Source organism: Mustelus asterias, chromosome 2, assembly GCF_964213995.1.
Source record: "Mustelus asterias chromosome 2, sMusAst1.hap1.1, whole genome shotgun sequence".
In the NCBI taxonomy this organism is placed as follows: domain Eukaryota; kingdom Metazoa; phylum Chordata; class Chondrichthyes; order Carcharhiniformes; family Triakidae; genus Mustelus; species Mustelus asterias.
In genome coordinates this window covers 5,113,743-5,402,100 of record NC_135802.1, presented here as the reverse complement: position 1 = coordinate 5,402,100, position 288,358 = coordinate 5,113,743, and the positions used below count along the sequence as shown (strand labels likewise).

The 288,358-nt window shown below is 45.6% G+C and overlaps 3 protein-coding genes across 4 annotated transcripts; 2 read left to right on the top strand and 1 right to left on the bottom strand.

Annotated features, from left to right (window-relative positions):
* Nucleotides 1-11,178: 11,178 nt before the first annotated feature.
* Nucleotides 11,179-13,473, top strand: scrt1a (scratch family zinc finger 1a). Its single transcript, XM_078227524.1, has 2 exons — nt 11,179-11,332; nt 12,746-13,473. The coding sequence occupies exons 1-2, from the start codon at nt 11,179-11,181 to the stop codon at nt 13,471-13,473; spliced, it is 882 nt and encodes a 293-aa protein (XP_078083650.1).
* Nucleotides 13,474-61,985: 48,512 nt separating this feature from the next.
* LOC144504764 (TBC1 domain family member 20) lies at nt 61,986-143,811 on the bottom strand. 2 transcript variants are annotated; one of them, XR_013499697.1, is made up of 9 exons: nt 143,542-143,811; nt 128,410-128,595; nt 126,609-126,689; nt 116,166-116,352; nt 112,065-112,166; nt 106,895-107,036; nt 104,687-104,871; nt 70,743-71,075; nt 61,986-62,112 (listed from the first exon to the last, which is right to left on the bottom strand). XR_013499697.1 is itself a non-coding variant. In XM_078230511.1 (8 exons), exons 1-8 carry the CDS (start codon nt 143,603-143,605, stop codon nt 70,823-70,825), a joined length of 1,200 nt encoding a protein of 399 aa, XP_078086637.1. In that variant the 5' UTR covers nt 143,606-143,811; the 3' UTR covers nt 70,465-70,822. The 2 variants fall into 2 exon arrangements, 1 of the variants encoding a protein (XP_078086637.1); XM_078230511.1 differs by lacking the exon at nt 61,986-62,112 and having other exon boundaries at nt 70,465-71,075.
* A 19,678-nt stretch (nt 143,812-163,489) lies between these two features.
* Nucleotides 163,490-284,730, top strand: dgat1a (diacylglycerol O-acyltransferase 1a). Its single transcript, XM_078230483.1, has 17 exons — nt 163,490-163,746; nt 185,101-185,188; nt 226,165-226,205; nt 229,799-229,884; nt 230,653-230,705; nt 238,420-238,525; nt 244,190-244,318; nt 245,125-245,196; nt 251,204-251,307; nt 253,284-253,322; nt 255,108-255,149; nt 255,919-255,963; nt 268,112-268,224; nt 276,860-276,925; nt 277,523-277,610; nt 279,221-279,283; nt 280,722-284,730. Exons 1-17 carry the CDS (start codon nt 163,592-163,594, stop codon nt 280,866-280,868), a joined length of 1,437 nt encoding a protein of 478 aa, XP_078086609.1. The 5' UTR covers nt 163,490-163,591; the 3' UTR covers nt 280,869-284,730.
* Nucleotides 284,731-288,358: the final 3,628 nt, after the last annotated feature.

Genomic DNA, 288,358 nt, shown 5'->3' with positions numbered 1-288,358 from the left:
ACTTACCCAACCCATAACTCAATTCTTCATTTATGAAGCCCAATATGCTTTCCTAACTATTCTTTCAGTGTGTCCTTCCACCTTCAAAGATAATCTTAGAATCATAGAATCCCTACAATGCAGAAGGAGGCCGTTCAGCTCATCAATCTTCACTGACCACAATCCCACCCAAGCCCTACTCCAGCAACCCCACATATTTACCCTACTAATCCCCTGACACTAGGGTCAATTTAGCATGGCCAATCAACCTAACCTGCACATCTTTGGACTGTGGGAGGAAACCGGAGGACTCGGAGGGAACACACGCAGACACGGGAAGAATGTGCAAATGCCACACTGACAGTGACCCAAGCTGGGAATTGAACCCGGGTCCTTGGCACTGTGAAGCAGCAGTGCTAACCACTGTGCCACCGTGTCACCCCTCACACTGCCTAAAATAACAACAAAATATTGTGGATTCTGGAAATCTGAAATAAAAACAGAAAGTGCTGGAAAAACTCAGCAGGCCAGGCAGCATCTGTGGAGAGAGAAACGTTTCTCTGAAAAAGAGTCACATGAGCTCAAAACATTAGCTCTGTTCCCCTCTCCAGACATGCTGCCAGACCTGCTGAACTTTTCCAGCATTTTCAGTTTGTAATACATCTCCCTATCTCTTCTTCTACCTCACATTTCTCTGTTTGAAATCCAGCTACCACCTATCTGTCCATTCTACTAACCTACGCATTGCTTGTTGCAGTCAGTTGGTATCATCCTCACTGTTTGCCACACCTCCAAGTTTGGTATCATCAGAACATTTTGAAATGTTACTTTGTATTGCAGGATTTATAAATGTTAAAACACAATCATCCTAGTATTGACCTTTGTGGAACATTGCTTTCTATCATTCTCCAGTTTCATAACTACTTACCAGACTTTTTTTGTTCTTAAGTCTTTCTTTAACCAACCCATTTTGGAGTGAGATGTTATGTTCAGATGTCACCCCCGCCAGTCCACCCACCCCGCCCCTCAACTTCCCCCCCACTCCATTCCCAAGGGAAATGTGATAATTAAACAGATCGAGGGTGGATCTTAAGGTTACTAATTGAAAGATACAATGGGACATTTGTTCCCAGAATAGTTTGATATTAGTGCTTCCGGTGGATGAGATGTCCCTCTCTCTGGTCAGGTAAAGATGAATAGAGGCATTCTATTGAATTTTGGCCAACATTCTTTCATGAACCAACCCCACCAAAAGAAGCCATGAATTCAGATCTTTATAAACAATGGTACGATGGATCTATGCAGCCAATCGAAATGAAGTACCGTTCTGAATAAATCAACTTCAAGAGAGGAAAGAGATCATTGGTAAGTTTGTGATACAAAATTAAAACCGAACGCTGGATTCCCTCACCTCCTCCATGGCTAGGATTCTCCAGTCCCACTTCAGTGAATGAAGATTTGGCTGAGCACCAAATTCTCCATTCTCGCTGGCAGCAGCGGGGCGTGCGAGACTGGAGAACATTAAACTGCAATGTTCAACATCTCTGACAGTTCTTGCTGGTTATGGAAAGGGGAAATAGTAATTTTGAGAATCAACAATTCATGATTCCCTTTATTATCCGATTCCATTCTTGTGAATATTCATTGTGCATGGATCAATTCTAAATTTACTTTCAAACTGCTGTCTTGAAAATCCTCAGTCTTGTTGAGTAGAGCTGGCCATCTGCTATTGAAGATAAGTGCCCATTCTTCATGTGTGACCCAAAAGGGTGAGAGGCTATTCAACATTGGACACATCATAGCCAAGTCACATTTTATCTCATTTCAAGATCCAACAGACACCACGAAGCAACAGACAAGAGGAAGGAATCCTGGATGAATTGACCAAGAGATTTGACTCCATGACAGTTAATGCACTTCCAAGGCACTAAGCAAATTGTTTATTCAAAGAGTCAGTGCAGGCATGATGCGCCTATGGCAACTGCACCACTTCAGGCTGACCACTCCTGGGCAAGGATCTCCCATGATGCAGTGTCAATGTTAAAGTCTTTGAGGCAGGTTTTCAGGGAATCCTTGAAGTTTCTCATCTGGCTGCCATGGGATCTTGCTCCGTTCTGTAGTTCACATTAGAAGATTCACTTAGGCAGTTGGTTGTCAGGCATTCTGGTGACATGTCCAACCCATTGGAGCAGCTTTTCTTCTAACATTGTGAAGGTGCTGACCATGCCAGTTCTCCCAAGGGCCTCTGAGTCTGGCACTTTGTCTTCCCACTTCATATTGAGGAGCTGGCAGAGGCAGAAGGGTGGTAGTGATTGATTTTCTTTGCGTGTTGCTGATGGACAGTCCAGGTCTCACTCACATAGAGAAGGGTGTCGAGGACAACTGCTTGTCCTGGAGCTTGGTTTTTAGGCTCACCCCTCTATGTTCCCTAATTGAATAGTGGAGACTACCAACGACACATTGGCCTTGGCAATTCTAGCATCGATCTCGACATCAATGTGAACACAGCATGGGAAAGTGCTGCCGAGGTAGGTGAACTTATCAACAGCTGTCAGCTTCTGGTCATTCACTCTCACTGTCAGCTTTCCTGGAGCAGGATGAAACATGACTTCTGTCTTCTTTGTGCTGGTGGTACAACCAAATTTATCACAAGATGAGGAGAACAGGCCCTAATGTGCAGTATGTCAACCTCACATTCAGCATTTAGTGCACAGTCATCAACAAATAGAAAGTAATGAGGACCTTGATCTTGGAGTCGTCACAGATCGAAGAGCTTGCCATCTATTTGGTAGTTAATGTCGATGCCTGGGTCCTTGTCGTGGAAGGTGTCAGTGAAAATGACTGAGAACATGATGCTGAAGAGGGCTGGTGCCAGTACACAGCCCTGTTTCAATCCATTGGTGACAGAGAGGGGGCCAAAGACTCATTGTCATCAAGAGCATGGGCCTGCACGGCATCCTGGAACTTTCAAACTATCTGAATGAATACTTCTGGGTACCCAAACTTGCTCATGATCTGCCAGAACCCTTCACGGCTGGTCAATAATGTTGGTAAGAAGTTTAACAACACCAGGTTAAAGTCCAACAGGTTTATTTGGTAGCAAAAGCCACACAAGCTTTCGGAGCTCTTAGCCCCTTCTTCAGGTGAGTGGGAATAATGTTGGTGCATAGGTCAGCATTTTATTCTTGGCACTTCTCCTGCAGTTGGCAGGCAGTAAACGGCATGTCAATGGTTCCCCTACCCTTTCTGAAATCACACTGGCTCTCCAGAAGTAGACCCTGCTCATGATATATTATGAGCCAGTTTAGATGAGACAGAGTACAGGAATGAGATAGAGAATCTGGTGAACTGGTGCAGCAACAATAATCTCTCCCTCATTGTCAACAAAAGGAAGGAGATTGTCATCGACTTCAGGAAGCGTAAAGGAGAACATGCCCCTGTTAAAACTCTCCCTGTCTACATCAACAGGGATGAAGTAGAAAGAGTCGAGAGCTTCAGGTTTTTAGGTGTCTACAGTTAAGAAAGCCTACCAATGCCTCTACTTTCTCAGAAGACTAAGGAAATTTGGCACGTCAGATATGACTCTCACCAACTTTTACAGATGCACCATAGAAAGCATTCTTTCTGGTTGTATCACAACTTGGTATGGCTTCTGTTCTGCCCAAGACCGCAAGGAACTACAAAAGGTCGTGAATGTAGCCCAATCCATCACGCAAACCAGCCTCCCATCCATTGACTCGGTCTACACTTCCCACTGCCTCAGCAAAGCAGGCAGCATAATTAAGGACCCCAGGCACCCTGGACATTCTCCCTTCCATCTTCTTCCATCAGGTAAAAGATACAAACGTCTGAGGTCACGAACCAACCGACTCAAGAACAGCTTCTTCCCTGCTGCTGTCAGACTTTTGAATGGACTTACCTTGCATTAAGTTGATCTTTCTCTACACCCTAGCTTTGACTGTAACACTACATTCTGCACTCTCTCATTTCCTTCTCTATGAATGGTATGCTTTGTCTGTATAGCATGCAAGAAACAATACTTTTCACTATGTTAATACATGTGACAGTAATAAATCAAATCAAATCAAATCAGAAGGATTCTGGCAAGTAACTTTCCATCAATAGACAGAAGAGATATTCCTCCGTTATTGCCATAGGACTAGTGGTTGCCCTTGTATTTGTAGGTGTCAGCAATGAAGGGGTCTTTATAGTCTTCTGGAAGGACCCAATTCTCCCACATGGACTGGAACAGCTGGATGAGCTTTCTGAGCAGTTGTGATCCACCAGATGTATAGATCTCTGCTGGAATGCAATCGGCTCCAGGAATTTTGCCATTTGATAAATGCTCTCCAGCTTCCTCTGTTTCCAGCAGTGTGGGTGGAGTGTCTAGAGTAGGGTTGGTGTTGGCCTGGAAAAACCTATTTATAGATTCCTCATTGATGTGGGATGGTCTGTTGAGGACATTATTGAAATGCTCATCCCATCTCTTCAGGATCTGAGATTTCAGCGAGTAGTATGGTCCCATTAGCAACGAGTGGCTGAGAGAAACTGGCTGATTAAGGACCATGGACCATCCTGATGGATTTGTAGAAGAGCTTCATGTCATTTTTATCAGCATTGACTTGTATTTCATCTGGCTTTTGACTCAGCGACTTGTCCTGCATCTCACGTAGTCTGCATTGGACGGTACTGCGGATGTTGTTATAAGCACTTTTGTTTGGCTGTGGACTTGTCATTTAGGTACACGCTGTGTAACTTGGATTTTTTTTCGAGGAAATATTAAATGTACAGGCAGCAAGGAGCAGATCAGATGCTCGAAGAGTATAAAAAGTGCAAGAAGCTACTTAAGAGGGAAATCAGGAGGGCTAAAAGAAGACATGAGGTTGCTTTGGCAGACAGAGTGAAGGAAAATCCAAAGAGCTTCTATAGGTATGTTAGGAGTAAAAGGATAGTGAGGGATGAAATTGGTCTTCTTGAAGACCAGAGTGGTAGACTGTGTATAGAACCAAAAGAGATGGGGGAGATACTAAATGGTTTTTTTGCATCCGTATTTACTGTGGAAATGGGCATGGAGTCTACGGAAATAGGGCAAACAGGTAGGGAGGTCATGGAACCTTTACAGATTAAAGGGGAGGAGGTGCTCGCTGTCTTGAGGCAAATCAGAGTGGATAAATCCCCAGGACCGGACAGGGTATTCCCACAGACCTTGAGGGAAGCTATTGTTGAACTTGCAGGGGCCCTGGCAGATATATTTAAAATGTCAGTATTCACAGGGGAGGTGCCGGATGATTGGAGGGTGGCTCATGTTGTTCCGTTGTTTAAAAAAGGTTCCAAAAGAAATCCGGGAAATTATAGGCCAGTAAGTTTGATGTCGGTGGTGGGCAAGCTATTGGAAGGTGTGATAAGGGTTAGGATCTACAAATATTTGGATAGACAGGGACTTATTAGGAAGAGTCAACATGGCTTTGTGTGTGGTAGGTCATGTTTGACCAATCTATTAGAGTTTTTCGAGGAGGTTACCAGGAAAGTGGATGAAGGGAAGGCAGTGGATGTTGTCTACCTGGATTTCAGCAAGGCCTTTGACAAGGTCCCTCATGGGAGGTTAGTTAGGAAGGTTCAGTCGCTGGGTATACATGGGGAGGTAGTAAATTGGATTAGACACTGGCTCATTGGAAGAAGCCAGAGAGTGGTTGTGGAGGATTGCTTCTCTGAGTGGAGGCCTGTGACTAGTGGTGTGCATGATGTGGAGATGCCGGCGTTGGACTGGGGTAAACACAGTAAGAAGTTTAACAACACCAAGTTAAAGTCCAACAGGTTTATTTGGTAGCAAAAGCCACACAAGCTTCCGAAAGCTTGTGTGGCTTTTGCTACCAAATAAACCTGTTGGACTTTAACCTGGTGTTGTTAAACTTCTTACTAGTGGTGTGCCGCAGGGATCGGTGTTGGGTCCATTGTTGTTTGTCATCTATATCAATGATCTGGATGATAATGTGGTAAGTTGGATCAGCAAATTTGCTGATGATACAAAGATTGGAGGTGTAGTGGACAGTGAGGAAGGTTTTCAAAGCTTGCAGAGGGATTTGGACCAACTAGAAAAATGGGCTGAAAAATGGCAAATGGAATTTAACGCAGACAAGTGTGAGATATTGCACTTTGGAAGGACAAACCAAAGTAGAACGTACAGGGTAAATGGTAGGACTCTGAAGAGTGCAGTTGAACAGAGGGATCTGGGAATACAGGTATAGAATTCCCTAAAAGTGACATCACAGGTGGATAGGGTTGTAAAGAGTGCCTTTGGTACATTGGCCTTTATAAATCGGAGTATCGAGTATAAAAGTTGGAGTGTTATGGTAAGGTTATATAAGGCATTGGTGAGGCCGAATTTGGAGTATTGTGTACAGTTTTGGTCACCTAGTTACAGGAAGGATGTAAATAAGGTTGAAAGAGTGCAGAGAAGGTTCACAAGGATGTTGCCGGGACTTGAGAAGCTGAGTTACAGAGAGAGATTGAATAGGTTGGGACTTTATTCCCTGGAGCGTAGAAGATTGAGGGGAGATTTGATAGAGGTGTATAAGATTTTGATGGGTATAGATAGAGTGAATGCAAGCAGGCTTTCTCCGTTGAGGCTAGGGGAGAAAAAAACCAGAGGGCATGGGTTAAGGGTGAAAGGAGAAAAGTTTAAAGGGAATATTAGGGGGGCTTCTTCACGCAGAGAGTGGTGGGAGTGTGGAATGAGCTGCAGGATAAAATGGTAAATGCGGGGTCACTTTTAACATTTAAGAAAAACTTGGACGGGTTCATGGATGAGAGGGGTGTGGAGGGATATGGTCCAAGTGCAGGTCAGTGGGACTAGGCAAAAAATGGTTCGGCACAGACAAGAAGGGCCAAAAGGTCTGTTTCTGAGCTGTAATTTTCTATGGTTCTATGAGATGCTCAATTTCAGCATTGTTTTTATCAAACCAGTTCTGATGCTTGTGCTTGGTGGGACTGAGTATCTTATAAGCTGTGGTGTACACAGTATCCCATAGGGTAGCCTAGGTTTCCTCGATGTTGTCTGAGGGGATGTGAAAGTCATTTAGCCTCTTCTCTAAATCATCAGTGAGCTGCCATTGATGTAGTCGATCTTCAGTCTTGAGATGTTCAGATGCTTGGGAGTCTTCTTCTCTTCAGAGCATCGCTTTGGCTGAAAGTTCAGACACATTTTGCAGATGACAAGTCTGTGGTCAGTCCAGCAGTCAGCACTAGGCATGGTCGTAGTCCCCTGACATCCTATCTGTCATTCTCCCTGTCAATGGCATAGATGATGAGATGCTAATTCCCAGAGTGAGGGTGCTTCCAGGACATCTTATTTCAGTTTGGGAGCTGGAAAACTGTGTTGGTGAAAGAAGCTCATGCTCAGTGGAGAATTGCAGGAGTAGAAGACTATTGCTGTTGCCTTTCCCAACTCTGTTTTTACCGAGAAAACCTCCCCAGGTTTGGTGATCTGTGCCGACTCTGGCATTAAAGTCACCAAGTAGGATCCACTTGTCTGACTTTGATGTCACTTTTGTCAGGGAGTGGAGGACTCAATAAAATTCACCTTCATGTCTTCAGGATTGGTCATTGTGAGGGCATATGTGCTGATGATGGTAGCTTGCTTCTTGCCTGCCAGTGGGATATTGAGTGACATGAGGCGGTCATTTAAACCCTTCGGAAGGCTGGTCAGCTTGTTAATTTTTGAATTTGAAGTCCACACCCGCCTCGTGCCAGTCCTCTTTGGCTCGACCACTCCAGAAGAATGTGTATCCTGCCCCTCTTTCTCCGAGTTGACCTTCCTCTGCAAGGCTGAGTGGGGCAATGTCAACTATGTATCGGGCGAGCTCTCTGCCCACTAGGACAATTCTCTGTTCTGGTTTATCAGCTTGGATATTGTCCAGGAGAGTGCAGACATTCCATGCACCAAAGGTGAGATTTGTCACATTTACTTTCTTTTTCTTTTTGATATTGCTACGACTAAAGTGGAAAGCCTGCCAGCCATGGCAAGCTAGTCAGGTTTTGGTGATGGTTTAGGTGAAGCTGGCAAGGATTTAGTGAAGCAGGCAATGTTAGGGGCACCTTTTCTTGCCACTTCCTCAGACTAAGGAGGTGAGCAGTGTGGTCCTGAAAAGGGCTGCTCAGTCACTGAGGCGGCGACCAGTTTTCACCACTGCTTTGGTTCAGTGAAAGACCACCCTATAGCCTGAGCAACCTGTGTTCAGGTTTGTGACTACATCTCCCAGTGAATCACACCTGCTGCTTCGTTGCTCACCCATCACCACAGGACTGGCATTTTGGATGATAGATGTATGAAGGTGACTTGCACGTCATTTAGATTGAAATGAGGGAGAATTGTGCACCATTGGCCTCATTCTCCACTCCCACATTCAGCTGCATCCAGTGGCTGGACAGATTACAGATGGCTGGAGGTAGAACAGGGTGCAGTGGATGACCAGGACATCTTCAGTGCCTTGTCCTGCTCTTTGTGTTCCACAACACAATGCTGATTCTGTCTTTCAGCCCATTGAACATGTTAGTCGTTTCCTTCCCGCAGTTCACCAGAAACAGACTTCACATGCTCAGGTAGACAAGTCCTGTCTCAAAGAGGGCAGAAGCCTATCGGCTACCCTCACATAGTTAAGGCTGCCCATTGAGGTGGTATCCTAGGATGTGGCTGCAGTTGCATGCAAACAGCTACTTGGAGCCACAGGTTGGGCCCAATAGAACCATAGAAACCCTACAGTGCAGAAAAGGACCATTCAGCCCATCAAGTCTGCACCGAGACTCTGAAAGAGCATCTGACCCAGGACCACCACAACCTGCCCTAACCCCATAACCCCATGCATTTAGCATGGCCAATTCACCTAACCTGCACATCATTAGAGTGTGGGAGGAAACTGGAGTACCCGGAGGAAACCCACACAGACATGGGGAGAAGGTGCAGACTCCATACAGTCAACAAAGGCCAGAATCAAACCCAGGTCCCTGGAGCTGTGAGGCAGCAGTGCTAACCACTATGCCGCTATGCCACCCTAATGCAGATGAATAGTTCCATGAAGAACATGTTCCCCTGACAGATACTAACCACTGCCATGACATCCCATACACCCCTGTGGAAGTCCCTAAGAAGAAGCCTGTCAAACTCAGCAGCCAGAACAGCGAGTGCACAGATTTTCTCTTTCAGTTGAGATGGGACTCTTAACCAAGGCACCAAAAGAGATTCCTGTTCTTCTTCACCAGCTGCCAGAGGATCTTCAATATTCAACTAAGCAGGCAAAAGGAAGTTTCAGTTTACCATCTGGTCTGACAAGCAGATCTCTGGCAATGCAGCACTCCTTCACTTCTGCACTGAGTTGTTATGCTGGGCTATTTGTTCAATTCATGCAGAGAAGGCTTGAACTCATAAACTCCGGACTGAAGAGACAGAACTACTGACGGACACAAATGCTATGGGCTGTTGAGGCGCTATCCTGGATACGATCAGCACAGTGCAGGGAATCAAACCTCTTTGATCCATAAGACCATAAGACCATAAGACATAGGAGCGGAAGTAAGGCCATTCGGCCCATCGAGTCCACTCCACCATTCAATCATGGTTGATTTCAACTCCATTTACCCGCTCTCTCCCCATAGCCCTTTATTCCTCGAGAAATCAAGAATTTATCAATTTCTGTCTTGAAGACGCTCAACGTCTCGGCCTCCACAGCCCTCTGTGGCAATGAATTCCACAGACCCACCACTCTCTGGCTGAAGAAATTTCTCCTCATCTCTGTTCTAAAGTGACTCCCTTTTATTCTAAGGCTGTGCCCCCGCGTCCTAGTCTCCCCTGTTAATGGAAACAACTTCCCTACGTCCATCCTATCTAAGCCGTTCATTATCTTGTAAGTTTCTATCAGATCTCCCCTCAACCTCCTAAACTCCAATGAATATAATCCCACGATCCTCAGACGTTCATCGTATGTCAGGCCTACCATTCCTGGGATCATCCGTGTGAATCTCCGCTGGACCCGCTCCAGTGCCAGTATGTCCTTCCTGAGGTGTGGGGCCCAAAATTGCTCACAGTACTCCAAATGGGGCCTAACCAGTGCTTTATAAAGCCTCAGAAGTACATCCCTGCTTTTGTATTCCAAGCCTCTTGAGATAAATGACAACATTACATTTGCTTTCTTAATTACGGACTCAACCTGCAAGTTTACCTTTAGAGAATCCTGGACTAGGACTCCCAAGTCCCTTTGCACTTTAGCATTATGAATTTTGTCACCGTTTAGAAAATAGTCCATGCCTCTATTCTTTTTTCCAAAGTGTACGACCTCGCACTTGCCCACGTTGAATTTCATCAGCCACTTCTTGGACCACTCTCCTAAACTGTCTAAATCTTTCTGCAGCCTCCCCACCTCCTCAATACTACCTGCCCCTCCACCTATCTTTGTATCATCGGCAAACTTGGCCAGAATGCTCCCAGTCCCGTCATCTAGATCGTTAATATCCGTGTGATCCGTGTGATTCAACCATGAATATGAACTCGAGGCGGTCTTGGAAAAAAAGGAGGGAGGAAAAATGGAGAGTGCGGCGACAACAAACGAAAAATTGAATTAGTCTGGCGTAATGTGGATCCCCAGAGAATTTTTGATGGACTGAATTAAGCATTTCCATTTACCACCTGATCGCGACTGTATAAAACCTACAGCTGCTGACCTCACAGCCTGTAGAATTCATTCTCATCCTTCAGCCAGCCTCAGGAAGCGGTGGAGCAGAGAGCAGCGGAGAGCTGTCCACAGTGCTGAAACTGCAAAGCGGGACTAACCCAGTGCGAGGAGCCTCTGGGAGCTGTCCACAGTGCTGAAACTGCAAAGCGGGACTAACCCAGTGCGAGGAGCCTCTGGGAGCTGTCCACAGTGCTGAAACTGCAAAGCGGGACTGCCCCAGTGTGAGGAGCCGCTGGGAGCTGTCCACAGTGTTAAAATCAAAGCCGAGGCTCTCCCATCCCAGCACAGGCGCTGCTGCTGGGAGCTCTCCAGTTCTGAAACTACAGCCCGGGACTCTTTACCTCCTCCCCCCACCCCCGCCCCCTCCCCGCCCCCCCCCCCCCCCCCACCCCGCCAACTAAGCAAGCGTACAGAATCGCTGTCCAGTGCTGAAAGTACACCCTGCTCTCTGCCCCACTCGGATCTGCAGAAGGAAAACATGCCCCGCTCCTTCCTTGTCAAGAAAGTCAAGCTTGATGATTTCCCATCTCCTACAACCAGCATCCCATCGCCGACCTCAGACTACGATAACGCTTATGGCAGACGCGCCGCCAGTAACGTTGGAAGCCTCACTGCCCGATTGCACGAAAAAGGTAAATGCTTCCCGTCCTTTGATCTGTTGCTGTGCCCTGCACCAGCGTTTCTCAGTCTCTCCGTTCTCTACACTGCATTTACAAAGATTAACACCAAACATACGCGGAAAAAAAATCTCCCGGCTGGAATAACTGCATCAGGGATGTGTGCAAAAATAAGCCTCTGTAAGCATTTTACGCATTGCGTGTAATATTTTGAGGTATTTATCCAAGAATTATGTTTTCATTGATTGCATTGTTCCTTGATGCGGTCCCCTCTCGCTTTTATTTTTTTAAAATAGGTGTTCTCTAATTTCAATGTATACTTTTGTCAAACCTTTGGACACCGGCCGCTTTCCTGTTTTATAACGGGGGAGTTTAAAAGCGAGAGAGAAATGCGAAGAGGTAACAACCTCGCGTGTAGCAACTGGCTGCACCTAGAGGCAGAGGAGAGAAAGTTGGAAAAGACTGCAGTACATATCTGAGCGCAAGCGATGGTCTGCCGGCACCTCGGTACTCCGTTCCTTGCTCCGACTGCCAGGAACCAATCTTTGTGTAATATATTATTCATAACAATACAATCATGCTTGTTGCATCTTCAGTCAAATGAAATTCAAACAAAAATCGATTCTAAATCCTGACTTACACTTGTCCCTCAAGCTTTGACTCCGGCTCTAGCTGTTAACAAAGGGATCTCTGTGTGCGTGTGTGTTGATGTGTGTGTTTTGGTTTTATTTCACAATATATCTCTCATTCCTGCGATGGTCAAGATAGCTTTATTGAGTGCTGCATACGCGGCCGCGTAGAGCCATGGACCATGCTGTCCCTTGGCGTTGCAATGTTTGCTTAAGGACACAATGGGACTTCATTGGCAGGGCTTTGTAATCGCAGGCACCGTGCAGTCTATCTCGCTGACCCAATGTTGCGTCTAAATTGGATTTTACATCTGACGGTGTTACAAAGGCAGAGAGACTAACAGCTTGTTGATCGTTCTGAGATCGACTTTCCTTCACTGGAATGCGGCCCTGTCCCCATCAAATGGCCAATCTCCCGCCATGGGCGCTGTGGTGGCTGTTATTGTGTGTGTGTGTGAGCGTGTGCTTAAAAGGAATTAAACGCAGTTATTTTATATATTGATATACACAGAAACTGCAACTCGGAGCTAAATGCAATGTGCGTGTTATTGGCTGCTTTACTGTGAAGTCATTTGGCGAGGCGGGTTACATTTATAGCGCATGGGCCCTAGCTTTTGTCCCCAGTTGTAATGTTACTAAAAATAAATCGCAAACTGCAGTTTGCTTGTTGCGGTATATAAATAGCAAAGACTGCAACAAAAAAGGAGGCTGTATTTAAGGACATGGTGATTTCTGCCGTGACCTCTAAGTGAACAAAGATCCCCATCTCTCTCTCTCTCTCTCTATTTTTCATCGTCAGGATATATCAGTGACTATATCACGCCTTCCGTTTATGATGGAGATCCGCAGAACGCGATTAAACTCTCTTCGGCCGAGCCTATCTATGCAACGGTTCACGGTGAGTACGGAGTCCCGGACTCGGAGCCACCAGACAGCCCACAATCGGGGATTACAACCGGTTACATCAATGGGGACGCGGCGGTGAGCGAAGGCTACACGGTGGATGCTTTCTTCATCACTGACGGCCGCTCTAGGAGGAAAGCCATCGCCGGCCCCAGGAACACAATCCAGCGCCATACATGCAACGAGTGCGGGAAGACGTACGCCACATCCTCCAACCTGAGCCGGCACAAGCAGACCCACCGCAGCCTGGACAGTAAGATGGCCAAAAAGTGTCCGACCTGTGCCAAGGTCTATGTCTCCATGCCAGCCATGGCCATGCACCTCCTGACCCACGACCTCAAGCACAAGTGTGAAATCTGCGGCAAAGCCTTCAGCAGACCCTGGCTCCTCCAGGGTCACATGCGGTCCCACACGGGGGAGAAGCCGTTCGGGTGCGCTCACTGTGGCAAAGCTTTCGCTGACCGCTCCAACCTCAGAGCCCACATGCAAACTCACTCAGCTTTCAAACACTTCAAATGTAAACGGTGTAACAAGACCTTTGCTCTGAAGTCCTACCTGAACAAGCATTATGAATCCGCCTGTTTTAAAGGCGCTGTCCCGGTACTGAACGCAGTCGAAGCCTGATCTTCACCTCCCCTTGTTCCCTCCCGCCCACCCCCGGCCCTTCCATCCCTCTCCTATCTACTACCCCAAACTCCTCAAACATAAAGGAACCCTGAAAAAGCCCCAGAGGGGAGAAATTGCGTTAGAGCACATCTAAAAAAAATATTTTCTATAAGAAAGAACTGAAGACAAATAATACCTTGCTTGCGATCTTCGAACAAACTGTATACAGAGCAACTTCCTAGCTCAATCTATAGAGAACACTCCATCCTTGCCAAATTACCCGCTGAAATTCAGTGAGGGCAGTAAAGGTGTTTGCAACTATTGAGAGGTCAAACCTTTTTTTAAAAAAAAAGAGAAATCGGAGGACAATAATGTACTTTTGCCAACGACCAGAAATAGGCCCCTCCCCCTCGTCTTTGAGGTAACATTACCGGTAACAAAATGGTTTATTTATTTATGAGTTATTTCATTTCTTTACTCAGTGACAATTTGTTTGATCTTCCTGCATTGAGAATCCTCGCCCCCAGCACTCTTACTTGCTCGAAACACAATTTGAAGTTTTTTGTTCTGAATGATTGAGTTGCACTTTATTTATTTATTTATTTATTTATTTGTCGAACGAATTAATTATTGAATCAGAATCGGTTCAGTATTTAACAGGTTGCCAATCTGTTACTGACATGCCAAAGCGCTTGCCACTTTCAGAGGGAGAAACTAAAACAAACTTTGGTTCGATTATTTCTGTCGGACTCTTTGCATTTTATGCATGTGACTGTATTCAATCTATGCCAATTGTAAGATAACTATATTTTGAATTTTTTGCAAGAAGATGAAGAAAAAAACATAATAATTAAATAATGTAGTCAGTTTTGAGGGCAATATTTCACGTAGAAGCCTGAACTATGCTATAGAGCAATAATTATTTGATGCATGATATTTTTAAGAGAAAAAATAGTATTTGGATAAGCAGAGAAATCAGGTACATTTTAATCCAGTATTCTGAATAGTAAGACAGTTATTTAGGATAATAATAAATGATTAATATCAGGGAACTTTCCAATGTAGTCTTATAGGATTTAAGACAAATGAATCTTCCATGTTAACATTGCCTGCCTTTGTTTCAATGTAGTATTAGAGGGTGGCCCTTATGGTGCTGATGGAACAGCTCCCTGCCAGCCAATGACTTTTGATAAATGAACAAGTCGCAGTAAAACCACTTCCAACGCACTCCCATTGCCGTCTTGACTCTGTCTCATCCCATTATAGAGTTTACACCCGGTAGCACTAAACGTCAGAGCCCCTAGATTCAGGTAGCAGGAATTGTAACTATTATTGACAATGTCCATTTAAGGAACACACGCGAACACAGGGGAACACTGTTATGTCGTGAGAAGTCTTGTAAATAACATTTGCAACAAAAAAAAAGCAGGATTTTTACAAATTGTAAAAAGTGTTTAACCCTCCCAGTTTCTGGGGGAAATTTTCACGGGAATTTTTAAGCCAGTATCTGATATGACGGTTGTAAGCACAATGATACAGACATTATGGCGCACTTCATAATTTAAATGAATAATAAGAATTAATAAAGGCAATTCTTAATATATGATGTATGCCTTGTTATTTTTCCAATTTATATATATATATAAATATATAAAATATTCATTGCAATGATTGGAGGCTAAAGTTCTTGCCCCAAGCTTCTGTTAATCTGGATAGTAACAGGTTGATATTGTAACAGGTAGTGTATGTTTTTTTAAAAAATCCATTTGATGGCAATTGGTGAATAGGTAGTCTGGTCACGTATTCAGAATGTGTTAACAATTGCTAGAACGTGACACCTTTCGGGGCCTCACAATTATCCGCCGGTTCTCTGACCCCCCCTGGGCTCTGAACCTGCACAATAGCCACAGTCAGACATCTGTGTACATCACATCTCCCCTCCCAACCCTTCCGCCTCCAGCTCACCCCAGCACCTCCCCTTCCCCACACAATCTATTCAGCAATCAATATGCAACCTTTTTACCCCGTTTAAGATGCCCGCGGCCCCACCGAATGGCCAGTCAGCGCGCCACGGGATCGGCAAATCCAGAATTTGATCTTGAAAAATGTTATTGTGAACCCAGTAATGATAAAACCAGTTCAGTCCTTTCATCTATTGTCCTTGTGTCGCTTTCCCTTTTTGAAAAGGCGCCAATGCTACAATCGGCATCCTGTTTTCTAGCTTTCTTTTCGGAGCTGTTGTTAAAGGGTCAGCAAAATGATGGGGTAAGATTCAAGCATTGGCTGTTGTGATCCTTCAGCTGCCGGCACTATGGTTCCTGTGTGGAGCAGTGAAGTTGTGATCTACAGCAGTATTTGATTCTTTCCCAGTGTCAGAATCGATTTGACTTTCTCTTGTCTTATACAGAGAGGGTGATGGGGGTGGGGGGGGGGGGGGGGTGGAGGGGAGGAGAAGGGGAAAGAAAGATAGAGAGAGAGAGGGAAGGGAGAGAGATGGAGAGAAAGAGAGGCAGACGTGCAGAGGAGGAGAAAGACGCAGGAAAGAAGAAATGGATGTCGAGAGGTAAAATACACAGAGGGAAAGAGAAAGACAGAGAGGGAGAGATGTAGAGAGAGGGAGAGAGAACGGCAGGGAGAGAGAGAGACGTAGAGAGCAAGAGGGAGAAACATGAGGAGAAAGAGAGAGCGAGACAGAGACAGACAGAAACAGGGAAGGAGTGACACACAGACAGACAGACAGAAACTGGGAAGGAGAGACACACACAGAGACAGACAGAAACAGGGAGGGAGGGAGATACACACACAGAGACAGATAGAAAGAAGGAGGGAGGGAGATACATACACACAGACAGATAGACAGAAACTGGGAGGGAGAGAGAGACACACAGAAAGACAGACACATACTGAGACATAGAGAGGGGCAGAGAGAGACAGACAGAAACCAGGAGGGACAGAGAGGCAAAGAGAGAGACAGACAGAAACAGGGAGGGAGAGAGACACACGCAGACAGGCACACACTGCGAGAGACATAGAGAGAGGGGCAGAGAGACAGACAGACATACAGACAGACAGAAACCGAGAGAAAGATGTAGAGGGAGAAACAGACAGACAGAAACATGAATGGAGAGAGACATTCAAAGAGAGAGACAGAGAGAAAGACAGTCCAAAAAGAAGGCAGAGAAAGAGACTGAGAGAGATCAAAGGAGAAATGGAAAGATAAAGAAGTGAGAGAAGATAGAGGAGAGAGGAATAGAGGCAATAAGAAAATGTAATAATCGAGGAGAGTGACGGGGGAGGAAGAGAGAGTTTGAGAGAAAAAGAGGAGCGAGCGAGACAAACAGATAGAGAGAGAGAGAGAGTGTGTAAGAGAGAGACAGGCACAGAGAGAAAGTAAGAGACTGAGTAGCAGAGAGACAGAGAATGAGGGAGGGAACTATACGAGATCATGATCAGTAGTCTCAAAGCTGGTTCCTAAAGCTTTGCCCTGGTTGGATTGGTGTGAAATTGACGAGAAACTGATCAGCAGATGGCTGCAAAGAGGCACATCACACCAGCTCAAGTGTAAATTCATTCATGGGAGGGATAGAATCCCTACAGATCAATCATTGCCTCAAGTCACTGTTCAGTACTCTCCTGGTTTTGGTGTAGGAAGAGAGGAGGCAGACTTGACAAGGCCACAAACTGTAAACATCCAGGAGGAATGTACTTTAACAAGCAGCTCCGAGTGCTGCTCACTCACTCTGCCACAACAGCTCTTCCCCTGGATTCATTGTGTACACTGCTGTTTGCACTGCTGCTCAGTTGGTTCAGGGCCTGTACAGTGTCAGATACTGGGCATGAAGCGGCCCTTCCAGCGACTCCCTGCAGCCGTCAGAACCCGCTCACAGGGAGGATGGAGGGTGAGCAGATGGGCGCTGGGGAATTAAGTAGAGTTGTACTCGGACACATTTAGATGTTGGAGTCAGCCATTGAGTTTGAGCGTTTCCATCGAAAATACTTATTAATTTTTAAAAATCAAATATTTGAATCTCATTCCATGAAATCACTGTCAAAGGAGCTTCATGTAACTGGAATGGAGAATGAGAATAATGACAAGTTTGCAGTTTAATGAGAGTCTCGGATTCTGGATATGAGGAAGGAAAGCAGGAGCTTTGGGAGTGAGTTCCAGACTGGGTGGGTTCCCGGTGTAGGTGATCCCGGGATTGCGGAGAGACTGGAGGAGCTGGAGACAGGGGAGTTTAAGAAGAGGTGCTGGTCAGACTTGTGGAGAGATCTGATGGAGTAAATAAGGAAAAACTGTTTCCAGTGGCAGGAGGGCCGGGGGTCCAAAGGGACACAGATTGAAGAGAATGAGCAAAGGGGAGATGAGAGTTTAAAAGCAAATTACTGTGGATGCTGGAATCTGAAACCAAAAGAGAAAATGCTGGAAAATCTCAGCAGGTCTGGCAGCATCTGTAAGAAGAGAAAAGAGCTGACATTTCGAGTCCAGAAAACCCTTTGTCAAAAAGTTAGAGTCATCAGGACTCGAAACATCAGCTCTTTTCTCTCCTTACAGATGCTGCCAGACCTGTTGAGATTTTCCAGCATTTTCTCTTTTGGGATGAGGAGAGTTTGCTTTTGCATGGGGAGTTGTGGAGTTTTGGAATGCACAGGGCAGGGGGGAGATCCATCATAAAGGAAACATTGTTAGGGTGATGGGGAAGAGCAGCTGAGTGGGACAAATTGCATTAGTCTTTCAAAGGGACATCAACGATGGGCCGAATGACTCTCCGATAATAGTCTATGAAAGTTAGGAATGGCACATGTGTGTTGCTGGGAAGTATGCAGAGGAAGGTTTTACTGACACACAGGCCATAAATAATAGCTCCTAACTTGTTCCTAATTATGTTTTAAACTTTAATATTACCAATTGGTCAGTAATATTATTAAACTTCATGGTATGCTCCAGCTATGTAATCATGTGATCAGCATTGAGATGATTCATAGCTCTGAAAGGGATATTATCAAATGTAGTGCATGGTTGTCTAATGCAGATTGAAGCAAAGTGCTTCATATAGCTACAGGAGAGACTTACAACCAATGGAGTTGGTTGATAATGGGGAGAAGATGGAATGTCTATTGTTTCGGGGGGAATGGGGTCACTGGGCTAGTAATTCAGTTCTGAAGAAGAGCCATATTGCACCCAAAATATTAACTGTTTTCTCTCTCCACAGATGCTGCCAGACCTGCTGAGTTTTTGCAGCACTTGCTGTTTTTATTTTAGTATTCCAGGCTAGTGTTCTGAGGACATGGGTTCAAATCCTGGCACAGCAGCTGGTGAAATTTGAATTAAGTGAATCAATCTGGAATATAAAGTTGAGTCTCAATAATATCAACCTTGGAACTACCATCATGTTGTAAAAACCCATCTGGTTCACTAATGTCCTTCAAGGAAGAAAATCTGCCGTCCCTACCTGGTCTGGCCTATATGTGACTCCAGATCCACAGCAATATGGTTGACTTTCAACTGCCCTCTGAAATGGTCTAACAATCCACTCAATTCAAGAGACAATTAGGAATGGGTAACAAATGCTGGCCCAAGTCAGGATGCCCACATCCCATGAAAGGATAAAGAAAAAAGGGCAGCATGGTGACACAGTTGCTAGCACTGCTGCCTCACAGCACCAGGGAACCGGGTTCAATTCCCAGCTTGGGTCACTGTCTGTGTGGAGTCTGCACATTCTCTCTGTATCTGCGTGGATTTCCTCTGGGTGCTCCGGTTTCCTCTCAAACTCCAAAGATGTGCAGATTAGGTGCACTGGCCATGCTAAATTCTCCCTCAGTGTACCCGAACAGGTGCCGGAGTGTGGCAACTAGAGGATTTTCACAGTAACTTCATTGCCAAGCCGACTTGGAACTAATAAATAAACTTTAACTTTACAGTGGTTAGCACTGCTAGCTCACAGCTCCAGCGACCTGGGATCGATTCCCGGCTTGGGTCTGTGTGGAGTTTGAATTCTCCCTGTGTCTGTGTGGGTTTCCTCCGGGTGCTCCGGTTTCCTCCCACAGGCCAAAGATGTGCAGGTTAGGTTATTGGCCATGCTAAATTGCCCCTTAGTGTCCCGGGATGTGTAGGTTAGAGGGATTAGCAGGGTAAATATGTGGGGTTTGGTGCTAAGCCTGTGTGGGATTGCTGTTGGTGCAGACTCGATGGGCTCAATGGCCTCCTTCTGCACTGTAGGGATTCTATGATTCTATGAAAAAAATGGATTCAACCGAAGCAGGACTTGTCAATAAAGTTGGTTAAGTACTGGGACGCATCTCAAAGGGTGTTAACTAAAAGTCAAACCAGGTTATCCTGACCTGAATAAATACACAAGGTCAGATGTGGAATTTGGACTGTTTCATCTTACAAATGTATTGACTTCTTAGGACAAGTTCAGGTGTGAGTAACAAGGTCAAGGTCACACGTTAAAATCCAACTAAGGAAGTATTAAACTCAAAAACCTGAAGGAAAGAAGATTGAGAGCCAAAATGAAACCTGTGTTAAGTGCTCAGAGGCAGAGATAATGTCGAATAAGCAGCATATTTACTGTAAGCTGTGAGTATCATGTTGCTTAACCTCAAGAGGATCCAGAGATCAGAATATTTTCCAATGATGTTGCAGATTACTGAGCTGCAATCCATTCCAAATCAGTTTACAATGTTTCCGTTCACTGCCTTCAGCGTACTTTCCCCAGATTTCTCTTCGATTCTCCTCAAGGCGCTGACTCCAAAGTTCCTGTAGGAATGGCAACATTTCAAATCCTCACATGGATGGACAAACTTCATGCATGAACCTAGCTATTGATTGACCACCGTTGATGAGGTTCACAGGTAATGTCTTGAGATGGATAGAAAGCTGGTTAGCAGATAGGAAGCAAAGAGTTGGCATAAATGGGTCTTTTTCTGATTGGCAGTCAGTGACTAGTGGGGTTCTGCAGGGATCTGTGCTAGAACCCCAACTGTTCACATTATATATTAATGATTTGGAAGAGGGAACTGAATGTATTATCTCTGAATTTGCAGAGGATATAAAGTTGGGTGGGTGGGTGAGCTGTGAGGAGGATGCAGAGATGCTTCAGCGTGATTTGGACAGGCCTAGTGTGTGGGCATCTGCATGGCAGATGCAGTATAATGTGGATAAATGTGAGGTTATCCACTTTGGTAGCAATAATAGGAAGACAGATTATTTCTTGAATGGCTGTAAATAGACAGAGGTGGATACTCAACAAGACCTTTGAGTCCTTGTGCATCAGTCTCTGAAAGTAAGTGCCCAGGTACAGCAGGCAGTAAAGAAGGCAAATGGTATGTTGGCCATCATAGCAAGAGGATTTGAGTATAGGGATAGGGATGTTTTGCTGTATAGGGCGTGGTGAGGTCACACCCAGAGTATTGTGTGCAGTTCCGGTGTCCTTATCGGAATAAGGATGTCCCTGCTATCGAGGGAGTACAGCTTATCAACGAGGTGAAGTCCTCTCACAAGAAAATCAACCGAGGTTATTACTGGAACTTCTGGAGTTGCTGTTTGAACTCCAGAAGTTCAAACAGCAACTGAGTCTTTCCTCATATGACAGAGAATAAGTCGGTTAGGATGATATTCACTGGAATTCACTGGAAACATTCCCTCCACATCCACCCTGTCAACACCCCTCAGGATCTTAAAGCTTTCAATCAAACCACCTCTCACTCTTCTAAACTCCAGCAGATACAAGCCTAACCTGTCCAACCTTTCCTCATAAGATAACCTGCCCATTCCTGGTATTTACATAGTAAACCTTCTCTGACCTGCTACTAATGCTTTTTGATTTGATTTGATTTGATTTATTATTGTCACATGTGCTAACATACAGTGAAAAGTATTGTTTCTTGCGCGCTATACAGACAAAGCATACCGTTCATAGAGAAGGAAACAAGAAAGTGCAGAATGTAGTGTTACAGTCATTCCTAGGGTGTAGAGAAAAATCAACTTAATGCAAGGTAGGTCCATTCAAAAGTCTGATGGCAGCAGGGAAGAAGCTGTTCTTGAGTCGGTTGGTACGTGACCTCAGACTTTTGTATCTTTTTCCCGATGGAAGAAAATGAAAGAGAGAATGTCCGGGGTGCGTGGGGTCCTTAATTATACTGGCTACTTTGCTGAGGCAGCGGGAAGTGTAGACAGAGTCAATGGATGGGAGGCTGGTTTGCGTGATGGATTGGGCATGGATTACATGATGGTATGTTGGCCTTCATAGGAAGAGGGTTTGAGTATAGGGATAGGGATGTTTTGCTGCAATTGTATAGGGCCTTGGTGAGGCCACACCTGGAGTATTGTGTGTAGTTTTGGTGTCCTCATCTGAGGAATGATGTCCTTGCTATAGAGGGAGTACAGCAAAGGTTTACCAGGCTGATTCCTGTGATGGCAGGTTCGTCATATGAGGAGAGACTAAATTGGTTTGGATTTAATTCACTGGAGTTTAGAATAGTGAGAGGGGATCTCATAGAAACCTATAAAATTCTAACGGGGTTAGACAGGGTCAATTCAGAAAGAATGTTCCCAATGGTGGGGGAATCCAGAACAAGGGGTCATAGTTTGAGGATAAGGGGTAAACCTTTTAGAACTGAGGTGAGGAGAAATTTCTTCACCCAGAAAGTGGTGAATGTGTGGAATTCACTCCCACAGAAAGTAGTTGAGGCCAAAACGTTGTGTGATTTCAAGAAGAAATTAGATAAAGCTCTTGGGGCTAAAGGGATCAAGGGATATGGGGGGGAAGTGGGGAATCAGGATATTGAATGTGATGATCAAAATAAATGGTGGAGCAGGCTCGAAGGGCCGAATGGCCTACTCCTGCTTCTAGTTTCTATGTTTCTATCAGCTACCACCATCACCAACATCCACACATGTAGAGGCAGTGATGTACAATGATCAACACTTGTTCCCACATCCAATATCCCCACAACTTCAGAGCACCACTACAGCTGAGACTTGTTAACTTGACAGAGACCAGGAATGAACAGCCCACTATTCCCCCAATTAACATAGTTCAGCACCAACTGTGTTTTAGCTAGGTCAGAGTATTGGAAAAATTCAGGGTAATCAGGCAGAGGCAACATGGTTTGGTGAAAGAAAAACAATGTTTAGCCAATTTATTGAACTTATTTGTAGAAGTAAGATATGCTGTAGATAAAGGGAAACTGATGGATGTACTGTACTTAGATCTCCAGATGACATCTGATGAGGTGCCACACCAAAGGTTATTGTGAAAAATAAAAGCTCATGGTGTAGGGGGTTACATATTGGCATGGATAAAAGATTGGTTAGCTAACAGGAAACAGAGTTGGCGTAAATGGGTTTTTTTCTAGTTGGCAGGGTGTGACAAGTTGCGTGATACAGGGATCAGTGCTAGGGCCTCATTTATATAATTTGCAAATTATATAAATGACTTGGATGAAGGGATTGAAGGTTTGGTTGCTAAATTTGCTGATGACATATGGGACGCTTGCTTTTATCAGTTGTGGCATAGAGTATAAAAGCATAAGACCATAAGATATAGGAGCTGAATTAGGCCATCCGCCTCATTGAGTCTGCTCTGCTATTTGATCATGGTTGATATGTTTCTCAACCCCATTCTCCCACCTTTTCCCCATGACCGTTGATCCGCTTACCAATCAAGAACCTATCTATCTCAATGAGAGCAAGAAGGAGTGGTACAGAATGTTGATTAGGCCACAGCTGGAGTGCTGTGTGCAGTTCTGGTCACCTCACTATAGGAAGGATGTGATCGCACTAGAGGGGGTGCAGAGGAGATTCACCAGGATGTTGCCTGGAATGGAGCATTTGAGCTATAAGGAGAGACTGGATGGGCTTGGATTGTTTTCTTTACAGCAGAGAAGGCTGAGGGGGGACATGCATAAGATTATGAGGGTATGGACAGGGGAAGTAGGGAACAGCTGTCCACCTTGGTTGAGGGGTCAATCACGTTTTAGGGTGAGGAACAGGAGATTCAGAAGGGATTTGAGAAAAATGTTTTCACTCAGAGGGTGGTGAGAATCCAGAATGCATTGCCTGGGAAGGTAGTAAAGGCCGGAAACCTTACAACCTTTCAAAAGTATCTGGATGAGCACGTGAAATATCATAACATTCAAAGATATGGGACAAGAGCAGGAAAGTGGGACTAGCCCACCTTTAGTAGTAGTTATTGTCGGTGCAGACTCGATGGGCCAAAGGGCCTTTTCTGCACTGTGTGATTCTATGACTATGAGTCTATAAAAAAGATATGTAGAAAAGTAAAATGTGAAGAGAACATGAGGAGACTGCAAAGGGATTTAGATAAGTTAAGTGAGTGGACAAAGTTCTGGCAAATGGAGTATAAAGTGGGAAAATATGAAACTATCCATTTTGGCAGAAAAATTAAAAAGGTCATTATCTAAATGGCGAGAGATTGCAGAACTCTGAGGTGCAGAGGGATCTAGGTGTCCTATTGCATGAATCACAAAAGGCTAGTTTACAGGTACAGCAAGTAATTAGAAAAGCTAATGGAACGTTATTGTTTATTGTGAGGACCATTGATTACAAAATTAGGGAAGTTATGCTTCAGTTATACAGGGCATTGGTGAGACCACATTTTGAGTTTTGTGTACAGTATTGGTATCATAGAACCATAGAAAATTACAGCTCAGAAACAGGCCTTTTGGCCCTTCTTGTCTGTGCCGAACCATTTTATGCCTAGTCCCACTGACCTGCACTTGGACCATATCCCTCCACACCCCTCTCATCCATGAACCCGTCCAAGTTTTTCTTAAATGTTAAAAGTGACCCCGCATTTACCACTTTATCCTGCAGCTCATTCCACACTCCCACCACTCTCTGCGTGAAGAAGCCCCCCCTAATATTCCCTTTAAACTTTTCTCCTTTCACCCTTAACCCATGCCCTCTGGTTTTTTTCTCCCCTAGCCTCAGCGGAAAAAGCCTGCTCGCATTCACTCTATCAATACCCATCAAAATCTTATACACCTCTATCAAATCTCCCCTCAATCTTCTACGCTCCAGGGAATAAAGTCCCAACCTATTCAATCTCTCTCTGTAACTCAGCTTCTCAAGTCCCGGCAACATCCTTGTGAACCTTCTCTGCACTCTTTCAATCTTATTTACATCCTTCCTGTAACTAGGTGACCAAAACTGTACACAATACTCCAAATTCGGCCTCACCAATGCCTTATATAACCTTACCATAACACTCCAACTTTTATACTTGATACTCCGATTTATAAAGGCCAATGTACCAAAGGCACTCTTTACGACCCTATCCACCTGTGACGTCACTTTTAGGGAATTCTGTACCTGTATTCCCAGATTCCTCTGTTCAACTGCACTCTTCAGAGTCCTACCATTTACCCTGTACGTTCTACTTTGATTTGTCCTTCCAAAGTGCAATATCTCACACTTGTCTGCGTTAAATTCCATTTGCCATTTTTCAGCCCATTTTTCTAGTTGGTCCAAATCCCTCTGCAAGCTTTGAAAACCTTCCTCACTGTCCACTACACCTCCAATCTTTATTTAAGGAAGGGTGTAAAAGCATTAGTAGCAGTTCAGAGAAGGTTTACTAGGTAAGTACCAGGAATGGGCGGGTTGTCTTATGAGGAAAGGTTGAACAGGCTAGGCTTATATCTGCTGGAGTTTAGAAGAGTGAGAGGTGACTTGATTGAAAGCTTAAAGCTCTTGAGGGGCATTCACAGGGTGGATGTGGAGAGAATGTTTCCTCTTGTGAGAGAATCTATAATTAGGGGGTCGCTGTTTAAAAATAAGGGATCACATATTTAAGATGGAGATGAGGAGAATTTTCTTTTCTCTGAGGGTGGCGAGTCTTTGGAACTCTCTTCCTCAAAAGGCAGTGGAAGCAGAGTCTTTGAATATTTTTAAGACAGAGCGAGATACATTCCTGATTAACAAGGAGGGGGAGGGTGGAAGGTTATTAAGGGTCGGCAGAAATATGGGGTTGAGGTTACACTCAGATCAACCATGATCTTATTGAATGGTGAAGCAGACTCAAGGGGCCGAGTGGCCTACTCTTGCTCCTAATTCATATGTTCCTGTGTTCATATGTCACATCTCAGAGAGGGGAGAAAATGGATGAGGTAATATCAGCTTTGATCTAATTGCGACAGAGCAGTTTCCAGGACTGAATTGTTTACTTCTGTTCCTGAAATATTTATTGACAAAATTTACTGACTTATTTACTGACTCTTTTCAAGAGGAGAGGGATAATTATTTGGTCAAGAACAGGATTAGAGGTTATTGTAATAATAGATTAATGCAGGTATCTCTTTGGACATCATTGGACTTTGGAAATAACATCTGCAAATCAGATGTTATGGGGATAGAGGCTGGGTGGGATTGTTGTCGTTCCAGGCTCGATGGGTTGAATGGGCTCCTTCTGCACTGTTGGGATTCTATTAAAAAAATGTGAGCCCTTCCAAATTTACTCATGTTTGTCTTATTCTCCTTCAAATCATTCGCCAGATGTGGGCTTCATTGGCAAGCTCAGCATTCATCGTAAATTCCTAATTGGCTTTGCGATACAACTTGCAGGACAGTGAGGAGTCAATGACTTTGGATCTGGAGCCACATATGTAAGCAGAGCAAATAATGTTAGCATTTTTCCTTCCACAAAGGGCACTAATGAACTCAATGTGTTTTACAACAATCTGCTATGGTAGTTCAATGGTCACCAGATCTGAGTATTCTAATTTATGTCAGCTGGATCCACAATTGTTGTGGTGGGGGTTTGAATTCATCTCTGCAAATCTTGTAACATTGCTGTAACATTACTGTAACCCAGAGCATGACTAGGCCATTGGACCCAACACACTTACATGCAGTATCTCCATCAGTTCCCACGTACCCTTCTTCCAATCCAACCCTTCACTCCTTTCTCCCTCATCTGATTATCCAGATTCACTTTAACACCATCCATACTAATCACCAATACTCGTTCCAACTATTCAGTGAGTAAGGACACCTTCCCTGAATTCCCTATAGGGAATTGTCTGTAGAGCGCACAAAAAATAATACTTTTCACTGTATACTAATACATGTGACACTAATAAATCAAATCAAATCAAACCTATAGGATTTATCAATGGCTGTCTCATATTGATGGCTCCTAGTTCTGATTTCTCCTGCAAGTGCAAACACCTCTGTGTCTCTCCAATATAAACCTTTAATTCTCTTAAAGATCCCTATCAGGTCAACCCACAGTCTTCTTGTTTTAGAAGAAAGGGTTTCCGTTTTTTTCAATCTGATGTCATAAAATCATAGAATCTTACAGTGCAGAAGGAGGCCATTCGGCCCATCAAATCTGCACCAAACACAATCCCACACAGGCCCTATTCCTGATCCTAACTCCATTCCCATAACCTCACGCATTTACCCTAGCTTGTCCCTCTGACATTAAGGGGCAATTTAGCATGGCCAACCCACCTAACCCGCACGTCTTTGGACTGTGGGAGGAAACTGGAGCACCTGGAGGAAACCCATGCAGACACGGGGAGAATGTGCAAACTTTACTCAGACAGTGACCCAAGCTGAGGTTCGAACCCAGGTCCCTGGTGCTGTGAGGCAGCAGTGCTAACCACTGTGCCACCGTGCCACTCAATATACATGTACAACCTCGCAGTTTTGGTGTCATATGAGTAAATCAGGTTTTTTTTGCACTTTCTCTGGCACCTCTCTATCCTTTTAAAAAGGAGATCTGAATGGTTCACAGTAACCCAAGTGTAATTCAATCACTAAGTGTGGTTCTATACAAATTTAACATATCTGCCCCCCTTATTCTGCCTATCAAAACATATAACTTCATGTCTACCTATATTAACGCTCATTTGCCAATTACATGACAAGTTTTATTAATGTCATCCAGCGTTTGTACAAGTCCTCTGCACTAATGACACTTCCCAAGTCATCCACTAATTTTGAAATTGTGTTCCCACTTCCCAGTTGCAAATCATTTATGGAAATGGTGAACAGGAATGATTCCAATGCCTGTGCTTGTGAAACACTAATTCCCATAATTTGCCAATTGGGTTAAAGCATGTGCCTTTAACCCAAACCTGCAGAAAAGAGACACATGTTGTTGAATCTTTTCCTCTTGGACAAATGCAAGAATACCAAATTTCAAACAAACACAGCAAATTATACCACAGGGGAAAAAGGTGCTGATTGGTTGGTAAGTTGACTCTAATTGGACAAGGGGTTACCATGTGGAGGGATTCAAAGAACAAAGAACAAAGAACAATACAGCACAGGAACAGGACCTTCGGCCCTCCAAGCCCACGCCGCTCCCTGGTCCAAACTACACCATTCTTTTGTATCCCTCCATTCCCACTCCGTTCATGTGGCTATCTAGATAAGTCTTAAACGTTCCCAGTGTGTCCGCCTCCACCACCTTGCCCGGCAGCGCATTCCAGGCCCCCACCACCCTCTGTGTAAAATACGTCCTTCTGATATCCGTGTTAAACCTCCCCACCCTCACCTTGAACCTATGACCCCTCGTGAATGTCACCATCGACCTTCATATAAGGCTAAAAGCTTTGCCAGCATGTCTCTCTGTCAGCACTTTCTCTAACCCCTTCTCTCTGATTTCTGCTTCAGCCACTTGTCCTCGGACTCCACACATTTTGATTTTAATCTTGGGTCAACTGTGCATTCCTCTTTGGAAACATAGAAAATAGGGACAGGTGTAGGCCATTCGGCCCTTCAAGCATGCTCCGCCAATCAATGTGATCATGGCTGATTGTCCATCTCAACACCACACTCCAGCACTAGTAGAGGATTCATAGGTTCACCACCCTCTGAGTGAAGAAGTTTCTCCTCATCTCTGTCCTAAATGGCCAACCCGTATCCTGAGTCTGTGAGCCTTTGTTCTAGACCGTCCAGCCAGAGGAAACAACATCCCTGCACCCAGCCCTGTCAGAATTTCATATGTCTTAATTAGATCCCCTTTCATTCTTCTAAATTCCAGGCCAATCGACCCATCACTCCTCATGCAACAATCTTATCATCCCAGGATTCAAGCTGGTGAACCTTCACTGCACTCCCTCCATTGAAAGTATTACTTTCTTAGATAAGGAGACCAAAACACCAGGTGTGGTCTCACCAAGGCCCTGTACAGCTGTAGTAAGACATCCTTGCTCCTGTACTCGAATCCTCTTCAATGAAGGTCAACCTATCATTTGCCTTCCTAACTGCTTGCTGTATCTGCGTGCTTGCTTTCAGTGACTGGTGTACTAGGACACCCAGGCCCCTTTGTACGTCCACATTTCCCAATTTATCACCATTTAAATAATACTCTGCCATTCTGTTTCTCCAACCGAAGTGGATAACCTCACATTTATCCACATTATATTGCATCTGCCATGTATTTGCCCACTCACACAACTTGCCTCAATCACCTTGATGCCTCTTAACATCCTCACCACTCACATTCCCATCAAGTTTTGTGCCATTAGCAAACTTGGAAATATTACATTACATTTGAAACTCTTTGTGAGATTCCAAATATATTACATCTACTGTATTACTTATATCCACCCTTACATCACTACTTTAAAGAAGTCAATAGATTTATCAAGCATGACTTTCTCTCAGAAATCTAAGCTGCCTACCTTTCATTATATTTAAAGTTTCTGGATGATTTTATATCTTCCCTCTGACCAACAATGAGCAGGTTAGTCAGTTGTTCCTTGGAATTGTTCTAGCTCCCATTTTATGTCGAGGAACCAAATTCTGTCTGTCAGGTCGTTGTCCCCTTTTCTAATGCTATTTTTTAAATTTATGGAATAATATCTTTGCCATCTCTTCACCAACGTTTAATATGCAATAATAATGGGTTTGATAGATGGTCCATTTGTGGCTGATTGCAAACCTTTTCACAACTTTGTTTTCTCAATAGATCAGATAAGATGGAATACATGCACAAGCGGGTAAATTAGAAGCAGCGAATTGGAGGCATCTGACTTGTTGATTGTTTCTTATTCCAAATCATGTTCTTAACTGTAGAAATATGTGTCATCTATGAGCCAATGGGTAGCACCTTGGCCTCTGAGACAGAAGGTCCACTCCAGGGACGTGAGGTAAGACTCCAAACACTAGTGCAATGCTGATGGGATGCCGCCTTGTCGAAGCTGCTGTCTTTTGGTCTCAGATGCACTTGAAAGATGGTTCTTGAAGATGGCGTTCTCCCCGGTGCTTTTAATTTCCCCAGAAAACATCACTTCAGGCAGATGGGGCAGGATTTTATGGCTTCGCTCATCCCGAAACTGTAAAATCGTGTCCAAGGTCAGCGGAATAGTCAGAAGCTTCTTCTCAGGGTGGAAGAATCAATTACTAGGGGACATAGGTTTAAGGTGCGAGGAGCAAATTTTAAAGGAGATGTACGAGGCAGATGTTTTACACAGAGGGTGGTGGTGCCTGGAACTTGCTGCTGGGGGTGGTAGTGGAAGTGGATACGGTAGTGACTTTTAAGGGGCATCTTGACAAATACATGAATAGGATGGGAATGGAGAGATATAGTCCCCGGAAGAGTAGGGGGTTTTAGTTCAGTCGGGCAGCATGGTTGGTGCAGGCTTGGAGGGCTGAAGGGCCTGTTGCTATGCTGAATTTGTTTTGTTCTGTGTTCTTTGGACCTTCCCATTGTCCGACCCTCGTCCGCTCCAATTCCCAGGGTGGTAAAATTCCGGCCATAGTCTCTGCTGCAATGGGAACTTGCTGCATGTAAATCAGTTACTGGGTTGTGCACATTACAACAGTGACTACACATCAGGAGTAATTTACTGAGCGTGAAACACTTGAGGAAATCCTAAGGCTGTGATAGGTGAACAAAGCTTGCCTTCATCGGCCGGGGCATTGAGGTTAAAAATTGGCAAGTCATGTTGCAGCTTTATAGAAGCTTAGTTAGGCCGCACTTGGAATATAATCTTCAATTCTGGTTGCCACACTACCAGAAAGATGTGGAGGCTTTGGAGAGGGTACAGAAAAGATTTACCAAAATGTTGCCTGGTATGGAGGACATTAGTTATGAGGAGAGGTTGGAGAAACTTGGTTTGTTCTCACTGGAACGACGGAGGTTGAGGGGCGACCTGATAGAAGTCTACAAGATTATGAGAGGCATGGACACAGTGGATAGTCAGAAGCTTTTTCCCAGGGTGGAAGAGTCAATGACTAGGGGGCGTAAGTTTAGGGTGCGAGGGGCGAGGTTTAAAGGAGATGTACGAGGCAAGTTTTTTACACAGAGGGTGGTGGGTGCCTGGAACTCGTTGCCGGGGGAGGTAGTGGAAGCAGATACGATAGTGACTTTTAAGGGGCGTCTTTTTGACTACCTTATCCACCTGCAGTGCCACTCTCAGTGACCTGTATACCTGTACACCCAGATCCCTCTGCCTATCGATATTCTTAAGGGTTCTGCCATCTACTGTATATTTCCTATCTGTATTAGATGCTATAGAAATGCAAGTTTTTTTTTTGTTTCTGTGTACTTTGTAATTTTAATTTGAAGTGCTAGTTTTCTTCATTGTTAGAAGTACAACAAACAGGCAACAACACTCGGTGCCGTGGTTGGTTGGATCTTTTGCTCTGTACCATTGGAGCATTGGAGTCTACGGTGGGCGAGTAAAGGCAATCGGCATTCGATTTATCCACACATTTTTTCAGCTTCTCACTGGGGATCGTGGTGGGAAAGAAATACTTCAGCTAATTATCAGTGTTGAGCTGATGGGCAGAAATTCTGTAGTTAGTGGTTAATAATGGATAGCTAGCAGGGACTGGGGGAATACTCTGAGATCCTGGCAGTGGATGGTGTAGCAGCAAGCAGGTTAATTAAACCAGAGTGTAGAAGGAGAGGAAATTAATTTCTATTAATCAGGCAAAACAAGAGATGAATGAGGATTTTCATTGGCAGGAAGGGGTTGGCGATTAAATAAATTGGGAACAGCCCATTACATTGTAAACATAGGAAACCGAGTTCTTGAAAGTTAGAGAGAGATTTGAAAAGTGCTGGATAAATATCCAGTTTGATTGCAGTTTCTAAGGACACATCACAGACAGTGATGATCAAGTATTCTGCAAATCGGGATTATTCTGCAGCTGCTGGGAAAGCAAAACTATCCGTCCGACAGAGAACATGCAGCCAAAGATGTAGAATGTAAGGGAGGAACTTCTCGAGTTGTTGTGATCGACATTCCATTTGGGAAAGGGGTTTGGGAGCACGGATATAGTTATTGCAGTTACAGTTACTGTAGACTCAGAGGGGGCGGTAGTCTGTGGAATTCTCTTCCTCAGGGAGCAGTGGAGGCTGGAATCTGATCAAGTCCCAGTTAGACAGATTTCTGATAGACAAGGGCTCAAGGGTTATGGGAGACAGACGGCAAGGTGGAGTTAAGACCACAACCAGATCAGCCATGATCTACAGAATGGCAGAGCAGTTTCGAAGGGCTGAGTGGCCTACTCCCACTGCCTAATCCTTCTATTTATGATTGAGAATAGATTGGTGGGCTGATAATTGGCCAGGTTGGATTTGTCTTGTTATCTGTGTACAGGACATACCTGGGCAATTTTCCACAATGCCGCGTAGATGCCAGTGTTGTACTGGAACAGCTTGGCTAGGAGTGAGGCAAGTTCTGGAGCACAAGTCTTTAATACTACTGCTGGAATATTGTCATGGTCCATTGCCTTTCCAGTATCCAGTACCTTCAGCTGTTTCTTGATATCACAAGTTGGCTGACATCTCCGATGCTGGGGACCACTGGAGGAGGCCGATTGGATCATCCACTCGGCACTTCTGGCTGAAGATTGTTGCAAATGCTTCAGTTTTCCGTTTTGCACGGATGTGCTGGGCTCCTCCATCATTGAGGATGGGAATATTTGTGGAGCCTCCTCCTCTAGTGAGCTCGTGGAATCCTTACCCTGCAGAAGGAGGCCATTCAATCTATCGAGTCTGAACCCACTCTCCGAAAGTGCATCTTACCCAGGCCCTATCCCCATAACCCCACGTATTTACCCATCTAATCTGCCTAACCTACATATCTTGGAACACCAAGGGGCAATTTAACATAGATCAATCCACCTAACCCACACACCTTTGGAGTGTGGGAGGAAACCGGAGGCACCCGGAGGAAACCCACACAGACACGGGGCAAGTGGGGGGGGATTGTGCAGACCCCACACAGTCACCCAAGGCCGGAATTGATCCTAGGTCCCTGGCGCTGTGAGGCAGCAGTGCTAATCACTGTGCCACTGTGCATTGAGTCACTCTTGGTGATAGACATTGAATTTCCTTTAGGGAATGTCCTTTAATGTCAATGTCCTTTAGATTCCACTCCCGCTGACTGGAAACCATTGTGTCGTCATCTCTAGCCTGTCCTATTAGCAAGACAGGACACACCCTGGGATGGTGATGGTGATATCTGGTACATTGTTTGAGAAAACATTCTTTCATAGGGATGTGGGAATCACTGGGAACATCAGCGTGAGAGTGCCCTTGAACTGAGTGGTTTGCTAGATCATTTCAGAAGGCAGTTAAAAGTCAACCACATTGCTGTGGTTCTGGAGTGACATGTAGGCCAGGCCAGGTAAGGACGGCAGATTTCCTTCCCTAAAGGACATTAGCGAACCAGATGGGTTTTTACAACAATTGATGATAGTTTCATGGTCATCATTACTGAGACTAAATTCTATCAGCTGCCATGGTGGGATTTGAACCTATTATCTCCAGAACACTGAACTGGGTTACCTCTGGATTACTACTTCAGTGACATAACCACTATGGCACTATCCCCCCGCCAGTCGCCTGACTTTGTAAGGTATGATTCAGCAAGTATGGTTATGTCAAACTACGCGGAGTCTGCACATTCCCCCCGTGTCTGCATGGGTTTCCTCCAGGTGCTCTAGTTTCCTCCCACGGTCCGAAAGACGTGCTGGTTAGGATGCTTTGGCCATGCTAATTTCTCCCTCAGGGTAGCTGAATAGGCGCCAGAGTGTGGCGACTGGGGAATTTTCACAGTAACTTCATTGCAATGTTAATGTAAGCCTACTTGTGACACGAATGAAAAAACTTAAACTTAAACTGTTTCTTGACTAGTCTGTGGGATAGATTTCCAATTCTGGCACAATTATTCGGGGCATTAATCAGGGCTCACCCAGACTATCGACAATGCTGAATAAAAGACTCGTGCTGTCGTGGCTTTTCATTGCACTGATCATGGCAAAATGACCCCTTGTCAAGGGAGCAGTAATTCATACTGTGTGAAAAGAGATTGGTGGGCAAGAGAGCAAGATGAAAAGCTTTGACAGTATGAGTTCTGCACTACCAAACGACCAGAGTAACTGTGTTTGATTGTGCCTATCACACCTGCAGGTGGATGCACTGACATTGGTGAATGAGCAATGCTGGATTCACCAGAATGATACCAGGATTTAAAGGGTGTGAGGCAAAGACACAAAATGCTGGAAAATCTCAGCAGGTCTGACAGCATGTGTGGGGAGAGAATGGAGCCAATGTTTCGAGTCTATAGTGGTATTGAGGGAGTGCTACACTGTCATTGGTGCTGTCTTTCAGATGAGGCAGAGGCTCCAACTCATGGCCAGTCATTTGACGAAGGGCAGGGGAGTTTTCTCCAGTGTCCTGGCCTATATTTATCCCACAACCAATCTCACCAAAACAGGCCAAGTGGCCATTTATCCCAATTCTGGGAGTTTGCTGCATCCTTATTCTTTCTCTGCCTGAGAGTGTGCTGGAGGAAGAAACATGTAGATGAAGGGGGAGGTAGAGGAACTCCGCATAATTCGGGAGGCGGAGGTGGAAGTTGATAGGAGTTATAGAGAAATAGTAACTCCTAGAAATGAGGCTTGGGTCAATGCCAGGAGGAGGGGTAAGAAGCAATCGGGAAGACAATCCCCTGGGGCGGTTCCCCTCCATAATAGGTTTTCGGTGCTGGAGGCTACAGTTGAGGAGGAATCAACTGAGCATAGAGAGCAGATCTCTGGGGGTGAGCCGAGTGAGAAAGCTCAGGTGGTTAGGGGCTGTAAAAGACTGGGCCTTGTGATTGGGGACTCCACAATTAAGGGGACAGATAGGAGGGTCGGAACTAAAGGTAGGGACTCAGGGTTGGTGTGTTGCCTACCAGGGGCTGGGGTCCGGGATGTGTCTGACAGGGTATTCAGGACTCTTAGGGGGGAGGGAGATAAACCACAAGTTATTGTACATGTGGGGACACACGACATAGGGAGGATAGGGGAAGGGGATATTAGGCAGGGATTTATGGAGTTGGGGTGGAAACTAAAGGCCAAGACTGACAGAGTGGTTATCTCTGGACTCTTGCCTGTACCACGGGATAGTTTAGAGAGGAATAGGGAGAGGGAAGGTTTGAATTCATGGCTGAGGGGATGGTGCAGGAGGGAGGGGTTCAGGTACTTAAGCAATTGGGGCTCGTACTGGGGAAGGTGTGACCTCTATGAGAAGGATGGTCTACACCTTAATCAGAAGGGGACCAATATCCTGGGGGGTAAATTTGCTAAGGCCATGCAGGGAGGTTTAAACTGATTCGGGGGGGGGGAGGGATCCTGAGTAGTGGGGCTGAAAGTGAGGGATGCATGGATGGGGACTGCAATGCACGGCATTGCAGAGGTGGGGTGGAGCAGGGTTTGAAATGTGTATACTTCAATGCCAGGAGTATTCGCAATAAAGTGGGTGAACTTGCAGCGTGGATCAGTACCTGGGACTTCGATGTTGTGGCTATTTCAGAGACATGGATAGAGCAGGGGCAGGAATGGATGCTGCAGGTCCCGGGGTTCAAATGTTTTAGTCGAAGTAGGGAAGGAGGTAGAAGAGGGGGAGGGGTAGCATTATTGGTCAGAGATTGTATCACAGTGTCAGAGAGGAGGTTTGATGAGGACTTATCTGTTGAGGTAGTATGGGCGGAGATTAGAAATAGGAGAGGAGAGGTCACCCTGTTGGGAGTCTTTTATAGACCTCCTAAAAGTTCTAGAGAGGTTGAGGAAAGGATTGCGGAGTCAATCCTGCTTAGGAGTGAAAGTAATAGGGCAATTATTATGGGGGATTTTAACTTGACTAATATTGACTGGAATTGTTATAGCTCTAGCTCGTTAGAGGGGTCAGTTTTTGTTCAAAGCGTGCAGGAAGGTTTTTTGACTCAGTATGTAGACAGGCCAACTAGAGGTGAGGCTATATTGGATCTGGTGCTGGGAAATGAGCCAGACCAGGTGCTAGACTTGGAAGTTGGTGTGCATTTTGGTGATAGTGACCACAATTCGGTTACGTTCACCTTAGTGATGGAAAGGGATAGGCATGAACCTCGGGCCAGTGGTTTTAGCTGGGGGAAGGGTAATTATGAGGCTATTAGGAGAGAATTAGGAAACATAGGTTGGACTAGGAGATTACAGGGACTGGGAACGTCCGACATGTGGAGTTTTTTCAAGGAGCAGCTACTGCGAGTCTGTGATAGGTATGTCCCTGTCAGGCAAGGAGGAATTGGTAGGGCTAGGGAACCGTGGTGCACCAAAAAAGTTTCTTTGTTGGTTAAAAAGAAAAAGGAGGCTTATGTTCGGATGAGACGTGAGCACTCGGGTAGTGCACTAGAAAGCTTTAGATTGGCTAAGAGGGAGTTGAAGAGCGAGCTTAGAAGGGCTAAAAGGGGACATGAGAAGACTTTGGCGGATAGGGTTAAAGAGAATCCTAAGGCGTTCTATAGGTATGTCAAGAACAGAAGGTTGGTTAGGGCAAGTTTAGGGCCAGTTATAGATGGCAGAGGGAAGTTATGTGTGGAACCGGAGGAGATTGGTGAAGCATTGAACCAATATTTCTCTTCGGTGTTCACGCAAGGGGACATGAATATAGCTGAGGAGGACACTGGGTTGCAAGGGAGTAGAATAGACAGTATTACAGTTGATAAGGAGGATGTGCAGGATATTCTGGAGGGTCTGAAAATAGATAAATCCCCTGGTCCGGATGGGATTTATCCAAGGATTCTCTGGGAGGCAAGAGAAGTGATTGCAGAGCCTCTGGCTCTGATCTTCAGGTCGTCGTTGGCCTCTGGTATAGTACCAGAAGATTGGAGGTTAGCGAATGTTGTCCCATTGTTTAAGAAGGGGAACAGAGACTTCCCCGGGAATTATAGACCGGTGAGTCTCACTTCTGTTGTCGGCAAGATGTTGGAAAAAATTATAAGGGATAGGATTTATAGTTATTTGGAGAGTAATGAATTGATAGGTGATAGTCAGCATGGTTTTGTGGCAGGTAGGTCGTGCCTTACTAACCTTATTGAGTTTTTTGAGAAAGTGACCAAGGAGGTGGATGGGGGCAAGGCAGTGGACGTGGTATATATGGATTTTAGTAAGGCGTTTGATAAGGTTCACCATGGTAGGCTTCTGCAGAAAATGCAGATGTATGGGATTGGGGGTGATCTAGGAAATTGGATCAGGAATTGGCTAGCGGATAGGAAACAGAGGGTGGTGGTTGATAGTAAATATTCATCATGGAGTGCGGTTACAAGTGGTGTACCTCAGGGATCTGTTTTGGGGCCACTGCTGTTTGTAATATTTATTAATGATCTGGATGAGGGTATAGTTGGGTGGATTAGCAAATTTGCTGATGACACCAAAGTCGGTGGTGTGGTAGACAGTGAGGAAGGGTGTCGTAGTTTGCAGGAAGACTTAGACAGGTTGCAAAGTTGGGCCGAGAGGTGGCGGATGGAGTTTAATGCGGAGAAGTGTGAGGTAATTCACTTTGGTAGGAATAACAGATGTGTTGAGTATAGGGCTAACGGGAGGACTTTGAATAGTGTGGAGGAGCAGAGGGATCTAGGTGTATGTGTGCATAGATCCCTGAAAGTTGGGAATCAAGTAGATAAGGTTGTTAAGAAGGCATATGGTGTCTTGGCGTTTATTGGTAGGGGGATTGAATTTAGGAGTCGTAGCGTTATGTTGCAACTGTACACAACTCTGGTGCGGCCGCACTTGGAGTACTGTGTGCAGTTCTGGTCCCCACATTACAGGAAGGATGTGGAGGCTTTGGAGAGGGTGCAGAGGAGGTTTACCAGGATGTTGCCTGGTATGGAGGGGAGATCCTATGAGGAGAGGCTGAGGGATTTGGGATTGTTTTCGCTGGAAAGGCGGCGGCTAAGAGGGGATCTTATTGAAACATATAAGATGATTAGAGGTTTAGATAGGGTGGATAGTGATAGCCTTTTTCCTCTGATGGAGAAATCCAGCACGAGGGGGCATGGCTTTAAATTGAGGGGGGGTAGTTATAGAACCGATGTCAGGGGTAGGTTCTTTACCCAGAGGGTGGTGAGGGATTGGAATGCCCTGCCAGCATCAGTAGTAAATGCGCCTAGTTTGGGGGCGTTTAAGAGATCCGTAGATAGGTTCATGGACGAAAAGAAATTGGTTTAGGTTGGAGGGTCACAGTTTTTTTTTTTAACTGGTCGGTGCAACATCGTGGGCCGAAGGGCCTGTTCTGCGCTGTAATGTTCTATGTTCTATGTTCTAAGGGTCATCCAGACTCAAAACCTGGCTCTGTTCTCTCCCCACAGAGGCTGTTCGACCTGCTGAGATTTTCCAGCATTTTCTGTTTTTGTTTCAGATTCCAGCATTCGCAGTATTTGGTTATTAAAGGGTGTGAGGGCAAGTTCTGGATGGTTGACCTGTTTTTCCATCAATTTTAGAATGGGTGATCTTACCAAATCCTTTCAACCAATAGAAAGATTTGATTAGGTGGGTATAAAGAAATTGCCTCTTCGAGTAGGGGAATCTACCCTGACCAGGCAGACAGCAAGGTGGCACAGTGGTTAGCACTGCTGCCTCACAGCGCCAGGGAACCGGGTTCGATTCCTGGCTTGGGTCACTGTTTGTGCTGAGGCTGCACATTCTCCCCGTGTCTGCGTGGGTTTCCTCCGGTTGCTCCGGTTTCCTCCCACAGTCCAAAGATGTGCGGGTTAGGTGGATTGGCCATAGGAAAAGTGCGGGGTTACCGGGATACAGCAGAGGAGAGGGCCTGGGTGGGATCTTCTTTTGCAGAGTCAGTGCAGATTCTTTCTGCGCTGTCGGGATTCTATGGTTCTATGAGTTAAACCACAACCTGAGTATTGTGAATAGTTCTGGTCACCTCATAACAGAGAGGATAGAATTGCACCAGAGAGGAGATTTACAAGGAGTGGAAAATTGCAGCTATGAGGAAAGATTGGAAAGACTGGGATTGTTCTCCTTGGAACAGAGGAGGCTGAGGTGAGATTTGATTGCGACGTACAAAAGTGAGGGGCCTGGATAGGGAGGGCCTATTCACTTTAGCAGCAAGGTCAGTGACTAGGGGACAGATGGAATGATAGAAAGATTAGAGAGGAGATAAGGGAAAAGTTGTTCAGCCAGAGGTCATGGGGGTCTGGAACTCACTGAGTGAAAGAGTAAGAGAGGCAGAAACCCTCAACTCACCTTTGGCCACGATTACCACTCTTCAATCTTTAATGGCACGATTAACACTCCCTCCCTTTGTCCAGGTCAAATGTGTCCATTCCTCCTTTTCCACGTCCTATCCCTAATCTTCTATCTTGCTCTACCTCCTCTGCTCCCTTTCCTATATAATTCAGTACACTTCTACCTTGCTTCAGATCTGCAGAAGGATCATTTAGATCCAAAGCTAACTCTGTTTCTCTCTCCACAGACGCTGCCATACCTGCTGAGTTTATCCAGCATTTTCTGTTTTTATTTCATTCTAAAGGTGTCCTCAATCACCGTTACCTGCAGAGCTACAGACCAAATACTGGGGTGTGGGATTTTCTATGATTCTAGGAATAGGTAATTCTTCCCCTCGAGCTTTCTCCACCATTTTTGTTCTCATTCTCTGCACTGAGACTTCCTCTGGAAATGCTGACTCTAGGCAGAGATTAAATTCCAATTGGAACTAAACCGCACTGAGCAACACTGCTGCTAAAAAAATAGAAAACCTTGCACCATCAATTTTTCATGCAATTCAAGAAAGCAGAGAGAGGACAACCATCGCTATGAATGATTTAACATTCTGCGATATTAACCATGCTGAGAATAGACATGATCTTACGAGTCACTCTCATCTGTGCAAAGGTGGAGGTAGAGGTCTAACCTGGGGCAACGTAATATGGTAACTGATGATATGGGTTGTAGGAACCTATTAAAGGGACAGTTCAGAGTCAACCACATTGTTCATAGAATCCTACAGTGCAGGAGGAGCTATTCGGCCCATCGAGTCTGCACCGACCACAATCCCACCCAGGCCCCATTCCTGTAACCCCACATATTTACTCTGACACTAAAGGTCAATTTAGCATGGCCCGCACATCTTTGGACTGCGGGAGGAAATCGGAGCACCGGAGGAAACCCACGCAGACACAAGGAAAACGTGCAGACTCCACACAGACAGTGACCCAAGCTGGGAATTGAGCCCAGGTCCCTGGTACTGTGAGGCATCAGTGCTAACCACTGTGCCGCTCCTTGTTGTGAGTCTGGAGTCACCAGTAGGTCAGGCCGGGTAAGGATGGCAGATTTCCTTCCCTCAAGGACATTAGTGAATCAGGTGGGATTTTCCGACAATTGACCGTAGCTTCGTGGTCACTTTACTGAGACTTGGTTAATATTAGTTTAGTTTATTTTAGTTTAGTTTATTTATTATTGTCACAAGTAGGCTTACATTAACACTGCAATGAAGTTACTTTGAAAATCTCCTAGTCACCAGTCTCCGGCGCCTGTTCGGGTACACTGAGGGAGAATTTAGCATGGTCAATGCACCTAACCAGCACGTCTTTCGGACTGTGGGAAGAAACCGGAGCACCCAGAGGAATTCCACGCAGACACGGGGAGAACGGGTAGGATCCGCACAGACAGTGACCCAAGCCAGCAATCGAACCCGGATCCATGGCGCTGTGAGACAGCAGTGTTAACCACCGTGCCGTCCAGACCAGGCGGTTCCAAAGTTAATAATTGAATTGAGTTTTCACCAATGCCCATGTGGAGATTTGAACTCACGTTCGCAGAGTATTAACCTGAGTCTCTGGATTACTCGTCCAGTGACATTGCCACTCTGCCACCATCTCAAGATTCAGTCTCCTCACATCAGTGATTGAGGTGAGTCCGTACAGCGAGGGATTATCAACTTCATGTTGATCAGATACGCTATCCAAATGGAATTTCTCAGCAGCTTGATAGGAACATAAGAAATAGAAGCAGGAGTAGGCCATCTGGCCCCTCAAGCCTGCTCCGCCATTCAATAAGATCATGGCTGATCTGATAGTGGGTTCAGTTCCACTTACCCGCCCGCTCCCCATAACCCTTAATTCCCTTATTGACTAAAAACCTATCTATCTGTGACTTAAACACATTTAATGAGGTAGCCTCTACCGCTTCATTGGGCAGAGAATTCTAAAGATTCACTACCCTCTGGGGGAAGAAGTTCCTCCTCAACTCTGTTCTAAATTGACTCTCCTGTATTTTGAGGCTATGCCCCCTAGTTCTTGTTTCCATTGTAAGTGGAAACAATCTCGATGTTTCTACCCTGTCTAGCCCTTGTCTCTATATGTCTCTATAAGATCTCCCCTCAACCCTCTAAACTCCAAGGAGTACAGGCCCAGTCTGCTCAATCTCTCCTCATAAGCCAACCCCCTCATCTCCAGAATCAACCTGGTGAACCTTCTCTGCACCCCTTCCAAAGCCAATACATCCTTTCTTAAACAAAGGGACCAAAATTGTACACAGTACTCTAGGTGTGGCCTCACCAGCACCTTGTACAATTGCAGCATGACCTCCCTGCTTCTATACTCCATCCCTCTCGCGATAAAGGGCGGCACGGTAGCACAGTGGTTAGCACTGCTGCTTCACAGCTCCAGGGTCCCGGGTTCGATTCCCGGCTCGGGTCACTGTCTGTGTGGAGTTTGCACATTCTCCTCGTGTCTGCGTGGGTTTCCTCCGGGTGCTCCGGTTTCCTCCCACAGTCCAAAGATGTGCGGGTTAGGTTGATTGGCCATGTTAAATTGCCCCTTAGTGTCCTGGGATGCGTAGGTTAGAGGGATTAGCGGGTAAAATATGTAGGGGTAGGGCCTGGGTGGGATTGTGGTCGGTGCAGACTCGATGGGCCGAATGGCCTCCTTCTGCACTGTAGGGTTTCTATGATTCCATTTGCCACCTTGACCACCTGCAAACTGTGTTTTTGTGATTCATGCACAAGGACCCCCAGGTCCCTCTGCACAGTAGCGTGTTGTAATATTTCACCGTTTAAATAATAGTCCCTTTTCCTATTATTCCTTCCAAAGTGGATAACCTCACACTTACCAACGTTATACTCCATCTGCCAGATCCTCGCCCACTCACTTAACCTATCCAAATCTCTCTGCAGATTCTCCGTGTCTTCCACGCAATTTGCTTTCCCACTCATGTTTGTGTCATCCGCAAACTTTGTTACCCTACACTCGGTCCCCTCCTCCAGATCATCGATGTATATGGTAAATAGTTGAGGCCCCAACACCGATCCCTGCGGCACGCCACTAGTCACGGATTGCCAACCAGAAAAGTACCCATTTATACCTACTCTCTGTTTTCTGTTAGATAGCCAATCTTCAATCCAAGCTAACACTTTACCCCCAACTCCGTGCACCTTTATCTTTTGCAGTAACCTTTTGTGAGAACATAAGAACATAAGAAATAGGAGCAGGAGTAGGCCATCTAGCCCCTCGAGCCTGCCCCGCCATTCAATAAGATCATGGCTGATCTGACGTGGATCAGTACCACTTACCCGCCTGATCCCCATAACCCTTAATTCCCTTACCGATCAGGAATCCATCCATCCGCGCTTTAAACATATTCAGCGAGGTAGCCTCCACCACCTCAGTGGGCAGAGAATTCCAGAGATTCACCACCCTCTGGGAGAAGAAGTTCCTCCTCAACTCTGTCTTAAACCGACCCCCCTTTATTTTGAGGCTGTGTCCTCTAGTTTTAACTTCCTTACTAAGTGGAAAGAATCTCTCCGCCTCCACCCTATCCAGCCCCCGCATTATCTTATAAGTCTCCATAAGATCCCCCCTCATCCTTCTAAACTCCAACGAGTACAAACCCAATCTCCTCAGCCTCTCCTCATAATCCAAACCCTTATCGGTGAGGCACCTTATCGAAAGCCTTCTGGAAATCCAAATACAATATATCCACTGGTTCCCCCCTGTCAACCGCACTCATCACTTCCTCAAAAAACTCCAGTAAATTAGTCAAACATGACTTTCCCTTCCTGAATCCGTGCTGCGTCTGCTTGATTGAACCATTCTTATCCAGGTGTCTTGCTATTTATTCCTTTATGATAGATTCCAGCATTTTCCCAACTACGGATGTTAAGCTAACCGGCCTGTAGTTACCTGCCTTTTGTCTGCCTCCTTTTTTAAACAGCGGCGTTACATTAGCTGTTTTCCAATCAGCTGGCACCTCCCCAGAGTCAAGTGAATTTTGATAGATTACAACTAATGCATTTGCTATTGCCTCTGCTGTTTCTTTTAGTACCCTGGGATGTATTCCATCCGGACCAGGGGACTTGTCTACCTTTAGTCCCATTAGCCTACCCAGCACGACCTCTTTAGTAATAGTGATCGTTTTAAGGTCCTCACCCCCTATAGTCCCATGACCGTCTATTTTTGGTAAGCTATTTGTGTCCTCCACTGTGAAGACCGACACAAAAAACTTGTTTAAGGCGTCAGCCATTTCCTCGTTTCCCATTATTAAATCCCCCTGCTCATCTTCTAAGGGACCAACATTTACTTTAGCCAATCTTTTCCTTTTTATATATTTGTAAAAACTCTTACTATCAGTTTTCATATTTTGTGCTATTTTACTTTCATACTCTATCTTTCCTTTCTTTATTGCTTTCTTAGTAGTTCTTTGTTCCTTTTTAAAGCCTTCCCAATCCTCTAATTCCCCACTTATCTTGGCTACTCTGTATGCATTGGTTTTTAATTTGATACTCTCCTTTATCTCCTTAGTTATCCATGGCTGGTTATCCCTTTTCTTACATCCCTTCTTTTTCACTGGAATATATTTTTCCTGAGTACTGATAAAAATCTCCTTAAAAATCCTCCACTGTTCCTCAACAGTCCCACCAATTAGTCTGTGTTTCCAGTCTACATTCGCCAACTCTGCCCTCATCCTATTGTAATCTATTGCAATGTTGAGTTTCCTCTCACATGCCAGACTTACTAAAATACAACAGCAATTATATATTAAAGGGCAAAAGATGGAATTCTGGGGACATGCTGGATGTCCAAGAGGGAAAAGCATGAGAAATGCAGTTACTCTGCTGGGAACAGTTGAGTGTAAAATAAATAGAAAATGGTACCAGTTAACTGTGGATGGAGAGCAGCTGTTTTAAGTTTATTTATTAGTGTCACAAGTTGGCTTACATTAACACTGCATTGAAGTTACTGTGAAAATCCCCTAGTCGCCACATTCCAGCGCACCGAGGGAGAATTTGGCATGGCCAATGCACCTAACCAGCACGTCTTTCAGACTGTGGGAGTAAACCAGAGCACCCAGAGGAAACCCACACAGACACGGGGAGAACGTGCAAACTCTACACAGACAGAGACCCAAGCCGGGAATCGAACTCGGGTCCCTGGCGCTGTGAGGCAGCAGTGCTAACCACTGTGCCGCCAGCTGGTGATGGGATTAGAATGGTCCATGTTGCAGAGTGATCATAGAGGGTTATGATGACAATGGTTTCAATCACACAGGGATATTACCAGTGTTTTTGATCAAGGTGGCATTAGCGCAAGGATTAGCACCAGACAGGACTCCACTTGCTCTTCTCTGAACAGTGTCGTAGGATTTTTAAATGTTAGTACACAAGGTGCCTCTTCTTCCGTCACTTTTGCCTCCTCCTGGCCGTCCCCACTCTTTGGTGTTCGCTTGTTATCCATAGCCATGGAATATTTCTCAGCATGTAAAGAGTATCTTGAGGTACTCGTGGTAGGGAAACTATTGGAGAAACTTCTGAAGGACAGCATCTATCTCCACTTGAAGAGGCAACCTTGATCAGGGATAGTCAGCATGGCTTCTTCAGAAGGAGGTTATGCCTAAAAAATGTGATTGAATTTTTTGAAGAGATGACCAGGTGTGTAGGTAAGGGTAGTGCAGTTGACACAGTTGATAGGATTTCAGCAAAGCCTTTGATAAGGTCCCACATGGGAGACTTGTAAACAAGACAAATGCACATGGGATACAGGGTAATTTGATAAAGTGGATTCAAAATGGGCTCAGTTGTCGGAAACAAAGGGTGATGACAGAAGGCTGCTTTAGTGACTGGAAGCCAGTGTCCAGTGGCGTATCACAGGGATCAGTGTTGGGCCACCTATTATTCGGCACTTATATAAATGACAAAGATGGCTAGGTGCGGATAGGATTAGTAAGTTTGTGGATGACATAAAGATTGGCCAGGTGGTTAACAGTGAGGAGGAGTGTCTTGGATGACAAGATATAGACGGAATGGTCAAATGGGCAGATAAAATTTAACCCTGAGAAGTGTGAGGTGATGCACTTTGGAAGGAGCAATTTGACAAGGAAGTACTCAATGAATGGTAGGACACCAGGAAGTTCTGTGGAACAAAGGGATCTTGGCGTGTTTGTCCACAGATCTCAAAGCAGAAGGGCATGTTCGTAGGGTGGTGAAAAAGGCATATGGGACACTTGCCTTTATCATTTGAGGCATAGATTACAAAAGCAGAGAAGTCATGTTGGAGTTGTATAGAACTTTGGTGAGACCACAGCTGGAGTACTGTGTGCAGTTCTGGTCACCACATTATCGGAAGGTTGTGATTGCACTGGAGGGATGCAGAGGAGATTCACCAGGATGCTGCATGGGATGGAACATTTAAGTTATGAGGAGAGGTTGGGTAGGCTTGGGTTGTTTTCTTTGGAGTAGAGATGACTGAGGGACGACCTAATTGAGGTGTTGAAGATTTTGAGGGGCATGGACAGAGTGGATAAGGAGCATCTGTTTCCCTTAGTTGAAGGGTCAGTCACGAAGGGACATAGGTTCAAGGTGAGGGGCAGGAGTTTAAGGGGGAATGTGAGGAAAAATCATTTTACCCAGAAGGTGGTGACAGTCTGGAATGCATTGCCTGGGAGGGTGGTAGAGGCAGGTTGCCTCACATCCTTTAATAAGTACCTGGATGAGAACTTGGCACATCATAACATTCAGGGCTATGGGCCAAGTGCTGGCAAATGGGAGTTCAGGTGTTTCTAATGTGTCGGTGCGGACTGGATGGGCTGAAGACCTAGGAATCTGCATCCCAGGAATCAGCCTGATAAACTTTGCTGTACTCCCTCTATAGCAAGGACACTCTTACTCAGATAATGACACCAAAACTGCACACAACCTGTATGGGTATTGGGCACTAATTAACAAGCAGAAAAACATAGTTGCGAATGTATACACACAAACGCACGCTCACACACACACGCATGCTCTCACACAGTATCAAATTCCATGTGAGAGATTCTCACTAGGCTAAGGTTATTTTCTGCACTTTATGATTCTATGAAATACAAGTTGTCTTCGTTGTTTTCTGGACTCAACATTTTGACTTCAAGCTCATTGGACATGGGATTACCAAATTTGATGAATATAATCTCCAGTTACAGGCTGGTAGGGCCTGTCCTGTGGGATCACATTAGACAAATAAATTGTGGCCAATCTCAAAAATTGATAGGCAGATGGGCTTCAGAATGATAACAGCACCCTGTCCAGAATTGAAATCTTCATCTTTGCAACGTTACCAGAATGTGGCACATCTTTATTTCATTCTCCATTCCCCATCCCCATAAAAATATCCAAACTGCAAAGATCACTTTTCTGTAGAGATTCTGTTAGATTTTCATTCATTGTGGGTGCCACATCACAAAGAAATTCGGAGAGCCTAATTATGATGAGCAGAAGCATCCAATTATTCTGCCTGAGAAAATAATATACATATTATTGGTTATAAGAACTGACTGGATGGCCCTTCATCCAATTCAAGGCAGTAGCTGCTGACACCTGCCTCATCTGCCAACTGTATTATTTGGAGATTAAGTCTCTCATTAATGTCAAGACTAGTTTCACACCCATGGTACTACAGGCCTCAGGCTTCAACATATGTTCAACCTGTATGGGTATTGGGCACTAATTAACAAGCAGAAAAACATAGCTGCAGATGTATACACACAAACGCACACATACACTAACGCTCATACACGCACACACACACCACGCTCACACATTATTAAATTCCATATGAGAGATTCTCACTGGGCTAAAGCTACTGGTTTTCATTCCCTTGCGTTTAGGAAGTTGAGAGGTGTACTAATCGAGGTCAGAGTCATAGCGATATACAGCACGGAAACAGGCCCTTCAGCCCAACTCGTCTATGCCAACCAGGTTTCCTAAACTGAGCTAGTCCCATTTGCCAGTGTTTGGTCCATATCCCTCTAGACATTTCCCATCCATGCACCTGTCCAAATGTTTTTTGAATGTTGTAATCGAACCTGCCTCTATCACCTCCTCTAGCAGCTCATTCCATACACACACGACCCTCTAGTGTGAAAAAGATGTCCCTCAGTTCCCTTTTAAATCTTTCCCCTCTCATCTTAAACCTATGCTCTCAAGTTTTGGACTCGCCTACCCTGGGGAAGAGACCTTGAATCCTCACTTTGCCTGTGCTCCAAGTTTAAAATGATGAAGGGGTTTGATAGGACAGATTTAGATATAGTGTTTAATCTGGTGAGGGGTAATCCAGAGGAGGGGGGATCATTCTTAAAGTTGGAGCTAGACCTTTCAGCCTTGAAATCTAAAAGTATTCTTTCCCTTAAAGAGCATTGGCAATTTGGAACTCTCTTCCCCCAAGAAGCTGGAAGTCAATTGAAAATTTCAACACAGAGACCAATAGATCTCGGAGACCAGAAGGTCGTGAATGTAGCCCAATCCATCACACGAACCAGCCTCCCATCTATTGACTCTGTCTACACTTCCCGCTGCCTTGACAAAGCAGCCAGCATAATTAAGGACCCCACACATCCCGGACATTCTCTCTTCCACCTTCTTCCTTCGGGAAAAAGATACAAAAGTCTGAGGTCACGTACCAACCGACTGAAGAACAGCTTCTTCCCTGCTGCTGTCAGATTTTTGAATGGACTTACCTTGCATTAAATTGATCTTTCTCTACACCCTAGCTATGACTGTAACACTACATTCTGCACGCTCTCATTTCCTTCTCTATGAATGGTATGTTTTGTCAGTATAGCGCGCAAGAAACAATACTTTTCACTGTATGATAATACATGTGACAATAATAAATCAAATCAAATCAAAATCAAAGTACTGGTCAAAATATTCCTGTTCTTCAAAATAGTGCCCAACATTTTTAAATTAATCTGAGTGGGCAGCTGGGATCTCAGCTTAACTTTATACCCAAAAGATAGCATCGCCAACAGTGCAGCACTCCTGCTGTACCGCACTGGTGAATGGGCATAGATTTGGCTTTGAACTCCCTGGAGTGGGCCAAACCCCTTGACCATGAAGTGAGTATGTTACCAACTGAGCCAAGCGGTGGGATGATCGCCGACAGTTCTATGGTTTGGAGTGAAGTTAAACTGCTGATTTTATCATTGCTTGCAGCATTTTTAACATACACAGCATGCTGCCTCACACATTTCTTTTCTCCCAGGTCAGTAAACATTTGCCTGCAACCCGAGAATGTTAGGCTCCGCTCTCATCCGCATCTCCATGCGAGAGCTACACATGCATTTCCTTCTTTGACATCAAATTCTGAATCGCAGCGTGGCCATCTGTGAAGAGCAGGTGTGGGGTGGAAGGAGAGAAGATGCTGCTGAGGCAAGACTACACAGTTGTGAAACAGAATATTAGGATAAGATGGTACAGGAAATTTGCACCTATGCACCTTATTCCAACATTACAGCAACTATACACTTCCCTATTCCTCATCCTTCTGCATCACCTCAAATCCTGCTCCCTCAATCCCAAATCCTGACTACCCAACTCCCATTTTGAACCCTGCATTTGCCAACATTATCAAAGATTCCCTAGTAAAACCATCATTATAATGCCCAAAATTCTATCCTTCAACCCACTGCCAACCTTCCTGGTCTCTTCAGGATCTTCAATGGGTGCACTTCATCTTCGTCTGCCAATAATTCCCTCCTTAAATCTCCACAGTCGATTGCACCACAAAGGCTCTCTTCAAACACCATCAACAATATTCTCTTACAGGTTTTCATTTAGAGTCATAGAGGTTTACAGCATGGAAACAGACCCTTCGGCCCAACCTGTCCATGCTTCCCTTTTTTTGAACCCCTAAGCTAATCCCAATTGCCCGCATTTGGCCCATATCCCTCTATACCCATCTTACTCATGTAACTATCTAAATGTTTTTAAAAGACAAAATTGTACCCACCCTTACTACTACCTCTGGCAGCTTGTTCCAGACACTCTCCACCCTCTGTGCGAAAAAATTGACCCTCTGGACACGTTTGTATCTCTCCCCTCTCACCTTATACCTGTGCCCTTTAGTTTTAGACTCCCCTACGTTTGGGAAAAGATATTGACTAACTAGCCTGTGCCCCTCATTATTTCTGCATACTCTCTTCAAAAGTTTCTGCTCTACTGTCCAATCCTTAATGGACTGCCCGCCCTTTTACAGATGCCATAGGGCCATTCTTTCTGGTTGCATCACAGTTTGGTATGGCTCCTGTTCTACCCAAGACCGCAAGAAACTACAAAACGTCGTGAATGTGGCCCAATCCATCATGCAAACCAATCTCCCATTCTTTGACTCTGTCTACACTTCCCGCTGCTTCGGCAAAGCAGCCAGCATAATTAGGGACCCCATGCACCCCAGGCATGCTCTCTTCCACCTTCTTCCGTCGAGGAAAAAGATACAAAAGTCTGAGGTCACGCACCAACCGACTCAAGAATAGCTTCTTCCCTGTTGTTGTCAGACTTTTGAATGGACCTACCTTGCATTAAGCTGATCTTTCTCTGCACCCTAGCTATGACTAACACGACATTCTGCACTCTCTCATTTCCTTCTCGATGAACGGTATGCTTTGTCTGTATAGTGAACAAAGAACAGTACAGCACAGGAAACAGGCCCTTCAGCCCTCCAAGCTCATTGGTCCAAGTAAACCATTCGTTTGTATCCCTCCATTCCCAGAATGCTCATGTGACTATCCAGGTAAGTCTTAAACGATGCCAGCGTGTCTGCCTCCACCACCCTACTTGGCAGCGCATTCCAGGCCCCCACCACACTCTGTGTAAAAAACGTCCCTCTGATATCTGAGTTATACCAGATTGGGTTTGTATTTGTTGCAATTTAGAAGGCTGAGGGGGGATCTTATAGAGACCTATAAGATAATGAAGGGGCTGGATAGGGTAGAGATGGAGAGATTCTTTCCACTTAGAAAGGAAACTAGAACTAGAGGGCACAGCCTCAAAATAAAGGGGGGTCAGTTTAGGGTCAGAATATTCCGGGGTATAAGTGTTTTAGACGAGACAGAGGAGGGGCTAAAAAAGGTGGGGGAGTAGCAGTATTAGTTAGGGAGCATATTACAGCGGTGCAGAGGGTGGACAATTTAGAGGGGTCATGTAATGAGTCGCTGTGGGTGGAGCTCAGAATCAGGAAAGGTGCAATCACTATGCTGGGGGTATACTACAGGCCACCCAACAGCCCACGGGAAGTGGAGGAACGGATATGTCAGGAGATTCTGGATATGTGCAGAAAAAATAGGGTTGTTGTAGTGGGAGACTTCAATTTCCCTGGTATAGACTGGAAAGTGCTTAGGGCTGGGGGTCTGGACCGGGAGGAATTTGTAAAATGCATACTGGAAGGTTCTTTGGAACAGTATGTAGATAGCCCAACTAGAGAGGGGGCTATACCGGATCTAGTTCTGGGAAATGAGCCCGATCAGGTCGTCAAAGTTTTGGTAGGGGAACATGTGGCAAATAGTGACCACAACTCTGTTAACTTTAGAATAGTAATGGACAAGGACGAGTGTTGTCCTAAGGGTAGGAAATTGGGGGAAGGCTGACTATAACCAGATTAGGCAGGAATTGGTGGCCGTTGATTGGGAGAGGCTGTTCGGGGGTAAGTCCATGTCTGGCATGTGGGAGTCTTTTAAGGAACAGTTGATAAAGCTGCAGGATAGGCATGTGCCTGTAAAAAGGAAGGATAGGAAAGGTAGGATTCGAGAGCCGTGGATAACCAGGGAAATTGAGGATCTGATCAAAAAGAAAAGAGAGGCGTACGTTAGGTCCAGGCAACTGAAAACAGATGCAGCTCTGGAGAAAGAGTAGGAAAGAACTCAAACGGGGAGTTATAAGGGCAAAAAGAGGTCACGAAATGTTCTTGGCAGACAGGATTAAGGAGAATCCTAAGGCATTTTATTCATATGTCAGGAACAAAAGAGTTGTCAGGGAAAAAGTCGGACCTCTCAGGGACAAAGGAGGGGAATTATGCTTAGAACCCAAGGGAATAGGGGAGATCCTAAATGAATACTTTGCATCGGTATTCACAAAGGAGAGGGACTTGTTGACTGGGAGTGACTCAGAGGGAGGTGTTGACCCGTTAGAGAGAATCTCCATTACAAGGGAGGAAGTGTTAGGTTTTTTAGGTAACATTAAAACTGACAAATCCTCAGGTCCTGATGGCATCTATCCTAGACTGCTCAGGGAGACAAGAGATGTAATTGCTGGGCCTCTGACGGAAATCTTTGTCTCTTCATTGGACACAGGTGAGGTCCCTGAGGATTGGAGGATAGCGAATGTGGTACCATTATTTAAGAAGGGTAGCAGGGATAACCCGGACAATTATAGGCCAGTGAGCTTGACGCCCGTGGTAGGGAAGTTGTTGGAGAGGATTCTTAGAGACAGGATGTATGCGCATTTAGAACGGAACAATCTCATTAGTGACAGACAGCATGGTTTTGTAAGAGGGAGGTCGTGCCTTACAAAGTTGGTGGAGTTTTTTGAGGAAGTGACAAAAACAGTTGACGAAGGAAGGGCCGTGGATGTCGTCTATATGGATCTCAGTAAGGCATTTGACAAAGTCCCTCATGGCAGGTTGGTTAAGAAGGTTAAGGCTCATGGGATACAAGGAGAGGTGGCTAGATGGGTAGAAAACTGGCATGGCCACAGGAGACAGAGTGTAGCAGTCGAAGGGTCTTTTTCCAGCTGGAGGTCTGTGACCAGTGGTGTTCCGCAGGGCTCTGTACTGGGACCTCTGCTATTTGTGATATATATATATATAAATGATTTGGAAAAAAGTGTAACTGGTGTTATCAGCAAGTTTGCGGATGACACAAAGTTGGTTGGACTTGCGGATAGCGATGAATACAGCAGGATATAGATAGGCTGGAAAATTGGGCAGAGGAATAGCAGATGGAATTTAATCCAGATAAATGCGAAGTGATGCATTTTGGAAGAACTAATGTAGGGGGGAGTTATACAATAAATGGCAGAGCCATCAAGAGTATAGAAACACAGAGGGACCTAGGTGTGCAAGTGCACAAATCCTTGAAGGTGGCAGCACAGGTGGAGAAGGTGGTGAAGAAGGCATATGGTATGCTTGCCTTTATAGGACAGGGTATAGAGTATAAAAGCTGGAGTCTGATGTTGCGGCTGTATAGAACGCTGGTTAGGCCGCATTTGGAGTACTGCGTCCAGTTCTGGTCGCCGCACTACCAGAAGGACGTGGAGGCTTTAGAGAGAGTGCAGAGAAGGTTTACCAGGATGTTGCTTGGTATGGAGGGTCTTAGCTATGAGGAGAGATTGGGTAAACTGGGCTTGTTCATAGAAATCATCATAGAAACCCTACAGTACAGGAAAGACGGAGAATGAGGGGAGACCTAATAGACGTGTACAAAATTATGAAGGGTATAGATAGGGTGAACAGTGGGAAGCTTTTTCCCAGGTCGGAGGTGACGATCACGAGGGGTCACGGGCTCAAGGTGAGAGGGGCGAGGTATAACTCAGATATCAGAGGGACGTTTTTACACAGAGTGTGGTGGGGGCCTGGAATGCGCTGCCAAGTAGGGTGGTGGAGGCAGACACGCTGACATCGTTTAAGACTTACCTGGATAGTCACATGAGCAGCCTGGGAATGGAGGGATACAAACGAATGGTCTAGTTGGACCAATGAGTGGCACAGGCTTGGAGGGCCGAAGGGCCTGTTACCTGTGCTGTACTGTTCTTTGTTCTTTTGTTCTTTATGACCTCTAGTTCTGGACTCCCCCACCATTGGGAACATTCTTTCTGAATCTACCTTGTCTAACCCTGTTAGAATTTTATAAGTTTCTATGAGATCCCCTCTCACTCTTCTAAACTCCAGTGAATATAATCCTAACTGACTTAGTCTCTCCTCATATGACAGACCTGCCATCCCAGGAATCAGCCTGGTAAACCTTCGCTGTATTCCCTCTATAGCAAGGACATCCTTTCTCATAAGAACACCAAAACTGCACACAATACTCCACGTGTAGCCTCACCAACACCCTGTAGAATTGCAGCAAAACATCCCTATCCCTATACTTAAATCCTCTCACTATGAAGGCCAACATACCATTTGCCTTCTTTACTGCCTGCTGTACCTGCGCGCTTACTTTCAGTGACTGATGCACAAGGACACCAAGATCTCACCGAGTATCTGCCTCTCTCAATTTACACCCATTCAAGTAATAATCTATCTTCCTATTATTGCTACCAAAGTGGATAACCTCACATGTATCCACATTATACTGCATCTGCCATGCAGATACCCACTCACTCAGCCTGTCCAAATCATGCTGAAGCATCTCTGCATACTCCTCACAGCTCACCCTCCCACCCAACTCCGTATCATGTGCAAATTTGGAAATAATACATTCAGTTCCCTCTTCCAAATCATTAATATATGTGAACAATTGGGGTCCCAGCGCAGATCCCTGCGGAACCCCACTAGTCACTGATTGCCAATCAGAAAAAGCTCCATTTATGCCAACTGTTTGCTTCCTATTTGCGAACCAGCTTTCTATCCATCTCAAGACATTACCTGCAATCCTCTGCGCCATAACTTTACATTACAGTCTGTTGTGTGAGACCTTGTCGAAAGCCTTCTGAAAATCTAAATAAACCATATCCACTGGTTCTCCTCGGTCAACTCTCGTTACATCCTCAAAAAATTCCAATCGATTCATCAAGCATGATTTCCCTTTTGTAAATCCATGCTGATTTTGTCTGATTATACCACTGCCTTCCAAATGCTGAGTTATGAAATCCTTTATAATGGACTCTAGCAACTTCCCCAGTACCGATGTTAGGCTCCCTGGTCTATAGTTCCCTGTTTTCTCTCTACCTCACATCTGTGGTGGGTAAATTGTTGGAAGGTATTTTGAGAGACAGGATCTACAGGCATTTAGAGATGCAAGGACTGATTAGGGACAATCAGCATGGCTTTGTGAATGGAAAATCATGTCTCACAAATTTGATTGAGTTTTTTGAAGGGGTAACCAAGAAGGTAGATGAGGGCAGTGCAGTTGATGTTGTCTACATGGACTTTAGCAAGGCCTTTGACAAGGTACCGCATGGTAGGTTGGTGCATAAAGTTAAATCTCACGGGATCCAGGGTGAGGTATCTAAATGGATACAAAATTGGCTTCTTGTCAGAAGCCAGAGGGTGGTTGTAGGGAGTTGTTTTTCAAACTGGAGGCCTGTGACCAGCGGTGTGCCTCAGGAATCAGTGCTGGGCCCACTGTTATTTGTCATTTATATTAATGATTTGGATGAGAATATAGGAGGCATGGTTAGTAAGTTTGCAGATGACACCAAGATTGGTGGCATGGTGGACAGTGAAGAAAGTTATCTCCAATTGCAACGGGATCTTGATCAACTGGGACAGTGGGCTGACGAGTGGCAGATGGAGTTTAATTTAGACAAATGAGAGGTGATGCATTTTGGTAGATTGAACCAGGGCAGGACTTACTCAGTTAATGGTAGGGCGTTGGGGAGAGTTACAGAACAAAAACATCTTGGGGTACATGTTCATAGCTCCTTGAAAGTGGAATCACAGGTGGACAGAGTGGTGAAGAAGGCATTCGGCATGCTTGGGTTCATCAGTCAGAACATTGAATACAGGAGTTGGGACGTCTTGCTGAAGTTGTACAAGACATTGGTAAGGCCACACTTGGAATACTGTGTGCAATTCTGGTCACCCTATTATAGAAAGGATATTATTAAACTAGAAAGAGTGCAGAAACGATTTACTAGGATGCTACCGGGACTTGATGGTTTGAGTTATAAGGAGAGGCTGAATAGACTGGGGCTTTTTTCTCTGGAGCATAGGAAGCTGAGGGGTGACCTTATAGAGGTCTATAAAATAATGAGGGGCATAGACAAGGTAGATGGTCAATATCTTTTTCCAAAGGTAGGGGAGTCTAAAACTAGAGGGCATAGGTTTAAGGTGAGAGGGGAGAGATACAAAAGTGTCCAGAGGGGCAGTTTTTTCACACAGAGAGTGGTGAGTGTCTGGAACAAGTTGCCAGAGGTAGTAGTAGAGGCGGGTACAATTTTATCTTTTAAAAAGCATTTAGATAGTTACATGGGTACGATGGGTATAGAGGGATATGGGCCAAATGCGGGCAATTGGGATTAGCTTAGGGGTTTAAAAAAGGGCGGAATGGACAAGTTGGGCCGAAGGGCCTGTTTCCATGCTGTAAACCTCTGTGACTCTATGACCTTCCTTTTTGAATATCGGGCTTACATTAGCTACCCTCCAATCTGTGGGGACAAGTCCAGAGTCCAAAGAATTTTGGAAAATGACTACCAATGGATCTACTATTTCCAGGGCCATTTCCTTAAGTACTCTGGGATGAAGATTATCAGGACCTGGAGATTTATCCACCTTCAATCCCATCAATTTACTCAAGACCATTTCTCTACTAATGCTGATTTCCTTCAGCTCCTCACTAAAACATGTTTCTCTGAGCACTTCTGGTACATTTTTCATGTCTTCCTTTGTGAAGATTGAAGCAAAGTACAAATTTAATTCATCAACCATTTCTTTATTCCTCTTTATGAATTCTCCCATTTTTGACTGGAAGAGGCCTACATTCATTTTTGTCAATCTTTTTCTCTTTACATACCTATAGAAACTTTTAGTCAGTTATGTTCCCTGCTAGCTTACTTTCATACTCGATTTTTACCTTCTTAATCAATCCTGGGTCCTCCTTTGCTGAATTTTAAACGACTCCCAATCTTCAGGCCTATTGTTTTTTCTTGCCAATTTGTTTGTTTCTTCCTTGAATCTGATACTATCTCTAATTTCCCTTGAAAGCCATGGTTTGGCCACAATTCCCTTACCACTCTTGCGCCAAACAGGAATAAACAACTTCTGGAGTTCACCTATTCGTTCTTTAAATGCCTGCCATTGTCAGTCCACTGTCCTTCCTTTCAGTAATGTCTCCCAGTCCATCATGGCCAATTCATGCCTCATACCATCATAGTTACCTTTGAGATTCAGGACCCTGGTCTCAGAATCAACACCCACATTGACAAAATTCTACCATATTATGGTCACTCGTCTCCAAGGGTTCTTTCACAACTAGATTGTTAACTAATCCTTTCTCATTGCACAATGCCCAGTCCAAGATGCCTGTTCCCTTGTTGGTTCCTCAATGTATTGCTCCAGAAATGCACTCCAGAAATTCCTCCTCTATTGTACTGTGACTAATTTGACTCTCCCAATCTATATGCAGATTAAAGTCACCCATTATCACACAGATGTTCCTTTAATACATGCATCTCTGATTTCCTGTCTAATGCTTTTCCCAACATTACCACTAATTTGGTGGGTTGTATACCAGCCCCACCAATGTTTTTTGCCTCTTGTTGATTCTTAACTTGACTCGTACAGATTCGATATCATCTATGCTAATATCTTTCTTCAATATCATATCAATACTATATTTGATTAACAATGCTACTCCGCCATCGTTTCCTTTCTCTGTCCTTTCTAAACACTGAAAAGCCCTCAATGTTTAGTTCCCATCCTTACTCACCTTGGAGTCACGTCTCTTAAATATTAACTATATATTACCCCTTCACATCTATCTGTGCAACTGATTCATCCATTTTGTTTCGAATGCTCTGAGCATTCAGGTACAAAACCTTAAGAACAAAGAACAAAGAACAATACAGCACAGGAACAGGCCCTTCGGCCCTCCAAGCCCGCGCCGCTCCCCGGTCCAGGATTGAATCCTGAATCCAGGATCCCCGCCCAATTTTCCAGCCTATCTACATCCTAATATCCTATCCACCGAGCTGTCCCTCACAGCTACGATGCTTTGTTCATCACAACCTATTAACTCACCCCCACCCCCCCATTCCAGACCATGTGATCTCCAGGGAGAGGCGAAAACCCAGAGTGAAAACCCCAGGGCCAATATGGGGAAAAGAAAATCTGGGAAATTCCTCTCCGACCCCCTGTGGCGATCGAAACGAGTCCAGGAGATCACACTGGCCCTGATCAGAAAATGCTTCCCAACCCTATTCATTTCCACTTCTGCTTTACGAACACCATCTGAATTCCCTGCCCCCGAGACAGGTTCCCAACTATCCGCAGTCTCGCTCTGTACTGGCACCAGCAAGATGATCATAGAATGAAGCCTTGAAACGAGAAACAAAGAACAATTAGCCCGCGCCGCTCCCTGGTCCAAACTAGACCACTCTTTTGTATCCCTCCATTCCCACTCCGTTCATATAGCTGTCTAGATAAGTCTTAAACGTTCCCAGTGTGTCCGCCTCCACCACCTTGCCCGGCAACACATTCCAGGCCCCCACGACCCTGTGTGTAAAATACGTCCTTCTGATATCTGTGTTAAACCTCCCCCCCTTCACCTTGAACCTATGACCCCTCGTGAACGTCACCACCGACCCGGGGAAAAGCTTCCCACCGTTCACCCTATCTATGCCTTTCATAATTTTATACACCTCTATTAAGTCTCCCCTCATCCTCCGTCTTTCCAAGGAGAACAACCCCAGTTTCCCCAATCTCTCCTCATAACCAAGCCCCTCCATACCAGGCAACATCCTGGTAAACCTCCTCTGTACTCTCTCCAAAGCCTCCACGTCCTTCTGGTAGTGTGGCGGCCAGAACTGGACGCAGTATTCCAAATGCGGCCGAACCAACGTTCTATACATCTGCAACATCAGACCCCAACTTTTATACTCTATGCCCCGTCCTATAAAGGTAAGCATGCCATATGCCTTCTTCACCACCTTCTCCACCTGTGACGTCACCTTCAAGGATCTGTGGACTTGCACACCCAGGTCCCTCTGCGTCTCTACACCCTAGAGAGGTGTAAAAGGTGAGAACTTTTACAGTTTCTTTTCCCTTTCCTACTGTTTTTTTTTTTACTCGGTCCTTATCTGAGTCTGGCCCTTGATTTCTCTGCCCATCAGTTTCCTTATTCTTCTTACTGTCTTTTCCTCTTGTTCTTAATTCCCCCTGCTCTGAATCCTTGCAAAGGTTCCCAACCCCCTGCCATGTTAGTTTAGAACATGTTTTAACTGCTTCAGTGCACAGCACGGTGGGGCAGTGGTTAGCCCTGCTGCCTCACAGCTCCAGAGACCCGGGTTTGATTCCATCTTTGGTGACTGTCTGTATGCAGTTTGCACATGTCTGCGTGGGTTTCCTCCAGGTGCTCTGGTTTCCTCCCATAGTCCAAAGATGTGCAGGTTAGGTGGATTGGCTATGCTAAATTGCCCCTTAGTATCCCACGATGTGTAGGTAAGATGGATTAGGCATGGTAAATGTGTGGGGTTAAGAGGGGGGTGGGGGGTGCTGGGTAAGATACTTTGTCAGAGAGTCAGTGCAGACTTGATGGACTGAATGGTCTCTTCTGCATTGTAGGCATTCTATGGTTCAATCCACTTTGCCTCCCTCGACCGGAATTGTCTCTGTACAATATCCAGTTCTTGCTGAGTCTTGCCTTTTTCCAGGTCAACCTCAGTAAGCCAAAGCCACATGCCTGTAATGCTGCTGCTGCCCCACAAGATCCTCCCCTGTGGAAACCTCACCCTAACCCACCCCTTCCCTTCTGTAAAACCTTAAAACCCAAACCTTTCTCCAAACTTTTTTAGAAGGATGGTTAACTTGGAAAAAAATGTGATCATTATTATGACGTTGTGCTACGTGATGGTGGCTGAGGGATAAATAATTACCAGGACACAACAATTAGCTTCTATTTAGTGCCTTTTGGGTAATAAACATGCTAAGGTGCATCACAAGGTCATTAAAAAACACAGTATGACACCAAGACACTTAAGCGGATATTAGGTTAGATTAAAGTTAAGTTTAAAGTTTAGAGCAAGAGAGCGAGGTAGAGAGTTATAGGGAGGAAACAAAGTCTACCTGAGAGGACAGTTTGGGATCCTCAGTTTTACCTGTTATCTGAAAGGTTCAAATCTTTACACTCACCATTTAACACAGAATCCTGCAGGGAAACAAGGTAAAAGGTTTCTTATTAATAAATCAAACATTTTGAGATGTAGCTTCTGGTTCTGTTTATTGAAGAATTTGAATGCTAGATGGAACACAATAGAGTAGTTTTATTGCACATTTCAGACTCCCTATTGCCTCCAACTCTGCAAGCTTAAGAAGCAAAAATCATCAGGTTTTAACATATTTATGTACAAATAAATTAACAATGGCTATCAACGTGTTTACATCTCCACAATCACCAATGGTCTGATGAGAGATGGCAGGGAGAAGGACACTGTCCAGCCAGTGACCTTAAACCTACCATCATGTCACATCCTTGGTACAGAAATTTCACAAAAAGACTCCAGCAGTTGGATAGAACTGTTCACAGCAGCAACAAGGAATAAAAAGCCAGTTCTTGAAGGGTCCCTAATGCATCGGAGGGAGAGACAGGCCTGATTACTAAATGCAGATGTGGCCTGAGTGTATCCAGTGACCTTGGAACAGAATTGGTGGGTCTGCATCAACATTCTTAGAGCTACATCTGTTTGGCACCAGAGGCATTCCATGAGGGGTGAAGGGCAATAGTCAAATGTATCTTAAAAACATCAGCTCAATTTAAACAAATGGTGTTCTCAGTCCAGACAGACAGCAGCAATGTGATTCGACATAGATCATGTATGCAACACAGCAGAGATGTGGGGATGCTTTTCTCCTCCTTGCCAATTCACTCCACTTCTTGCAGCCACTATCTTCTGGCCCCGTGTGTGATTGTTACTCACTAATGTTTCACCCAGGTAGCTATGATGTGCGAGAGAGTCTGGACAGTCAGTATCAGCCATCTCGATCTCACCCAACATCTGTGCACACACTATCCAAATGGTGGAGGAAAGGAGTGACTGGATTCTGGCTGAATTTTCTCCCCATAACTCTCAGTCTGGTCATTAATAGAACCCCTATTGCCACCCTCGCCAAGATCAATGAACCATTGCTTAAACATACACCACCAGTGCAGTAACTGAAATGTGTAACATCCACAAAGTGCACTGCAGCAACTCCCAAACCCGCAGTCTAGGAAGACAAGGGCAGCAAATGCATGGGAACACGATCACCTTCAAATCACATCCGTCTTGTGACACATCTCTTTTGAAGGAACACAGAAATTAGTATGCAGATGCAGCAAGTAATTAGGAAGGCAAATGGCATGTTGACCTTTATTGCAAGGGGATTGGAGTACAGGAATAAAGAAGTCTTGCTAGGGTTCTACAGGGTTTTGGTGACTGTGCGCAGTTCTGGTCTCCACATTTAAGAAAGAATATATTTGCATTGGAGGTGGTTAGAGCGAATGTTCACTAGATTGTTCCCAGAGATGAGGGGGTTGTCCTTTGATGAGAGGCTGAGTAAATTGGGTCTATTTTCTCTGGAGTTTGGAAGAATGAGAGGCGATTTCATGAAAACCTACAAAATTCTGAGAGGGGTTTGATAGGGTGAGCACTGAGAGATTGGGCGTGATTTTGCTGCCCATTCACACCACACTCCCATGTTGGAGAATTAGGTTGCAAACCAAACCTCTATTCAGTGGAAAATCCTGCTGGCGGGAACGGTTGGAAAATTCCACTGTTTCCACTGGTCAAGGAACTAAAACATGGGACATGGTCTCAGGATAAGAGGACGATCATTAAGGACTGAGATGAGGAGAAATGTCATCACTCAGAGGTGTGAATATTTGGAATTCTCTCCCCCAGAGGGTGGTGGATGATGAATATATTTAAGGCTGGTACAGACAGATTCTGGTCCCAGGGAATGAAGAGATATGGGTGAGAAAATGGAGTGGAAGCCCAAGGTCAGCCATGATGGTATTAAATGACAGAGCAGGCTCAATGGGCCATGTGGTCTACTCCTGCTCCTATTTCTTGTGCCCTTGTTGCCTGACTTGGGCAGATATCATCATTCCTTCATCAGCACTGGGTCAATATCCTAGAACTCCTGACTGAACAGCACGGGAGGGCGCCTTCATCATAAAAACTGCAAACGTTTAAGGAGAAGGTCCACCATAAGCTCGAAATGCCAGCCTTGCGAGTGAAGATAGTACCCGGAGAACATTAAAATCTCAGCACAGATCCTGAGACCTTCCTGGACAATTACAGAGAGCAGGGCCAGTGTGTCCACTAGGTGAACTCGGCGGGTGCCAAAGGCAGTAGTGTGTGAAAGGACAGCAAAAAAAGTCTGGCTTTTAAACAAAAAAACAACCAAAAGCTGGCTGGATTTGTATTGAGAAACAGCAAATAGTTTCCACTTCCCACCAGATGAGGTTTTTCGCACTGAAAGGTATGGATTGTATCCATTACTCCAGCTGTGTTTTCCTTTTAGAAACAGTGGTAACATTTTATCTTGATCACTGTCTTAATAGCTTTTTAAAATGAGTTGTGGCACTGGCTGGGCCACCTAGTGTGGTCATTGCGACAATGTACTAGTGCACAGATCCCTTAACTAGGTGCGAATCATGGTATCTTTTAGTTATATTCAATGTGCTATTGAGAAACAGTTAACATAATGCAGATTGCATACAATACCCTGATAAATAAAGATTAAAACGATCCTGCATTGGCTTTTTAAGTGTCTCTGTTGATAAAACTTATTCAAGAGGTTGTGTTTTATTTCTGTCCCAAAATGTGGTGTGTGCTTGCGTGTGTGGAGTGGGGGTGGGGAGAGAGTTGGGACAAATTAGCACAATAGAAGCAGACACTACTACATTTAGTAACACATACAGAAATGAAGAGCAAATATTTTAAATTAAGTTTTTGACGAGGAATCAAAGTCTAGTAACTGAACAGCAATCATTTTTAAATTATAACATTAAAGGTAGCTTTTCAATTGCATGTGGTTATCGTCTTAGTGCAGAGCTGATGAAACTTGGCAAGTCTGATACAACATTTTGAAATCTCCTATTAAATAGCAATAAGCCCTCTGCGCCATAATCTAGCTTAACCACTCATCTAAAATTTGTAATAATAAAAGCAAAATATTGGATGCTGGAAATCTGAAATAAAAACCAAAAATGCTGGAAAATCTTAGCTGGTCTGGCAGGATCTGTGGAGAGAGAAACAGAGTTAACGCTTTCAGTCATAATGTAAGATGTGGTGTGCACAGCTGCCGGTACATCTTCATTTGCTGAACGATGAGGGGATGGGAGGCAATGGCCTAGTGGTATTATCGCTAGACCATTAATCCAGAAACTCAGCTAATATTCTGGGGACCCGAGTTCGAATTCCGCCACGGCAGCTGGTGGAATTTGAATTCAATAAAAAAAATCTGGAATTAATAATCTACCGACAACTATGAAACCATTGTTGATTGTCGGAAAAACCCATCTGGTTCCCCTTAGGGAATGAAATCTACCATCCTACATGTGAGTTCAGAGCCACAGTAATGTGAGAGTCAATGTGGTTGACTCTCAATTACCCTCTGAAACAGCCTAGCAAGCCACTCAGTTTCAAGGACAACTAGGGATGGGCAATAAATGCTGGCCCAGCCAGCAACACCTATGTCCCACAAATGAATAAAAAAAACTATAATGCAGTGTAACATTATTCTTAACGGACATTCTAGATCCTTTGTTATTCCAACGTCGACAACTATCCAGTCAGGCTAGATTTGTCGGTGACAAATATTTCAGGGTTTTAAAAAAAAAACATATAACTTGTACTGGTACAACTGTTGATTTCCCATTTGGATCTTTTGTTCCATATGGTCACAAAGGGGTTTGGGAATCTTGGCACAATGTTGTATTAGTGAGATTAAGACATAAATATGAAAATAAGCAAAAGAGGATTCTTTACTAGGAGTGAGGGAAAATAACTAACCACAGAATCAATAGCTTTGAATTACAATTCGGAATTCATCACAGTCAAAGAAATTGATTTTTAGGATTGCAAATATTGTGAAACAGCCAGATAATGTTCGCTATGTGAGACTGTGGAAATAAAAATAAAAAAAATCACAGATGAACATTTTGGGTAATTTCAGATAACACAGAAGTGATAGCCACTTGCTTGTTTAACAGCAAGGATTGGGACACCTTAGTGGATTGAGGCATTTAGCAACACAATTTATTTAGTATTGTGAAGGAAAAGAAGACGAAGTGTGAAAAATCGTTGCCGGAGCGATTCGAGTGTCTCGGACATTTTCTCGTCACATCAGCTCTAACTTGATCTGCTTGCTGCTTGTTAATCGTACACTTGAACATCCCTCATGCAATATAGAGACGGTAAATCTCACCATTGTTTAGTACATCAGTGTCTCTCCCAAAGTCCAAATTTCTGGTATTTGAGTCATTGTGTGATAAGAATGAACAAAAGTTAATTTGGACTTTTTCCTTATTGTTCAATTGTTTGTCTATTCAGCATGCATGGCGAATGGGTAATGCTAGTTCTGTGTTTTCAACCAAAGTTCTTGGTTTACCTTGAGTTTTTGATTTGATTTATTAATTTCACATGTATTGGGATACAGTGAAAGATATGGTGGCGATGTGGCCGTTGAGTTCTGAAGGTTTGCCTAGGGTGGCAAATACCTGACAAAGAACTAGCATTCGTACAACACCTTTCATGACCTTCAGACATCCCAAAGTACTTTACAGCCAGTGACGTACTTTTGAAGTATACTTAATATTGTAATGCGAGACACAAGGCAGAAAACTCCTACAAAGAGCAATCAGATAATGACCAGTGTCTGTTTTAGTGATGGTGGGTGGGGGTTAAATTTTGGCCAGGAAGCCAGGGATAAATTTCCTGCTTATTTTCAAAATGGTGTCACAAGATTTTTTATGTCCATGTGAGACCGCAGACAGAAGCCAGGTTTAACGTTCCATCTGAGAAACAGAACCTCCTACACTGGATTGCCAGCCCAAGTTTGTGCTCAAGTCTCTAGAGTGGAACATCAACACCCAATCTCGATACTGGAGGTGATACCCACAGATAGAGACACTAGAAAAGGTTCACTAGAGACGGTACAGAGGAGGTACACTAGAATGTTGCCTGGGATGGAGCATTTGAGCTATAAGGAGAGACTAGATAGGCTTGGGTTGCTTTCTTTAGAGCAGAGAAAGCGGAGGGGGACATGATTGAGGTGTATAAGATTATGAGGGGTATGGACAGGGTGAGCAGGGAACAGCTGTTCCCCTTGGTTGAGGGGTCAATCATGAGGGGCATAGTTTTAGAGTGAGGGGCAGGAGATTCAGAGGGGATTTGAGAAAAAAACTTTTTCATTCAGAGAGTGATGAGAATCTGGAATGCACTGCCTGGGAAGGTAGTGGAGGCTGGAAACTTTACGACCTTTTAAAAAAAATTGGATGAGCACTTGAAATATCGTAACATTCAAGGATATGGGACAAGTGCTGGAAAATGGGATTAGCGTGACTTTAGTGGTAGATATTGTCGATGCAGACTCGATGGGTCAAAGGGCCTTTTCTGCATTGTATTATTCTATGACTCGAGGAGGAGGGCATTCAGCCCCACATTCTTGCACCACAATTCAATCAGATTACTACTAATCTGTACCTCAACTGCAATTACATATCTTTAATCCCTATGTCTCGATATCCCTACTCAACAAAAATCTCTCGACCTTAGCTTTGAAAGTGTCGCTCCCCACTCACCAGATAACCTCAGAATTACCATGAGGACTGCTGCTTTCAGCTATGTGGCAGTGAAGAGCATTGGTACATGCGAGATAGGTAAGCTAGATCTCTGGATACTTGAGCTAGTAAAGGATTAACAGGACCCTGACAGAAAACTGGGCTTGAATATTAGAGGCACACACAAACAGACAGCAAAGTGTTGGATATACCACAAGATTAGACACTGATTCAAATTTAGGAAACACAAAGGCGGCTCATCATTTACTGGCAGGCACCTCTCGTGGCTAGCAATGTTATTTTCTTGGTAGAGAGAGAGAGGTAGAGATATAGCTGCCTGATAAAGGTGATCAAATGGACCAAAACAAATGCTGGAAAGTCTCAAAGGCCAAAACATTGCGAGATTTCAAGAAATTAGATATAGCTCTAGGGGCTAAAGAGATCAAGGGATATGGAGGAAAGGGGGAACCAGGATATTGAATTTGATGATCAGCCATGATCAAAATGAATGGTGGAGCAGGCTTGAAGGGCCGAATGGCCTACTGCTGCTTCGAGATTATATGTTACAGGGCTGTGATTGGATGATGGAATTTTAGTTGTAATTCAGTTATTGATGAATGAGTTTGATGGGCTGGGATTTAAAGGAGTCTCGGAAGTGGACTATATTGGGGGTGGGCCAGCATAATTGCACAGGAGGCTGCACAGCCCAATCCCACCAGTGGGAAAGCTTAGTCAGCAGTGGGAATGGCTGATTTGGGGGAAATCTGACCACTGGCCATTAGGCTCATTATTGAGCCACCTAAAGAGTATTATCCCGAGGCCCCCAGGATTTAGTGCTGGCTCAGGAACTCTCCCACATTCACACCGGTGTCTCATGCTGCCAGAATGCTGCCGAGTTTGCCAGGGGTCTCCCCGAAGGGATTCTTCTTTCACAGGCCTTTCATTCCTAATCAAGGCACCCAGCCTCAGGAAGCAGGATGCCCATTGAAAGCCAACACCTTCCCTTGCATCTGACCTTCACCTGCTAACTCCCAACCATCCACCCCCTCCACTCACCTGTCTCCAGGAACCCAAGGTGATCCCTGATGAGGGTGCACTGAATTATGATCAGCTGCCAGCCTCCGATTTATCAGCATCTTTTGGAGGTAGAATTTCTCTGCTGCTGAGGGCTTAATTTTGTGAAAATGCTGACCCTATCCACTTAGGTGGTTAATTGTACTGAAATAGAATTGGGTGTCCCTCAGGGAGGTGACATAGGCTTCCCATCTTTTCTCCACCAGTGGACTGAATCCATGTGGTGTATACTAAATTCCGCTCATAGTTTGTGATTCACAGTAAAGGCAGAAAAATAGGTGTATGTCTGTGCATATACAAAGGCCTCCATGTATGTGCGTGTCCCCACATCTACGTGTACATCTCCACATGTGCACATCACTGCATGTGTGTCTCCGCACGTATGTGTCTATATCTCCACAAATGAGCACGAGTGAAATTCTAAAGTGGCTTGCCCTTGGTGTATATCGATATACATCAGATTGATTCCATACTCTGAAGAACTAATGACTTTTGCTTGAAAGTAACGTGTGCCTGCAACGCATGGCACAATGTTTATATAATGCCTAAGGATGTGTCTCAGAGAAGCTCAAATCCTCACACTTTACAATGTAAAGTAACTGATGTCACAGCACAGGCTCCCTGTGATAGAAAGAGTGTTTAAAGTCTAAAACATGAATAAGGACCCAGTCAGCGTTGATCAGGCAGTTACACCCAGTGTGTGCCCAAGACATGGGAATGGGAAAGTGCAAGGCACCCAGTGATAGTTACTTTGCAGCGATTGTGATTGCCTATACAATGTATTAGGTCGTCCTCACTCCCGAAATATAAATAGGCATACGCTCTATGCTTTCACTGAACCTGCAGCACACAGCAGCTGCAGGAACAGATCAGCCTTGGTTAACCAGTGCAGCTTACAACATAGATAGTGGTTTAAATCTCAGGTTCTTTCCATTATAGCTACATTCACACTGATTTCCAGAATTCATGTAATGGAACTCTTTGCTGTGGACTCCAGTTTTCACATTGGATACTACATAGCCATGAGCAGTCATGGTCTGCAATTTAATCAAGGGGTTTGAGTGGTAGCAGATATCAAGGTGCGAGTTACAGGCTGGAATCTAAGCGAGCTGTTTTCTCTACTGCAATAAATTTCTAGTGGCATGAACCATACTGCCGGCCTGCAAATAATTCAGCACTCAGCAGTATCGAAGAAAGCATGGAATTACTGGTGTGAGGAACAGAAACTCACTGAGGCAGTGTGGTGAGGTGTACTCGTCTAAAATGGAAATAGGAGCCTTGTTTGGAATAGATGGAACTTAATTAAAGAGATGGCACAGTGGTTAGCACTGTTGCCTCACAGCACCTAGCACTGTTGCCTCACAGCACCAGGGATCCGGTTTGATTCCAGCCTCCATGCTAGCTATATGGAGTTTGCATGTTCTCTCCATGTCTGCGTGGGTTTCCTCCGGTTTCCTCCCACAGTCCAAAGATGTGCAGCTTAGGCCATGCTAAATTGCACCTTCGTGACCCAAGATGTATAGGTTAGAGGAATTAGCAGGGTAAATATATAGGGTTATGGGCATAGGGCCTGGGTGGGATGCTCTGTCAGAGAATTGGTGCAGACTCCTGCACGGTCGGGATTTCATGATTCTATTCTGTATTCAACCCATTCTCAAGAGGACAGAGGCTCATGGAAGTTATTACAGGAAAGATTAAAGTTGTTTCTCAGAAGAGACTACCAAGAGGATCTAACTGACACTTCAAAGAAAGCAAACAGTTAACACAAGTTAATCCACGTTAATTTGGCAACAGTGTCAGAAAGCAGTGGCCCCAGTTAATTATTAGAATGACTGGGGCTAGAGAGGGAGATCAAACAGGCACACCACTGGGTACCATCAGTGGGGGCAATGTTATGAGTTAAAAGGAACAATTTGGCATAGTTCTGGAGAAAGAAGTGATTGAAGGATAAGAAAGTATCCAGGGACATAGGAATTACTGGACCAAGATCCTGATATGGCCTCTTGCCAACCTGATAGTCACATGATGTAACAATCATGGAATTATTGATCAGTAGCAATCAGTCTCTATCCATGAGTCCACAACAGACGCAGATACAAGGTGAGGAAAACCCTCAGTGGTGGAAACCATAGGTCCAAAGTCACCTGTACCTCCCACACAACTTTCATCATGTGATGTCTCAAATTACTCACATCACGTCCCTAAGTGTGGTTTTCTGAAAGGCAGAAGAGACCAACAGTCTTTTCCTGTTCTAACACACAAAATGCAGCACAAAGCTGTAAAGCAGCTGGAGCCTATCAGGGAACATCACTATGTCCATCATTGGGGTCGGTAACATATTGAGCATCAGCTGTTAGCAACATTCTAGCAATAAGAACTCCTATTAGATATTAGTGACGGACAATTAAACTTCAACAGAATTCAGTGACTCACAAAGGATTATGTTGGTTAATGTTGTTTCTCTTGCCACATTCAATGTGATCCCATCTTCTCCAGACTCCTGATAGAGCAACTCTTACTGGCTCGGGAAGTATCTCCAATTAACAAAGCCACAGACACTGATTACACTGTTCACATGGTGTGCCCACCATAGCCAGCAGCCCAGTCCAGTGTGATTATCAAGATGTTCTTGATGTTAAACATCATGGACAGCACAGAAGGTCTTTCAGTCAATCAGTTTCACTATCTATAGCAGGTCAGTTTCTAAAACATTGACACCACTAACCAAGCTGAGCAAAATTCATTGCTTCAATGCCAATGACAAAAAGGTGGCAAATTTAGTTCTATCTGAGCCACCAACATTGAAGATTTGTTTTCTATCCAAAACACAAAATAAAAAGTTTCAAATGCGAAATTTTGGGACTGGATGAAACAAGGTAGATTTCTCCTCTGGTGGGAAAACCTAGTAAGAAGTTTAACAACACCAGGTTAAAGTCCAACAGGTGTATTTGGTAGCAAAAGCCACACAAGCTTTCGGAGCTCTAAGCCCCTTCTTCAGGTGAGTGGGAATTCTGTTCACAAACAGAGCATATAAAGACACAAACTCAATTTACATGAATAATGGTTGGAATGCGAATACTTACAACTAATCAAGTCTTTAAGAAACAAAACACATTTTGTTTCTTAAAGACTTGATTAGTTGTAAGTATTCGCATTCCAACCATTATTCATGTAAATTGAGTTTGTGTCTTTATATGCTCTGTTTGTGAACAGAATTCCCACTCACCTGAAGAAGGGGCTTAGAGCTCCAAAAGCTTGTGTGGCTTTTGCTACCAAATAAACCTGTTGGACTTTAACCTGGTGTTGTTAAACTTCTTACTGTGTTTACCCCAGTCCAACGCCGGCATCTCCACATTGGGAAAACCTAGACCAAGGGAACATAATCTTAAAATTAAAGGAGGGAAATCCGGAAGCATTTCTCCCCCACACAAAAGGGGGATGGAAATCTGGATCTTCCTCATCCAAAAGGCTCGCGATGCTGTGACAATTGAAATTTTTAACACTGATATCAATAGATTTTTTATTAGCTCAGGGTATCAAGGGATCGGGAGTGAAGACAAGCCCACCAGTCCTGATCTAATTCAATGGCAGAGCAGACTTGAGGAACAAATTGCCCTCTATCTATTCCTATGATCCTATGCTGTAATGTGATTATTTACAACACTATGTCCACTGTACAGCCCCCTCCCTCCTGAAAGCATTTACAACTAGACCAGTTATACAGCTGTGTGTGGGTTTAAAATCCGGAGAATTAACACTCAGGTACCAAGAGGCAAGCCATGATCCAATGCACATTCCATCAACTCTGGTCTTGACCGTCCATGAAAAGTGGCAAATGGCCCATGAGCCACCGAAGTTTATAGCTGTGCATATCCTTAGCTATTGCTTTGTATTTCTTCCAGTGAAAATCTGTGATAATTTTGCACATTAAAAAACTCAAGTTTTTCTAAATCCCTTTGCATTTCCTCAGATAATAAAGAAGTCCATGCAGCAAGAATTGGACAAAGTTCTGGCTTGGGCTGATGCGTGATGCAAATGTTTCTCGACTATGATCATCTCAAACAAGCAAGGGCTTTACCACCTCCCTTTCACACTGACCTGCGAAATCCTCCATCATCAACATCCTTGAGTTAATCTAGTTTAATGATATTGGTTGAGGGATAAATATTGGCCAGGGTGTAAGAGGGAACTCAGCTACTCCAGGGAATCCTTCATGCCTGTCTGAGAGGGCAAATGAGTCCTCAGTTTAACCTCTCAAACAAAGGGTGGGAAGACAGTCACAAACTTGAAAAATGTAGTCCTTCTGTCCTCTCCTTTAAGGACATACCCTTCTGTGTCTCCATTGCTCTTCTATGTTTCTATAGCTCTTGAGGTTAAAGGGATCAAGAGATATGGAAGGAAGGGTGGATCAGGATATTGAATTTGATGATCAGCCATGATCAAAATGAATGGTGGAGCAGGCTCGCAGGCCCAAATAGCCTGCTCCAGCTTCTAATTTCTATTGAAATAAAAGTCAAGTTTTACACGTATTTGGTCATGAGAGACTCTGTAGATGCGCTCATACAAAACTTCTCAACTTATTCTCTACAGTAACAGCCAAGTGCCCCCCAGGTTTGAAGGACACTAGGTTCCCATCTAATCTGGAATGAATTCACAATTCCACTGACGAGTCACACAGATTCAAAACATTGCCTCGCTTTCTCTCTCCACAGATGCTGCCAGACCTGCTGAGTTTTCCAGCATTTTTTGTTTTTATTTTGAATTCATAATGACATGCTCCCTGGTCTCACATCGATAAAAGCAATCAAATGGAAGAAAACAAATGCTTACTGGTTTTTAATTTCTTTAAGTGGTCCTTGGCTGCATAATTGGCAGGGTAGGAAGTGGAGGGAAAGGGCTTGGCAGGGTTTTTGACTGGTCCACAAGTGCACCTCCCATTTTGGCGGAGATTGTAAACGGTTAATGTAAGGCCCACATTTACTGCTCCTTAGCATAGACTTTTGGCACACTGCACCTTGTTTTGATGGTTGTGTTCCAGCAGGGATGTCTCTCCCAGTTCAGCAGGCCACAGGTAGGCTCTGCCTCAATCCCTGGCTATGGAAACAGCTGAAAAACAAACTCTGGGGCCCATTCCACTGCTGAGTTTACCACAGCGAAAGCTGCTGCACCCAGGGTTGCTGTCAGTCCCCACACTGCCATCTTTACCAGTTGGCTGGCCCCCACTGGTGCTGCCTCGGTGTTGGCAAGTGGTGGGCAAGACTTCCCCTTGAATTGTTTGCGAAGTACGGCATCAGGGCGTTGCTGGGAGGTTGCCATTTGGAAGTCCTGGAAGGTGCTGATGGTGATGCTGCAGAGGAAGAAGGGAAAGAGTCAACACAAGTTGATCAGCAGAGAGACTAGAGAAGCTGGGTTGTTCCTCTTGGAACAGAGAAGGCGAAGGGGAGATTTAACCGAGGGTAAAATGATTAGGAGTTTTGACAGGGTAAACCATTTCAAGCAGCAGAAGGGTTGTTAGCCAGAGGATGCAAATTTAAAATAATTTTCAAAAGAGATATGAGGAAATTTTTGTTTTTAAAAACAGTCAATAAATTCCAATGATTTGGAATACACTGCCTGAAAGGATGGTGGGAGCAGGCAGACACCACAGTGACCTAAATTGGATAAACACCTGTAAAAGGAAAATGTTGCAGGGGTTTGAAGATGTGGGGTGTAAAATTAATTGGATCACTCTTAAAAAAACACAGCACAGCCACAATGGGCTGACTGGCCTCCTTTCTGTGCTTTATGATTCTATGATTCAGGTTCTTGGGCCGTATTCTCAAGAGCTGAGTATTTGATTTGTGTAGTTCGAGGAAAATGTGATGCAGTGAAATGCACAACAACTAGATGTCTTTGGTTTGTAAATGTGATAGCGTGCTTACTACTGCATTCCCTCTGACAGAACATCAATACTGCACTTATCTTTACTACACTGGGATGAAAAAAGGTTACTTGGTCCACTGAATCTATTTTCTCTGCACATCACTGCAACCTGTTGCAATCTGAATAACCTTAACATTTTCCACTTTTAACTTGATATTAAAAAAATTTCAAATTTCAGATCCCTGTTTCAAATTACTTTTCACCAATTTTAAATATATGCCCTATGGCCCTACCTCCTCGGAGTATTTTGAAGTAACATTCTGCTTTCAGCTTCTCGCCATAATGTTTATTATATTTATGCAGTTTTATCGGGTCCCACTTGCCACATTATCAAAACTAAGCTTTTCTAGAATTTCCTCGCAGCTGTTTCTAAACTTGTGATCAGTCTTGATTAGTAGGTTAAAAACTCTTGGGAGAGGCAGAAGAAAATTAATCCACATTGCCCACATGAGGCAAAACAACAACATACACTGCATCTTTAACATTGTAAAAAATCCCAAGGGCTAATCTTCGGGGAGCGGAGAGCACCGGACCTGCGAGGAACACTCTCCAGGAGCGGAGTTCAGAGAATGATATGGGACCAACCAAAGTAGCTGATTAGTAAGTCCTGGTGAGTATTTTCAATCTATTAAAATAGTTCATTGCTTAATACTGAGGTAGGGACTAAAAAAGATATAGAATAGTACTGTACAATTATAATAGAAGTGTTTGATAAGAAATACGGTTCCTAGCTAACATAAATAAGGCCCCTAGTTAATGTAACTTTTTTTTAAAGGGATTAACAAACTTAATCGAGAGGGACATCATGGCAGGAGACCACAGACCCGTGATATACTCCTCCTGCACAATGTGGGAAATGAGGGACACTGCGATGTGTGCAGAAGGTGTGTCCAAATGCAGCCAAGTGTTGGGACCCTGACTGTTTGTGTTATATATTAATGATTTGGACGTGAATGCAGGAGGCACGATTGGAAAATCTGCAGATGACACAAAGATTGGCTGAGTAGTGGATAGTGTAGAGGATAGCTATGATTTCCAAAATGGGTTGTTGGAGAGGGCAGTAAAGTGACATATGGATTTTAACATAGGGAAGTGCAAGGTAATGCATTTAGGGAGGTCAAACAGTTATAGGGAATACAAAATAAATGGGAGTACACTAAGAATGATAGATGAAGTGAGAGATCTTGGTGTACAAGTACACAGGTCCATAAAGGCAGCAGTTCAAGTAGACAAGGTTGTAAACAAGGCATATGGAATGGTCTCCTTCATTGCGAAGTATAGAATGTAAAAGGATATCATGTTGGAATTGTATAAAACACTGGTGAGGCCACAACTGGAGTATTGTGTGTAGTTCTGGTCATCACATTACAGGAAGGATGCAGTGGGACCTGGGTGTCCTTGTGCACCGGTCGCTGAAGGCAAGCATGCAGGTGCGGCAGGCGGTAAAGGCGGCAAATGGTATATTGGCCTTCATTGCGAGAGGTTTTGAGTACAGGAGCAGGGATACCCAGTCCAACGCCGGCTCTCCACATCAGGAGCAGGGATGAGTTGTTGCAATTGAGGCCACACCTAGAGTATTGTGTGCAGTTTTGGTCTCCTTTTCTGAGGAAGGATATTCTTGCTCTCGAGGGAGTGCAGCGAAGTTTTACCAGGCTGATTCGGGGATGGCAGGACTGATGTATGAGGAGGGATTGGCTAGGTTAGGATTGTTTTTGCTGGAGCTCAGATGAATGAGGGGGGATCTCAGAGATTTACAAACTTCTAACAGGACTAGACAGGGTGGATGCAAGGAGGATATTCCCAGTGGTGGAGGAATCCAGAACCAGGGTCACAGTCTGAGGATTCAGGGTAGATCATTTAGGGTGAGGTGAGGAAACATTTCTTCACCCAAAGAGTGGTGAGCCTGTGGAATTCATTACCACAAGAAGTTGTTGATGCCAAAACATTGAATATATTCAAGAGACGGCTAGATACAGCACTTGGGGCGAATGGGATCAAAGGTTATGGGGAAAAAGCAGGATTAGGCTTTGAGTTAGACGATCAGCCATGATCGTGATGAATGGCGGAGCAGGCTCAAAGGGCCAAATGGCCTCCTCCTGCTCCTATCGTCTATGTTTCTAGGAAATTACTCTTAGGAGAGAGTGCAGAGGTGGTTTACAAGAATGTTGCCAGGTCTAGAAAATTGGAGCTATAAGGAGAGATTGTATAGGTTGGGGTTATTTTCCAAAAAAGGCGGAGGGCTGACTTATTGAGGCGTACAAAATTAAGAGGCGAAGAGATAGATTAGACAGGAAATTGTTTCCCTTGGTGAAGAATTCTAGAACAAGAGGACAAAGATTCAAGTAACAGTAGATGTAGAGGGCACATGAAGAACTTTTTTTTTTACACAAAGGGTAGTGGATGTCTGGAATTCACTGCCCGAGTTTCTACTCCGGTAGAAGCGGCTGAGGGACTTCACTGGTGCATTCTAGGAGAAGTCGGACCAGCAACATTTACCAAGAAGTGGGAAGTGGAAGATCTGGTGTCAAGGGGCAGTAAGCCCGAAACACTACATTAGTGTTTCCCTCCCTCCCTCCTCTCTAACCAAAAAAAGCCACTGTGAGACGGTAAAAGTGAAGGTAAGAGTTTTATAAATTTTCTCAAATAATTTAATTGGTGCTCGAAATGTCGGTCAGTGGGGTTAAGTGCTGCACATGTGAGATGTGGGAGATCCGTGACGCTTCCAGCGTCTTGGACGACTATGTCTGCAGGAAGTGCACCCAATTGCAGCTCCTTACAGACCGCATGGATTGGTTGGAGCAGCAGTTGGATGCGCTTAGGAGCATGAAGGAGGCGGAAAGCATCATAGATAGGAGCTTCAGAAACATGGTCACATTGAAGGTGCAGGCAGATAGATGGGTGACCACCAGAAGGGGCAGGCAGTCAGTGCAGGAATCCCCTGTGGTCAACCCCCTTTCTAACAAGTATACCGTTTTGGATACTGTTGGGGGAGATGGGCTATCAGGGGATACCAGTAGCCGCAGCCAAAGCAGTGGTACCACGGCTGGCTCTGTTGTTAAGCAGGGAGGGATAAAGAGGACTACAGCAATAGTTATAGGGGATTCTATAGTTAGGGGTGCAGATAGGCGTTTGTGTGGACGTGAAAGAGACTCCAGGGTGGTATGTTGCTTTCCTGGTGCCAGGGTCCAGGATGTCTCTGAACCGGCAGAGAGAATTCTGAAGGGAGAGGGTGAACAGCCAGAGGTCTTGGTACATATTGGGACTAATGACATAGGCAGGAAGAGCAATGAGATCCTGCAGCAGCAGTTTAGGGAGTTAAGTAGAAAGTTAAAAAGCAGGACCTCTAGGGTTGTAATCTCAGGATTACTCCCTGTGCCAAGTGCTAGTGAGGCTAGGAATAGGAAGATAGTGCAGCTCAACAGCTGGTGTAGGAGGGAGGGTTTCAGATATCTGGACCATTGGGGTCTCTTCCGGGGCAGATGGGACCTGTACAAGAAGGACGGGTTGCATCTAAACTGGAAGGGCACAAATATTCTGGCTGTGAGGTTTGCTATCGTCACACGGGAGGATTTAAACTAGTTTGGCAGGGGGATGGGAACCAAAGCAAAGGTGAATTAGCTGAAGGGGAACCAGAGAGTAGGGCCAGTAAGACTCAGAGAAACAGCAGGCAGGGTGGGATTGCTAATCAGAGAGGGTGTGGTGGACTGAAGTGCATTTGTTTCAATGCAAGAAGTGTAACAGGTAAGGCAGATGAACTTAGAGCTTGGATTAGTACTAGGAACTACAATGTTGTTGCCATTACGGAGACTTGGTTAAGGGAACGACCGGATTGGCAGCTTAACATTCCAGGATACAAATGTTTCAAGCAGGATAGAAGGGGATGCAAAAGGGGTGGGGGAGTTGCACTGTTGGTTAAGGAGAATATCACAGCTGTACTCCGGGAGGACACCTCGGAAAGCTCATACAGCGAGGCAATGTGGGTAGAGCTCAGGAATAGGAAAGATGTAGTCACAATGTTGGGGGTTTACTATAGGCCACCCAACTGCCAGCGGAGATTGAGGAACAGATATGGAGGCAGATTTTGGCAAAGTGTAAAAGTAACAGGGTTGTTGTGGTGGGAGATTTTAATTTTCCCTATATTGACTGGGACTCACTTAGTGCTAGGGGCGTGGATGGGGCAGAGTTTGTAAGGAACATCCAGGAGGGCTTCCTGAAACAGTATGTAGATAGTCCAACTGGGGAAGGGGCCATGCTGGGCCTGGTATTGGGGAATGAGCCCGGCCAGGTGGTCGATGTTTCAGTAGGGGAGCAGTTCGGGAACAGTGACCACAATTCAGTAAGCTTTAAGGTACTGATGGAGAAAGAGAAGTGTAGTCCTCAAGTTAAGGTGCTAAATTGGAGGAAGGCTAATTACAACAATATTAGGCAGAAACTGAAGAATGTAGATTGGGGGCAGATGTTTGAGGGCAAATCAACATCTGGCATGTGGGAGGCTTTCAAGTGCAAGTTGATAGGGATTCAGGACTGGCACATTCCTGTAAGAATGAAGGATAAGTATGGCAAGTTTTGGGAACCTTGGATAACGAGAGATATTGTGAACCTCGTCAAAGAGAAAAAGGAAGCATTTGTCAAAGCTGGGAGGCTGGGAACACACGAAGCAAGTGTGGAATACAAGGAAAGTAAAAAGAAACTTAAACAAGGAGTAAGAAGGGCTAAAAGGGATCATGAAAAAGCATTGGCCAGCAGAATTAAGGAAAATCCCAAGGCTTTTTATACATATATAAAGAGCAAGAGGGTAGCCAGGGAGTGGACATATTAGTGAGGGGCAACATGGTTTTGTGAAAGGGAGGTCGTATCTCACGAACTTGATCGAGTTTTTGGAGGAAGTGACGAAGATGATTGAAGAGGGTAGAGCAGTGGATGTTGTCTACATGGACTTCAGTAAGGCCTTTGACAAGGTCCCTCATGGCAGACTGGTGCAGAAGGTGAAGTCGCATGGGATCAGAGGTGAGTTGGCATGGTGGATACAAAACTGGCTCGGTCAAAGAAGACAGAGGGTAGCAGTGGAAGGGTGCATTTCTGAATGGAGGGCTGTGACAAGTGGTGTTCCTCAGGGATCAGTGCTGGGACCTTTGCTGTTTGTAATATATATATATAAATGATTTGGAGAAAAATGTAACTGGATTGATTAGTAAGTTGGCGGACGACACAAAGGTTGGTGGATTTGCGGATTGCGATGAGGACCAGAGAGGATACAGCAGGATATAGATCAGTTGGAGACTTGGGCGGAGAGATGGCAGATGGAGTTTAATGCGGACAAATGTGAGGTAATGCATTTTGGAAGGTCTAATACAGATAGGAAATATACAGTAAATGGCAGAACCCTGAGGAGTATTGATAGGCAAAGGGATCTGGATGTACAGGTACATAGGTCACTGAAAGTGGCAATGCAGGTGGAGAAGGTAGTCAAGAAGGCATATGGCATGCCTGCCTTCATCAGCCGAGGTACTGAGTTTAAAAATTGGCAAGTCATGTTGCAGCTTTATAGAACCTTAGTTAGGCCGCACTTGGGATATAGTGTTCAATTCTGATCACCACACTACCAGAAGGATGTGGAGGCTTTGGAGAGGGTACAGAAAAGATTTATCAGGATGTTGCCTGGTATGGAGGGCATTAGCTATGAGGAGAGGTTGGAGAAACTTGGTTTGTTCTCACTGGAGCGACGGAGATTGAGGGGAGACCTGATAGAAGTCTACAAGATTATGAGAGGCATGGATAGAGTGGATAATCAGAAGCTTTTTCCCAGGGTGGAAGAGTCAATTACCAGGGGGCATAGGTTTAAGGTGCGAGGGGCAAAGTTTAAAGGAGATGGACGAGGCAGATCGTTTACACAGAGAGTAGTGGATGCCTGGAACCCGTTGCTGGGGGAGGTAGTGGAAGCGGATAGGGTAGTGACTTTTAAGGGGCGTCTTGACAAGTACATGCATAGGATGGGAATAGAGGGATATGGTACCCAAAAGGGTAGGGGGATTTAGTTAAGTCAGGCAGCATGGTCAGTGCAGGTTTGTAGGGCCGAAGGACCTGTTCCTGTGCTGTAATTTTCTTTGTTCTTTGAGTTGATAGTGGAGGCAGAGACCCTAAACTCTTTTTAAAAGTACCTGGATCTGCACCTCAAGTACTATAAGCTACAGGTCTATAAGCCGGTTGCAGGAAGGTGGGGTTAGAAAAGACACCTGGATGTCCTTGGGCTGGCATGGACAAGATGGACCAAATGGCCTCTTGTGCTGTAACTTTCCTATGGTCCCATGGTGCTTCAGGGCAGCATTACCAAATAAAATTGATCACTCAGCCAAAAAAGGAGATATTAGGAGAGGTTAACAAACGAATTGTCAAAAATTTTAAGAAATTTCTTAAAGGGGGGCGGGGCAGAAAAATGGAGAGGGGTTCACAGAGCGAACCCCAGAGTTTAGGCCTTTGGCAGTTTCCAATGGTGAAGCTAAGAGAGTGAGCGGATGCATGAGGTGTCAGAATTGCAGAAGCAACTGAGATCTCAAGTGTTTAGGATTGGAGGAGGTTAGAGAGATGGATGATGATTTCAGCAGATGAGCTAAGGGGCAGGTTAGACGGTGTTAAGGAGATCTTGGTGATGGAGGGGATATGGGAATGAAAGCTCAGGGTCAATTAGGTGCCCAACTTGTGAACAGACGAGTTCAGTTCCACAACACTGTGCTGTATTAGTCTTTAAGTTGTAATTTTCTTTTAAAGGTACTGATCCTTAAATTCACAAAAACTGCTAAGAGGGTATATCAAGGCAGGACAAGGAACTTTGTATGGTTTAAATTAGGGGATCAATAGCTAGTAATGGGTACAGCAGTCTGTGACCAGGATAATCAGAGATGAGAGAGGGCTTAATGGAGCCAATCCAAAATAATCAAGTAATAATGTAATGGGACAGTGGGTTTGTGTGTGATCTGGTCACAGATTAGCAGAGAGGTCAATAACCGGGGAGCTTCAATTTAAACCAACTCGGAGAAGAATTAAAGGAAAGTTGAGGATTATTTTTTCACTTAAAGGCAGGTGAGGATCTGAAGCTCTCTGTAAGAATAGATGAGGCAGAAGTTCTCATCACGTTAAAAAACACTTGGGTATGGATTCGAGGCGTTGCAACCTACAGACTGCAGACCAAGTGGACTCCCCAATCTGTGCCCTAAATCTGTTTCCAGCTCATTGGAGCCCTGGAATTTACACAGCCTCAATGACTCTATATCGATCCAAAGGCAAATAGCAAGATTTCAATTCAGTTCATTCCTTTTGTGTGGAGGAAGGGAAGATTTTGCTGTCACTAAGCGCGCTAACAGAATTTAGAAAGTGAAGGGATAATATTGCTACATCAACAAATGTACATGATTTATAGCTGAGTGATGAGCATTTTTTAATTTTTCATGGGATGTGGGTATTGCTGGCTCACTGCCATTTACTGGTCAAACTCTCATTTATTGCCCATCCAGAGCTGAAAGGAGGTTCACATTGTGGAGAGCACACCATGTCCAAATAGGTCTTATCCAGGTATTAACCCCACCTCTCTCAATATCCTGAAAAGGAGCAGTATCCAGAATATCTGTATTTTACCGTAGCAATTCAGTCACTAGTCTGAAACAGTTACTGGGAATTCATCAGGATGGAGAGTTGGCTTTAATAGCAGATGGTAGGTTAGGTTTCAGCTTCCTGTGTAATGGGGAGTAGCGACTTCGGCTATTTAGCAACATCAATGACATGAAGGTTAGATCGATAAAAATGCAGGTCAAATTACACCTACTGGCAAAATGACTGCTTCCCGTTTCTGGTGTTAAGCAAAATACACCGAAGAGGAGGTAACTGCAGCATCAGCTTACAAACAATGACACTTCAATGACTTAGCAACAAAAGATGGTTAACAAGGGCAAAATTACCTCACGATCAGCTCAGATCTGAAGGAATCCTGATGGGACATATATTACAACACAAGAACATAATTTCACAGAACCAAATTCCAACAGGTCATTACAACAAGTCACTGCACTGATCATCATCAATAGATCAACACAGTGCTTCAATTTACTGATCATCAAAAAATTAATACAATGATTCATCGCACTGATCATCAATAGATCAATACAATGATTCACTGCACTGATCATCAATAGATCAATACAATGATTCACTGCACTGATCATCAATAGATCAATACAATGATTCACTGCACTGATCATCAATAGATCAATACAATGATTCACTGCACTGATCATCAATAGATCAATACAATGATTCACTGCACTGATCATCAATAGATCAATACAATGATTCACTGCACTGATCATCAATAGATCAATACAATGATTCACTGCACTGATCATCAATAGATCAATACAATGATTCACTACACTGATCACCATCAATAGATCAATACAATGATTCATATCACTGATCACCATCAATAGATCAATACAATGATTCACTACACTGATCACTATCAATAGATCAATACAATGATTCACTGCACTGATCACCATCAATTGATCGATACAATGATTCACTGCACTGATCATCAATAGATCAATACAATGATTCATATCACTGATCAAGGTGATCAATACAATGATTCACTGCACTGATCACCATCAATAAGAACATAAGAACATAAGAAATAGGAGCAGGAGTAGGCCATCTAGCCCCTCGAGCCTGCCCCGCCATTCAATAAGATCATGGCTGATCTGATAGTGGTTTAGTTCCACTTACCCGCCCGATCCCCATAACCCTTAAATCCCTTATTGATCAGAAATCTATCTACCTGTGACTTAAACATATTTAACGAGGGAGCCTCCACTGCTTCAATGGGCAGAGAATTCCAGAGATTCACTACCCTCTGAGAGAAGTTCCTCCTCAACGCTGTTCTAAACTGACTCCCCCTTAATTTGAGGCTGTGTCCTCTAGTTCTTGTTTCCTTTCTAAGTGGAAAGAATCTCTCTGCCTCTACCCTGTCTAGCCCCTTCATTATCTTATATGTCTCTATAAGATCTCCCCTCAGCCTTCTAAACTCCAAAGGGTACAGGCCCAATCGACTCAATCTCTCCTCATAAGCTAACCCCCTCATCTCCGGTATCAACCTGGTGAACCTTCTCTGTACTCCCTCCAAGGCCAATATATCCTTTCGCAAATAAGGAGACCAAAATTGCACACAGTACTCTAGTGGCGGCCTCACCAGTACCTTGTACAATTGCAGCAAGACCTCCCTGCTTTTATACTCCATCCCCTTTGCGATAAAGGCCAACATTCCATTTGCCTTCTTGATCACCTGCTGCACCTGCAAACTGAGTTTTTGCGATTCATGCACAAGGACAGGTCCCTCTGCGCAGTAGCATGTTGTAATTTTTCACCATTTAAATAATAGTCCATTTTACTATTATTCCTTCCAAAGTGGATAACCTCACACTTGTCAACGTTATACTCCATCTGCCAGATCCTTGCCCACTCACTTAGCCTATCCAAATCTCTCTGCAGACTTTCCGCATCCTCCACGCAATTTGCTTTCCCACTCATGTTTGTGTCATCCGCAAACTTTGTTACCCTACACTCAGTCCCCTCCTCCAGATCGTCTATGTATATGGTAAACAGTTGAGACCCCAGTACCGATCACTACAGCACGGCACTAGTCACCAACTGCCAGCCAGAAAAGCACCCATTTATTCTAACTCTCTGCTTCCTGTTAGATAGCCAATCCTCAATTTACGCTAACACTTTACCCCCAACTCCGTGTACCTTAATCTTCTGCAGCAACCTTTTGAGAGGCACCTTCTCGAACGCCTTTTGGAAATCTAAAAACACCACATCCACCGGTTCCCCTCTATCAACTGCACTCGTTACATCTTCATAAAAATCCAGTAAATTCGTCAAACACGACTTTCCCTTCATGAATCCATGCTGTGTCTGCTTGATCGAACCATTTCTTTCCAGGTGTCCTGCTATTTCTTCTTTAATGATGGATTCCAGCAATTTCCCAACTACGGACGTTAACCTAACCGGCCTGTAGTTACCTGCCTTTTGTCTACCTCCTTTTTTAAACAGTGGCGTCACATTAACTGTTTTCCAATCAGCCGGCACTTCCCCAGAGTCCAGTGAATTTTGATAAATTACAACAACGCATCTGCAATTACTTCTGCCATTTCTTTCAGTGCCCTGGGAGGCATTCCATCCGTGCCCGGGGACTTGTCTACCTTTAGTCCCATTAGCCTACCAAGCACTACCTCTTTAGTAATAGTAATCGTTTTAAGGACCTCGCCCCCTACAGTCCCACGTCCGTCAATTTTCGGTAAGCTATTTGTGTCCTCTACCGTGAAGACCGACACAAAAAACTTGTTTACGGCCTCGGCCATTTCCTTGTTTCCCATTATTAAATCCCCCTTCTCATCTTCTAAGGGTCCAACATTTACTTTAGCTACTCTTTTCCTTTTTATATATTTGTAAAAACTTCTACTATCAGTTTTTATATTTTGTGCTAGTTTAGTTTCATAATCTATCTTTCCTTTCTTTATCGCTTTCTTAGTAGTTCTTTGTTGTTTTTTAAAGCTTTCCCAATCTTCTAATTCCCCACTAGTTTTGGCCACTCTGTACGCATCGGTTTTTAATTTAATACTCTCCTTTATTTCCTTAGTTATCCACGGCTGGTTATCCCTTTTCTTACATTCCTTCTTTATCACAGGAATATATTTTTGCTGAGTACTGAGAAAAATCTCCTTAAAAATCTGCCACTGTTGCTCAGCTGTCCTACCAACTAGTCTGCGCTCCCAGTCTATATTAGCCAATTCTGCCCTCATCCTATTGTACACCCCTCGGTTCAAGCAGACGACACTGGTTTGGGACCCTACTTTCTCACCCTCCATTTGTATTAGAAATTCAACCATATTGTGATCACTCATTCCAAGAGGATCCCTCACAAGAAGATCATTAATTTTACCTGTCTCATCACACAGGACCAGATCCAAGATAACTCGCTCCCTCGTAGGTTCTGTAACATACTGTTCGAGGAAACTATCCCAACAGCATTCCAAGAACTCTTCCTCAAGTCCACCGCGTCCGACTTGAGTCAACCAATCAATATGCAGGTTAAAATCCCCCATGATTATTGCTGTTCCGCTTTTGCACGCATCCATTATTTGCTTGTTTATAGCCCGACCCACCTCAGAGTTATTATTTGGGGGCCTATAGACCACGCCCACCTGTGACTTTCTCCCCTTACTATTCCTTATCTCCACCCACAACGATTCCACATTCTGCTCCTTAGAGCCAATATCGTCTCTCACTACCAGGTCAGAGCGTTTTCTGGTTTGGGGGGGGGGGGGGGGGGGGGGAAGGTGGGTCAGATATTCCTCTGGAGGGAAGGGGGAGTGAGGCCAGACCATTCTCTGGGGGGGGGAGTGAGGCCAGATATCATTGTCTTGGGGGGAGGGGAGGGCAGGTGGATCTCCGGTTGGGGGGGGGGGGGCAGGTGGATCTCCGGTTGGGGGGGCAGGTGGATCTCCGGTTTGGGGGGGGGGGGCAGGTGGATCTCCGGTTTGGGGGGGGGGGGGGCAGACGGATCTCCGGTTGGGGGGGGGGGGGCAGACGGATCTCCGGTTGGGGGGGGGGGGGCAGACGGATCTCCGGTTGGGGGGGGGGGGGCAGACGGATCTCCGGTTGGGGGGGGGGCAGACGGATCTCCGGTTGGGGGGGGGGGGGGGGGGCAGACGGATCTCCGGTTGGGGGGGGGCAGACGGATCTCCGGGTTGGGGGGGGGGGGGGCAGACGGATCTCCGGTTGGGGGGGGGCAGACGGATCTCCGGTTGGGGGGGGCAGACGGATCTCCGGTTGGGGGGGGGGCAGACGGATCTCCGGTTGGGGGGGGCAGACGGATCTCCGGTTGGGGGGGGGCAGACGGATCTCCGGTTGGGGGGGGGCAGACGGATCTCCGGTTGGGGGGGGGCAGACGGATCTCCGGTTGGGGGGGGGCAGACGGATCTCCGGTTGGGGGGGGGCAGACGGATCTCCGGTTGGGGGGGGGCAGACGGATCTCCGGTTGGGGGGGGGCAGACGGATCTCCGGTTGGGGGGGGGCAGACGGATCTCCGGTTGGGGGGGGGCAGACGGATCTCCGGTTGGGGGGGGGCAGACGGATCTCCGGTTGGGGGGGGGCAGACGGATCTCCGGTTGGGGGGGGGCAGACGGATCTCCGGTTGGGGGGGGGCAGACGGATCTCCGGTTGGGGGGGGGCAGACGGATCTCCGGTTGGGGGGGGGCAGACGGATCTCCGGTTGGGGGGGGGCAGACGGATCTCCGGTTGGGGGGGGGCAGACGGATCTCCGGTTGGGGGGGGGCAGACGGATCTCCGGTTGGGGGGGGGCAGACGGATCTCCGGTTGGGGGGGGGCAGACGGATCTCCGGTTGGGGGGGGGCAGACGGATCTCCGGTTGGGGGGGGGCAGACGGATCTCCGGTTGGGGGGGGGCAGACGGATCTCCGGTTGGGGGGGGGCAGACGGATCTCCGGTTGGGGGGGGGCAGACGGATCTCCGGTTGGGGGGGGGCAGACGGATCTCCGGTTGGGGGGGGGCAGACGGATCTCCGGTTGGGGGGGGGCAGACGGATCTCCGGTTGGGGGGGGGCAGACGGATCTCCGGTTGGGGGGGGGCAGACGGATCTCCGGTTGGGGGGGGGCAGACGGATCTCCGGTTGGGGGGGGGCAGACGGATCTCCGGTTGGGGGGGGGCAGACGGATCTCCGGTTGGGGGGGGGCAGACGGATCTCCGGTTGGGGGGGGGCAGACGGATCTCCGGTTGGGGTGGGGCAGACGGATCTCCGGTTGGGGGGGGCAGACGGATCTCCGGTTGGGGGGGGGCAGACGGATCTCCGGTTGGGGGGGGGCAGACGGATCTCCGGTTGGGGGGGGGCAGACGGATCTCCGGTTGGGGGGGGGCAGACGGATCTCCGGTTGGGGGGGGGCAGACGGATCTCCGGTTGGGGGGGGGCAGACGGATCTCCGGTTGGGGGGGGGCAGACGGATCTCCGGTTGGGGGGGGGCAGACGGATCTCCGGTTGGGGGGGGGCAGACGGATCTCCGGTTGGGGGGGGGCAGACGGATCTCCGGTTGGGGGGGGGCAGACGGATCTCCGGTTGGGGGGGGCAGACGGATCTCCGGTTGGGGGGGGGCAGACGGATCTCCGGTTGGGGGGGGGCAGACGGATCTCCGGTTGGGGGGGGGCAGACGGATCTCCGGTTGGGGGGGGGCAGACGGATCTCCGGTTGGGGGGGGGCAGACGGATCTCCGGTTGGGGGGGGGCAGACGGATCTCCGGTTGGGGGGGGGCAGACGGATCTCCGGTTGGGGGGGGGCAGACGGATCTCCGGTTGGGGGGGGGCAGACGGATCTCCGGTTGGGGGGGGGCAGACGGATCTCCGGTTGGGGGGGGGCAGACGGATCTCCGGTTGGGGGGGGGGCAGACGGATCTCCGGTTGGGGGGGGGCAGACGGATCTCCGGTTGGGGGGGGGCAGACGGATCTCCGGTTTGGGGGGGGGCAGACGGATCTCCGGTTGGGGGGGGGCAGACGGATCTCCGGTTTGGGGGGGGGCAGACGGATCTCCGGTTGGGGGGGGGCAGACGGATCTCCGGTTGGGGGGGGGGCAGACGGATCTCCGGTTGGGGGGGGGGCAGACGGATCTCCGGTTGGGGGGGGGCAGACGGATCTCCGGTTGGGGGGGGCAGACGGATCTCCGGTTGGGGGGGGCAGACGGATCTCCGGTTGGGGGGGGGCAGACGGATCTCCGGTTGGGGGGGGGCAGACGGATCTCCGGTTGGGGGGGGGCAGACGGATCTCCGGTTGGGGGGGGGGCAGACGGATCTCCGGTTGGGGGGGGGCAGACGGATCTCCGGTTGGGGGGGGGCAGACGGATCTCCGGTTGGGGGGGGGCAGACGGATCTCCGGTTGGGGGGGGGCAGACGGATCTCCGGTTGGGGGGGGGCAGACGGATCTCCGGTTGGGGGGGGGCAGACGGATCTCCGGTTGGGGGGGGGCAGACGGATCTCCGGTTGGGGGGGGGCAGACGGATCTCCGGTTGGGGGGGGGCAGACGGATCTCCGGTTGGGGGGGGGCAGACGGATCTCCGGTTGGGGGGGGGCAGACGGATCTCCGGTTGGGGGGGGGCAGACGGATCTCCGGTTGGGGGGGGGCAGACGGATCTCCGGTTGGGGGGGGGCAGACGGATCTCCGGTTGGGGGGGGGCAGACGGATCTCCGGTTGGGGGGGGGCAGACGGATCTCCGGTTGGGGGGGGGCAGACGGATCTCCGGTTGGGGGGGGGCAGACGGATCTCCGGTTGGGGGGGGGCAGACGGATCTCCGGTTGGGGGGGGGCACACGGATCTCCGGTTGGGGGGGGGCAGACGGATCTCCGGTTGGGGGGGGGGCAGACGGATCTCCGGTTGGGGGGGGGGCAGACGGATCTCCGGTTGGGGGGGGGCAGACGGATCTCCGGTTGGGGGGGGGCAGACGGATCTCCGGTTGGGGGGGGGCAGACGGATCTCCGGTTGGGGGGGGGCAGACGGATCTCCGGTTGGGAGGGGGCAGACGGATCTCCGGTTGGGGGGGGGCAGACGGATCTCCGGTTGGGGGGGGCAGACGGATCTCCGGTTGGGGGGGGGCAGACGGATCTCCGGTTGGGGGGGGGCAGACGGATCTCCGGTTGGGGGGGGGCAGACGGATCTCCGGTTGGGGGGGGGCAGACGGATCTCCGGTGGGGGGGGGGCAGATGGATCTCTGGTGGGGGGGGCAGACGGATCTCTGGTGGGGGGGGGCGGATGGATCTCTGGTGGGGGGGGCGGATGGATCTCTGGTGGGGGGGGGCAGATGGATCTCTGGTGGGGGGGGGCAGATGGATCTCTGGTGGGGGGGGGGCAGATGGATCTCTGGCGGGGGGGGCAGATGGATCTCTGGCGGGGGGGGCAGATGGATCTCTGGCGGGGGGGGCAGATGGATCTCTGGCGGGGGGGCAGATGGATCTCTGGCGGGGGGGGCAGATGGATCTCTGGCGGGGGGGGCAGATGGATCTCTGGCGGGGGGGGCAGATGGATCTCTGGCGGGGGGGGGCAGATGGATCTCTGGCGGGGGGGGCAGATGGATCTCTGGCGGGGGGACGGCGGGGCCACTGCCACTCTCTGGGCGATTGGTGAGGAGGGGGGCAGGGGTGGGCATCAGTCTGGGTAGTGGGGGGGTGAATAAGGGACACACACACACATCACTGTCCCCCTTATCCACCACCCCCCGCTCCCCAGACCGATCGCCACCCCTGCCCCCCCCCCCCCGATCACCCGCAGAGTGGCAGCGGACACTCCTGCGCCTCCCACACCCCCACCAGAGATCCATCTGCGCCACCCCCACCAGAGATCCATCTGCGCCCTCCCCACCAGAGATCCATCTGCACCCTCGCCCCGAAATACACTCTCGCTCCTGCTTTTCGCTCCCGGGCCGCTTTATCCGCTTTCTCCAACCTGGGAGCGATCCAATACGGGCGCGCTTGTTCAAATCTTTTTCTAACTGCGCATGCGCAGTTCAGCACTACGCCCCGCCCACAGCGCGAATCGGACTGGAGGTGGCTGAGAGCATATTGGGGCACCAGAAAGCGGATTTCTAAGTCGGATCTGTACTCCGCCCAGATTCGGCACTTAGAATGAAAATGGTAAAATTGGGCCCATAGTGTTCAGTTCTGGTCACCACACTACCAGAAGGATGTGGAGGCTTTGGAGAGGGTACAGAAAAGATTTCCCAGGATGTTGCCTGGTATGGAGGGCATTCGCTATGAGGAAAGGTTGGAGAAACTTGGTTTGTTCTCACTGGAGTGACGGAGGTTGAAGGAAGGCCTGATAGAAGTCTACAAGATTATGTGAAGCATGGACAGAGTGGATAGTCAGAAGCTTTTTCCCAGGGTGGAAGAGTCAATTACTAGAGAGCATAGGTTTAAGGTGCGAGGGGCAAGTTTTAAGAGAGATGTACGAGGCAGATTTTTTTACACAGAGTGGTGGGTGCCTGGAACTCGCTGCCGGGGGAGGTAGTGGAAGCGGATACGGTAGTGACTTTTAAGGGGCGTCTTGACAAGTACATGAATGAGATGGGAATAGAGGGATATGGTCCTTGAAAACTTCGGGGCTTTAGTTAAGTCAGGCAGCATGGTCGGTGCAAGCTTGGACGGCCTGTGCTGTAATTTTCTTTGTTCTTTACACGTCTCCCATGTGGGAAGCTTGGCTGAAATCCATTTAAACTACATCAACTGCACTATCCTCGTCTATACACCTGGTCACCTCCTCAAAAAGCTGGGCGGCATGGTGGCACAGTGCTGCTTCACAGCTCCAGGGACCCGGGTTCAATTCCAGCCTCAGGTGTAGTCTGTGTGAAGTTTGCACATTCTCCCTGTGTTGCATGGGTTTCCACCGGGTACTATCATATGCCCCCTCCCGAGGTAATTCACACCACCGACACTTCCTCCCTCCCACCCCTAGTTACCTCTCTCTCCCTACTCCAATGATCCGGTGGGTTAAATGAAGAGAAGTATTATGGACTGGAAATGTTGGGTCGGATTTTCCAACCCTGCCCATAGCTGGGATTCTCCGGTCCTGCTGCAGCGAGCGGAGATTTGGGTGAGCACCAAATTCTCCATTCTCACTGAAAGCGGCAGTGGTTCGACCTCCACAGATATCCCAAACCGGCTGTTTTTTTCCAGCATTTTCTGTTTTTATTTCAGATTTTCAGCATCCGCAGGATTTTGCATTTATCATTAAATAAAGAGAAACTGTTTCCAGTGGCATGGATTTAAAGTGATTGGCCAAAGAGCCAGTGATGGCATGAGGGAAAGCTTTTCTGAGTAACCAGAGGTTAGAGATTGCACCGGTTAAAGTGATCGATACCGATTCAATAATAGACTTCAAAAGCAAGTTGGATAAATCCTTGAAGATGAACAACTGGCCGGGGAGAGTAAGGGGAATGGAACCAACCGGATTGCTCTCTGAAAACACTAACACAGACTCGATGGGCTGAATGGCCTCCACCTGTACTATATGATTCTACGATAACTAGTGTTGTTACAAAAACATACTCTTCTGGGAAGTCACACAAAACAACCCTTTATATCAACAGGAAGACTTTGGTCGGTCAATATTAACAAATGCTGAGCGCTGACAACATTTTTCCCGGTAGAAACTTGTTTGGTTTACTGCTCCTCAGCCTATTGCAGACGCCAATAACCCGTGGGTGAGTTTGACGCCCTGTGACGGGATGCAGTGATGGGAAGATACATTGCAGTGTTCTCGGAAAGGACATGCGCTGTTTACGCTGTCCCGGTACCTTTGTGATTTCTCGTCAGCGCGGGGTGGCAGCCATGTTCTGAAACTTAATGTTCCTCCATCCCGCAATAATGTATATCAACCCAAAATCAGATACCAAGTCAACAGATCAGATCAGTGACTCCCAAATTTTTTCCCAGTGTCAACCATTTAATGTCTCAGTGTTTGCGTGACCCCAGAGTGAACATTTAGCGTTGAACAGGGGCGGGGGGAGGAGGGGGTGTGGTTGGGGGGCAAAGAGGCTTCAGCTGTAGAGCATGGAGGGACTATTAACAGATTATTAATATATTTGCGCTCTGATTATGAATGTTAATAGCATCCTGATTATTAAGCTTATAGGATCATGCTTATTGACACAATTGGCAAATGATTTTAATATATTAGGACCTGGTTTATTGATATAATCAGATTCTTGATTATTAATTTAAATAATTCCGATTATGTTAATGCATTAGCATCCTGATTATCAATGCACTAATTTCCTGATAATTGAAGCAATAGACAGCTGATTATTAATGCAACAGGAACTGGGTAATTAATGTAATTAGGTCCTGAATATTAACGAGGGGCAGCACAGTGGCACAGCAGTTAGCACTGCTGCCTCACAGCGCCAGGGACCCAGGTTCAATTCCCGGCTTGCGGAATCTGCACATTCTCCTTGTGTCTCCGTGGGTTTCCCCTGGGTGCTCCGGTTTCCTCCCACACTCCGAAAATCGTGCTGGTGAGGTGCATTGGCCATGCTAAATTCTCCTTCAGTGTACCCGAACAGGCGCTGGAGTGTGGCGAGTCGGGGATTTTCACAGTAACTTCATTGCAGTGTTAACGTAATCCTACTTGTGATACTAATGAATAAATAAAAGTAATACAATCCTGATTCAAATGTATTAGGACACTGATTATTTATACAAAGAGGTCCTGGCTGTTGATGAAATAGGCACCAGACTATTAATGTAACAATATATTGATTTTTAGGTGGTTGCTCTGTATGTAGATGTTCTAAGATTCAAGGGGAATGGAATATAAAAGAAGGGAAGCATTGCTGCACTTGTACAGGACGTTTTTGACACCACATCGGAAGTACTGTGTCCAGTTTCAATCTCCTTCCTTAGGAAAGGATATAATTATAGAGCAGTTCAAGCAGAACCCTTGAGAGTTGATGGGCAGAGGGATCTGGGTGTACAGGTACACAGGTCACTGAAAGTGGCAATGCAGGTGCAGGAGGTAGTCAAGAAGGCAAACGGCATGTTTGCCTTCATCAGCCGGGGCATTGAGTTTAGAAATTGGCAAGTCATAGAACCTTAGTCCGGCTGCGCTTTAATATAGTGTTCAATTCTGGTCACCACACTACCAGAAGGATGCGGAGGCTTTGGAGAGGGTAAGAAAAGATTTACCAGGATGTTGCTGGCATGGAGGGCATTAACTATGAGCAGAGGTTGGAGAAACTTGGTTTGTTCTCACTGGAATGACAGAGGTTGAGGGGTGACCTGATAGAAGTCTACAAGATTATGAGGGGCATGGACAGAGTAGATAGTCAGAAGCTTTCTCCCAGGGTGGAAGAGTCAATTACTAGGGGGCATAGGTATAAGGTGCGAGGGGCAAGGTTTAAAGGAGATGTACGAGGCAAGGTTTTTACAGAGAGGGTGGTGAGTGCCTGGAACTCGCTGCCGGGGGAGGTAGTGGAAGCAGATACGAAAGTGACTTTTAAGGGGCGTCTTGACAAATACATGAATAAGATGGGATTAGAGGGATATGGTCCCCGGAAGGGGAGGGGGTTTTAGTTGAGTCGGGCAGCATGGTCGGTGCAGGCTTAGAGGGCCGAAGGGCCTGTTCCTGTGCTGTAATTTTCTTTGTTCTTTCTTTGTCCTTTTTTCACACAGCTGATTCCTGGCGGAGGGACTGGAAAACATGTAAAACCCCTTACGTTATACGTTCTATATGAAATTAATATTAAAACTATAACCTGTAATGCTAAGTGCTGTAAGACAATCCGGAGTTCCTAGACACTGCCATGCAAGAAATGGATTTGTTTTACACTTCAGAGTCCTGTTGCTGTAATCAATAGATCAATACAACGCACCAATCAATAGAATGATTCACTGCACTGATCATCATCAATAGATCAATACAATTATTCACTGCACTGATCATGAATAGATCAATACAATGATTCACTGCACTGATCACCATCAATAGATCAATACAATGATTCACTGCACTGATCATCAATAGATCAATACAATGATTCACTGCACTGATCACCATCAATAGATCAATACAATGATTCACTGCACTGATCATCAATAGATCAATACAATGATTCACTGCACTGATCACCATCAATAGATCAATACAATGATTCACTGCACTGATCATCAATAGATCAATACAATGATTCACTGCACTGATCACCATCAATAGATCAATACAATGATTCACTGCACTGATCACCAATAGATCAATACAATGATTCACTGCACTGATCACCATCAATAGATCAATACAATGATTCACTGCACTGATCACCATCAACAGATCAATACAATGATTCACTACACTGATCATCATCAATAGATCAATACAATGATTCACTGCACTGATCACCAATAGATCAATACAATGATTCACTTCACTGATCATCATCAATAGATCAATACAATGATTCACTTCACTGATCATCAATAGATCAATACAATGATTCACTGCACTGACCACCATCACTAGATCAATACAATGATTCATTGCACTGATCAATAGATCAATACAATGATTCACTGCACAGACCATCAATAGATCAATATAATGATTCATTGCACTGATCATCAATAGATCAATACAATGATTCACTACACTGATCACCATCAATAGATCAATACAATGATTCACTACACTGATCATCAATAGATCAATACAATGATTCACTGCACTGATCATCAATAGATCAATACAATGATTCACTGCACTGATCACCATCAATAGATCAATACAATGAATCACTGCACAGACCATCAATAGATCAATATAATGATTCATTGCACTGATCATCAATAGATCAATACAATGATTCACTGCACTGATCACCATCAATAGATCAATACAATGATTCACTGCACTGATCATCAATAGATCAATACAATGATTCACTGCACTGATCACCATCAATAGATCAATACAATGAATCACTGCACAGACCATCAATAGATCAATATAATGATTCATTGCACTGATCATCAATAGATCAATACAATGATTCACTGCACTGATCACCATCAATAGATCAATACAATGATTCACTGCACTGATCATCAATAGATCAATAATTCACTGCACTGATCACCATCAATAGATCAATACAATGATTCACTGCACTGATCATCAATAGATCAATACAATGATTCACTGCACTGATCACCATCAATAGATCAATAATTCACTGCACTGATCATCATCAATAGATCAATACAATGATTCACTGCACTGATCATCAAGAGATCAATAATGATTCACTGCACTGATCATCAATAGATCAATAATTCACTGCACTGATCATCATCAATAGATCAATACAATGATTCACTGCACTGACCACCATCAATAGATCAATACAATGATTCACTGCACTGATCACCATCAATAGATCAATACAATGATTCATTGCACTGATCATCAATAGATCAATACAATGATTCACTACACTGATCACCATCAATAGATCAATACAATGATTCACTACACTGATCATCAATAGATCAATACAATGATTCACTGCACTGATCAATAGATCAATACAATGATTCACTGCACTGATCATCAAGAGATCAATAATGATTCACTGCACTGATCATCAATAGATCAATAATTCACTGCACTGATCATCATCAATAGATCAATACAATGATTCACTGCACTGATCACCATCAATAGATCAATAATTCACTGCACTGATCACCATCAATAGATCAATACAATGATTCACTGCACTGATCATCAATAGATCAATACAATGATTCACTGCACTGATCACCATCAATAGATCAATAATTCACTGCACTGATCATCATCAATAGATCAATACAATGATTCACTGCACTGATCATCAATAGATCAATAATTCACTGCACTGATCATCATCAATAGATCAATACAATGATTCAATGCACTGATCACCATCAATAGATCAATAATTCACTGCACTGATCACCATCAATAGATCAATACAATGATTCACTGCACTGATCATCAATAGATCAATAATTCACTGCACTGATCATCATCAATAGATCAATACAATGATTCACTGCACTGATCACCATCAATAGATCAATAATTCACTGCACTGATCACCAATAGATCAATACAATGATTCACGACACTGATCATCAATAGATCAATACAATGATTCACTGCACTGATCATCATCAATAGATGAATACAATGATTCACTACACTGATCATCAATAGATCAATACAATGATTCATTGCACTGATCATCAATAGATCAATACAATGATTCCGTGCACTGATCATCAATAGATCAATACAATGATTCACTGCACTGATCAATAGATCAATAATTCACTGCACTGATCATCATCAATTGATCAATACAATGATTCACTGCACTGATCACCATCAATAGATCAATAATTCACTGCACTGATCACCATCAATAGATCAATACAATGATTCACTGCACTGATCAAGAGATCAATAATGATTCACTGCACTGATCATCAATAGATCAATACAATGATTCACTGCACTGATCATCAATAGATCAATAATTCACTGCACTGATCATCATCAATAGATCAATACAATGATTCACTGCACTGATCACCATCAATAGATCAATAATTCACTGCACTGATCACCAATAGATCAATACAATGATTCACTACACTGATCATCAAGAGATCAATAATGATTCACTACACTGATCATCAATAGATCAATACAATGATTCACTGCACTGATCATCAATAGATCAATACAATGATTCAATGCACTGATCATCAATAGATCAATACAATGATTCACTGCACTGATCATCAATAGATCAATAATTCACTGCACTGATCACCATCAATAGATCAATACAATGATTCACTTCACTGACCACCATCAACAGATCAATCCAATGATTCACTGCACTGATCATCAATAGATCAATACAATGATTCACTTCACTGACCACCATCAATAGATCAATACAATGATTCACTGCACTGATCATCAATAGATCAATAATGATTCACTGCACTGATCATCAATAGATCAATAATTCACTGCACTGATCATCATCAATAGATCAATACAATGATTCACTGCACTGATCATCAATAGATCAATACAATGATTCACTGCATTGATCATCAATAGATCAATAATTCACTGCACTGATCACCATCAATAGATCAATACAATGATTCACTGCACTGACCACCATCAATAGATCAATACAATGATTCACTGCACTGATCACCATCAATAGATCAATACAATGATTCATTGTACTGATCATCAATAGATCAATACAATGATTCACTACACTGATCATCAATAGATCAATACAATGATTCACTGCACTGATCAATAGATCAATACAATGATTCACTGCACTGATCATCATCAATAGATCAATACAATGATTCACTGCACTGATCATCATCAATAGATCAATACAATGATTCACTGCACTGATCATCATCAATAGATCAATACAATGATTCACTGCACTGATCATCAACAGATCCATACAATGATTCACTGCACTGATCATCAATAGATCAATACAATGATTCACTGCACTGATCATCAACAGATCCATACAATGATTCACTGCACTGATCATCAATAGATCAATACAATGATTCACTGCACAGACCATCAATAGATCAATACAATGATGCACTGCACTGATCATCAATAGATCAATACAATGATTCACTGCACTGATCATCAATAGATCAATAATTCACTGCACTGATCACCATCAATAGATCAATACAATGATTCACTGCACTGATCACCATCAATAGATCAATACAATGATTCACTGCACTGATCATCAATAGATCAATACAATGATTCACTGCACTGATCACCATCAATAGATCAATACAATGATTCACTGCACTGATCATCATCAATAGATCAATACAATGATTCACTGCACTGATCACCAATAGATCAATACAATGATTCACTACACTGATCATCAATAGATCAATACAATGATTCACTGCACTGATCATCATTAGATCAATACAATGATTCACTGCACTGATCACCATCAATCGATCAATACAATGATTCACTGCATGATCAATAGGTCAATACAATGATTCACTGCATTGATCATCAATAGATCAATACAATGATTCACTGCACTGATCACCATCAATAGATCAATACAATGATTCACTGCACTGATCACCATCAATAGATCAATACAATGATTCACTACACTGATCAATAGATCAATAATTCACTGCACTGATCATCATCAATAGATCAATACAATGATTCACTGCACTGACCACCATCAATAGATCAATACAATGATTCACTGCACTGATCATCAATAGATCAATACAATGATTCACTGCACAGACCATCAATAGATCAATACAATGATTCATTGCACTGATCATCAATAGATCAATACAATGATTCACTGCACAGACCATCAATAGATCAATACAATGATTCACTGCACTGATCATCAATAGATCAATACAATGATTCACTGCACTGATCATCAATATATCAATACAATGATTCACTGCACTGATCATCAATAGATCAATACAATGATTCACTACACTGAGCATCTATAGATCAATACAATGATTCACTGCACTGATCATCAATAGATCAATACAATGATTCACTGCACTGATCATCAATAGATCAATACAATGATTCACTGCACTGATCATCAATAGATCAATACAATGATTCACTGCATGATCACCATCAATAGATCAATACAATGATTCACTGCACTGATCACCATCAATAGATCAATACAATGATTCACTGCACTGATCACCATCAATAGATCAATACAATTATTCACTGCACTGATCACCATCAATAGCTCAATAATTCACTGCACTGATCATCATCAATAGATCAATACAATGATTCACTGCACTGATCACCATCAATAGATCAATACAATGATTCACTGCACTGATCATCAATAGATCAATACAATGATTCACTGCACTGATCACCATCAATAGATCAATACAATTATTCACTGCACTGATCACCATCAATAGCTCAATAATTCACTGCACTGATCACCATCAATAGATCAATACAATGATTCACTGCACTGATCATCAATAGATCAATACAATGATTCACTGCACTGATCACCATCAATAGCTCAATAATTCACTGCACTGATCACCATCAATAGATCAATACAATGATTCACTGCACTGATCATCAATAGATCAATAATTCACTGCACTGATCATCATCAATAGATCAATACAATGATTCACTGCACTGATCACCATCAATAGATCAACGATTCACTGCACTGATCATCATCAATAGATCAATACAATGATTCACTGCACTGATCACCATCAATAGATCAACGATTCACTGCACTGATCATCATCAATAGATCAATACAATGATTCACTGCACTGATCATCAATAGATCAATACAATGATTCACTGCACTGATCACCATCAATAGATCAATACAATGATTCACTGCACTGATCATCAATAGATCAATACAATGATTCACTGCACTGATCACCATCAATAGATCAACACAATGATTCACTGCACTGATCATCATCAATAGATAAATACAATGATTCACTGCACTGATCACCATCAATAGATCAATCCCCAACCTCATCACAACAGTATTCCTGTTCCCAATCATGGGAACATGGGAATCAGGTGCAGTGGAGGGCCCTTCGGCCCCTTGTTCCTCCAACACTCTAACTGCAATATGGCTGACCCTCCTTGTCACTCCAATTTCCGCACTATCCACATATCCCTTGATATCAACTTCTTAAAATCCATCAATCTGTGTCTCAAACATACTCAGTTACTGAACCTTCTCAACCTTAAGGAATTCCAAAAATTCACCACCCTGTCTGTGTGAATAAATCCCCGCTCATCTCATACAAACATACAATATCGGAACACCCTCTGAGCCTGCTCTGCCATTCATTATGATCATGGCTGATCATCCAACTCAATAGCCTGATCCTGCCTTCCCCCTATCTTGTTTGATCCCTTTCGCCCCATTGCTATATCTAACTGCTTCTTGAAAACATTCAATGTTTTGGCCTCAACTATTTTCTGTGGTAGCGAATTCCACAGGCTGTCCACTCTCTGGGTGAAGAAATTTCTCCTCATCTCTGTCCTAAACCATCTACCCTAACTCCTCAGACTCATTCTGGAAACCCCCACATCCTTCTTGCATCTACCCTGTCTAGTCCTGTTGGAATTTTTAAAGTTTGTATGAGATCCTCCCTCATTCTTCTGAACTCCAGCGAATACAATCCTAACCAACTCAAACTCTCATAATTTTGTCCTGTCATCTCAGGAATCAGTCTGATAAACCTTCTCTGCACTCCCTCTAGAGCAAGAACATCCTTCCTCAGATTAGATTATCAAAACTGCACACGCTATTCCAGGTGTGGCCTTTCCAAAGCCCTGTGTAATTGCATCAACACATCCCTGCTCACACAGTCCTAATGTGGAGATGCCGGCGTTGGACTGGGGTAAACACAGTAAGAAGTTTAACAACACCAGGTTAAAGTCCAACAGGTTTATTTGGTAGCAAAAGCCACACAAGCTTTCGGAGCTCTAAGCCCCTTCTTCAGGTGAGTGGGAATTCTGTTCACAAGCAGAGCTTATAAAGACACAGACTCAATTTACATGAATAATGGTTGGAATGCGAATACTTACAACTAATCAAGTCTTTAAGAAACAAAACAATGTGAGTGGAGAGAGCATCAAGACAGGCTAAAAAGATGTGTATTGTCTCCAGACAAGACAGCCAGTGAAACTCTGCAGGTCCACGCAACTGTGGGAGTTACAAATAGTGTGACATGAACCCAATATCCCGGTTGAGGCCGTCCTCGTGTGTGCGGAACTTGGCTATCAGTTTCTGCTCAGCGACTCTGCGCTGTCGTGTGTCGCGAAGGCCGCCTTGGAGAACGCTTTCCCGAATATCAGAGGCCAAATGCCCGTGACCGCTGAAGTGCTCCCCAACAGGAAGAGAACAGTCTTGCCTGGTGATTGTCGAGCGGTGTTCATTCATCCGTTGTCGCAGCGTCTGCATAGTTTCCCCAATGTACCATGCCCGAGCCAGATAGTTTGCAACCTTGGTGCCACATTTGACTGCAAAATTAACTTCTGAACACAAGTCCATGCCTATCTCTGCAACTTTCTGGGAGAGAACAAGGCTTAAATATGGAGGTGAATTTTCCAGTTCCGCCCGTCACGGGAATCATAGCGGGCGAGGGGCAGACCGTGCAAAGGTCCTTTGACTTTGGGTGGGATTTTCTGATTTCGGGGCGAGTGCGGCTGGAAAGTCCTGTCCATTGTGTCCTGTAGAGGACGAGGAGTCAAAAAATGGGCGGCACAGTGGCTTGCACTGCTGCCTCATAGCACCAGAGACTCGTGTTCAATTCCGACCTCGGGTCACTGTCTGTGTGGAGTTTGCATGTTCTACCCATATCTGCATGGGTTTCTGCTGGGTGCTCCAGTTTCCTCCCACACTGCAAAGATATGTGGGTTAGGATGAAGGATCAGTATGGCAAGTTTTAGGAACCTTGGATAACGAGAGAAAAAGGAAGCATTTGTCAAGGCGAGGAAGCTGGGAGCACACGAAGCAAATGTGAAATACAAGGAAAGTAGAGGTCTACAAGATTGAGGGGTATGGACAGAGTGGATAGTCAGAAGTTTTGTTCCAGGGTGGAAGAGTCAATTACTAGGGGGCATAGGTTTAAGATGCAAGGGGCAAGGTTTAAAAGAGATGTACGAGGCAAGTTTTTGACAGAGGGTGGTGGATGACTGGCACTCGATGCCAGGAGCAGTGGTGGAAGCAGATACGATAGTAACTCGGGCATGGTACATTGGGGAAACTATGCAGACGCTGCGACAACGGATGAATGAACACCGCTCGACAATCACCAGGCAAGACTGTTCTCTTCCTGTTGGGGAGCACTTCAGCGGTCACAGGCATTCGGCCTCTGATATTCGGGAAAGCGTTCTCCAAGGCGGCCTTCGCGACACACGACAGCGCAGAGTCGCTGAGCAGAAACTGATAGCCAAGTTCCGCACACACGAGGACGGCCTCAACCGGGATATTGGGTTCATGTCACACTATTTGTAACTCCCACAGTTGCGTGGACCTGCAGAGTTTCACTGGCTGTCTTGTCTGGAGACAATACACATCTTTTTAGCCTGTCTTGATGCTCTCTCCACTCACATTGTTTTGTTTCTTAAAGACTTGATTAGTTGTAAGTATTCGCATTCCAACCATTATTCATGTAAATTGAGTCTGTGTCTTTATAAGCTCTGCTTGTGAACAGAATTCCCACTCACCTGAAGAAGGGGCTTAGAGCTCCGAAAGCTTGTGTGGCTTTTGCTACCAAATAAACCTGTTGGACTTTAACCTGGTGTTGTTAAACTTCTTACTGTGTTTACACCCAGTCCTAAACAGGGCTAATTTAGAGACGACGTTTGCTGGTTCGAAAACCCCCAACTCAGGGAAACATCTTCCTGAATCTCCCCTGTCATGCCAGCAAGAATTTTTAAATCTTCAATGTGATCATCTCTCATTCTTCTAAACTCTGGAAAATAATCTCAGATATCACGCTGACATCTCACTAATTTTCCCAGGAGAAGGTGCCAGGTGATTGAGGCATTTCAGCACCTCAGACTGAAGGAAGATGAAAAATAAGGGGGGCAGCTGAGGGAACAAATGATAAAAATAGTTGGGGTTCCTGCTCCCAATCACTATCCTTGGTGATAGCGATAGGGGTGGGACTACTGCCTCACAGCGCTCGGGACCCAGGTTCAATTCCTGGCATGGGTCACTTGTCTATGTGGAGTTTGCACATTCTCCCCCTCTCTGCATGGGTTTCCTCTGGGTGTCATAGAGGTTTACAGCATGGAAACAGGCCCTTTGGCCCAACTTATCCATGCCACTCTTTTTTAAACCCCTAAACTAATCCCAATTGCCCGCATTTGACCCATATCCCTCTGTACACATCTTACCCATGTAACTATCTAAATGCTTTTTAAAAGACAAAGTTGTACCCGCCTCTACTACAACCTCTGGCAGCTTGTTCCAGACACTCACCACCCTCTGTGTAAAGAAATTGACCCTCTGGACATTTCTGTATCTCTCCTGTCTCACCTTATACCTGTGCCCTCTAGTTTTAGATTCCCCCACCTTTGGGAAAAGATATTGACTATCTAGCTGATCTGTGCCCCTCATTATTTTATAGAACTCTATTAGGTCACCCCTCAGCTCCTACGCTCCAGAGAAAAAAGTCCCAGTCTATCCAGCCTCTCCTTGTAACTCAAACCATCAAATCCGGGTAGCATCCTAGTAAATCTTTTCTGCAGTCTTTCTAGTTTAATAATATCCTTTCTATAATAGTGTGACCAGAACTGCACACAGTATTCCAAGTGTGGCCTTACCAATGTCTTGTACAACTTCAACAAGACGTCCCAACTCCTGTATTCAATGTTCTGACCAATGAAACCAAGCAAGCCGAATGTCTTCTTCACAACTCTGTCCACCTGTGACTCCAAGGAGCTATGAACCTGCACCCCTAGATCTCTTTGTTCTGTAACTCTCCCCAATGCCCTACCATTAACTGAGTAAGTCCTGCCCTGGTTCAATCTACCAAAATGCATCACCTCGCATTTGTCCAAATTAAACTCCATCTGCCATTCGTCAGCCCACTGGCCCAATTGATCAAGATCCCGTTGCAATCGGAGATAACTTTCTTCACTGTCCACTATGCCACCAATCTTGGTGTCATCTGCAAACTTACTAACCATGCCTCCTATATTCTCATCCAAATCATTAATATAAATGACAAATAACAGTGGACCCAGCACTGATCCCAGAGGTACACCACTGGTCACAGGCCTCCAGTTTGAAAAACAATCCTCTACAACCACCCTCTGGCTCCTGTCAAGAAGACAATTTTGTATCCATTTAGATACCTCACCCTGGATCTGTGCTCCGGTTTCCTCCCACAGTCTGAAAGACGTGCTGGTTAGGTACATTGGCCATGCTAAATTCTCACTCAGTGTACCTGAACAGGCGTCGGAGTGTGGTGACTATGGGATTTTCATAGTAACTTCATTGCACTGTTAATGTAAGCTTACTGGTGACACTAATAAATAAACTTTTAGATATCTACTGGAAGCAACCAATTAGAAATGGAATTATAGTATTGGACAGCACTCCATCCACCACGTTCAACATTCACTCCCTCTACCACTGATGCACAGGGCCATCTGTTGACACTCACTAAATTCTCCAATTTAGCATAGCCAATTGGAGAAACGTGATTTTTTTTTTGCCTGATTTATTTTTCTCCACTTTCTTGTTCTCCACCAAACAGTAAATATGGTCAATGCGCAGAATTCAAACACATGATTTGTGTGTTAGATTTCGCTGTGGTTGAGACAAATATTTTCCAGGTTTATTCTGCTGACTCAGTGATGATTGGCTGGATGCTCAGCGATGTCCTAGTTATTAGCACACTGCAAAGGTGAAGCTGCAGCAGGATAGTGTGCTGGGAGATTAGGTACAAGTGAAATAAAGAATGGGAGAAGAACACAATGAACAATTGCAGTGAATGAAGCTGAATAAATGGAGAGGCTGAATCAGCCAAGTCAACTGTCATTGTGGTCTGGCTCCTATCCAACTCATTTCTTATTACAATACTCTGCCCGCGATTACAGACCGATGCAGCCCAACCAAAAATATATACAATTAACTCCCCCAGTCATTCTACATAGGATGATCTGGGGCAGCAGGAGCTACAGTTAGTCTCTGCACGGGGAGGAGAAAAGCAAGCATTGTTATCCAGTGTTCCTTCTTTCTGCAACCCAAGATGTTGTCTTCGGAGAATTAACCAGATTGTCGACAATCACGTGCCAGCCTGGTTGCTTGGTCAACACCTTGAAACCCCATCCAGCAGGAGAAACTTGCTTTATTTTATTAGAAAAAACTACACAAACTTATTGATACAAAAGGTAAGAATCATAGAATCTCTACAATGCAGGAGAAGGCCATTCGGCCCATCAAAAATGCACCGACAACAATCCCACCCAGGCCCTATATCTATAACTCCACATTTAAACCCACTAGTCCCCCGACACTAAGGGGCAATTTTAATGAGGCCAATCAACAAAGAACAAAGAAAATTACAGCACAGGAACAGGCCTTTTGGCCCTCCAAGCCTGCATCGACCATACTGCCCAACTGAACTAAAACCCCTTACCTTTCTGGGGGCCATATCCCTCTATTCCCATTCTATTCATGTATTTGTCAAGATGCCCCTTAAAAGTTACTATCGTATCTGCTTCCACCACTGCTCCTGGCATCGAGTGCCAGTCATCCACCACCCTCTGTCAAAAACTTGCCTCGTACATCTCTTTTAAACCTTGCCCCTTGCATCTTAAACCTATGCCCCCTAGTAATTGACTCTTCCACCCTGGAACAAAACTTCTGACTATCCACTCTGTCCATACCCCTCAATCTTGTAGACCTCTACTTTCCTTGTATTTCACATTTGCTTCGTGTGCTCCCAGCTTCCTCGCCTTGACAAATGCTTCCTTTTTCTCTCGTTATCCAAGGTTCCTAAAACTTGCCATACTGATCCTTCATCCTAACCCACATATCTTTGCAGTGTGGGAGGAAACTGGAGCACCCAGCAGAAACCCATGCAGATATGGGTAGAACATGCAAACTCCACACAGACAGTGACCCGAGGTCGGAATTGAACACGAGTCTCTGGTGCTATGAGGCAGCAGTGCAAGCCACTGTGCCGCCCATTTTTTGACTCCTCGTCCTCTACAGGACACAATGGACAGGACTTTCCAGCCGCACTCGCCCCGAAATCAGAAAATCCCACCCAAAGTCAAAGGACCTTTGCACGGTCTGCCCCTCGCCTGCTATGATTCCCGTGACGGGCGGAACTGGAAAATTCACCTCAATATTTAAGCCTTGTTCTCTCCCAGAAAGTTGCAGAGATAGGCATGGACATGTGTTCAGAAGTTAATTTTGCAGTCAAATGTGGCACCAAGGTTGCAAACTATCTGGCTCAACTTCAGGATGGAGAGATGGCTAGGAAATGGAGTTTGGAGCAAGGACCGAAAACAATGAATTCCTTTTCCTAATATTTAATTGGTAGAAATTTGTGCTCATTCAATAGCGGATGTCAGCTAAATCGTCTACTAATTTAGCAGCAGTGGAGGAGATAAGATGGTAAGGCAAGGCTGGGTGTCATCAACATTCTTACAAAAGCTAAAGCTGTGCTTTCTATTGACATCACAACAGCATATGGAAATTCTAAAGGAATTTATATCGTGGCTTTCACAGTCACTGGACATCCCCAAGTGTTTTAAAGTGTAGTAATTGTTGTAATGCAGGAAGCCCAGTGCCAATTTGCTGAAGTTGAGACAGACAAGTTGCAATTTAAAGATCCAAGATGGCGCCGGAGCAAGGTGACTTCTTGCAAGCTGCGCCCAGCATACCTTCTAATTCTATCTTTTACTCTCGTTCTATGCTTCTAAAACTTCATTCTAACTCTTTTAAACTCTCTAACAATGCTTAAGTTGATCTTTCTCTACACCCTAGCTATGACTGTACCACTACATTCTGCACTCTCTCCTTTCCTTCTCTATGTACAGTATGCTTTGTCTATATAACGTGCAAGAAACAATACTTTTCACTGTATACCAATACATGTGACAATAATAAATCAAATCAAATCAAACCGTGGTGCCACAGTTGACTGCAAGATGGTGCCACACTGCAAAATGAACTTCTGAACACATGTCCATGCCTGATCTAGGTGAGAGCAAGGTTTGGACATTGCATCCAGTAGGTGAGGAGTCAAACAACATTTTGTGCCAATAGATTTGTTTTGTCGTTTTCCCTAAAATAAAGTAGTAAGCTCCCAGAAACAACCAGCTCATCTGCTTTTGTAATGTTGCTTGAGGGATAAATATTGGCCATGATACCAAAGAAATAGGAGAGAATCAAAGACAGATTTTTATGGGACGCCATAAGTAATAGTGCAAGAGCAGGAAGAGAATCTGTTGCTGGTGATACTGTGGTCATGACTGAATAGATAAGAACAGAACCGGGGAGAGCTGTCCCACCCAGCTGGACGACAGTGGAGAGGTATTGGAGGAGGATGGTGTGGTCAACCATGTCAAAGGCTGCAGACAGGTCGAGTAAAATAAAGGAGGAAAGTTTACATTTGTCACAGTCACAAGAGGATGTCATTCGCGACGTTGATAAGAGCCATTTTGGTATTTTGACAGGGACGGGAACTTGATAGGAGGTTTTCAAACATTCACACGTGCACTTATAAAAGAGAAGCCTTGCCTTTTGCGTAGTTGAAGTGCTGCTTGCTTTGCAAGCTCTTGCGGTGGGTAGTGGGAAAAGAGCTCCTCTGCTCGGATGATCAGCACCTCGTAAGGAAGGTCCTGTGGTATCTTGGACAGTAGCTGATGGACACTGGCCATGTCACAGTCACAACTTAGTACTTCTTTCTCCCTATGCAACACAATCTGAAACAAGGCAGGCAGTCATTTTCATAGCTGTCTTCATAATTGACACAATCTGCTGTCTACAATATGTCTGAATCTCCATTAGGTCAATTACGAAGGATAACCAGGAAGTCTGGGGTTCCATTCATCATGTTAACTACCCTCAGCTTGGGCTGCAGTTCGTAAATTATTATGGATGAGTACCACTACATCTTTGTTCATTTATTTAGAAAGACTCTCAGGTCAATCCATTGCAACATCCAGCTGGTTCCATGATCTCAGGATTTTTCTAGATTACCCCTCCTCTCTATCTCCCTCCCCTCTATTCATCTTATTTCCAGCTTCACTGGGAAGGATTCACAACACTTGAGTAACTTGCACACCATTCAAGACAAAGCAGCCTGCTTAACCAGCATCCCCTCCATCACCTTCAACATTCACTCCTTCCACCATTGACACACACAGATCTTTAGTAGGTAGGTGTAGAGCAGATGTTTCCACTTTTTAGGGAGCCCATTTCCACTTTTTGGGGAGCCCAGAACGAGGGAGCATAAATATAAGACACTCATTAATAAGTCCATCAGGAATTCAGGAGAAATTTCTTTACGATGAGATTGATTAGAATGTGAAACTTGTTACCAAATGGTGTGGTTGGGGTGAGCAATATACTTTGGTCTCACGTTGAAGAAAGGTTATACTTGCATTAGAGGTGATACAGCAAACTATGTTGATCCTTAAGGTGAGGGAGTTGTCTTAGATGAGAGACTAAGGATGTATTCTCTGGAGTTCAGAAAAATGAGAAACCTACAAAATTTAGGTTTTTTTGCACCCACAGCAGAAGATCCAGGATACTGATCCAGCAACAGTGAGGAAACAGTAATTTATTTCCAAGTCAGGCTTGGAGGGGAACTTGCAGGTGGTGGTGTTTCCATGCATCCACTACCTTTGTCTTTTATGTAATAGAAGTCAAATGTTTGGAAAAGTGTTGTCAAAGGAGCCTTGGTGAGTTGCTGCAGTGCATCTTGTAGATGGTACACACGGCTGCCACTGTGCATCAGTGGTGGAGAGACTGAATGTTGCAATGTGACTCACCTACTTTTACTGTAGCGTGGCATCCGAAGCGACCACTCTTAGCTTTTGCTTGTGATGATAAGGATGGCAAGTATGATAGCAGTCGGGAAGCTGGAACAGTTAAACTCTTTGGACTCCCTAATGACTCCTAATATTAGATTTCAGAAAATGTGTGCCACTGAAATGTATACACCAGCATATAAAAACTGCATTCATCGTGGACCCAAATGTATGGATTTCATTTTTGATGAGACTTTGTAGAAATGGATGGATGGGATGTCGATCAAGTGGATTGCTTTGTCCTGGATGGTGTTGAGTTTAAGTGTTGTTGGAGCTGCATTCATCCAAGCAAGTGGGGAGAAACATAGAAAATAGTAGATCATTCAGTTTGTCCATTCAATATGACCATGGCTAATCCTCTATCTCAACACCACACTCCCACTCTCTGCCCATGCCTAAAGGTGTCAAGATGGCTTTTGAATATCAAGGGCAAATGGTTAGATTCTCTTGTAGGAGATGGTTCTTGCCTGGCACTTGTGGGGCAAGAATGGTACTTACCACTTATCAGCCCAAGCCTGAATATTGTCCAGATCTTGCGGCATTTGGGCATGGATTGCTTCAGTATCTGAGGAGCTGAACATTGTGTTTGCAATCATCAGTGAATATTCCCCCTGTGTGATGGGAGGAAGATCATTGATGAAGCCGATTCAGATATTTGGGCATAGGAAACTACCCTGAGGAACTCCAGCAGCAATATCCTGGGTCTGAGATGATTGACCTCCAACAACCACAACCCTGGCAGAATCAAGTGGAAGGGGGAGGCTTTGTAGGGCATAAACTCTGGCATAGACTAACTGAGCAAGATGGTCTGTTTTTCTTTTGCTGTGATTCTATGTCATTCAGACTAATCACCGAGAACGAGGGGCAGTGAAGTACTAGACGTTTAGAGAGGCAGGTATGTGATGCTACGTACCGCCGCTGCAATGTAGACTGGCATCAGTGGGTGACTTGCCAGGAAGAAGTCATATAACCTGACGGTATGGCGAAACTTGGAGAGGACATGACCATACCAGGTGATCAGCCAGCTCAGGGCAAAGATGGTACCAACCTCAGCCCTAAATCAGACACACAAGACAGCTTCAGACAAGGTGATTACTTTCATTCAAAGCAAGAAATATCATGAATTTATATCGCATCTATTCACACCCTCAGGACTCCAAGGTGTTTCAAATGCAATGAATTACTTTTGAAATGCAGTCACCACAGTGTAGACAAATGTGGCAGCCAATTGCCACACTGCAAGGTCCCACAAACAGTAAATCAAATAAATACAACAAATGTTCCAAAGTAATTAATTGCCTGCAAAGCACTTTGGAATATCCTGAGGTTGTGAAAAAACCTAGCCGTATCTCCCCCGTACAACAAACATTTCTCACTCATTGTTCCAAGCTCACTGACTTCCTGATTCCCAACACATCAAATTTAAAACTCTCATCCTCAAGTCCCTCATGGCCTCTTACTCTCCCCAGCACTGGAACCACTGCTAACTCTACAAATTCACTACTCCTGTGACACTGCCCTCTGTGCAATATCTCCTTTTGCTCCACCTTTGGCAGCTGCACCTTCAGCCTCCCGGGCCAGATAATAACCAGATTATCTGTTTTTGTCAAGCTGATTGAGGGTTAAATATTGGCCAGAACATTGGGGTCAACTCTCCTGGTCTTTTGGAATGCATTTGTACCCATTTGAGAGGGTAGTGGGGACCTCAGTTTAATATTTCAGGCGAAAGATGGCACCATCACCGATGCAGTGCTCCCTCAGTGTCAGCCTTGATGTTTGTGCTCAAGAGTGGGACTTTGAATCCACAATGTTCCGATTAGCAGTGATGATGCTGCCAATTGAACCACAGCTGACAGGCTAAAGGTCATTTCTTTGGCCAAGCCTTTGGTGACCTCAGTCAATATCTCTCTGGCGTTTTCTGTATTTCCTCATTGTGTCTCTGTGGAGCTCTTTGGAGAGATTTTCTATGTGAAAGGTGCAACAAATGGGGTTATATTGCTGCAGTACTGGGTTTTCACACTGGAGGTCGACAGTGAGGCACCTAACTCTCAGATCTCCATCTACAAGCATTTAATGGGTAAGGCAGCGATTCAATTAGTTTGATTAATGTCAACTCCTACTGTTGATGGGGGTTCCGTTCCCGTGGAGCCTCACTAAGGTGAAATAGTGAACAGCAAACGCGGTTTCTAATGGGACTGAATTACAAAGGTTCCAGACACAAGTTTAAGGGCAAACATGCACACAGCTGAGGGTAAGAGCAACTCCCCTATATGTGGGGGAGTTGAGGGTGGGTGGGGGGGTTTGGAATGAAGCTCATGGAATTAAGGGATATGAATAGCAGGCAGTAAATGGAGTTGAAGCCCAAGGTCAGCAATGGTAATATTGAATGGCGGAGCAGGCTCCATGGGCCAAGTGGTCTACTCCTGCTCCTATTTCTTGTGAACCCTGATGTACATTTTCTCCCCCTAACCAAATGTAGCATTCCTATTGCTGCAGAGTTTAACAATGATGTGGAGATGCCGGCGTTGGACTGGGGTAAACACAGTAAGAAGTTTAACAACTAAAGTCCAACAGGTTTATTTGGTAGCAAAAGCCACACAAGCTTTCAGAGCTCCAAGCCCCTTCGGGGCTTGGAGCTCCAAAAGCTTGTGTGGCTTTTGCTACCAAATAAACCTGTTGGAGTTTGACAAGTCAGAGAACCACCACGTTAACTGGACAATTCAGTGTCAAGAGGAACTATTCCACTAGTTGAGACCTGAGACTAAAAATTAGAGCTAGGAGTGAAATTAGGAAACACTTCTACACACAATGTGGTAGAAGTCAAAACACTCTTATGCAAATGTCATATTAATACCAATTGTTAATTTTAATACTGAAATTGATAAGATTTTTATTAACCAAAGGCCAGTGGTTTTAGCTGGGGGAAGGGTAATTATGAGGCTATTAGGAGAGAATTAGGAAACATAGGTTGGACTAGGAGATTACAGGGACTGGGAACGTCCGACATGTGGAGTTTTTTCAAGGAGCAGCTACTGCGAGTCTGTGATAGGTATGTCCCTGTCAGGCAAGGAGGAATTGGTAGGGCTAGGGAACCGTGGTGCACCAAAAAAGTTTCTTTGTTGGTTAAAAAGAAAAAGGAGGCTTATGTTCGGATGAGACGTGAGCACTCGGGTAGTGCACTAGAAAGCTTTAGATTGGCTAAGAGGGAGTTGAAGAGCGAGCTTAGAAGGGCTAAAAGGGGACATGAGAAGACTTTGGCGGATAGGGTTAAAGAGAATCCTAAGGCGTTCTATAGGTATGTCAAGAACAGAAGGTTGGTTAGGGCAAGTTTAGGGCCAGTTATAGATGGCAGAGGGAAGTTATGTGTGGAACCGGAGGAGATTGGTGAAGCATTGAACCAATATTTCTCTTCGGTGTTCACGCAAGGGGACATGAATATAGCTGAGGAGGACACTGGGTTGCAAGGGAGTAGAATAGACAGTATTACAGTTGATAAGGAGGATGTGCAGGATATTCTGGAGGGTCTGAAAATAGATAAATCCCCTGGTCCGGATGGGATTTATCCAAGGATTCTCTGGGAGGCAAGAGAAGTGATTGCAGAGCCTCTGGCTCTGATCTTCAGGTCGTCGTTGGCCTCTGGTATAGTACCAGAAGATTGGAGGTTAGCGAATGTTGTCCCATTGTTTAAGAAGGGGAACAGAGACTTCCCCGGGAATTATAGACCGGTGAGTCTCACTTCTGTTGTCGGCAAGATGTTGGAAAAAATTATAAGGGATAGGATTTATAGTTATTTGGAGAGTAATGAATTGATAGGTGATAGTCAGCATGGTTTTGTGGCAGGTAGGTCGTGCCTTACTAACCTTATTGAGTTTTTTGAGAAAGTGACCAAGGAGGTGGATGGGGGCAAGGCAGTGGACGTGGTATATATGGATTTTAGTAAGGCGTTTGATAAGGTTCACCATGGTAGGCTTCTGCAGAAAATGCAGATGTATGGGATTGGGGGTGATCTAGGAAATTGGATCAGGAATTGGCTAGCGGATAGGAAACAGAGGGTGGTGGTTGATAGTAAATATTCATCATGGAGTGCGGTTACAAGTGGTGTACCTCAGGGATCTGTTTTGGGGCCACTGCTGTTTGTAATATTTATTAATGATCTGGATGAGGGTATAGTTGGGTGGATTAGCAAATTTGCTGATGACACCAAAGTCGGTGGTGTGGTAGACAGTGAGGAAGGGTGTCGTAGTTTGCAGGAAGACTTAGACAGGTTGCAAAGTTGGGCCGAGAGGTGGCGGATGGAGTTTAATGCGGAGAAGTGTGAGGTAATTCACTTTGGTAGGAATAACAGATGTGTTGAGTATAGGGCTAACGGGAGGACTTTGAATAGTGTGGAGGAGCAGAGGGATCTAGGTGTATGTGTGCATAGATCCCTGAAAGTTGGGAATCAAGTAGATAAGGTTGTTAAGAAGGCATATGGTGTCTTGGCGTTTATTGGTAGGGGGATTGAATTTAGGAGTCGTAGCGTTATGTTGCAACTGTACACAACTCTGGTGCGGCCGCACTTGGAGTACTGTGTGCAGTTCTGGTCCCCACATTACAGGAAGGATGTGGAGGCTTTGGAGAGGGTGCAGAGGAGGTTTACCAGGATGTTGCCTGGTATGGAGGGGAGATCCTATGAGGAGAGGCTGAGGGATTTGGGATTGTTTTCGCTGGAAAGGCGGCGGCTAAGAGGGGATCTTATTGAAACATACAAGATGATTAGAGGTTTAGATAGGGTGGATAGTGATAGCCTTTTTCCTCTGATGGAGAAATCCAGCACGAGGGGGCATGGCTTTAAATTGAGGGGGGGTAGTTATAGAACCGATGTCAGGGGTAGGTTCTTTACCCAGAGGGTGGTGAGGGATTGGAATGCCCTGCCAGCATCAGTAGTAAATGCGCCTAGTTTGGGGGCGTTTAAGAGATCCGTAGATAGGTTCATGGACGAAAAGAAATTGGTTTAGGTTGGAGGGTCACAGTTTTTTTTTTTAACTGGTCGGTGCAACATCGTGGGCCGAAGGGCCTGTTCTGCGCTGTAATGTTCTATGTTCTATGTTCTATTAGTGGGATATGGAATAAAGACAGGTATGTGAAGTTAGCTCACAGATCAGCCACAGTCTCACTGAATGGGCAGAACAGGCTTGAGGGGCGAGATGACCTTCTCCTGCTCCTATGTTCCAGTACTGAGGGAGCTCTGCACTGTCAGAGGTGCTATCTTTCCAATGCCATATTAAACCGAGGTTCTGTCCAGTCTCTCAAGTGAACATGAAATATCTCTCTGTATTATGGAAAGAACAAGCAGAGAAGTCCTCCCTTTGCTGGGATCTTGCTGTGCAAATTAGCTGATGCGTTTCCCTACGTTAACAGTTACTTCACTGTATAAGTATTTCATTGGCTGGTAAGCTCTTTGGGATGTTCCAATGTCATGAGGCACTAAAGAAATGAAAGTTCTTTCCATTTCTGGCTTCTAGTATTTTGCTCTTTAGAACCGCAGAGTAAGATAGCAGTCAAATTTCACTGCTATTTTGACTGCAATCTCCCAGGCTGTTCTTTCACAACCGCTGGTGACTGTTTATTGAAAGGCAGTGAGGAGGGAGTGCTTTGATGGCAGAATGTTAGCTCCTCTCTAAAGTCAGGAAGGTGGGTTACTCAGGATGGTCTTGTGCTTTTCTTTCCCTCCCCTTATCTGGATAGTGCGCTGAAGGGACCACTTGCCTTCGGTTACCTCACACAGGTAGCTAACATTTGGTGGGGGAGGAGAAATGAGTGGGCAGTTTCAACATCTGCAGTGAGCCATTGCAGGCTATTTAGCTGCAGGGGCATCACAAACAACCCTTACCCCTTATTTGCTCACAAATTTAAAGAGGGTTGCTCACCAGCAAGAACAGTGCTCCCTCTTACTAACTAAGTTTAGCACTCAATGTCTAGGAAACCAGTCGAAGGTCCTGATCTATAGGGCCTACCGTTCATTGGACACATAGATGGGGGAGGGAGGTCCAAACAGATAAGAGTTAATGTTGCCAAGGGTGGAAAATGTAACAGAAACTCACCTTTGCATGAAGTCGTGGAGTTCTGGGTTTACTCTTTCCAGAATTGGCATTAGGTAGTTTAAGATATGTTTAGTGCTGTCCATTGTGGGATCCATAAAATCCCTGTGGAGTACCAAAAAAGAGAAGGGTTACCCTTTATCTCACATGACACCAGAAAGCACATGCGGTATTCTGCAACATGTGCTGTACCAGAATGGCATGACCGGCATCTGCACCCATCATCTCCCACCCAGCACCCTCCAAACCACCATTATTTTCTTCTTTGCTCATTGCCAGCTTGCTCCACCTCCATTCTAAAGCTGTTGGCAGGAATATATAGCTTTTCAGTCTCCCTCTGGTAATTCATTTTAATCCACGTTTTGAAATTTGCCTGTTCCACTAGCCAAACTTAAACGTAAAGTTTATTTATTAGTCACAAGTAAGGCTTACATTAATACTGCCATGAAGTTACTGCGAAATTCCCCTAGTCGCCACACTCCGGCGTCTGTTCAGGTCAATGCACCTAACCAGCTCGTCTTTCAGACAGTGGGAGGAAACGCACGCAGACACAGGGAGGACGTGCAACTCCACACAGTGACCCAAGCCGAGAATCGAACAAAGAACAAAGAACAGTACAGCACAGGAAACAGGCCCTTTGGCCCTCCAAGCCTGTGCCGCTCCTTGGTCCAACTAGACCAATCATTTGTATCCCTCCATTCCCAGGCTGCTCATGTGACTATCCAGGTAAGTCTTAAACGATGTCAGCGTGCCTGCCTCCACCACCCTACTTGGCAGCGCATTCCAGGCCCCCACCACCCTCTGTGTAAAAAACGTCCCTCTGATATCTGAGTTATACTTCGCCCCTCTCAGCTTGAGCCCGTGACCCCTCGTGATCGTCACCTCCGACCTGGGAAAAAGCTTCCCACTGTTCACCCTATCTATACCCTTCATAATCTTGTACACCTCTATTAGATCTCCCCTCATTCTCCGTCTTTCCAAGGAGAACAACCCCAGTCTACCCAATCTCTCCTCATAGCTAAGACCCTCCATACCAGGCAACATCCTGGTAAACCTTCTCTGCACTCTCTCTAACGCCTCCACGTCCTTCTGGTAGTGCGGCGACCAGAACTGGACGCAGTACTCCAAATGTGGCCTAACCAGCGTTCTATATAGCTGCATCATCAGACTCCAGCTTTTATACTCTACCCGGGTCCCTGGCGCTGTGAGGCAGCAATGCCAACCACTGTGCCACCCCATCACACTGAAGCTGTAGTATCGCTTGATACCAATATGGTAAGAGTCAATAAAGAGAAGGACATGAGAAAAAGACGATAACGGGACACATTAATACAGTTAGAAAAGTAAGGTGGGAGCAGGCTCATGCGCGACACAAGCACAAGCATTGCTTGGCTGGACTGAATGGCCTCTGTCTGTGCTGTTAATTTCGCGTAGAGGCAGCACTGAATAAATAACCCAAATCACTGCAAGAGCTTCATCTCCACCAGAACACGAGGTACCAAACACCACACCCCTGCAAACAGAATTCTTCATCTATTTTTATTTACAATTACTGTGGATGTTCGAAATCAGAACAGGATCTGCAGTAATGTCAATAACATTGCTTCTCGCACCACAAATGCTGCCTGACCTATTTCCAGCTGTTTCTGTTCTTAATTATCTTTTTCAATTGTTTGACCGCATTACTCAAGTGTTTTTGTTTCTGCATTTCAGAACACTCCATGGTTCAGTGTCCATCGAAAATACAGCAGAGCACGGGGATTACAAATAGGGAATTAATTCAATATTTAAGACAATTTCAGCTGGAGGTCCCATTCCTAGCTTTTGTGGGATCTTCCTCTTTGAAAGCGGCAGAGCAACACTAAGATGGATTTTGTTTCAGGAATACCTGCCAGAAAGGTTGAGTAAACAGCAACAGGGAAAGCATATAGCAGTAGTGATGTGACATATATGTTTATCGTAGTGAAACTTTGCTCGCACTTGATCGAGTAAAAATAATGGTTTGCAAACAAGTGTTAAAAACTATGTAATTAATTTTGTACTTTCTCCCTTTTCTCAAATAGCCAAGAGTTTGTTGTCTCAAACAAATTCTTTAAAGATTCCCGACACTGTCATCTTTCTAAACAAACCAGACTCACACACGTCTGAACCATTCTGAACCTAGTGAATCTCCTTTGCACCCACTCAAGTGCCAGTATATCCTTTCTCCAGTAAGGAGACCAAAAATGTACACCGTACTCACCAGCACCGTATGCAACTGCAACATAACCTCCCTGTTTTTAAAATCTATCCCTCCAACAATGAAGGACAACATTTCTTTGCCTTCTTAATTACCTGCTGCACCTGCAAACCAACATTTTGCGATTCATGCACAAGGGCATCCAGGTTTCCTTAAATTTAAATTTACCATTTAAATAATAGTCCATTTTGCTCTTATTCCTACCAAAATGGATGACATCATATGTACCAACGTTATACTCCATCTGCCAGACCCTTGCCCACTCACTTAAACTATCCATATCCCTCTGCCGACTTTCAGTGCCCTCGGCACACTTTGCTGTACCAGATTGTAGTATCATCTGCAAACTTTGACACACTACACTTGGTTCCCAAGTGCTGGCTGCTTTGTCCGGTAAGGTGTCATCCATGTAAATTGTAAACAATTGCAGTCCCAAAACTGAGCCAAGGCACACCTCTAGTCACTGATCGCCAACCAGAAATACACCCATTTATCCCCACTCTTTGCTTTCTGTTAGTTAACCAATCCTCTATCCATGCTAATACATTATCCGTAACACCGTGTACCTTTACCTCATGCAACAGCCTTTGGTGCGGCACCTTGTCAAATGCCTTCTGGTGCATGATGCTGAGGTTATAGTTGAGAAATATTGTCAGGTTAGTGTAGAAGCCTTATTCCATTGCTGACTATTCTGTATTGACCTGGAATACTCGATACTGATCTGCACAAAAAGATTCATACCATAACTTTTCTTTTTAAAATAGTGATTATCCCTATTATTTGTATAATTAGCGGCTATGTGACTCATCTCCCGACTCCCCAAAGCTTATCTACAAGGCACAAATCAGCAGTGTGATGGAATACTCTCCACTTGCCTGGATGGGTGAAGCTCCAACAGCACTCAAACTTGACACCTTACCGGACAAAGCAGCCAGCATGATTGGCAACCCATCCACCAGCTTCAACATTCACTCCCTCCACCACAGCAGTGTGTACCATCTACAAGATGCACTGCAGCAACTCACCAAGACTCCTTTGACAATACCTTCCAAAACTGCCATCTTTACCACCAAGATGAACAAGGGCAGCAGATGCGTGGGAACACTACCACCTGCAAATTCCACTCCAAGCCACACGCCATCCTGATGTTGCACTATATCACCGTTTCTTCACTGTCACTGGGTCAACATCCTGGAACTGAACGCATTAATTTAAGTTTATTTATTAGTGCCACAAGTAGGCTTACATTAATACAGCAATGAAAGTTCTGTGAAAATCCCCTAGTCGCCACACTTCTGCACCTGTTTGGGTACACGGAGGAAGAATTTAGCATGGCCAATGCACCTAACCAGCACGTTTTTCGGACGGGGGAGGAAACCGGAGCAACTGGAGGAAACGCACGCAGACACGGGGGGAACGTGCAAACTCCATACAGATAGTGACCCAAGCCGGGAATCGAACCCAGGTCCCTGGCGCTGTGAGGTAGCAGTGCTAACCACTGAATTTAAAAACTAGGGCTGGCAATCAAGATCCGATTTTAAAGGTTGGAACAAAGGAATGGGTATCCTTTACATCATTGCATTACCATCAGTATTTCCCAGAGTCTTGGTCTGCCCACCTCAGATCAAGCAGGAAAGCCCAGATACTCTGAGATGAATACTTTCCCATATGTATACACAAAAGTCAGGAGTCAGGTACAGTGAGCCTCATGTGACCTGGCTTATTTCATATTCCTCTTAAAGTCTGCACCTCTCCCAGGAACATTCTCAGCATGTCACTAAGATCAATGTCATGTGGGGTTACTGGTACTTGACTGGTATCGATGGAACCGTGTGGAATGCTAGTCCTACTTAGTGGTTCTTCACCTGAGATGATGGCAAGACAATATCTCCATGAGTGCGATGGCTATCCTTTCACCAACAACCAGGAGGAAGGTCACGACGATGTCGTGATATCCCTGATAATAGTGAAGCTGCAGGTTTCTTTGTAAGACGTAGAGAATGACATTGATCAGTTGCTCTTGGAGGACTCCACGTTCCTCTGGTCGCATGCCTGTTAATAAAAAACATTGGAAAATATGCTAAAACTGAGAAACCAACATAGATATTTTCTTTCAATCCAGATCTCAACAGTAGAGTTTCCTGTCTATATCACAAACATTACAATCAAATTAGGACCAGAAATCAATATTGGCACTGACATACATTCAACACATTTCACAGCTATCAGAGAATTAACAAGGTGGGCAGTGGGGGGAAGAAGGCGGACAGTGGGGGGAAGAAGGCGGGCAGTGGGGGGAAGAAGGCGGGCAGTGGGGGGAAGAAGGCGGGCAGTGGGGGGAAGAAAGGAAGTAGTTTGCGGGAGGTAAAGTCCCAAGAACCTCAGCCCTTAAATCTGTGCAACAGACTTGAGATTCTTGCCACCAGTGTAGATGGGAAAAATGACTGCGAGAAGGACGAGCAAACTGTCGGCAGTACCAGGGTGCAGGGTGCTGCTGCAACGGAGAAATCAAAGAGAAATGTAGTAGTAATTGGGGATAGTGTAGTTAAGGACATAGACACTGTTCTCTGTGACCAGGATAAGGAATACCATAGGTCGTGTTGCCTGCCTGGTGCTCGGGTCCAGGATGTATCATCTGGGCTGCAGAGGAATCTGGAGTGGGAGGGTGAAAATCCAGTTGTCGTGGTCCATGTAGGTGCCAATGACATAGACAAAACAGGAACTAAGGATCTGCAGAGGGAGTACAAAGAGCTAGGGAACAAATTAAAAAGCAGAACCAACAAGGTGGTAATCTCTGGATTACTACCTGAGCCAGGGTTAATAGGATTAAGGAGACGAATGCATGGCTCAAGGATTGGTGTGGGAGGAAGGGGTTCGAATTCACGGGGCATTGGCACCAGTATTTGGGCAGATGGGACCTGTATAGATGGGATGATCTCCGTTTGAACTGTGCTGGGACCAGAGTCCTAGCAAATCGTATCACGTAGATAGGACTTTAAACTAATTTATGGGGGGGGGAGGGTGCAGAGGTAAGAGGAATTACGAAGTCAATGGTAGAGGAGAGGGAGCGAGTGCAAGTGAATGAGGGCATTCAAGTAGTTAAAGGAGTAGAGGGCGAGGGAGAGGTTGATAGCGTTTCATCAAATCGGGTCCAGATAAAAGCTGGAATAAAGACACTTTGCCTGAATGCACGAAGCGTTCGGAACAAAGTTAATGAGTTGATGGTGCAAATCAGCACAAATGGGTATGATCTAGTGGCCATTACAGAAACGTGGCTGCAGGGAGACCAGGACTGGGAGATGAATATCCAGAGGTATCAGGCATTTAGGAAGAATGGACAGGAAGGAAAAGGTGGTGGGGTAGCTCTGTTAATAAAAGATAATATCAGGGTAGTAGTGAGGGATGACATAGGCTCTAAGGAACAAAACGTGGAATCGTTATGGGGAGAGATAAGGAATAGTAGGGGGAGAAAGACACTAGTAGGCGTGGTCTATAGGCCCCCAAATAATAATGTTGAGGTGGGGAGGGCTATAAACAAGCAAATAATGGATGCGTGCAAAAACGGAACGGCAATAATCATGGGGGACTTCAACCTGCATATTGATTGGCTGACTCAAGTTGGAAGGGGTGGGATGGAGGAAGAGTTCTTAGAATGCTGTCGGGATAGTTACCTTGAACAGTATGTTACAGAACCGACGAGGGAACGAGTTATCTTAGATCTGGTAATGTGTAACGAGGTAGGTAGAGTTAAGGATGTTCTTGTGAAGGACCCTCTTGGGTCAAGTGATCACAATATGGTCGAATTTCTGATACAAATGAAAGAGGAGAAAGTAGGGTCCCATACCAGTGTCCTCTGCTTGAACAGAGGGAAGTACGATAGGATGAGGGCTGAATTGGCTAAGGTGGACTGGGAGAGCAGACTGGTAGGTAGGACAGCTGAGGAACAGTGGAGGATTTTTAAGGAGATCCTTTTCAGTACTCAGCAATAATATATTCTGGTGATAAAGAAGGACTGTAAGAAAAGGGATAACCAGCCGTGGATTACGAAGGAAATTAAGGAGAGTATTAAATTAAAGACCGATGTGTACAGAGTGGCCAAAAATAGTGAAGAATCGGAAGATTGGGAAAACTTTAAGAAACAACAAAGAACGACTAAGAAAGCGATAAAGAAAGGAAAGATAGGTTATGAAGCTAGGCTAGCTCTAAATATAAAAAATGATAGGAAAAGCTTTTACAAATATATAAAAAGGAATAGAGTGGCAAGAGTGAATGTTGGACCCTTGGAGGACGAGAGGGGGGATTTAAGAGTGGGAAATGAGAAAATGGCTGAAACTTTAAATAAGTTTTTTGTGTCGGTCTTCACGGTGGAAGACACAAATAGTTTACCAAATATTAACAATAGAGGGTTGGTAGGAGGAGAGGTACTCAATACAATTAATGTTACCAGGGAGGCAGTGCTTGGTAGACTAATGGGACTGAAGGTGGACAAGTCCCCGGGCCCGGATGGAATGCATCCCAGGGTACTGAAAGAAATGTCAGAGGCAATAGCGGATGCGTTCGTGGTTATTTATCAAAATTCGTTGGATTCTGGGGTAGTGCCGGCAGATTGGAAAACGGCTAATGTTACGCCGCTGTTTAAAAAAGGAAATAGACAAAAGGCAGGTAACTACAGGCCGGTTAGCTTAACGTCTGAACAAAGAACAAAGAACAATACAGCACAGGAAACAGGCCCTTCGGCCCTCCAAGCCTGTGCCGCTCCTTGGTCCAACTAGACCAATCATTTGTATCCCTCCATTCCCAGGCTGCTCATGTGACTATCCAGGTAAGTCTTAAACGATGTCAGCGTGCCTGCCTCCACCACCCTACTTGGCAGCGCATTCCAGGCCCCCACCACCCTCTGTGTAAAAAACGTCCCTCTGATGTCTGAGTTATACTTCGCCCCTCTCAGCTTGAGCCCGTGACCCCTCGTGATTGTCACCTCCGACCTGGGAAAAAGCTTCCCACTGTTCACCCTATCTATACCCTTCATAATCTTGTATACCTCTATTAGATCTCCCCTCATTCTCCGTCTTTCCAAGGAGAACAACCCCAGTCTACCCAATCTCTCCTCATAGCTAAGACCCTCCATACCAGGCAACATCCTGGTAAACCTTCTCTGCACTCTCTCCAATGCCTCCACGTCCTTCTGGTAGTGCGGCGACCAGAACTGGACGCAGTACTCCAAATGCGGCCTAACCAGCGTTCTATACAGCTGCATCATCAGACTCCAGCTTTTATACTCTATACCCCGTCCTATAAAGGCAAGCATACCATATGCCTTCTTCACCACCTTCTCCACCTGTGTTGCCACCTTCAAGGATTTGTGGACTTGCACGCTGACATCGTTTAAGACTTACCTGGATAGTCACATGAGCAGCCTGGGAATGGAGGGATACAAACGATTGTCTGTAGTTGGGAAAATGCTGGAATCCATCATTAAAAAAGAAATAGCAGGCCATCTGGATAAGAATGGTTCGATTAAGCAGACGCAGCATGGATTCATGAGGGGAAAGTCGTGCTTGACGAACTTGTTGGATTTTTATGAAGATGTGACTAGTGCGGAGGGGAACCGGTGGATGCGGTGTTTTTGGATTTCCAAAAGGCGTTTGATAAGATGCCTCACAAAAGGTTGCTGAAGAAGATTGGGTCACACGGAGTTGGGGGTAGGGTGTTAGCGTGGATTGGGGATTGACTATCTGACAGGAAGCAGAGAGTCGGAATAAATGGGTGCTTTTCTGATTGGCAGATGGTAACTAGTGGCGTGCCGCAGGGATCGGTACTGGGGCCTCAACTATTTACCATTTATATAGACGATCTGGAGGAGGGGACTGAGTGTAGGGTAACAAAGTTTGCAGACGACACAAAGATAAGTGGAAAAGTGAATCGTGTGGAGGGTGTAGAAGGTCTGCAGAGAGATTTGGATAGGCTGAGTGAGTGGGCGAGGATCTGGCAGATGGAGTATAACGTTGACAAATGTGAGGCTATTCACTTTGGAGGAAATAATAGCAAATTGGATTATTATCCAAATGGAAAAAAATTACAACATGCTACTGTGCAAAGGGACCTGGGGGTCCTTGTGCATGAGACGCAAAAACCCAGTCTGCAGGTGCAACAGGTGATCAAGAAGGCAAATGGGATGTTGGCCTATATCGCAAGGGGGATAGAATATAAAAGCAGAGATGTCTTGCTGCATCTGTACAGGGCATTGGTGAGGCCACAGCTGGAATACTGTGTGCAGTATTGGTCCCCTTATTTGCGGAAGGATATATTGGCCTTGGAGGGAGTGCAGAGAAGGTTCACCTGGTTGATACCAGAGATGAGGGGTGTTGATTATGAGGAGAGACTGAGCAGATTGGGTTTGTATTCATTGGAATTTAGAAGGCTGAGGGGGGATCTTATAGAGACCTATAAGATAATGAAGGGGCTGGATAGGGTAGAGATGGAGAGATTCTTTCCACTTAGAAAGGAAACTAGAACTAGAGGGCACAGCCTCAAAATAAAGGGGGGCCAGTTTAGGACAGAGTTGAGGAGGAACTTCTTCTCTCAGAGGGTGGTGAATCTCTGGAATTCTCTGCCCACTGAAGTGGTGGAGGCTACCTCGTTGAATATGTTTAAATCACGGATAGATGGATTCCCGATCGGTAAGGGAATTAGGGGTTATGGGGATCAGGTGGGTAAGTGGAACTGATCCACTTCAGATCAGCCATGATCTTATTGAATGGCGGGGCAGGCTCGAGGGGCTAGATGGCCTACTCCTGCTCCTATTTCTTATGTTCTTATGTTCTAACAATGTTCCTATTTTCCCACTGTAAAAATTCCCAAACTAAATACCCGCCCCATCTTTCCCACTGTACTGAATTCCAAACTAAACACCTTCCCTGTCTATCCCACTGCATCTTTCTCATTTTACTCTGAGCTGCAACAAACTGGATTTCCCCATTTCAGATTAAACCTCCTTACTAGTCACTCATGACTATCTGAATTCCAGGAGTCACTGGGAGTACAAGTATTTGTTTCTACACTCTTGGGTTCTTCTCCCAGGCTATGCCTCAGCCATTTTTGTTTTGATACAGTATGGTGATTGTTACCAGATGGCTGGACTGATGATCTAGAGAATAGGAGGTCAAATCCCACCATGACAATTCCTCTCATGCAACTTGAATTCAAATTCACCAAGGGTCAGTGTTGGATATGAATGTAGATTTAAAAAATTGAAACTAAGCGAGTCAGCAAAAGTGATCATGAAGAGGTCAGATTGTTAAAAAAACTGCTTCACCAATGTCTTTTTAGGGACATATATTTGATTTATTTTTGTATTTGGATACAGTGAAAAGTATTGTTTTTTTGCACGCTATATAGACAAAACATACCGTTCATAGAAGGAGGAAAGGAGAGAGTGCAGAATATGAGAGAGCGGAGAGTGCAGAGACCATCAGCATGGCTTTGTGGGTGGAAAATCATGTCTCACAAATTTGATTGAGTTTTTTGAAGGGGTAACCAAGAAGGTAGATGAGGGCAGTGCAGTTGATGTTGTTTACATGGACTTTAGCAAAGCCTTTGACAAGGTACCACATGGTAGGTTGTTGCAAAAGGTTAAATCTCACAGGATCCAGGGTGAGGTAGCTAAATGGATACAAAATTGGCCCCAGAGGGTGGTTATAGAGGGTTATTTTTCAAACTGGGGACCTGTGACTAGCAGCGTGCCTCAGGGATCGGTGCTGGGGCCACTGTTATTTATATTAATTTTATTTATATTTATATTACTGATTTGGATGAGAATTTAGGCATGGTTTGCAGATGACACCAAGATTGGTGGCATGGTGGACAGTGAAGATGGTTATCTCAGATTGCAACGGGATCTTGATCAATTGAGCCAGTGGGCTGATGAATGGCAGATAGAGTTTAATTTAGATAAATGTGAGGTGATGCATTTTGGTAGATTGAACCAGGGCAGGACTTACTCACTTAATGGTAGGGCATTGGGGCGAGTTGCAGAACAAAGATCTAGGGGTACATATTCATAGCTCCTTGAAAGTGGAGTCACAGGTGGACAGAGTGGCGAAGGAGGCATTCAGCATGCTTGGTTTCATTGGTCAGGACATTGAATACAGGAGTTGGGATGTCTTGTTGAAGTTGTACAAGACATTGTTAAGGCCACACTTGGAATACTATGTACAGTTCTGGTCAACCCATTATAGAAAGGATATTATTAAACTAGAAAGAGTGCAGAAGAGATTTACTAGGATGCTACCGGGACTTGATGGTTTGAGTTATAAGGAAAGGCTAGATAGACTGGGACTTTTTTCTCTGGCGTGTAGGAGGCTTAGGGGTGATCTTATAGAGGTCTATAAAATAATGAGGGGCATAGATCAGCTAGATAGTCAATATCTTTTCCCAAAGGAAAGGGAGTCTAAAACTAGAAGGCATAGGTTTAAGGTGAGAGGGGAGACATACAAAAGGGTCCAGTGGGCAATTTTTTTCACACACAGGGTGGTGACTGTCTGAAACAAGCTGCCAGAGGTAGTACTAGAGGCGGGTACAATTTTGTCTTTTAAAAAGCATTCAGACAGTTACATGGGTAAGATGGGTATAGAGGGATATGGGCCAAATGCGGGCAACTGGGACTAGCTTAGGGGTTTAAAAAAAGGGCGACATGGACAAGTTGGGCTGAAGGGCCTGTTTCCATGCTGTAAACCTCTATGACTCCAATATAAGTGTTACAGTCATAGCTAGTGTGTAGAGAAAAATCAGCTTAATATATGGTAGGTTCATTCAAAAGACAGATAGATGTAAAGGGGTATGATATAGTTGGCTTTGAGAGAAAGTGACCAAGGATGGGAATTAAACATTGAGGGCCAGAGGTGAAGAAAAAGATCAGCTTAATATATGGTAGGCCCATTCAAAAGTCTGATAGCAGCAGGGAAGAAATTGTTCTTGAGTCAGTTGGGACATGATCTCGGATTTTTGCATTTTTTTCCCCCGACAGAAGAGAGTATGTCCGGGGTGTGTGGGGTCCTTGATTATGCTGGCTGTTTTTCCGAAGCAGTGGGAAGTGTAAACAGTCTCCTCCCAACTTATTAGCATCTCCTCCTTTCTCCATCATGTACATATCTAACTTCTTAAATGCATCTACATTATTTCACTTCACCGAATTCCATGTGTCGGCAAGTTCCAGATTCTCTGGGTTTTTCCTGAAATGCTTATTGGATTTATTAGTGACTCTTATATATTTATTCATTCATAGGATGCAGGCATTGCTGGCTAGGCCAGCATTTATTGTTCATCCCCAATTGCCCTCAAGAAGGTGGTGGTGAGCTGCCTTCATGAACTACTGCAGCCCCTGTGGTGTGGTACATCCATAGTGCTGTGTGTATGTGTGGGCAGGTGGGTTGGGTTAGTTCCAGTATTTTGACCCAGTGACGGTGAAGGAACAGCAATATATTTCCTAGTCAGGATGGTGTGCAACTTGGAGGGAAATTTCCAAATGATGATGTTCCCATGTTTATGTTGCCCTTGTCCTTCAAGGTGCTCGTGGTCACGTGTTTGGAAGGTGCTGTCTAAGGAGCCATGTGGAGTTCCTGCAGTGCATCTTGTAGATGGTACACGCTGCTGCCAATGTTTGTCGGTGGTGGAGGGAGTGGATGTCTGTGAAAGGGATGCCAATGAAGTGGGCTGATTTGTCCTGGATGGTGTCAAGCTTCATGAGTGTTAAGAACTGCACTCATCCAGGCAAGTGGGGAGTATTCCATCACGCTCCTGACTTATGCCTTGTAGATGGTGGACAGGTTTTGGGCAGTCAAGAGGTGAGCTACACGTTGCAGGTTTCCTAGACTCTGACATGCTCACCTGAAGAAGGGGCTTGGAGCTCCGAAAGCTTGTGTGGCTTTTGCTACCAAATAAACCTGTTGGACTTTAACCTGGTGTTGTTAAACTTCTTACTAATCCAGTTCAGTTTCTGATCAATAGTAACCCCCAGAATGGTGATAATGGAAATTCAGTGATGGTAATGCCATTGAATATCAAGCGGCAATGGATAGATTCTCTTTTGTTGGTGTTGATCATTGCGTGGCACTTGTGTGGCGCGAATATTACTTGCCACTTGTCAGCCCAAGCCTGGATATTGTCCAGGTCTTGCTGCATTCGGACAGTCCAAGGAGTTATGATTGGTGTTGAACGTTGTGCAATCATCTGCAAACACCCCCACTTCTGACCTTATGGTGGAAGGAAGGTCACTGATGAAGCAGCTGAAGATGGTTGGGCCTAGAACACTACTCTGAGGAACTCTTGGAGTGATGTCTTAGAACTGAGGGGACTAACGTCCAACTACCACAACGTCTTCCTTTGTGCCAGGTGTGACTCCAACCAGTGGAGAGATTTACCCGATTCTCACTGACTCCAATTTTGCTCGAGCATCTTGATGCCACACTCTATCAAATGTTGCCTTGATGTCAAGGACAGTCACTCTTACTTCACCTCTGGAATTCAGCTCCTTTGTCCATGTTTAAACCAATGCTGTAATGAGGTCAGGAGCTGAGTGACCCTGGCGGAACTCAACAGTGCATCAATGAGGCTATTGCTAAGCAAGTGCCACTTGATGACACTGTTGATGACCTGTTCTGTCACTTTACTGATGATCAAGAGCAGAATGATGGGACAGTAATTGGCCAGGTTGGATTTGTCCTGTTGTTTTGCATGTACAGGACACGCCTGGGCAATTTTCCACATTGCCAGGCAAATGTCAGCTTTGTAGCTGTACTGGAGCAGCTTGGCTAGGTGGGGGACAGCAAGTTCTGGTGCACAAGTCTTCAAGACTATTACCGGGATATTGTCAGGGCCCAGAGCCTCCTCAGTATCCAGCGCCTTCAGCTGTTTCTTGATAGCATGTGGAGTGAATCAAATTGGCTGAAGACTGACATCTGTGATGCTGGGGACCTCCAGAGGAAGCAGAGATGGATCATCCACTCGGCATTTCTGGCTTAAGATTATAGCAAATGCCTGAGCCTTATCTTTTGCACTGATGTGCTGGGCTCCTCCATCATTGAGGATGGGGATATTTTTGGAAGCTCCTCCTCCAGTGAGTTGTTTAATTGTCCATCACCATTCACAGCTGGATGTAGCAGGATTGCAGAGCTTCGATCTGATCCATTGGTTGTGGAATTGCTTAGCTCTATTACTTGTGTGCCAAACAGCGTAAGTAACAAGTAATCCTGTGTTGTAATTTTACCAGGTTGACAGCTCATTTTTAGGTATGCCTGGTGCCTGCACTCCTCATTTAACCAGGGTATTTAATCCTTTGGCTGGGTGGTAATGGTATAGTAGGGGATGTGCCAGACCATAAATTTGAGTGCAATTCTCTGGCTGATGGCCCACACCGCCTCATCGATGTCCAGTCTTGAGTTGGTAGATCCGTTTGAAGTCTATCCCATTGAGCACGATGGTAGTGCCACACAACATGATGGAGAGTATCCTCAATGTGAAGATGGGACCTTGTCTCCACAAGGACTGTGCAGTGGTTATGGCTATCAATACTATCATGAACAGACGCAACTGCAGCAGACAGAGTTGCAAGGATGAGATTATGTTCTTCCCTTTTGTTGGTTCTCTTGCCACCTGCTGCAGTCTAGCAGCTATATCCTTTAAGTCTGGCCAGCTCAGTCTGTAGTGCTGCAGATGTTAATAAGGAGGACTTTGCAGGGTTGACAGGACTGGGTTTGCCATTGTCATTTCCGGTGCCTAAGTCGATGCTGGGCGGTCTGTCCAGCTTCATTCCTTTTTACTGAGTTTGTAGCTAGGCCATTTAAGAGTCAATCACACTGCTGTGGGTCTGGTGTCACCTGCAGGCCAGACCAGGTGAGGACGGCAGATTTTCTTCCTTAAAATGGCATTAGTGACCAGATGGGTTTTTGCCCTCTTATTTCCAGATTTTTATTGAATTTAAATTCCACAATCTGTTGTGATGGGATTTGAACCCAGATCCCCAGAGAATTAATCTGGTTCTCTAGTTTACGAATCCACTAGCCACTATGACACTGCCTCCCCCTAATTTAGGACTCCTGGTTTTGCATTCTATTATCAAAGTACTTTACACACCATTTTAAGATTACCAGGGATGAATCATTCACGAGTTACAGCCATCCATACAAATGCACCAAAGTATCCAGTCAAAGAACTCAGCAGACAACACAGGCCAGACTTATTTGCAGACGAGAGGAGATTATTTTTAAAGTGGAGTTCTTTATAGATTCAGAACTGAATCTTCATGTGCTTACCATGAGGAAACCTGCGCAGTGACCGCTGTACATCCATGAGCACCTGGTTGTAGTCTTTGTGGCCTTCCCTTATATCCTTGCCTTAAAAGACAAATATACATCAGTTTTTAACACACCATTTGGATTTTCTTCCTGAGGCATGCAAGCCTCCTCAACCTGATCCCAGCCCTGCAAACAGTGCCACCTTACAACCACAAGGGTATGTGCAAGAGCTGAGCCTGAGCTCTCCGTTGTCCCTGGGAAGGAAGACTAATTTGATTTATTGTCACATGTATTAGTATACAGTGAAAAGTATTGTTTCTTGCACACCATACAGACAAGACATACCGTTCATAGAGAAGGAAAGGAGTGTGCAGAATGTAGTGTTACAGTAATAGCTAGAGGGTAAAGAAACATCAACTTGAAAGTCAGTTTCAGAGAAAGACAGATGTCTCAGCCTGACGACATGGTCCACGACCAGAACTCGTGGTGTAAGGAACTGCCCCACCCACACATGGCAACAGAGAGACATTTCACAATTCATTCCATGGCTCATGCAGTCCGAATGTGCCTGTATGCAGTGCCCTCTAAGCTCATGTCCAGCAGGTAAGACAGACAATAATGCTGACCTATGTGTCCTCACTCAGTTGGTATTTAAGGGTGACTTGGTTGAGTGAGAAGATTAGCATGCCCAGACTGCATGCAGCTATAACAAGGACATTAAAGCCAGTGAAAACAGGGAGCATAGATTCTCTAGGATAAATGCAGGGATGGGAAGTTATGCTCATGGAGCAAGAATTTGAGATACTGGAATTATTTCCACTGGAGCAAAGGACGAACTCAGATTTTATAGATTCTGTAAACAATGACGGGGTTTGATAGTGATTAGGGAAGGACTGTATTCTATGGTTGACCAGTCAGTGATAGGAAGTCATCATTTTAAAATTGTTACTGTGAATGATGAGGACCTTGAACATGATATGTTCATGGGAGGCAGAGTGGCACAGTGGATATCACTGCTGCCTCACAAGGCCTGGGACCTGGGTTCAATTCCAGCCTTGGGTGACTGTCGGAGTTTGCACATTCTCTCCATGTCTGCGTACTCCTGTTTCCTCCCACACACCAAAGATGTATGGGTTAGGTTGATTGGCCATGCTAAATTGTCTCTTAGAGTCAGGCAGATTAGCAGGATAAATACATGAGGTTAGGGCCTGGCTGGGATTGTTGGGCTCGATGGGCCAAATGGCCTCCTTCTGCACTGTAGGGATTTGAGGATTCCATGAAAGCCTTGTATTCCCTCAAGTATAGAAGATTAAGAGATAATCTAATTGTTTATGATTAAAGGTGTTGGTGAGAGAGAGAGCACGAGACGAGCTATTACGACTGGGGGAGGGAGTCTAGAATAAGGCGGCAGAACTCTAAAATGAGAAAGAGGTCGTTCAGGCATGATGTCAGGAAGCACTTTTGCCACACAAAGGGCAGTGCAAACTCGGAACCCTCTCCCCTGAAGAGCTGCTAAAATTTCAAAACTGAGTGTGACAGATCTTACTTGGGTAAAGGTTATGGAACCAATACAGAGAAATGGAGTTAAATTAGAGATCGGACATGATTAAACTGAATGGTGGAATGGGGCTGAATAGCCTCCTCTTTCTATCATGGGCATCACTTATCTTGGACAAAAAATATTGATCAAAAAAGTCAAATGCTATACTTGAACACTCAGCAGAAGTAAATGGATAGAAGCAGGATTAAATCGCTACAGAGAAGCTTGCAAGTCTGCAAAAGAATAAAGCTGTAAATAATTTTCCTTACTGCCTCTTACCTGGTTTTGGAGGTAGGGTGTAAACATTTACATTCAGCAGCTTTGGCCAGACCTTCCTGCGGATCTCGTCAGTCAGGAGCCCACCCTCACTGATGGCAGACTGCCGTAGAGTCTCGACATCCACCGGGTCAACGTTCAAGGCCTGATGGATTGCCACCAATTTCTTCTTCTTCTTCGATTCTGGCTCTGTAAAGCAAAAAAAGTGGTCAATATTCAGTGCAGAATCTATCACCAGAATTTCAGTAAAGCACAGTCTTTGGTGTGTAAAATTACATCAAGAGATATAGGGATACCGTGGTAAATTAACACTGAAGTAGATGATCAGCCATGATCTGACTGAATGGCAGACAAGGCTTGATGGGCCAAATTTCTTATTCATTTGTGGGACATGGGCATCGCTGACTGGGAAGCATTTATTGCCCATTCCTAGTTGCCCTTGGAGGGCAATTGAGAGTCAACCACATTGCTGTGGCTCTGGAATTACATGCAAGCCAGACCAGATAAGGACGGCAGAATTCATATTAGTGAACCAAATGGCCTAGTCCTGTTCCTAAAGTATCACATTGCACCCATTTAAACTGAGGAGATGGAAGTGTTGATTCTTCCAAATTTCCACTGTATTTGGCGAGGGTATTTCAAGCTCCAACTCAGTAGGTAGTATGGTCACTTCAGGGTCACCAGGTTGAGAATTCAATTCCACCCTTTTGACTGGAGTCCTTCGAGACTGTTCTGCCACTCATTTTGATGATGGCTGATCATCAAATTCAATATCCTGAAACCCCCCTTCCCCCAATATCCCTTGATCCCTTTAGCCCCCAGAGCTATATCTAGTTTCTTCTTTGTGATATCGCACAATGTTTTGGCCCCAACTACTTTCTGTGGTAGTGAACTCCACACATTCACCACTCTCTGGGTGAAGAAATTTCTCCTCATTTCAGTTCTACGACCCTTAATTCTGGATTCCCCCAGTAGCGGGTACATTCTTTCGGAATCTACCCTGTCTCATCCTGTTAGAATTTTATCAGTTTTTATGAGATCCCCTCTCACTCTTCTAAACACCAATTAATACAATCCTAACCGACTTAGTCTTTCCTCATGTGATAGACCTGCCATTTCAGGAATCAGCCTGGTAAACTTTTGCTGTACTCCCTCTATAGCAAGGGCATACTTCCTCAGATAAGACACTAAAACTGCACACAATACTCCAGATGTGGCCTCACCAACACCATATACTATTGTAGTTTTAAAAATCCCTATTCCTATACTCAAATCCTCTCGTTATGATGGCCAACATACCATTTGCCTTTTTTACTGGCTGTTGTACTTGCGCGCTTACTTTCAGCGACTGATGCACGAGGACACCAAGGTCTTACTAAGTATCCACCTCTCTCAATTTACACCCATTCAAGTAATAATCTGTCTTCCTATTATTGCTACCAAAGTGGATAATCTCACATTTATCCACATTATATTGCACCTGCCATGCATGTATGTGCCCACACACACAGCCTGTCGAAATCACGCTGAAGCATCTTTGCATCCTCCTCACAGTTCATCCTCCCACCCAACTTTATATCATCTGCAAATTTGGAGATGATACATTCAGTTCCCTCTTCCAAATCATTAATATATAACGTGAACAGTTAAGGGTACTAGCATAGATCCCTGTGGTACCCCACTAGTCATTGACTGCCAATCAGAAAGAGACCAACTCTTTGCTTCCTGTCTGCTAACCAGCTTTCTATCCATCTCAAGACATGACTTGCAATCCCATACACTTTAACTTTACACAGTACTCTGCTACATGAAACCTTCTGAAGACTAAATAATCCACTGGTTCTCCTTGGTCAACTCTACTAATTACATGCACAAAGAATTCCAATAGATTCATCAAGCATGATTTCCCATTTGTAAATTCATGCTGACTTTGTCTGATTATACCACTGCTTTCTAAATGCTGAGTTATGAAACCCTTGATAATGGATTCTAGCCACTTCTCCAATGCTGACATTAAGCTCACTGGTCTAGAGTTCGCTGTTTTCTCTCTACCTCCCTTTCTGAGTAGCTGGCTTACATTAGCTACTGTTCAATAAGTAGAAAACAGTCCAGAGTCCAAAGAATTTTGGAAAATGACCACCAATAGATCTACTATTTACAGGTCCACGACCTGAAGTACTGTGGGATGAAGATTATCAGGAGCTGAACATTTATCCACCAATCCCATTAATTTTCCCATTTCTCCACGAGGGCTGGTTTCTTTCAGCTCCTCACTAAAATCTGTTTCTCTCAGAACTTCTGGTACATTATTTAAGTCTTCTTTTGTGAAGACAGAAGCAAAATATGAATTTAGTTGTACATCTCAGTTTTAAACAACCACCCTTTATCTTGCAGCTGTGTCCCCTTGTTTGAGACTCTCCCACTCGTGAAAACATTTCACCATCTACCTTGTCAAGCCTCCTCAGGATCTTATATGTTTTAATAAGGTCCCTCTCACTCAAACTCCAAGGAATACAGACCAGACTATTTGGTCTCTCGTGATGGGACAATCCTCTCATCCCAGGAATTAGACTGGTGAATTTCCTTTGAACTACCTCCAATGTTACTATATCCTTTTTTAGGGTAAGGGGATCAAAACTGTACGCAGTATTCCAACTGAAGCCTCACCAAAACCCTGCACAATTGCAACAAAACCTCCCTATTTTTAAACTCCAATCCCATTGCAATAAAGGCCAAAATGCCATGTGCCTTCTTAACTACTTGTTGGACCTGCCTGCTAGTTTGATGTGATTCATGCACTAGAACACCTAGATCCCTCTAAACTTGACTCACCACAGTCTCTTTCCACTTCAGTAATACCCTGCCTTTTGATTCCTCCTACTCAAGTGCATGACCTCACACTTCCCCATGTTAAACTCCATTTGCCAAGTTTTGCCCAGTTACCCAATCTAGCTATAACCCATTGCAGAATCATAATATCCTCATCACATCTGCCCTTCCACCTATCTTTGCATCATTGGCAAATATGGAAACATTACATTCTGTTCCTTCCTCTAGGTCATTCATGCAAATAGTGAGCAAGTGCGGGCCAAGAACTGATGCCTGCGGTACTCAACTAGTTACATCTTTCCACTCTAAAAAGAAGCCATGTATTCCAACTCTCTGTTTTCTATGTGACAGCCAGTTTTCTATCTATGCTATCCCAGTTGTGAGGGCCCGGTGGCCCCAGTTGCGAGTTTTTAAAAAAATCATTCGTGGGACATGGGCATCGTTGGCTGGCCAACATTCATTGCCCATCCCTAGTTGCCCTTGGAGGGTAGTTGAGAGTCAACAGACATTGCTGCGGCTCTGGAGTCACACGTAGGCAAGACCAGGTCAAGATGGCAGATTTCCTTCCCTAAAGGACATTAGTGAACCAGATCGGTTTTTCTGACAATCGACAATGGTTTCATTGTCATCAATAGACTCTTAATTCCAGATACATTTTACTGAATTCAAATTCCACCATTTGACAGGGTGGGTTTCAAACCCGGGTCCCCAGAACATTAGCTGAGTTTCTGGATTAATAGTCTAGCAATAATACCACAAGGCCATCACCTCCCCTCAATGCACATTGACATTGCTGTCTCAGTTGTGAGCATACACTGACATTGACTCCAATCAGCAAGGATAGGCAATGTCACCTCCTCTACAATTATCCTCAACACTGGTGCTCTGCAAGGCTGTATCCTCAGCCCCTTACTATACTCTTTATGGACTGTGTGGCCAAATTCTGCTCCAACTTGATTTTCAAGTTTGCTGATGGCACCACCATAGTGGGTCGGATCTCAAACGATGGTGAGACGGAGTACAGGAATGAGATAGAGAATCTGGTGAACTGGTGAGACGACAATAATCTCTTCCTTAATGTCAACAAAATGAAGGAGATAGTCATAGACTTCAAAAAGCATAGTGGAGGACATGCCGCTGTCTACATCAACGGCGGGGAAGTGGAAATGGTCGAGAGCATCAAGTTTCTAGGTGTCCAGATCACCAACAACCAGTCCCGGTCTCTCCACACTGATAGTTAAGAAAGCCGACCAACACCTCCACTTTCTCATGTGGCTTAGGAAATTCGGCATGTCCACGACAACTCTCACTGACTTTCATATATGCATCGCAGAAAGCATCCTTTCTGGATGTATTACAGTTTGTATGGCTCCTGCTCTGTCCAAGACTGCAAGAAACTACAAAGGATTGTGAATGTAGCCCAGTCCATGACGCAAACCAGACTCCCATCCATTGATTCTGTCTACACTTCCCGCTGCCTTGGACACCCAGTCCAAGGTGGCTTGTTCCCTTGTTGGTTCCTCAACATATTGCTCCCTCAACATATTGCTCCAGAAGACCATCCCTGTATGCACTCCAGAAATTCCTGCTCTATTGTACTGTGACTAATTTGACTCTCCCAATCTATATGCAGATTAAAATCGCCCATTATCACAGATGTTCCTTTAATATATGCATCTTTGATTTCCTGTCTAATGCTTTTCCCTACATTATCACGAGCTTGGTGGTCTGTATACCACCCCCACCAATGTTTTTTGCCCCTTGTTGTTTCTTAACTCGACCTATACAGATTCCACATCATCTATGCTAATATCTTTCCTCAATATCATCTTTGATCAACAATGCAACTCCACCACCTTTTCCTTTCTGACTGCCCTTCCTAAACACTGACTAGCCCTCATTGTTTAGTTCCCATCCTTGCTCACCTTGGAGCCATGTCTCTGTAATACCAACTATATCATACCCCTTTACATCTATCTGTGAAACGAATTGATCCGTTTTGTTTTGAATGCTCCGAGCATTCAGGTACAAAACCTTAAGGTGAGAACTTTTAACATTTCTTTATCCGTTTACATCCGTCTTTTGAATGGACCTACCTTATATCAAGCTGATCTTTCTCTTCACCCTAGCCGTGACTGAAACACTATATTTGCACACATTAGAACCAGAGAACATTACAGCACAGAAACAGGCCTTTTGGCCCTTCTTGGCTGTGCTGAACCATTTTTCTGCCTATCCCACTGACCTGCACCTGGACCATATCCCTCCACACCCCTCTCATCCATGTACCTGTCCAAGTTTTTCTTAAATGTTAAAAGTGAGCCCGCATTCACCACTTCATCTGGCAGCTCATTCCACACTCCCACCACTCTCTGCGTGAAGAAGCCCCCCTAATATTCCCTTTAAACTTTTCCCCCCTCACCCTTAACCCATGTCCTCTAGTTATTTTCTCCCCTAGCCTCAGTGGAAAAAGCCTGCTTGCATTCACTCTATCTATACCCATCATAATTTTATACACCTCTATCAAATCTCCCCTCATTCTTCTACGCTCCAGGGAATAAAGTCCTAACCTATTCAACCTTTCTCTGTAACTCAGTTTCTCAAGTCCCGGCAACACCCTTGTAAACCTTCTCTGCACTCTTTCAACCTTATTAATATCCTTCCTGTAATTAGGTAACCAAAACTGCACACAATACTCTAAATTCGGCCTCGCCAATGTCTTATACAACCTCACCATAACATTCCAACTCTTATACTCAATACTTTGATTTATAAAGGCCAATATACCAAAAGCACTCTTTACGACCCTATCTACCTGTGACGCCGCTTTTAGGGAATTATGTATCTGTATTCCCAGATCCCTCTGTTCTACTGCACTCTTCAGTGTCCTACCCTTTACCTTGTATGTTCTACCTTGGTTTGTCCTTCCAAAGTGCAATATCTCACATTTGTCTGCATTAAACTCCATCTGCCATTTTTCAGCCCATTTTTCCAGCTGGTCCAAATCACTCTGCAAGCTTTGAAAACCTTCCTCACTGTCCACTACACCTCCAATCTTTGTATCATCAGCAAATTTGCTGATCCAATTTACCACATTATCATCCAGATCATTGATATAGATGACAAACAACAATGGACCCAGCACTGATCCTTGTGGCACACCACTAGTCACAGGCCTCCACTCAGAGAAGCAATCCTCCACTACCACTCGCTGGCTTCTTCCATTGAGCCAATGTCTAATCCAATTTACTACCTCTCCATGTATACCTAGCGACTGAACCTTCCTAACTAACCTCCCATGCGGGACCTTGTCAAAGGCCTTACTGAAGTCCATGTAGACAACATCCACCGTGTTCCCTTCATCCACTTTCCTGATAACCTCCTCGAAAAACTCTAATGGATTGGTTAAACATGACCTACCACGCACAAAGCCATGTTGACTCTCCCTAATAAGTCCCTGTCTATCCAAATATCTGTAGATCTTATCTCTTAGTACTCCTTCCAATAATTTACCTACCACTGACGTCAAACTTACCAGCCTATAATTTCCCGGGTTACTTTTTGAGCCTTTTTTAAACAACGGAACATCATGAGCATCACCTCCAATCATCCGGCACCTCACCCGTGGATACCGACATTTTAAATATATCTGCCAGAGCCCCTGCAATTTCAACACTAGTTTCCTTCAAGGTCCAAGGGAATACCCTGTCCGGTCCTGGGGATTTATCTACTCCGATTTGCCTCAAGACAGCAAGCACCTCCTCCCCTTTAATCTGTATATGTTCCATGACCTCCCTACTTGTTTGCCTTATTTCCAAAGACTCCATGCCAGTTTCCTTACTAAATACGGATGCAAAAAAACCATTTAATATCTCCCCCATTTCTTTTGGTTCCATACATAGCCGACCACTCTGATCTTCAAGAGGACCAATTTTATCCCTTACTATCCTTTTGCTCTTAATATACCTGTAGAAGCTCTTAGGATTATCCTTCACCTTGTCTGCCAAAGCAACCTCATGTCTTTTTTTAGCCCTCCTGATTTCTTCCTTAAGTAGTTTCTTGCACTTTTTATACTCAAGCATCTTATTTGCTCCCTGTTGCCTATACATCTCTCTCTTCTTCTTTATCAGAGTTCCAATATCCTTCGAGAACCAAGATTCCTTATTCTTATTCACTCTCATACAAACTCTGCACTCTCAAAATTTCTCCTTTGAAGGCCTCCCAATTACCAATCACATCCTTGCCAGAGAACAGCCTGTCCCAATCCACGCTTTTTAAATCCTTTCTCATTTCTTCAAATTTGGCCTTTTTCCAGTTTAGAACCTCAACCCGAGGACCAGATCTATCTTTATCCATGATCAAGTTGAAACTAATGGCGTTATGATCACTGGAACCAAAGTGTTCCCCTACAGACACTTCCGTCACTTGTCCGAACTCGTTTCCTAATAGGAGATCTAATGTTGCATCCTCTCTAGTTGGTACCTCTATATATTGATTTAGAAAATTTTCCTGAACACAATTTACAAACTCTAACCCGTCTAGACCTTTAACAGTATGGGAGTCCCAATCTATGTGGAAAATTAAAATCCCCTACTATCACAACTTTGTTTCCTGCAGTTGTCTGCCATCTCTCTGCAGATTTGCTCCTCCAATTCTCGCTGACTATTGGGTGGTCTATAATACAACCCCATTAATGTGGTCATACCTTTCCTGTTTCTCAGCTCTACCCATTTGGCCTCGGTAGACAAGCCCTCTAATCTGCCCTGCCTGAGCACTGCTGTAACATTTTCCCTGACTAGCAATGCCACACCCCCCACCCTTCATCCCTCTGCCTCTATCACGGCTCAAACATCGGAACCCTGGAACATTGAGCTGCCAGTCCTGCCCCTCCTGTAGCCAAGTTTCACTAATGGCTATAATGTCATAATTCCATGTGTCAATCCACACCCTCAGCTCGTCTGTCTTCCCCACAATACTCCTGGCATTGAAATAGACACACCTCAGAAGATTATTACCACCACACACAACCCTTCTATTTGTGATTTTGCATGAACTATAAACATCATTTATTTTCACCCCTGCTCCACTATCTGCTCTGGCACTCTGGTTCCCATCCCCCTGCAAATCTAGTTTAAACCCTCCCCAATAACACTAGCAAACCTCCCTGCAAGTATATTGGTCCCCTTGTAGTTCAGGTGTAACCCGTCTCTCTTTTCATTCTTTTCCTTCTCCCCATGTACTCTATGAATGGTATGCTTTGACTGTATTGTGCGCAAGAAACAATACATTTCACTGTATACTAATACATGTGACAATAAAAAATCAAATATTGCTGTCCCAGTTGAGAGTATACAATCACTTTTTTAAAAATTTGTTCATGGTACATGGGCTTCACTGGCTGGCCAGCATTTATTGCCCATCCCTAGTTGCCTTTTAGAAGGTGGTGGCGATCTGCCTTCCTGAATCGCTGCAGTCCACATGCTGTGTGTTGACCCACAATGCCGTTAGGGAGGGAATTCCAGGATTTTGACCTAGCGACTGCGAAGGAACGGCGATATATTTCCAAGATAGGACGGTGAGTGGCTTGGAGGGGAGCTTGCAGGTGGGGGTGTTCCCAGGTACCTGCTGCCCTTGTCCTTCTAGATGGAAGTGGCCATGGGTTTGGAAGGTACTGTCTCAGGATCTTTGGTGAATTGCTGCAGTGCATCTTGTAGATAGTATACACTGTTGCTACTGAGTGTTGGTGTGGAGGGATTGAATGTTTGTAGATGTGGTGCCAATCAAGGGGCTGCTTTGTCCTGGATGGTATCAAGCTTCTTGAGTATTGGAGCTGCATCCATCCAGGCAAGTGGGGAGTATTCCATCACGCTCCTGACTTGTGCCTTGTAGATGGTGGATAGCCTTTGGGTAGTGAGGTGTGTTACATGCCACTGTATTCCTAGCCTCTGACTTGCTCTTATAGCCATTGTGTTTATGTGGGGAGTCCAGTTGAATTTCTGGTCAATGGTAACCCCAAGGATGTTGACAGTGGGGGATTCAGTGATGGTTACACCACCGAATGTCAAGGGGCGGTGGTTAGAGTGTCTCTTATTGGTGATGGTCATTGCCTGGCATTTGTGTGGTGCAAATGTTCCTTGCCACTTGTCAGCCCAAGCCTGGATATTGTCCAGATCTTGTTGCATTTGAACATGGACTGTTTCAGTATCTGAGGAGTCGTGAATGGTGCTGAACATTGCACAATCAATCAATGGCGAACATCCCCACTTCCGACCTTATGATGGCAGGAAGGTCATTGATGAAGTAGCTGAAGATTGTTGGGCCTAGGACACTACCCTGAGGGACTCCTGCAGAGATGCCCTGGAGCTGAGATACCTGACCTTCCACAGCCATATTCCTATGTGCCAGGGATGACTTCAACCAGCAGAGTGTTTGCCCCCTGATACCCACTGATTCTAGTAAGAAGTCTCACAACAACAGGTTAAAGTCCAATAGGTTTATTTGGTATCATGAGCTTTCGGAGCGCTGTTCCTTCATCAGGTGAGTGGAGAGATGGGTTCACAAACACAGCATATATAGACACAGACTCAACTGCAAGATAATGGTTGGAATGCAAGTCTTTACAGGTAATCAAGTCTTTACAGGTACAGACAATGCAAGTGGAAAGAGAGATAATCACAGGTTAAAGAGGTGTGAATTGTCTCAAACTAGAACAGTTAGTAGGATTTTGCAAGCCCAGGTCAAATGGTGGGGGGTTACAAATAGTGTGACATGAACCCAAGATCCCGGTTGAGGCTGTCCTCATGCGTGCAGAACTTGGCCATCAGTTTCTGCTCGGCGATTCTGCATTGTCATGTGTCTTGAAGGCCACCTCGGAGAACGCTTACCTGCAGATCGGAGGCCGAATGCCCTTGACTGCTGAAATGTTCCCCGACAGGAAGGGAACACTCCTGCCTGGTGACTGTCGCGCAGTGTCTGTTCATCCGTTGTCCTAGCGTCTGCATGGTCTTGCCGATGTATCACGCCTCGGGACATCCTTTCCTGCAGCGTACGAGATAGACAACGTTGCCCGAGTCACAAGAGTATGTACCGTGCACCTGGTGGGTAGTGTTCTCACGTGTGAAGATGGTATCAGTGTCGATGATCTGGCACGTCTTGCAGAGGTTGCTGTGGCAGGGTCGTGTGGTGTCGTGACCGCTGTCATCCTGAAGGCGGAGTAGTTTGCTGCGAACAATGGTCTGTTTGAGGTTGCGCAGTTGTTTGAAGGCAAGTAGTGGGGGTGTGAGGATGGTCTTGGCAAGATGTTCGTCTTCATCGATGACATGTTGAAGGCTCCAAAGAAAATATCGTAATTTCTCTGCTCCAGGGAAATACCAGACGATGAAGGGTACTGTTGGTCGTGACGGGACGGTCATGTTGTGAGACTTCTTGTGTCCACCTCAGTTTCTGCTCGGCGATTCTGCATTGTCATGTGTCTTGAAGGCTGCCTTGGAGAATGTTTACCCGAAGATTGGAGGCTGAATGCCCTTGACTGCTGAAGTGTTCCCCAAGAAGGGAACACTCCTGCCTGGTGATTGTCACACGGTGTCTCCACATCATGCCCATTGATTCCAGTTTAGCTAGGGCTCCTTGATTCCACACTCGGTCAAATGCGGCCTTGATGTCAAATGTCACTCTCACCTCACCGCTGGAATTCAGCTCTTTCATCCATATTTGAACCAAGGCTGTAATGAGGTCAGGAATTGAGTGACCCTGGCGAAACCCAAACTGGGTATCACTGAGCAGGTTACTGCTGAGCAGAGGCTGCTTGATAGCACTGTTGATGACCCCTTCCATCGCTTTACTGATGATCGAGTAGACTGATTGGGCGGTAACTGGCTGGATTTGTCCTGCTTTGTGTGTACAGGACATACCTGGGCAATTTTCCACATTGTTAGGCAGATGTCAGTGTTTTAACTGTACTGGAAGAGCTTGGCTATGGGAGCGGCAAGTCCTGGAGCACAAGTCTTCAGTACTACTGCTGGAATGTTATCAGAGCCCATTGCCCTTGCAGTATCCAGTACCTCCAACCATTTCTTGATATCACGTGGAGTGAATCAAATTGGCTGGACAGGAGACTGGCATCTCTGATGCTGGGGACCACTGGAGGAGGATGAGATGGATCATCCACTCGACACTTCTGGCTGAAGATTGTTGCGAATGCTTCAGTCTTATCTTTTGCACTGATGTGCTGGGCTCCTCCATCATGGATCTTCATTGGATGTGGAAGGACTGAAGAGCTTAGATCTGATTCGTTGGTTGTGGGATCGCTTAGCTCTGTCACTTGCTGTTTTTGCCATTTGGCAAGTAGTCCTATTTGGTAGCTTCACCTCATTTTTAGGTATGGCTAGTGCTGCTTCTGGCCTCCCCTCCTGCACTTCCAGTGAACCGGAGTTGATCCCCTGGCTTGATGATAATGGTTGAGTGGGGGATATGTCGGACCGTGAGGTTACAGATTGTGCTGGAGTACAGTTCCGCGGCCTTTGATGGCCCACAGCGCCTCATGGATGCCCAGTCTCGAGCTGCTAGATCGGTTCAAAGTCTGTCCCATTTAGCACAGTGATAGTGCCACACAACACAATGGAGGTTATTCTCAATGTGGAGGCAGGACTTTGTCTCCACAAGGACTGTGTGGTGGTCACTCTTACCGATACTGTCATGGACAGATGCATCTGCAGCCAGCAGATTGCTACGGATGAGGTCAAGTACGTTTTTTCCTCTTGTTGGTTCCTTCACCACCTGCTGCAGACCCAGTCTAGCAGTTATATCCTTTCAGACCCAACCAGCTCGAACAGTAATGCTGCTGCCGACACATTCTTAGTGATGAACATAGAAATCCCCCACCCAAGGTAAATTTTGCGCTTTTGCCACCCTCAGTGCCACCTCCAAGTGTTGCTCAACATGGAGGAGGACTGATTCATCAGCCAAAGGGGAACGGTACGTGGTAACAAAAAAGAGCTTTCCTTGTCCATCTTTAACCTGAAGCCATGAGACTTCATGGGGTCCGGAGTCGATGTTAAGGACTCCCAGGGCAACTCCCTCCCAACTGTATACCACTGTGCCACCACCTCTGCTGGGTCTGTCCTGTTGGTGGACAGGACATATCCAGGGATGGTAATGCTGGTGTACCGCTGTCTCAGTAAGGTATGATTCCTCGTGAGAATGACTACTTCAGGCTGTTGCTTGACTAGTCTGTGAGACAGTTGTCCCAATTTTGGCACTTGTCCCCAATATTAGTAAGTTGGGCTTTGCAGGGTCAATAAGGCTATTCCTTTTGCCGTTGTCTTTTCTGGTGCCTAGGTCAATGCCAGGCGGTCCTTCTGGTTTCATTTCTTTGTGAGATTTTGTAGCGATTGATACAATGGAGTGGCTTGCAAGGCCATTTCAGAGGGCAGTTGGGAGTCAACCATATTACTGTGACTCTGGAGTCACATGTAGGCCAGACCAGGTAAGGACAGCAGATTTCCTTCCCTAAAGGACATTAGTGAACGAGGTGGATTTTTCCGACAATCAACAAAAGTTTCATGGTCATCAGTAGATTGTTAATTGCAGATATTTTTTACTGAATTCAAATTCCACCATCTGCCGTGCCAGGATTTGAACCCAGGTCCCCAGAACATTATTTGGGTTTCTGGATTAATAGTTGAATAATAATCCCACTGCGCCGTCGCCGTCGACTACCCACACTGGCGCTGCCGTCGCCGCCGACTACCCACACTGGCGCTGCCGTCGCCGCCGACTACCCACACTGGCGCTGCCGTCGCCGCCGACTACCCACACTGGCGCTGCCGTCGCCGCCGACTACCCACACTGGCGCTGCCGTCGCCGCCGACTACCCACACTGGCGCTGCCGTCGCCGCCGACTACCCACACTGGCGCTGCCGTCGCCGCCGACTACCCACACTGGCGCTGCCGTCGCCGCCGACTACCCACACTGGCGCTGCCGTCGCCGCCGACTACCCACACTGGCGCTGCCGTCGCCGCCGACTACCCACACTGGCGCTGCCGTCGCCGCCGACTACCCACACTGGCGCTGCCGTCGCCGCCGACTACCCACACTGGCGCTGCCGTCGCCGCCGACTACCCACACTGGCGCTGCCGTCGCCGCCGACTACCCACACTGGCGCTGCCGTCGCCGCCGACTACCCACACTGGCGCTGCCGTCGCCGCCGACTACCCACACTGGCGCTGCCGTCGCCGCCGACTACCCACACTGGCGCTGCCGTCACAGTTGACTATATACACTGACGCTGCTGTACTCCAGTTGACTATATACAGACACTGCTGTCCCAGTTGACTATATACACTGACGCTACTGCCGCAGTTGACTATATACACTGACGCTGCTGTCCCAGTTGACTATATACACTGACGCTGCTGCCGCAGTTGACTATATACACTGACACCGCTGTCCCAGTTGACTATATACACTGACACCGCTGTCCCAGTTGACTATATACACTGACACCGCTGTCCCAGTTGACCATATACACTGACACTGCTGCCCCAGTTGACTATATACACTGTCGCTGCTGCCCCAGTTGACTATATACACTGTCGCTGCTGCCCCAGTTGACTATATACACTGACGCTGCTGTCCCAGTTGACTATATACACTGACGCCGCTGTCCCAGTTGACTATATACACTGACGCCGCTGTCCCAGTTGACTATATACACTGACGCCGCTGTCCCAGTTGACTATATACACTGACGCCGCTGTCCCAGTTGACTATATACACTGACGCCGCTGTCCCAGTTGACTATATACACTGACACCGCTGTCCCAGTTGACTATATACACTGACACCGCTGTCCCAGTTGACTATATGCACTGACACCGCTGTCCCAGTTGACTATATACACTGACACCGCTGTCCCAGTTGACTATATACACTGACACCGCTGTCCCAGTTGACTATATACACTGACACCGCTGTCCCAGTTGACTATATACACTGACTCCGCTGTCCCAGCTGACTATATACACTGACATTGCTGTCCCAGTTGACTAGATACACTGACACAGCTGTCCCAGTTGACTAAATACACTGACACTGCTGTCCCAGTTGACTAGATACACTGACACTGCTGTCCCAGTTGACTATATACACTGTCGCTGCTGTCCCAGTTGACTAGATACACTGACGCTGCTGCCCCAGTTGACTATATACACTGACACTGCTGCCCCAGTTGACTATATACACTGACGCTGCTGCCCCAGTTGTCTATATACACTGACGCTGCTGCCCCAGTTGACTATATACACTGACATGCTGCTGTCCCAGTTGACTATATACACTGACGCTGCTGCCCCAGTTGACTATATACACTGACATGCTGCCCCAGTTGACTATATACACTGACATGCTGCCCCAGTTGACTATATACACTGACATGCTGCCCCAGTTGACTATATACACTGACACCGCTGTTCCAGTTGACTATATACACTGACGCTGCCCCAGTTGACTATATACACTGACACCGCTGTCCCAGTTGACTATATACACTGACGCTGCCCCAGTTGACTATATACACTGACACTGCTGCCCCAGTTGACTATATACACTGACACCGCTGTCCCAGTTGACTATATACACTGACACCGCTGTCCCAGTTGACTATATACACTGACACCGCTGCCCCAGTTGACTATATACACTGACACCGCTGTCCCAGTTGACTATATACACTGACACCGCTGTCCCAGTTGACTATATACACTGACACCGCTGTCCCAGTTGACTATATACACTGACACCGCTGTCCCAGTTGACTATATACACTGACACCGCTGTCCCAGTTGACTATATACACTGACACCGCTGCCCCAGTTGACTATATACACTGACACCGCTGTCCCAGTTGACTATATACACTGACACCGCTGTCCCAGTTGACTATATACACTGACACCGCTGTCCCAGTTGACTATATACACTGACACCGCTGTCCCAGTTGACTATATACACTGACACCGCTGTCCCAGTTGACTATATACACTGACACCGCTGCCCCAGTTGACTATATACACTGACACCGCTGTCCCAGTTGACTATATACACTGACACCGCTGTCCCAGTTGACTATATACACTGACACCGCTGTCCCAGTTGACTATATACACTGACACCGCTGTCCCAGTTGACTATATACACTGACACCGCTGTCCCAGTTGACTATATACACTGACATTAACACTGACACTCAGGGACCAGGTGGCTCTTGCTGCTCAGGTGAACAGCTGGCTGCTGTCACGTGCTCCTACCTGCCGCTCTCGCGCCGCTAACGGTCGCCGGACCTTTCACACTCAGCCTCCGGCCCTTCCTCATTTGGTGAATTGTCTTTTCTTGTCGCGCTTTTGTTTTAAAAATAACAATGACAGAATCTGGAAAGCAGCGTTCGGCGAGGCCGCCATCGCCCCGCTTTCCTCATCAAACAGCTGCCTGCACCGCCATCGACCACCCTCAGCCGCCTCCGCCGCTCGCGCTCCGGCCTCCTCCTCCACCCCCGCCCGCCGCTGCTCCCGCCCCGCCCCGCCGCCGCCTGATTGGCGGAGTCTCGTCAGTCACTGCCTAGCTTCCATATTTCCGCCTCGTGGTTGGTCAATGCTCCTGTCAATCAGCCCGGGGGACACGTCTCCCTGCGTCGTCCCAACGCCTGCTGGGAGTGGTAGTTCCCTGTGTCAGTGTATCTAGTCAACTGGGACAGCAGTGTCAGTGTATATAGTCAACTGGGACAGCAGTGTCAGTGTATATAGTCAACTGGGACAGCAGTGTCAGTGTATATAGTCAACTGGGACAGCAGTGTCAGTGTATATAGTCCCATGATGGATGAAGTTTAAAGTTTGTCTATTAGTGTCACAAGTAGGCTTACCTTGACACTGCAATGAAAATTCCCTCGTCGCCGCACTCTGGCACCTGTTCAGGTACACTAATGGAGAATTTAGCATGGTCAACCCACCTAACCAGCATGGAGGGGAATGTCACTGAGTCCATTGGGAATGCAGAGGCTTTACACACATAGGTTCAAATCTCACCATGGCAACTAGTGGAATTTGAATTTAGTTAATAAAATGGAATGGAAAGGTAATGACAAGAATGACAACTGTCATCGATTTCCTTTAGGGAAGGACATCTGCCATCCTTGGAGAGAAAATAGAGCCAACGTTTCGAGTCTAGATGACCCTTCGTCAGAGCTAAGAGCAAAGAAAATCAGCAGGGGGTGGGGTGGTGTAATTGGGCAAAGGGAATGTCAATGAGGATGAGAAAGGCGCTAAAAGTGTCCATTAAGTGATCAGAATGTGTAAATGGCAGAACAGAGATACAGATGGTTAAGAGACTGCCTGAGGATTATGGCAGTTGCCCTGAAGGGCAGGGGTGGACGGGCAAGGAGAGGAGCTGGAATGGAGAAGTGGAAAAATGGAAGTGAGAAAGCAGGATGATAAATGAGATGAAGAGGAATAAACAAAATGAAATAAAATAAATGGAAATGGTGTGAAGGTGAAAGAGAGAGTTCATGCTGTGAAGTTGTTGAACTCAATGTTCAATCCGGAAGGCTGTCAAGTGTCCAATCGGAAGAGGAGTTGCTGTTCCTCCAGTTTGCGTTGGGTTCACCAGAACATTGCAAAAGGCCAAGGATGGACATGTGGACAGGAGAGCAGGGTGGTGTGTTGAAGTGAACACACTTCTCGTTGGCTCTATTCCCCCCCAATTTTCTTTGCTCTTAGCTCTGATGAAGGGTCATTGATGTAGGGGGGCTAGATTAGGCTAGTAAAACACATAATCATGAGTTTAAAGGCACAACACTGACGTAAGAGTGAATGATCTTAGGCTATGGAGAGTGCTGACAAGGGCTGTTGCTGTAGACGACAGCTCTATATGAACAAGTATTTCTCATTTAAAACATGTATTTTGAATTTATAAAATGGATGCAGTTTTCTTTTAGTGACATTTTGTGAAAACTTCAGCCAATGGCAAAATACAGCAGGGCTTGATGGGATGAGGTAGGAGACAGTACCCACATTCCAGAGGATAATAGTTCTACTGAATGCAGCTACATTATCAGCAGTTGTCAGGAACAAAATGGATACCAATGCTAGTTTGATGAATACAACTATACAGCTCCAAGTTGATAACACAGGTGCAAGGCAGACACAAGGAATTTCTCAGGGTCAGGCAAGTATCACTTGGGTTTGAGTTGGTGGGAATCATTCTCCCGTCTCACTGTCCAGTGTTCTGTGTTGCTGGACAACAGAAGGGAGGTAACGTCCGTAATTAATGACAAATGAGATCCCCCATGAGGTCAGGATGTATATCGTTATTGGCTGGAGTGATGATTATTGACTGATTAATATTAATGTTTACTGGATAATGCCCACCGGAAAGGTGGGAAATAGGATTTTGGGAATGCATAATTGCCCTCACGGAGGCATTGTTCTTCAGAGTGACATTGGGCCGCCCGCATTCTATATCTTGAGTGCTGGGCTACTTTATATCATTCTCCCATTCGATCATTTGGTTAATAAAGGTACATCTTAAAAGCAGTACACTGCATTTCATCAATCTCTGTATTAGCTTAAGTTTAGCAATACATAGCCTCGAGAGAAAACCCCCTCAACAGTCAGCTAGATTCAAAATGTTGGCTCTATTCTCTCTCCACAGATACTGTCAGACCTGCTGAGATTTTCGAACATTTTCTGTTTTTGTTTCAGATTCCAGTATCCGCAGTATTTTGCTTTTAATCTGCCACCCTTACCTGGCCTATATGGCAGGGCATGCCATTAATAAAACATCCAAAATGGCACCTGAGAGTGGTGACTTCTTGCAAGTGGTGCCTAGCATACCCTCTAGTTCTATCTTTTACTCTCATTCTATGCTTTTGAAACTCTATTCCAACTCTTTTAAACTCTGTAACAATGCTTTAATTCCATCTCTTATAGATTTGGCAATTCTTAGGCAACCGATTCAACAGCAATTTCTTCCCTGCTGCCATCAAATTTCTGAATGGACCTATCATATATTAAGTTGATCTTTCTCTACACCCTAGCTATGACTGTAACACTACATTCTGCACTCTCTCCTTTCCTTCTCCATAGACAATATGCTTTGTCTGTAAAGTGCGCAAGAAACAATACTTTTCACTGTATCCCAATACATGTGATAATAATAAATCAATTCAATTGGTGCAGAAAGAGGCCATTCCACCTATCCAACTCTCCAAATGAGCATTATGACTTAGTGCCATTCTCCTGCCTTTTCCCCATACCCCTGCACATTGCTTCTGTTCAAATAATCATCCCATGCCCTCTTGAATGCCTCAATTGAAACTGCTTCCACCAAACTTCTAAGTCAGTGCCAGACCCGAAACCACTTGTTGTGTCAAAAAAAATTTCCTCTCATCTTCAGTGTATTTAAGACAGAGATAGATAGGTTCTGGATTGGTAAAGAACAAAAGAACAAAGAACAGTACAGCACAGGAAACAGGCCCTTCGGCCCTCCAAGCCTGTGCCGCTCCTTGGTCCAACTAGACCAATCGTTTGTATCCCTCCATTCCCAGGCTGCTCATGTATCCAGGTAAGTCTTAAACGATGTCAGTGTGCCTGCCTCCACCACCCTACTTGGCAGCGCATTCCAGGCCCCCACCACCCTCTGTGTAAAAAACATCCCTCTAATATCTGAGTTATACTTCGCCCCTCTCACCTTGAGCCCGTGACCCCTCGTGAACGTCACTTCTGATCTGGGAAAAACCTTCCCACCGTTCACCCTATCTATCCCCTTCATAATCTTGTACACCTCTATTAGATCTCCCCTCATTCTCCGTCTTTCCAGGCAGAACAACCCCAGTTTACCCAATCTCTCCTCATAGGTAAGACCCTCCATACCAGGCAACATCCTGGTAAACCTTCTCTGCACTCTCTCTAACGTCTCCACGTCCTTCTGGTAGTGCGGCGACCAGAACTGGACGCAGTACTTCAAATGTGGCCTAACCAGCGTTCTATACAGCTGCATCATCAGACTCCAGCTTTTATACTCTATACCCCATCCTATAAAGGCAAGCATACCATATGCCTTCTTCACCACCTTCTCCACCTGTGTTGCTACCTTCAAGGATTTGTGGACTTGCACACCTAGGTCCCTCTGTGTTTCTATACTCCTGATGACTCTGCCATTTATTGTATAACTCCTCCCTACATTATTTCTTCCAAAATGCATCACTTCGCATTTATCCGGATTAAACTCCATCTGCCACCTCTCCGCCCAATTTTCCAGCCTATCTATATCCTGCTGTATTGCCCGACAATGCTCTTCGCTATCCGCAAGTCCAGCCATCTTCGTGTCATCCGCAAACTTGCTGATTACACCAGTTACACCTTCTTCCAAATCATTTATATATATCACAAATAGCAGAGGTCCCAGTACAGAGCCCTGCGGAACACCACTGGTCACAGACCTCCAGTCTGAAAAAGACCCTTCGACCACTACCCTCTGTCTCCTATGGCCAAGCCAGTTCTCCACCCATCTAGCCACTTCTCCTTGTATCCCATGAGCCTTAACCTTCTTAACCAACCTGCCATGTGGGACTTTGTCAAATGCCTTACTGAAATCCATATAGACGACATCCACGGCCCTTCCTTCATCAGCCGTTTTCGTCACTTCCTCAAAAAACTCCACCAAATTTGTAAGGCACGACCTCCCTCTTACAAAACCACGGGGAGCAAAAGTTACGGGGAAAAGGCGGGAGAATGGGGTTAAGAAACTTATCAGCCAAAGTTGAAGAGCTGAGCAGACTAATTGGGCTGAATGGCTGAATTCTGTTCCTATATCTTATCACATTTGCTTCTTTTGCAAATCACTTTAAATCGGTATAATAAATCTGTTCAGTATCTTAAACTTTATTAGTAGGGGTACTGAGTACAGGAGTAAGGAGATGATGCTGAACTTGTATAAGACACTAGTTAGGCCTTATCTGAAGTACTGCATCAAATTTTTGGTGTCATTCTTGAGAAAGGATGTGAAGACATTGGAGAGAATACAGAGGAGATTCACAAGAATGGTTCCGGGGGGATAAAGAGCTGTGGTTATGTGGAGAGATTGGGACTGCCTCAGAACACAATGGAAGCGGGGTCACTGAATATTTCTGAGGCAGAGGTGAATAGATTCTTATTAGGCAAGGGAATCAAAGCTTATCAGGGATAGATGAGAATGTTGAACTCGACAGATCTTATTGAATGGCATAGTGGGGCCGAATGGCCTATTTCTGGTTCGATTTCATATGTTTGTATGTCTTCCTTGTAATAAAGAAGGCTATGGAGTGGAGCGAGAGGCATGTAAAGAAGGTCAGGATCAGCGTGAAGCAGACCGGGGAGCAGCGTGAAGCAGACCAAGAGGAGTGTATAGGAGATCAGGATCACTGTGAAGCTTGTAAGCCATGGTTTGGCCACAATTCCCTTTCCACTCTTGTGCCAAGGAGGAATAAACAACTTCTGGAGTTCACTGTCCAATTTGTACATGTCCCATCTCCCCAAGAACCAGTCCCAATGTCCCAGGAATCTGAAACCCTCCCCCTCGCACCATCTTTTCAGCCATGTATTCATCCTGCATATCCTGCTGTTTCTACTCGGACTAGCACGTGGCTCTGGTAGCAATCCTGAGATCACCATCTTTGAGGTTTGGATCCTAATTTGGTGGAAATCCTGTTCATTAATCATCCCTGCCCCACACTGGCTTTCCAGCTGTGCATCAGTTTTAAATGTCTCATCTCTCTACAAGAATCTCTCCCCCTTTGTCTCTGTTATCCCCCTACCACTCCCTGAGAACAGAATTCTTCATGCTCTTATGTTACACCATTGATGGCTGTGCCTCCAGCAGCCTGCACTCTAAGTTCTGGAATTTCTATATCTCTTTCCTCTATCTCTCTCCTCCTGCATGACACTCTTTGACCAAGCTTCGAGTCGCCTGTCTTAATATCTCTCTACGTGGTTCATTATCAATATCTTACTCCTGTGGTTTAAGGAACATGACTGTTCTTTTTTCAGAAAGCATAAAGTAGTCTGGAACCAAGCAGCACCAGTACTTAGTGGACAGGAAGCATAATCTTACCTCTCATTCACATTTCTCTCCTTATCTCCCTAAATGGTTGACAACTTGTCACATTGGGGTTAGGGTTAAATCATTTGCTATGAGCCTACACTTGAGCATTACCTTGAGCTTTCAACTATGAGGAGCTGGGAGAGAGCAGGAAGTCGAGCACAACTATCACCTCATTCATCCCTGAATAACCTCTTGTGCGCTACCTTCCCCATTCGCTCTGTCATTGGCAGCTTTCTCTTCCGCTCTGCGTTATACGCTTGGAAATTCTTTCCAGCTTCAAATTAGCAAAAGCCTTGATTAAACTTTCATTCATTCCCCCCATATCTCCGATTTTCAAATTCTCATCCATGTTTTCAAATCCCGTGGCCTCAGTCCCTCGCCATCTCTGTAATCTCCACCAGCCCCACAACCCAGTGAGACCTTTGCTTCCATCCTGCCCTTTAAACATATCCCCGATTCCCCTGGAACCACCACCATGGTTAGCTTCAGCTGTCCAACTCCTCTGGAATTACCCCTCCTAAACCTCACAGAATCTTCACAGTGCAGAACGAGGCCGTTCTGCCCATTGAGTCTGCACTGGTTCTCTGAAAGAGTATTTTACTTTCTCCCACCCCTCTGCCTGATCCCCATAACCTTGCACATTCTGTCTTTTCAGATAGCAATCCCATTCCTTTCCCAATACCTCAATCAAACCTGCCTCCTCCACCCTCTCAGGAAGTTTGTTCCAGACTCCACCACCCTCTGGGTGAAAATATTTTCCTCACATCACTTCTACTCCTTTTACCCATTCCATTATTTTGAACCCATGCCCTCTAGTTAGAATTATAGAATCCCTATAATCAGGAGGCCATTCAGCCCATCGAGTCAGCACCGACCACAATTCCATCCAGGCTCTATCCCCCATACCCCATGAATTTACCTTAGCTAGTCCCCCTGACACGAAGGGACAATTTAGCATTGCCAATCCACCTAACCTGCACATCTCTGGACTGTAGGAGGAAACTGGAGCACCCAAAGGAAACCCATGCAGACACAGAAAGAATGTGCAAACTCTACACAGACAGTGACCCAGGCCGGGAATCAAACCCAGATCCTTAGCGCTCTGAGGCAGCAATGCTAACCACTGTGCCACCCAGTTCTTGATGATCACTTGAGAGGGAACAGTTTCTCATTATTTACCCTGTCAATACTCTGTGATCTTAAATGCCCCTATCAAGTCTCCTCTCAGTCTTTTTTTTCTCCAAGGAAAACAGATCCAACCACTCCAATCTATCTTCATAGCTGCAGTTGTTGATCCCTGGAATTGTCCTTGTGAATCTCCTCTGTACTCTCTCCAATGCCTTCACATCCTTTCTCAAGCACAGTTCCCAGAACTGGACACAGTGCAAGATCAGGGCTTACTAGTGTCGTGTACAAAAGCAGGGATGTACTGCTGAGGCTTTATATTGCTCTGGTCAGACCACATTTGGAATATTGTGAGCAATTTTGGGCCCCCTATCTAAGGAAGGATGTGCTGGCCTTCGAGGCGGTCCAGAGGAGGTCCATGATAATGATCCTGGGAATGAAAAGCTTGATGTACGAGGAGCATTTGAGGACTCGGAGTCTGTACTAATGGAGTTTAGAAGGATGAGGGAGGGGATCTCATTGAAACTTACAGAATACTGAAAGGCCTGGATAGAGCGGACCTGGGAAAGATGGTTCCATTTGTAGGAGAGACTAGGATCTGAGCGTACAGCCTCAGAGTAAACCTTTAGAACTGAGATGAGGAGGAATTTGTTAAGGCAGAGGGTGGTGAATCTGTGGAATTCATTGCCACAGAAGACTGTAGAGGCCAGGTCATTGAGCGTATTTAGAATATAGAACAGTAGAGGCCCTTCGGCCCACGATGTTGTGCCGAGCTTTGTCCGAAACCAAGATCAGGCGATCCCACTCCCTATCATTCTAGTGTGCTCCATGTGCCTATCCAATAACCACTTGAAAGTTCCTAAAGTGTCCAACTCCACTATCACAGCAGACAGTCCATTCTACACCCCAACCACTCTCTGAGTAAAGAACCTACCTCGGACATCCCTCCTATATCTCCCACCATGAACCTTATAGTTATGCCCCCTAGTAACAGCTACATCCACCCGAGGAAATAGTCTCTGAACGTCCACTCTATCTATCCCCTCATCATCTTATAAACCTCTATTAAGTCACCTCTCAACCTCCTTCACTCTAAAGAGAAAAGCCCTAGCTCCCTCAACCTTTCCTCATAAGACCTACCCTCCAAACCAGGCAGCATCCTGGTAAATCTCCTTTGCACTCTTTCCAGTGCTTCCACATCCTTCTTATAGTGAGGTGACCAGAACTGCACACAATATTCCAAATGTGGTCTCACCAAGGTCCTGTACAGTTGCAGCATAACCCCACGGCTCTTAAACTCAAACCCCCTGTTAATAAACGCTCACACACCATAGGCCTTCTTCACTGCTCTATCCACTTGAGTGGCAACCTTCAGAGATCTGTGGATATGAACCCCAAGATCTCTCTGTTCCTCCACATTCCTCAGAGCCCTATCTTTGACCCTGTAATCCGCATTCACATTTGTCCTACCAAAATGAATCACCTCGCACTTATCAGGGTTAAACTCCATCTGCCATTTTTTGGCCCAGCTCTGCATCCTATCAATGTCTCTTTGCAGCCTACAACAGCCCTCCACCTCATCCACTACTCCACCAATCTTGGTATCAGCCGCAAATTTACTAATCCACCCTTCAGCCCCCTCATCCAAGTCATTTATAAAAATCACAAATAGCAGAAGACCCAGCACTGATCCTTGTGGTACACCGCTGGTAACTGGTCTCCAGTCTGAAAATGTTCCATCCACCACCACCCTCTGTCTTCGATCAGATAGCCAGTTACTTATCCAATCGGCCAAATTTCCCTCTATCCCACATCTCCTTACTTTCTTCATGAGCCGACCATGGGGGACCTTATCAAACGCCTTACTAAAATCCATGTATATGACATCAACTGCTCTACCTTCATCTACACACTTAGTTACCTCCTCAAAGAATTTAATCAAATTTGTGAGGCAAGACTTACCCTTCACAAATCCGTGTTGACTATCCCGGATTAAGCTGCATCTTTCTAAATGGTCGTAAATCCTATCCCTCAGGATCTTTTCCATTAACTTACCGACCACCGAAGTAAGACTAACCGGTCTATAATTACCAGGGTCATTCCTATCTCCTTTCTTGAACAGAGGAACAACATTCGCCACTTTCCAGTCCTCTGGCACCATCCCCGTGGACAGTGAGGACCCAAAGATCAAAGCCAAAGGCTCTGCAATCTCATCCCTTGCCTCCCAAAGAATCCTAGGATATATCTCATCTGGCCAAGGGGACTTATAGACTTTCAGGTTTTTCAAAATTGCTAATACATCTTCTCTCAGAACATCTACCTCCTCCAGCCTATCAGCCTGTATCACACTCTCATCCTCAAAAACATGGCCCCTCTCCTTGGTGAACACTGAAGAAAGTATTCATTCATTCATTTAGGGCGGCACGGTAGCGCAGTGGTTAGCACTGCTGCTTCACAGCTCCAGGGTCCCGGGTTCGATTCCCGGCTTGGGTCACTGTCTGTGTGGAGTTTGCACATTCTCCTCGTGTTTGCGTGGGTTTCCTCCGGGTGCTCCGGTTTCCTCCTACAGTCCAAAGATGTGCGGGTTAGGTTGATTGGCCAGGTTAAAAATTGCCCCTTAGAATCCTAAAATGCGTAGGTTAGAGGGATTAGCGGGTAAATATGTGGGGGTAGGGCCTGGGTGGGATTGTGGTCGGTGCAGACTCGATGGGCCGAATGGCCTCCTTCTGCACTGGAGGGATTCTATGATTCATTCATCGCCTCTCCTATCTCTTCTGACTCCATGCACAAGTTCCCACTACTGTCCTTGACCGGCCCTAATCTCATCCTGGTCATTCTTTTATTTCTCACATAAGAGTAAAAAGCCTTGGGGTTTTCCTTGATACGACCCGCCAAGGACTTCTCATGCCCCCTCCTAAGCCCTTTTTTCAGCTCATTCCTTGCTAACTTGTAACCCTCAATCGACCCAACTGAACCTTGTTTTCTCATCCTTACATACGCTTACGTATTTAAGACAGAGACAGATAGGTTCTTGATTGGTGAGCGAATCAATGGTTATGGAGAAAAGGCAGGGGAATGGAGCTGAGAAACTTATCAGCCATGTTCGAGTGGCGAAGCAGACTGCTCCTTACACTAAAACTATGCCCCCTCGTAATTGACCCCTCAACTAAGGGGAACAGCTGCTCCCCACTCACCCAGTCATGTAACTAAACCATTGCAAGAGCTGTCATTGCATTCCCATAGCTCAAAATCATCACCGGCTGAATGATAATCAACAATTCTGCTCCTATATCTTATGGTCTTATTCAACAGGACCTCCTTACTCTTGTACTCAGTGTCCTGCATTCAAGTCATGAATGTAGCCCAATCTATCACGCAAACCAGCCTCCCATCCATTGACTCTGTCTACCCTTCGTGCTGCCTCAACAAAGCAGCCAGCATAATTAAGGACCCCATGCACCCTGGACATTTCCTCTTTCACCTTCTTCCGTCAGGAAAAATATACAAAAGTCTGAGGTCACGTACCATCCGACTCAAGAACAGCTTCTTCCCTGCTGCTGTCAGACTTTTGAATGGACTTAGCTTGCATTAAGTTGATCTTTCTCTACGCCCTAGCTATGACTGCAACACTACTTGAATCCCAGGGGGACCAATATCCTGGCGGGGAGGTTTGCTAAGGCTACTGGGGAGAGTTTAAACTAGAATGGTTGGGGGGTGGGAATCAAATTGAAGTGACTGGGAGAGAGGAGGTTAGCTCACAAATAGAGAAAGTTTGTCGACAGTGTGAGAGGGAGGATAGGCAGGTGATAGAGAAGGGGAGCGCTCAGACCGAAGGTTTGAGATGTATCTATTTTAACGCAAGGAGTGTTGTGAACAAAGTGGATGAGCTTAGAGCGTGGATCACTACTTGGAAATATGATGTGGTGGCCATTACAGAGACTTGGATGACTCAGGGACAGGACTGGTTACTTCAAGTGCCGGGTTTCAGATGTTTCATAAGGGACAGGGAGGGAGGCAAAAGAGGTGGGGGAGTGGCACTGTTGATCAGAGATAGTGTCACGGCTGCAGAAAAGATGGACACCATGGAGGGATTGTCTACGGAGTCTCTGTGGGTGGAGGTTAGGAACAGGAAGGGGTCAATAACTTTACTGGGTGTTTTCTATAGGCCGCCCAATAGTAACAGGGATGTTGAGGAGCAGATAGGGAAACAGATCCTGGAAAGGTGTAATTATGATGTGGAGATGCCGGCGTTGGACTGGGGTAAACACAGTAAGAGTTTTAACAAACACCAGGTTAAAGTCCAACAGGTTTATTTGGTAGCAAATGCCATTAGCTTTTGGAGCGATGCTCCTTCGTCAGATAGAGTGGAAATCTGCTCTCAAACAGGGCACAGAGAGACAAAATCAAGTTACAGAATACTGATTAGAATGCGAATCTCTACAGCCAACCAGGTCTTAAAAATACAGACTCATTTAAGGTATAATTCTTTAAGGTGTAATTATAACAGAGTTGTTGTGATGGGAGATTTTAATTTCCCAAATATTGATTGGAATCTCCCTAGAGTAAGGGGTGTAGATGGGGAGGAGTTTGTTAGGTGTGTTCAAGAGGGTTTCTTGACACAGTATGTAGATAAGCCTACAAGAGGAGAGGCTGTACTTGATTTGGTATTGGGAAATGAACCTGGGCAGGTGTCAGATCTCTCAGTGGGAGAGCATTTTGGAGATAGTGATCATAATTCTATTTCCTTTACAATAGCATTGGAGAGAGATAGGATCAGACAAGTTAGAAAAGTGTTTAATTGGAGTAAGGGGAATTATGAGGCTATCAGGCAGGAAATTGGAGGCTTAAATTGGAAAGAGGTTTTCTCAGGGAAAAGTACGGAAGAAATGTGGCGAATCTTCAGGGAATATGTGTCTGGAGTTCTGCATAGCAATGTTCCAATGAGACAGGGAAGTTATGGTAGGTTACAGGAACTGCGGTATACAAAGGCTGTAATGAATCTAGTCAAGAAGAAAAGAAAAGCTTACAAAAGGTTCAGGGAGCTGGGTAATGTTAGAGATCTTGAAGAGTATACGGCTAATAGGAAGGATCTTAAGAAGGAAATTAGGAGAGCCAGAAGGGGTCATGAGAAGGCCTTGGCAGGCAGGATTAAGGAAAACCCCAAGGCATTCTACAAGTATGTGAAGAGCAAGAGGATAAGACGTGAAAGAATAGGACCTATCAAGTGTGACGGTGGGAAAGTTTGTATGGAACCGGAAGAAATAGCAGAGGTACTTAATGAATACTTTACTTCAGTATTCACTATGGAAAAGGATCTTGGTGGTTGTAGTGCAGACTTGCAGTGGACTGAAAAGCTTGAGCATGTAGATATTAAGAAAGAGGATGTGTTGGAGCTTTTGAAAAGCATCAAGTTAGATAAGTCGCCGGGACCGGATGAGATGTACCCCAGGCTACTGTGGGAGGTGAGGGAGGAGATTGCTGAGCCTCTGGCGACGATCTTTGCATCATCAATGGAGACGGGAGAGGTTCCGGAGGATTGGAGGATTGCGGATGTTGTTCCTTTATTCAAGAAAGGGAGTAGAGATAGCCTTGGAGATTATAGACCAGTGAGTCTAACCTCAGTGGTTGGTAAGTTGATGGAGAAGATCCTGAGAGGCAGGATTTATGAACATTTGGAGAGGTATAATATGATTAAGAATAGTCAGCATGGCTTTGTCAAAGGCAGATCATGCCTTACGAGCCTGATTGAATTTTTTGAGGATGTGACTAAACACATTGATGAAGGAAGGGTAGTAGATGTAGTATATATGGACTTCAGCAAGGCATTTGATAAGGTGCCCCATGCAAGGCTTATTGAGAAAGTGAGGGGGCATGGGATCCAAGGGGACATTGCTTTGTGGCTTGCCCACAGAAGGCAAAGAGTGGTTATAGATGGGTCATATTCTGCATGGAGGTCGGTCACCAGTGGAGTGCCCCAGGGATCTGTTCTGGGACCCTTACTCTTTGTGATTTTTATAAATGACCTGGATGAGGAAGTGGAGGGATGGGTTGGTAAGTTTGCTGATGACACAAAGGTTGGAGGTGTTGTGGATAGTGTGGAGGGATGTCAGAAGTCACAGCGAGACATTGACAGGATGCAAGACTGGGCAGAGAAGTGGCAGATGGAGTCCAACCCAGATAAGTGCAAGGTGGTTCATTTTGACAGGTCAAATAGGATGGTGGAATATAATATTAATGGTAGGACTCTTGGCAGAGTGGAAAATCAGAAGGATCTTGGGGTCCGAGTTCATAGGACGCTCAAAGCAGCTGTGCAGGTTGAGGCTGTGGTTAAGAAGGCGTATGGTGTACCGGCCTTCATCAATCGAGGAATTGGGTTTAGGAGTCATATAGTTGCAGCTATACAAGACCCTGGTCAGACCCCACTTGGAGGACTGTGCTCAGTTCTGGTCGCCTCATTACAGGAAGGATGTGGAAGCCATAGAAAGGGTGCAGAGGAGATTTACAAGGATGTTGCCTGGGTTGGGGAGCATGCCTTATGAGGATAGGTTGAGTGAGCTCAGCCTTTTCTCCTTGGAGAGACGAAGGATGAGGGGTGTCCTGATAGAGGTGTATAAGATGTTGAGAGGTATTGATCGAGTGGACAGTCAGATGCTTTTTCTCAGGGCTGAAATGGTTGCCACAAGAGGACACAGGTTTAAGGTGCTGGGGAGTAGGTACAGTGGAAATGTCAGGAGTAAGTTTTTTACTCAGAGGGTGGTGGGTGCGTGGAATGGGCTGCCAGCAACGGTGGTGGAGGCAGATTCGATAGGGTCTTTTAAGAGACTTTTAGATAAGTACATGGAACTTAATAAGATAGAGGGTTATAGGTAAAACTAGTAATCGCTAAGGTAGGGACATATTCGATACAACTTTGTGGGCTGAAGGGCCTGTATTGTGCTGTAGTTTTTCTATGGTTCTATGTTTCTACTACATTCTGCACTCTCTCGTTTCCTTCTCTATGAACGGTATGTTTTGTCTGTATAGCGCGCAAGAAACAATACTTTTCACTGTCTGTTAATACATGTGACAATAATAAATCAAATCCTATTAATTAAGAATCGGGCACTATATGCTTTATTCACTGCACTCTCAACATGCCCTGCCACTTTCAATGACTTATGTACATAAACACCAAGATCCCTTTGTCTATGTACCTCCTTCAGAGTTTCTCTCTCTCACTCTCAGCCTACATTCACTCCAGTATTTCATGGTTGTGCGCTGTTTTACTGCACCGTGACGGCCTCTCTAGGTAGCTGCAAAGACACACAGCTTAGTGCAAACAAGACGGTCTCCAATTCTCCTTTAAACACTCCTTCTACCTCTTTTGACTCAACTTCTATCCTCATATCTCTTTATGTGGTTGAGTGTCAAACTGCTTGTTAATGTTCAGTGAAGCCCCTCAGGATGTTTAATATATCAAAGCAGCGTTATAAACGGAAGTGGCTGTTGTAGGGATCCATTTTCCCTTTGGTTATGTTTCCTTCCAGCAACAAGACAAAGCTGTCCCCAGCTCGGGATCCTACGATCAGGCAAATTTTCAAAACCACAGTCAAAACTTTACAATTGTAAAGTCAGCCTGGAATAGCAGTTGAACTTTGGGATCTTCAGTTCTATGTCATAAAGTCATAGAATTGCACAGCACAGAAAATGCCCTTCAGCCCATGAGTCTGCACCAACGATATCTACCACTAAAGTCACGCTGATCCCATTTCCCAGCACTTCTCCCATATCCTTGAATATTTTGATGTTTCAAGTGGTCATCAAATATTTTTTTAAAGGTTGTAAGGTTTCCGGTCTCCACTACATTCCCAGGCAGCGCATTCCTGATTCCCACCGCCCTCTGAATGAAAACATGTATTCTCAAATCCCTTCTGAATCTCCTGTCCCTCACTCTAAAACTATGACCCCTCAACCAAGGGGAACAGCTGCTCCCTGCTCTACATGTAACACCCCTGTAGTTACATGACAGGGGTATATGGACCTAGTTACATGACATGGGTCCATACACCCCTGTCATGTAATTAGACCATTGCAAGAGCTATTATTGCATTCCCATAGCTCAAAATCATCACCGGGTGAATGACAATCAACATTTCTGATCACTTCACTGGAGGCATCTCTCCCAAACGTTTAATTTTGATTTGATCACTTCTCCTGCAGACCATTAGGTGGCAGTGTAATCAAAGTCAGTGCCTGCTCTCCAGGGTAAAGTATCCAATACAGTATCCATTCAAGAACAACAACAACATTTCCATTTCGGTAACACCCTTAACATGCCTGCCGACAATGTCAGCTTTGGCTCACTGGGAGCACAACTGCTTATGGTTCACCCACTGGGTTTGGGTTCAAAAGACAGAAGCTCGCAATCCAGACTGACTGTGAGGGACTGAAGGAAAGCTACACTGTCAGGCGATCAGCGCCGGGGAGGGCGGTTGCGCCCAGGGGTCGGCGCCACCCACCTGGGAGCGGGTTGTCGCCAGGCGAGCGCTGCCCCATCCGGGAGGGGGACGGCACCGGGCGAGCGCCGCCCCGCCCGGGAGGGGGTCAGCGCTGGGCGGGGGTCGGCGCAGGACCCGCCCAGGAGGGGGCCGGCACCAGGCAGGGGGCTCGCCCCACCTGGGGGGCCACCCTGTCCAGGGGAGCGCCGCCCCGCCCGGGGGTCGGCACCGGGCGAGGCTGCACTGACTTGTGTCCTGTCGATGGTGGATAGGCATGATGGGAGTCAAGAGGTGACTCACCATAGGATTCCTTGCCTTTGACCTCCTCTGGTAGCCACGGGGTATTTATATGGCTAGTCCAGTTCAGTTTCTGGTCAATGCTAACCCTCAGGATGTTGATAGTGGAGGATTCAGTGAAGGTAATGCCATTGAATGTCAAGAGGCGATTGTTAGAATCTTGTTGGAGATGGGCGTTGCCTGGCACTTGTGTGGGGCAAATATGTTAAGTTTCACTTGCACCTCTGTCAATTTAGTCTGCTATATTAAATACTCCCAATGCAGTCTGCTCTACATTGAGGAGACTAAACGCAGACTGGGTGACTGCTCTGCGAAGCACCCTCTCCCAGCCCCCAAGCTGAGCCCCAGGCCTTGCTTGCTATTTAAAATAAATAAAGTTCATTTACTAGTGTCACAACTCGGCTTACATTAACACTGCAATGAAGTTACTGTGAAAATCCTCTCAACTCAGCACCTTGCTCTCATGCCCCATGTCCATCCTTGACCTGCTGCAATGCTCCAGTGAAGCCCAATGCAAACTGGAAATACAACACCTCATCTTCCAATTCGGCACATTGCAGCCCTCCGGACTCAACATGGAGTTCAACCACTTCAGACTGTGACCTTTTTTCTCTCCCAAACATTTTGTGTCCTAGTGCAAACCTCCTCTCGGGTATTTTGTTCTTTAGTTTTGCTTTCACTAAATATTGATCTTTATTAACACATTCTGATACCTTACCCAACACCTTCTGCCATTAGTGAATCCTCTGTTTGTGGCAATCTCTCCTAGCTCCAACCAATCACTGATCTCTGCCCAAACTGCTCCACCCTCTCTTATACAATGGCACAGTGGTTAGCACTGCTGCCTCACAGTACCAGGGACACTGCTTTGATTCCTGGTTTGGGTCACTGTCTGTATGGAGTTTGCACGTTCTCCCCGTGTCTGTGTGGGTTTCCTCCGGGTGTTCCAGTTTCCTCCCACGGTCCAAAAGATGTGCTGGTTCGGTGCATTGGCCATGCTAAATTCTCCCTCAGTGTACCTGAACAGGCGCCGGAGTGTGGTGACTAGGGGACTTTCACACTAAGTTTGTTGCAGTGTTAATGTAAGCCTACTTGTGACTAATAAATAAACTTGGAAGCGTTGGATGAACCTGTATCTGGGGTCAGCATTGCAGATGTCAGAGCAGCCGTCTCAAGGTCAACCCACGGAAAGCAACTGGTCTGGATGGGGTACCCGGACGAGCACTCCGATCCTGCATGCATCAACTGGTAGGGTATTCGCAGACATCTTCAACCCCTCTTTACAACAATCGGAGGTCCCTATTTGCTTCAAGAAGATGACCATCATCCTGGTGCCTAAGAAAAGCCAGGCAGTGTGCCTTAATGACTATCGGCCGGTGGCTCTGACATCTATCATTATGAAGTGCTTCGAAAGGTTAGTCATGGCACGAATCAATTCCAGCCTCCCAGACTGCCTGGATCCACTACAATTTGCCTACCGCCGCGACAGGTCCACAGCAGACGCCATCTCCCTGGCCCTGCACTCAACCCTGGAACACCTATATGACAAAGACACCTATGTCAGACTCCTACTTATTGACTATAGCTCAGCCTTCAACACCATTATTCCTACAAAACTCCGTGGCCTGGGCCTCGGCTCCTCCCTCTGCAACTGGATCCTGAACTTCCTAACCCACAGACCACAATCAGCAAGGATAGGCAACAACACCACCTCCATGATCATCCTCAACACTGTTGCCCCACAAGGCTGTGTTCTCAGCCCCCTACTATACTCCTTGTACACCTATGACTGTGTGGCCAAATTCCCTTCCAACTCAATTTTCAAGTTTGCTGACGACACCACCGTAGTGGGTCGGATCTCAAACAATGACGAGACGGAGTACAGGAGTGAGATAGAGAATCTGGTGAACTGGTGCTGCAACAATAATCTCTCCCTCAATGTCAACAAAACGAAGGAGATTGTCATCGGCTTCAGGAAGCGTAGAGGAGAACATGCTCCTTTCTACATCAAAGGGGATGAAGTGGAAAGGGTCAAGAGCTTCAAGTTTTTAGGTATCCAGATCACCAACAACCTGTCCTGGTCCCCATAAGAAAGCCCACCAACATCTCTACTTTCTCAGAGGACTAAGGAAATTTGGCATGTCAACTGTGACTGTTTTACAGATGCACCATAAAAAGCATTCTTTCTGGTTGTATCACAGCTTGGTATGGCTCCTGCTCTACCCAAGACCGCAAGAAACTACAAAAGGTCGTGAATGTAGCTCAGTCCATCACGCAAACCAGCCTCCCATCCATTGACTCTGTCCACACTTCCCGCTGCCTCGGCAAAGCAGCTAGCATAATTAAGGACCCCACGCACCCCGGACATTCTCTCTTCCACCTTCTTCCATCGGGAAAAAGATACAGAAGTCTGAGGTCACGTACCAACCGACTCAAGAACAGCTTCTTCCCTGCTGCCGTTAGACTTTTGAATGGACCTACCTTGCACTAAGTTGATCTTTCTCTGCACCCTAGCTATGACTGTAACACTACATTCTGCACTCACTCGTTGCCTTCTCTATGAACAATATGCTCTGTCTGTATAGCGCACAAGAAACAATACTTTTCACTGTATGCTAATACATGTGACAATAATAAATCAAATGAAAAAACTTAATCCATCACATTTCTCCCTCTCTATAGCTCTGTAGAAGAATGAAATAGACTCGACACAGTAACTCAGTTTCTCTCTCCACAGATACTTCCAGACATGCTGAGTTTTCCCAGCATTTTCTGTTTTTGTTCTCGGAATGCAAGTCTTTTCTGAGAGTAGGGGAGTTATACCTTGTTAAGCACTTGCAGCATCTTCTGCCTTTATTATGGGAAAACAAACACCTTTCATGAACCAAAGGCACAGAGTCATAGAGTTTTACAGCAAAGCAAGAGGCTCTTCAGCCCATCGTGCCTGCGCTGGCTATCAAGCACCTATCTATTTCTAATCCCATTCTCCACCACTTGGTCTGTAGTCTTCAGTGCCAAGCCATTTCAAGTGCTCATCTAAATTCTTCTTCAATGTTGTGAGGGTTCCTGCCTCTACCACCCTTTCAGGTGGCAAGTTCCAGAGTCCCACCACCCTCTGGGTGAAAAGGCTTTCCTCAAAGTCTCTCTAAATCTTCTGTCCCTGGTTATCGACCCCTCTACTAAGGAGGAAAATGTCTTCCTATCTACCTTAGGTATGTCCCTCATACTCTTATTCGATTCAATCAGTTCCCCTCAGTCTCCTCTGCTCTGACCCCAGCCTCTCTTCAGAGCTCAAACTCTCCAGCCCAGGTAACAATAGGAGTAGACATATGATTATAATAAAACACAAATAGAAAACCAATTCAAATGTCATGACACGATAATTGTAAAGGGGAAACGTCAACTGATTACATTCATAGTCAGAAATTGATTAGCCCCAACTCTCACCAAGGCTGGAGACAAAGCAGTCACTTCCCACCTGTCTCCTCAGGAACCGAACTACATTTCCCAGGCGACAGTTCGGCGGGGAGACGCATGCGCTTTTGACTTGGAGCGGAAGAGAGTTGAGGCTCACTCACTGATTGGCTCCTGGTCCAGGCGCACGCGCACAAGGTGGGAAAGCTGTGCTCAAGTGGGGAGGAACTGCTGCGCTGACCCCGCCTCCCGTCACCAGGACAACACAGCGACCTCGCCTCCCGTCACCGTGGAGACCCCGCTCCGAATCACTGAGCCTCGCCCACCCACGCTGCGCTGGGTACAGCCACTAACCCGAGTGAAGGCCCCGCCCGGAATATTGAAGGTTCCGCCCACAGCCCCGCCCCCACCGATAGGGCCCGCCCCACATGCACCGCCCCAATACTAACGGCCCCGCCTCCAGGCTAAGGCCCCGCCCCACATTCCCCCCGCCCCACATTCCCCCCGCCCCACATTCCCCGCCCCAATACTAACGGCCCCGCCCCCAGGCTAAGGCCCCCGCCCCACATGCCCTACCCAATACTAACGGCCCCGCCCCTCGGCTAAGGCCCCGCCCCAAATTCCCCGCCCCAATACTAACGGCCCCGCCCCAAATGCCCCGCCCCCTGGCTAAGGCCCCGCCCCCATGCTAAGGCCCCGCCCCAAATTCCCCGCCCGCAGGCTAAGGCCCCGCCCCCAGGCTAATGCCCCGCCCCAAATTCCCCGCCCCCAGGCTAAGGCCCCGCCCCAAATGCCCCGCCCCCAGGCTAAGGCCCCGCCTCACCCCGCCAACTTCCCGGGCGCGAGCCTATTCCCCTCCTGAGCGACCGGAGCCGTTTGCTCAGCACTGACACCGGGAGCTGAACCCGGGGCCATGAGCGGAGCGGCGGCCGCTCCGGTGCGGCGGCGCGGGCATAGCACCGGCACCGGGTCGGCGGGAGGTGGAAAAGCGTCCCGGGCCATGAGTTACCGAGACCTGAAAAAACTACAGGAGCCGCAAGAGGAACCGACTGAGAGCAACTGGCTGAGGTAAACCCGCCAGAGCCGCGGAAAGCACCGGCTCCGTGTGGGTAAATCATCCCAAACACGGAGCCTGTGTCCCTGTCGGTAAATCACCCCAAACACGGAGCCTGTGTCCCTGTCGGTAAATCACCCCAAACCCTGTCGGTAACTTTAAACTTGGTCCATGTGTAGTTTCAATGATTTGGAAAACTGCATAAATTGAGTTTATTTGTAACCTCACATAATGTGTATTTTATAGCAGCACATGTTCACACGAGCTTGTATGTGCTTATTTACCACAGCAGAGATCTGGTATGTTTATACACTGTAGAGCAGTGTAATAAATTCAAGAGAAAAGCCGAGTATATTACCATTGGCAAGCTCCGATGGAAACTGCTCCCACTCTGACAGGAAGGTGCTGAACCCAGTGAGAGAGGATTAATCTTAGCAAGTTTGATGGAGGATGTGGTAAGAGAGAAATCTGTGAAGGATCCAACTGATGCCACCTGGCAATATCAGTAACTTGGGAGGGACACACCTAGGTTGAGCCAGAACAGTGGTGACCCTGTCCCAGCTATATGATTGTCCAGTGTGGGAGAGTGGGAGCACCCAGTTATTCAAGGATTGGTTTTAGAGAAGAGTGTAAAAGAAGCCCAGGAGGATAGATTTGTGAGAAGTCTCCTAGTGAGGATGGATGATCTTCTGATAAGTGTGTTTCTACACTGGTCTTCATTGCAGCCGTGTAAGGGAGCGGGGGAGACAGGCTGAGCAGAGTAAATCAGTGGACTTGTTTGTGCTGGGAGATCCCATGGCCGTGGGAGTCAATTTCAAGCTTCAGAATGGGAGCATCCTTAAGCTGCAACTCAGCAATGTTTCGCTTGTGGTGATGGGCTCGGCTTGTGCAGAGTGCCAGTGGGCTCCAGTGTTCCCCATTATCATTGTGCAGAGCATACCTGAGTGGGAAAGTTTCCTTCCTTCCCATGTATTGTGCAGGAACTCCTTCTGCTATAAGATCTCTTCACACTCCCTCCAATGTGATCAGTCGGGTTTTTCTTCCACCCAACTTCAAAGTGCTCTTGAGATGCACATCAAGATTCCTGTGAGCTCAGTTTCGGAGCAGAGTTCAAGCTAGGAGTTTTTGTTGAAATGTGAAAAAGCCTGCCTCTCTGCAGCAAGACATAAATGCTGAAAATTCAATACAAAGTAGCTGGACCTTGTAGCTAAATCGCCAAAGAAAATCGAAACAGCAACATTATCTTTTAATCTGAGGAAGGAAGAATTTTCGCCAATGACAAAAATTTGAAGTTTTATAACTTTGTAACTTTGTCCAAAGTGACATAATCAGAACATTGTCCTTTTAGCCCAGAGTCTGCAGTCATCCTCTGGAGTTGAAACAGGTCTTGAATCCATTGTGCCTGAATGTGGGGAGGTGATGGTGGGGTAACAGTGGGACTTCTGCCCCTCACTGCCTCTGGTTGGCAGCTCCAGCTATTTCAAACTCTATTCCTCTTCACGTTAACCACCTACAGATCTCATTATTGGCCACTGCTGGCCCAAGATGATCCAATGGATTTCAGAGTGAGGTAGTGACTTTTAAGAGGCGTCTTGAACGGTAGTGACTTTTAAGGGGCGTCTTGACAAGTACATGAATGAGATGGGATTAGAGGGATATGGTCCCCAGAAGCGTAGGGGGTTTTAGTTAAGTCAGGCAGCATGGTCGGTGCAGGCGTGGAGGGCCGAAGGGCCTGTTCCTGTGCTGTAATTTTCTTTGTTCTTTATAAGTCTAGGGTATTGGGTGTGGAGGGTTTGGCCAACTTAGGGAGGGAGTGGGTGGGTTTTAGAGAGCAAGTGGGGAGCGAGACCTTGGGGGGGATTGCCCCCCCTCCTTGCATGTACCCGCTCCCCCAAGGATGCACAAAGGGCACCCCTGAGCATCGTAACCCCTCTTCCTCCCCGCATTTCAAATCACTTGTTAACAAGAATGGCCTGCCCACTCCCACCCGACTGCCCACTCCCACCCTATTATGGCGTACACAATGTATTATCAGGACCAGTTGGCTTGGTGACGATCTCAGTTGTGCCACAATTATTTATTTCGATATAACAGGCTGATTGCCAATCTTGACGCCTGCTCACGTCTGTTATGGGGCTGAGCTTGGAGTTCGGCAAGAGGGTGATGAGGTGGATCCCCGCCCTATTTTATGTGCACCCATCGCCCTGCTGAAAACACCTGGCAAGGGCACATAAAAATTCAGCCCCGACCCTCAGAGATGCTGACCATGAAACTATTATCGATTGTTTTACAAACCCATTTTGGGAAATCTGCCGTCCTTCCCCCATTCCGGGTGATAGGATTTTGGGGGGAGGCATGATTGTTATAAAGTGGAGGTTGATCCTCCAGTGGAGGCCCCCCCCCCCCCCCCCCCCCCCCCCCACGCACACGCGTCCCCGTCCCCCCACCTCACATTTGCCAACATTGTCCTTCATCTGACAGACCCTCGCCCACTCACTTAGACTATCTATATCCCTTTGCAGACTTTCAGGTCCTCTGCACACTTTGCTCTTCCACCCATCTTACTCTCATCTGCGAATTTTGACACTCTACACTTAGTCCCCAACTCCAAATCATCTATGTAAATCGTAAACAATTGCGGTTCCAACACTGATCCCTGAGGCACACCACTAGTCACTGATCGCCAACCAGAAAAACACCCATTTACCCCCACTCTTTGCTTTCTGTTAGTTAGCCAATCCTCTATCCATGCTAATACATTACCCGTAACACTGTGCACCTTTATCTTCTGTAGCAGTCTTTGGTGCGGCACCTTGTCAAATGCCTTCTGGAAATCCAGATACACCACATCCACAGGTTCCCCATTGTCCACTGCACATGTAATGTTCTCAAAGAATTCCACCAAATTAGTCAAACATGACCTTCCCTTCATGAACCCATGCTGCATCTTCCCAATGGGACCATTTATATCCAGATGTAGGGATGAGGAAACAAGGTTCAGATGGCTCGATTGAGGGTTACAAGTTAGCAAGGAATGAGCTGAAAAAGGGGCTTAGGAGAGCTTGGAGGGGACATGAGAAGTCCTTGGCGGGTCGGATCAAGGAAAACCCCAAGGCTTTTTACTCTTATGTGAGGAATAAAAGAATGCCAGGGTGAGGTTAGGGCCGGTCAAGGACAGTAGTGGGAACTTGTGTATGGAGTCAGTAGAGATAGGCGAGGTGATGAATGAATACTTTTCTTCAGTGTCCACCAAGGAGAGGGGCCATGTTTTTGAGGAAGAGAAGGTGTCACAGGCTAATAGGCTGGAGGAAATAGATGTTCGGAGGGAGGATGTACTGGCAGTTTTGAATAAACTGAAGGTCGATAAGTCCCCTGGGCCTGATGAAATATATCCTAGGATTCTTTGGGAGGCAAGGGATGAGATTGCAGAGCCTTTGGCTTTGATCTTTGGGTCCTCACTGTCCACGGGGATGGTGCCAGAGGACTGGAGAGTGGCGAATGTTGTTCCTCTGTTTAAGAAAGGGAGTAGAAATGACCCTGGTAATTATAGATCGGTTAGTCTTACTTCGGTGGTTGGTAAATTGATGGAAAAGGTCCTTAGGGATGGGATTTACGACCATTTAGAAAGATGCGGATTAATCCAGGATAGTCAGCATGGATTCGTGAAGGGCAAGTCGTGCCTCACAAAATTTATTGAATTTTTTGAGGAGGTAACTAAGTGTGTTGATGAAGGTAGGGCAGGTGATGTCATATACATGGATTTTAGTAAGGCGTTTGATAAGGTCCCCCATGGTCGGCTTATGATGAAAGTAAGGAGGTGTGGGATAGAGGGAAAGTGGCCGATTGGATAGGTAACTGGCTATCTGATCGAAGACAGAGGGTGGAGGTGGATGGAAAATTTTCGGACTGGGGGCAGGTTGCTAGCGGAGTGCCACAGGGATCAGTGCTTGGTCCTCTGCTCTTTGAGATTTTTATTAATGACTTAGAGGAGGGGGCTGAAGGGTGGATCAGTAAATTTGCTGATGACACCAAGATTGGTGGAGTAGTGGATGAGGTGGAGGGCTGTTGTGGGCTGCAAAGAGACATAGATAGGATGCAAAGCTGGGCTGAGAAATGGCAAATGGAGTTTAACCCTGATAAATGTGAGGTGATTCATTTTGGTAGGACTAATTTAAATGTGGATTACAGGGTCAAAGGTAGGGTTCTGAAGACTGTGGAGGAACAGAGAGATCTTGGGGTCCATATCCACAGATCTTTAAAGGTTGCCAGTCAAGTGGATAGAGCTGTGAAGAAGGCCTATAGTGTGTTAGCTTTTATTAACAGGGGGTTGGAGTTTAAGAGCCGTGGGGTTATGCTGCAACTGTACAGGACCTTGGTGAGACCACATTTGGAATATTGTGTGCAGTTCTGGTCACCTCACTATAAGAAGGATGTGGAAGCGCTGGAAAGAGTGCAGAGGAGATTTACCAGGATGCTGCCTGGTTTGGAGGGTAGGTCTTATGAGGAAAGGTTGAGGGAGCGAGGGCTGTTCTCTCTGGAGCGGAGGAGGCTGAGGGGAGACTTAATAGAGGTTTATAAAATGATGAAGGGGATAGATAGAGTGAACGTTCAAAGACCATTTCCTCGGGAGGATGGAGCTATTACAAGGGGGCATAACTATAGGGTTCATGGTGGGAGATATAGGAAGGATATCAGAGGTAGGTTCTTTACGCAGAGAGTAGTTGGGGTGTGGAATGGACTGCCTGCAGTGATAGTGGAGTCAGACACTTTAGGAACATTTAAGCGGTTATTGGATAGGCACATGGAGCACACCAGGATGATAGGGAGTGGGATAGCTTGATCTTGGTTTCAGATAAAGCTCGGCACAACATCGTGGGCCGAAGGGCCTGTTCTGTGCTGTACTGTTCTATGTCTCGCTATTTCTTCCTTGATGATAGATTCAAGCATTTTCCTTACGAGGGAAGTTAAGCTAACTGGCCTATAGTTACCTGCCTTTTGTCTACCTCCTGTTTTAAACAGTGGCGTCACATTTGATGTCTGGGGAACCACCCCAGTGTCCAGTGAATTTTGGTAAATTACCCCTCGTGCATTTGATATTTCTACCGGTTCTGGGTTGTCAAAACCATTAGATTTAAATTTAATAGGTTTTTGGTATCTAAGTGTCTGATTCAAATTCAAAGCCTGTTATCTTGGTAAAACTGCTACTTGGCCTTTCAATATAAATGTTTCAGTTTGGGCTCTCTGTGTACTTGCATTTTTAAAATCTCTAAGCACAGAAAAAGCACCACCTTTTAACGGAATCATGCAATGCTTTCCCCCTGAGCATTTTACAATTTTCCCATTCTTACAAACTTCAAATTCTAACTTCCTACCTCCCAATCTCCAATTACTCTGTCCAACTTCACAACAGGATGCAGTTATGAGGTTACTATCCGATCAGCCATGATCTTATTAAATGGTGGAGCAGGCCGAATGGCTTACTCCTGCTCCTTGTTTGGATGAGACTCCAGATCCACGTGCAAGCCACTCAGTTTAAGGGTATTTAGAGATGGGGCAACAAACGCTGGCCTTGCTGGTGACACCCACATTCCATGAAAGAATAAATTTGAAAACAGCCCACAGCTCAAAGTTGCAGTGATGCAGGAGGAATTGTATCTATAAGTCTAAGATTTATTTTAGCCAAAATGCAGAACAGCTGAGATAGCCATCTCTATTTTGACCATGTTGATAAGTTTCAGGGTCAATGTACCAACATGTATTGAGAAAGAGAATGGTTACTTGTTGTTATTCATGCTGTTCATAAATATACAGTTCATACAGCTGGGATCCTTGGACCCCTGGGGTTCTGTGAAGGGTCTCCAGGGAATCTCCAAAGCTGGCAGTCACCATGTGACCAGTAAACGCCAATTCAAATATGCAAAATTTAGAAGAATTCAAGAAGTCAAATGGGCCAATCAGAGCAAGACCTCTTGGAGAAGTCAGCCCATTACTATCCAGTGCTCCCAGATGCCTTCCTCCGATTGGTCCATTTGCTTTATTCCCCCTCGCTGTTGCTGAGCAGATTAGCCAGTGGCGAGGCTGAGCTATAGGAAAGGACATGGTGAGGTTCGGGCATTGGGAATGGAGCGGAGAGGTGAGGGCGTGAGGGCGTCTGTGAGTGTGGTCCTATGTGTGAAAGTGAGCATGTATGACAGAGAAGGGGAATTGAGCATAAAATAAAAGAACTTTGATCTTGTGTCTCACCTACAGGACATGTCTTGGTTCCCTTTTGTCCCAGTGTCCAAAGCTGGCCTCATATCGGGGCACATTGTGAGTAGGGCACCGTAGTGTTTCATCAAGGCATTCCAAGTGAGATTGCACTTATCCAGCAAAATAATTTCATTCTGTAGAAGGATCATTTAGATCTGAAACATAAACTCTGTCTCTCTCCACAGAGTGCAATTTGTGACATGTAACTGTCTAAAAAGCATTTAGACAGTTACATGGGTAAGATGGGAGTCTTTTAAGGAACAGTTGTCAGGGCTGCAGGATAGGCATGTGCCTGTAAAAAAGAAGGATAGGGCAGGTAGGATTCGAGAACCGTGGATAACCAGGGAAATTGAGGGATTGGTCAAAAAGAAAAGAGAGGCGTACGTTAGGTCCAGGCAGCTAAAAACGGATGGAGCTCTGGAGGAATACAAAGAAAGTAGGAAAGAACTCAAACGAGGAATTAGAAGGGCAAAAAAGGGTCACGAAATGTCCTTGGCAGACAGGATTAAGGAGAATCCCAAGGCATTTTATTCATACGCCAGGAACAAAAGGGTTGTCAGGGAAAAAATCGGACCTCTCAGGGACAAAAGTGGGGAATTATGCAAAGAGATCCTAAATGAATACTTTGCGTCGGTATTCACAAAAGAGAGGGATGTGTTGACTGGGAGTGTCTCGGAGGGGAGTGTTGACCCGTTAGAGAAAATCTCCATTACAAGGGAGGAAGTGTTAGGTTTTTTAGGGAATATAAAGACTGACAAATCCCCAGGGCCTGATGGAATCTATCCAAGGCTGCTCCGGGAGACGAGAGATGAAACCGCTGGGCCTCTGACGCAACTCTTTGTCTCGTCACTGGGCATAGGTGAGGTCCCAGAGGATTGGAGGATAGCTAATGTGGTCCCGTTATTTAAGAAGGGTAGGAAGGATAACCCGGGTAATTATAGGCCGGTGAGCTTGACGTCCATGGTAGGGAAGTTGTTGGAGAGGATTCTTAGAGATAGGATGTATGCGCATTTAGAAAGGAATAAACTCATTAACGATAGTCAGCATGGTTTTGTGAGAGGGAGGTCATGCCTCACTAACCTGGTGGAGTTTTTTGAAGAAGTGACTAGAATGGTTGATGAGGGAAGGGCCGTGGATGTCGTCTATATGGACTTTAGTAAAGCGTTTGACAAAGTCCCTCATGGTAGGTTGGTGCAAAAGGTTGGATCTCATGGGATAAGGGGGGAGGTGGCTAGATGGGTGAAGAACTGGCTTGGTCACAGAAGACAGAGGGTGGTAGTGGAAGGGTCTTTTTCTGGCTGGATGCCCGTGACTAGTGGTGTTCCGCAGGGCTCTGTATTGGGACCTCTGCTGTTCGTGATTTATATAAACGATCTGGAAGAAGGTGTAACTGGGGTGATCAGTAAGTTTGCGGACGACACGAAAATGGCTGGACTTGCAGATTGTGAGGAACATTTTCAGAGGCTACAGAATGATATAGATAGGCTGGAAATTTGGGCAAAGAAATGGCAGATGGAGTTCAATCCAGATAAATGCGAAGTGATGCATTTTGGTAGAACCAACGTAGGGGGGAGCTATACGATAAATGGCAGAACCATAAAGGGTGTAGATACGCAGAGGGACCTGGGTGTGCAAGTCCACAGATCCTTGAAGGTGACGTCACAGGTGGAGAAGGTAGTGAATAAGGCATATGACACGCTTGCCTTTATAGGACGGGGCATAGAGTATAAAAGTTGGGGTCTGATGTTGCAGTTGTATAGAACGTTGGTTCGGCCGCATTTGGAATACTGCGCCCAGTTCTGGTCACCACACTACCAGAAGGACGTGGAGGCTTTAGAGAGAGTGCAGAGAAGGTTTACCTGGTATGGAAGGGCTTAGTTATGAGGAGGGATTGGGTAAACTGGGGTTGTTCTCACTGGAAAGACGGAGGATGAGGGGTAACCTAATAGAGGTGTATAAAATTATGAAAGGCATAGATCGGATGAATGGTGGGAAGCTTTTTCCCAGGTCGGTGGTGACGTTCACGAGGGGTCATAGGTTCAAGGTGAAGGGGGGAGGTTTAACACGAATATCAGGAGGACGTATTTTACACAGAGGGTGGTGGGGGCCTGGAATGCGCTGCCGGGCAAGGTGATGGAGGCGGATACACTGGGAATGTTTAAGACTTATCTAGATAGCCACATGAACGGAGTGGGAATGGAGGGATACAAAAGAATGGTCTAGTTTGGCCCAGGGAGCGGCGTGGGCTTGCAGGGCCAAAGGGCCTGTTCCTGTGCTGTATTGTTCTTTGTTCTTGTTCTTTATGGGAATAGAGGGATATGGGCCAAATGCAGGCAATTGGGACTACAAGGGTTTATTTTAAAAAAGGGCGTCTTGGAGAAGTTGGGCCGAAGGACCTTTTTTCATGCTGTAAACCTCTGACTCTATGCTGCCACACCTGAGCTTATCCAGCATTTTCTGTTTTTCTTAGCTCAGTATCCACTCACTCTCTATATTAGTGCCCTAATGGGATTCGATGTGTTTGGTACTCAATCTACAGTGACTCCTAGATTCTTTTTCATTTGGCTTTTAACTATCTCCACAGCGTGAGAATATACTGATGAGGCATGTTCCTCCCAACGTGTTCAAACCTCCATTTTGCCCGAACATATTTTCTGCTACTACATTGTGTAACTTCCCTGTCGCTCGCTGCCTCCTTCCTCCACAACTCTTCCTAGTTTAATGTCAGCCATTGCTGGCACAGGTACAGTGGCTTGAATGGCTTCATTCTGTACTGTATTAATTTGTGGTTCTATATGGGGCTGGCACAGTGGTTAGCACTGCTGCCTCACAGCGCCGGGTTCGATTCCCAGCTTGGATCACTGTCTGTGTGGGGTCTGCATGTTCTCCCCATGTCTGTGTGGGTTTCCTCCGGGGTGCTCCGGTTTCCTCCCACAGTCTGAAAGACGTGCTGGTTAGGTGCATTGGCCGTGCTAAATTCTCCCTCGGTGTACCCGAACAGGTGCCGGAGTGTGGCAACTAGGGCATTTTCATAGTAACTTAATTGCGGTGTTAATGTAAGCCTACTTGTGACTAATAAATACATAAACTTTAAACTTTAAGGCTAGCGATATCTCAGCAGGTTCAATTTGCCAAATGGTTTAACTCTGCAAGAATGACCTGTCAGCTGAGTTGTACTTATTTACTGAAGATTAGAAATAGTTGTTCAGGTTTCATTGTGTACCCATTGTTCTACTGAATATCTTAATTAATGTTAAGTGCTGAATTTAACATGGTTGTCTCTGGCTGTGTTGATATAATTCACTCCGAGTTAGGTGAATTCACTTAAAACATATCTTGCAGCATGATAAATGCTGATTGCTGATTAATGATTAAAGCTAATCAGACCGCAAGGAACTACAAAAGGTCGTGAATGTAGCCCAATCCATCACGCAAACCAGCCTCCTATCCATTGACTCCTATCCACTTCCTGCTGCCTTGGCAAAGCAGCCAGCATAACTAAGGACCCCACGCACTCTGGACATTCTCTCTTCCTCCTTCCGTCAGGAGAAAGATACAAAAGTCTGAGGTCACGTACCAACCAACTCAAGAACAGCTTCTTCCCTGCTGCTGTCAGACTTTTGAATGGACCTACCTTGCATTAAGTTGATCTTTCTCTACACCCTAGGAATGATTGTAACACTACATTCTGCACACACTCATTTCCTTCTCTATGTACGGTATGCTTTGTCTGTATAGCTCACAAGAAACAATACTTTTCACTATGTTAATACATGTGACAATAATAAATCAAATTCTATCTAACCACAACACTGGATTCATGATTTTAGCTAAGATAATACTCTCTGGGCTGAGTATTTCACACCGTGGTCTCAGTGTAATGCCGGGAGACCTGAAACATGGGAATTAATAAAAAGTAAATGGAATTGCGCTCCCAAAAGACTGTTCGTTGTGCAAATACCTCGACAACTTTGTGTGCTGTGTGTTCTTGTTTGAAGGTGATTCGATACCAGCTAAAGCTTTTGTCTGATTGGTGCTCGGCCATCTGTAAAATCGCAGCATTCAAATCTTTCATTACATTGTACCACTACTTTAGCCAAGTGGGGTTTAGAAACCTGCTCTGTCAGGAGTGAAGCTTCATGGGTATGAAGTAACTGGTGCCATAAATCTGTTTTCTAAACGTATACAGTCTCCTGGTCTCCATTCCGTACTGAAATGTTTGTCTATATATCGGCAAATGCTGACTGTGGTGTCTATCAGCAGACTGTCTTACAATGTGCTCACTGACCAGGCAGGTGATGTGGGATGGGGTGGTAGGTGAGGATTCGGAGAAATGAAAGCTTTACTCTATACACTGTGTGCTGATTGCTGTATAAAGGTAGGACCTTGCCCCATCTTTCAGTTAGATGACGGCTACCTCAACAGCTTTCTTTGGTGGTAAGGTGTGATAAGTTCTAGATGTCCACTTGTGTGTGAATTGCTTCCTGAGTTTTTTGAGAAAGTGACCAAGGAGGTGGATGGGGGCAAGGCAGTGGACGTGGTATATATGGATTTTAGTAAGGCGTTTGATAAGGTTCACCATGGTAGGCTTCTGCAGAAAATGCACATGTATGGGATTGGGGGTGATCTAGGAAATTGGATCAGGAATTGGCTAGCGGATAGGAAACAGAGGGTGGTGGTTGATAGTAAATATTCATCATGGAGTGCGGTTACAAGTGGTGTACCTCAGGGATCTGTTTTGGGGCCACTGCTGTTTGTAATATTTATTAATGATCTGGATGAGGGTATAGTTGGGTGGATTAGCAAATTTGCTGATGACACCAAAGTCGGTGGTGTGGTAGACAGTGAGGAAGGGTGTCGTAGTTTGCAGGAAGACTTAGACAGGTTGCAAAGTTGGGCCGAGAGGTGGCGGATGGAGTTTAATGCGGAGAAGTGTGAGGTAATTCACTTTGGTAGGAATAACAGATGTGTTGAGTATAGGGCTAACGGGAGGACTTTGAATAGTGTGGAGGAGCAGAGGGATCTAGGTGTATGTGTGCATAGATCCCTGAAAGTTGGGAATCAAGTAGATAAGGTTGTTAAGAAGGCATATGGTGTCTTGGCGTTTATTGGTAGGGGGATTGAATTTAGGAGTCGTAGCGTTATGTTGCAACTGTACACAACTCTGGTGCGGCCGCACTTGGAGTACTGTGTGCAGTTCTGGTCCCCACATTACAGGAAGGATGTGGAGGCTTTGGAGAGGGTGCAGAGGAGGTTTACCAGGATGTTGCCTGGTATGGAGGGGAGATCCTATGAGGAGAGGCTGAGGGATTTGGGATTGTTTTCGCTGGAAAGGCGGCGGCTAAGAGGGGATCTTATTGAAACATATAGGATGATTAGAGGTTTAGATAGGGTGGATAGTGATAGCCTTTTTCCTCTGATGGAGAAATCCAGCACGAGGGGGCATGGCTTTAAATTGAGGGGGGGTAGTTATAGAACCGATGTCAGGGGTAGGTTCTTTACCCAGAGGGTGGTGAGGGATTGGAATGCCCTGCCAGCATCAGTAGTAAATGCGCCTAGTTTGGGGGCGTTTAAGAGATCCGTAGATAGGTTCATGGACGAAAAGAAATTGGTTTAGGTTGGAGGGTCACAGTTTTTTTTTTAACTGGTCGGTGCAACATCGTGGGCCGAAGGGCCTGTTCTGCGCTGTAATGTTCTATGTTCTATGTTCTATGTTCTATGATATTATCCCTGAACAGTTAGCTCTAACCCAAAGGGTTTACCACTTGTTCTGGAGCCCTCCCTGGAGGAAATAGTTTCTCTTTATCTAGCCTATGGGATTCTTTAAACATTACAATAGAGCACCCCATCAACTTTGGAATTGCAGGGAAATCAAGCCCAGTCAATGCAATGTATCCTCATAACTTGATCCTTTTAATTGCTGTATCATTCTGATGAATGTGTGTCACACTCCCTCCAAGTATATCCTTCTTTAGGGAGGGATACCCTGAACTAAATGCAGTTACTCCAAACAGATTCTCATCCGAGTTCTGTACAGCTGTGACATCTCCTTTTTATTCCACGAGTAAAATGACCTGTTGTTTTATGCTAATACTTGCCTCAGGATATGGGGAAACACTGTATAATGGAGTGGGTTTGTAAACACAGGAAACATATTGCTCTGAGCAAACTAAGATGAAGATGCGACATTACGAATCTCACTTTTTTTAGTCATTTATAGGTGAACTTTTCACTTGCCAAGTAATTCTGTACTTGGATCTTTTTTGTAAATTGTAAATAGATCAAAAGATTGAACATATCTTTGTACCATAAACATCCTTAATCATCTGATCAATAATCTAATCAAGAAAATTTGGCAGAGGTTGTCAGATATAAAATTGCTTTGCAGGATGAAGTTCAGTGACAACTTCCATTTCTATAATTGTAATAGAGTCCCAAGGTGCTTTTTCATAAGGCATTCACATTATCTGTAAAAGTTTGACATCAAAACTCTTACAAATATTACAAAAGGTGATGAGCCAGGTCAGAGTTGGGTTTTATGGAGGGAGAGAGGTTTAGGAAGGAAATTCCAGTGTGTGGATGTTATGCAGCGGAATGCGCATCTGCCAGTCATTGCTCCCTTGGGTTTCAGCCTGCTGTTTATTCATAATTCCCTTTATTTTTACTCTCAAGATGTGGGCGGTACAGGCACAGTAGGAACACAGGAACAGGAGTAGACCATTCAACCCATCGAGCCTGCTCCGCCATTCACTTAGTTCCAGGCTGTTCATCTACCCCGATGCCACTTTCACAACGCTCGCTCCATGTTCCACGATATCATTAGTATCCAGAAATCTATTGATTTCTGTCTTGTACAAACTCAATGACTGAGCTTCCACAGCCCTCTGGGGTAGAGAATTCCAAACATTCACCATCTCAGTCTAAAATGTTCTCCCTCGTATTCTGAGATTTTGTCTCTGGTTTTAGACTCACCATGATGTGGAGATGTCGGTGTTGGACTGGGGTAAACACAGTAAGAAGTCTCACAACACCAGGTTAAAATCCCAACAGGTTTATTTGATGGCACAAGCCACAAGCTTTCGGAGCGCCGTCCCTTCATCAGGTGAGTGGGAGTTCTGTTCACAAACAGGGCAAATATAGACACAAACTCAATTTACAAAATAATGTTTGGAATGCGATTCTTTACAGGTAATCAAGTCTTAAAGGTACAGACAATGTAAGTGGAGAGAGGGTTAAGCACAGGTTAAAGAGATGCGTATTGTCTCCAGCCAGGACAGTTAGTGAGATTTTGCAAGCCCAGGCAAGTCGTGGGAGTTACAGATAGTGTGACATGAACCCAAGATCCCGGTTGAGGCCGTCCTCGTGTGTGGAACTTCTCTGCTCAGCAATTCTGCGTTGTCGTGTGTCGTGAAAGCCGCCTTGGAGAACGCTTACCCGAAGATCAGAGGCCGAATGCCCATGACTGCTGAAGTGCTCCCCAACAGAAAGAGAACACCCCTACCTGGTGATTGTCGAGCGGTGTTCATTCATCCGTTGTCGTAGCGTCTGCATGGTCTCCCCAATGTACCATGCCTCAGGACATCCTTTCCTGCAGCGTATCAGGTAGACAATGTTGGCTGAGTTGCATATAGGTACAAGAGTATGTACCGCGTACCTGGTGGATGGTGTTCTCACGTGAGATGATGGCATCCGTGTCGATGATCCGGCACATTTTGCAGATGTTGCTGTGGCAGGGTTGTGTGATGTCATGGTCACTGTTCTCCTGAAGGCTGACTAGTTTGCTGCATCTGACGAAGGAGCAGCGCTCCGAAAGCTAATGGCATTTGCTACCAAATAAACCTGTTGGACTTTAACCTGGTGTTGTTAAAACTCTTACCTAGTTTGCTGCAGACAATGGTCTGTTTGAGGTTGGTTGATGGCAAGAAGTGAGGGTGCGGGGATGGCCTTGGCGAGATGTTTGTCTTCATCGATGACATGTTGAAGGCTCCGGAGAAGATGTCGTAGCTTCTCCGCTCCAAGGAAGTACTGGATGACGATGGGTACTCTGTCCGCCATGTCCCGTGTTTGTCTTCTGAGGAGGTCGGTGCGGTTTTTCGTTGTGGCGTGTCGGAACTGTCGAGTCGAGCGCCACATCCTGTTCTTATGAGGACATCTTTCAGCGTCTGGAGATGTCTGTTACGATCCTCCTCATCTGAGCAGATCCTGCGTTATATGGAGGGCTTGCCCATAGGGGATGGCTTCTTTAACGTCTTGCCTGGGCTTGCAAAATCTCACACTGTCCTGGCTGGAGACAATACACACCTCTTTAACCTGTGCTTAATCTTCTCTCCACTCTCATTGTCTGTACCTTTAAGACTTGATTACCTGTAAAGACTCGCATTCCAACTATTTTCTTGTAAATTGAGTTTGTGTCTATATTTGCCCTGTTTGTGAACAGAACTCCCACTCACCTGATGAAGGGGCAGCGCTCCGAAAGCTTGTGGCTTGTGCTACCAAATAAACCTGTTGGACTTTAACCTGGTGTTGAGACTTTTTAGGCTCGCCAGCCAGGGGGAACATCTTATCTACACCTACTCTGTCATGCCTTGTAAGAATTTTATACGGTGTAATGAGGTCATCCCTCATTCTTCAAACCTCTAGGGAAGACAGAGTCAGTCTCTCCAAATCTCTTTTTTACACAGAATAAAACACAGGGTTGTGAGGCCTTGGATCAACATTTAATAGGTCATATAGAGGGTTGAAGGAAAGGAGATTAGAATTATATGGGAACAGAATGGGTACGTGGCATCCAGACTGCTGCTCGTGTGAAAGAAAAAAACAGGCTAGTTGGCCCGTTTCCATCATGTAAATTTTATTAATTGTGTGCCTTTACTTTAGTACTTCATGTACTTAATTCCTTAATAAGAAGTCTTACAACACCAGGTTAAAGCAGACTAAATTCCTTAACACAGGCTGTCAAAAATGAAACTGACAATTTGGGAAAGGAAATTCAGTACACTTGGTCATTTGTGGACTGGGAGTAGACAAACGTGACCATGAGAGATGGTGGATTGTCATAAAAACACGACTGATAAACTCTTTGCCAGTCAGGTCAAAAGACTTCAGCCCCACACTACGTTATTGACTCAATGTTTACAGCCCAATAATGATGCACAATGAAAGCTGCAAGTCGGCTGTGCTGGGATTGGGAAAATACACAAAGATGTGACGATAGGCAGGCAGTGGCTGGCACTTGAAATTCAACACGTTCTGCAGCAGACTGACATTCCTCAAAGCGCAAACACTCTCAACAGAAGTTAACTATTGCATTAGATCAAAGGAAGTGGTTTATATGCCAGAAAAAGTGGTAAACCTGAGGATTGGGAGCAATTCGGAATCCAGCAAAGGAGGACCAAGGAACTGATTAAGAAAGGAAAAGAGAAAATGGTTGCAAACTAGTGTGAAACATAAAGGCAGACTGTAAAAGTTTCTTTAGGTATGTGAAAAGGAAAAGATTAGCCAGAACAAATGTGGGCCCATTACAGGTGAAGACGAGAGAATTTATAGTGGAAAGCAGGGAAACTAAACAGATACTTTGCATTTCTCTTCATGGAAGAAGGTACAAAAATTCTCCCAGAAATACTAGGTGACCAAGGAGCTAAAAGAAATTAATTCTAATAAAAAGGTAGTACTTGAAAAGTTAACTGGATTTTATTTATTTATAGGACACGGGCGTTACTGTCTGGCCAGCATTTATTGCAGAAACTGTGGATGTGTGGCTTTTGCTACCAAATAAACCTGTTGGACTTTAACCTGGTGTTGTTAAACTTCTTACAGCATTTATTGCCCATCCCTAGTTGCCTTTGAGAAGGCAGTAGTGAGCTGCCTTCATGAGTGATTGATACAACTGATGCTGAGTGGCTTGCTCGGCCATTTCAGAGGGCAGTTGAGAGTTAACCATATTGCTGAGGCTCTGGAGTCACATGTAGGCCAGACTGGGTAAGGACGGCAGATTTTCTTCCCTAAAGGACTTTAGTGAAACATTTGGGTTTTTCTGACAATCAACAATGGTTTCATAGTGTTAATTCCAGATATTTTATTGAATTCAAGTTCCACCATCTACCGTGGCGGGATTCGAACCCGGGTCCCCAGGACATTAGCTGAGTTTCTGGATTAATAGTCTAGCAATAATACCACTATGCCATGCCTCCCCTGCTGCTGCTCTGTCCTGAATCCTCTGCATTGAACCTTTCATCTGTATTCCTTCATTTTGGGTCCCTAAATCAGGAGAAACTGTTTCTGTGTACGCTGTCCCATCCCTGCTTAATTTTGAACATCTCAATGTAAATCAGGATATAATCCTCTCGGCTTGATCAAAGAGCTCCAGTTTATCGTCTCCTGGCGTTCCATTTTGGGTTCAGCGTAGATTTGCCTGGAGTTCAGACTATTACAGTTAGGACATTCGTTGATCTTTCAGGAAGCTTGGAGCAGAAATGTATTGCCCTAAATTGCACCACAAGTGCTAACTACTGCTGCCTCACAGCGCCAGGGACCCGGGTTCGATTCCGGCCTTTGTTGACTATCTGTATGGACTTTGCACATTCTTCCCGTGTCTGCGTGGGTTTCCTTTGGGTGTTCCAGTTTCCTCCCACAGTTCAAAGATGTGCAGATTAGATGGATAGGCCATGCTGAATTACCCCATGGTAGATGTGTGGGGTTATGGGAATTGGGGTCTTGTTGGGTAAGATGCTCTTCTGGAGACTTGATGGGCTGAATGGCCTCCTTCTGCACTGTAGGAATTCTGTAGTTTTATGGTGGCTGAATGGGCTAAATGTTGAGTAGAGAACGGACTGCTGCTCTTCTATTTAAACATTGAACCTTTTCCATCCACCTGATAAGACAGATCCCATATTGACAGCACCTCCCTATGCGATGCTTCCTCATTCCTGCCCTGCAATATCAGCGTGGGTGGGAACCGAACTCTCAGCCTTCTGACTCAGCCGAGAGTACTGCCATTGAGCCAAGGAGATGCTATTCGACACTATAAATTGACTCCCTAAATGGATTTCATTATAATCTGAGTTTCCTGTTTGAAATGTTTGTTTTAAAGTCTTGTTTAACACAATGGACTGCTTATGCTGAAACTTTCCCAATGTAGTATGGCATGCTTCAACATCAATTTGGACAGAAATGTTTAACAATAAGCACAGCTGTTTGTGTAGAGAGGCCTTCACAGTGTAATTTATCTAAAGTTACTTAACTGCATCCAGATGCTGAGGCACAAGACTGTGGAATGACCTTTGAACCAGATGGAAATTGTGTAGGAATGCTGTAATAACTGGGTGGAACAAAGGGTGTGAATGCTTTTGTGTAAATCGTTTTCATGGAGGTGATCCTGCAAGTAGTGTAAAAGTGGGATTATTAAACTGCCTTTTAAAAGCAAATTATATTCAGTTTTATTTCCATTCGCTCCCCCACCCCAATCCTTTCAAATTGAGAGCAAGACTCGATGGTTCCTGCAGAAATCTAAGATATATTTGTGTTTCTTGTTCAGGCAGGCAGCTAGGCTCCTGCTCCGATTTTCTATGTTTGTAATACTGCAGATGAATCTCCTTGATGTTCTGCTCAGGATTTATTTGCGATAGGAAAGCATTTTGTTGCAGAACTTCAGTGGAGGGAATAAGCAAAATAAAAATTGAGGGGAGGCTAGGTGCTTTGTGGGTTAAAGATAACATTTACTTAGTTGGTGCTCAATGCTGTGTTCGAGGGTGCTGTCAGTTTACTATTTCTATCTGACTTCAGCTTACCTTTAGCTCCACCTACCTTCCCAGACTTTAAAAAAAAATCTCAGCACGATGAGAGTTCAGAATCTACATTCAAACTTAAAGATTTTACCTGTAATCGGATTGTATTGTTTCTCAGAGACAATCAATTCCCTTGGTACTGAGAGAGAGCTGAATTATCAATTTAAACATGTCCCTGTACTTCAAAAAAATCTCTCCACTGCTCCCAAGTCTGGCCCCTTCAGCATACCCACTTTCCAATACCCCTCTACTTCTCTCTCTTTAAGACACAACTTAAAACTCTGACCAAACTTTAGGCCGCCTAATGTCCTGTGTGTCTCGGTGTTATTGATTTTAATCATACTCCTGTGAAGAGCTGCAGGTGGTTTACTCCATTTAAGTGCTATATAAATGCAGACCGCTGAGCATAACTTCTTTCTCTGCAGTTATGTTCAATGAGAGGTCTCAATGCCAGGTTGAAGTCCAACAGGTTTGGAATCATGAGTTTTCGGAGTGCTGCCCCTTCATCACTCCACGCACTGGATGAAGGAGCAGCACTCTGAAAGCTCGTGATTCCAAATAAACCTGTTGGACTTTAACCTGGTGTTGTGAGACTTCTTACTGTGCCCACCCCAGTCCAACGCCGGCATCTCCACATCACAGTTATGTTCAAGGCAGAGATGGGTGGATTTTCATTTTTTTTTCTCTCTTGCGATATCAAGGGGCTATGGTCAGCAGGCAGGAAAGTGGAGTTGAGATTGAAGTGTGCTCAAGACACCGTTTCCCTGCCAGTCTTATTTCTCATTTTCTTAAACGTGCGAACTCTAACATCTATTTTTCATCATTTTGTTTTCAAAATGACCAATCTGTATTTAAATCAGTGGAAGCTATTTGCCTGGTCTTTGAGCCATCGAATTTGCCCGTGATCTCGGACTGCTGTTGCTTCTGTTTAAATGTCATTTCTCGTGTGGTGCTATTCTCACAGCTTTTAAAGCTGGTTTACTGGGGAGGATGTGACTGGTAAGCCGTAACCTTATCCTCGTGATTAAAAAAAAATAGGTGCTGCTGAAAGATTTAAGTTAGCAAGCCCTACACCAGCTGTTAGTGCTTTTCAGCTGCTTCTGAGCAGTCAGGAAATTGAAATTTTTGTCCTTATCTTACCTTGGGATGTGAGTGATACTGGATAGACATTTATTACATTAAGGGTATTAAAGGTTAATCATGTCATATGAAATCGGAGTCGAGTCTGGTCTTGGCTGGATCAGGCAAGGGTGGTGTGGTACCTAAACCAGCTGGAATTTGAAAACACGGCAGATTTTTGACTTGGTGCTGGTCAAGTTATCACAAGTCAGTTTCACAATTTGCCGTCACAGGCTTTGAGTTCTCTACATTTGCCCCCAGGTGTGGGATAGAAATCAGCCGACCTAATTTTGGATCTTAATTTATTATTTTGTGGTATGTGTGTATTGCTGGCAATGTGTTGCCTCTCCCTGAACGCCCTTATACTGAGTGGCTTGCTGGGCCATTTAAATTGGACAGTTAAGAGTCAACGTTGGTACAGTGGTTAACACTGCTGCCTAACAATGAGAGAGACCCTGTGTTCGATTCCAGTCTTAGGTGCTTGTGGAGTTTGCAAGTTCTCCTGCATAGGGTTTCCCCCGGGTGCTCTGGTTTCCTCCCACAGTCCAAAGATGTGCGGGTTAGGTTGATTGGCCATGCTAGATTGCCACTTAGTGTCCAAAGATGTGTAGGTTAGGGGGATTAGCGGGGTAAATATATGGGGTTACGGGCCCCAATTGCTGAAATATAAAGGGTTGGAGGTTCTGCTGAAGCTGTACCGAGCTGGGGCTGTGCACCTTCTGGATTAACTGCACTCAGTTCTGAGCAGCTTCAGGAAGAATACATTGGCCTTGAAGATACAGAATGATGCCAAGTTTAAAAGTGTTTAATTCTGAGGGTAGATGGCATGTCCTAGGGTTATATTTATTGAGTACAGGAGTTCAAGGAATGTTCAAATTGAAGTTAAGTTGGGTGGTTAAAAGATTTGATAGAATGGATTGGGAGAGACTTAAAGCGAGGCCTTTCTCTCAGCCTCGTTATGATTTACTATAAGTCCTGCTGACAGGGCTGCTGTAAATGTTTTTGATCCAGCTTCCACACCAGCTATCATTGTTTCTAACTGGTGATATGAATCTTCTGTACCTTCCAAACCCACAAACCCCACCCTAGAAGGACACAACCACCTGCAAGTTCCCCTCCAAGCCACTCACCATCCTGACTTGGGAAAAAAAAATTGCCGTTCCTTCGCTGTCACGGAGTCAAATTCATAGAATCCCTACAGATTCCTGAAACACTCTCCTAACAGCACTTTGGGTGTACCTACACCACCTGAACTGCAGGGGTTTAAGAAGGAAGCTCACCACCCCCTTCTCAAGGAGATGGGCAATAAACGCTGGCCGAACCAGCGATGCCCACATCCCGAAAATAAATTTTTTAAAATGGTGTCGATGTGAATGACCTTCCAGCTGATGTTCTGAATTTCACTTGTCAATTACGTTGTGGTTATTCATGAAGACCCGACTCGGCCTTTCCCCTCAGCTGAAGTATGGTGATCCGCTGGTTAAATCACCACCAGTCAGCTCTACCCCTGAAAGGGGTCATCAGGGAACATGGCAACTTCACCTTAAACTTTGCAGATTTCATTGATCATCATTATGTCTGGAGAGGCTCGACAGCCACCACCTCAACCATAACACAAAATGTAGATATAAAACTAGAGAATAAAGACATGAGAATCCTTTGGTCAGACTATTCTACTGCTCGGAGTAAGCTAATCTTCAGCCCAGCTCTCAGTTTGATTTACAAAGGTACAGCAGTATATAGGTTGTTACTGGATCAAATTCAAATTCTAATGATCCAGAGAAAGTGAGTTTAAATCCCTCTGACACTTAGGAAATTTGATTTTGGTTTAATAGCAGATATCAGTAAAAATGAAAATAAAGCTGATGGATTGTTGTAACAATCCAATCTGTTCACTAATATTCTTCAGGGAAGGAACTTGTCTTATTTACCTGGTCTGGCCTATATTTGACTCCAGATCCAGACCAACTCAACTGTCCTTTGACATAGCCAAGCAAGCTGTACTGATGTATCAATCCATTACAAAGAATAACCAGATTCCTCCGCTGCTTAGAAGTGGCCCCCCTCAACCTTCTCAGAGCAACGAAGGAGGGACAATAAATGCCGACTTTGCCAGTGATGCCTGCAACCTGAAAATTATTTTTTCAAGGATTTAAACTGAGCGCCAATTGTGCGATTGTGGGACCTGATTCCTGATTATCCTTTTGTTTGTTCTAGTTGTCACAAGCACCAGGAGTCCTTGTTGAGCTCAGCGAGTGGATACAACAACTACAGAGGAATTCTCAACTGGTGTGTGGTCATGTTGGTGAGTCCAAATGGGCCTGCTCACAAATCTGTATTTTAATATGTCCAATTACAGAGGAGGAAAAACTAGCATTGGCACAAGGCCACTTTGAAGCTGGATTTGTCAGTTTAGATCTTCAACTTTTAGAATAGTGTCCCGTGTGAAAGGAACGTGACGCTTCTTTTGAAGTTTCTAAAGCATTCGCCATCAGCATTGTTATTGTCCCATTTTCCTGGTGTAACAAGTTGTGAAGCGTTTGCACTGCGCCAATAGTGCAGCAACAATTCTGACCTTGTCACTGTGGGATTTATAATGTGAAGGCACCTTGGTTACCCTGAGAGATTCTCAACTGAGGCATCAGTGTCCCAACTTCTTTGCAGCTGATTTTATGTAAATTGTGTATCTCATAAAATTGAAGTATTTGGATATTCACTTGTACTGCCCTAACCCCCAGGGCTATGGGTGAAATGCGGAAAAATGAAATTAGTGCAGCCAGATCGTGGACACGCTGGGCCGAATGGCCTCCTGCTGTGCTGTAAATATCAATGAGTTGTCAGTGCCCCACAAGGCTGTGTCCTCAGCCCCTTACACACTTATACACCTATGACTGTGCGGCCAAATTCCCCTCCAACTTGATTTTCAAGTTTGCTGATGACGCCACCGTAGTGGGTCAGACCTCAAACAATGACGAGACAGAGTACAGGAAAGAGATAGAGAATCTGGTGAACTGGTGCGGCCACAATAATCTCTCCCACAATGTCAACAAAACGAAGGAGATAGTCATCGACTTCAGGAAGTGTAGTGGAGGGCATGCCCCTGTCTACATCAATGGGGATGAAGTAGAAATGGTCGAGAGCTTCAGATCACCAACATCCTGTCCTGGTCCCCCCACGATGATGCTGTAGTTAAGAAAGCCCACCAATGCCTCTACTTTCTCAGGAGGAGAAATTTGGCATGTCAGCTACGACTCTCTCCAACGTTTACAGATGCAGCATAGAAAGCATTCTTTCCGGTTGTATCACAGCTTGGTATGGGTTCCTGCTCTGTCCAAGACTGCAAGAAACTACAAGAGTCATGAGCGAAGCCCATCATGCAAACCAGCCTCCCGTCCATTGACTCTGTCTACACTTCCCTCTGTCTCGGAAAAGCACCAGCATAATCAAGGACTCCACGCAGCCTGGACATACAGTCTTCCACCTTCTTCCGTCGGGAAAAAGATACAAAAGTCTGAGACCATGTTAAACCGACTAGAGAACAGCTTCTTCCCTGCTGCCATCAGACTTTTGAATGGACCTAACTTGTATTAAGTTGATCTTTCTCAGACCCTAGCTATAGACATAGACATAGACATAGAACAGTACAGCACAGAACAGGCCCTTCGGCCCATGATGTTGTGCTGAGCTTTGTCTGAAACCCAGATCAAGCTATTTCCTCCCTATCATCCCGAAGTACTCCATGTGCCTATCCAATAGCTTCTTAAATATTCCTAAAGTTTCTGACTCCACTATCCCTGCAGGCAGTCCATTCCACACCCCAACCACTACCTCGGACATCCTTCCTATATCTCCCACCATGAACCCTATAGTTATGCCCCCTAGTTACCGCTCCATTCACCCGAGGAAATAGTCTTTGAACGTTCACTCTATCTATCCCCCTCATCATCTTATAAACCTCTATCAAGTCTCTTCTCAACCTCCTCCGCTCCAAAGAGAAAAGCCCAAGTTCCCTCAACCTTTCCTCATAAGACCTACCGTCCAAACCAGGCAGCATCCTGGTAAATCTCCTTTGCACCCTTTCCAGTGTCTCCACATCCTCCTTGTAGTGAGGTGACCAGAACTGCACACAATATTCCAAATGTGGTCTCACCAAGGTCCTGTACAGTTGCAGCATAACCCCACGGCTCTTAAACTCCAACCCCCTGTTAATGAATGCCAACACACTGTAGGCCTTCTTCACGGCTCTATCCACTTGAGTGGCAACCTTCAGAGATCTATGGATATGAACCCCAAGATCTCTCTGTTCCTCCACATTCTTCAGAACCCTACCTTTGACCCTGTAATCCACATTTAAATTTGTCCTACCAAAATGAATCACCTCGCATTTGTCAGGGTTAAACTCCATTTGCCATTTTTCAGCCCAGCTCTGCATCCTATCTATATCTCTTTGCAGCCTACAACAGCCTTCCACCTCATCCACTACTCCACCAATCTTGGTGTCATCAGCAAATTTACTGATCCACCCTTCAGCCCCCTCCTCCAAGTCATTTATAAAAATTACAAATAGCAGAGGACCAAGCACTGATCCCTGTGGCACTCCGCTGGTAACCGGTTTCCAGTCCGAAAATTTTCCATCCACCACCACCCTCTGTCTTCTGTTAGATAGCCAGTTACCTATCCAATCGGCCAAACTTCCCTCTATCCCACACATCCTTACTTTCTTCATAAGCCGACCGTGGGGGACTTTATCAAACGCCTTACTAAAATCCATGTATATGACATCAACTGCACTACCTTCATCTACACACTCCTCAAAAAATTCTATCAAATTTGTGAGGCAAGACTTGCTCTTCACAAATCCGTGCTGACTAACCCGGATTAAGCTGCATCTTTCTAAATGGTTGTAAATCCTATCCCTCAGGACCTTTTCCATCAACTTACCGACCACCGAAGTAAGACTAACCGGCCTATAATTACCAGGGTCATTTCTATTCCCTTTCTTAAACAGAGGAACCACATTCGCCACTCTCCAGTCCTCTGGCACCACCCCCGTGGACAGTGAGGACGCAAAGATCAATGCCAAAGGCTCTGCAATCTCATCCCTTGCCTCCCAAAGAATCCTAGGATATATTTCATCAGGCCCAGAGGACTTATCAACTTTCAGTTTATTCAAAATTGCTAGTACATCTTCCCTCCGAACATCTACTTCCTCCAGCCTGTTAGCCTGTGACACCATCTCTTCCTCAAAAACATGGCCCCTCTCCTTGGTGAACACCGAAGAAAAGCTATGACAGCACTACATTCTGCACTCTCTCGTTTCCTTCTCTATGAATGATATGCTTTGTCTGTATAGCGCACAAGAAACAATACTTTTCACTGTATACTAATATATGTGACAATAATAAATCAAATCGAAATAGTGATTTCTGTGTAACGTACAGCAAACAGACCATTCAGCCCAACCAGCCAATACCAGTGTTTATATTCCTCTCAAGTCTCCTCTCATCTTTCCTCATCTAAATCTATCTTAACCTACTGTTCCCTTCAACCTCCCAAATACTTTTCCAGCCTCCCAGTGAATGTGTCTAAACTATCCACTTCAACCCCATTCCCTGTAGTAGCGAACTCCACATTCTCTCCACTCTTTGGGTAAGGATGTTTCTTCTGAAATTCCTGTTTGATTTCCTATTCAGTTCTACTAATTGGACATGAGTTTAATGTTTGCAGGCTTTATCTGGCCCTCGACTAACTTAGCTTTTGATAAGCAAGCAGCAATTGATTTTATTGAGAGGCTAAAATGGAAGTCCGAGGCCCAAGGTACAGGTTGCTGCCAAGAATAGTGGAGATAAGAAGGACCTTGTATGTAAAAAGAATTTATCATATAATTATAGATTGTTTGAGAACCGAGTATTTTTCAAGTGCCTTCACTGTTAATAGACTCGGAGTAATGCTGTAGAATCCCATCACAGCAGATGTTAGAATTTAAACTTAATAAAACATCTGGAATTAAAAATCTAATGACCATTAAACCATTGTCAATTATCGTAAAAAAGCATCTGGTTCATTAATGTCCTTTAGGGAAGGAAATCTGCCGTCCTTGCCTGCTCTGGTCTACGTGTGACTCCAGATCCACAGCAATGTGATTGACTCTTAAAAGACCTCTGAAATAGCCGAGTGAGACACTCGGATGATAGATCACCACCACCTTCTGAAGGACAATTAGGGACGGGATAAATGCTGGCCTGGTCTCATTGAATAGACTGCACTGTTAAGCTTCTCCGTATTTATTCCAGATAGTTTTCTTGCCTTAGCATCTCGGGTCACTTCTGTCGGCGAGGTCTCCTTTCCAATGAGCACGAGTCCACCTTCCTTATCTGCCCAGTGTGTAGATAGCCAGCTCACAAATCAAAGCAAAAACCCTCTTTGCTGTATTTTGGTAACTAGCTGATTGTGTGCCCTCGTATCATCAATGGATGGAATTAAAGTAAATACTCCTCTAGAAAGAATATGAAACTATAAATAGTCAGAGGTTTAGTAGATTGTAAATGAAGGTGAACTGTAGATATGTGTTGGATACATTCCTCCTGTGAACTGTTTGGATACTCCAATCAATAACTCGCTCTAATCCCTCAACCCTGGACTTGCCAGATGGTCACTGCCAGTAATATGCAGACAGGCCAATACTGATCTCTGCACTCGGGAATGCTGCCTCTGGATGGATAAGTAGAAATTCATCCACCACAGACCTCTTCATTCAGGCGGGGGCCAGACAGGTGCTAAACAGAATTTCCAGGAGCCTCGGAATATCAACCTTCACGTGATTACTTGTTACTGACAGATCAGAAAAATCTCGGTGGTTAATCTATATCCCTGGGACAAAGAAAAACAATTAACAGCAAACTCATGTGGAAACAAATCACAAGATGTTTCTCTTTAATCAATGAAAATGAAGTACTCCTTCAGTACAGCAGTGAAGTACAGATATTGAATACAAGCTCAGATTCTGGAAGAGACCTTGATCCTGCATAAAAATCCAGGCTGGCATTCCAGTGCAGTACTGAGGGAATGCTGCACTGTCAGAAATGCTATTTTTCAGCTGAGATGTTCACCCGTCTGCTCTCTCAGGTGGAACAAAGAACAATACAGCACAGGAACAGGCCCTTCGGCCCTCCAAGCCCACGCTGCTCCCTGGTCCAAACTAGACCATTCTTTTGTATCCCTCCATTTCCACTCCGTTCATGTGGCTATCGAGATAAGTCTTAAACGTTCCTAGTGTGTCCGCCTCCACCACCTTGCCCGGCAGCGCATTCCAGGCCCCCACCACCCTCTGTGTAAAATACGTCCTTCTGATATCCGTGTTAAACCTCCCCCCACCTCACCTTGAACCTATGACCCCTCGTGAACATCACCACCGATCTGGGAAAAAGCTTCCCAACGTTCACCCTATCTATGCCTTTCATAATTTTATACACCTCTATTAGGTCACCCCTCATCCTCTCTCTTTCCAGTGAGAACAACCCCAGTTTACCCAATCTCTCCCCATAACTAAGCCCTTCCATACCAGGCAACATCCTGGTAAACCTCCTCTGCACTCTCTCTAAAGCCTCCACATCCTTCCGGTAGAGTGGCGACCAGAACTGGGTGCAGTATTCCAAGTGCGGCCGAACCAACGTTCTATACAACTGCAACATCAGACCCCAATTTTTATACTCTATGCCCCGTCCTATAAAGGCAAGCATGCCATATGCCTTATTCACTACCTTCTCCACCTGTGACGCCACTTTCAAGGATCTGTGGACTTGCACACCCAGGTCCGTCTGCATATCTACACCCTTTATGGTTCTGCCATTTATCGTATAGCTCCCCCCTACGTTGGTTCTACCAAAATGCATCACTTCGCATTTATCTGGATTGAACTCCATCTGCCATTTCTTTGCCCAAATTTCCAGCCTATCTATATCCTTCTGTAGCCTCTGACAATGTTCCTCACTATCTGCAAGTCCAGCCATTTTCGTGTCGTCCGCAAACTTACTGATCACCCCAGTTGCACCTTCTTCCAGATCGTTTATATAAATCACAAACAGCAGAGGTCCCAATACAGAGCCCTGCGGAACACCACAAGTCACAGGCATCCAGTCGGAAAAAGACCCTTCCACTACCACCCTCTGTCTTCTGTGACCAAGCCAGTTCTCCACCCATCTAGCCACATCCCCCTTTATCCCATGAGATCCAACCTTTTGCACCAACCTACCATGAGGGACTTTGTCAAACGCCTTACTAAAGTCCATATAGACGACATCCACGGCCCTTCCCTCGTCAACCATTCTAGTCACTTCTTCAAAAAACTCCACCAGGTTAGTGAAGCATGACCTCCCTCTCTCAAAACCATGCTGACTATCATTAATGAGTTTATTCCTTTCTAAATGCGCATACATCCTATCTCTAAGAATCCTCTCCAACAACTTCCCTACCACGGACGTCAAGCTCACCGGCCTATAATTTCCCGGGTTATCCTTCCTACCCTTCTTAAATAACGGGACCACATTAGCTATCCTCCAATCCTCTGGGACCTCACCTGTGTCCAGTGACGAGACAAAGATTTGCGTCAGAGGCCCAGCGATTTCATCTCTCGTCTCCCTGAGCAGCCTGGGATAGATTCCATCAGGCCCTGGGGATTTGTCAGTCTTTATATTCCCTAAAAAACCTAACACTTCCTCCCTTGTAATGGAGATTTTCTCTAACGGGTCAACACTCCCCTCCGAGACACTCCCAGTCAACACATCGCTCTCCTTTGTGAATACCGACGCAAAGTATTCATTTAGGATCTCCCCTACTTCTTTGGGCTCTAAGCATAATTCCCCACTTTTGTCCCTGAGAGGTCTGATTTTTTCCCTGACAACCCTTTTGTTCCTAACGTATGAATAAAATGCCTTGGGATTCTCCTTAATCCTGTCTGCCAAGGACATTTCGTGACCCCTTTTTGCCCTTCTAATTCCCCGTTTGAGTTCTTTCCTACTTTCTTTGTACTCCTCCAGAGCTCCCTCCGTTTTTAGCTGCCTGGGCCTAACGTACGCCTCTCTTTTCTTTTTGACCAATGCCTCAATTTCCCTGGTTATCCACAGTTCTCGAATCCTACCCTTCCTATCCTTTTTTACAGGCACATGCCTATCCTGCAGCCCTAACAACTGTTCCTTAAAAGACTCCCACATGCCAGATGTGGATTTACCCTCAAACAGCCTCTCCCAATCAACAGCTGCCAATTTCTGCCTAATCCCACTAAAGTTAGCCTTCCCCCAATCCAACACCTTACCCTTGGGACACCACTCGTCTTTTTCCATCACTATCCTAAAGCTAACAGAATTGTGCTCACTATTTGCCACATGTTCCCCTACCGAAACTTTGAAGACCTGACCGGGCTCATTCCCCAGTACTAGGTCCAGTATAGCCCCCTCTCTAGTCGGGCTATCTACATATTGTTCCAAAGAACCTTCCTGTACGCATTTTACAAATGCCTCTCCATTCAGACTCCCAGCCCTACGCGATTTCCAGTCTATACCAGGGAAATTGAAGTCTCCCACTACAACAACCCTATTTTTCCTGCACCTATCCATTATCTCCTGACATATCCGTTCTTCCACTTCCCTTGGGCTGTTGGGGGGCCTGTAGTATACCCCCAACATAGTGACTGCGCCCTTCCTGTTTCTGAGCTCCACCCACAGTGACTCGTTACACGACCCCTCTGAATTGTCCTCCCTCTGCACCGCTGTAATATGCTCTCTAACTAATACTGCTACTCCCCCACCTCTTTTGGCCCCTCCTCTGTCTCGCCTAAAACACTTGTACCCTGGAATATTCAGCTCCCAGTCCTGTCCCTCTTTCAACCAAGTCTCTGTCACCGCAACCACATCCAAATTCCTCGTAAGCCTTAAGGCCCTAAGTTCGCCTGTCTTACCTGCTAAGCTCCTTGCATTGAAGTAGATGCATTCCAGACCTCCAGGCCCAAAAGACGTAAAAGATCACTTGGCGCTCTTTTGAAGACAAGCGGGGATCTGAAATAAAACCAGAAAAACTCAGCCAGTCTGTGGAGAGAGAAACAGAGTTAACTTTTTGAGTCCAATATGACTCTTGAGTGCAGAGGGAGCCTTGGTTTAGTGTTTCATTTCAAAGACAGCACTGCTGACAGTGAAGTACCATCTCAGCACCGCACTGGAATACCATCGGGAAAAAACTTGCTTTTATACAATGCTTTCCATGCCCTCAGGATAGCTCAAAGTGTTTCATAGGCATTGAAGTGAAGTTATTTGTGATTAAGAACAATGCAGCAACCATTTTGCAGGCAGCAGGTCTCACAAACAGCGGCTAATCTTATTTTGATGGTTTTGTTTGGCATGTAAATGTAGGTCTGGACGCCAAGGGGCACTCCCGTTTTTAAACAGAGTTTTGATGTTAACTTCAGCAGGCATGCAGAACCTTATTTACAATGCTTTGGAATAAATAACAGTGTCCAAAGAAAATAGGGAGAAGAGAGCATGCAGTGGCCCAATATTGTTTCACGGCTTCAGCAGTGTCCAGGAGACTGTCAATTCCAGGAGCTTTGAAGAAAACCTTCATGAATTTGCTAACACCACTGACGCCAGGCACACTGACTACCTAAAGTGGGTTTTAAAACACCACCTAGAAACTTACTGCAAATCAAGCATTGGTAACAGAGCATGACTTAATTAACAATCCCGATTGCCCTGCCAGAAGCAGTAAGGATAGTTGAAGGAAACAGTGGAGTTACTAAAATCCTGGTTAATTCAGGGTTTTTATTCTCTTCTCATAATGCTAAATTATCCTGGGGGGCAGGGCTGTAATATAAAGCTGTACGTGTGGGTTGAAATGTGATACTGAGCAAAGTCAAGTCAGGCATTACGGATTTCTATAATAACTGTTTCATTAACTAATTGAGTGAAATGGAGCGCATAAACCAACCCCACAATGGAGTTAATTCTGCTCGGGGATTATTGGTTTATGTAATCCACACCACTCGGATTTAACCGTGTGAATGCTTCTAAAGCCCAACAGGATAAAGGTGCCGAAAAAAAATTCAGTGGGCAGCCTTCTGTCTGAATCTGAATGTTGTGGGTTCAAACCTCGTTCCAGGATATGAGTATTTAATTTGGACTCTCTCTCCAGTGTGATGCTGAGTGCTGTTCGTTACTGTTATTAGTGGTGTCTCGGTACTCCAGATGCAGCATTAAACTGAAGCCCAGGGTGTCTGTTCAGATGAATTGTTAAAAAAGGCTACAGGACTATTGATGGACTAGCAGTGCCCTTAATGCTGTCTAAACCAAACTTCCCTCCAGCAACACCCGGAGGAATAAATTAACCGCCGCATTCTTTCCTTTGGATTTGTCAGAATCTGCTGTGCACCAAATGGCTACTATTTCTCTCTCTCTCTCTCTCCCCCACCCACCCCCCCATCCCCATACACACACACCACACACACACAAACATGTCTCAATTTCCAGTTAATCCATCAGATGTGATGTAGGCAATACTCTGACAACACTCAGCTCCACTTTGCTACCACCTGTCTCGACGACTCCGCTGTTGCTAAATTGTCAGACAGCTTATCTGACATCGAGTACTGGAGAGGCAGAAATTTCCTTCAGTTAAATATTGGGAAGACAGTCTAAAAATGAGCAGGTTAGGTGGCTTGGTCATGGGAAATGCATGGGTTTGCAGAGATATGGTGGAGGGGTGGGCCTGCATAGGATGCTCTTTCGGAGAGTCAGTGCAGACTTGATGGGGCCAAATGGCCGCCTTCTGCACTCCAGGGATTCTATGGTTCATTGTTTTCTGTCCCCACTCCAAACTCCTTTCCTACCTACCGACTCCAATCTTTTTCATGACAACAGCCTGAGATCACCAAGCTATTCGCAATCCTGGTGTCACATTTGAACACGAGAAGCTCTGACATCACATTCATGTCATCCCCAGGACTGCCTAGCTCCACCTTGGTAATAACGCCTGATTTCAGCCCTGTCTAAGCTTATCTGCTGCTGAAACCCTCATTTATGTCTTTGATACTTCCAGGTCGACTATTCCAGTGCATTCATGACTAGGCTCTGAAATTCTACCCTCATAAACCTGAGGTCCAGAAAACTGCTGCCCGTGCCTTAATTTGAGCCAAGTCCGGTTCCCCATCACTCCTATGCTCACTGGCCTACATTAGCTCCCAGTCAAGCCATGTCTCAACTTTAAAGTGATCATTATTGTTGTCAAACCCCACAATGGTCTTGCCCCTCTCTATATCTGTAATCCCCAACCACACAACCCTTGGAAATTTCTGACTCTAAAATAAAATCATGGGGTATTCATCGGATATGGGTATTGTTGCAAGGCCAGCATTTGTTACTCATCCCTGGAATCATAGAAAGTTCGTGTCTGTGCCGGCCAAAATCAAGCCACCCAGACTAATTGTACTTGGCAGCATTTGGTCTGTACCCCTGCAGATTGAGTGATCTTGAGCTGCAAATCCAGACACCTTTTAAATGAGTTGAGGGTTTCAGCCTCCACTACCCTTTCAGAGAGCGAGTTCCCGACCCCCACAAGCCTCTTCCTCTTGCCTTTCTACCAATCACTTTAATCTGTGCCCTGAGTCACTGACTTCTCTGCTCAAGTAAATAGACCCTTCCCATCCACTCTTTTCAGGCCCCTCAAATTTTGTAAATATCTAATCTCCCCTTAGGCTCCTCTGTTGCAAGGGAAACAACCCTGGCCATTCCAATCTTTCCTCATAGCTGCAATTTTCCAGTCCTGGCAACATCCTCGTAAATCTCCTTTGTACCCCCTCTACATCCTTTCTGTAATGAGGTGACCACAACTGCACACAGTACTCGAGTTGTCCATGAGAAGGTGGTGGCCATCTTGAACCACTGCAGATCAACAGATGTAGGTTCACCCACAGTGGTGCTTGCAAAAGAATTCCTGGATTTTAACACAGTGACACTCGTGGAATTGCGATTAAAATAATGTCAGGGTGGTGTGCACTTGGAGGGAACTTGCAGGTGGTGATCTCATGCATCTGCTGCTCATATCCTTCCAGATGGTAGGGGTTGTCTGTTTGGAAGATGTTGTCAGATCTTGTGCATCACCAATTTTAAATTGCTCCAATATTGGTGGTTTGCCTTCAGTTGCAACGGCAGATCGGTCAGTGAGGGAGTAGGAGCAGACAGCTGCTGTTTGTGGAAATGCAGCAATGAGTGGACGGGTCCTTCGGAGAGTGCCAGGAAAGCAGAGTGAAACTATAGGCCTAATCTAACAAGGAACAAGACTGAGATAGCAACAGATTATAAAGGTTAAAGAGTTGGGGTGGAATTTGGAGATAGAGTACAGGAAAGGAAAGAAATGAAAGAGACATGTCCTTCCATACAGGACCGAATTTCACTGGTCAGGAACCAGTTTGTAGCTGAAACCAATCAGTCCATTGCAGACTTGAGTCCCACAGCAACAGCGCAAAGGGCTGAAGCTGATCAGATTATGTTTTAAAACATAATCAGCAGGGCAGTAAATCCTGGCACAGCACCCGGGTCTTGAAGTGTAATCCGGTGCAGTCCAGTGCAGAAGTGTAATCTTGACGTCAGAGGTTCCAGGAATTGAAGCCAAAATTGGAGAAAGACTGTGTGCTCATCAAGAAAAACATTGAGCTGGTCTGGTTGGTGCTGGACAGTGGCAGTTGAAAGTAGCAGTTAATCTGAAATTAGAACTAAAATGCACTCGCTGTTAGAGTTGGGGAACGAAAGCAATGGAACAGGGAAGATTTGCAGAGAAAGAGCCAAGTATGGCAGCCATTGTCCAAGGATAGAGGCGCTGAATGAGTGGGCTGACTGTCCAATGGCCGTCTTGTAGGGGGGACTGAAAAGGAAGGATTCCTAGGTCTTGAAGAGACTGCAGAGGTAACATAGCAGGATGATGCCAGGATGACTGACTTCCATTCTGTGGAGAGACTGGAGAAAGTGGGATTCATTCTTCTACACACAAAATAAAATTTAGAGAGAAGAATTTTATCGATGGGCCTGCTATGTCCTTCTTTGTCATTCCATTCTCTGTTTTTCTCTTCTGTGGTTGGGTAAAGGGCTGAAATGCAACGTCCTAAGTATCTGATTGGAGGCTATAATTTTAACAAAGCTGTACGTTTTATCCAAGTTATGGTTGAATATGGAAAACCACTAATCAAAGCTAGTTATAAGAAACCAGCTTTTCCCCTTTTCCCACTCCACTCCATCACTCCTGGAGCAGACAGGGTTAACCAGAGATAACTGAAAAGACTACTTAAATCCCACACAACTATTCCTTTATACATTTACAATTCCCTACCCCCCCGCACCAACTCTCTTGCCCAGCCAAGATGGGGAGACTACAGATGTACTCTGTGACCAGCCCAGTGAACTGGGCTGACTTTCTATTTTCCCCTATCCAGTCTCCGCGTGGGAAACCTTCTACTGCTCTGTTGATAGTGTCCCCATAGTTACGTGGCTGAGATTGCCTCAGTTGCTTGGGAATTAGGAACACGACCCCCATTCTAAATGCCAAAGCATCCCTGTTACACTGTCAGAATTTTAAAAGTTCTTTGTTGCAGCAAGTACTCTGACTTGGAGTTGGATGTGAGTCGTCTTGGCAACTGTTTGGCTTGCTGCATTACTGATCTAAAGGGAATTTTTTTCTTTTAGAAAGAAGTTCTGGGCTTTGGAATATATTTGAAAAATTTAAATTTGAGCACAGCTCCAGGAGCAATAAACAGAGTTTTAAATTGCAGCTCGTGTGACTAAGTAAATTCGCTATCAGCTGCATGTGACCAGTGAACTGTGCTCTGAATAGCCATCAAGCTTTTTCGCTAGGTCTTATCTGAGTGGTTAGGCCAAATCTGGTTGGAAATATCCCTGTGATATCCCACCACCCACCTCTACCAGCACTGCCCTTTGTTCCATTTCCAATATTGATATAACTAATAAAGTGGGGAACTAAATGCACTTTTGTAATAATGCACTGAGTTTCCTCCTGAGTTCACAGAATTATAGAATCCCGACAGTGCAGAAAAAGGCCATTCGGCCCATCGAGCCTGCACCAGCAACAATCCCACCCAGGCCCTATCGCTGTGATCCCACGTATTTACCCTACTAATCCCTCGACACAGAGGGGCAATCTATCATGGCCAATCAACCTAACCTGCATATTTTCAAACTCTGGAGGGATACTGGAGCACCCGGAGGAAATCCACGTAGACACGGAGAATGGGCAAACTCCACACAGTCACCTGAGGCTGGAATTGAACTCCAGGCCCTGGTGCTGAGGTAGTAGTGCTAACCACTGTGCTACCATGCCACCTGTTGCTTACAAAGTAAAGTAAAGTTTATTTATTAGTCACAAGTAAGGCTTATATTAACACTGCAATGAAGTTACTATGAAATTACCCTAGTCGTCACACTACGGCACCTGTTGAGGTAAATGCACCTAACGAGCACATTTTTCAGACTGTGGGAGGAAACCGGAGCACCCAGAGGAACCCCACGCAGATACTGAGAATGTGCAAACTCCACACAGACAGTGACCCAAGCTGGGAATCTAACCCGAGTCCCTGGCGCTGTGAGGCAGCAGTGCTAACCATTGTTAGCACTGCCGCCTGAAAAGTATTCAAGAAATAACTCTTCAAATCCCAGAGATTTAAGGACAAGTTGCAAGATTAACAATCATCTCTATGGATCAGAGAGATGTAGGGGGAGGGTTAAATTGGACTGTAGTCTGGCACAGAATAGATACAGTCCAAAGTGCGAGGTGCCTCTGTACCAAGCATCAGGTACAAAGGACAGAGCTGATTCAGCCAAGTTGTGTTTATTTGGCACTAGTACATATCTGCATTGGCCTAGTACAGGTCAGGTGCAGAGATCTTGACTTTCAAGAATAATCCTAGTTGTTTAATCCTCCATCAAAGTTTCTGCCTCTGATTATGGTTTGCTGTGTACATTTTTCCCACTTGGTTATGTTAGTACTGAAGATGGGAAAAAGGGATGGTGCGAACTCTGCCCCTGATTCAAGGAGAGCTGGGTAGAAGCTATTCCTTAGCATAGCCAAGTAAATCAAGGTAGCTTTTAATGTGTGCTGATGTGGAGGTAGAGCGAGGTGTATAAAATTGAGGGATCAGAGTGTGCATTGGAAAAACCTATTTTGCAAAGTCAAAATCCAAAGGATACAGATGCAAAGAAATTGGTGGAAGGATTAGAGGGGAATTAAGGACTGTTTTCACCCAGGGATGGTGAGGGTCTGCAACTCGCTGTCTGAAAGGATGATTGCAGCAGAACCCTGAATCATGTTTGAAAGTAGCATGTGGATGTGCACTTGAGGTACCATAACCTACAGGGCTATGGAACAAGAGCAGGGATTACAATGGATAGCTTTTTTTTTAATTGGCAAGGGCCAAACTGCACTGTGCTATAAACCCACGCAGACACCATCTGTGGCACAGTGGTTAGCACTGCTGCCTCACGATGCCAGGGACCCGGGTTCAATTCCGGCCTTGGGTGACTGTGTGGAGTTTGCACGTTCTCCCCCATGTTGCGTGGGTTTCCTCCGGGTGCTCCGGTTTCCTCCCACAGTCCAAAGATGTGTTGGTTAGGTGGATTGGCCATGCTAAATTGGCCCTTGGTGTCAGGGGGACTAGCAGAGTAAATACGGGGATAGGGCCTGTGTGGAATTATGGTCAGTGCAGGCTCGATGCGCCAAATGGCCTCCTTCTGCACTGTATGGATTCTGATTCTATACTGTTTGTGGGAGTTTGCTGTGTGTAAGTTGTTTGTTACATTTCTGTACATTGCAGAGGCATTTATATTTGGGATATTCTGGGGTTGTGGAAGACCCTTGTATAAATGCAAATTAATGATTGTGTTATATAAGTTTTTAATACAGAGCGATTAAGAGTGTCTGAATCGAATAACCCATCCTATTGTTCCACACAAGTCAGAGATTTGTTTTTAAAGCTCTCCTCAGATGACTGTCATGTTCTGTAACACTTGGTATCTGTCACTAGGAGAAGAGGCTTTGCCAGTGTCACTGTCAGTCTGACAGACCCTCTGGTGTAGCTTCTGTTTCTCTGCTGTAGATATGTTCTCAATTGCTCAGATCACTGATCTTTTCAGTCCTAAATTGAGGGCAGATTAATGTTGTGGCGTCTCTGCAAAGTCAAACCTGTCTGAACTTGTTTATACTCTACAAACCGATCGCTGTCATTGTGGCTGCCTGACAAATTTCAGGGTGGTTCCCATATATATCTTTCTCTTCCTGTCCACTAAGCCTGAGCTATTGAAGGGATTTCAATCTGTCCATTTTGTTCCATTATTCACATTGCTCCTGGCTTTTCACTTCATTCCTTTTGCTTCCCTCTCCGCTAAACAAAGCAAGCTAATCAGCCTGCCACCAGCACCAAATGTCAAATGGACCTACCGGCATGGTATCCAGCAATAAGTCCCCCTTATATACAACCTTTATCACAGAATTGAGGAAATCCACGCAGATACGGGGAGAACGTGCAGACTCCGCACAGACAGTGACCCAAGCCAGGAGTCGTACCCGGGTCCCTGGAGCTGAGAGGCAGCAGTGCTAACCACTGTGCCATCGTGTCGCCGACAGGTGCTAGTGAGGGAAGTTCTGTTGCTGCTGGCTGTGTTGGATTTGCTGCCGGTCCTTAAACCCAGCAAAGCGGTTCTTTTGCTCCTTTGTTAATGCACAGCCAGCTGCTACCCAGAGATACAGCTGCATGATCCTGGAAAAAGAGCGGTATGGTGATAATATCGTCTGTGCAAACTTCTGTCTGGACGGGGCACACTCACTGGTGTTGGTACGTGGTGGCAGTACAATAATGTGAGGTGGACATTGGCATATTGTATAGCTCCATGTCAAATTTTGTTTCGTAACACTCCACAAAGCATCTTAGGATGTTTCAGGTGATTCCTGAATGGCCTGCGGGAAGAGTACAATAGTCGTTTATGTTGCTAAACCAGAAGACTGGACTAATGCCGTAAGTTCGAATCCATGACAGCAGCTGAAAATTTCAATTTGGGTAACTAAATAAAAATGGAATTATCTGAATCTAGTATCAGTTACAGTGACTATTAATTTATGGACTTGTAAAAACCCATCTGCCCTTTTAGAGAAGAAATCTTGGCCTAGGTGTGATTCCAGACCCACAGTGACTCTCAGCTGACCTCTAACGTGGTCTGGTTGTACAGGAATGGGCAATATAATGTGGGCCAGTCATGTTCCAAATGGAAAAAAGGCATTCTGTTTTGGACACAAACAGTTGCACGTGTTCTTTTACAAACAATTGGCTGTGAATCTTTATTAAGAAGTCTCACAACACCAGGTTAAAGTCCAACAAGTTTATTTGGTACCAAAAGCCACAAGCTTTCGGAGCGCTTGCTGCCCCTTCATCAGGTGAGTGGGAGTTCTGTTCACAAACAGGGCATATAAAGACACAAACTCAATTTACAAAATAATGATTGGAATGCGAGTGGAGAGAGGGCTAAGCACAGGTTAAAGAGATGTGTATTGTCTCCAGACAGGACAGTTAGTGAGATTTTGCAAGCCCAGACAAGTCATGGGGATTACAGATAGTGTGACATGAACCCAAGATCCCAGTTGAGGCTGTTCTCGTGTGCGGAACTTGGCTATCAGTCTCTGCTCAGCGACTCTGCGCTGTCGTGTGTCGTGAAGGCCGCCTTGGAGAACGCTTACCCGAAGATCAGGGGCCGAATGCCCGTGACCACTGAAGTGTTCCCCAACCGGAAGAGAACACTCCTGCCTGGTGATTGTCGAGCGGTGTTCATTCATCCATTGTCGTAGCGTCTGCATGGTCTCCCCAATGTACCATGCCTCGGGACATCCTTTCCTGCAGCGTATCAGGTAGACAATGTTGGCCGAGTTGCAAGAGTATGTACTGTGTACCTGGTGTTCTCACGTGAGATGATGGCATCTGTGTCGATAATACGGCACGTCTTGCAGATGTTGCTGTGGCAGGGTTGCGTGGTGTCGTGGTCACTGTTCTCCTGAAGGCTGGGTAGTTTGCTGCGGACAATGGTCTGTTTGACATTGTGCGGTTGTTTGAAGGCAAGAAGTGGGGGTGTGGGGATGGCCTTGGCGAGATGTTCGTCGTCTTCAATGACATTTTGGAGGTTCCGGAGAAGATTTCGTAGCTTCTCCGCTCCGGGGAAGTACTGGATGACGAAGGGTACTCTGTCCACCGTGTCCTGTGTTTGTCGTCTTAGGAGGTCAGTGCGGTTTTTCACTGTGGTGCGTTGGAACTGTCGATCGATGACTCGAGCGCCATATCCTGTTCTTATGAGGGCATCTTTCAGCGTCTGGAGGTGTCTGTTGCGATCCTCCTCATCTGAGCAGGTCCTGTGTATACGGAGGGCTTGTCCGTAGGGGATGGCTTCTTTAACGTGTTTAGGGTGGAAGCTGGAGAAGTGGAGCATCGTGAGGATATTGTGCGGTACAGTGAAGTGCTGAGATGACTGTCCTTGATGGAGATGCGTGTGTCCAAGAATGCAACCGATTCCGAGAGTAGTCCATGGTGAGTCTGATGGTGGGATGGAACTTGTTGATGTCATCATATAGTTGTTTCAGTGATTGTTCACCATGAGTCCAAAGGAAGAAGATGTCATCGATGTATCTAGTGTATAGCATCGGTTGAAGGTCCTGTGCGGTGAAGAGGTCTTGTTCGAACCTGTGCATGAAGACGTTGGCATATTGAGGTGCGAATTTGGTCCCCATGGCTGTTCCGTGTGTCTGGATGAAGAACTGGTTGTTGAAGGTGAAGACATTGTGGTCCAGGATGAAGCGGATGAGTTGTAAAATTGCATCTGGAAACTGGCAGTTGTCGGCGTTGAGTACTGAGGCAGTTGCAGCAATGCCATCGTCGTGGGGGATGCTGGTGTGGAGTGCCGAGACATCCATTGTGATGAGGAGTGCTCCATGTGTGCTGAGTTTCTGTAGGAAGTCCGTAGTGTCGCAACAGAAGCTGGGGGTTCTTTGTACAATGGGTTTCAGGATGCCCTCGACGTAGCCGGAGAGGTTCCCTCACAGGGTCCCATTGCCTGATACGATGGGACGGCCGGGTGTGTTTGCCTTGTGTATCTTTGGGAGGCAGTAGAGATCTCCAACGCGGGGAGTATGTGGGATGAGAGCACGGAGGGTGCTCAGAAGGTCCGGATCAAAGGTCTTGATCAGTCTGTTGAGTTGACGGGCGTGTTCTTTGGTCGGATCTGCGGGTAACTGTCTGTAGTGTTCCTCGTTGTTCAGTTGTCGGTACACTTCCTTACAGCAATCCGTTCTGTTCAGTATGACGATGGCCCCTTCTTTGTCTGCTGGTTTGATGACAATGTTGCGGTTGGTCTTGAGAGCGCGGATGGCGTTGCGTTGTGCTTGGGTGGTGATCGGGGCTGTCTTGTGAGTGCGGCTGATGAATCTGGTGTTGATGCACCTCCTGATGGCGTGGGCATACATGTCAAGTCGAGGGCAGCGGCCTTCTGGAGGAGTCCAATTCAACTCTTTCCTCTTCGGTTGCTGCACTGCGGATCTCTCTGTCGGCTGTTCTGGTTCATTGGCTGTCTCATTGTGTTCGCTGTTGGCCTCTTGTTGTTTGGGGAAGAACTCCCGCTGCCTCATTCGCCTGATTAATTCCTCTGTGTCCGCTGCGAGACTGATGGGGTCTATTTTGGTGGTGGGGCAGAAATTGAGCCCTCGGCTGAGAACTTTGATTTCATCTGGTTGAAGTGTGTAGTCCGACAAGTTGACAATGGACTTTCCTGCAGTAGTACTGTTTTCTACTGTGGTACCGGGTTGCTGCTGGTTGTGATGCCGAGTTTCTCAAGTTTCCTGTTCTTGGTGTGCATGTAGATGGTGTAGTTCCTTTGTCTCGTCTGCAATAGGTTCGACATCCCTGCCTGCTCTTTGACTCAGCAAATGTGAATCCTCAAACCTCCACTTTCCGAATGGATGGGCAGACATTAAGGAATTGTTTGGAAACTCTCAGCAGACCACTGTCTGGGGCAGTGTGTTGGGGTGCCTAACTGCTATTGCTGAGCGAGTTGTGAACAGTTTTAACTGGATTATTTGTTAGGAAAGTGCAAAAGCAGTGTCTGATCAAACATTTCTTTGGGGGGAAGCCAAATAAAAATCTGGCTCATGAGAATGATCATGCAAGTTACAAAGGGCAGCTCAATTTTCAGCAGTCTCTACTTCCTCTAATCATTTCTCACTTCCTTAATTGATTCTCGTACTACTTGGCGGCGACTGCCGGATCAGTCTAAAGACCTTTACCTGCACTGTGAGCTTGTCACTAAAAGGTAGCTCAGTGATAACTCTCTCTCCCCTTCTACAGAAGAGAGACACTAAGTGGAATGTGTTTTCCTGTTGCTTCTCCACTCCACTTCCATGTCTGACCTTTGCTCTAAAATGCTTTCTGATAGTTTGCAGTACTCAACCATCCCACAAAGAAATGTTTACCCACTAAGGGGGGTAACTTTATTGCTAAATATCTGTTGGTAACTGGCCTTACCTATAATTAATTTGCCCTCTTCTTTTGAATAGCCTGTTGAAGCTTCTCATAGTCCAGCAAAATCTTGTTCTGTATTACCTGACCTCTGATCTGCGACCCTGTGACCCCCACGACTTGCCTAGGCTTGCAAAATCTCACCAACTGTCCTGGCTGGAGGCAATTCACACCTCTTTGACCTGTGCTTAACCCTCTCTCCACTCTTTATCCTGTTAAGGGCAGAACTGATGATCAATGTTGAGCTGTCCAACTCCCAGAAGGGAATTGAAACAACTGCCCTCACATTTGTGCTTGCAAGTTGTGTTGTACGAGGGAAGGTCTTGAAAATCCAGAAATAATGTCCCTGATTAACTTTTACTACATAGTGCCTTTAATTCTCTCTCTTTAAGAGCCCTCTGACATTACCAGTTGGATTTTCAGCAACAAAAACAGAAAATGCTGGAAAATCTCAGCTCTGACAAAGGGTCATCCTGACTTGAAACATTGGCTCCATTCTCTCTCCACAGATGCTGTCAGACCTGCTGCAATTTTCCAGCATTTTCTGTTTCTGTTTGAGATTCCAACATCTGCAGTATTTTGCCTTTATCTTGGTTGGATTTTCAGATCTGAATTTGTTCACAATGCTTGCTGGGAGTTTAACCAACTATTCCTGCTGTCTGTTGAGATCTTAAATAGCTTCCCCCGTACGTTTCAGTATCTCCTTAAATATGTTCTTTCCCTTTGATCACTCCATTGTCTCACCCAGTTTGTTTAGAACTGCTCTCTCCCAGAATTGATTAACTTCATCTCATTACTCACCGGGCAGTGGTTAGCACTGCTGCCTCACAGCGCCAGGGACCAAGTTTCAATTCCAGCCTCGGGTCACTGTGTGTGTGTGGAGTTTGCACATCCTCCCCGTGCCTGCATGGGTTTCCTTGGGTGCTCTGGTATCCTCCCACAGTCCAAAGATGTGCGGGTTAGATGGACTGGCCATGCTAAAATTGTCCCTTAGTGTCAGGGGGACTAGAACATAGAACATAGAACAGTACAGCACAGAACAGGCCCTTCAGCCCACGATGTTGTGCCGAGCTTTATCTGAAACCAAGATCAAGCTATCCCACTCCCTATCATCCTGGTGTGCTCCATGTGCCTATCCAATAACCGCTTAAATGTTCCTAAAGTGTCTGACTCCACTATCACTGCAGGCAGTCCATTCCACACCCCAACCACTCTCTGCGTAAAGAACCTACCTCTGATATCCTTCCTGTATCTCCCACCACAAACCCTATACTTATGCCCCCTTGTAATAGCTCCATCCACCCAAGGAAATAGTCTTTGAACGTTCACTCTATCTATCCCCTTCATCATTTTATAAACCTCTATTAAGTCTCCCCTCAGCCTCCTCCGCTCCAGAGAGAACAGCCCTAGCTCCCTCAACCTTTCCTCATAAGACCTACCCTCCAAACCAGGCAGCATCCTGATAAATCTCCTCTGCACCCTTTCCAGCGCTTCCACATCCTTCTTATAGTGAGGTGACCAGAACTGCACACAATATTCCAAATGTGGTCTCACCAAGGTCCTGTACAGTTGCAGCATAAACCCACGGCTCTTAAACTCCAACCCCCTGTTAATAAAAGCTAACACACTATAGGCCTTCTTCACAGCTCTATCCACTTGAGTGGCAACCTTTAGAGATCTGTGGATATGGACCCCAAGATCTCTCTGTTCCTCCACAGTCTTCAGAACCCTACCTTTGACCCTGTAATCCACATTTAAATTAGTCCTACCAAAATGAATCACCTCACATTTATCAGGGTTAAACTCCATTTGCCATTTTTCAGCCCAGCTTTGCATCCTATCTATAAGACTAGCAGAGTAAATATGTAGGGTTATGGGGATAGGGCCTGGGTGAGATTGTGGTTGGTGCAGACTCAATGGGCCAAATGGCCTCCATCTGCAGTGTAGGGATTCTATGATTTCCACTTCAGCTTTTAGTATTTGAAAGAAATGTTTGGGCCCGATCGGTGGTGGTGGTGGGGGGAGCCCGCTGCACACTTTGCATTAAGGATCAGTGGGGTTGAGATTTTCCAGCATTTTCTGTTTTTGTTGCTGAAAATCCAACTGGTAATCTCAGAGGGCTCTTAAAGAGAGAGAATCAGGGCTGGACATGGGATGGGGTCAATTGGGATATGGGAAGGGAGGGTCAGGCTGGCCAATGGGTGGGAAGGGGACTTGGGATGGACATGGGTGAGGGATCATGGAGGCTGGCAACCCGGGGATCACGCAGGCTGGCAATCGGGGTGGTTGGGGGGGGGGGGGGGGGGGGGGGCGGGGCGGGGAGGAGAGGAGGTCACAGAGGCTGACTACCGGGGGGGGGGGGGGGGGGGGGGGGGGCACGGAGGCTGGCGGTTGGGGGTGCGGGCACAGAGGCTGGCGCTCGGGGGTGGGGAGGGGAGGTGCTGTAACCTGCAACCATCTTCACTATTAACCACCCTCCCAACCTTGGTGATGAGCAGGGAGTTCTCGTCGTATCTTCTTCCACCTCCAAAAGAGTACATTCTCTACCACTGAGATTAACCAGAGCAGTGAAACCATGGGAACAGCATCACTGCCAGGTTCCTCTCCCAATCTCACATTTGGACATGTGCTGCCATGCTTTCATTACTGAGTTAGATGGACATATGTTGCCGTTCCTTCGTCACAAGGTCAAAATCCTGAAATACGCTATCTCAGCACCATCAGTGGGATGGAATTGGATAAGCAGGTAACAAAAGATATTTGCAGGGCTACAGGGTAATAGCAGGGGATTGGGGCTTGCTGAGTAGCTCTTGCATATCACTACCTCAGTGCAATGAGAAATGGATCATTATAGCTGTGCTCACATCCCAAGCACAAACGAGATGGGGAGAAATGTAACAAAACTTGCAACTTACTTACGCGCATACAACCCTGTCAAGACACTTGACAGAAATGTATGAGATAAAAATGGTCACCGGGCCAGAGAGGGGGAATTGAACAGGGCAACTGAAAGCTTGGTCAATAGATGAGTTTAATTAATGATCCCATCATCAGCTTTGCTGAAGAAAAGACAAAGAATGTACTCTTTTGGAGGCGGAAGAAGATACGAGGAGAACTCCCTGCTCATCACCAAGATTGGTAGGGTGGTTAATAATGAAGATGATGGTTGCAGGTTACAGGAAAATATAGACGGGTTGGCCAGATGGGCAGAGCAGTGGCAGATGGTATTTAACTCTAAGTGCAAGGTGATGTACTTTGGAAGAAGAAACAAGATACGGGATTATTTAATGAATGGAAAGGCACTGGACAGCTCAAAAGAACGGAGGGATCTTGGGGTGATTATTCACCAATCCCTGATGTTGGCAGAGGATATGAATTGGACAGTTAAGGCATGTGGGGCACTTGTTTTCATCAGTCATGGTATAGGGTATAAGAGACAGAATTTTTGATTTATTATTGTCACATGTATTAGTATACAGTATATTGTTTCTTACGTGCTATACAGACAAAGCATACCGTTCATAGAGAAGGAAAGGGGAGAGTGTAGAATGTAGTGTTACAGTCATAGCTAGGGTGTAGAGAAAGATCAACTTAATGAGTTCGGTCCATTCAAAAGTCTGATGGCAGCAGGGAAGAAGCTGTTCGTGAGTCAGTTGGTTCGTGATCTCAGACTTGTGTATCTTTTTCCCGACGGAAGAAGGTGGAAGAGAGTATGTCTGGTGTGTGTAGGGTCCTTAATTATGCTGGCTGCTTTTCCGAGGCAGATTTCCTTCGCCTCTTGAGAAAGTAGAGCCATTGGTAAGCTTTCTTAACTATAGCGTTGGCATGGAGGGACCAGGACAGGTTGTTGGTGATCTGGACACCTAAAAGCTTGAAGCTCTCAACCATTTCTACTTCGTCCTCCACGCTTCGTGAAGTCGATGACTATCTCCTTCGTTTGGTTGATGATGAGGGAGAGATTATTGTTGTCGCACCAGCTCACCAGATTCTCTATCTCTTTCCTGTCCTCTGTCTCATCATTGTTTGAGATCCGACCCACCAAGGTGGTGTCATCAGCAAACTTGAAAATCAAGTTGGAGTGGAATTTGGCCACACAGTCACAGGTGTGTAAGGAGCTGAGGACACAGCCTTGTGGGGCACCAGTGTTGAGGATAATCATGGAGGTGTTGTTGCCTATCTTTACTGATTGCGGTATATGGTTTAGGAAGTCTAGGATCCAGTCGCAGAGGGAGGAGCCAAGCCCCAGGCCACGGAGTTTGGAGATGAGTTTTGTAGGAATAATGGTGTTGAAGGCTGAGTTGTAGTCAATAAATAGGAGTCTAACTGACATAGGTGTCTTTCTTGTCTCGGTATTCCAGGGTTGAGTGCAGGGCCAGGGAGATGGCATCTGCTATGGACCTATTGTGGAGGTAGGCAAACTGTAATGGATCGAGGCAATCTGGGAGGCCAGAATTGATTCATGCCATGACTAACCTTTCGAAGCACTTGATAATGATGGAATTGTACAGAGCGTTGGTTAGGCCACAGCGGGAGTACTGTGTGTAGTTCTGGTCACCTCACTATAGGAAGGATGTGATAGCACGAGAGGGGGTACAGAGGAGGTTCACCAGGATGCTGCCTGGGATGGAGCATTTGAGCTACAAGGAAAGACTAAATAGGCTTGGATTCTTTCGAACAGAGAAGGCTAAGGGGGGGGACATGATTGAGGTATATAAGATGATGAGGGGTATGGACAGGGTGGGTTGTATTCCACTTGGCTAAGGGCTCAAAGATGAGGGGTATAGTTTTGGGGTGAGGGGCAGGGGATTCAGGGGGATTTGAGAAAAAAAACTTCTTCACTCAGTGGACTGGTGGGAATCTGGAACGCACTGCCTTGGAAGGTAGTGGAAACCAGAAACCTTACAACCTTTAAAAAATATTTGTCTGAGCACTTGAAATATCGTAACATCCAAGAATATGGTACGAGTGCTAGAAAATAGGATTAGCATGACTTTAGTGGTAGATATCGTTGGTGCAGACTCGACGGGCCTTTTCTGCACTGTATGACTGACTATCGTTGCAAAATGTCTTGGAAAGTCCCAGAACAGCCATCCTCAGATATAGTTCAGGCCTTTCCTGCACCCCTTTGTGTTTCTAGCTAGATTGTAGTTTCTATAAATAGATGTTGTCAATGTTTTGATTCTCAGATGGTTTTAGATTGGCAAAGCCTATTTTAACAGCTGAGTTTTGATATCACTTCCTGGAGAGATTCTCCGCTATGTTGCTGATTGCGCACACAGCAGTGAGATACATGACTAGATCATTTATGATGTCGATTGAGGGATAAATATTAGCTGGAAAACTTCCCTGCTCTTCGAAACAGGTAGTCATGATGTGGAGATGCCGGCGTTGGACTGGGGTAAACAGAGTAAGAAGTTTAACAACACCAGGTTAAAGTCCAACAGGTTTATTTGGTAGCAAAAGCCACACAAACTTTCGGAGTTCCAAGCCTCTTCTTCAGGTGAAGAAGGGGCTTGGAGCTCCGAAAGCTTGTGTGGCTTTTGCTACCAAATAAACCTGTTGGACTTTAACCTGGTGTTGTTAAACTTCTTACTTCGAAACAGGGCCATGGGATCTTTTACATCTACCTCCTTAAATGGGATCTTGGTTTAAAGTCTCATTGGCAATAGCTCCAGCAGTGCAACACTCCCTCGGTATAATGACAATGTCACCTTGGATTGTATCCACAAGACTCGGGTAGTTTCGAAGTCTGCCTGATAATTTCTGAATCTATACTTCTTCCTGGCCTCTTGAACCACTTGTGAAGACTGAACCAGACTGTTCATCATCATGTCCTGTTGAGCTTCCAGCCCCATAACCTCACCATCATGAAGATCTCTTTAAAATCGCTCTCTGCTGCTGCTGCCTTAGCCCCTCTGCAGAAACTTTTGTTATCTTTAGATTCAACTGTCTGTGGTGACCTCCCATTGTGTAATCTCCAGAAACCTCTCTCTAACCGCATCCTAACTATTCCAGCGTCCGCAATAATTTGCTTTTAGACTAACATACACGTGGCGTAGTGGTATTGTCACTGGATTAGTATTCCAGATTCCCAAGGTACTGCTCTGGGTTTGAATCCCACCACAGTAGACAGTGAAATTTGAATTTAATGACAATCTGGAATTAAAAGTCTAATTAAACCATCATCAATTGTCGTAAAAAATCCTCTAGTTCGTGAATGTCCTTTTTGGGAAGGAAATCTGTCATCCTTACCTGGTCTGGACTACATTTGACTTGAGGGCAATTCGGGATGGGCAACAAATGTTGGCCTTGCTCGGGATGCCCACATCCCATGTTTTGTTGCTTGAATTTGTCTCGTTTCTTTAAACCCCGAAGTGTACAGATATGTGATTGTTACGATGCAAGGGTGAGACCTTTATTGAGCCATCACACTAAATACATCTTGAAATTGTGATCAGGTACATGACATGAATGTGTTCCAGTATGGGTGCTGCATACAGCACTAGAGTCATAGAGTCACAGGTTTACAGCATGAAAACAGGCCCTTCGGCCCAACTTGTCCATGCTGCCCTTTTTTTTTAAACCCCTAAGCTAGTCCCAATTGCCCGCATTTGACCCATATCCCTCTTTACCCATCGTACCCATGTAACTGTCTAAACGCTTTTCAAAAGTACAAAATTGTACCCGCCTCTACTACTACTTCAGTAAGGCATTTGACAAAGTCCCACATGGCAGGTTGGTTAAGAAGGTTAAGGCTCATGGGATACAAGGAGAAGTGGCTAGATGGGTGGAGAACTGGCTTGGCCATAGGAGACAGAGGGTAGTGGTCGAAGGGTCTTTTTCCGGCTGGAGGTCTGTGACCAGTGGTGTTCCGCAGGGCTCTGTACTGGGACCTCTGCTATTTGTGATGTATATAAATGATTTGGAAGAAGGTGTAACTGGTGTAATCAGCAAGTTTGCGGATGACACGAAGATGGCTGGACTTGCGGATAGCGAAGAGCATTGTCGGCAATACAGCAGGATATAAATAGGCTGGAAAATTGGGCGGAGAGGTGGCAGATGGAGTTTAATCCGGATAAATGCGAAGTGATGCATTTTGGAAGAAATAATGTAGGGAGGAGTTATACAATAAATGGCAGAGTCATCAGGAGTATAGAAACACAGAGGGACCTAGGTGTGCAAGTCCACAAATCCTTGAAGGTGGCAACACAGGTGGAGAAGGTGGTGAAGAAGGCATATGGTATGCTTGCCTTTATAGGACGGGGTATAGAGTATAAAAGCTGGAGTCTGATGATGCAGCTGTATAGAATGCTAGTTAGGCCATATTTGGAGTACTGCGTCCAGTTCTGGTCGCCGCACTACCAGAAGGACGTGGAGGCTTTAGAGAGAGTGCAGAGAAGGTTTACCAGGATGTTGCCTGGTATGGAGGGTCTTGGCTATGAGGAGAGATTGGGTAGACTGGGGTTGTTCTCCCTGGAAAGACGGAGAATGAGGGGAGATCTAATAGAGGTGTACAAGATTATGAAGGGTATAGATAGGGTGAACAGTGGGAAGCTTTTTCCCAGGTCGGAGGTGACGATCACGAGGGGTCACGGGCTCAAGCTGAGAGGGGCGAAGTATAACTCAGATATCAGAGGGACGTTTTTTACACAGAGGGTGGTGGGGGCCTGGAATGCGCTGCCAAGTAGGGTGGTGGAGGCAGGCACGCTGACATCGTTTAAGACTTACCTGGATAGTCACATGAGCAGCCTGGGAATGGAGGGATACAAACGATTGGTCCAGTTGTACCAAGGAGCGGCACAGGCTTGGAGGGCCGAAGGGCCTGTTTCCTGTGCTGTACTGTTCTTTGTACCTCTGGCAACTTGTTCCAGACACTCCCCACCCTCTGTGTGAAAGAATTGCCCCTCTGGACCCTTTTGTATCTCTCCCCTCTCACCTTAAACCTATACCCTCTAGTTTTAGACTTCCCTACCTTTGGGAAAAGATATTGACTATCTCGCTGATCTGTGCACCTCATTATTTTATAGACCTCTATAAGATCACCCCTCAACCTTCTATGCTTCAGAGAAAAAAAGTCCCAGTCTATCCAGCCTCTCATAACTCAATCCATCAAGTCCCAGTGGCATCCTGGTAAATCATTTCTGCACTCTTTTCGAGTTTAATAATATCCTTTCTATAATAGGGATGACCAGAACTGTACACAGTATTCCAAGTGTGACCTTACTACTTGCACTATTTTGGCCATTGGTCACTCCACTCCATACAGATCACAGATAGATAAATGACAACACAATAATAGTAAATACTTGGAGGGCCTAAGGGCCTGTTCCTGTGTTGTACTTTTCTATTTTTCTTTGTTCTCTGTAAAGACCCAACAAAACGCACCTAGTCCTTTCAGTCACTTCTAAGTGACTATTACCTTGATAATATTGCCCCCTCAGTCTTCCAACCATTTAATTTCCAGAAATACAAATGACCAGGGTGAAAATTCCAGGCCATCCCTGGGTGATTCTTGCGCGTTACATCAGCCTCTTGTCTATGAAAATATCCTTCCTCAAGCCTGTTTACACAATGCATCTCGTACTCAGCAGGGAACTGTTTTAACCCACTGTGTGCTGATTCCATTTGCAGCCCAAGCCATTGCAGTACTCTGGTAGTGTGAACTCGTTCCCGCAGCATCAAGTCCTACTTGCCCATCACCCCTATGGTGTTGATCAGCATTGGCTCCTGGTCAACAACATCTGCTACAAAATTCTCATTCTTGTTTTTAAAGCTCTCCATGCCCTTGCCTTCCCTATCTCTGTAATCTCTTTAACTCTAAGTAGTCTCACAACACCAGGTTAGATTTCAACAGGTTTATTTGGTAACACGAGCTTTTGGAGGTGAGTGCTCTGGCCTCTTGCACATCTCCCGTTGCTTCAGCACATTAAGCTGCTGTAAAGTTCTCTCCCTGAACCTATTTCTCTCTCTCCTTAATTATCTCTGCAGAGAGCTAAGCATGCTCATGTGTCAAGTATACTCAAATCCAAGATCAACAGATTTTTGGGTACTAAGCATTCGAGGGATATGAGGATAGGGAAGAATGGTGTGGCTGAGCTAGATCTGTTATGATCTTAAGGGTGGCACAGTAGCACAGTGGTTAGCACTGCTGCTTCACAGGGCAAGGGACCTGGGTTCAATTCCCGGCTTGAGTCGCTGTCTGTGTGGAGTTTGCACGTTCTCCCCATGTCTGCGTGGGTTTCCTCCGGGTGCTCCAGTTTCCTCCCACATTCTGAAAGACGTGCTGGTTAGGTGCATTGACCCGAACAGGCGCCGGGGTGTGGTGACTAGGGGAATTTCACAGTAACTTCATTGCAGTGTTAATGCAAGCATTACTTGTGACTAATAAATAAACTTTAACTAAATGTTGGCTCAAGGAGCCTAATGGCTTACTTCAGTTCCTGTTTCTTATATCCTTATGCTTTCTTCATTGGAGGCAGCTCACAGAAGGTTCACCCGGATGATCCTAGTATGGAGGGATTGTCTTCAGGTTAAACAGATTGGAGCGCTACTTACTGGAGTTTAGAAGGATGAGGTGATCTCAATGAAACATACAGGATTCTTAAGGGGCTTGACAGGGTAAATGGTGAGGGAATGTTTCCCCTCATGGGAGAGTCTAGGATCAGAGGGCATAGTCTCAGAATAAAGAGGTGCCAATTTAAGACTCAGATGAGGATTTTATTTTGAGTCTTTGAAACTCCTTGCCACAGAGAGCAGTGGGGGTAGAGTCCTGGTGTATACTTAAGGCTGAGATAAGATATTTGATCAGTAAGGCAATTTTATGGGGAAAGAGCAGGAAAGTGGACGTGAGGCATGTCGGATCAGCCATGATCCTGTTGAATGGTGGAGCAAGCTCGAGGGGCTGAATGGCCTACTTCTGTTCCTATTTCTTCTGGTCTTAGCATGTTGCTCAAAATCCATCCCTTTGACCAATCATTTGTTCACCTATCCCACTATCGTCATTTGTGTCTCTGTGACTGTTTAAACACTCCATGAAGCACATTGGCACTTTCATTGGGTGAATGTGAATGATTTGAAATTCTTTACATCATTAATTGGATTTGGATTATTATCATTTATGATATTATTATCATTTATCACTTATCATTCTATGATCATCTTGCTGGTGCCAGTACAGAGCGAGACTGCGGATAGTTGGGAACCTGTCTCGGGGGCAGGGAATTCATATGGTGTTCATGGAAGTGGAAATGACTAGGGTTGGGAAGCATTTTCCGATCAGGGCCATTGTGATCTCCTGGACTCGTTTCGATCGCCTCAGGGGGTCGGAGAGGAATTTCCCAGATTTTTTTTTTTCCCCATATTGGCCCTGGGGTTTTTCACTCTGGGTTTTCGCCTCTCCCTGGGGATCACATGGTCTGGAATAGGGGGGTGGGGGTGAGTTAATAGGTTGTAATGAACAAAGCATCGTAGCTGTGAGGGACAGCTCGGTGGATAGGATATTGGTATGTAGATAGGCTGGAAAATTGGGCGGGGATCCTGGATTCAGGATTCAATCCTGGACCGGGGAGCGGCGCGGGCTTGGAGGGCTGAAGGGCCTGTTCCTGTGCTGTATTGTTCTTTGTTCTTTGTTCTTTGGATGGCACGAGCAATGCCCTAATTGTGGAGCATCACATTGCTCCACACCCTGAGAGCATCAGGAGTTGGACAAGGAAATGTAAAGTCAAGAGTACCAAGATCAGGTGACGGGTTGAGAATCCGTGGGATTTTTGCAATAAAGATTTGCTGAATGCAGTTTAGCAGCTTTCCGCTGGTCGGATTTGTTAGGATAACTGTAATTTGCTGATAGTTTGTTGACTTGGGTCAAACTAGTGAGGCAGCTTTGAGAATATAAATTGCAATGAAAATTTGCTGCTTAAATGCTTGAGTGTTTAATTACAGTTGGCGCATTCTGAGCCTTTAATTTACTGCAATGAATTTTTAATAGTTTTAAAATATGTGTGGGAGCGATTCTAACTTGGTTTGTGGTTCGGTCCTTGGAATTAATCCCCTCAGCCTGTTTTGCTCCAAGGATATGAATGTCCCAGAATGACTGGATTGCAGAATATTTGTGTAGCAAGGTCACTCCCACTGCCTTTGCTGGAGTTTTCTTACACACTGTGTTTTGGGAAGTTGGCCTTCTCTGTGCTGTGTTTAACAGTTCCACCACAGCCTTGTACTCATTTGATCTGTGAGTCCATCAAAAGTGGTGAAATGTTATCTTTTGACACAGCTCTATTCCTCATAGCCTGTTAGGAAAGATAAGTTTTCCTGCCTGTTACTTCATTTTTAAAAAACATATGCAATATAAATAACCACTACTCCTATTTCCAGCTTTATTTACTATTTGGATCTCGGCAGCACTAGTAAAGCCCTATTTATTGTCAATCGCACTGCACCTGTCACTGAGGGCATTAGGTGTTGCGAAAAGAAACCATTGAATCCCTACAGTGCAGGAAGGGGCCATTCATCCCATCGATTCTGCACCGACTCTGCAAAAGAGCATCTTGCCCAAGCCTAACCACTGCCCCCCCCTCCCGCATTTACCATGGCTAACCCACCTACCCTGCACATCTTTGGACGATAGGAGGAAACCCACACAGACACAGGTCACCCAAGACTGGCATAGAACCCAAGTCCCTGGCGCTGTGAGGCAACAGTGCTAACCACTGTGCCACCCTGAAATGCGAAGCCAAGTGTTGCTAGTATCGGTGAGGTGTCAATTTCCTCATGGGCCAGTGTGCCTTTTATGACAAATGACCAAATTTACCAACTTTGTGACATACCCAGATAAGAATTGAACTCTCAACATGTGCCGTGATAATCTAGTACCAAAATCACAGGGACAGTTTTACTGTCAGTAACTCTGCAAATCACTAACAACTGTCTTTGGCTGGGTGAGTTTAACTCCATTGCACTGTTGTATTGAGCACCAAAGAGATGAGCGGCCACATGAGTGAGGATATTTGCTGTCCATTTGTTTAGAAATCACTTTGTACGACTCCAGATCTGTTGTAATTTTGAAGCCGTTGTTTCAGTTCCATGCTACCACTGTACAGTGTACAGCAGTTGTATGCCCAACCATCATCTACTTCATCGGTGACCTTCCCTTCAAATTAAGGTCAGGAGAGGGCATATTTGCTGATAGTTGCAGAGTTTTCAACAACTCTTCAGATATTGAAGCAGTCCGTGTTCGTAGGCAGCAAGGCCTGGAGATCAGGAAGACTGTTTGGCCAACTCTGGCTTACCTGACCAACAGCTGCTGTCAGTGGTCTGGGACAGATCCCTCTACCAAGTCCCGCTAATAAATTTGGAAAAACATATTTGGAATTTGTTGTTAAACAAAGTTGTGCCTTTGTTTAAAAAGGGCTGCAGGGAAAAGCCTGGGAGCTACAGGCCGGTGAGCCTCACATCTGTGGTGGGTAAGTTGTTGGAAGGTATTTTGAGAGACAGGATCTACAGGCATTTAGAGATGCAAAGACTGATTAGGGACCGTCAGCATGGCTTTGTGAGTGGAAAATCATGTCTCTCAAATTTGATTTTTTTTGAAGGGGTAACCAAGAAGGTAGATGATGGCAGTGCAGTTGATGTTGTCTGCATGGACTTTAGCAAGGCCTTTGACAAGGTACCGCATGGTAGGTTGGTGCATAAAGTTAGATCTCTCAGGATCCAGGGTGAGGTAACCAATTGGATACAAAATTGGCTTCTTGACAGAAGACAAAGGGTGGTTGAGGAGGGTTGGTTTTCAAACTGGAGGCCTGTGACCAGTGGTGTGCCTCAGGGATCAGTGCTGGGCCCACTGTTATTTATATTAATGATTTTGGATGAGAATTTAGTAGGCATGGTTAGTAAGTTTGCAAATAACACCAAGATTGGTGGCGTAGTGGACAGTAAAGAAGGTTATCTCTGATTGCAGCGGGATCTTGATCAATTGGGCCAGTGGGCTGACGAATGGCAGATGGAGTTTAATTTAGACAAATGCGAGGTGATGCATTTTGGTAGATCGAACCAGGGCAGGACTTACTCTGTTAATGGTAAGGCGTTGGGGAGAGTTATAAAACAAAGAGATCTCGAGGTATATGTTCATAGCTCCTTGAAAGTGGAGTCACGGATGGACAAAGTGGTGAAGAAGGCATTCAGCATGCTTGGTTTCATTGGTCAGAACATTGAATATAGGAGCTGGGACATCTTGTTGAAGTTGTACAAGACATTGGTACGGCCACACTTGGAATACTGTGTGCAATTCTGGTCACCATATTATAGAAAGAATATTATTAAACTAGAAAGAGTGCAGAAAAGATTTACCAGAATGCTACCGGGACTTGATGGTTCGAGTTACAAGGAGAGGCTGGATAGACTGGAACTTTTTTCTCTGGTGCGAGAGGCTTAGGGGTGAACTTATCAAGGTCTATAAAATAATGAGGGGCATAGCTAAAGTAGATCGTCAATATCTTTTCCCAAAGGTAGGGGAGTCTAAAACTAGAGGGCATAGGTTTAAGGTGAGAGGGGAGCGATACAAAAGGGTGCAGAGCGGAATTTCACAGTAACTTCATTGCAGTGTTAATGTAAGCCTTACTTGTGACTATTTAATAAAATAAATAATAAGAATAGATTTTTTCACTCAGGGTGGTGAGTGTCTGGAACAAGCTGCCAGAGGTAGTAGTAGAGGCGGGTACAATTTTGTCTTTTAAAAAGCATTTAGATAGTTACATGGGTAAGATGGGGGTAGAGGGATATGGGCCAAACGCGGGCAATTGGAACTAGCTTAGGGGTTTAAAAAAAGGGGCGGCATGGACAAGTTGGGCCAAAAGGCCTGTTCCCATGCTGTAAACCTCTGTGACTCTCTGACTCTAATTTGTGTCCAGTTCCTGCCATTTGCCATCACTGGGAACTCCCCTCCTTTTCGACAGTGCTGGACTGAGAAAGAAAACTGCTGCAAATGTCTGGTTCTGATACCCGCACAATGCTGCTTCTGCAAAGCACAAATGTGTGAACTTCGGGTACGAACAGTGACACATCCTGACGTTAAAAAGATGATGCTGTGGGCCCCGACTGGCTTATTACTTTCCTGCACTTTCTTGGAATTGGTGCAGAATTGGCTTCTCCCAATCCTGCCCAGGCTTCTCCTCGCATTTCTGTTTGTTCGCTCCCCTGGAAATTTGGAGCCCTTTCCGAATTTAGTCCTGCACTGGAGAGTTTTACCAAACTTGTTTCTAATTTATGGATTAAAATGCCAGTGATAGACTACCAGAAAGTGAAGCAGGGACATAAGTTAGAAAGTGTGTGTCCCATTCTAAGCACCACCCTCTGGAAAGATGTGAAGGCTTTGGAGAGATTACAGAAGAGATTTACTAGAAGAGTTCCAGGGATGAAGAATTAGAGAAATAGACTGAAGAATTGGATTGTTTCTCTTCAGTAAGGGACGCTAAAAGGAGATTTGATAGAGGTGCTTTAAGCCATGAAGGATTTCAGTGGAGTACCTAATAGATCCAATTTCAGACTGCAAAAGAGAAATTGATAAATACCGTGGAAAGGTGGGATATGGGGAAGGAGCGGGGAAGTAGGGCTATCTTAGAGAAAACTGGCATAGACTTGTTAGACTAAATGGTCTTCTGGCTATGATCCTAATGAGGGGTGAGATCAGCGTGGGTGCAATAACAATAGTCACTTGGTACATGTTTCTGCTAGCAACACAATGTGAGTTCTTTCCAAATTTAGATTGAGGACATTCCCATTCTGACATTGCAACCTCTGAGCTAAATGCAGCACGATTAGAAATGAGGGCTTAAAAGCTCAGCAGATTTGTTTTAGTTACTTTCAAAAGCTAGAACACTTCCATTCAAAACAGATGGAACATGCTCACTGCAACTTTGCTTCCCATATGGTGAATTTCTGACTGCAGCTGATCCACTATGAAAGGGAGCAGAAAAGGACAAGGGTAGTGAATTTTGGTGAGCTTAAACTCCATGTGCCCTTCACCAATCCCTGATCACAGCATGGTGGCGTAGTGGTTAGCACTGCTGTCTCAGTGCCAGGGACACGGGTTCAGTTCCCAGCTTGGGTCACTGTCTGTGTGGAGTTTGCACATTCTCCCCGTGTCTGCGTGGGTTTCCTTCGGGTGCTCCAGTTTCCTCCCACTGTTTGAAAGACGTGCTGGTTAGGTGCATTGGCCATGCTAAATTCTCCCTCAGTGTACCCGAACAGGTGCCGAAGTGTGGTGACTAGGGAAATTTCACAGGAACTTCATTGCCATGTTAATGTAAGCCTTACTTGTGACTAATAAAATGAACTTTAGCTTTATCAACAAGACAGAGAAACTTGCTGCCAGGCATCTGACAGTGCAGCTCTTAAACTAGCTACAAGGCTGGCTACGTGTTCCTTAAACCAGGGAAGCAGAGTATTCCACCCCCCCCCCCCCCCCCCCCCCCCCAGCACCCTACACCCCACCGGGGAAAGGGGGGAATTGAGCAGTGTTACCTGAATAACTCAACCTGGTCTTTTCAACCTCGCCGTCATAACAACCGAGACCAGGTTACAAGGTGATCAAGTTGGGAATATTTCAAGCGTACGATATTTTGAAAAGACAGGAAGACTGGAAAAGGGGGAGGGGTGGCTCTGATAATAGAAGATGGCATCATGATCGAGGTTCTAGGTTCAGAAAATCATAGAGCAGCTCCGAAAAGGCCCTTTGGCCCATCGAGTCTGCACTGACAACTGCCACGAAAGTCACGCTAATCCCATTTTTCTGCACTTGTCCCATATTCTTGAATGTTATGACATTTCAAGTGCTCATCCAAATTTTTTTTAAGGTTTCCAGCCTCCACTACCTTCCCAGGCAGTGCATTGCAGATTCCCACCACCCTCTGACTAAAAAATATTTTTTCAATTCCCCTCTGAATCTCCTGCTCCTTACCCGAAAACATTCCCCCCTCATGATTGACCCCTCGACCAAGGGGGACAGCTGCTCCCTCCTCCCCCTGTTCATACCCCTCATAATCTTATACACCTCAATCATGTGCCCCTCAGCCTTCTCTGCTCTAAAGAAAACAATCCAAGCCTATCCAGTCTCTCCTCATAGCTCAAATTCTCCATCCCAGGCAACATCCTCGTGAACCTCCTCTGCACTCCCTCGAGTGCAATCACATCCTTCCTACAGTGAGGTGACCAGAACTGCACACAGCACTCCAGCTCTGGCCTAACCAATGTTTTGTACAGCTCTAATATAATCTCCTTGCTCTCATATTCTCTGCCATGACTAATAAAAGCATGTGTCCCATGTGCCTTCTTAACTATCCTCTTCATGTGCTGTGCTGACTGCAGGGATATGTGTAGAGGAATCTGGTTGTCCGAGTGCATGAATCACAAAAGGTTAGTATGCAGGAACAAAGAACAGCACAGGAACAGGCCCGTCAGCCCACCAAGTCTGTGCTGACACAGATGCCTCTCTAATCTAATATATATCCTAAATGAATACTTTGTGTCGGTATTCACAAAGGAGAGGGATGTGTTGACTGGGAGTGTCTCGGAGGGGAGTGTTGACCCGTTAGAGAAAATCTCCATTACAAGGGAGGAAGTGTTAGGTTTTTTAAGGAATATAAAGACTGACAAATCCCCAGGGCCTGATGGAATCTATCCCAGGCTGCTCAGGGAGACGAGAGATGAAATCGCTGGGCCTCTGACGCAAATCTTTGTCTCGTCACTGGACACAGGTGAGGTCCCAGAGGATTGGAGGATAGCTAATGTGGTCCCGTTATTTAAGAAGGGTAGGAAGGATAACCCGGGAAATTATAGGCCGGTGAGCTTGACGTCCGTGGTCGGGAAGTTGTTGGAGAGGATTCTTAGAGATAGGATGTATGCGCATTTAGAAAGGAATAAACTCTTTAACGATAGTCAGCATGGTTTTGTGAGAGGGAGGTCATGCCTCACTAACCTGGTGGAGTTTTTTGAAGAAGTGACTAGAATGGTTGATGAGGGAAGGGCCGTGGATGTCGTCTATATGGACTTGAGTAAAGCGTTTGACAAAGTCCCTCATGGTAGGTTGGTGCAAAAGGTTGGATCTCATGGGATAAAGGGGGAGGTGGCTAGATGGGTGGAGAACTGGCTTGGTCACAGAAGACAGAGGGTGGTAGTGGAAGGGTCTTTTTCTGGCTGGATGCCTGTGACTAGTGGTGTTCCGCAGGGCTCTGTATTAGGACCTCTGCTGTTTGTGATTTATATAAACAATCTGGAAGAAGGTGTAACTGGGGTGATCAGTAAGTTTGCGGACGACACGAAAATGGCTGGACTTGCAGATAGTGAGGAACATTGTCAGAGGCTACAGAAGGATATAGATAGGCTGGAAATTTGGGCAAAGAAATGGCAGATGGAGTTCAATCCAGATAAATGCAAAGTGATGCATTTTGGTAGAACTAGTGTAGGGGGGAGCTATACGATAAATGGCAGAATCATAAAGGGTGTAGGTACGCAGAGGGACCTGGGTGTGCAAGTCCACAGATCCTTGAAGGTGACATCACAGGTGGAGAAGGTAGTGAATAAGGCATATGGCATGCTTGCCTTTATAGGACGGGGCATAGAGTATAAAAGTTGGGGTCTGATGTTGCAGTTGTATAGAACGTTGGTTCGGACGCATTTGGAATACTGCGCCCAGTTCTGGTCGCCACACTACCAGAAGGACGTGGAGGCTTTGGAGAGAGTACAGAGAAGGTTTACCAGGATGTTGCCTGGTATGGAAGGGCTTAGTTATGAGGAGAGATTGGGTAAACTGGGGTTGTTCTCACTGGAAAGACGGAGGATGAGGGGTGGCCTAATAGAGGTGTATAAAATTATGAACGGCATAGATAGGGTGAACGGTGGGAAGCTTTTTCCCAGGTCGGTGGTGAGGTTCACAAGGGGTCATAGGTTCATGGTGAGGGGGGGAGGTTTAACGCGGATATCAGAAGGACGTATTTTACACACAGTGTGGTGGGGGCCCGGAATGCGCTGCCGGGCAAGGTGGTGGAGGCGGACACACTGGGAACGTTTAAGACTTATCGAGATAGCCACATGAACGGAGTGGGAATGGAGGGATACAAAAGAATGGTCTAGTTTGGACCAGGGAGCGGCGCGGGCCTGGAGGGCCGAAGGGCCTGTTCCTGTGCTGTATTGTTCTTTGTTCTTTGTAATATTTTCTTGCCTCTACGTGGTCCATATCCCTCTGTTCCCTGTCTATTCATGTATCTATCCAGATGCCTCTTGAACGTTGTTATAGAATCTGCTTCCACCACCACCTCTGGCGGCACGTTCCAGGCATTCACCACTCTGTGTGAAAAATTTGCCCCTTATCTCTTTTAAACTTTCCTGTATCCTCTGACAATCCTCCTCACTATCCGCTACTCCCCCAATTTTTGTATCATCTGCAAATGTACTCATCAGACCACCTACATTTTCCTCCAAATCATATTACAAACAACAGATCCCCAACACTGATCATTGTGGAACACCGCTTGTCGCAGACCTCCAGTTAGAAAAGAATCCTTCCACTGCTAAGAGCAAGTAATTAGAAAAGCTAATAGAATGTTATTGTTTATTGTGAGGGAGTTGATTACAAACAGTAGGAAGGTTATGCTTCAGTTGTACAGGGCACTAGTGAGGCCACATCTGGAATACTGTGTACAGTATTGGTCACCTTACTGAAGGAAGAATGTAAATGCGTTGGAAAAAGTTCAGAGAAGGTTTACCAAACTAATACCTGAAGTGGATGACTTATGAGGAAAAGTTGGACAGGCTAGGCTTGTATCTGCTGGAGTTTAGAAGAGTAAGTGGCAAGTTGATTGAAACCTTTAAGATCCTGAGGGGGATTGACAGTGTGGATGTGGAGAGGATGCTTCCTCTTGTGGGAGAATCTAGAACAAACGGTCACTGTTTTAAAAAAAAAGGGTCACCCATTTAAAATGGAGATGGGGTGACATTTTTTCACCAAAGTTCGAAAGTCTTTGGATCTCTCTTCCTGAAGAGGTGGTGGAAGTAGAATTTTGGAATATTTTTAAGGCAGTGGTGGATAGATTCTTAGTAAGCAAGGGGGTGACAGGCTATCGGGTGTAGGCAGGATGCAGATTTGAAGTTACTATCAGATCAGCCATAACCCTATTAAATGGCAGAGCAGGCTCAAGGGGCTGAATGGCATATTTCTGCCCCTTGTTCATATGTTTGTAAGCTTGAGAAGGGTATACTCTGATCACAAACAACAATTTTAAACTTAAACAAAGAGATCTTGCTAAGATTAATTGGGTAAATAGTCTAAAAGGTGTGGTGGTAAATAAACAGTGAGAAACATTTAAAGAAACTATTTAAAATATTCAACAAAAATACAATCCATTGAAAAGACAAAAGATTTATCTGGATAGACACATGAACGGACGGGGAATAGAGGGACGTAAGCGGTTGGTCTAGATAGGACAACGGATCAGCGCAGGCTTGGAGGGCCGAAGGGCCTGTTCCTGTGCTGTACTGTTCTTTGTTCCAAAAGCTCCATCCATAGCTTACTAAGGAAGATCAATTAGGTGCGAGATTGAAAGAATATTGATTCAAAGCGAGGTTTATAATGTGCCAATGAATAGCCGTGTGGCAAACAGGATTGTTTTAGAAACCAGCAATGAACCACCAAAAAACGGATAAAAAAGGTAGAAAATGAATGAGAGTAAACAAGGCAGGAATATAAAACAGATTGTAAGATTACAAGAATATAAAAGGGAGAGAGTAGCTAAAGTAAATGTTCAGAAGAGACAGAAGAAATTAATATGGGGAATGAGGAAATGGCAGAGACACTGAACAAATATTTTGTATTTGCTTTCACAAGTTATATATTAGTAATAGAGGGTAACCTAGGGCCTAATAAGAGTGAGGAAATTAATTAATTGAGAAAAGGTACTGGAAAAACCCGGGTGGGGGGGACATTAAAATCAAACTTGCATCTTAGGGCTCAGAAGTTGCAATCATTATCTCTGTCTGTGGTTTCCAAAACTTTCTTCGATTCTGGAATGGTCTCAGCAGACTGGAAGTCATCAAATAAGTCTCAACTATTCAAGAATAGCTAATAACTTGTAGCTAAAGGAATAGGATATAAAGGTAAGGAAGTATTGTTGCAACTATATAAGGCATTGGTGAGACTGCACCTGGAGTATTGTGCGCAGTTTTGGTCCCCTTATTTGAGGAATGATGTAGTGGCATTGGAGGCTGTTCAGAGGAGGTTCATTAGATTGATTCCAGAGATGAGCAGTTTGTCGTATGAAGAGAGATTGAACAGTTTAGGCCGACACTCTCTGGAATTTAGAAGAATGAGGGGAGATCAAATTGAGGTATTCAAGATGATAAAAGGTATGGATAAAGTAGATATGGAGTGGATAGAAACCTAAATGATAGGAGCAGGAGGAAACCATTTGGCCCTTCAAACCTGTTCCACCATTCATCACAATCATGTCTCATCATCCAACTCAATAGCCAAATCTTGCTTTCTCCCCATAACCTTTGATTCCATTCACCCCAAGTGCTACTTCTTGAATACATTCAATGTTTTGGCATCAACTACTTCCTGTGATAATGAATTCCACAGGCTCACCACTCTTTGGGTGAAGAAATGTCTCCTCATCTGTCCTAAATGGTCTACCCCTATTCTTCAGACTGTGACCCCTGGTTCTGGACATACTCACAGTAAGAAGTCTCACAACAGCAGGTTAAAGTCCAACAGGTTTATTTGGCAGCACTAGCTTTCGGAGCCTCAAGCTCCTTCTTCAGGTCATACTCACCATCGGAAACATCCTCCTTGCATCTACCCTGTCTAGTCCTGTTAGAATTTTATATGTTTCTATGAGATCGCCCCTCATTCCTCTGAACTCCAGCAAAAACAATCCTAACCTAGTCAATCTCTCCTCATACATCAGTCCCGCCATCCCTGGAGTCAGCCTGGTAGTTGGATGCTTCCTCTTGTGAGGCATTCTAGGATGAGAGGTCATAGTCTTAGGATAAGGGGTAGCAAAGTTAAAACAGAGTTGAGGAGAAACTACTTCTCCCAAAGGATTATGAATCTGTGGAATTCGCTGCCCCAAAGTGCGGTGGATGCTGGGACAGTGAGTAAATTTAAGAAGGAGTTAGACAGATTTTTAATTGGTAATGGGTTGAAGGGTTATGGAGAGAAGACAGGAAAATGGAGATGAGTGTATCGGCCATGATCAAATGGCGGAGCAGACTCAATGGGCCAAATGGCCTAATTCTGCTCCTATACCTTGTATCTTATTAACTTAAGAAAGGAGTGGCAGCTAAACCAAAAGACACTTCTAAATTGTTTGGCTGGCGTTGTTTATTTTTGTTAGGCACAAGTATTAAGGGTTACAGAACCAAGATGGATGAATGGACTTAAGATACCAGGCTGATCTACTAAAATGGCAGAACAGGCTCAGGGGGCTGATTGGCCCCTCCCTCTTGCTATGTTGTTCAATGAGACCTATTGAGGATTGGTTTCTGCACTGATCATTGAAGTCTGGTTTGATTGTGGAAGGCATGTACTTAGACTAGGAGCTCTGTACAAATTTGCAGCTATAGATTTTGGTATTATTGACACCACCAATGCAGATCGATAATCAAATTAGCAGAATATTGCATAACCAATTTTTTTTTTCTTGCAGATCTTGAGCAATGCTCGCCTTTTCCTCGAGAACCTTATTAAGTAAGTATTGATCTGTCATTTAAAAAGAGTATGTCTTGGTGAATGATCAACAACTGTTCGATATGTGAGGGGGAGGAAATCAATAAAAGGTTTTAGTTTGGATGTCATGGAAAATTCCAGCTTCAGTTGTCCAGTTAGCGTGAGGCACATGGTGAGAATCGTGGAATCACTCCATCCAGCATACACCATAGTGGAAGAGGCCACTAATCTTTTCAACAGTACCGCCCCCACCCCCACCCCTCACTAAATTACCACGTTAATCCAGAGTGTAAATAACAGAGAAATAGAGGAGGGTGTAAGCAGAAACAGTTGAATTTTCAGCAAGTTCACAATCATTGAAATACTTTTGAAAAGTAGTCACTTATGCCTAAGCCAGAACACTTGGGATTCATGTAACACCATTACTGTGTTAATCTGATCTTCAGTGTTGGTCCATAGTTTAGTCTGCATACAATACTTTGTGCACACTGCGTACTCAAACTGATGTCAAAATGTCTAGCCTTATCTGCTGTTCCTACACTCTGTCCCTTCCTGCCATGTTCCGATCATCGTTGCCCTTATTCCTCCCTTGCTTTTTCGCCACATCTTCTCTGCTTAACTTATTACATCTTCCCAAACGTGATCTCTTGCTCCCACTATTTAGTTTAAAGCCTTCTCTACCTCCCAATTATACAACTCACCTGCACACTTGCCCTGGCATGGTGCAAGTGTAGGCCATCCCAGTGGTACAACTCCCACTTTCTCCAGTACTGATGCCAGTGCCCCATGAATCGAAACCCATTTCTCCCACACTGATCTTTGAGCCACGCGTTAAACTTCCGAATTTTGTTTACCCTGTGCAAGTTTGCTCATGGCTCAGATAGTAATCCAGAGATTATGACCTTTTGAGGTTCAGCTTTTTAATTTAGCCCCTAGCTGCTCATCTGCCCCCAGCAGAACCTCTTTCCTAGTTCTACCAATGTTATGGTCCCTACAAGCAGCAACATTGCCATCTGGGCTCCCACTCTCGGCTGAAAGGAACTGTGTGTATCCCCCTGACTATACAATCCCCAAGCACCACCTCATATGACCCATACCTGCATCACTCAGTCTCTCTCACACACACACACCCCTCCCCCCATCCCACCATCTATCCATCCATCCATTTCCACCCCCCTCCCCAACCACTGCCCACTGAACAAGCATTGAACTCCTGTTCCACTGCACTAAAGGCAACATTGTGGGGATACGGTGCAACTGCATTGCTATGAGCACAAGATGAGGAAGACCAGTCAGCCCATCTTGGGGTTCTCTACTTGTATCAGCTCATAATTTCCTTTCATGCATCAATGATTCCAGAACGTTATTCTGCTGGATGTTTAAACCACACACACTGAAAGATATTAATGTGGGAAATGATAAACAGACCATGGCAGGAAGGGATAGAAAGTGCAGCGTGTATAAATATAGGGAAATGTGAAGTTATGTATTTTGGTAAGAAGAATAAAGGAGCTGAATGTTATTGGCTGAATGGCCTACTCCTGCTCCTAATCCATATGTTCCTATACATCGTTCTTTGTATGTGGAGGCATTTCCTGATACTGGTTCTAAAATTACCCATGAACAGTTTGAACTTGTGTCTCTCGCTCCCCTTGCACAGTAGAATTTGTAATAATGTTCCAGATTATTTTTTTGTACACCTAATCTTCAATACCTATTCAAGATAACTTCACAACAACATTTTATTATGAACTCCCTAACTTCCGTTCATCTCTTCTGGCTATGAAGTTCAGTATTATGTTAGCTTTTTCATTGCGGGTCTGTGCTAGTTTGATGTTGAATCTGTTAAGATTCCCAAGATCCTTCAGCTCCATTCCTGGAGTATGTGTATTGCCTATCTGCATGCAGCGTTTTACACATGAAATTCCAGCTACCCATGTTCTGTCAACCATCATATTTTGTGCCCTCCTCTCCTTCTTAATGAAGGTCCTTAAAGACCAACCCTTTGCTCATTTCTGTTCATTTTTTCATTTACAGGATGTGGGCATCACTGGCTTTACCAGCATTTATTGCCCATCCCTAGTTGCCCTTCAAAGGTGGTGGTGAGCTGCCTCCTTGAACCACTGCAGCCCTTGAGGTGTAGGTGCACCACAGTGCTGTTCGGTGGATCCTGGAACTCCCACCCTATGTCTTGTGTCTGACTACACCACTGTGAAATGGATTGGGGTTTTTATGTTCAAGGGACTATTTAAGTGCTCAGTACTGTTGCCTAACACATTTCTGCTTTTACAATTCCACTGCCCTCCTATCATCTGCAGATTTGATTGCTTCACATTGATTGGTCCAAAGATGTGCGGGTTAGGTTGATTGGCCAGCTTAAAAATTGCCCCTTAGAGTCCTGAGATGCGTAGGTTAGAGGGATTAGCGGGTAAATATGTGGGGGTGGGGGGTGGGATTGTGGTGGGTGCAGACTCGATGGGCCGAATGGCCTCCTTCTGCACTGTAGGGTTTCTATGATTTCTATGGTTTCTATCTTGTAAGTTCAGGTCAGTTTTGTAAATTGGAATCAGTGGTAGTACATACTGAAGGATGGTGAGAGTGGCTTGCACACACACATTTTGCTGTAAAACGTTCCCTTCACCTCCATGGCAGAAGCCTGAGTTTAAGCATTTTCCCATCAAGCTGCAATGCAACAGTGTTACGGAAGGCTTGTCAACATTGGGATCGATGCAGTAAACACTTGCTTAATGTTAGTCAGTGTTTCATTGGCTTTTCCCAATTTACATGGCTAGTGTTGCTTCCAGTCAACTGTTCTTCTTGAGTGCTATGTGAACAGCAATGACCTTTCATTCATTGGGAGGTATGGGGAAATGAGGTTTTTAAAGATATCTTTAATATATATATCTATTCTATTTAATCTCTTCCACCTCTCACTTCTTGTGCATCATAAAATAATTTAGTTAGTAACATGACAAGGTGCACATTTTTTGTTTCAAAAATTGCATTGCTGGCAAGGCCAACACAAACTACCCGTCCCTTTTGTTGCCCTAAAAGTGGTGGTGGACACAGTTCTGGTTCAGAGAAATGGCATAGAGTCACCATGTGCTTCTCGAGTCACAAAGCAGCCAAACTGGGGAAGGACTGTCGCTGTCCTCAAAGGATATCACTGAAATAATTGAGCTTTTACAACAACCTGGTCAACTTTACTGGTACAGATGTATTTTATTTCCAGTCTCCCGTGGTGGAATCTGAATTCCAGTTCTCTAAATTACTGGGCCAAGAATATAACCCACACACGACTGTAATTAAAACTGAGAGTTTCTCTGAAGATGGTCTTGCTGTGTGTAGTAAAATAGTCTGGTCAAAGGATTCTGGGTGATGAAGCAGGCTTCCCAGTCAGAAGTGAGTAACGTTTGTTGGTGTTTCTCCCCTGGTTTTATATTTATTTTGGTTATTGGAGAAGGAGTTTTTTCGTGTTCTAGTCTTTATATCTGGGTTGATAGAGCAGAAATCTGAAGGTTTAGTTTTCATTTAATGTAGAAAATCGTTTTTAAATCGATATGGGTTAAAAGATTTAAAAAGAAAACTGGCATTGATACTACTTCAATTTACAGATATGGTATATTAGTGGATCCAATTCAAGTCATCTCACTGTTCCTCAAGGATCCCTACAGTTGGCCTGCCTTGTGCCTTATAATTGGTGAGTATCCCACATTGGGGAAGTGATTTATTTCTCTGACCCTTTTCCATTCTCTCGTGATTTCCAGCACTCCAGAACTAGGTTAAAGTAAAGGTATTTGCCATTGGTTCGCCCAGAGGAATGCTATGCTAACAGCTCCTTGCTGGTTTAATTCTCATTACAGCATATCTAACTTGAGAATTTTTAGAAGCTAGACTTCTCAGTTGTCTTAAACCTCGTTCAAGCATCCATATGATACCTTCCTGGTAACTTAGTCTAAACTTTATTCATTTTGCAGGTGAAAATGACTTACTTTCTTCAGATCTCCTAACTTTGAGCTTGTCCACTGAGATTTAACATTCCTCCTTGCCTGCAATTTGCTAATTTTGAACTTGTCCTGGCATTTTCTACTGATTTTAATTTCCAACATCAGAAGACTAAAGTAATTAGAATTCTTCTACGTTCATGCTGTGCTCTCCATTCCTATTGTTACAACAATGTCACCTTGTCCTTCCCTCATCCCATGTGTAGTGAATTGTTGCTTATTTGGAGGTTTCACCTCCTGCCTTGCCTTGGGGTTAGCAGTCTGGCTGCTGCTGTCACCATGATTGACAAGTCTTGTGTTTAGTGACTGACTAGGCAGTGAAACTGTACAGGGAAATGTGTGACAGCAAGAGATGGCATTACTGTCACAGTGTGATATTTTACCCAAATCTCACTAGTGTATAATTATATCATTCTCTCTTCACTTGCTGTTTGTGATTTAACAGACCTCTTTATGTTCCCCAGTCTCGAATACTTTTGTAATTGTGACACTGCAGATTGAAAGGAAAATGGCTATGGTGAGTTTGTAGTTTTCTTTTTCTTGAGGGATAGGGAGCGCCTGTGTTTTAAATTCTTGTCAGTTGTTAGTGCTGGTCAGAGTTTTGGAGAAGCTGACTTGTAGAGCTGGACAGATGGGTTGCCTGTTCTCTGGGGAATGTTAACAACCACCGCCGCACCCCCAGCATGAGCTTCATCTGTGTCAAGGCAAGCCAGAGAGTGGTGGGTCTGTGGAATTCATTGCCACAGAGGGCTGTGGAGGCCGAGACGTTGAGCGTCTTCAAGACAGAAATTGATAAATTCTTGATTTCTCGAGGAATTAAGGGCTATGGGGAGAGAGCGGGTAAATGGAGTTGAAATCAACCATGATTGAATGGTGGAGTGGACTCGATGGGCCGAATGGCCTTACTTCCGCTCCTATGTCTTATGGTCTTATGGTCTTATGTCTCTATGGTTGGATAGCTGAGAAAAGCAAGTCTTTCTTTACCCCAGCTTTCTCTAGAGCTGTACAAGTACAATTCCACAGACAGTGGGAACCGTTCAGTACTTTCCCCAGTTGACCATTATTCATCATGCGCATCTTGTGACAGTGGCACGGTGGCGCAGTGGTTAGCATTGCTGCCTCTCAGCGCCAGGGACCCGGGTTCAATTTCTGGCTTGGGTGACTGTCTGTGTGGAGTTTGCACATTCTCCCTGTGTCTGCGTGGGTTTCCTCCGGGTTCCTCCCACAGTCCAAATATGTGTTGGTTAGGTGGATTGGCCATGCTAAATTCTCTGTGTAGCCAAACAGGCGCCGGAGTGTGGTGACTAGGGGATTTTCACAGTAACTTCGTTGCAGCGTTAATGTAAGCTGACTTGTGACTAATCATTTTTTTAAACTGAATATTGGCACGGAATTTGACTGTGGGGACACCCCAGTTTGATTCAGTTCTTGCTCATCGTCCATGGAGACATCGGCCCTTTAAGGAAGGATTCCTCAATAGGAGTCGGGGTGGGGCGGGAGGAATCCTGCCCAACATCTTTCTCTCATTCTGACCAAATCCAACCTCTAACAGTGTTCAGAGTTCTTGATGCGAATTATATTATCCGTTCCTTTGCTCTTTGTCCAGGCAATGGGAAGCCTAGTAATCACGATACTGGGCAAGCAACTCCGGTCTTGAGGTCAAATGCCACTGTAGCAGCTGGAACTAAACTCAGTAAATCCAGCAACATGTGAGCTGCAACTCCACACGCGAGGATCTCCCATTGCTCGACACGCGAGGATCTCCCATTGCTCGACACGCGAGGATCTCCCATTGCTCGACACGCGAGGATCTCCCATTGCTCGACACGCGAGGATCTCCCATTGCTCGACACGCGAGGATCTCCCATTGCTCGACACGCGAGGATCTCCCATTGCTCCACACGCGAGGGGCTCCCATTGCTCCACACGCGAGGAGCTCCCATTGCTCGACACGCGAGGAGCTCCCATTGCTCGACACGCGAGGAGCTCCCATTGCTCGACACGCGAGGGGCTCCCATTGCTCGACACGCGAGGAGCTCCCATTGCTCGACACGCGAGGAGCTCCCATTGCTCGACACGCGAGGAGCTCCCATTGCTCGACACGCGAGGGGCGCCCATTGCTCCACACGCGAGGGGCGCCCATTGCTCCACACGCGAGGGGCTCCCATTGCTCCACACGCGAGGGGCTCCCATTGCTCCACACGCGAGGGGCTCCCATTGCTCCACACGCGAGGGGCGCCCATTGCTCCACACGCGAGGAGCTCCCATTGCTCCACACGCGAGGAGCTCCCATTGCTCGACACGCGAGGGGCTCCCATTGCTCGACACGCGAGGAGCTCCCATTGCTCGACACGCGAGGGGCTCCCATTGCTCGACACGCGAGGAGCTCCCATTGCTCGACACGCGAGGAGCTCCCATTGCTCGACACGCGAGGAGCTCCCATTGCTCGACACGCGAGGAGCTCCCATTGCTCGACACGCGAGGAGCTCCCATTGCTCGACACGCGAGGAGCTCCCATTGCTCGACACGCGAGGAGCTCCCATTGCTCGACACGCGAGGAGCTCCCATTGCTCGACACGCGAGGGGCTCCCATTGCTCGACACGCGAGGGGCGCCCATTGCTCCACACGCGAGGGGCTCCCATTGCTCCACACGCGAGGGGCTCCCATTGCTCCACACGCGAGGGGCGCCCATTGCTCCACACGCGAGGAGCTCCCATTGCTCCACACGCGAGGGGCTCCCATTGCTCCACACGCGAGGGGCTCCCATTGCTCCACACGCGAGGGGCTCCCATTGCTCCACACGCGAGGGGCTCCCATTGCTCCACACGCGAGGGGCTCCCATTGCTCCACACGCGAGGGGCTCCCATTGCTCCACACGCGAGGGGCTCCCATTGCTCCACACGCGAGGGGCTCCCATTGCTCCACACGCGAGGGGCTCCCATTGCTCCACACGCGAGGGGCTCCCATTGCTCCACACGCGAGGGGCTCCCATTGCTCCACACGCGAGGGGCTCCCATTGCTCCACACGCGAGGGGCTCCCATTGCTCCACACGCGAGGGGCTCCCATTGCTCCACACGCGAGGGGCTCCCATTGCTCCACACGCGAGGGGCGCCCATTGCTCCACACGCGAGGGGCGCCCATTGCTCCACACGCGAGGGGCGCCCATTGCTCCACACGCGAGGGGCGCCCATTGCTCCACACGCGAGGGGCGCCCATTGCTCCACACGCGAGGGGCGCCCATTGCTCCACACGCGAGGGGCGCCCATTGCTCCACACGCGAGGGGCGCCCATTGCTCCACACGCGAGGGGCGCCCATTGCTCCACACGCGAGGGGCGCCCATTGCTCCACACGCGAGGGGCGCCCATTGCTCCACACGCGAGGGGCGCCCATTGCTCCACACGCGAGGGGCGCCCATTGCTCCACACGCGAGGGGCGCCCATTGCTCCACACGCGAGGGGCGCCCATTGCTCCACACGCGAGGGGCGCCCATTGCTCCACACGCGAGGGGCGCCCATTGCTCCACACGCGAGGGGCGCCCATTGCTCCACACGCGAGGGGCGCCCATTGCTCCACACGCGAGGGGCGCCCATTGCTCCACACGCGAGGGGCGCCCATTGCTCCACACGCGAGGGGCGCCCATTGCTCCACACGCGAGGGGCGCCCATTGCTCCACACGCGAGGGGCGCCCATTGCTCCACACGCGAGGGGCGCCCATTGCTCCACACGCGAGGGGCGCCCATTGCTCCACACGCGAGGGGCGCCCATTGCTCCACACGCGAGGGGCGCCCATTGCTCCACACGCGAGGGGCGCCCATTGCTCCACACGCGAGGGGCGCCCATTGCTCCACACGCGAGGGGCGCCCATTGCTCCACACGCGAGGGGCGCCCATTGCTCCACACGCGAGGGGCGCCCATTGCTCCACACGCGAGGGGCGCCCGTCTGTACAATATGTCGCTGACTCTTTGTACCCACTGAATTATTCTAGCTGCCACTGACTTGTTACAAGGAGGCCCATCATTACTTTCTTCAGGCATCTAGTTTAAAGTTTAAAAGTTTATTTATTAGTGTCGCAAGTAGGCTTACGTTAACACTGCAACGAAGTTACTGTGAAAATCCCCTAGTCACCTTTACGCAGAGAGTGGTTGGGGTGTGGAAGTGATAGTGGAGTCAGACACTTTAGGAACATTTAAGCGGTTATTGGATAGGCACATGGAGCACACCAGGATGATAGGGAGTGGGATAGCTTGATCTTGGTTTCAGATAAAGCTCGGCACAACATAGTGGGCCGAAGGGTCTGTTCTGTGCTGTACTGTTCTATGTTCTATGTTCACCACACTCTAGCGCCTTTCAGATACACTGAGGGAGAATTTAGCATGGCCAATGCACCTAACCAGCACATCTTTTGGACTGTGGGAGGAAACCCATGCAGACACGGGGAGAACGTGCAGACTCCGCACAGACAGTGACCCAAGCAGGAAATCGAACCCATGCCCCTTGGAGCTCTGAGGCAGCAGTTCTAACCACTGTGCCACCGTGGCGCTCCTAGGGTGCCACCCGTTTAGGGATGGGCAATAAATTGTTTTGTCCATATTCTAACCAAAATAAAAACAATTAGTTCAGATTTTGGCAGTCCCATCGAGGTGTTATATCTGGAGCCTTTCAATCTGTTGCTCAGATGCACATTCTATATTTAGTTTGACTTCATGTGTAAGTTGTTGAGATTGATTGATTTGTATATTGTGCATCCTTTACTCTCGGTTATTTTAAGCATTTGGCTTGTCACTGCCAAGTTTGAGCACCTGCTTTGCCAGTAGGGTGGGTTTCAAATAACATCCCAGAGTTTGTCAAAGAAACAACCAGCTGGGCTGGCCATCCCGAGATCCTGTAGAATGCGGAGCATCCCGTTCGGGAATCCTATTACCCCGGGTTAGAGTTACCACATTTTGACGATCCAAAACTGGAATGGGGTGGGATCAGAGCTTAAACTCTGATCATTCTTGTTCTTCTCGTTCTAACTTTCCCAGAAATTAATAATCAGGAACACTGACAATGACAACCAGACAATGTGGTTGAAGATTGGACTGTGCTGTACACTCTAAAGAACAAAAAACAATTCAGCACAGGACCTCCGAGCCTGCACCGATCATGTGTTCCTAACTAGACCATCCGTTTATATCCCTCTATTCCCAGTCTGTTCATGTGGCTATCTCGATAAATCTTAAATGATCCTAGCATGTCTGCCTCAACCACCTTGCTTGGCAGTGCATTCCAGGCCCCCACCACCCTCTGTGTAAAATACGTCCCCCGCATATCTGTGTTGAACCTTGCCCTCCTTACCTTGAACTTGTGACCCCTTTGTGTTTATCATTTCTGACCTGGGAAAAAGCTTCCAACTGTTCACCCTATCTATGCCCTTCATAATTTTGTAAACTTCTATTAGCTCGCCCCTCAACCTCCGTCTTTCCAGGGAGAACAACCCTAGTTTACTCAATCTCTCCTCATAGCTAATACCCTCCATACCAGGCAACATCCTGGTAAACCTTTTCTGCACTCTCTCCAAAGCCTCCACGTTCTTCTGCTAGTGTGGTGACCAGAATTGGACGCAGTATTCCAAATGTGGCCTAACCAACGTTCTATATAACTGCAACATCATATGCCAACTTTTATAATCTATGCCCCGTCCAATAAAGGCAGGCATGCCATATGCCTTCTTCACCCCCTTTTCCACCTGTGCTGCCACCTCTAAGGATCTGTGGACTTGCACACCCTCTGTGTGTCTATACTCCTGATGGTTCTGCCATTTATTGTATAGCTCCCCCCTGCATTAGATCTACCAAAACGCATCACTTTGCATTTATCTGGATTAAATTCCATCTGCCATTTCTCCGCCCAATGTTCCAGCCTATCTATATCCTGCAGTATTCTCTGACAATGTTCATCACTATCCGCAACTCCAGCAATCTTTGTGTCGTCCGCAAACTTACTAATCAGACCAGCTACATCTTCTTCCAAATCATTTATATATATCACAAACAGCAGAGGTCCCAGTACAGAGCCCTGCAGAACACCGCTAGTCACAGACCTCCAATCAGAAAAAGACCCCTCCACTGCTACCCTCTGTCTTCTATGGCCAAGCCAGTTCTGTACCCATCTAGCTAGCTCACCTTTGATCCCGTGAGATTTAACCTTTTGCACCAGCCTGCCATGAGGGACCTTGTCAAATGCTTTATTAAAATTCATGTAGACGACATCCACGGCCCTTCCCTCGTCAATCATTTTTGTCACCTCCTCAAAAAACTCAACCCAATTTGTGAGGCATGACCTCCCTCGTACAAAACCATGTTGTCTATCGCTAATGAGACTATTCAGTTCTAAATGTGTATAGATCCTATCTCTAAGAATCTTCTCCAACAATTTCCCTACCACGGACGTCAAGCTCACTGGCCTATAATTACCCGGGTTATTCTTGCTACCCTTCTTAAATAATGGGACCACATTTGCTATCCTCCAATCCTCTGGGACCTCACCTGTGTTCAGTGAAGAAACAAAGATTCTGTTAGAGGCCCAGCAATTTCATCTCTTGTCTCTCTCAGTAATCTAGGACAGATGCCATCTGGCCCTGGGGATTTGTCTACCATAATGCTTCCTAAAATGCTTCTAGAGAAGTGGCAAGTAGCGACCCTTCCCACAACTACCATCCCTCAGCAAAGAATACACTGTGAATGTACTGTTGTCTGTACATTCAGATGATACTTTGACCTAAACTTTGCATGGTTTGAGTTGCAGATCCCTGTGGTACCCCCCTAGTCACTGCCTGCATCACATCAGTAATATAGTGACCAGATAATCTCTCTGTGATTTTGGCTGAAAATGACTGTAGGCCAGGTTACTGGGAGAACTCCACGACAGCTCTTCAACAGTGCCACCTAAGGGGGCAGGTAGGGCTTTGGTGGATCATCTCATAAGAACATAAGAAATAGGAGCAGGAGTAGGCCATCTAGCCCCTCGAGCCTGCCCTGCCATTCAATAAGATCATGGCTGATCTGATAGTGGTTTAGTTCCACTTACCCACCTGCTCCCCATAACCCTTAATTCCCTTATTGATCAGAAATCTATCTACCTGTGACTTAAACATATTTAACAAGGTAGCCTCCACTGCTTCAATGGGCAGAGAATTCCAGGGATTCACTACCCTCTGAGAGAAGAAGTTCCTCCTCAACTCTGTCCTAAACTGACTCCCCCTTATTTTGAGGCTGTGTCCTCTAGTTCTTGTTTCCTTTCTAAGTGGAAAGAATCTCTCTGCCTCTACCCTGTCTAGCCCCTTCATTATCTTATATGTCTCTATAAGATCTCCCCTCAGTCTTCTAAACTCCAACGAGTACAGGCCCAATCTACTCAATCTCTCCTCATAAGCTAACCCCCTCATCTCCAGTATCAACCTGGTGAACCTTCTCTGTACTCCCTCCAAGGCCAATATGTCCTTACGCAAATAAGGGGACCAAAATTGCACACAGTACTCTAGTTGCGGCCTCACCAGTACCTTGTACAATTGCAGCAAGACCTCCTTGCTTTTATACTCCATCCCCTTCGTGATAAAGGCCAACATTCCATTTGCCTTCTTGATCACCTGCTGCACCTGCAAACTGAGTTTTTGTGACTCATGCACAAGGACCCCCAGGTCCCTCTGCACAGTAGCATGTTGTAATTTTTCACCATTTAAATAATAGTCCATTTTACTATTATTCCTTCCAAAGTGGATAACCTCACACTTGTCAACGTTATACTCCATCTGCCAGATCCTCGCCCACTCACTTAGCCTATCCAAATCTGAAAGACAACCCCTCTGATAGTACAACACTGCCTCAATCCCGCACTGCAATCTCAGGAGTGGGGTCGGAGTCTGCCAGCTTCTGACTCGGATGCGAATGCCACCACAGAGATGAGGCCAACACCGAAAGACTGGCGATGCAGTCTTCACAGCGTTTTTTCTGAAAGTACAATTATATTTATATATGTTGCCACTTTTCTCTCATAAAGCATTTCCTGCTTGAGAACCTAACATTTGATGTCATAACATCGATAGTTTCTCGGATACCCAGGTACCGATTTAACACGAGCCTGATTATTTTTACAGTAGCGCTGAAATGTGCTCTTCTTGAATTAATACTCGTCTTGAGGGAAGCCTGTTGCTTCTCAGTTCTTTAAATCTTTTTTTATTTCTCCACAGGGTGTTCTATCTGAGAGTTTTGGGCTGGTCTTACACACAGTTAACCTGATCACCATTCTCTCCTTCCCTGTAGCAGTGGTGTTAACAGTCAACTCAATAACTCCAGGTAAGTACGGTGAAGACTGTTGGAATTGGTTGGCAGGGAGGTGAAAGATGGTCAACTTAGTTTAATCTCATTTCATTTGGTTTGGGACTCTCTAGATCAGCCCTATTATTTGGAAAGTTAATTGGTTACAAAGCAACCAAGGTTTTCGGGGGTCCTCTGGTGCAAAGTGGAAAATGTCCCAGTATGCATTAAGCTCATTCCAAGGCTAATAACCTATCATTCATTGTAACTGCTCTTTTACGTTTGTGTGCAAATACCTGAGTGTCGATATAGGACAAAGTTTAAATACAAAGAAAAGGAACGGGCCCTTTGACCCTCCAAGCCTGTGCCAATCATGATGCCCTAACCAAACTTTTAAAAAAACCTTCTGCCCTCACACAGTCCATATCCCTCGATTCCCTTCCTATTCATGTACCCATCCAGGTGCCTCTTAAATGTTGCTAATATGCCTGCTTCCATCACCACCTCTGGCAGTGCATTCAAGGCTCCCACCACTCTGTGAAAAACCTCTTCTGCACATCTCCCTTAAACTTTCCCCCTCTCACCTTGAACCTGTGCCCCCATGTAATTTACACTTTCACCCTTGGAAAAAGCCTCTGACTATCCACCCTGTCTGAGCCTCTCATCATTTTGTCGACCTCTATCAGGTCTCCCCTCAGCCTCCATCTTTCCAGTGAAAACAATTCTAGTTTATTCAACCTCACCTCAGAGCCAACATCCTCAAGACCAGGTGAACTTTCTTTGCACTCTCTCCGAAGCTGCCACGTCTTTCTGATAGTGTGGTGACCAGAACTGCACACAATACTCCATTTTGTTTAAGAAGAGCTGCAAGGAAAAGCCTGGGAACTACAGGCCAGTGAGCCTCACATCTGTAGTGGGTAAGTTGTTAGGTATTTTGAGAGACAGGATCTACAGGCATTTAGAGACGCAAGGACTGATTAGGGACAGTCAGCATGGCTTTGTGAGTGGAAAATCATGTCTCACAAATTTCATTGAGTTTTTTGAAGGAGTAACCAAGAAGGCAGTGCAGTTGATGCCTACATGGACTTTAGCAAGGCCTTTGACAAGATACCACATGGTAGGTTGTTGCATAAAGTTAAATCTCACGCGATCCAGGGTGAGGTAGCCAAATGGATACAAAATTGGCTTGATGACAGAAGACAGAGAGTGGTTGTAGAGGGTTGTTTTTCAAACTGGAGGCCTGTGACCAGCGGTGTGCCTCAGGGATCAGTGCTGAGTCCACTGTTATTTGTCATTTATATTAATGATTTGGATGAGAATATAGGAGGCATGGTTAGTAAGTTTGCAGGTGACACCAAGATTGGTGGCATAGTGGACAGTGAAGAAGGTTATCTCAGATTGCAACGGGATCTTGATCAATTGGGCCAGTGGGCTGACGAATGGCAGATGGAGTTTAATTTAGATAAATGCGAGGTGATGCATTTTGGTAGATTGAACCAGGGCAGGACTTACTCAGTTAATGGTAGGGCATTGGGGAGAGTTACAGAACAAAGAGATCTAGGGGTACAGGTTCATAGCTCCTTGGAGTCACCGGTGGACAGAATGGTGAAGAAGGCATTCGGCATGCTTGGTTTCATTGGTCAGAACATTGAATATAGGAGTTGGGACATCTTGTTGAAGTTGTCCAAGACATTGGTAAGGCCACACTTGGAATACTGTGTACAGTTCTGGTCACCCTATTATAGAAAGGATATTATTAAACTAGAAAGAATGCAGAAAAGATTTATTAGGATGCTACTGGGACTCGATGGTTTGAGTTATAAGGAGAGGCTGGATAGACTGGACTTTTTTCTCTGCAGCGTGGGAGGCTGAGGGGTGACCTTATAGAGGCCTATAAAATAATGAGGGGCGTAGATCAGGTAGAGAGTCAATATCTTTTCCCAAAGGTAGGGGAATCTCAAACTAGAGGGCATAGGTTTAAAGTGAGAGGGGAGAGATACAAAAGGGTCCAGAGGGACAATTTTTTCACACAGAGGGTGGTGAGTGTCTGGAACAAGCTGCCAGAGATAGTAGTAGAGGCGGGTGCAATTTTGTCTTTTAAAAGGCAGTTACATGGTAAGATGGGTATAAAGGGATATGGGCCAAACACAGGCAATTGGGACTGGCTTAGGGGTTTAAAAAAATGGGCGGCATGGACAAGTTGTGCCGAAGGGCCTGTTTCCATGCTGTAAACCTCTGACTCTCTGCAGCCTAACCAAGGTTTGTATAGTTGCAACATGATTTCCCAACTCTTGTACTCAATGCTCTGGCCGATGAGAAGGCATAGGGCATGCTTGCCTTCAATCACCTTGGCCACCTGTGTTGCTACTTTAGGGAATTGTGGACCTGCACACCCTCTGTGTGTTAATGTTCCTAAGGGTTTTGCCGTTTACAGTATAATTCACACCTAAATTTGATCCTCCAAAATGCATGCATCACCTCGCATTTGTCTGAATTAAACTCCATCTGCCATTTCTGTGCCCAAGTCTCCAATCTATCTATATCCTGTCGTATCCTCTGACAATCCCCGGCACCATCAGCAACTCCACCAATATTGTGTCATCCACAAACTTACTAATCAGACCCCCCCCCCACATTTTCCTCCAGATCATTGATACATACTACAAACAGCAGAGAGAGGTCCCAGCACTGATCCCTGCGGAACACCACTAGCTACAGATCTCCATTCTGAAAAACACCCTTGCACCGCTACACTCTGTCTTCAATAACCAAGCCAGTTCTGTATCCATCTAGCCAGCCCAGCCCACCCCGAATCCCATGTGATTTTAGTTTTTGTTCTTGGACAATTTTTTGCAAGGTTCATTAATCATCCTTTTTCTCCCCTCTGTTTTTGAGCAGTTACACTATATCACTGTGCCCTCACTGTCAGTGGGTCAAAATCCTGGACCTCCCTCCGTAACAGCACTGTGCACGTACCTACACCAGATCAAGCAGCATTAACACTTAGTTTTCTAAATATCTGTCCTGCTCCCACTGTCCTAATGACAAAGAACAATACAGCACAGGAACAGGCCCTTCGGCCCTCCAAGCCCGCGCCGCTCCCCGGTCCAGGATTGAATCCTGAATCCAGGATCCCCGCCCAATTTTAGAATCATAGAAACCCTACAGTGCAGAAGGAGGCCATTCGGCCCATCGAGTCTGCACCGACCACTATCCCACCCAGGCCCTATCCCCACATATTTTACCTGCTAATCCCTCTAACCTACACATCCCAGGACTCTAAGGGGCAATTTTTTAACCTGGCCAATCAACCTAACCCGCACATCTTTGGACTGTGGGAGGAAACCGGAGCACCCGGAGGAAACGCACGCAGACACGAGGAGAATGTGCAAACTCCACACAGACAGTGACCCGAGCCGGGAATCGAACCCAGGACCCTGGAGCTGTGAAGCAGCAGTGCTAACCACTGTGCTACCATGCCCCAGCCTATCTACATCCTAATATCCTATCCACCGAGCTGTCCCTCACAGCTACGATGCTTTGTTCATCACAACCTATTAACTCACCCCCACCCCCCCATTCCAGACCATGTGGTCTCCAGGGAGAGGCGAAAACCCAGAGTGAAAACCCCAGGGCCAATATGGGGAAAAGAAAATCTGGGAAATTCCTCTCCGACCCCCTGAGGCGATCGAAACGAGTCCAGGAGATCACACTGGCCCTGATCAGAAAATGCTTCCCAACCCTAGTCATTTCCACTTCTGCTTTACGAACACCATCTGAATTCCCTGCCCCCGAGACAGGTTCCCAACTATCTGCAGTCTTGCTCTGTACTGGCACCAGCAAGATGATCATAGAATGAAGCCTTGAAACGAGAAACAAAGAACAATTAGCCCGCGCCGCTCCCTGGTCCAAACTAGACCACTCTTTTGTATCCCTCCATTCCCACTCCGTTCATATAGCTGTCTAGATAAGTCTTAAACGTTCCCAGTGTGTCCGCCTCCACCACCTTGCCCGGCAACACATTCCAGGCCCCCACGACCCTCTGTGTAAAATATGTCCTTCTGATATCTGTGTTAAACCTCCCCCCCCTTCACCTTGAACCTATGACCCCTCGTGAATGTCACCACCGACCCGGGGAAAAGCTTCCCACCGTTCACCCTATCTATGCCTTTCATAATTTTATACACCTCTATTAAGTCTCCCCTCATCCTCCGTCTTTCCAAGGAGAACAACCCCAGTTTCCCCAATCTCTCCTCATAACCAAGCCCCTCCATACCAGGCAACATCCTGGTAAACCTCCTCTGTACTCTCTCCAAAGCCTCCACGTCCTTCTGGTAGTGTGGCGACCAGAACTGGACGCAGTATTCCAAATGCGGCCGAACCAACGTTCTATACATCTGCAACATCAGACCCCAACTTTTATACTCTATGCCCCGTCCTATAAAGGCAAGCATGCCATATGCCTTCTTCACCACCTTCTCCACCTGTGACGTCACCTTCAAAGATCTGTGGACTTGCACACCCAGGTCCCTCTGCGTCTCTACACCCTTTATGGTTCTTCCATTTATCGTGTAGCTCCTCCCTACATTATTCCCACCAAAATGCATCACTTCGCATTTATCAGGATTGAACTCCATCTGCCATTTCTTTGCCCAAATTTCCAGCCTATCTATATCGTTCTGTAGCCTCTGACAATGTTCCTCACTATCTGCAAGTCCTGCCAGTTTTGTGTCGTCCGCAAACTTACTGATCACCCCAGTTACTCCTCCTTCCAGATCATTTATATAAATCACAAACAGCAGAGGTCCCAATACAGAGCCTGCGGAACACCACTAGTCACAGGCCTCCAGCCGGAAAAAGACCCTTCCACTACCACCCTCTGTCTTCTATGACCAAGCCAGTTCTCCACCCATCTGTGGAGATGACTGACAGCTGTTCAGCTAACTGGTCTAAGGTTTCCCGCTATCTGTCTTCCTCCTTTCTTCAAAATGAGTGTTAGATTTGTGGTTTGCAATTCATTGGGACCTTTCCAAAATCTAGGGATATTTCAAAAGATTACAATCAATGTCTCCAGCATCTCTGCAGCTGCTGCTTTAAAGACCCGAGTGTGCAGGCCATTGGATCCAGGAGACTTTTCAGCCTTTGGTTTTCCTAGTACTATTTTGTTCGTGATAGTTTAAATTTACCCACTCCCTCGTGTTACTGGGGACAGGAGCCTGGTGGTAATGTTACTGTACCATTAATACAGAAGCCCAGAATAATGTTTTGGAAACAGGAGTTGAAGTCCCACTACAGCAGCAACAGCTGGGGGGGATTTAAATTCAAATCATTAATAAACATGGAATAAAATTCTTGTTCCATTAATGATGACCATGAACCTACCAGATTGTCATAAAAACCCATCTGGTTCACTCATGTCCTTCCAGGAAGGAAATTTGTTGTCCTTACCTGGTCTGGCATACACACGCCTCCAAACTTACAGCAATGTGGTTGACTCTGAACTGCCCTCTGAAATGGCCTCGCCAGCCACTCAGTTCATGGGCAAATAAGAATGGGCAATGCATGCTGGCTTTGCCAAGAGTGAATTAACAAAAAACATTCTTCCCTTGGGGTCCCTTTACTATGAGATCATCATTTCTGTCTCATTGCACATTCTCGCATCTGAAATGTATTGTTCTCAGAAACTTGTCTCTTGTTCCACAGTTGGTGCGGTGATGGCGCTGATGTGCTACACCATTCAGTTCCTCAAGCTCTACTCGTACAAGGATGTAAACAAATGGAGCAGAGAATTGCGCAGAGCCAAAGTCAAAACGCTGTCTCGGTCTCTGTCAGGTGAGAAGCACTTTTCACAACTCCAAAACATCCACTTTACAACCATGAAAACAGAAACTGCTGGAAATGCTCAGCCAGTCAGGCCCATCTGTAGCAAGAGAAACAGGGTTAATGTTACAGATCGATGATCAGTCATCAGAACTAATTCTTTCTGAAGTATTGATGGGAAATGTTGGTCCAACAGTAGGAATGCTCACAACTGTTCTCCAAATCCCCACTGTCAGGCAAACCAGCAATAACTGCATTACAATAGTGTGGCGAGACCTTCCCGCCACATTGACCATTCATGCTCAGTGTACTGATCTGTGAGTAGACATGGGTAGAATTCCTCTGTTCTTGTCTGACTCGTCCCATGGGATCTTGTACCTCTACCTGAAACGGTAGATATTTGCAATGCCAGACTGCTTGAACTACACTGAAAGGTCAGCCTGGACCTTGGGCTGGGCTTGGACTCTCGATTTTATGACCATGTGTCTCACCCTCAAACTCGGAAGAACTCCTGTTACGCCGTGGGATATTTGTGTTTTGAGGGAAATTCTTCAACAACAGAATCAGTTTACTGCTGTGGATGTTTGATTTGATTTAATTTTGTCACATGTATCGTGATACAGTGAAAAGTACTGTGTCTTGCGAAGGAAAGGAGAGGGTGCAGAATATAGTGTTGCAGTCAGAGGGTGAAGAGAAAGATCAGCTTAATATATGGTAGGTCCATTCAAAAGTCTGACGTGCTCTCAGACTTTGCTTTGAGTGTGGACGTTATTTGGGTTTGAACTGTAGCTGGAATAACTTTACAATTCCTTTTGTAGCTCCTGGTTTGAAAGAGAATGGAGAAGCAGTGCAATCAGTCGTCATATATCCAGGAAACCTGACGTACAAAGGTGAGGAGGTTTCCAAATTCTTAAGTTGAAAGTCCTGTTTGTTGGCACCTTGATAGCTCAGAGATGATCCTAGTCATGGGCTGTAGGTGAGACTTCCTGTGCTGTGGCTGCAGCTGGGAATTTCTGCAGCCCCTGGGGCTCAGTCAGTCATTTGTCTTTAAGTTGCAGGGACATGGGGCAAGGCAGTGCTTGTTGTACGTAGGGTTTGTTGGGCAGGTGAAGGGAATGCAGATAGTCCACGTGCTTTTTATCATGAACCTCCTGTTAGCCACCCAACAAATTTACCACAGCCTGCTGTTGGTCTTTGAGACAAATGTTCATTCAAGGGGAAAGCTAAAGATACCAGGTGGAATTTTCCAGCTGTTCACGTCAGCGGGATTCTCCAGTCCCGCTGCAGTGAATGCAGATTTGGCTGAGTGCCAAGTTCTCCATCCTCGCTTGTAGTGGCAGCGGGGCGTGAACGGCCGGAGAATTCCAGCCACTACGTCTGCAAGGCTGAGCGAGAGAACGAGCGGAATTAATTGGATAGTTCTTTTCAGAGAGCTATCACGGGCACAATGGGCCAAATGTCCTGCTCCTGTGTTGTATGATTCTATAGGTCACTCGGCATGAAATGCCCCTGTATAATTCAAGCGCCTCAACACAAATTGAAGTGTTGAACTCTGTTACCGTAAGTTTACTGTGCCTGTTTTCGTCATTGTATACAAGTAATATTTCATCATGAATAGCACCCTTCCATCCCAAGACATCTGGAGTATGGGTTCTGCTGTATCCTCATATTCATAATCTTTGGACTGTCTTTGAGCATTTGCTTAAACATTGGTTCCTGCTGCTCCTTTCACTGAATCTACACAGGAGCAAATGAGGGAGGCAGAGAGAAAAGCGCGCACAAATCTGAAGATTATCCACTTTCCTCTTTCCAAGATGAGTTTGACTCCAGTAACTAAATTCCACAAGCTTGAGTGTACAATCAGAAAGGAATTGATTAATCATCAAGGCTAATAAATTCCTCCTCACTACTCATTTAACTTCCTGCCAGTGACTAGTTTGGTGTGGGTGGGTTTGAGCTCCTTGTGCTGTCCCATATAAAGTTTGGACATTTTGGGTTCATCAGATGACAAGGGCAAGTTATCATCTTCAGGAGAGCTCAGGGGGTAAGGTAACTTCAGTTACAGACCATGCTCAGCTCCATTGAGTATGGATTTGCAAAGTGACATGGCTCTGAAAAACAGTTTGATCCTTCAGCACAATACAGCAGGTGATCAAGAAGGCAAATGGAATGTTGGCCTTTATCGCGAGAGGGATGGAGTATAAAAGCAGGGAGGTCTTGCTGCAATTGTACAGGGTACTGGTGAGGCCGCACCTGGAGTACTGTGTACAATTTTGGTCCCCTTATTTAAGAAAGGATATATTAGCATTGGAGGGGGCACAGAGAAGGTTCACCAGGTTGATTCCGGAGATGAGGGGGTTAGCTTATGAGGAGAGATTGAGTAGACTGGGCCTGTACTCATTGGAGTTTAGAAGGTTGAGGAGAGATCTTATAGAGACATATAAGATAATGAAGGGGCTGGATAGGGTAGAAGCAGCGACGTTATTTCCACTAACAATGGAAACAAGAACTGGGGGGCATAGCCTCAAAATACGGGGGAGTCAATTTAGAACAGAGTTGAGGAGGAACTTCTTCTCCCAGAGGGTAGTGAATCTTTGGAATTCTCTGCCCAATGAAGCAGTAGAGGCTACCTCGTTAAATGTGTTTAAGTCACAGATAGATAGATTTTTAACCATTAAGGGAATTAAGGGTTATGGGGAGCGGGCGGGTAAGTGGAACTGAACCCACTCTCAGATCAGCCATGATCTTATTGAATGGCGGAGCAGGCTTGAGGGGCCAGATGGCCTACTCCTGTTCCTATTTCTTATGTTCTTCTGTTCTTATGTTCTTACAATAATTCCTCACTGATAACTGGTTTATTTTATCTTATGTGATAGTTGCTGATGTTGAGAAACTCTTCAGAATGAGGAACATTGGAACAGGCATAGTCCATTCAGCCCCTCAAGTCTGTTCTGCTATTGAGTAAGGTCTTGGCTGATCTTCAGATTAACTCCATTTATTTTCATTTTCAATTCCACGATCATTGATAGGCTCTCCGAATCAAACCATCAATCTCAGCTTCCAGTAGTGAAGAAAAGAGGGCGAGGCAAAATTCCCGAAGGCAGAGCAGTGTAGGAACATGGAGTGCTCTGTCTCAGGAGATAGTTGAAGCAGAGACCTGGGAAAATGGATCAACGTTTTGAGGAATTTGGGGAGATTACAGGGCAGTGGGATTAGTTTCAGATTATTCAAGCAAAGAGTTGTTGTTTTAATCCAGATCATTCGGTGGTGCAGGACCAAACTAAAGCCTAAACTTTACACATTTGTAAAGTTTTATTTAGCGAAACAGGGCCCGATTCTCCCGTTTTGAGACCAAGTGCCCACACCGGCAGGAACACGGGAATGTTTCCCACTGGTGTTGGCAGCATCTGTCAGGTGGGATTCACCCACCTGAAAGGTGCAGATGAGCTCATTTTAAGCAACCTGCCGGCCAGACCTCCTGTTCAGAGGTCCACCCACCCCCCTCTCCCACTGATATAGATCAGTTGGAGACTTGGGCGGAGAGATGGCAGATGGAGTTTAATCCGGACAAATGTGAGGGAATGAATTTTGGAAGGTCTAATACAGATAGGAAATATGCAGTAAATGGCAGAACCCTTAAGAGTATTGATAGGCAGAGGGATCTGGGTGTACAGGTACACAGGTCACTGAAAGTGGCAATGCAGGTGGAGAAAGTAGTCAAGAAGGCATACGGCATGCTTGCCTTCATCGGCCAGGGCATTGAGTTTAAAAATTGGTAAGTCATGTTGCAGCTTTATAGAACTTTAGTTAGGTCACACTTGGAATATAGTGTTCAATTCTGGTCGTCACACTACCAGAAGGATGTGGAGGCTCTGGAGAGGGTACAGAAAAGATTTACCAATATGTTACCTGGTATGAAGGGCATTAGCTATGAGGAGAGGTTGGAGAAACTTGGTTTGTTCTCACTGGAATGACGGAGGTTGAGGGGAGACCTGATAGAAGTCTACAAGATTATGAGAGGCATGGTCAGAGTGGATAGTCAGAAGCTTTTTCCCCAGGGTGGAAGAATCAATTACTAGGGGGCATAGGTTTAAGGTGCGAGGGGCAAGGTTTAAAAGAGATGTACGAGGCAGATTTTTTACACAGAGTAGTGGGTGTCTGGAACCCATTGCCAGGGGAGGTAGTGGAAGTGGATACAGTAGTGACTTTTAAGGGGTGACTTGACAAGTACATGAATAGGATGGGAATAGAGGGCTATGGTCCCCGGAAGGGTAGGGGGTTTTAGTTAAGAGGGGCAGCATGGTCGGTGCAGGCTTGGAGGGCTGAAGGGCCTGTTCCTGTGCTGTAATTTTCTTTGTTCTTTGACCACAGGAGCACCACCAACTCCTCACCAAATAGGGGTATTTCCACCCACCCACAAATCACATGTACCCTAGCTGGAGATTCCCCTCAAAGTCACTCACTATCCTGACTTGGAAATATATCGCTGTTCCTTCACTGTCGCTGGGAACTCCCTCCCTAACAGCACTGTGGGTGTACCTACACATGATGTGGAGATGCCGGCGTTGGACTGGGGTGAGCACAGTAAGAGTTTTAACAACACCAGGTTAAAGTCCCAACAGGTTTATTTGGTAGCAAACACCATTAGCTTTCGGAGCGGACGAAGGAGCAGCGCTCCGAAAGCTAATGGTGTTTGCTAACAAATAAACCTGTTGGACTTTAACCTGGTGTTGTTAAAACTCTTCCGGTGTACCTACACCTCAGGGACTGCAACAGTTTAAGAAGGCAGCTCACCAGCACCTTCTGAAGGGCAATTAGAGATATGCTACAAATGTTGGCCTGGCCAGCGACACCCACATTCCGTGAATGAATTTTTAAAATTATGTTTTAAGCTTTAATAATTTTCCTGTTAAATTATATATTAAATTATGCTGAACTAATAAGTTATGTTCCCTTTATTTAAATCCTTCACCATTGTGAAAGGATTTTTAAGAAAGCTTTGAGTAAGTTTGGTAATCAGTTTGCAGGAATTTCAGTAAGGTCACCTCCTAGTTTCCTCAACAGGCAGAAGCCAAACCAGTTCTGGTGACGTTTCCTCAGTTACTGGCTCAGGGATTGCCTAACATTTTCCTTATGACACATCCTTCCCCTGGCTGATGAGTACTCGAACAGAATGGAGCAAGATATATCTGTTGGTCACGTACCTGCTGAGTTAGGGTTTCTGAGTTTGTGTAGGATGCTGGAACTAAGCCTATTCTGCCCCCTGCTGACTATAACCCGCAAATATTTGTACCTTAATTGAAGTGAAGATTTTTAAAACATCCTTTAACAGGGAAGGTTGGGATGGATCTTTTGCTGAGGTCATAGTGAAAATTGCACTAAGTTTAGTCACCCCCGTGTTCTTTCTTGGAAGCCAAGATAAAAAAGGAAAAAATGACATGCATTTTGATATAGATCCTTCAGGACTTCAGGAAATCTGCAGTTTGGATAGAGGATGTGAATATGGGAGTAGGCCATTCGGCCCCTCAAGCATGCCCGCCATTCAGCTAGATTATGAAGCCTCAGTGCCTTCTTGCTGCACTACAAAGCTATCGACCTCTGCTTTGAACATTCTCAGATGCTGAACCCCCATAGCCCTCTCGGGTAGTAAATTCCAAAGATTCACCACCCTCTAACTGGAGAAATTCCTCCTCATCCCAGTCCTGAATCGCCTGCACCTTATTCTAACACCGTGTCCCCCAGTTCTACACCACACCCCCCAATCAGGGGAAACTCCTTACTGCATCTACTCTATCGAGCCCGTAAGAAGTTTATACACTTCAATGAGATCGCCCCTTATTCTACTAAACTTTGCATACAGGGCCAGTCACCTCAATCTTTCCTCATAGGACAACCCCCCAACCCAGGAATTAGTCTGGTGGATCTTTGTTACATTCTCTCTCTGGCCAGTATACCCTTGTTTAGGTAAGGAGATCAAAACTTCACACAATCCTGGTGAGGTCTCTACAATTGCTGCAAAAACTTATTTACCCCCCATGTAATCAAATCCCCTTGCAATTAAAGGCCAACATACTATTTGCCTTCCTAATTGCTTATGGTACCAGAATGTTGGCTTTCACTGACTTATGAACAAGGGCACCCAGGTCCCTTTGGACATCAACACTTTCCAATCTCTCCCCATTTAAGAAATACTCCGCATTTCTGTTTTTTCTACTAAGTTGATAATTTCACATTTTTCCACATTATATTCCATCTGCCATGTTCTTGCCCACTCACTGAGCCTCTCTAAATCTCCTTGAAGCTTCTTTGCATTCTCCTCACAGCTCACATTCCCACCAAGTCCTGTGTAATCAGCAAACTCGGAAATGTTACATTTGGTCCCCACATCCATATCATTGATATATATATTAAAGAGAAACTTCTTTTATACAGTGAGTTATAATCTGGAATGCAGAGGTTGAAAACGATGGAAGCAGATCAGTAATAAATTTCAAAAGGAAACATGCATCAAATTGCAGGGCTATGGAAAAAGAGCATGGGTGTGAGATGAACTGGATAGCCTGTTCAAAGAGCTGGCATCAGCATGATGGGCCAAATGGCCTCCAGTGCTGTCAGATTATATGATTTATTGCCCAATCCGGATTACCCTTGAGAAGATGTTGGTAAGGCTTTCATTTGACTGTATGGTGAAGGTACTCCCACTAGTGGTTTGATATGGTGGATTACACTACTTTGGAAGAACATTTGGAGTCAACCATGTTGGTGTGGGACTGGAATCACTTATAGGTCCAAACTGGCGATGGAGGTCAGCAAGTTTCCTTTCCTACCATTCTTTGTTTCTTTTACTTTCGTTGCCTCCCCCTTATTTTATGCATTTTGTTTCCATTTGTTTTCTAGACATGTATTACTTCCTATTTGCTCCCACCCTCTGCTATGAGCTAAATTTCCCCCGGTCGCCCCGAATCCGCAAGCGGTTCCTGCTGAGGAGAATGTTTGAAATGGTGAGCAATTTTAGACACAATTCCATCCCAGAATCTCTCAAAAGCTAGATCCTCCTGACCTCCAGAATCTTCCCAAAGTTGGGGAGGGACAAGAATGTTTTTTTGCAAGCATCTCCCTCAGAAAGGAAAATGGAAACTCCTTTTGTGGCTGAAGTGGGACTAAATGGACAAGGAGATGGATATACATTGTAAATAGCAGTGAATCAGCAGGTTCTCCCCATTCCTCCAATAGATAGCAGCTCCCACTATGGTGCATCAATAACCCTGCAGCAGGGCATTCTTCATGTGTGAATCGAAATGGTACCAGTTCATAGAATCCCTACAGTACAGAAGGAAGCCATTTGGCCCATCGTGTCTGCACCGACAACAATCCCACCCAGGCCCTATCCCTGTAACCCCGCTAATTCCTCAAACCGATGCATCCCGGGACACTAAGGGGCAATTTCGCGTGAACAATCAACCTAACCCGCACATCTTTGGACTGTGGGAGGAAACCAGAGCACCCGGAGGAAACCCATGTAGACATGGGGAGAATGTGCAAACTCCACACGGACAGTGACGCGAGCTGGGAATCGAACCCAGGTCCTTGGAGCTGTGAGGCAGCAGTGCTAACCACTGTGCCGCCCTGTTGACTGGAGGGTTGAGGTGGAGGAAACTATAGATGGACCTCACTTAATGTCTGTGTGCATATTTCTCCAGCCAATTATAAACTCTGACTTTATTCACCATTCTGAGCCTATTTTGGAACAAGTGGTGCCAGAAGAATGGAATGTCTCCAAGCTTGCATTGTTACATGTCTAATACTCGTACTGGGGGCTGGAATAGCTTATTCAAAACAGGTGACCCTCCTGCATTGCCAGCACAGTTGCTCCTTTTCCCCATTATGCAGTGTTTTTGCAGCAAATGGATATGCCTTTGTAAATTCCTGATGGTGGGATTATATGTTCATTCTCCATTAACAAGTCTCCTGTTCAGATCTGCTGTCACCACAGAAACTAAGCACTTCGACAGCAGACCATTTCATATTTAAAGTATTGATATCTGTTTTGGGCACCGCAACTCAAAGGATCTGTTGACCAGGAATGGGGAGTATCGTGTAAATTCACCCGTTAACAGAGCTTAAAGAATTAAATTAAATAACATTGTCATTTATTAAGAGAAGGAATGACATGTTTCTATAGCACTTTCATTAACTACTGAACATCTCAAGGTGCTTAACAGCCAATGAAGTACTTTTGGAGTGTGATTACTATCGTGGTGTAGGAAACACAGCAGCCAGTTTGCACACAGCAAGATCCCATAAACAGCAATGTGATAATGAGCAGGTAATCTGTTTTATGATATTGATTGAGGGATAAATATTGGCCAGGGCACGAGGGATAACGCCCCGCTCTTCTTCCAAATAGTGCCGTGGGATCTTTTATAGCCACTGAACCTTTGGTTTAAAATCCCATCCAAAAGATGGCATCTCCGACAGTGCAGCACTCCCTCATCACTGTGCTATAGTGTCAGCCCCCTGGATTTTTGTACTCGAGCCCTGGAGTGGGACTTGAAACTCGGCGAAAAGTGCTGGCAACTGAGCCATAATCCCTGGGTTTAGATGGATGAGGGGTGATCTGTTCAAGGCATTTAAATTGATCAAAGGATTCAAGAGATGGGTACAGAGGGAAAACCTTAATTTGTTGAGGATTCCAGTATAAATGGCACAGATTTAAAACTAGAGGGAGATGATTTTGAAGTGATATCAGGAAGCACCTTCCCTCAGGGTCATAGAGATCTGGAACAGCAAAATGCTCTGGATGATTGGGTCAATTGAAATGTTAAAGACTCGGGTTGATCTCAGGGTAAGAAGCCATGATATAATAGAATGGTGGAACAGGCTCGAGGGGCTGAATGGTTTACTCCTATTTTGATATAATAGGAACTTGCCACTCCTCCCACATATTGGTTTGATGTTTATTTTTTTTCCTTTGCAGCTTTTCCTCATCCAATTACAAGTGGGGTTAATTCAGCAGGTGAGTAAATTCTGAGTTTGGAGTGACGCACTGTGATTATCACAGGCTCAGCTGAGGCTAACATTGGACAATTCAGGCCCCAGAGTGAAACCTGGGTGAGAGATTCAAACTTTGTTAAAAACCATGGAAGAAAGTTATTGGGCAAATTTACAGGAGTCTGCTGAAGAACAGTTAAGACACAGAATAAGAGGAAAAATTAACTATATTATACCAGACAAGACATTAGAAGGATCTCGATATAAATGTAAGAACTTGCTTCAAATTCACTCTACCCCTTTACCCCAAAAACATCTTTTCCACAACCTTGACATTGAGGCTTCTCGCTTTGACTGGTACTGTTGCGAAAGGTTTTCTTTCTTTGAATTCCTGAGCATTCACTCAATGTTTTTCACCCAACTCTTTTCTCTCCGAAACAACCAAGGGTAAGCACATTAAACTCAGTCTTCCAGTAGCACCTCTGCTAAACTGATCATTTCACTGAGTTCTGTAACTGACTAGGTTAACTACTTTCGAGAAAGAAATAGCCTGTCCTTCCCTCACAAACCTCTTCCCTTCTCTCATTGCCTCTTCCTGCTTTTCCGTCTCAGTGCTCTCATTTATACATCAGTGCTATCTTGCTTCAACCACTGCATGGAACTTTTAGTGCATAGCAGCTCCTGTCTGCAACTAGTGACTCTTTAAATGACTGGGACCTCCCAGCATTTTTCTTTGTGATTTGTTTTTATGCTCTTTTATTTGCAGTCTTGAGAAGTCTCTGAGGATTTGAGCCCGGCTCCTGATGTAACAGGGGCATTCTGCACATTCTAGGTTATACTTATACCATGGACATGGAAGCCTTCAACTTTTATAGCACCTCAGTGGATCACAAAGTGATTCACTGTCAATTAATGACTTTAAAGGTGCAGTCACTGTCACAATGTAGGGCATGTGGCATCCAATTTGCACACAGCAAGCTCCCACATTCCACCTCATTTGTTTTGAGATTTTGGTTGAGATCTAAATGTTATCCAGGGCACCAGAGGGAATTTCCTGCTCTTATTTGAATAGCGCAGCTGTATCGAGGCGAGAGGACTTGATTTAGTATTGCATCAAAAAGATGACACCTTCAACAGTGCAGAACCCCTCAGTCCTGCACTGGATAATTTGCCTAGATTGTGTGCTTGAGTTGTGATACAGGTCAGGTCCACGTGGACAGTAACAGTGAGGGTTGATGTATTCTCATAGCCAGAATCTCTCTCCCCAGCCCCAACTATTCATGTTGACTGATTCTTTGCCTTTTTTCCCCAAAGAGTCTGTCTGACGCCCAACCTGTGCGTCTGTCGTCCTGGACACATTAGCCCATCCATCATTACTTTGCAGTCCTGATGTATGAACAACATATCACCACCCAGATCAGTGGAAAAGGACAGGAATACAATCCACTGATGTATAATGTCCTACACTGAGATAAGCAATCTCTTCACTCGGAGGGTAATAAACCTTTGGATTTCTAACCCCAGAGGGCTGCAGAAGCTCAGTCATTGAGTATGTCCAAGACAGGGATAGACTTGTTCGATAGAAATCTGGGTAATAATGACATTAAGAGATATGGAGATAGCATGGGACAATGGCGTTGAGATAGAAGATCAGTCATGATCTAGTTCAATGGACGAAGCAGCTTCAAGGGGCTGAATGGCCTTATCCAGTTCCTATGTGCTGGGTGCTGAATTCTGTAACTTTGTATTAAATGTCTTGCACAGATATATTTTCAAGTTGAGAGACATAGTTTCTCTTTTCTTTCATTAGTGGATGGTGCCAGCTATACAGAATTCCATGAAGCCATTCAAAGTAAGTAATTGGTTATATCATTAAACACATATTTTATTTCTGTTTTTAACCATCACCATTGATGGATCCATAAATCTTCTAAACTGTTTGTTGGGTGTGCACATGGAACAAATTAAACAAATATCAGCATTGAGGAATTTGAACAAATGGATCTATTTTTGCAGCATTATAGATACTCACACCTGTCTCGGGTTCTCAATTCTGAAATTCTCTCCTCCATCTTCCTTTCGGATGCCTTTCATTTACAGAGTAAAGCTCCCTCTACACTGTCCCCCCCCCATCAAACACTCCCAGGACAGGTACAGCACGGGGTTAGATACAGAGTAAAGCTCCCTCTACACTGTCCCCCATCAAACACTCCCAGGACAGGTACAGCACGGGGTTAGATACAGAGTAAAGCTCCCTCTACACTGTCCCCATCAAACACTCCCAGGACAGGCACAGCACGGGGTTAGATACAGAGTAAAGTTCTCTCTACATTGCCTCAAGTATTGTGTTTTTTATTCCTCACATACCTGAGGATTCAAACGTTGTACATTGCAAGGGTCTCTTGATCTTGAGTCTGAAGCCTTGGATTTAGTTTTTCTCGAAATTAGATTAAATTTTAGTTAAGCTTGATGATCTTTCTCCCCCTCAGTTTTTACAGCAGTTTCTCCGTGCAGACATCTGTTTAGCATGTTTGGTATGCTTGCACAGTGATCGCTGTTGAAGACTTGGTGTTTAATGTTAATATGTGTTGATAATAATCGGTGCTAATTTTTAATTCCAGGATATGGACTATTCCAGGATCATGGAGCGCCTACTCAAGCTAGCAGTAAGTCATTTTCATTTGGAAGATAAGTTTAGAGTTATCTCTGTTCAATGCATTCTGCATCAGTAATGTTGCAAATTATTTATTCTCATTATGCATGTGGACAAGTTCCTAATCCCAATGGTGTTCTGTCATCTCCATAAGACCTTTGCTACAGCTCCCCCTCATACCTGCATCCTACATTGTCCAAAACGTGGACAATGGGCCGGATCTGGCCTGCAATTCCTTTTGAGCCTCTGCTATTTTACAGTTTTGGTGATTTTAAGTTTTATGTTTATTTTAGTAGTGTAAAAATTTGGGGGGAAATAATGGGAGGCTCTCCTGGCCAATATTTATCCATCAGCCAACACTGTTCAAACCACCTTGTTATTCCTCAAAAAATACAATCCAGTTTGTCAGAAAAACCTTCCCTTAAATAAAAACACAAAATGCTGGAAAAACCCAACAGGTCTGGCAGTATCTGTGGAAGAAGAAACAGAGCTAAGGTTTCAAGTCCATTTGACCCTTTTGGCTGCTGAGTTTCCTGTATTCCAACAGAGATTACATGTCAAAGATGTTGCATTAGTTATAAAGTGCTTTGGGACATCCTGGTGTTGAGGAAGGCACAGTGTCGCTCCAAGTCTTTTTCTTCTTTACATGCCATTATTTGTGGTACACATTTATCATCAGCAGCAACGCTCAGGGTATTGTGATGAAAATCTTTGTGATTTATCACTTGCTCCAATGATTCATTACATTATACAGAAGGTAAGCAGATAAGCAGCCCAAATAGATCTTGTTGTGATCCCTGATCAGGCTCCCAAATCTTGTTACAGTCTCGAGACAAAACCTCCAACTTTGTTACAGTCTGCTTGAGGACCAATAATTTTTTGTTTTAAAGTAGAGAAAATTCAAAATCCCAGTTACTACTTCAGAAAATGAAGCCACAAGATTCCAGTTTGAAACAAACAGAAGAAATGTTATGATGCATGAGTTAACAAAGCAAACAATCACTGTTATTCTTATACTCTAACATACGAAATGTGAATTAACAGACAGACTGTGGTCAAACACACCACACACTGTACATTAAATGGCAGACACAACCAAGACAGTACCCTGAATTTCTCAGCACTCACCCAGACGCCAGTCATCACTGAGTCACAAAGATTCTTTAAAATTCTGTCTTGCTCATGAGGAATTTCAGCTCCCGTCTTCCAAAGAGCTAAGCTGATCCCTCAACTCCACCTGAGTTCTATGGGTACAACCCTCACTCACAAGGTTCACTGCTCCAAATCTCTCTCAATCTGCTCTCCGTTCCAGTAGCTTTGGTCTCTTTTTGCAGTTGAGTTGATCTCTTATGGAGATTGCATCCCCCTATTTCAGCCTGGCATTTAACTCCAGCATTTAACCACATGCACGGTCCCAGCTCCTCAGCCACGCTGCTGCTGTCAGTGGATTCACAGAAGGTTCAATTAGATTGGAAGATAGCATTATTCAAAACGACTAGACAGAAAGCGGGAAACTACGGGTCAGTTAGCCTAACATCTGTCATAAGGAAATTGTTAGAAGCTATTATTGAAGAAGTTATAGCAGAGCACTTGGATAAGCTGAAGGTAATCAGGCAGAGTCAAAAACAGAAAATGCTGGAAAACCACAGCAGGTCTGACAGCATCTGTGGGGCTAAAGGTAGACAAGTCTCCTGGTCCTGATGGAATGCATCCCAGGGTACTAAAAGTGAATGCGGGAGCAATAGCAAATGCACTAGTGGTAATTTATCAAAATTCGCTGGACTCTGGGGTGGTTCCCACAGATTGAAAAACAGCAAATGTGTCGCCACTGTTTAAAAAAAGGAGGTAGACAAAAGGCAAGTAACTGTAGGGAAAATGCTTGAATCTATCATCAAGGAAGAAATGTTGAAGAGCATCAAGTTAGATAAATCGCCGGGACCGGATGGGATGTACCCCAGGTTACTGTGGGAGGCGAGGGAAGAGATTGCTGATCCTCTGGCGATGATCTTTGCATCATCAATGGAGACGGGAGAGGTTCTGGAGGATGGTGGATGTGGTTCCGTTATTCAAGAAAGGGAGAAGAGATAGCCCAGGAAATTATAGACTGGTGAGTCTAACCTCAGTGGTTGGTAAGTTGATGGAGAAGATCCTGAGAGGTAGGATTTATGAACATTTGGAAAGGAATAGTGTGATCAGAAGTAGCCAGCACGGCTTTGTCTGAGGCAGATCATGCCTTACGAGTCTGATTGAGTTTTTTGAAGATGTGATTAGACACTTAGACGGGGGAAGAGCGGTAGATGTGGTTTATATGGATTTCAGTAAGGCGTTTGATAAGGTGCCCCATGCAAGGCTTATGGAGAAAGTGAAGGGGCATGGGATACAAGGGGACGTTGCTTCGTGGATTCAGAACTGGCTTGCCCACAGAAGGCAAAGAGTGGTTGTAGATGGGTCTTTTTCAGAGTGGAGGTCAGTCACCAGTGGGGTGCCCCAGGGATCTTTGGGACCCTTGCTCTTTGTGATTTTTTATAAATGACCTGGATGAGGTAGTGGAAGGATGGGTTGGCAAGTTTGCTGATGACACAAAGGTTGGAGGTGTTGTGGATAGTGTAGAGGGATGTCAGCAGTTGCAACGAGACGTAGATAAGATGCAAGACTGGGCGGAGAAGTGGCAGATGGACTTCAACCCAGATAAGTGTGTGGTGGTTCATTTTGGCAGGTCGAATAGGATGGAAGAATATAATATTAAGGGTAAGACGCTTGGCAGTGTGGAAGAGCAGAGGGATCTTGGGATCCGGGTTCATAGGACGCTCAAAGCAGCGTCGCAGGTAGAGGCTGTGGTTAAGAAGGTATGGAATACTGGCCTTCATCAATAGAGGAATTGAGTTTAGAAATCGGGAGATAATGCTGCAGCTGTATAGGACCCTGGTCAGACCCCACCTGGAGTACTGTGCCCAGTTCTGGTCGCCTCATTACAGAAAGGATGTGGGAGCCATAGAACGGGTGCAGAGGAGATTTACGAGGATGTTGCCGGGATTAAGTGGTATCCCTAATGAGGATAGGTTGAGAGAGCTAGGTCTTTTCTCCTTGGAGAGGCGAAGGATGAGAGGTGACCTGATAGAGGTGTATAAGATGTTGAGAGGTATTGATAGAGTGGATTTTCAGAAGCTTTTACCCAGGGCTGAAATGGTTGTCACGAGAGGCCACAGGTTTAGGGTGCTGGGGAGTAGGCACAGAGGAGATGTTAGGGGTAAGTTTTTCACTCAGAGGGTGGTGGGTGCGTGGAATCGGCTGCCGGAAGTGGTGGTGGAAGCAGATTCGATTGAGTCTTTTAAGAAACTTTTGGATAGGTTCATGGAGGTTAGTAAGACAGAGGGTTATAGATGAGCCTAGAAGGTAAGGAAATTGTTCGGAGCAACTTGTGGGCTGAAGGGCCTGTTTGTGCTTTAGCTTTTCTATGTTCAAAATAGCGAGACATTTGGATATAAATTGTCCCATAGGTAAGGCGCAGCATGGGTTCATGAAGGGCAGGTCATGTTTGACTAATTTAGTGGAATTCTTTGAGAACATTACCTGTGGAGTGGTCAATGGGAACCTGTGGATGTGGTGTATCTGGATTTCCAGAAGGCATTTGACAAGGTGCCGCACTAAAGACTGCTACAGAAGATAAAGGTGCACGGTGTTATGGGTAATGTATTAGCATGGATGGGGGATTGGTTAACCAACAGAAAACAAAGAGTGGGGGTAAATGGGTGTTTTTTTGGTTGGCGATCAGTGACTAGTGGTGTACCTCAGGGATCAGTGTTGAGACCGCAATTGTTTTACGATTTACATAGATGATTTGGACCAAGTGTAGTGTGTCAAAATTCGCAGATGACACTAAGATGGGTGAAAGAGCAAAGTGTGCAGAGGATGCTGAAAGTCTGCAAAGGGATATAGATAATCTAAGTGAGTGGGCGAGGGTCTGGCAGATGGAATACAATGTTGGTAAATGTGAGGTCATCCATTTTGGTAGGAATAACAGCAAAATAGACTATTATTTAAATGGTAAAAAATTGCAGCATGCTGCTGTGCAGAGGGACCTGGGTGTCCTTGTGCAGGAATCTCAAGGAGTTGGTTTGCAGGTGCAGCAGGTAATTAAGAAGGCAAATGGAATTTTGTCCTTCATTGCTAGAGGGATGGAGTTTCAAAACAGCGAGGTTATGTTGCAGCTGTATAAGGTGCTGGTGAGGCCACACCTGGAGTACTGTGTATAGTTTTGGTCTCCTTACTTGAGAAAGGATATACTGGCACTGGAGGGGGTGCAGAGGAGATTCGCTAGGTTGATTCCAGAGTTGAGAGGGTTGGCTTATGAGGAGAGGCTGAGTAGACTGGGCCTATACTCATTGGAATTCAGAAGAATGAGGGGAGATCTTATAGAAACATATCAGATAGAAGCAGAGAAGTTGTTTCCACCGGCAGGTGAAACTAGAACTAGGGGGCATGGCCTCAAAATAGGGGGAAGCAGATTTGGGACTGAGTTGAGGAGGAACTTCTTCACACAAAGGGTTGTGAATCTGTGGAATTCCCTGCCCAGTGAAGCAGTTGAGACTACCTCATTGTTTTTAAGGCAAGGATAGATAAAGTTTTGAACAGTCAAAGAATTAAGGGTTATGGTGAGCGAGCAGGTAAGTGGAGTTGAGTCCACAAAATGATCAGCCATGATCTTATTGAATGGCAGAGCAGGCTCGAGGGGCCAGATGGCCTACTCCTGCTCCTAGTTCTTATGTTCTTAATTAGAGAATAAAGCCAATGTTTCGAGTCTAGAGGACCCTTCGTCAGAGCATCTGCAGTATTTTGTTTTAATCATGCAGAGTCAACATGGTTTGTAGAAGGGAAATCCTGTTCAATCAACTTATTGGAGTTCTCTGAGGAAATAACATGTGTGGTTTGATTTGATTTATTATTGTCACATGTATTAACATACAGTGAAAAGTATTGTTTCTTGCGCGCTATACAGACAAAACATACCGTTCATTGAGAAGGAAATGAGAGAGTGCAGAATGTAGTGTTACAGTCATAGCTAGGGTGTAGAGAAAGATCAACTTAATGCAAGGTAAGTCCATTCAAAAGTCTGACAGCAGCAGGGAAGAAGCTGTTCTTGAGTCGGTTGGTACGTGACTTCAGACTTTTATATCCTTTTCCCGAAGGAAGAAGGTGGAAGAGAGAATATCCAGGGTGCGTGGGCCTTTAACTATGCTGGCTGCTTTGCTGAGGCAGCGGGAAGTGTAGACAGAGTCAATGGATGGGAGGCTGGTTTGCATGATGGATTGGGCTACATTCACGACCTTTTGTAGTTCCTTGCGGTCTTGGGCAGAGCAGGAGCCAATACCAAGCTGTGATACAACCAGAAAGAATTATTTCTATGGTGCACCTGTAAAAGCTGGTGAGAGTCGCAGCTGACATGCCAAATTTCCTTAGTTTTCTGAGAAAGTAGAGGCGTTGGTGGGCTTTCTTAACTATAGTGTCGGCATGGGGGACCAGGACAGGTTGGTGGTGATCTGTACACTTAAAAACTTGAAGTTCTTGACCATTTCTACTTCATCCCCATTGATGTAGAAGGGGCATGTTCTCCTTTACGCTTCTTTAAGTCGATGACAATCTCCCTCATTTTGTTGACATTGAGGGAGAGATTATTGTTGCCACACCAGTTCACCAGATTCTCTATCTCATTCCTGTACTCTGTCTCATCATTGTTTGAGATCCGACCCACTAAGGTCACCACCAAGTGTCGTCAGCAAACTTGAAAATCGAATTGGAGGGGAATTTGGCCACACAGTCCTAAGTGTAGAAGGAGTAGAGTAGGGGGCTGAGAACACAGCCTTGTGGTGCACCGGTGTTGAGGATGATCGTGGAGGAGGTGTTGTTGCCTATCCTTACTGATTGTGGTCTGTGAGTTAGGAAGTTCAGGATCCAGTCGCAGAGGGAAGTGCTGAGGCCCAGGCCATGCAGTTTGGAGATGAGTTTCGTGGGGATAATAATGTTGAAGGCTGAGCTGTAGAGGAGAACAGGTGGATGTACTGAACCTAGATTTCCAGAAGGCATTTGATAAAGTGCTACATCAAGGGTTATTGTGGAAAATATAGGTTCATGGTGTAGGGGTAACATTGGTATGGATAGAAGATTGGCTAGCTAACAGGGAACAGAGTAGGCATAAATTAGTCTTTTTCAGGTTGGCCAGATGTAACAAGTGGCGTGCCACAGCGATCAGTGCTGGGGCCAACTGTTTACAGTTTATATAAATTGACTTGAGGAAGGGATTGAAGGGACGATTGCTAAATTTGCTGATGACACACGGATAGGTAGGAAAGTAAGGAGGGGCATGGTTCAAGGAGGGACAGGACTGGCAGCTTAACATTCCGGGATAAGGGAATGAAGGGGAAACAAAAGGGGATGGGGGAGTTGCATTGCTGGTTAGGGAGCAGATCACAGCTGTATTGAAGGAGGACACATTGGAGGGATTGTGCAGTGAGGCATTATGGGTAGAGCTCAGGAATAGGAAGGGTGAAATCACAATGTTGGGAGTGTACTATAGACCTCCCAACAGCCCGCAGGAGACAGAGGAGCAGTTGTGTAGTCAGATACTGAAAACGTGTTAAAAAAAAAAAGCAGGATAGTTATGGTGGGTGACTTTAACTTCCCCCATATTGAGTGGAACTCCCTTACAGCCAAGGGCGTGGATGGAAAGTAACTTGTTAGATGTGTCCAGGAGGGCTTTTTGATACAATATTTTTGACAATCCAACTAGGGAGGGGGCCATACTAGACTTGGTATTGGGGAATGGGCCAGGCCAGGTGATCAATGTTTTAGTTGGGGAGCATTTTGGGCTTAGCGACCATAATTCCATAAGATTTTGGGTAATCATGGATAAGGACAAGAGTGGCCCTCGGGTGAGGGAGCTTAATTGGGTGATGACCAATTACATCCAAATTACACAGGAATTGGGAATGTGGATTGGGAGCGGGTATTTGAGAGCAAGTCCATGTCTGGCATGTGCGAGGATTTTAAAGACCAGTTGATTGAAGTGCAGGACAGGCATATCCCCGCAAAAATGAAAGATCGAAATGGCAGGATTTGGGAACCATGGATTACAAAGGAAACTGTAAACTTAGGCAAAAGGAAAAAGGAAGCATTCGATGGGTCTAGGCATCTAAAAACTGACAAAGCCCTTGAGGAGTACAGCTAAAGTAGGAGGAACTTGAACATGGAATTAGGAGGGCTAAAAGAGGCCATGAAATGTCTTTGGCAAACAGGGTCAAGGAAAATCCCAAGGCTTTTTATGCAAATATTAGGAGCAAGAGGGTAACAAGAGAAAGAGTAGGCCCACTGGAGGACAATGGAGAGAAATTATGCGTGGAGCCACAGGAAGTGGGTGAAATCCTTAGAGTATTTTGTATCAGTATTCACCAAGGAGAATGACATGACAGATGTTGAGGTCAGGGATGGGTGTGTGAATGCTCTAGAGAATGTCAGTATATCAAAGGAGGAAGTGTTGGGTATTATAAATTGCATTAAAGTAGACAAGTCTCCGGGGTTAGATGGGATCTATCTCAGGTTACTGCGGGAAGCAAAGGGAGAAATAGCTGAGGCCTTAACAGATATCTTCACATCTTCTTTGACCACAGGTGAGGTTCCAGAGGACTGGAGAATAGCCAATGTTGTTCCCTTGTTTAAGAAAGGAAGCAGGGATAATCCAGGAAATTCTAGGCCAGTGAGTCTGATGTCAGTGGCGAGGAAGCTTTTGGAGAAGATACTAAGAGACAGGAAATATGCACATTTGGAAGAAAATGAATTGGTTAGTGACAGACAGCATGGTTTTGTATGGGGAAGATCATGTCTCACCAACTTGATTGCGTTTTTTGAAGAGGTGACAAAGTTAATTGATGAGAGAGGGCCTGTGGATGTAGTTTATATGGATTTTAGTCAGGCATTTGACAAGGTCCCACATGGCAGACTGGCACAAAAACTAAAATCACATGGGATTCGGGGCGGGCTGGCTAGATGGATACAGAACTGGCTTGGTGATAGAACACAGTAAGAAGTCTCACAACACCAGGTTAAAGTCCAACAGGTTTATTTGGTAGCAAATACCATAAGCTTTCGGAGCACTGCTCCTTCATCAGATGGAGTGGAAATGTGCTCTCAAACAGTGCAAACAGACAAAATCAAGTTGCAGAATACTGATTAGAATGCGAATCCTACAGCCAGCCAGGTCTTAAAGGTACAGACAATGTGGGTGGAGGGAACATTAAACACAGGTTAAAGAAATGTGTATTGTCTCCAGACAGAACAGCTAGTGAGATTCTACAAGCACAGGAGGCAAGCTGTGGGGGTTACTGATAATGTGACATAAATCCAACATCCCGGTTTAGGCTGTCCTCGTGTGCGGAACTTGGCTATCAGTTTCTGCTCAGCGACTCTGCGCTGTCGTGTGTCGTGAAGGCCGCCTTGGAGAACGCTTACCTGAAGATCCAAGGCTGAATGTCTGTGACTGCTGAAGTGCTCCCCCACAGGAAGAGAACAGTCTTGCCTGGTGATTGTCGAGCGGTGTTCATTCATCCGTTGTCGTAGCGTCTGCATAGTTTCCCCAATGTACCATGCCTCGGGACATCCTTTCCTGCAGCGCATCAGGTAGACAACGTTGGCCGAGTTGCAAGAGTAGGTACCGTGTACCTGGTAGATGGTGTTCTCACGTGAGATGATGGCATCCGTGTCGATGATCCGGCACGTCTTGCGGAGGTTGCTGTGGCAGGGTTGTGTGGTGTCGTGGTCACTGTTCTCCTGAAGGCTGGGTAGTTTGCTGCGGACAATGGTCTGTTTGAGGTTGCGTGGTTGTTTGAAGGCAAGAAGTGGGGGTGTGGGGATGGCCTTGGCGAGATGTTCGTCTTCATCAATGACATGTTGAAGGCTCCGGAGGAGATGCCGTAGCTTCTCCGCTCCGGGGAAGTACTGGACGACGAAGGGTACTCTGTCCACCGTGTCCCGTGTTTATCACTTGGTGATAGAAGACAGTAGTCATGGAAGGATGTTTCCCGGAATGGAGATCTGTAGCTAGCGGTGTTCCTCAGGGATCAGTGCCTGGACCTCTGTTGTTTGTAGTGTATATATAAATGATCTGGAGGAAAATGTGGGGGGTCTGATTAGTAAGTTTGCGGATGACACAAAGGTTAGTGGAGTAGCTGATGGTGCCGGGAATTGTTAGAGGATACATCAGGATAGAGATAGATTGGAGACATGGGTACAGGTTAAAGTTTTTTTATTAGTCACAACTAGGCTTACATTTACACTGCAATGAAGTTACTGTGAAATTCCCCTAATGGCAGATGGAGTTTAATCCGGACAAATGCAAGGTGATGCATTTTGGAGGATCAAATTTGGGTGTGAATTATGCTGTAACTGGCAAAACCCTTAGGAACATTAACATACAGAGGGATCTGGGCGTGCAGGGCCACAGTTCCCTAAAAGTGGCAACACAGGTGGCCAAGGTGATTAAGAAGGATACGGAATGCTTGTCTTCATCAGCCGGTGCATTGAGTACAAGAGTTGGGAAATCATGTTGCAGCTATATAAAACCTTGGTTAGGCCGCATTTGGAGTATCGTGTGCGATTCTGGTCACCACACTACCAGAAAGATGTGGAAGCTTTCGAGAGAGTGCAAAGAAGGTTCACAAGGGTGTTGCCTGGTCTGAGGGTGTTGGCTATGAGGAACGAACAAAGAACAATACAGCACAGGAACAGGCCCTTCGGCCCTCCAAGCCCGCGCCGCTCCCTGGTCCAAACTAGACCATTCTTTTGTATCCCTCCATTCCCACTCTGTTCATGTGGCTATCTAGATAAGTCTTAAACGTTCCCAGTGTGTCCGCCTCCACCACCTTGCCCGGCAGCGCATTCCAGACCCCCACCACCCTCTGTGTAAAATGCATCCTCCTGATATCCGTGTTAAACCTCCCCCCCCTCACCTTGAACCTATGACCCCTCGTGAACGTCACCACCGACCTGGGAAAAAGCTTCCCACCGTTCACCCTATCTATGCCTTTCATAATTTTATACACCTCTATTAGGTCACCCCTCATCCTCCATCTTTCCAGTGAGAACAACCCCAGTTTACCCAATCTCTCCTCATAACTAAGCCCTTCCATACCAGGCAACATCCTGGTAAACCTCCTCTGCACTCTCTCCAAAGCCTCCACGTCCTTCTGGTATTGTGGCGACCAGAACTGGGTGCAGTATTCCAAATGCGGCCGAACCAACGTTCTATACAACTGCAACATCAGACCCCAACTTTTATACTCTGTGCCCCGTCCTATAAAGGCAAGCATGCCATATGCCTTATTCACTACCTTCTCCACCTGTGACATCATCTTCAAGGATCTGTGGACTTGCACACCCAGGTCCCTCTGCGTATCTACACCCTTTATGGTTCTGCCATTTATCGTATAGCTCCCCCCTACGTTAGTTCTACCAAAATGCATCACTTTGCATTTATCTGGATTGAACTCCATCTGCCATTTCTTTGCCCAAATTTCCAGCCTATCTATATCCTTCTGTAGCCTCTGACAATGTTCCTCACTATCTGCAAGTCCAGCTATTTTCGTGTCATCCGCAAACTTACTGATCACCCCAGTTACACCTCCTTCCAGACCGTTTATATAAATCACAAACAGCAGGAGAGAATCATAGAATCATAGAAACCCTACAGTGCAGAAGGAGGCCATTCGGCCCATCGAGTCTGCACCGACCACAATCCCACCCAGACCCTACCCCCACATATTTAAATTATGAAAGGCATAGAGAGGTTGAATAAACTTGGATTGTTTTCACTGGAAAGATAGAGGCTGAGGGGAGACCTGATAGACGTCTACAAATTGAGAGGCAGAGACAGAGTGGATAGTCAGAGGCTTTCTCCCAGGGTGGAAGTGTCAATTACAAGGGGGCACAGGTTCAAGGTGAGAGGGGGAAAGTTTAAGGGAGATGTGCGGGGGGTAGGTTTTTCACGCAGAGAGTGGTGGGTGCCTGGAACACGCTGCCAGAGGAGGTGGTGGAAGCAGGCACCTTAGCAATGTTTAAGAGGCATCTGGATGGATACATGAATAGGGAGGGAATAGCAGGATATGGACCGAGTAAGGATAGAAGGGTTTTTTAGTTTGGTTAGGGCATCATGATCGGCACAGGCTTGGAGGGCTGAAGGGCCTGTTCCTGTGCTGTACTTATCTTTCTTTGTAAGTTGTTAAGAGAATATAAGGAGACTACAAAAAGATCTGGATCAGTTAAAATTTAAAGATAGATGAGTGGGCAAAGATTGTAAAATAGTCCATTTTGACAGAAGAGTAAAAGAAATTATCAAAATTATCTAAATGGTGAGAGATTGCAGAGCTCTGAGATGCAGAGGGACCTGGGTATCAAATGGAACGTTATCATTTATGGTGCATTGATTACAAAGGTAAGGAAGTTGGTAGTGAATCCCACAGGCTGACCACTCTCTGGGTGAAACGATTTCTCTGTCCTAAACATTCTCAGACTGTGACCCCTGGTTCTGGACACCCCCACCATCGGGAACATTCTCCCTGCATCTGTCCTGTCTCGTCCTGTTAGAATTTTATAAGTCTCTATCTGATTCCCCCTCGTTCTTCTAAACTCTTAACGAATGCAATCCTAACTGACTCAATCTCTTCTCGTACATCAGTCCCGCCATCCCAGGAATCAGCCTGGTAAACCTTCGCTGCATCCCCTCTAGAGCAAGAACATCCTTCCTCAGATAAGCTGGAATTCTCTGGCCGTTCACACCCCATTGCTGCTGCAAGCAAGGATGGAGAATTTGGAGCTCAGTCAAATCTCTGTTCACTGCAGCAGGACCAAAGAATCCCACTGGCGCGTACGGTTGGAAAATTGTGGCCAATATTTTTCTTATCCCTGAGTAATAAATCTCTTATTGTGTGTGCTTCAAGCATATTAAACAGTGGAGGAACACTTCTGATGCAGCACAGTCACAAATAGCTGGTCCTGTGTTGGAGCTGATAACTGGCTTGTGGTTTCACTGTATGCCTCAGTGGCTCTCCGTGGCCATAAGAGACTAGAAATGCAACAAAAAGCCCAGAGCTGAATTCTCCATTCTTTGCCTTTTTCAGGTTCCCAACCACATGATCTGGCTCATCTTCTTCTACTGGTTCTTTCACTCCTCCATGAACGTTTTAGCGGAACTGATGAAGTTTGGAGATCGGGAATTCTACAGGGACTGGTGGTAAGAACTGGCCTGTGGAGTTATGGAATATTCCACTTTATATCCACCCTAGAGGATCTTTCCCCTTAGCATTCCAACTGGGAATATTTGGTTTCAGTATCAACGGTGTACTATAGTTAGTCACTCATGAGGTTTCTGTAAGACTGAAGCACATGTCAAGATTGATCAGTCCCCTTGAACTGCTGATCTCTCTAACTCAATCCATTCGCTCCAATGTCACTCTCTTGGAACTAAGAGGTTCCAAATTCCAGTCATCTTTACTTTCTCTCCTTCCCTTTCTATGTTATCTTCTTTCCATCATTACACCAAGATATAAGTTGACACTACTGTCTTGATCAAGAATAGTCGTTGTCGGCACATTCCAGGGCAAAGAACAATACAGCACAGGAACAGGCCCTTCGGCCCTCCAAGCCCGCGCCACTCCCTGGTCCAAACTAGACCATTCTTTTGTATCCCTCCATTCCCACTCCATTCAGGTGGCTATCTAGATAAGTCTTAAACGTTCCCAGTGTGTCCGCTTCCACCACCTTGCCTGGCAGCGCATTCCAGGCCCCCACCACCCTCTGTGTAAAATATGCCCTTCTGATATCTGTGTTAAACCTCCCCCCCCCCCCCATCACCTTGAAGCTATGACCCCTCGTGAACGTCACCACCGATCTGGGAAAAAGCTTCCCAGCATTCACCCTATCTATGCCTTTCATAATTTTATACACCTCTATTAGGTCACCCCTCATCCTCCGTCTTTCCAGTGAGAACAACCCCAGTTTACCCAATCTCTCCTCATAACTAAGCCCTTCCATACCAGGCAACATCCTGGTAAACCTCCTCTGCACTCTCTCTAAAGCCTCCACGTCCTTCCGGTAGTGTGGCGACCAGAACTGGGCGCAGTATTCCAAATGCGGCCGAACCAACATTCTATACATCTGCAACATCAGACCCCAACTTTTATACTCTATGCCCCGTCCTATAAAGGCAAGCATGCCATATGCCTTCTTCACCACCACCTCCACCTGTGACGTCACCTTCAAGGATCTGTGGACTTGCACACCCAGGTCCCTCTGCGTATCTACACCCTTTATGGTTCTGCCATTTATCGTATAGCTCCCCCCTACGTTACTTACTGAGAGTAAGCTAAGAAGTGATTTAATTATTCATTTATTCATTTAAGGGTATTCCTAGTATATTTCGCGGGCTTTTTTCAGGGTTTTGAATTGAGGAAGTGAGGTCAGCTGAAGGGGATTCTGGGAGGTTGAGTCTTAGTATAAAAGGCAGTTACTTGGGGGGTTCGCCGGGAGCATAAAAAGCCGTCTGCACTATACAGCGGGCAGCGTCGGGAGCGGGCAGTGGAGTGAGTGGGTAGCAGAGTGTGCACTATAAGGGCTTTGGCTCACAGGGCTTGAGTGGGAAGCAGAGTGTGAACTATAAGGGCTTTGGCTCACAGGGCTTGGGCTGAAAGGGCGAGGCAAGGCGAATTATTTTTTACCCAACCTTATAAAGGATAAGGGCAGGTATGAGTGATCGGCCAGTTCAGTGCTTCCGATGTGGGATGTGGGAGTTCCTGCAAACACCGAGCTTCCCAGAGGTTCACATATGTGCCAGGTGCGTGGAACTGCAGCTCTTGAGGGACTGTGTTAGGGAACTGGAGCTGCAGATCGCTGACCTTAGTCTAGTCAGGGAAAATGGGAGAAAAATTGACAGGAGTTATAGGCAACTAGTTACACCGGGGCATCGGGAGAATGACACGTGGGTCACAGTTAGGAGGAGTAAAGGGCAGAAGGGTAAAGTACAAGGGAGGACTCCAGTGGTGGTCTCTCAAAATAGGAAGGGCTTGGTGACAGGTGTGAGAGGGGAGGGGAGTGGACAGTTAGAAGAGGGGTCACCTGTGGTTGTCCCACTCCAAAACAGGTATATTGTTTTAGATAGTGTGGAGGAGTGTGCCTCTCCAGGGGTAAGACACAGTGACCAGGTCACTGGCACACAGTCAGGCTCTGTGGCCCGGAAAGGGAAGAGAGGGGTTAGGAGAGCGATAGTGGTGGGGGATGCATCAGTTAGAGGCACAGACAGGCGATTCTGTGGGGGCGAACGGGACTCCAGGATGGTAGTCTGCCTACCTGCTGCTGGGGTCACGGATGTCTCCGAGCGGATAGGAGGCATATTAAAAGGGGAAGATAAAGAAACGGATGTCATTATACACATTGGTGGAAATGACGTAGATAGGAAGAGTAGGGGGGTCCTAAGAGAGCAATTCAGGGAGTTGGGAAATAGGTTAAAAAGTAGGGTCACTAGGGTGGCCATCTCTGGGCTGCTCCCAATGCCTCGTGCCAGTGAGGCTAAGAATAGGGAGTTGGTTCAAATGAATGCCTGGCTAAAGGACTGGTCCAGGAGGGAGGGCTTTATTTTCATAGACCAATGGGAGGTTTTCAGGAGAGGATGGCACCTGTACAAGAGGGAGGGGTCACAACTAAGTTGGAAGGGCACAAATATCCTGGCTGGGAGCTTTGCTAGTGCAGTTCGGGGGGGGTTTAAACTAGTATGGCAGGGGGGTGGGGATCAAACTATTAGGTCTGTAAGTGTGGTGGCTGGGGACGAGCTTGGGGCTGGGACAAGGCTGGCAAAGAAGAAGAGCACTCTGGGGGAGGACGACCTCACTGAGCCTGGGGGTCTGGAGTGCTTATACTTCAATGCAAGGAGCGTAGCAGGTAAAACAGACGAACTTGGGGCCTTAATGCGCACGAGGAATTTGGATGTGGTTGACAGAGACTTGGTTGAAAGAGGGACAGGACTGGCAGCTGAATATTCCAGGGTACAAGTGTTTTAGGCGAGACAGAGGAGGGGCCAAAAGAGGTGGGGGAGTAGCGGTATTGGTTGGAGAGCATATTACAGCGGTGCAGAGGGAGGACAATTCGGAGGAGTCGTGTAGCGAGTCACTCTGGGTGGAGCTTAGAAACAGGAAAGGCGCAGTCACTATGTTGGGGGTGTACTACAGGCCCCCCAACAGCCCAAGGGAAGTGGAAGAATGGATATGTCAGGAGATACTGGATAGGTGCAGGAAATATAGGGTTGTTGTAGTGGGAGACTTCAATTTCCCTGGTATAGACTGGAAATCGCTGAGGGCAGGGACTCTGGATGGGGAGGAATTTGTAAAATGTGTACAGGAGGGTTCGTTGGAACAATATGTAGACAGCCCGACTAGAGAGGGGGCTATACTGGACCTGGTACTGGGGAATGAGCCCGGTCAGGTCTTCAAAGTTTTGGTTGGGGAACATGTGGCAAATAGTGACCACAATTCTGTTAGCTTTAGGATAGTGATGGAAAAGGATGAGTGGTGTCCCAAGGGTAAGGTGTTGGATTGGGGGAAGGCTAACTTTATTGGGATCAGGCAGAAATTGGCAGCTCTTGATTGGGAGAGGCTGTTTGAGGGTAAATCCACATCTGGTATGTGGCAGTCTTTTAAGGAACGGTTGTTAGGGCTACAGGACAAGCATGTGCCTGTAAAAAAGAAGGATAGGAAGGGTAGGATTAGAGAACCGTGGATAACCAGGGAAATTGAGGGACTGGTCAAAAGGAAAAGAGAGGCGTATGTTAGGTCCAAGCAGCTAAAAACGGAGGGAGCTCTGGAGGAGTACAATGAAAGTAGGAAAGTACTCAAACGGGGAATTAGAAGAGCAAAAAGGGGTCACGAAATGTTCTTGGCAGACAGGATTAAGGAGAATCCCAAGGCATTTTATTCATCCGTTAGGAACAAAAGGGTTGTTAGGGAAAAAATCGGACCTCTCAGGGACAAAAGTGGGGACTTATGCTTGGAGCCCAAAGAAGTAGGAGAGATCCTAAATGAATACTTTGCGTCGGTATTCACAAAGGAGAGGGATGTGTTGACTGGGAGTGTCTCTGAGGGGAGTGTTGAACCGTTGGAGAAAATCTCCATTACAAAGGAGGAAGTGTTAGGTTTGTTAGAGAATATAAAGACTGACAAATCCCCAGGGCCTGATGGAATCTATCCAAGGCTGCTCAGGGAGACGAGAGGTGAAATCGTTGGGCCTCTGACGCAAATCTTTGTCTCGTCACTGGACACAGGTGAGGTCCCAGAGGATTGGAGGATAGCCAATGTGGTCCCGTTATTTAAGAAGGGTAGGAAGGATAACCCGGGTAATTATAGGCCGGTGAGCTTGACGTCCGTGGTGGGGAAGTTGTTGGAGAAGATTCTTAGAGATAGGATGTATGCGCATTTAGAAAGGAATAAACTCATTAACGATAGTCAACATGGTTTTGTGAGAGGGAGGTCATGCCTCACTAACCTGGTGGTGTTTTTTGAAGAAGTGACCAAAATGGTTGACGAAGGAAGGGCCGTGGATGTTGTCTATATGGACTTTAGTAAAGCGTTTGACAAAGTCCCTCATGGTAGGCTAGTGAAAAAGGTTGGATCCCATGGGATAAAGGGGGAGGTGGCTAGATGGGTGGAGAACTGGCTTGGTCATAGAAGACAGAGGGTGGTAGTGGAAGGGTCTTTTTCCGGCTGGAGGCCTGTGACTAGTGGTGTACCGCAGGGCTCTGTATTGGGACCTCTGCTGTTTGTGATTTATATAAATGATCTGGAAGAAGGAGTAACTGGGGTGATCAGTAAGTTTGCGGACTACACAAAACTGGCAGGACTTGCAGATAGTGAGGAACATTGTCAGAGGCTACAGAAGGATATAGATAGGCTGGAAATTTGGGCAAGGAAATGGCAGATGGAGTTCAATCCTGATAAATGCGAAGTGATGCATTTTGGTAGGAATAATGTAGGGAGGAGCTACACGATAAATGGAAGAACCATAAAGGGTGTAGAGACGCAGAGGGACCTGGGTGTGCAAGTCCACAGATCTTTGAAGGTGACGTCACAGGTGGAGAAGGTGGTGAAGAAGGCATATGGCATGCTTGCCTTTATAGGACAGAGCATAGAGTATAAGAGTTGGGGTCTGATGTTGCAGATGTATAGAACGTTGGTTCAGCCGCATTTGGAATACTGCGTCCAGTTCTGGTCGCCACACTACCAGAAGGACGTGGAGGCTTTGGAGAGAGTACAGAGGAGGTTTACCAGGATATTGCCTGGTATGGAGGGGCTTGGTTATGAGGAGAGATTGGGGAAACTGGGGTTGTTCTCCTTGGAAAGACGGAGGATGAGGGGAGACTTAATAGAGGTGTATAAAATTATGAAAGGCATAGATAGGGTGAACGGTGGGAAGCTTTTCCCTGGGTCGGTGGTGACGTTCACGAGGGGTCATAGGTTCAAGGTGAAGGGGGGGAGGTTTAACACAGATATCAGAAGGACATATTTCACACAGAGGGTCGTGGGGGCCTGGAATGTGTTGCCGGGCAAGGTGGTGGAGGCGGACACACTGGGAACGTTTAAGACTTATCTAGACAGCTATATGAATGGAGTGGGAATGGAGGGATACAAAAGAGTGGTCTAGTTTGGACCAGGGAGCGGCGCGGGCTAATTGTTCCTTGTTTCTCGTTTCAAGGCTTCATTCTATGATCATCTTGCTGGTGCCAGTACAGAGCGAGACTGCGGATAGTTGGGAACCTGTCTCGGGGGCAGGGAATTCATATGGTGTTCGTGGAAGTGGAAATGACTAGGGTTGGGAAGCATTTTCCGATCAGGGCCATTGTGATCTCCTGGACTCGTTTCGATCGCCTCAGGGGGTCGGAGAGGAATTTCCCAGATTTTTTTTCCCCATATTGGCCCTGGGGTTTTCACTCTGGGTTTTCGCCTCTCCCTGGAGATCACATGGTCTGGAATGGGGGGGTGGGGGTTAGTTAATAGGTTGTGATGAACAAAGCATCGTAGCTGTGAGGGACAGCTCGGTGGATAGGATATTGGTATGTAGGTAGGCTGGAAAATTGGGCGGGGATCCTGGATTCAGGATTCAATCCTGGACCGGGGAGCGGCGCGGGCTTGGAGGGCCGAAGGGCCTGTTCCTGTGCTGTATTGTTCTTTGTTCTTTTGTACGTTAGTTCTACCAAAATGCATCACTTTGCATTTATCTGGATTGAACTCCATCTGCCATTTCTTTGCCCAAATTTCCAGCCTGTCTGTATCCTTCTGTAGCCTCTGACAATGTTCCTCACTATCTGCAAGTCCAGCCATTTTCGTGTCATCCGCAAACTTACTGATCACCCCAGTTACTACACCTTCCAGATCGTTTATATAAATCACAAACAGCAGAGGTCCCAATACAGAGCCCTGCGGAACACCACTATTCACAGGCATCCAGCCGGAAAAAGACCCTTCCACTACCACCCTCTGTCTTCTGTGACCAAGCCAGTTCTCCACCCATCTAGCCACCTCCCCCTTTATCCCATGAGATCCAACCTTTTGCACCAACCTACCACGAGGGACTTTGTCAAACACTTTACTAAAGTCCATATAGACGACATCCACGGCCTTTCCCTCGTCAACCATTCTAGTCACTTCTTCAAAAAACTCCACCAGGTTAGTGAGGCAGGACCTCCCTCTCACAAAACCATGCTGACTATCATTAATGAGTTTATTCCTTTCTAAATGCGCATACATCCTATCTCTAAGAATCCTCTCCAACAACTTCCCAACCACGGACATCAAGCTCACCGGCCTATAATTACCCGGGTTATCCTTCCTACCCTTCTTAAATAACGGGACATTAGCTATCCTCCAATCCTCTGGGACCTCACCTATGCCCAGTGACGAGACAAAGATTTGCGTCAGAGGCCCAGCGATTTCATCTCTCGTCTCCCTGAGCAGCCTGGGATAGATTCCATCAGGCCCTGGGGATTTGTCAGTCTTTATATTCCCTAAAAAACCTAACACTTCCTCCCTTGTAATGGAGATTTTCTCTAATGGGTCAACACTCCCCTCCGAGACACTCCCAGTCAACACATCCCTCTCCTTTGTGAATACCGACACAAAGTATTCATTTAGGATCTCCCCTACTTCTTTGGGCTCTAAGCATAATTCCCCACTTTTGTCCCTGAGAGGTCCGATTTTTTTCCCTAACAACCCTTTTGTTCCTAACGTATGAATAAAATGCCTTGGGATTCTCCTTAATCCTGTCTGCCAAGGACATTTCGTGACCTTTTTTTTGCCCTTTTAATTCCTCGTTTGAGTTCTTTCCTACTTTCTTTGTACTCCTCCAGAGCTCCCTCCGTTTTTAGCTGCCTGGACCTAACGTACGCCGCTCTTTTCTTTTTGACCAATCCATCAATTTCCCTGGTTATCTACGGTGGTCGAATCCTACCCTTCCTATCCTTTTTTACAGGCACATGCCTATCCTGCAGCCCTAACAACTGTTCCTTAAAAGACTCCCACATGCCAGATGTGGATTTACCCTCAAACAGCCTCTCCCAATCAACAGCTGCCAATTTCTGCCTAATCCCACTAAAGTTAGCCTTCCCCCAGTCCAACACCTTATCCTTGGGACACCACTCATCCTTTTCTATCACTATCCTAAAGCTAACAGAATTGTGGTCACTATTTGCCACATGTTCCCCTACCGAAACTTTGAAGACCTGACCGGGCTCATTCCCCAGTACTAGGTCCAGTATAGCCCCCTCTCTAGTCGGGCTATCTACATATTGTTCCAAAGAATCTTCCTGTGCGCATTTTACAAATGCCTCCCCATTCAGACTCCCAGCCCTACCCGATTTCCAGTCTATACCAGGGAAATTGAAGTCTCCCACTACAACAACGCTATTTTTCCTGCATCTATCCATTATCTCCTGACATATCCATTCTTCCACTTCCCTTGGGCTGTTGGGGGGCCTGTAGTATACCCCCAACATAGTGACTGCGCCCTTCCTGTTTCTGAGCTCCACCCACAGTGACTCGTTACACGACCCCTCTGAATTGTCCTCCCTCTGCACCGCTGTAATATGCTCTCTAACTAATACTGCTACTCCCCCACCTCTTTTGGCCCCTCCTCTGTCTCGCCTAAAACACTTGTACCCCGGAATATTCAGCTGCCAGTCCTGTCCCTCTTTCAACCAAGTCTCTGTCACCGCAACCACATCCAAATTCCTCGTAAGCATTAAGGCCCTAAGTTCGTCTGTCTTACCTGCTACGCTCCTTGCATTGAAGGAGCGTAGCAGGTAAGAGGGTAAATCAGTCGCCATGAAATGTTGGGATGTTATTTATTGGTGACACGTGACAATGTCCCAAGTCACGGAGCCACAATGTGGCAGTCTGATGTAACCTTGACTAAACGCCCTCTCGTGTCAGCAGAGCCAGGCCACCCTGCCAAACCTTCTCCAGATCTCATCCAGTGTCACAAGACATGCACCTTCCAGCAGTGCTTGTGGTGGCTGTGGACTCTTAGACTCCCCCACCCCACCCACCAGCCAGCTGGAGTAAGGGGAAGCGGGGATACTGCAGCATATTTGTGGAGTTGCGTTGCTGCTGCTGTTCCTTTATACTTTGTTCTGTACAGGGATGGAATTTCCCATCTCTCTCCAGCTCAGCTACCTGTTGAGTAGCAGACATAACCCATGTTCTTATTTTTACAGCCACTTTGGCCAACTTCACCTGAGCCAGTGTGGAGAGGGAGGAGGAATGGGTGGCATTGTGTATCCATCAGGGTTGTCGATGGTGAACTAAATGTGTAATAATCTGTTCTTGCCCCAGGAATTCTGAGACTGTGACTTATTTTTGGAAGAATTGGAACATTCCCGTCCACAAGTGGTGCAGCAGGTGAGAACAGTCAGCACACCGAATAGCTTCTTCCTACTCCCAAAGTCCCCCTCACCTCAGTGACATGAGGCAAACGTGTGGAACACTTTTCTGTGCCCACACTTTTTTTTAAAAAGTTTATTTAGTATTGTCACAAGTAGGCTGACATTAACACTGCAATGAAGTTGCTGTGAAAATCCCCTAGTTGCCACACTTTGGTGCCGGTTCGAGTACACTGAGGGAGAATTTAGCTTGGCCAATCCACCTAACCCGCACATCTTTGGACTGTGGGAGGAAACCGGAGCACCCGGAGGAAACCCACGCAGACACTCCATACAGACAGTGACCCAAGCCAGGAATCGAACCTGGGACCCTAACGCTGTGAGACAGCAGTGCTAACCACTGTGCCACCGCCCCACTTTGTGATCTGAGAATTTTGATAGTCTCCTTAACATTGGAGAAAGAGAGTCCCGAGGTGATTGGCTGAGGCATAAGGAGAAGTAACACCTTGACAAAGAAGGAGGGATTAGGTGCAGTGGCCATAAAGCTTTTCTTTACGATGGTCCAGGGAGAATGTAGATGAAGCAAATCTGTTAAATATCTTTGTTTTGTGTGCAGACACTTCTACAAGCCCATGTTGAAGAGAGGAGTGAGCAAGAGGATAGCACAGATGGCAGTCTTCTTCGCATCAGCTTTCTTTCATGAGGTCAGCATATTGAGTTTTGAAATTTTCCTTGCTGCTCAGGCTAATGTTGTTTCTCGCCATCCCCTCTCGCTACCGCTGCCCTTTCTTCCACAGACTGCCTGCACTGATCCGTGTTACACCTCCTCCCCCAAGCATCACATTCAGTTTCCTTATTTCTCCTGTCTGCACTTCAATGGCACAGTACCCCAAACCCTCCCTCAGAAACGCCGACCCCTCCCCCAGAAATGACGGAGATGCTAAATCAATATCTTGCCTCAGTTTTCACGGTGGAGGACACTTGCCAATAGTAACAGGTAATGCAGAGGGAATAGAAAGGGAGGAACATAGAACTATCATCATTAATGGGGAAAAGTACTCAACAAACTATTGGGATTGAAGGCAGACAATCCCCAGGGCCTGATCGCCTACATCCTAGAGTATTATATTATGTATATCTCCAAATTTGCAGATGACACTAAGCTGGGTGGCAGTGTGTGCTGTGAGGAGGATGCTAAGAGGCTGCAGGGTGGCTTGTACAGGCTGACTAAGTGGGCAAATACTTGGCGAATGCAATACAATGTAGATAAATGTGAGGTTTCCACTTTGGTGGCAAAAACAGGAAGGAAGATTCTTATCTGAATCGTGGCAGTTTAGGAAAAGGGGAAGTGCAACATGACCTGGGTGTCATGGTGAAACAGTCACTGAAGGTTAGCATGCAGGTACAGCATGCTGGCCTTCATAGCAAGAAGATTTGAGTATAGGAGTAAGGATGTCTTGCTGCAGTTATACAGGGCCTTGGTAAGGCCACACCTTGAGTACTGGGTGCAGTTTTGGTCCAGCGAAGGTTCACCAGACTGATTACTGGAATGGCAGGACTGACCTGAGGAGAGACTGGATCAACTGTACTCACTGGAATGTAGAAGAATGAGAGGGGACCTTATAGAAACATATAAAATCCTGATGGGACTGAACAGGCTAGATGTGGGAAGAATGTTCCCGATGTGTGGGACGTCCAGAACTCAGGGTCACAGTCTAAGAATAAGGGCTAAGCCATTCAGGACTGAGATGAGGAAGAACTTCTTCACTGAGTTGTGAACCTGTGGAATTCTCTACCACAGAAACTTGTGGGGGACAGTTCATTAGATATGTTCAAGAGGGAGCCGGACGTGGCCCTTGCGGCTAAAGGGACCAAGGGGTTTGGAGAGAAAGTGGGAGTGTGATACTGAAAATGCATGATCAGCCATGACATTGAATGGTAGTGCAGGCTCGAAGGGCTTTCTGCATTTGGACATGGACTGCTTCAATCTGCCGTCTTTACTATACTAATGCTCATTGCTCTACATCCTCCATCAGCTCCCAGTGCAACCTTACTGCTGGTACTTCACTTTGCATCTGTAACATTGCATCACTCCCACAGTAAGGCTTTGGGAGGTCAGCCTGGATTATGTACTTGTTCTGGAATAGGGCTCAAACTCCTAATCTCCTATCTTGGGTGAGGAGCCTGGACTGGTGCATAACGAGCTTTTGTCTCCTGAGAAATAGAGAGCCCCTGCCATTGATGTAATTATTTCCAGCTAATGTTTCAACTGTCTCTCTAACTTGAGTCCTAACTGCCTGCTTTATTTCTCCAGTACTTGGTCAGTGTCCCGCTGAAGATGTTCCGCCTGTGGGCGTTTATGGGGATGATGGCTCAGGTGAGTAACTAACAGTAATGTGACTGAGTGAAATGGGAGGTGGATTTGGAGAAACCAGCATTCTGTCCTGTTGCACTGCCGCTCCTCCTTGTGCTGCTGAGCAGGTTGGACTGGGGGCACTGGCTCTTGGTCATTTAGGAGCATGGCAACGCGACTTTGTAATGTTGCCTGAAAGATAAAGGGATGTGTCCTCTTGACTTGGCAGGAGATTTCCCCAAGTTGTAACAAACCCTGCAACTTTGAACTTCACAGTTACCGCACAAGAATAGGAGAGGGGGCTGCAAACAGGTCACCAAACAGACTGCCACCACCCCCCCCCCCCCCCCCCCCCCCCCGCTCACAGAACTGAAGCTACCACAATCATAACTGGTTTTAAAAAGAGTAAATTTACACAACACTTTTTTTAAAATTCTGATTAGTTCTGTTGCAAGTTATTTCCCAACCCTTCTCTACAGTCCAGTGTAAATAAATGATTTTAAGCTTAACAGATGTGACTATCCAGAATTGTTGGCTTCATTAATGAGCTACTGAAGTGGAGAGGTGAATTTTGCCATCTGGTTAAGGGGCATGCGAGGTCTGAACCCCAGTTTTTTTTTGTGATAATGAATGATCTTTCCTTTTTAAATTCACAAAAGCTTGTTGCTGGAAATGCTTCATGACTGTTTCTTCCAGGGCAATGAAGTAACCCATGCCCACATTTCCATCTTGTTTTCCATCACCAATTTTATTCCAACTCAGAAAATAGAAAAATCAGTAGATACGCAGTTACGATGCGGAGGTTGTCCCCCTTTTGAGACGTAACACCGATTCCCCCCAAAGAGGAATACCTCGCCTCGTAATCTGTTACAAGTGTGTGGGAAGGTGTGGACTGTTCTTCAGTAACATTTAGTGGTTAACTAACAAATACCCCACACTCACTTTAAAATGAACACTTAACAATTTATTTATTTAACTAACTGGGAACTTAGACTGAATAAAATAAGATTCTACTGGATTTTCCAGCATTTTCTCTTTTGGTCTTGTCAAGACAACTGTTTGACTTTTTGATATAAATGTTTCAGTCTGGGACTCTGGATGTACTTTGCATTTTCAACCTCTGAGCACTGAAATAAAAGCAGCTTTTAAAGGGACCACACAATGTTTTTACACCTTTACCAACATCAAATTCCAACTTCACAAACTCAACTTTGCAACAATAGTCGGAGCTGGGAATTTTTCAGCCTCCTTCTGCAGTTCTAGAAATGAAACTCTCAGCAGCAAAGTGCTTCTTTTCCCTTATTCAAACTCGCCAGACTTGCGTACATTTTCCAGGCTGGTTCCTTGTTCTAAATGCCCCCGGTTGTGATTATTGGGAGGTGGTGAGGGTGACGGGGGAGAGGGTGAATTACAGGGAAGAGTAAAAAGAAATGGAGTCACTTTCATCTTTTTTCACTTCCAGGTTCCGCTGGCGTGGTTGGTTGGGAAGTTTCTGAGTGGGAATTATGGCAATGCAGCCGTGTGGTTGTCCTTGATCATTGGCCAGCCAGTCGCAGTGTTGATGTATGTGCACGATTATTACATCCTGAACTATGAGGGATCCCAGTGATTACGGGAATCCCACAACTACAGGACCTACTCGGATGAGCAAAGGGGTGCGACGATGCCTTCCTCATTTATTTTATAATTGCTGGAAATTTCTCAGAGAGGAATCATGTTTTGGATTGAGCGGAGGAAATGTTTGTGGAACACAGGGGGCAGCACCATTTAGAGCTGGTACACTGAGTGTGTGCATGAATTCAGCTCATACAGAGCAGTGGTAAATATGGGAGCTCAGTCACTGAATATTGCAATTGGAGCCCAGAGGGCTGAAACTGAAGAACAGGGAGGATTGGTGAGGACAGAGGGGGTGGGGCATGATGAAGGAGAATCAGGTTAAAAGTAGAATTTCAACTCAGCAGGCCAGCCAAACATTTGGCGGGGGGGGGGGGTCAGTCCACTGTGTGTTTGACTCGCAGCAATCAGCAAGGAAAGTGACGTCCTGTTGGGTGATATAATATTCCATTCACCTCCTCTCCCTCCCCCACTCCCCCATGTTTGGAATCGGAGATTACAACAATCAGTGGTTGTTCTTCCTCTGTTAAAATCTCTCTTGAATCTCACAGCTGCTACTCAGTGTTGTGTTTGAGGTGTCTGAAGGTATTAACTTTTGACGGGTGATGGTGCTGAGCCAGTGAGAGTAGAATCCCTTTGAGAAAAGCATTTGTCGCCGTCTTCACAAACGGTTCGAATTTCTTGGTTTCTGAGATGTGGAACATTTGTCCAAAATGACTATAGAAATGATGCTGGAGAGGTTTCTTCCACACCTCCCTCGCCTCCCCAACTTTCATCTCCCACTGCCCTGAAGGAATTAACTATCCATTGAGTGGGGGAACGGCGGGGGAATGTTACAAGGGCTGTGCTCATCCCCATCCCACCCCCAAAGCAAGGACCGGTGCAGTGATGTCTGTACTGGTGCAGTCACAGTCCCTGATACAGGCGGGAGAGGGACAGAACAGTGGCCAGTCAACACGACTGTCTCGCTGATTATACCATCAGGATCTCTGTCTGTTCAGCTTAACTGTTTAACAGGGTGATCGATAAGATCATAACCTGATTGGGAAACTAAGCCAGGTTTAATCCCATTGAGCAAAGCTGAATGTGTTCCACAGACACTCTCCGCAGGGATGTGTTGGTGATGGTTTATTGGGTGGTGAGAAGACGCATTTATATTTTTATTAATATTTTTCCCTGAAGCCAATCTTGTTTTAGCCCCTGTGACAGAATCTGCACGTCAATGTATTTTGTAAGGAATGTATAAACCTGGTGTTGTTACCCACTTCCCATTGATAAGCAGTCTCCAGGCTGTTTGGGTAGTCTGGGATAGTAAGGCCTCTCCACACCAGCCCTCTTGAAATTCAGTGGTTAGATTTACAAAGTTTCCTTTTTTTTTACACTGGTGTAGAGGTTTTCATTTCCCCTCGTGCCAAACAAAATGGTCGTTTGGTAACATGAAGGAATTTAATTCAACAAGAGTGAGTGTTGTCTGAGGGAGGGCAAGCGTCAAAAGCCTGCAGGTGAATCAATGCATTCATTCTGTGCAGATTTCAGAAGTGATTCAATATGTGAGAGCTGAATGAACAAACTTTACCCAAGGCCAGGGGACAGCAGCCCATTTAATACCCAGTGGGCGAGGCTCCCAGACTCTGTGAATATCTCCAGCTCTGGGATCTGCCCACCTATAACAAAGCTGAAGTCTCCAATACAACCAGCGAGGTTACTGAAACAGCATTTACAGAATGGCCTCGCAGGAAGGAGTCCTGGCTTGGCAGCTCTTCGTCTAGTCTTGTTAACTCGTTTAAAAAATAAAAATTGGATGGGTGAGTACTTTACAGTAAAATACTCTACCACTGCTCTGTAGAATTTCCTGTAAGAGCTGCATTCCAATTATCCATTTCCTGATGCCCACCATGTGTGTGTCTGCAGTGCATGCAAGTTTCACCATGTTACAGTATTAATCAGAGGTTGAAGAAGATACCCTCTACAAACAATACTGCTCCTAGAAAAGTGAATCTTTTAAAACTGCTTTTGTGTCTAAAGGGGGCTAAAATCAGACTGGATCAGAGACAATCCTCCCAGTTTGTTATTTTTCACTAAGTGCCTAACTGGAAATCTGTTCCCTGTCTTTTATTGCAAGGTAAGAAAACTGTATCAGCAATGCAATCTCTGGACTGTTACCTGTTCAGATCAGTCCAACTCACGGTTTCTAATGTATTCCCTGAGTGAGTCAGTAATCATTTGTCCAAATGTTAAATATGGAGTGAATGTGGAGGAGACATTTATTAAAGAAGGGGGTGTAAGTTGTGGGAAGGGGAGGGGGGGAATGCCTTTACTAACCGGATCTGTATTAGGTTTGGATCTGTACGGTTACCAATGCTGAATACCGGTCATGAGTGAAAGCAGAGAGGTCCTGGCTTACACCCGACAGGCCTGCTGCACGGTTAGTAGGTGGCAGTACCAGGGATGCAATCACTCGGGCTGTTTCTGTTAAATGGGTCAAAAGTATTTTTTGAGGGGTTGGGGGAAAGGAGTAAGAACTTTCAAATCTATTGTCGCCCATCCATCTTTCTAAGTGTAAGGCTGGTATCCTTCCTCTACAACACCTACCCCACCCTTTCCACAATTGGCCTGCCCTGTTCCCATTTTATACAGCTTTCTCCTTTTTCTTACCCCTATTTGTGGCTGGGCGTTCTGCCCTTGGAAACAAGACAAGCAGATCACTGGAATAAAGGTGTGGTGGGATGCACTGTCTAGAAGCAGCAGGTACGTGCAGGTGGGGTTGTGGGGAGGGAAGCCAGACTACGATCAGACCGTCCATTTTCAGGGGTTTGTGTGCTAATTTTGAATATATAGCTGTGTGTTTTTTTAATCACTGTACAGAGATTTTTTTTCTAGTAAAGGCACTGTCTCCATCTAACTGAGCTGTACAAAAGGTGGGCGATGTCACTCCCAGCAAAAGGACTGAGTGCTCACCTCTGGTGCATTTTATTGGGCTAGAGTTCTACTCATTATTTTGTTTTCCCCCCCATCTCCCACCATTCCCTCCTGCCCTGTGATAGGAATCATTATATTGTGAAACCCCTGAGCCATTATAACCTCCTTGACCCTGTAGTTAGAAATGCCCTGCTTAATACATTGTATATTATGCAACCTGATTTAACACGATAGATGACTCATTGAGCGAGTCTTGTTGGTTGGAAAGTAATTACTGTTGAATACTAATCATGGACTCTAACCGCCTCACTTCACTGGGTTTGTTAAACCCTCTCAATCAAGATGACTGTCTTTTGCTTTTAAAGAACACAACTCCAAACATTGTTTACTGGACAGTATATTAGGTAGAATTTCACAGCCACGGCCCTCATTACGAGGGAAAGGAACTTTCAACCGCATTACCACTTTCGTCCAAGAAAACAATCTATCTCCATGTGCCTGAACTAGTCCCAGTCTCTCCCTCTGAGAAATAGCAGAGCTTTGACTGGTGTGAGTCTGTCCCCCTCTTCTTCCCATCTTTTATACTCAACTGTAATCAGGGATCAGAATTTTATCCAGCCTTTTCCACTTGAAGTTCTTCCTGGATTTTGAGTACAATTGCAACAAAGGGAGTCTGTGATGTCCCACTAAACATGTTTGTTATACAGTTTTATATCTGTAGGTTTGATGCCTGATACTGTAATGATTTCATTCTGTCTTTAGGGAATTTTTTTTTGAAATTGTAATCATGGAAATTAAACAAATTAACGGAGATCATGGATTAAAAAAGGGAAATTGGCCGACACAAGGTCTAGCCAGGCCTGAAAATGGGCATTCCTTCAGGAAGTACTGTACTTGCAATAGGTATGGTTTTTAATAAAACTCATTTTAAACAAGTTCATGGAGGTGCTTTTGATGAATTGATTGTAACTGGAGGTGCTTTGGTGGGACTGAAACTTTAACTTTGTAATGTAAACTTTGCAAGACTCCGGGTTCAATTCTCCTCCATTCTAAAAATTCTCATCTCTATTCAAATCCCTTTGACTGTCTCGGTAATTTTCTCCAGTCCCACAAACCTCTCTGCTATCTGCACTCATCTAATTCTGGCCTTTAGTATGAATCACGCAGCCATTGCTGGCTGTGCCATTAGTTCCAGATCCGAGCTCTGGCATTCCCTCCTGCCACTTTCCCTCCCCTTTCCATTTTAAAACTGAGCTTTTGGTCATTTAACAATGCCCTTGTGAAGCAATTTGGGATATTTTATTACTTTAAATGTGCTATATAAATTCATTGGTGACTTTTGCCCTTGAGAAGATGTTGTTAGTGCTGACAGCTCACTGTGAAGTTGGATGGGTTGAGATGAATCTAGTTCCACCTGGGTAGAGAAAGAGTGGCACAGTGGTTAGCACTGCTATCCCACAGCGCTAGGGACCCAAGTTTGATTCCCAGCTTGGATCAGTGTCTTTGTGGAGTCTGCACGTTCTCCCTGTGTCTGCGTGGCTTTCCTCTGGGTGTTCTGGCTTCTTCCCACAGTCCGAAAAACATGTTGGTTAGGTGGACTGGCTATGCTAAATTCTCCCTCAGTGTACCAGAACAGGTGCCAGAGTGTGGCGACTAGGGGATTTTCACAGTAACTCCTTTGCAGTGTTAATGTAAGCCTACTACTAAATAATAAAGCTTTTCCCAATCCTTGCAATCCCCTTGCACACTCCTTCCTGCTCTCCCTCCACTCCATCCCCCTTCACAGATTGCTACACTCCTGAGAGAACTGAATATCGGTTGGAGAGAGTGTCCTACCTCCCTGGTCCTCGTCTTTCTGGCAGTCACCCATTCCTCTCTGCCTACACAAGCTACAAGATAACCATCTCCAAGAATGTGTTATCCACAAAGCTCAACCTCATAGATGCCCCATTGTGACTTAAATCCTGAACTCGGGTTCATCTTGCTGGTCTCATGAAGTGTCCAGTGTTTCCCACACAGGATGTGCATTCCATGGGGCTGAGATGCCATGCCTTTGCTTTCCAGACTAAGAAACACTTACCAGCTACTCACCAATGGTTCCTTCCCTAGCTGGGACATCAGGATATTGCTGTGGCTGGAGGCCCCCTCGCCACTTAACTCCAACTGCTGCTTGTCGAGCTGCCCTGTAATTTGGGAATCTTGTGAACACAGAGACCTGGGAAATTCCCAAGATATCCAATCTAGCCAGTTACCGGCCAATCCGCGGGTTGACTTGGGAAGGAAGTTTTTATTTTTTTCAATAAAAGCTACTTACCTGGGGGGAGCGTTGTCATTGTTCAACCGGAGCAAGGCTGAGAGGAGCGATTTGTGATACAGGAAAAAGGGTAAGGGAATAACTTTATTTTCATTACGTTATCGCGGGGTTTCTCTTTTATGAGTTTAAGGGAAGCGGAAGTAGGCCGGGCGCGGGGTGACCTGGGAAAAAGGAGAAAAATTTAGTAAGCGCACAGGAGGTTTAAAAAGCAGGCCGCACTTTCCAGCGGGCAGCAGAGTGAGGGCTGAAGGGCTTTGGCTCAACGGGCTTAGGAGGAAACGGGTGAGGCAGGACAGGTTTAGTGCTTTGTTTATAAGTTTTTTTCCTGTAAAAACAAAGCATATACAATAAGGATGGAGGGTCAGGTGATGTGTTGTTTCTGCATGATGTGGGAGCTGGTGGACCCCACTGTGGTTCCCAGTGAACATGTCTGCAGTAAGTGTTGGTTGCTTGAGGAACTCCGGCTCAGGGTGGATGAGCTGGATTCTGAGCTCCGGACACTGCGACACATCAGGGAGGGGGAGAGTTACCTGGACGCTGTGTTTCAGGAGGCAGTCACACCCCTTAGAAAAACTACCTTGAATTCAGACAGTGGTCAGGGACAAGAGGGTGTGGCTGCGAGTGAGGCAGGTAGAGGGATCCAGGGAGTAGTGTTACCGGAGCCTCAGTCCCTGAACCTGTCCAAAAGGTTCGAGATTCTTGCTACCTGTGTGAACGGGAACAGGGAATGCAGGGAGGATGAGCAAACTGACCACAGCACCGTGGTACAGGGAGCCATTCAAGTGGGGGGAGAAAAAAGAAATGTAGTGGTAATTGGGGATAGTATAGTTAGGGGCATTGACACTGTTCTCTGTGACCAGGATCGAGAATCCCGAAGGTTGTGTCGCCTGCCTGGTGCTCGGGTTCAGGATACCTCATCTGGGCTGCAGAGGAACTTGGAGTGGGAGGGTAAAGATTCAGTTGTCGTGGTCCACATCGGTGCCAATGATATAGGAAGAACTGGAACTGAGGTTCTGCTAAGGGAATATGAAAAGCTAGGATCTAAATTGAAAAGCAGAACAAAAAAGGTAATAATCTCTGGATTACTACCTGAGCCACAAGCGAATTGGCACAGGGTTAAGAAGATTAAGGAGGTAAATGCGTGGCTCAAAGATTGGTGTGGGAGGAAGGGGTTTGAATTCATGGGACATTGACACCAGTATTGGGGAAGAGGGGACCTGTTCCGATGGGATGGTCTTCATCTGAATCGTGCTGGGACCAGAGTCCTGGCGAATCGTATAACTAGGGCTGTAGATAGGGCTTTAAACTAAATAGTGGGGGGGGGGGGGGAAGCGTTCAGTGGTATGGAGAATTAGAAAATCAAAGGTAAAAGGAGAGGGTAGGAGTGCAGGTTAATGGTGAGGACTTTCAATTAGTTAAAGGAGACGAGAGCTCAGGAGAGGTTAGTAAAGTTTCCAGACCATGTAATAGAACAGGGAGTATAGAAGATGGCAGGAATCTAACCTCAGGCAGAGTAAAAAAGGTGACAAGTATGAGAAGGGAGGTAGTCAACGCAGTGCAGGGAGTTGGTCTGGGGAAGAAAAACCAGTCTGTGATGGGAAGGGACAGAGCATGCAAACAAAGGAATGCACTAACAATTCGGGTCCAGGTAGGAAAGACTAACATAAAGACGAGCGGGCTGCACGGTAGCACAGTGGTCAGCACTGTTGCTTCACAGCTCCAGGGACCTGGGTTCGAATCCCGGCTCTGGTCACTGTCTGTGTGGAGCTTGCACATTCTCCCTGTGTCTGCGTGGGTTTCCTCCCACAGTCCAAAAAATGGTTTGGCACAGACAAGAAGAGCCAAAAGGCCTGTTTCTGAGCTGTAATTTTCTATGGTTCTATGTGCGGGCTAGGTTGATTGACCATTCTAAATTGCCCCTTAGTGTCCCGGGATGCATAGGTTAGAGGGATTAGTGGGTAAATATGTAGGGATAATGGGGATAGGGCCTGGGTGGGATTGTGATTGGTGCAGACTCGATGGGCCGAATGGCCTCTTTCTGCACTGTAGGGATTCTATGATCTATGAAAGACACTTTACCTGAATGCACGTAGCATTCGAAACAAAGTGAATGAGTTGATGGCACAAATTACTACATATGGGTATGATCTAGTGGCCATTACAGAAACGTGGTTGCAGGGTGACCAGGAACTAAATATCCACAGGTATCAGACAATTCAGAAGGATAGACAGGAAGGAAAAGGTGGGGTAGC

Coding starts and splice junctions, on each gene's coding strand:
- scrt1a (XM_078227524.1), top strand. CDS start 11,179: ATGCCCCGCTCCTTCCTTGTCAAGAAAGTCAAGCTTGATGATTTCCCA. Junction 11,333..12,745: donor TGCCCGATTGCACGAAAAAG/GTAAATGCTTCC, acceptor TTTCATCGTCAG/GATATATCAGTGACTATATC.
- LOC144504764 (XM_078230511.1), bottom strand. CDS start 143,605: ATGAGGAAGGGCCGGAGGCTGAGTGTGAAAGGTCCGGCGACCGTTAGC. Junction 126,690..128,409: donor CACCCTACCTCCAAAACCAG/GTAAGAGGCAGT, acceptor TTGTCTTTTAAG/GCAAGGATATAAGGGAAGGC. Junction 71,076..104,686: donor GCACTTCAACTACGCAAAAG/GCAAGGCTTCTC, acceptor CTTCCTCTGCAG/CATCACCATCAGCACCTTCC.
- dgat1a (XM_078230483.1), top strand. CDS start 163,592: ATGAGCGGAGCGGCGGCCGCTCCGGTGCGGCGGCGCGGGCATAGCACC. Junction 163,747..185,100: donor ACTGAGAGCAACTGGCTGAG/GTAAACCCGCCA, acceptor TGTTTGTTCTAG/TTGTCACAAGCACCAGGAGT. Junction 268,225..276,859: donor GAATTCTACAGGGACTGGTG/GTAAGAACTGGC, acceptor TTCTTGCCCCAG/GAATTCTGAGACTGTGACTT.